Below are 282,473 nucleotides of genomic sequence, written 5' to 3' on the forward strand. Positions count from 1 at the left end.
TTCCAGCACTTCGGGATGCTGAAGTGGAAGGGATTACTTGAAGCCAGGAGATCAAGACCAGCCTGGGCAACATAGTGAAATCCTGTAAGTAAATAAATAAGTCAGATATGGTGTCGAGCACCTCTGGTCTCAGCTACTTGGGAGGCTGAGGTGGGAGGCTGACTTGAGCCCAGGAGTTTGAGGCTGCAGTGAGCAGTGATCATGCCACTGCACTCCAGCCTGGGTGACAGAGCAAGACTCTTATCTCTGAAAAAAATAAACAAACAAACGAACAAACAAACAAACAAACTATCTATTATCCTACCCCTCATCAATAACCACATTGGGTTTTTGGGGTTTCGTACGTGGATTTGTGGTCTTTTTCTCACAACAAACTCATACATCCAAATATAAATTTATGAATATTTGCTCACAAACTCAAATGTGCAAGAAATGTCACACTACTTCATTAAATTAAAAAAAAAATTAAGTACTTGTTTTACAAACATGCACAGCAGAAAAAATCCAAGCCACTTAGAAAATATACAGAAAAAAAGCAATAAATCTCCCCCTATCTGTGGGATTCTAATATTTCATGAATATCATCATAGGATTCTCTCCACACAGCCTCAATCGGTCTATATAAGATTAACGAGTAGATGGACAGGCAAGTTTTTTGTTTTTTTGAGACAGGGTCTGGCTTTGTTATCCAGGCTGGGGGCGGTGGTATGATCTTGGCTCACTGCAACCTCCACCTCCTGGGCCCAAGCCATTTTCCCACCTCAGCCTCCCAAGTAGCTGGGACTACAGATGGCGTGCCACCCTGCCTGGCTAGTTGTTTGGTATTTTTTGTACAGACGGGGTTTCACCATGTTGCCCAACCTGGTCTTGAACTACTGAGCGCAAGAGATCCTCCTAACTTGGCCTCCCAAAGTGCTGGGACCATAGGCGTGAACCACCGCGTCCAGCTGACAGGTAAGATTTGTTTAAGAGTGGGGAGGGACAGCATTAGGAGATATACCTAATGCTAAATGACGAGTTAATGGGTGCAGCAAAACAACATGGCACATGGATACATATGTAACAAACCTGCACATTGTGCACATGTACCCTAAAACCTAAGGTGTAAAAAAAAAAAAAAAAAAAGATTTGTTTAAGACTGGGATCATAATCCATGCTATTCTGTTTGTGTGTGTACAGCAAGTGACTTGTCATTACGTATGTACGCCTGTGTGTTTTAAACAATTAATTAGTAGAGGGCAGGCACAGTGGCTCATGCCTGTAATCCCAGCACTTTGGGAGGCCGAGGTGGACAGATCACCTGAAATCAGGAGTTCAAGACCAACCTGGCCATCACGGTGAAACCCCATCTCTACTAAAAATACAAAAATTAGCCAGGCATGGTGATGCATGTCTGTAATCCCAGCTACTTGGGAGGCTGAGGCAGGAGAATCTCTTGATTCAGTGAGACAAGGTTGCACCACTGCACTCCAGCTGGGACACAGAGCAAGACTCTGTCTTAAAATAATAATAATAATAATAATTAATTAGTAGACTTTTCTGGGAGGAGCAGTTATAGGTTTACGGAAGAATTGAGCACAAAGAACAGAATCCCCATACATCCTCTCTCTCAGACCCCTACACTCATTTCCCTATTAGTAACATTTTGCATTATCGCGTGATACTTCTGTTACAACTGATGTACCAATATGCATATGGAATGATTAAATAAGGTCCATAGTTCACATTACAGCTCATTCCTGGTGTTGTACATTCTGTGGGGTTGGACAAATGTGTAATGCCGTATCCACCACTGTCGTGTCATACAGAGTAGTTTTGTGGCCCTGAAAGTCTCCTGTGCTCCGCCTGTTCATCCCTCCCTCCCCCAACCCCTGCCAACCACTGAGCCTTTTACTGTCTCCATAGTTTTGCTTTTCCAGAATGTCATGTGTATGGAATCATACAGTATACGGCCTTTTAACATTGGCTTCTTTTTCTTAGGAATATGCAGTTAAGGTTCTTGAATGTTTTTTCATGGCTTGATAGCTCATTTGTTTTTAGCACTGAAAAATATCTAATTCTCTGGATGTACCACGTTTTATTTATCCATTCACCTATGTAGGACTTTTTTTTTTTTTTTTTTTTTTGAGATGGAGTCTCACTCTGTCTCCCAGGCTGCAGTGCGGTGGGGCGACCTCAGCTCACTGCAACCTCCGCCTCCCAGGTTCAAGCGATTCTCCTACCTCAGCCTCCCGAGTAGCTGTGATTACAGGCATGTGCCACCACACTCAGCTAATTTTTGTTGTTGTTGTTGTTTTCTTTTCTTTTCTTTTTTTTTTTTTTGAGATGGAGTTTCGCTCTGTCGCCCAGGCTGGAGTGCAGTGGCGCGCGATCTCGGCTCACTGCAATCTCCGCCTCCCGGGTTCACACTATTCTCCTGCCTCAGCCTCCCGAGTAGCTGGGACTACAGGCGCCCACCACCACGCACGGCTAATGTTTTGTTTTTTTTTTTTTTTTTTTTTTTTTTTTTTAGTAGAGACGGCGTTTCGCCATGTTAGCCAGGATGATCTCGATCTCCTGACCTCGTGATCTGCCCGCCTCAGCCTCCCAAAGTGCTGGGTTTAACAGGCGTGAGCCACTGCGCCCAGCCTAATTTTTGTATTTTTGGTAGAGATGGGGTTTCGCCACGTTGGCCAGGCTGGTCTTGAGCTCCTGATCTCAGGAGACCCACCTGCCTCGGCCTCTCAAAGTGAAGACATATTTTTTACTTTATTTTATTTTATTTATTTTATTTTATGTTATGTTATGTTTTTAGAGACAGGGGTCTCCCTCTGTTGCCCAGGCAGCTCCTAAACCCCTGATCTCAAGTGACTGCCTGCCTCAGCTGCCCAAGTAGCAGGGATTACAGTCACAAGCCACCGCCCCTGGCTCTATTTAGGAACATTTTAGTTCCAAGTTTTGGCAATTATGGGTAAAGCTGCTATAAACATATGTGTGCAGGCTTGTGTGGACATACGTTTTCAACTCATTTGGGTAGACACCAAGAGCTGCATTCCAGCCTGGGCAACAAGAGTGAAACTCCATCTCAAAAAACAACAACAACAACAACAAAAAAACAGAAATGTAGGCCGGGCATGGTGGCTTGTACCTATAATCCCAGAACTTTGGGAGGCCAAGGCAGGCAGATCACTTGAGGTCAGGAGTTCAAGACCAGCCTGCCCAACATGGCGAAACCCCGTCTCTACCAAAAATACAAATATTAGCCAGGCGTGGTGGCGCGTGCCTGTAATCCCAGCTACTAAGGAGGCTGAGGCACGTGACTCACTTGAACTCAGGAGGCAGAGGTTGCAGTGAGCCCAGACTGTGCCACTGTGCTCCAGCCTGGGTGATGAAGTGAAACTCTGTCAAAACAGAAATTATTCTCTCGCAGTTATGAAGGCTCAAAATCAGGAATCAAACTGTTGAAGCCTCGAAGGGGGATCCTTCCTTGACTCCTCCAGCGTCTGGAGGCTCCTGGCCATCCGGGTGTTACTAAAACACCAGGGGTTCCATCTAGGGCCTGCTGCTCACGTCACAGAAAAAGCCAATCACTGAAACAACGATTATTGCCAAGGAAGAAGGCCTTAATCACGTGCTGCAGCTGAGGGGATGGGAGGGATTCATCCCAGGAATGCAGGGGGTGGTTCAACATAAGAAAATCCATTAACGTAATATACCGCATTAGTAGAACAAAGGGAAAAAGACAGTCATTCCAGCTGACACAGGAAAAGCATCTAAGAAATTCTAACGTTTCATCATGAAAACGTAGAGAAAACTATGAAATGAGGGGATTTGCCTCAACATTATCCAAGGTATTTGTGAAAAAAACCACAGCTACCATCATACTTAATGGTGAAAGACTAAAAGCTTTCCCCCTAAGATCAGGAACAAGACACAGAGGTTCACCTTTACCACTGCTACTCAATGTTGTTTTTTGGTTTTGTTTGTTTTGTTTTGTTTTCGGGAAGGAGTCTTGCTCTGTCGCCCAGGCTGGAATGCAGTGGCGTGATCTTGGCTCACTGCAGCCTCTACCTCCCGGGTTCAAGCAATTCTCCTGCCTCAGCCTCCCCAGTAGCTGGGACTACACGTGCACACTGCCACGCCTGGCTAATATTTGTATTTTTAGTAGAGACAGGGTTTCACCATGTTGGCCAGGATGCTCTTGATCTCCTGACCTTGTTATCTGCCTGCCTCGGCCTCCAAAATGCTGGAATTACAGGTGTGAGCCACCGCGCCCGGCCTAGTCAACATTTTGCTAGAAGTTGTAGCCAGAGCCTTTAGGTAAGAAAAAGCACTAAGAGGCACCAAATTGAGAAATAAGAAACAAAACCATCGCTTTGAATACAGAAAATCCCAAAGAATACACACACAATAATTACTAGAGCTAATAAGCAAATTCAGCAAAGTTTCAGGACACAAGATCAACTCACAAAAACCAGTTGTGTGGTTTCTTGTCTGTTTTTTTGAGGAGGTATGCTCTTGTCGCCCGGGCTGGAGTGCAATGGCGCGATCTCGGCTCACTGCAGCCTCTGCCTGCCGGGTTCAAGCAATTCTCCTGCCTCAGCCTCCCCAGTAGCTGGGATTACAGGCGAGCGCCACCACGCCCGGCCAGTGTTTGTATTTTTAGTAGAGATGAGGTTTCACCATGTTGGCCAGGACGGTCTCGATCTCCTGACCCGGTGATCCACGCGCCTCGGCCTCCCAAAGTGCTAGGATGACCGGCGTGAGCCACCGTGCCCGGTCCAGTTGTGTTTTTATACACTAGCAAGGAACAATTCGAAAATGTAATTAAGAAAACCGCTGGGCGTGGTGGCTCACGCCTGTAGTCCCACGCCTTTGAGAGGCCGAGGCGGGTGGATCCCTTGAGCCCAGGAGTTCAAGACCATCCTGGGCAATGTGGTGAAACCCCCTCCCTACAAAAAAATACAAAAAATTAGCCGAGCGTGATGGCGTGTGCCTATAATCCCAGCTACTCAGGAGGCTGACGTGGGAGGATCACCTGAGCCCTGGAGGTCAAGGCTGCAGTGAGCTGTCAGGTCATGCATCATTGCACTCCAGCCTGAAAAAGGAGTGAAATTCTGCAACATGTCACAACATGAATGAACCTTGAAAACGTCATTCTAAGTGAAATAAGCCAGATACAACAGGACAATATTGCGTGTTTCCACTTACAGAGGTACCTACGAGAATCAAATTCATAGAGACAGAAAGTAGAATAGTGCTTAAAAGCGTCTGGGCAGAGGGAGGAAAGGGAAGTTTGTGTTACGGGTAGAGTTTCAGTTTGGGATGTCGAAAAAGTTCTGGAGATAAATAATGGTGATGGTTACACGCCAATGGCTACATGAATGTACTTAATGCCACTGAATTGTATATGTGAAAAATGGTGAAAATGGTAAATTTTGTATCTATTTTATACCATGCCCCCTAAAAAAAATTGTTGTTAAGAGTCAAGATCTCGCTGTCTCCCAGGCTGGGGTGCAGTGGGGTGATTGATCAAAGCTCACTGCAGCTCTGAACTCAGCCAGCTTCCCTGACTCAAACGATCACCCCGCTTCAGCCTCCCGAGTAGCCGGGACTACAGACGGTGCCATCACGCCCAGCTCGTTGTTGATTTTTGCCCCGCCTTGGTAGAGACGGGATTCCGCTATATTGCCTAGGCTGGCGTCGAACTCATAGAACAAAGGATCCTCCCTCCTGGGCCTGGGCGTGGGCTCGCAAAACGCTGGGATTCCCGGATTACAGGCGGGCGCACCACACCAGGAGCAAACACTTCCCGCTTTAAAAATTCAGGTTGTGAGTGGCTGTCATTCAGTATTATGCTAATTAAGCATGCCTGTTTTTTAAACGTCTTAAAAAATTTTTAAAATTACGTTTCCACCTAAAACGTTACAATTTGTCAAGTGATAATATTGGAAAAGACGTTATTGCCTAACTACTTTCCTATTTGTTTCCTAATGGCATCGGAAATAGCGAAAGTATCTCGCCATCAGTGAAAAGTTTGCGGCCGGTGTAGCCCCAGCTAGAGGCTGCGAGGCGGACGTTAAGACTATACTTTCAGGGATCATTTCTATAGTATGTGACTAGAGAAGTTTCTCTGAACGTGTAGAGCACCGTATAAACCACAAGGAGGAGTTGTAGCGTTGTCTCCTGAGCGTGAAACCGGCTTTTGGTGTTGCTCGGATGCAACTGCCGTCAGCCATTGATGACCGTTCTTCTCTCCGGCTTGGCGAGTAAGAGGGAGAGAACGCAGTCTGAGTGGTTTTCTCTGTCTGTTGCTCAACGAGAGTAGGCATAAGGCGGACTGCGTGGGGTGTTTGCGTGTAAAGTTTGGTTGGCGCCTGGCGGACCACGAGGGTAGTTGTTCAAGGCTCCTTGTTTTTGTCAGCGGTAGGTGTTGCGTGACATCTGGGTACCGTTTTAGTTTTGGCGGGGGGGAAGGGCTTGGGTACGTCACACTCGTCAACTCAAGTGATTGGCCTCCCAAAGTGCTGGGATTACGGGCGTGAGCCACCGCGCTTGGCCAAGTGAAGACATACTGTCTATTTTATTGTCAGTTTTGAGACAGAGTTTCCCTCTTGTTGCCCCGACTGGAGCGCAAGGGCACAATCTCAACTCAGCGCAATCTCCGCCTCCCGAGTTCAACTGATTCTCCTGCCTCAGCCTCCACTATCGCCGCTCACTGTGGCCTCGACCTCCCAGGCTCAAGCAATCCTCCCACCTCGGCCTCCAGAGTAGCTTGGACTACAGGTGCCCACCACCATGTCTGGCTAATTATTTGTATTTTTAGTAGAGATGGGTTTTCGCCATGTTACCAAGGCTGGTCTTGAACTCCTGGACTCAAGCGATCCTCCTGCCTTGGCCTACCACAGTCCTGGGATTACAGGCGTGAGCCACCGCGCCTGAGAACTGTAAGAAATAAATTTGTGCTATTTAAACCACAAAGTCTGTGTATTTTGTAATGGAGCCCAAGGAAAGACAAGCAGCTTCTTCTAAAACTAAACATACTCTTTCTTCCCATATGATCAGAACTCATGCCTCTTGGTGTCTATCCAAATGAGTTGAAAATGTATGTCCACACAAAAACCTGCACACCTATGTTTATAGCAGCTTTATCCATCATTGCCAAAACTTGGAACTAAGATGTTCCTAAATAGAGCCGGCGGCTGTGGCTTGTGTCTGTAATCCCTGCTACTTGGGCAGCTGAGGCAGTCACTTGAGATCAGCAGTTTGCCCAGACTGGTCTCAACAAAGTGAGACCCCATCTCTATAAAAAATACTTTTAGGGCCGGGTGCGGGTTGGCTCACGTCTGTAATCCCAGCACTTTAGGAGGCCAAGGCTGGTGGATCACCTGAGGTCAGGAGTTCGAGACCGGCCTGGCCCACATGGTGAAACCTTATCTCTACTAAACATACAAAAATTACCCAGGTGTGGCGCCGCATGCCTGAGTCCCAGCTACTCGGGAGGTTGAGGCAAGAGAATCGCTTGGACCCGGGAGGTGTATAGGTTGCGCTGAGTCCAGATTGTGCCATTGCACTCCACCCTGCTTGAACTCGAGAGGCGGAGGCTGCAGTGAGCCGAGATCGCCGCCATTGCACTCCAGCCTGGGCGCCAGACAGAACAAGTGACCCCGACACCTCGTCTGGAAGGTGGTGTGGTGGGCGGGAGGGAGACGACGTCAAGATTGACAACGAGAAAGGGAGGGGATGCAAAGAGATACTATGACTTACCACAGCATCCCCCTTCTCCAACCCTACCACTGAAAAACCACCCGTCTGACGTGACGCAACACTTACCGCCGACAAAACAAAGCTTTCTCGTGCCATGCGAGAGCGAGACAAATCAACCACACGCAAGCACCCAACAGGCCCCCCCTCACACCTCTCTCATTGAGCCACAGATGAAGAAAAACCACTCAGACTGCGTTCTCTCCCTCTTACTCTCCAAGCCGGAGAGAAGAACGGTCATCAATGGCTGACGGCAGTTGCATCCGAGCAACACCAAAAGCCGGTTTCACGCTCAGGAGACAACGCTACAACTCCTCCTTGTGGTTTTCGGTGCTCTACACGTTCAGAGAAACTTCTCTAGTCACATACTATAGAAATGATCCCTGAAAGTATAGTCTTAGCGTCCGCCTCGCAGCCTCTAGCTGGGGCTACACCGGCCGCAAACTTTTCACTGATGGCGAGATACTTTCGCTATTTCCGATGCCATTAGGAAACAAATAGGAAAGTAGTTAGGCAATAACGTCTTTTCCAATATTATCACTTGACAAATTGTAACGTTTTAGGTGGAAACGTAATTTTAAAAATTGTTTTAAGACGTTTAAAAAACAGGCATGCTTAATTAGCATAATACTGAATGACAGCCACTCACAACCTGAATTTTTAAAGCGGGAAGTGTTTGCTCCTGGTGTGGTGCGCCCGCCTGTAATCCGGGAATCCCAGCGTTTTGCGAGCCCACGCCCAGGCCCAGGAGGGAGGATCCTTTGTTCTATGAGTTCGACGCCAGCCTAGGCAATATAGCGGAATCCCGTCTCTACCAAGGCGGGGCAAAAATCAACAACGAGCTGGGCGTGATGGCACCGTCTGTAGTCCCGGCTACTCGGGAGGCTGAAGCGGGGTGATCGTTTGAGTCAGGGAAGCTGGCTGAGTTCAGAGCTGCAGTGAGCTTTGATCAATCACCCCACTGCACCCCAGCCTGGGAGACAGCGAGATCTTGACTCTTAACAACAATTTTTTTTAGGGGGCATGGTATAAAATAGATACAAAATTTACCATTTTCACCATTTTTCACATATACAATTCAGTGGCATTAAGTACATTCATGTAGCCATTGGCGTGTAACCATCACCATTATTTATCTCCAGAACTTTTTCGACATCCCAAACTGAAACTCTACCCGTAACACAAACTTCCCTTTCCTCCCTCTGCCCAGACGCTTTTAAGCACTATTCTACTTTCTGTCTCTATGAATTTGATTCTCGTAGGTACCTCTGTAAGTGGAAACACGCAATATTGTCCTGTTGTATCTGGCTTATTTCACTTAGAATGACGTTTTCAAGGTTCATTCATGTTGTGACATGTTGCAGAATTTCACTCCTTTTTCAGGCTGGAGTGCAATGATGCATGACCTGACAGCTCACTGCAGCCTTGACCTCCAGGGCTCAGGTGATCCTCCCACGTCAGCCTCCTGAGTAGCTGGGATTATAGGCACACGCCATCACGCTCGGCTAATTTTTTGTATTTTTTTGTAGGGAGGGGGTTTCACCACATTGCCCAGGATGGTCTTGAACTCCTGGGCTCAAGGGATCCACCCGCCTCGGCCTCTCAAAGGCGTGGGACTACAGGCGTGAGCCACCACGCCCAGCGGTTTTCTTAATTACATTTTCGAATTGTTCCTTGCTAGTGTATAAAAACACAACTGGACCGGGCACGGTGGCTCACGCCGGTCATCCTAGCACTTTGGGAGGCCGAGGCGCGTGGATCACCGGGTCAGGAGATCGAGACCGTCCTGGCCAACATGGTGAAACCTCATCTCTACTAAAAATACAAACACTGGCCGGGCGTGGTGGCGCTCGCCTGTAATCCCAGCTACTGGGGAGGCTGAGGCAGGAGAATTGCTTGAACCCGGCAGGCAGAGGCTGCAGTGAGCCGAGATCGCGCCATTGCACTCCAGCCCGGGCGACAAGAGCATACCTCCTCAAAAAAACAGACAAGAAACCACACAACTGGTTTTTGTGAGTTGATCTTGTGTCCTGAAACTTTGCTGAATTTGCTTATTAGCTCTAGTAATTATTGTGTGTGTATTCTTTGGGATTTTCTGTATTCAAAGCGATGGTTTTGTTTCTTATTTCTCAATTTGGTGCCTCTTAGTGCTTTTTCTTACCTAAAGGCTCTGGCTACAACTTCTAGCAAAATGTTGACTAGGCCGGGCGCGGTGGCTCACACCTGTAATTCCAGCATTTTGGGAGGCCGAGGCAGGCAGATAACAAGGTCAGGAGATCAAGAGCATCCTGGCCAACATGGTGAAACCCTGTCTCTACTAAAAATACAAATATTAGCCAGGCGTGGCAGTGTGCACGTGTAGTCCCAGCTACTGGGGAGGCTGAGGCAGGAGAATTGCTTGAACCCGGGAGGTAGAGGCTGCAGTGAGCCAAGATCACGCCACTGCATTCCAGCCTGGGCGACAGAGCAAGACTCCTTCCCGAAAACAAAACAAAACAAACAAAACCAAAAAACAACATTGAGTAGCAGTGGTAAAGGTGAACCTCTGTGTCTTGTTCCTGATCTTAGGGGGAAAGCTTTTAGTCTTTCACCATTAAGTATGATGGTAGCTGTGGTTTTTTTCACAAATACCTTGGATAATGTTGAGGCAAATCCCCTCGTTTCATAGTTTTCTCTACGTTTTCATGATGAAACGTTAGAATTTCTTAGATGCTTTTCCTGTGTCAGCTGGAATGACTGTCTTTTTCCCTTTGTTCTACTAATGCGGTATATTACGTTAATGGATTTTCTTATGTTGAACCACCCCCTGCATTCCTGGGATGAATCCCTCCCATCCCCTCAGCTGCAGCACGTGATTAAGGCCTTCTTCCTTGGCAATAATCGTTGTTTCAGTGATTGGCTTTTTCTGTGACGTGAGCAGCAGGCCCTAGATGGAACCCCTGGTGTTTTAGTAACACCCGGATGGCCAGTAGCCTCCAGACGCTGGAGGAGTCAAGGAAGGATCCCCCTTCGAGGCTTCAACAGTTTGATTCCTGATTTTGAGCCTCCATAACTGCGAGAGAATAATTTCTGTTTTGACAGAGTTTCACTTCATCACCCAGGCTGGAGCACAGTGGCACAGTCTGGGCTCACTGCAACCTCTGCCTCCTGAGTTCAAGTGAGTCACGTGCCTCAGCCTCCTTAGTAGCTGGGATTACAGGCACGCGCCACCACGCCTGGCTAATATTTGTATTTTTGGTAGAGACGGGGTTTCGCCATGTTGGGCAGGCTGGTCTTGAACTCCTGACCTCAAGTGATCTGCCTGCCTTGGCCTCCCAAAGTTCTGGGATTATAGGTACAAGCCACCATGCCCGGCCTACATTTCTGTTTTTTTTTGTTGTTGTTGTTTTTTGAGATGGAGTTTCACTCTTGTTGCCCAGGCTGGAATGCAGCTCTTGGTGTCTACCCAAATGAGTTGAAAACGTATGTCCACACAAGCCGGCACACATATGTTTATAGCAGCTTTACCCATAATTGCCAAAACTTGGAACTAAAATGTTCCTAAATAGAGCCAGGGGCGGTGGCTTGTGACTGTAATCCCTGCTACTTGGGCAGCTGAGGCAGGCAGTCACTTGAGATCAGGGGTTTAGGAGCTGCCTGGGCAACAGAGGGAGACCCCTGTCTCTAAAAACATAACATAACATAAAATAAAATAAATAAAATAAAATAAAGTAAAAAATATGTCTTCACTTTGAGAGGCCGAGGCAGGTGGGTCTCCTGAGATCAGGAGCTCAAGACCAGCCTGGCCAACGTGGCGAAACCCCATCTCTACCAAAAATACAAAAATTAGGCTGGGCGCAGTGGCTCACGCCTGTTAAACCCAGCACTTTGGGAGGCTGAGGCGGGCAGATCACGAGGTCAGGAGATCGAGATCATCCTGGCTAACATGGCGAAACGCCGTCTCTACTAAAAAAAAAAAAAAAAAAAAAAATACAAAACATTAGCCGTGCGTGGTGGTGGGCGCCTGTAGTCCCAGCTACTCGGGAGGCTGAGGCAGGAGAATAGTGTGAACCCGGGAGGCGGAGATTGCAGTGAGCCGAGATCGCGCGCCACTGCACTCCAGCCTGGGCGACAGAGCGAAACTCCATCTCAAAAAAAAAAAAAAGAAAAGAAAAGAAAACAACAACAACAACAAAAATTAGCTGAGTGTGGTGGCACATGCCTGTAATCACAGCTACTCGGGAGGCTGAGGTAGGAGAATCGCTTGAACCTGGGAGGCGGAGGTTGCAGTGAGCTGAGGTCGCCCCACCGCACTGCAGCCTGGGAGACAGAGTGAGACTCCATCTCAAAAAAAAAAAAAAAAAAAAAAGTCCTACATAGGTGAATGGATAAATAAAACGTGGTACATCCAGAGAATTAGATATTTTTCAGTGCTAAAAACAAATGAGCTATCAAGCCATGAAAAAACATTCAAGAACCTTAACTGCATATTCCTAAGAAAAAGAAGCCAATGTTAAAAGGCCGTATACTGTATGATTCCATACACATGACATTCTGGAAAAGCAAAACTATGGAGACAGTAAAAGGCTCAGTGGTTGGCAGGGGTTGGGGGAGGGAGGGATGAACAGGCGGAGCACAGGAGACTTTCAGGGCCACAAAACTACTCTGTATGACACGACAGTGGTGGATACGGCATTACACATTTGTCCAACCCCACAGAATGTACAACACCAGGAATGAGCTGTAATGTGAACTATGGACCTTATTTAATCATTCCATATGCATATTGGTACATCAGTTGTAACAGAAGTATCACGCGATAATGCAAAATGTTACTAATAGGGAAATGAGTGTAGGGGTCTGAGAGAGAGGATGTATGGGGATTCTGTTCTTTGTGCTCAATTCTTCCGTAAACCTATAACTGCTCCTCCCAGAAAAGTCTACTAATTAATTATTATTATTATTATTATTTTAAGACAGAGTCTTGCTCTGTGTCCCAGCTGGAGTGCAGTGGTGCAACCTTGTCTCACTGAATCAAGAGATTCTCCTGCCTCAGCCTCCCAAGTAGCTGGGATTACAGACATGCATCACCATGCCTGGCTAATTTTTGTATTTTTAGTAGAGATGGGGTTTCACCGTGATGGCCAGGTTGGTCTTGAACTCCTGATTTCAGGTGATCTGTCCACCTCGGCCTCCCAAAGTGCTGGGATTACAGGCATGAGCCACTGTGCCTGCCCTCTACTAATTAATTTTTTAAAACACACAGGCGTACATACGTAATGACAAGTCACTTGCTGTACACACACAAACAGAATAGCATGGATTATGATCCCAGTCTTAAACAAATCTTTTTTTTTTTTTTTTTTTACACCTTAGGTTTTAGGGTACATGTGCACAATGTGCAGGTTTGTTACATATGTATCCATGTGCCATGTTGTTTTGCTGCACCCATTAACTCGTCATTTAGCATTAGGTATATCTCCTAATGCTGTCCCTCCCCACTCTTAAACAAATCTTACCTGTCAGCTGGACGCGGTGGTTCACGCCTATGGTCCCAGCACTTTGGGAGGCCAAGTTAGGAGGATCTCTTGCGCTCAGTAGTTCAAGACCAGGTTGGGCAACATGGTGAAACCCCGTCTGTACAAAAAATACCAAACAACTAGCCAGGCAGGGTGGCACGCCATCTGTAGTCCCAGCTACTTGGGAGGCTGAGGTGGGAAAATGGCTTGGGCCCAGGAGGTGGAGGTTGCAGTGAGCCAAGATCATACCACCGCCCCCCAGCCTGGATAACAAAGCCAGACCCTGTCTCAAAAAAACAAAAAACTTGCCTGTCCATCTACTCGTTAATCTTATATAGACCGATTGAGGCTGTGTGGAGAGAATCCTATGATGATATTCATGAAATATTAGAATCCCACAGATAGGGGGAGATTTATTGCTTTTTTTCTGTATATTTTCTAAGTGGCTTGGATTTTTTCTGCTGTGCATGTTTGTAAAACAAGTACTTAATTTTTTTTTTAATTTAATGAAGTAGTGTGACATTTCTTGCACATTTGAGTTTGTGAGCAAATATTCATAAATTTATATTTGGATGTATGAGTTTGTTGTGAGAAAAAGACCACAAATCCACGTACGAAACCCCAAAAACCCAATGTGGTTATTGATGAGGGGTAGGATAATAGATAGTTTGTTTGTTTGTTTGTTCGTTTGTTTGTTTATTTTTTCAGAGATAAGAGTCTTGCTCTGTCACCCAGGCTGGAGTGCAGTGGCATGATCACTGCTCACTGCAGCCTCAAACTCCTGGGCTCAAGTCAGCCTCCCACCTCAGCCTCCCAAGTAGCTGAGACCAGAGGTGCTCGACACCATATCTGACTTATTTATTTACTTACAGGATTTCACTATGTTGCCCAGGCTGGTCTTGATCTCCTGGCTTCAAGTAATCCCTTCCACTTCAGCATCCCGAAGTGCTGGAATTACAGGTGTGAGCCACCATGTCTGGCCCCTGGATTTTTTGTAAAGTGCATTTTATCATATTCTTTTTCCTCTTCCCCCTCCTCTTCCACTCCCCCTCCTCCTTTTCCTTCTATTTCATTTTCTAATCATGACTTATTAAAAGGTCCCAGCCCCTGTGGGAGGTCCACAGTTCCCCAACCAAACGGGAAAAATAGGCTCACAAACCTAGTTTGTGAATGAATACCTTATATTCACATTATTTAATGCTTACAGTAACCCATTTTACTGGTGGCAGGATTAAGAGCCTTAACCTAGGAACGGAGGAGCCCGGGTTCGAACCCACATCTGGGGCGCTGGGAGTGTGGCTCCTCCCAGGGCTGCCGGGTTTCCTAGTGGCATCTCAAGGCAGCCCCAACGGGCAGCGCCCCATCCTATGGCCGCCTGTGCCCTCTTGCGGCGGCTTCCGGAACTACAGGTCGCCTTCCGGTCCCAGAAGTGAATGAGGGGTCCCCCGGGGGCTGTGCTAAGGACGGCCTGTGGCAGGGCCACTCCACACCCCTCAGCGTCCAGGCCACACAGACACAGAACGCAAGAGAGAGACTGACCCACCCACACACCGGTACCCACAGACGCAGAGACCGAGGCAGAAATGACGGGATTGCCGCAGACCGGCCAGGAGCAGGGACAGACAGCGGCTCCGCAGGCTCTGGTGGGACTGGGCTGAGGCCACCCTCGTGTTTTCACCACACCTTCTCTCAACTATAACTACCTAATAAAACTTAAAATTGTTCTATAAATAGATAGGGGGGGCGCGTGTTTGTTTGTTTGTTTGTTTGTTTGTTGAGATAGGGTCTCGCTCTATCCCCAGGCTGGAGTGCAGTGGCGCAATCTCGGCTCATTGCAACCTCCCCCTCCTGGGCTCAAGCAATCCTCCCACTTCAGCCTCCCGAGTAGCTGGGACTACAGGCTGGTGCCACCACTCCCAGCTAATTGATGTATTTTTTGCAGAGACGAGGTCTTGCTATGTTGCCGAGGCTGGTCTTAAACTTCTGGGCTCAAGCCATCCTCCTGCCTCAGCCTCCCCAAATTCCCGGGATTACAGGCGTGAGCCACCGCACCTGGTCAATACATGTACTCAGAGGGAGACTTCATCTATTGCTACTCTTAAGTGGAAAATTTGTGTCACTTTCCTAGGCAATAACAATGAAAGTGAACAGGATAAAAACAAAACAATGTTATTAAATGGTGTTGGATGCTTCCCCACAGAGGCTGTGCAGGATGAGTGCTCTGCTCAGAAACGAGTTTTAGCAAAGTGTGAGGACAGTTTTGCAAACATGTTTCATATTCCAACTCAGTAGACACAATTTTTCACAAAGTAACATTCTTCCTTTTCTGATACTTTCCTACTGTATGTTATTCCATCTATTTCGTTTTATTTTTTAAAGCACTCGAAGGTGGGTAGAGGCAAGAAGTATAAAAACAGGTGGGGGTCGAGGCTGAGTGGCGGTAGTGAGGGCTCATACCTTCCACTTTTGTGCATGTTCAGATTTAATTTGCAAATTAAAAAGAAGTTTTTTGTTTGTTTGTTTTTTCTTTTTTTGAGATGCAGTTTCGCTCTGTCGCCCAGGCTGGAGTGCAGTGGCGCAGTCTTGGGTCACTGCAAACTCCGCCTCCCGGGTTCACGCCATTCTGCCTCAGCCTCCCGAATAGCTGGGACTACAGGCGCCCGCGACCACACCCGGCTAAGTTTTTGTGTTTTTAGTAGAGACGGGGTTTCACTGTGTTAGCCAGGATGGTCTTGATCTCCTGACCTCGTGATCCGCCCGCCTCGGCCTCCCAAAGTGCTGGGATTACAGGCGTCAGCCACCGCACCCGGCCTTAAAAAGAAGTTTAAAAAAAACTAGTTTGGATTCAGTATACTAACTTTATAGCTCACTAAGCGGTCACACCCCATAATTGGAAAAACTGGGTGCAAAATACGTAAAGCCCTAACACTGTGCAGAGATTTTACCTGGGCAGAATCAGCAGATTGAAAGTGAATGAAGAAGGAAATTGCCCTCTCACTGTAGTTGATTATCTACTGAGGTGGCCACCAAGAACTCCTCCCCGCCCTGCGCACTCCGCCACCCCCACATCCAGAGGTGAAGCCTATTTCCCCTCCCCTTGCATCTGGCCTGGCCTTGTGGCTGTTTTCACCCCCAGAATGCACCCCCACTAGAATGCACCAGAAGCAATCTTCTGGGACTTCCAAGTTCAGACCTCAAGAGGACTAGCAGCTTCTGATTGTTATCATTTGGGATGCTCCTTCTGGCAATGAGCCACCACTTTGTGGGAAGCCCAAGAAGCAACACAGAAAGACCCATGCTCTCGTGTTTTCACCACACCCTCTCTCAACTATAACTACCTAATGAAACTTAAAAAAACACTGAGGCCCTGGGCTAACAGCTCCAGCTAAGCTTCTAGCTGGCAGCCAGCAGCAACGGCCAGCCACATACTTCCTATCCATGCCTATGGCTTCACACCTCGAAAACACAGGATGACCCGGCGCGGTGGCTCACGCCTGTAATCCCAGCACTTTGGGAGGCCGAGGCGGGCGGATCACGAGGTCAGAAGATCGAGACCATCCTGGCTAACACGGCGAAACCCCATCTCTGCTAAAAATACAAAAAATTAGCCGGGCGTGATGGCAGGCGCCTGTAGTCCCAGCTACTCGGGAGGCTGAAGCAGAAAAATAGCGTGAACCCGGGAGGTAGAGCTTTCAGTGAACCGAGATCGGGCCACTGCACTCCAGCCTGGGCGACACAGTGAGACTCTGTCTCAAAACAAACAAACAAACAAACAAACAAACACAGGATTCCCAGTTAAAATTGATTTTTGAAAAAATAGTGAAAAATTATTATCACTATTATTTTTATTTTTTATTTTTTTGAGACGGAGTCTGGCTCTGTCGCCCTGGCTGGAGTGCAGTGGCATGATCTTGGCTCACTGCTACCTCCGCCTCCCGGGTTCAAGCGAGTCTCCTGCCTGAGCCTCCCAAGTAGCTGGGACTACAGGCAAGCACCACCACTCCTGGCTAATTTTTATATTTTTAGTAGAGACGGGGTTTCGCCATATTGGCCAGGCTGGTCTCGAACCCCTGACCTTGTGATCTGCCCACCTCGGCCTCCCAAAGTGCTAGGATTACAGGTGTGAGCCACTGCGCCCGGCCTGAAAAATTATTTAGTATAAGTATGCCCCAAATAACATGGGACATTCTCATACCAAAAAAAAAAAAAAAAAAAAAAAAATCATTCATTGTTTTCTAATTTAACTGGGAGTCCTGTATTTTTATTTGATATATTCAACAACCCTGCGGACTTTCTCCGGCTTCAAGAGAATGCTGAGCCCGGGCGAAGGGCAAAGGAACAATGAGGACAAGTGCCACCCTCTCCAGCCCTTGTTGGGACACTTCCGAGCTGTGCTCGCCCAGGGGCACTGAGCCTCTGCTGCCTGCAGCGGTGACCTGCTCCTTCTCGGCTTTCACCCCTTGATCTCACTTCCCCACACGCCTGCTGGTGCCTCCTAGGGTTACCTCCCAAAGAAACTCCCAGTACCGAAATTCTTGTCTCAGGGTCTTTTTTTTTGAGACGGAGTCTCGTCCTGTCGCCCAGGCTGGAGTGTAGTGGTGCAATCTTGACTCACTGCAACCTCCACCTCCTGGGTTCAAGCAATTCTCCTGCCTCAGCCTCCCGAGTAGCTGGGACTACAGGCGTGTGCCACCACGCCTGGCTAATTTTTTGTATTTTTTAGTAGAAACAGGGTTTCACTATGTTGGCCAGGACGGTCTCGATCTCCTGACCTCATGATCCACCCGCTTCGGCCTCCCAAAGTGCTGGGATTACAGGTGTGAGCCACCGCACCCGGCCTATTTTAGAACTCAAACCAAGACAAGAAGAGCTGGGTAAACGCTAACTTTAATGATGGCCATTATTCCAATTATTCACTCGCATTTCCTCTTACTGTAGAGGAAAATAAACAGGAATGTAATAATCACAGCTAACATTAATTAAGCCCCTACTGGATATGATACATGTTCCAGGTGTACTAACTCACTTCTCACCAACAACCGTCTGAAATATCTTTAAGTCCATTTTCCACATGGGGAAACAAAGGCATAGAGAGCCTAAGCAACTTAACATCTCATTGCCAGCAAGCAACAGCAGCAGAATTCACACCTAGAAAGTGGGGCTTAATAAAATGTAAAATTGTTCTATAAATAGATAAAGTGTTATTAAAGAGAAAAATAGAATGAATTTTGAAATGTCAATTAATTAATTAATTATTTGAGATGGAGTCTCGCTTTGTTGCCCAGGCTGGAGTGCAGTGGCGCCATCTCGGCTCACTGCAAGCTCTGCCTCCCGGGTTCACGCGGTTCTCCTGCCTCAGCCTCCCGAGTAGCTGGGACTACAGGAGCCCGCCACCACGCCCGGCTAATTTTTTTGTATTTTTAGTAGAGACGGGGTTTCACCGTGTTAACCGGGATGGTCTCGATCTCCTGACCTTGTGATCGGCCCGCCTCGGCCTCCCAAAGTGCTGGGATTACAGGCGTGAGCCACCGCACGCGGCCTATTCATTTTATTTATTTTATTTTATTTATTTATTTATTTATTTATTTATTTATTTATTTATTTTGAGACGGAGTCTTGCTCTGTCCGCCAGGCTGGAGTGCAGTGGCGCGATCTCGGCTCACTGCAAGCTCCGCGGCCCGGGTTCACGCCATTCTCCTGCCTCAGCCTCCCAAGTAGCTGGGACTACAGGCGCCCACCAACACCCCCGGCTAATTTTTTTGTATTCTTGGTAGAGACGGGGTTTCGCCGTGTTAGCCAGGATGGTCTCGATCTCCTGACCTCGTGATCCGCCTGCCTCGGCCTCCCAAAGTGCTGGGATTACAGGCTTGAGCCACCGCGCCCGGCCTCATTTTATTTTTAAGACAGGGTGTCCCTCTGTTACCCAGGCTGGAGTGCAGTGGTACAATCATGGCTCACTTCAACCTCGAACTCCTGGGCTCAAGTGATCCTCTCACCTCAGCCTCCTGAGTAGCAGGTGGGCAACACTCAGGGCCCACGTGTTCACATTAGGCCACAGTGCCTCTCCAACCCCCAGAATGAAATCCAAGCCCCTTGGCCTGGTCCTCAAGTCTTTCTCTGACCTGGTCATCCCTGCCACCTGCCCTCTCTTCTCCAGCTACCTTGAATCACTTGAAGAATCTCCATGCCTCACACCTTTCATTGCTGTTCCTTTTGCCTTGAACACCCTTCCTCCTCGTCATTCCCACTTTTCAAGTCTCACATCAGCGTGCACTGCCTCCTCCAGGAAGCCTCTCAGCACTCACCCCAGAGTCTGTCAGGCTCCTCTAGGTTCCCACGGCCTCCCAGCTGTCCCCTATCTGATCACAAGCACAAGCTCTGGAAGAGTTGATACAGGAGCAGGTGGCTGAGTGAGAGGCACCATGAGGAGTGGGCGGCTGAGTGAGAGGCACCGTCCTGCCCCATGGTTAGCTCAAAAATCGATAAACCAGCACCCAGTGGGCACCTACTGTGTGCAAGGCACTGTTCTCAGTGCTGGGGCTACCCATGGAAGTAGACAGACAAAAATCCCCACACTAACAGGCCGACTTTCTCCTGGGCAGGCAGACGATAAACACAGTAAGTAGGATGGAGAGCTGGGAGGTGGCCCAAGGAGAGCACACGAGGGAGGATGCTGGGCGTTCGTGTCATTTGCATGGCTACGACAGCGTGCTGCGAGGGCACCGATGTTCCCACCTCCCCATGAGGCCTCCCCTAGCATCCTCCAACACACACTGGCCCCTCCAGCTTCACTTCTTCTTCTTCTTTTTTTTTTCTTTTTTGAGATGAAGACTTGCTCTGTCGCCCAGGCTGGAGTGCAGTGGCCCGATCTCAACTGACTGCAACCTCTGCCTCTCGGGTTCAAGCGATTCTCCTGCCTCAGCCTTCCAAGTAGCTGGGACTACAGGCGCCCACCACCACGCCTGGCTAATTTTTGTATTTTCAGTAGAGACGGGGTTTCACCATGTTGGCCTGGCTGGTCTCCAACTCCTGACCTCAGGTGATCCGCCCGCCTCAGCCTCCCAAAGTGCTGGGATTACAGACATGAGCCACCGCGCCCGGCTTTTTTTTTTTTTTTTTTTTTTAAGACTGAGTTTCGCTCTTGTTGCCTAGGCTGGAGCGCAATGGCATGATCTCAGTTCACTGCAACCTCTGCCTCCCAGGTGCAAGTGCTTCTCCTGCCTCAGCCTCCCGAGTAGCTGGGATTGCAGGCATGCACCACCATACCTGACTCATTTTTTATTTTTGGTAGAGAGGGGGTTTCTCAATGTTGGTCAGGCTGGTCTCAAACTCCTGACCTCAGGTGATCCGCCCGCCTCGACCTCCCAAAGTGCTGGGATTACAGGCGTGAGCCACCGCGCCCGGTCTGGCTTCACTTCTTTAAGCAGTCACCCTGTGCTAGACAACTGACATTCCGCGTTGTGTTTATTGTTTATTGCCTGTCCCCTCTGTGTCAGCTTCCTGAGGCAGTGACTTTGCTCATCCTTGTCCCTGCTGTATCGCCGGTGCCCAACTCAGTATCTAGCACACGGTAAGTACTCAGGGAAGAGTTGTGGAGGATACATTTTGCGGAGGGGGAAAATGAATCTCAGGGAAGGAAGATGATTTGCTCGAGGCCACATGAAAATTAGAAGGCAGGACAGGGATTCGAGCAGGATCTGTGGCTCCGAGACCGAGGCTCCTCTCCGGGTGACTCTTCCCGGGATTCTGGCCTCATTTGGACCTCCAGGGCCCCCGACCTGAGCCTGGGGCAGAGCTGGGACCCAGGCGGGCGAGGCTGAGCGGCCGGCAGAGAGTCGCCAGCAGAGGGCGCTGTCTACGCGTGTCCGGGCGCAAGGAGGCCCCAGTAGGGCTGAGCCCGGGTAGAAAGAGGGAGCGGCGGGTTGTGGGGTGGTGGGGCAGCGGGGCGACAGGATGGGGAAGAGACTAAGGCGGGGCGCGGGGCGGGGGGGCTGTGGGAACCTGCAGGAGAACGTTACTAGCTGGTTAAAGGCAGGTTTCCCAGGAGTTTATTTTTTAACTGTATGCTGAAAAATAAATGGGAGGTGGCGTTTGAGAAAGCGAAGTGTGTTCCAGGTTGAGAGAGCAGCATGTGTGAAGGCCCCGAGCCGGCCTCCGGACCTTTTCAGTATGCATCTTGGTCAGGGGAGGATGGTCGGCCAGGGCACACGCATGGCCCCCTGGAGTCGTGCGGCTCTGGCCTTGGTGAGTCTTCAGGCACAGATTGAGGCGTAAAGGAGGTGCTCCTGCCAAAATTTAATTTCGCCCAGGCATGGTATCCCAGCACCTTGAGAGGCCAAGGTGAGAGGATTGCTTGAGGCCAAGAGTTCGAGACCAGCCTGGGCAACATAGTGAGATGCGATCTCTACAAAAATTTTAAAAATTAGCCAGGTGTGGTGGCATACACTTGTAGTCCCAGCTACTCTGGAGGCTGAGGTGGAAGGATCACTTGAGCACAAGAAGTGGAGGCTGCAGTGAGCTGAAGGGGCCACTGCACTCCAGCCTGGGTGACAGAGCAAGACCCTGTCTAAAAAACAAACAAAGAAGTAAATCCCCTGGTCTCAGGTATTCTGTTAGAGCAACACCAAACACACTAAGACAGGAGGAAGGGGCTGGGTGGGCTCCCACAGTCCTGTCCAGCCACTGGGCCCGTGCAGCACAGCACTTCCCGGGTGCATCGGCATTGAGCCTTTCCTGAGTGCTGCTGCCATCTGTCCTCCAGTTACGAAGGGAACAAGAGACCCAGAAGGGGTGGGGCTGGCCCATGGTCTCCCTTGCTCACAGCCCTGGGCTGGAGCGCTTGTACAGAGCTGCCTCCTGGTCAGCCAGGAAAGGCTCACTGGAGGAGGAGGGGTAGGTCAGGCATCTTCCCGGCCTCAGAACAGGATATGGGTGGGGGACGTTGGTGTGTCCTACACTGGGGCCTGCCCACCTTCTTCCCCCAGTGTTCCTCCATCCTGCTCTGAGCATTGTGCAGAGGACCCCGGACTATGGGGTTCATCCTTTCCTAGGGAGCTTTCAAGGGCCCACACAGCCTGCTCCCCACACCCCATGGAGGCGCAATGATAGCAGAATTACTGGCACTGTTAACCTGCTGGGGTTGGAACCGGGAGTCCTGGAGGGTCAGAAGTCAAGCTGGGGGACTGGGGGGACTGCCTGCACTGGCCACTGCAGTGCAGAGAAGCTGAGGTGAACACAATCTGAGAGACTGGAGACCAGGGCTGGGTGAGGGTGCATGGGAAACGGGTGCGTGGGAACTGGGTGAATGGGTACCGAGTGGATGGGGACTGGGTGGATGGGGACTGGGTGGATGGGGACAGGGTGGGTGAGGACTGGGCGGATGGATACTGGGTGGATGGGGACTGGGTGGGTGGGGACTGGGTGGATGGGGATTGGTAGATGGGTACTGGGTGGATGGGGATTTGTGGATGGGGACGGGGTGGATGGGGATTGGTGGATGGGGACTGGGTGGATGGGAACTGGGTAGATGGACACTGGGTGGATTGGGACTGGTGGATGGGGACTGACTGGATGGAAGGAGGGCAGGGGGCCAGGTGGGGCCAGGCAGCCTGCCTGCTCTGCTGAGCGGCCTGGACCCAGGGGCTGCCTCTCCCAGGCCTCAGTCTCATCGTCTATAGAATGGAGTTTCCAGAGATGGTCTGAGGCCCCTTCCAACTACCTGCAATGTGCTGGGTCCCAGGTCCACAGGAAGGACTGGTTCCTAGGGTCTTCCTTCCCAGCAAATTGTCTCTCCTGCTCCTGGCAGCAAAAGCTTCCCAGGATAATATTATCAATAATAATATTGTCCCCCCTCCTCCTCTGCCTCTTCTTCTTGTGTTTCTATATTCCAGGAACTTTCCTAAATGGTTCATTTATTTATCAGATAATTTGATCCCCCACAATCCCATGAGTAAGAGACATTTACTGATCCCTTTTTATAGATGAGGAAACAGACTCAGGGAGGGGAGGTGACTTGCCAGAGCCACACAGCTGGCAATCTGGCTCCCGTACCTCCGCGTCCCTGAGGTCACTTCAGTGCCCCCGCCGCATGCCAGGGATAAAGAGACTCGAGACCTTACCGCAACTCACGGAGACCTATGTGGCTGCATGTGTCACCCCCAGGCAGAGTGACTTGAAGGGCCCAGGGAGGGGCCTCTTTTCATCCCGGGGACTGCCAAGCCCTGGAGTCCAGCTGGGCATGGGCAGTCAGCCCGGGCTGGGGGATGGTGCCTGGCTGCTAGGGTGCTGGTCCTAGCATGGCAGGCATGGGTTAAAATCCCAGCTGTGCCACCTTCTGCTGTGTGATTCCAGGCACGTGACCTTTCTGCTTGGTGCCTCAGTTTCCCCTTCTCTGGAACGGGGATAATAGCAACGCCTCTTCTATAAGGCAAGGTGGTTGTGAGGATTCAATGAAGCAATACACGAAAGCACTCGCCTGCCTGGTCCCGTGGGTTCTCCACAGGATAGGGAACCCATGGAAGCCACGCCCAGCTAATTGTTTTGTATATTTTTAGTAGAGACAGGGTTTCACCATGTTGGCCAGGCTGGTTTCAAACTTCTGACCTCGAGTGATCCACCCACTTCAGCCTCCCAAAGTGCTGGGATTACAGGCCTGAGCCATGGCTCCTGGCTGTTTGTTTTTTGAGACAGGGTCTCACTTTGTCGCCCAGGCTTGAGGGCAGTGGTGCTATCGTAGCTCATTGCAGCCTTGATCTCCTGGGCTCAAGTGATCCTCCCACTTCGGCCTCCTGAGTAGCTGGGACTACACGTGCACACTACCATGCCTGGCTAGTTTTTTATTTTGTAGAGGTGGGATTTCACCATGTTACCATGGTCTTGAACTCCTAAGCTCAGGTGATCCACCCACCTCGGCCTCCCAAAGTGCCGGGATTATAGGCACAAGCCACCATGCCCAGCTTGAATGGCCGCTTTTGATGGAGCACTTACTATGTGTCGCTAAACCCCTCTGAGCCTCAGTTTCCTCCTTTGTAGTGTGGGACTTGCTCGAGGACTCACTGCTGGCCTTGGGGAGCAGAGAACCCAGGTCTCTGTGATTCCGAAGTCCAGGTTCTTCCACCTGCAACTGCAGTTTCCAGAATTGGTCCCACCCCAGGAGGATCAGCCAGGTGATATGAGATCCTGCTCGGGGCTGTGGAAAGGGAATGGGAAGTCAGGGCACCCTGCCTGGTCCCACGCTGATCCACCGGGGGTACCCATCCGAGAAACAGGGGTGGGGACCAGACTGGATGATGCAAATGGCATGTGGCATTGATCATTGGCCCCTCACCCTGGCCACGGCCTCCAGGTGGGCAGAGTGCACTCCCTGTCTCTTGACTCTGGGCTCAGCCATGTAATTTGCTTTGGTCCATGGGATGGCAGTGGCTATAACAAGACCAAAGGCTTGAGGTGCACTTCCACAGTGGGGCTGTCTTCTTGTGCTTCTGCTATGAGAAGATCGTCCCCCTGAATGGCTGCCGGCCCTTCAGCCTCGCCCCGCCAAGCGACACATGGAACAGCCAGAGCCCAGCCTAGAGCCTGTATCCCAGCCTAGCCTGAGGCAGAGCCGCCCAGCGAAGACCAACGGACCTTCAGCTAACCTGCAGATGCATCGGGGGAATTAAATGATTGTTCTAAGCCACTGAGTTTTGGGGTGGTTTGTTACGTGGCATTATTGCAGTGGTAGCTAATACAAGCCCGGTATCACTCTACAACTCTTGGACTCTGAGCTGCATTTGCGTCCTGAATCCATCACTTACTGAGAATCAGGTCTTTATTATTATTATTAATTTTACTCTATCAATTTCAAGTTTTCCATAAGAGACATAGATAATGTAAAGGTCAAAGATTTTGGGCGACAAAACAGAGATAACTCCAAAATCTCTGGCAAACAACAGTCGCTACCTTTGCACCAAGCTGAGCTCTGAGCTTCCTGACAGGCATGGCAAAGAGAGGAAGAAGATGCACTACTCATATGCTGGGGAGCATTAAGGTCCTACGGGCTGCGTCCCATGGGCTGGCGACCTCCCACTGGGGCCCTCTTCACATTGCCGTGGGATCCCAGCATTTTCCCCAGCTTTCCTTCTTCCAGACCCTGCTCCAGTATCACCCCAACTTGAAGCCTTCCGGGCTGTTAGAATGTCTTACAGCAGATTGCCTCCGTCACTGATTGGTTCATCCCGTATCTGCTGGCATCAACCTATGTTGTGCTTAGAAAAGACTTATAGAGGCCGGGCGTGGTGGCTCACGCCTGTAATCCCAGCACTTTGGGAGGCCGAGGAGGGTGGATCACGAGGTCAAGAGATTGAGACCATCCTGGCCAACATGGTGAAACCCTGTCTCTGCTAAAAAAAAATGCAAACAAATCAGCCGGGCGTGGTGGCGGGCGCCTGTAGTCCCAGCTACTTGGGAGGCTGAGGCAGGAGAATCACTGGAACCCAGGAGGCAGAGGTTGCAGTGAGCTGAGATTGTGCCACTGCACTCCAGCCTGGCGACAGAGCGAGACTCCGTCTCAAAACAAGAAAGAAAGAAAGAAAGAAAGAAAGAAAGAAAGAAAGAAAGAAAGAAAGAAAGAAAGAAAGAAAAGAAAAGAAAAGATGTATTGAGGCTGGGCGCGGTGGCTGACACCTGTAATCCACCAAGGCGGGCGGATTGCCTGAGCTGAGGAGTTCCAGACCAGTCTGGGCAACACGGTGAAACTCCCATCTCTACTAAAATACAAAAGAAATTAGCCAGGCGTGGTGGCATCCGCCGGTAGTCCCAGCTACTCGAGAAGCTGAGGTAGGAGAATGGCTTGAACCCAGGAGGTGGAGGTTGCAATGAGCCGAGATTGCGCCACTGCATTCCAGCCTGGGCGACAGAGCGAGACTCCGTCTGGAAAAAAAAAAGAAAAGAAAAGAAAAGAAAAGACTTGGCCGGGCACAGTGGCTCATGCCTGTAATCGCAGCACTTTGGGCAGCTGAGGTGGGCAGATCACGAGGTCAGGAGATCGAGACCATCCTGGCTAACACAGTGAAACCCCGTCTCTACTAAAAATACAAAAAATTAGCCGGGCGTGGTGGCGGGCGCCTGTAGTCCCAGCTACTCGGGAGGCCGAGGCAGGAGAACGGCGTGAACCCAGGAGGTAGAGCTTGCAGTGAGCCGAGATCGCCCCGCTGCACTCCAGCCTGGGCCACAGGGCGAGACTCCGTCTCAAAAAAAAAAAAAAAGAAAAGAAAAGAAAAGAAAAGACTTATCGAGTGAATAATGAATAAATGAATGAATGAGGAAATGAATTTACAGATGGGGAGGTGAATTAATGAAGTTAAAAGCAATACATCGAAGAAAGTGTTTGCTTACCTGAGTCTGATTAGGGGAAGGAGCCCTGAGTGGAGGCACCGTTGTTTGAGGTGGTCTTGCCTATATATTTGTAAAGAATGCTTGAGAAGTTTCTTGAGGGGTTCTGGGAGCTGAGGATCACATCAGAATTCTAGCTGAGAACAATTTGTCAGCTGTCACAGTGCAGAGCATGGTGGTTGAACTCAAATGCCGCCCAGCAGATGACAGGGACACTTTCCACCTAGTTCAGGAACATAAGCTAAGGCACTTCAGAGAGGTTTTTTTGTTTGTTTGTTTTTAATTTTTTTGAGACAGGGCCTCACTCCGTCACCCAGGCTGACTGCAGTGGTGCGGTCTTGATTCACTGCAGCCTGGAACTCTTGGGCTCAAGGGATTCTCCCATCTCAGCCTCCTCAGTAGCTGGGATCACAGGCTTGCACCACTATGCCCGGCTAATTTTTTAATTTTTTTCCAGAGAGGGGGGTCTCGCTTTGTTGCCCAGGCTGCTCTCAAACTCCTGGCCTCAAGTGGTCCTTCCCCCTCGGCCTCCTAAAGTGCTCAGATTACAGGCGTGAGCCACCGTGCCCAGCTGGGGAGTATTTTTATGTCCCCAAAATGCAGGATCTGCCTCCAGTTGATTTGTCTTTAGTGAATAAGGATGAAAATGCCATCTATTTCCTGGAAAATTCTCTTGGCCTTCAACCAAACATGGTTAAAACAGATCTTGAAGAAGAGCTAGTTGAGTGGGGCAAAATGGGAGCCTATGGTCATGAAGAAGGCAGCATCCTTGGGATACAGAGATGAGAGTATCGTAGGCCTACAGAAGGACTATAGGAGCCTACGAGAAAGAAATAGCCCTAGTGAATGCGCTGACTCTTAATCTACATCTTCTACTGTTATCCAGGGTCTCACTCTGTTGTCCAGGCTGGAGTGCAGTGGCACAACCACAGCTCACTGCAGCCTCAACTTCCCAGGCTCAGGTGATCCTCCCATCTTAGCCTCCCAGGTAGCTGGGACTACGGGCACACACCACCACGCCAGACTAGTTTTTGTATTTTTTTGTAGAGATGGGGTCTTGCCATGTTGCACAGGCTGGTCTGGAACTCCTTGGATTACAGGTGTGAGCCACCGCGCCCAGCCTTAGTCCAGTTATTGTTTAAGCCTTTACCAAATGGTATAAAATTCTTATAGAAGCCAAAGCTTTCTCCTTTAATCATGATACTATTGAGTCACAGCTACAACTCCATGGAGTTAACATTGAGGAAAGTGGGGATTATAAAGCCAAGAAGGGGGAAGAAACCTTAAGAATAAAGGATATTGGCCGGGTGCGGTGGCTCATGCCTGTAATCCCAGCACTTTGAGAGGCCGAGGCCGGTGGATCACCAGAGGTCAGGAGTTTGAGACCAGCCTGGCCAACATGGTGAAACCTCGTCTCTACTAAAAATACAAAAATTAGCCGGGTGTGGTGGCAGGCGCCTGTAATCTCAGCTACTCTGGAGGCTGAGGCAAGAGAATCGCTTGAAGCCGGGAGGTGGAGGTTGCAGTGAGCTGAGATCGTGCCATTGCACTCCAGCCTGGGGGACAAGAGAGAGACTTCGTCTTAAAAAAATAATAATAATACAAAAAAAAATTAGCTGGGTGTGGTGATGCATGCCTGTAATCCCAGCTACTCAGGAGGCTGAGACAGGAGAATCACTTGAACCCGGGAGGTGGAGGTTGCAGTGAGTCAAGATAGCATCACTGCACTCCAGCCTGGGTGACAGAGCAAGACTCCATCTCAGAAAAAATAAAATAAAATACAATATAAAATAAAATAAAATAAAAGATATCCCTGAAGCAATTGAGAAGGGAGGAGGCTCGATTACGGCGATCCTGTTCAGTGGGCTGCATTTTTATACTGGGCAGCTCTTTAATATACCTGCTACCACGAAAGCTGGACAAGCGAAGAGATGTTTTGCTGGCTTGATCTAGCATGTACAGTTGGAAATGCTGAACTCCACTTACATGACAGAAGAGTTGACTTTGCCCACTGGTGTTCCCACAGTAATTTGAAGGCAGGAGCAGGAGGTCTGGCAGGTGCTTTTTCCATGAAAAACATGCCCATATGATTAAAGCTGTGCTGGTGGGGTGGTTTGACTGTGAACTCAGCACCAGATTTGAGATGGATAACCAACTGCAGTTAATCCCTGGGGTCAGTGGATTCCAAATCTCAAATCCTCCCATTTTGTTGGTCTGTTTCTCACACACTAGTTTAGAGATCTTTAGGCAGGCAGCGATTAAAGCATTGTGGAGAAAATCTATTTTGCTAACTGGTTATCTGGAATACCTGATCTAGCACTGCTATGGCAAAAATAAAGCAGAATCTGAGAAGCCAATGGTGACCTGGAGGTGACCATTACTCCATCCCATATGGAGGATCAGGGCTGCCAGCTGACACTAACATTTTTCTGTTCCAAAGAAAGATGTTTTCCAAGAGGTAGAAAAAAGAGGAGTGGTTTATGACAAGTGGAATCCAAATGTCATTCAAGTGGCTCCAGTTCCTTTCTATCATTCTTTCCATGATGTGTATAAATTTATCAATCTGGGCTGGGTGCGGTGGCTCACACCCGTAATCTCACCACTTTGGGAGGCCGAGGCCAGAGGATCACTTGAGCCTAGGAGTTTGAGAACAGCATGGACAACAGAGTGAGACCCTGTCTCTATAAAAGAACCAAAAAAAATGTATTTTTAATTAGCCAGGCATGATGGCACACACCTATAGTCCCTGCTACCCAGAAGGCTGAGGCAGGAGGATCACTTGATCCCAGGAGATCAAGGCTGTAGTGAGCTGTCATGGCACCACTGCACTCCAGCCTGGGCAAGACAGTGAGACCCTGTCTCCAAAAAAAAAAAAAAAAAAAAAAAAAAATTATCAATCTGCTCACTTCTGTACTTCACTCTGCGGAAACAAAAAATTAGCAGTGTTTTCTAGAACAATTTACGCAAATTATACTGAAAGCTGATGTGTGTTTTTTTTTTTACCATTATTCAATTTTTAGTTATGGAAAGTATTTTACAATTGATCGCATGTAGCTGGCAGTAAGTAATATACTTTACAGAAAAAAATAAGTAAATGAAACAAGTAAGACTAAGGAGTGATGGGTGGGCTAAGGAAACTGCTTTTATTTTATCCAAGTTTATTGAAAACCTCCTGTACTTATCCCTGAGAGAGGATGCAGATATGGCCCCTGCTTATGCGAAGCACAGGTCTGAGGTGGGGAGGTAGATCCAGACCCAGCCAATCATGACTGAAGGTGATCAGTGCTGTGACAAAGGAGTCCCAGGGACTGAAGGGCCCAAGAAAGCCCCAGTCCATCCTGGAGGTCAGGGAAAGCTCCTGGGGATGGAAAGAAATGGGTTGTATAGGAATTTGCCAGGGGAAGAGGTGGGAGAAGATGGAGCAACATGAGCAAAGGGTGAGGAACGAGAAGAACTAAGCAAATGTGCAGGAGAAATAAATGGAGCTTCTAGAAATTTAACACCTAGTAACATATTAAAAACTCAATGGACAGTTCAAATGACAGTTTAGACAAAGCTAAATAGAGAATTCATGATCTGGAAGATAGATTTGAAGAAATTATCCAGAATTCAACCCAGAAAGAAAAATAAATGGAAAATAGAGGGAAAAAAAAGAAGAATTCAACCTGAGAAAGCTGGAGGAGAAGGGGGAGGAGGAGGAGGAGGAGGACGAGGAGGAGGAGGAAGAGGAGGCGGAGGAGCAGGAGCAGGAGGAGCAGGAGCAGGAAGAGCAGGAGGAGGCAGCAGTAGCAAGGAGAAGGAGGAGAAGAAGAAAGAGAAGAAGAAGGAGGAGAAGGAGAAAGATGAGGAGGAGGGGGAGGAGAAGAAGACGATGAAGAAGAAGAGGAGGAAGAGGAGGAGGAGAAAACAAAGAAAAGAAGTGTTTAGGAGCCAGGGAGAATACAACAGGAAGATCTAACATAGGTAGCAGTTCCAGACAGAGATGGGAAAACGAGACAAACGCAATATTTGAAAACATAAAGTCTGACATTTTTTTCCATATCTAATAAGCACCACCAAATGCGTAGATTCTAGAGATCCAATGAATCCCAAGCAAGATAGGTAGGAAGAAATTCATGTCTGGACATATTGTAGTGAAAATGTAGAACACCAAAGTCAAAGAAGAGATCCTAGAAGCAACCAGAGAGAAAGCAGAGGAGATTCTTTAAGTGTTTCAGTGTTGCAACACTGATATATTCAAAGGCAGGGAGTATAGGGAAACGGGGCTCTAGTAGAGCCAATTATTAAGGGTGATTTTGAGCCAGAGGTGTGATACGATGAGATCTGTGTTTCAGAATCTGAGTATGGAAAGCCAGGTGCGCTGCTCAAACCTGTAATCTCAGCACTTTCGGGGGCCAAGTTGTGTGGATCGCTTGAGACCAGGAGTTTGAGACCAGCCTGGGCAACAAAGTAAGAGATGCTGTTTCTGTTTCTTTTTCTTTCTTTTTTTTTTTTGAGAGAGTTTCACTCTGTCACCCAGGCTGGAGTGCAGTGGCGTGATCTCGGCTCGCTGCAACCTCCGCCTCCCGGGTTCAAACCATTCTCCTGTCTCAGCCTCCCAAGTAGCTGGCACTACAGATGCTCACCACCAGACCTGGCTAATTTTTGTATTTTTAGTAGAGATAGGGTTTCATATTGGCCAGGCTGGTCTTGAGCTCCTGATCTTGTGATCCACCTGCCTTGGCCTCCCAAACTGCTGGAATTACAGGCGTGAGCCACCGCACCTGGCAAGAGACACTGTTTCTACAAAAAAAATTAACAAACAAAAAAAAATTAGCTGAGCATGGTGGCATGCACCTATAGTCCCAGCCATTTCGGAGGCTGAGGTAGGAGGATCACTTGGGCCCAGGGGGTCGAGGCTTCAGTGTTCGCACCACTGCACTCCAGCCTAGTGTACAGACTGGAGTGATGGAGTGAGACTCTGTCTGTCTCAAAAAAAGAAAGAAAGAAAGAAAGAAAGATGCAGTTCTACTCAGTGTCATCTGATTGCTACCCTGTAGAAGTGCAGCCCCAGAGTTGTGAGCTTCTGATATCCCAAAAGAAATGGAAACAGGTGGCCCCTGGATGAAGGAGGAGGTCAGGGGTGACTGGAAGGCAGGTCCTGGGGAGTGGAGGGGCTGGAAGAAGACGGAGGGGGAAGGTGTGGCAGACACTATTATAATAGCTGACTGACCAATGCCTGCCATTCCCAATTCCCCTCTTCCCTGTTGCTTTCCACTGTGGAGGCTGGAAAAGAGAAACTACTTACCTTCTCAGCCTTTGTTGCAGCTAGGAGTGACCATGTGACACAGTTTTGGCCAATGACATCTATGGAGTCTGATTAGATCTCATTGTGTGTGTGTGTGGCAGGGGTGGGAGTGGGGGGTGAGGGGGTGGGGTGCCTGGGAAATTATTCACAAAAGTGACAAATGCTTTCAATTAACCCTGAAGGTAACCATTCCTTTTCCTTTCTGTCTTAAATGCGGAGGCAGATGCAACGCCAGGAGCACCATCAGCCACGCTGTAAACAAGGGGGAAACGCCAAGCGCATTACAGAGGACGTCAGCCCTGCCATCACTGGGCTGGGGAAACAGTGCCAACCATGGCTGGTCTCCAGGTTCACAGTGACAGGGGAAATAAACCCTTATTTGTCTAAGCCATTGTGATCTGTTTTCCTTTTTTTCTTTTCAGCCACTTTACAGAAGAGGGATATTTGTTAAAATTCAGAAGGGGAGGGAGAAGGAGAGACTGCGCAGGTTGAAACAGTGGTGGATAAATGTCAAAGAGAGAGAGACTTTGTTTGCAGGTGGCAGGGGCCTGAGCACGATTTTGTCACGATAGCAGAATGAGCACAGGATGTGCCAGGCATAGCGCTTTATACTGATCGACGCGTTTTGAAAAATATTTTGTGGGCTGGGCACGGTGGTTGACGCCTGTAATCCCAGCACTTTAGGAGGCTCAGGCGGGCGGATCACGAGGTCAAGAGATTGTGACCATCCTGGTTAACACGGTGAAACCCCGTCTCCACCAAAAATACAGAAAATTAGCCAGGCGTGGTGGCACGCGCCTGTAGTCCCAGCTACTCGAGAGGATGAGGCAGCAGTATCGCTTGAACTCGGGAGACGGCGCTTGCAGTGAGCTGAGATCGCTCACTTGAGATCGCGCCACTGCACTCCAGCCTGGGCGACAGAGCTAGAATCCGCCTAAAAAAAAAAAAAAAAAAAATTGTACAGACGGGAGTCTCACAATGTTGACCAGGCTAGTCTCGAACTCCTGACCTCAAGCCGTCCTCAGGCCCTGGCCTCCCAAAGTGCTAGGATTAAGGCCTGAGCCACCGCGCCAGCAGAACGCATTTAGTTCTCACTGCAACTTTCTGAGGCAGGCTGTGCTGTTATCCCCACCACACACAGGGAACTGCGGCTTAGACAAGAAAAGCGCCAGGCAGCAGGTGGTGAGGCAGGATTTGAACTCGAGCACACGGAGCCCATCCAGTCCCGATGGACTGACTCCTCCGTCAGCGGAGGAGGGAGCGAGTCGTTTGGTGAACAATGAGTGTCTCAGGGTCTCGAGTGTGAGGTGGGGCGTCTGATGTGTCGCGGGGTCCTGCCTGGCCGTGTCCGGGCCTCTGGGAGGGCCGAGGCAGGGGAGGACGGTCCGCGGCAGGGCGGCCAGCACTGCTCTCCTTGAGGGCTGGGGCTGCGCGCTGCGCGGTCTGTGCGCGGGATACGCTGGGCCCCGCCTCGCCTTCCCGCCCCGTCTCCGAGTCCTCCGCCCTGGCCCCGCCATAGGGAGCCCGGCCCGGGGGTTCGGCGGCTGCCGCAGCCCTGGCAGGGGCCGGGGACGTGGAGGGAGCGGGCCGGCGCTGGCGCAGCCGCAGAACTGTGCAGTAGAGAGTGTGACCCCGGTGGCCCTCTCTGAGTCTTGGTTTCTTCCTCCGTGAAATGGGACTTGAGCAGCGCCTCCTCGACGGGGAAGACGGCCCGCAGAGACAGCGCGCCAGAGAGTCCAGGGCAGCGCGGGGAAGGAGCCTGCGGATCCCTCCCAGGCCCATCCCACCGCCGATCCCGCCCAGGGGCGGCCCCGAGCATTTCCTGAAGGGCCTCAGGAAATACCAGGCCCCCGCCGCCCCCGCCCGTCCGCTAGCGTCCAGCTCCCTGGCCGCCCCTCCCCCGCCTCCTTCCGGCCGGGTCCCTGCTCGCATCTTGGCTTGCTGAGGCTGCGGGTCTTGGCCGGGCCTTCGAGAATCCCCCGCCGCCTCCCCGAGCCTTCCAGATGTATCTGCGCCGCCTCCTTTCTCCCTCGCCTTCATTCCCTCGCTGCGGGCAGGCCGGCCTGCCCCGCGCAAACCTGGGGAAAGGTAGGTTGAGGGGGCGGGGTCCGATAACTGGCAGCCACACCCAGTAGGCCAGGCAGCTGCAGGAAAGAGGTTAAAGGAGTTGGAAGAGATTCTGGGAACCCAGGAAAGGAATCAGGGAATGCTGCCTGGAAGAGGCGACATTTAAGTTTGGACTGGAAGAGCAAGGCGGGTCAGACAGTAATTCATGTATTTACCAAGCATTTATTGAGCACTTATTGTGTTCAAGACCCTGGGGTTGGGGCAGGAGGCAAGATAACTGTGTCCTCATGGGTTTTGCAGTAGGGAAAACAGTGGAGGCAACCATCTCAGAAACTGCTGGAGCTGAGACCACCAGAGGGGACAGTAGAATGTTAGTTCCATTTGATCAATGAGACCAGAGAGGACTAGGGTGAAATGACTTTCCCACAGTCACAAGTGGTAGAACTGGGATTCGAACCTGTGCTACTGTAACATGAGCCCCTAACCACAGGAGTCTCTGTGGCTTTTCAAAGCAGACACGCTGCTGCACACAGGAGCAGCTGCCAGCCTGCCCTGCAGCAGCCATGGCTATGCTGCAGGGCCCACTGGGGGCAGGTGCTGGCAGAGGGGACAGCCAGCCACTGGTGGGAGATCTTGCCCTGGGGAGAGGCAGCAGCGGAAATTGCTGTGGGATGGTGGAGGCTGTGGTGGCCATGATGTGGTTGCTTCAGGGCCCCTGTGGTTCCAACCGGGGCACTGTGCCTGCCTTCTGTGGCTTCTTCACCCACAGAGAACCCTCACTGGGGCCATGTCCTGCTTCCTGGAGCTGAGATTGAGTCTGGGAGCCCAGGTGGAACCCTTCTCACTCTCTGGGGACCTCCCACCCTTTATCTCCTGGGAGGCTGGGCTAATATTCCTGCTTTATAGAAGAGGAAACCAGGGTCGGAGAGGCATGATGGCTGGTCCAGGGCCACACAGCAGAAGGCCTGTGTCTGCTCAATGACTGAAGATACGCGGCTCTTTTCTTGATACTCCATTCATTCGTTCATTCACTCACTCACTGTAACACATGCACATATCCTTTGGGTACTCACTATTTCATTGCACAGCAACCTGAAGGCTTCCAGCTAAGCTTGAGCACCTGAGGACCAGCGACTCTGCCTGGGGGCTTCATCCAGCAGCTGCAGCCTGCTGGCCCCTGCCCCAGGAGGCCACCATAGTGCTAGAGTAGGCTGTAAAGTGCTATCCCCCCAGTAGCCTTGATGCACGACTGACCTGGTGAGAGTTAGTGATAAGCAGTTCTGCATCATCGCCCAAGGTTCCCCAGCTGTCCATAGTGTTATGTGCTCATTCCCAAACCCTTTATTGGCTCCTTCCCTTCCCTGTGTCATTTCCCTGACAACCTAAAGGTGATTCTTCGGATCTCATTCAAGCCAAAAACCTTGCACTGGAATTTTTATTCCAGACTGGGCTTCTGACGGTAGCAAATGAAGACATTCATTTATTCAGTCTTCAAACACGATTGACCTAACCTGAGCCCGCCCCATGCTGGGCTCTGGGGATGTGGGCATGATTCATAGGCATTTTCTGGCCTCCAGAGCCCCCTGCTTGATGGAAGAGGCAGGAACAGCTTCTGATGATTCTAACCCAGTGTGGTTAATGACGTGACCACATCTCCAGGGAGAGTGACCCCTTCTGCCTGGGGGGTCAAGCGGCGTCTCCAAAGATGTTCCCTTCCAGCTTGGCTTTGAAGGATGAGGAGGTGTTCCTCAGCGGGACCAGGGGGCTGGGGAAATGGCATTCTTGGCAAAGAGAACAGCATGTGCAGACCAGGAGCAGGAGCAAGGAGGGGCTGACAGATGGTGGCACTAGGGATGTTGGCAGGGTCGGACCGTGCCAGCCTTGAAGACCAGGGGAGACCCTGGGACTGTGGTGTGGTCATGGGAAACCGCCACTGAAAGTTTTGGAGCAAGGGCAGGATTTGATTTTAGGAAACGCACTTTCTCTGGAAAGACCTACAGGTTAAATGGTCCTTCCTTCCTCATTGTAACTCCCAGCAAGTCAAGGGAGTCCACCTTGGTGCAGCTGAACAGCAGCATCGCTATATGTGGAGCTCTTGTTAACACTTCATTCATTGGGTCTTCACACCCTTGAGTGAAGCATCCTTTTTAGTAACCTCTTTTTATAAGTGGGGAAACTGAGGCACGGTACAGGACTCAATCAAGGTCCCATAGCTAGGAAGCGGGGGCATTGGGATCAGAACCCATGTTTCTTGGCCAGGCATGGTGGCTCACGCCTGTAATCTCAGCACTTTGGGAGGCCGAGGTGAGCGGATCACCTGAAGTCAGGAGTTCGAGACTCGCCTGGCCAAGATGGCAAAACCCTGTCTCTACTAAACATACAAAAATTAGCCGGGTGTGGTGGCACACGCCTGTAATCCAAGCTACTCGGGAGGCTGAGGCAGGAGAATTGCTTGAACCCAGGAGGTGGAGGTTGCAGTGAGCCGAGATCGTGCCACTGCATCCAGCCTGGGCAACAGAGCAAGACTCCGTCTAAAAAAAAAAAAAGACTGGGCGCAGTGGCTCATGCCTGTAATCCCAGCACTTTTGGAGGCTGAGGTGGGTGGATCATGAGGTCAGGAGATGGAGACCATCCTGGTTAACACGGTGAAACCCTGCCTCTACTAAAAATACAAAAAATTAGCTGGGCATGGTGGCAGGTGCCTGTAGTCTCAGCTACTCGGGAGGCTGAGGCAGGAGAATGGCGTGAACCCAGGAGGCAGAGCTTGCAGTGAGCCGAGATCATGCCACTGCACTCTCGGGACAGAGCGAGACTCTGTCTCAAAACAAAACAAAAACAAAAACCCAAACAACAACAACAACAAAAGAAGAAGCTGTGTTTCTTTGGCTTTAAGCCCATCCTCTACGTTGCACCACCGCCATGGTTTTCAGAGGCTAGAGGGCTCCAGGAACCACCTTCTCTCCCCAGCACAGCCCTGGGGGTGGTTGGGTGGGCAGAGAAGGGACAAGCAGCCCAAGTCACAGCCAGGGATGGAATCAGCATGGCTTCTTTCGGAGAAATGAAGAAGCAGGTGTGTTATTCTTGGCCAGGATGGGAAATGAGTTGGAATCTTGGCTCCTATGCTCACTAGCCGTGTGGTCTGTGGCAAGCCACATCCTCTCTCTGTGTCTTGACTTACCCATCTGTAAAATGGTGGCTCCTCATAACCCGCACTTCATAGGGCTGTTGTGAAGATTGAACGTACTGAAGACTCAAATTCTTAGTACACTGCCAGGCACGTAGGAAGAGCTCTTAGAGTGTTATTTTATAGCCCTCATTTGAGAAGGGGTGGGCAGGAGCACAGACTCTGGGCTCCAATCCACAAACTGCCATCTACTAGTCCATTTGTGAGCTGGCTGGTAAATTCACCTTCCTGTGCCTCAGTTTCTTCATCAGTAAAATGGGATAATGATGGTGCCTTCCTAGTTGGGTTGTTGTGAAGGTTAAATGAGATGCCATGTGGAAGTGCAGAGGAGAAGGGCTGCCATAAGGGGCTCCATGTGGGTGCTGCCGTTATTATTGGGCACCTACTGCATGCTATGTCCCTGCATACAGGAGTCGACCTTTGAGACCTGCTTGTTCATGGCTGTTTCACGGATGTCGAAGTGGAGGCTCAGCAGGGTTGGAGGTTCCCGGAGTCTCCCAGCTGGTCAGGGCGGTGTCGGGACTGGAACCCCAGCCAGGCTGACTCAGACATCCCTGGGGCCTGCGCCCAGCAGGGCAGCAGTGACTCAAGTTTGCAGGAAGAGGAGGAGGAGGGTGGGGTAAATGGGTGCTTGACGGAAGCCACAACCTCTATTCCCTCGAAATGGAAATACTTCGTGGGGTTTGGTGTGTCCGAGCCGAAGAGCAGCCAGTGACAGGCCTGGGGATCATCCGGCACCGCCCGCTCGACAAGGCCTTGGAAACTTTTGGTCTCCGCAGCAGCAACTGGATTTCAGCCTGGGCCTCGGACGCCTCGGCCTGGGTACAGATGCGACTTAGATGCAGTCCTTCCCTGGCAATGGAGGGGATGCCCAGGCTGGCACAGGAGTCTCGGGTCCTCTCTGGCTCTACCCCAATCTGCTGTGTGATTTTGGGCCCAGGCAGGGACCCCTCTGGGCTCTGTTACTGGAGAAAAGGCAAGTGGCTGGGACAGGCGGGTCCCCAGCCCTCCTTGCCTGGAGGTCTGCGAGTTGGAGGGCTCTGGGGTAAAGCCAGAGCCAGGCCCGGGGAGAGCCTAGGCTCATCTCTGGTGAACAGGGTACCCTCTAGCCAAAGCAGGGGCAAGGCAAGGCACATGCCCCTCATATGGGAGCTGGGGCTGACCCCCTCTCCTAGCCCTGCACACCTTGAGCACATGGCCTTGGCCCATCTGCCCTGTGGGTGGACACTTTCCAGCCCTGGGTCCTGGACTCCACCAATCAGCAGGAACCTAGACTCCTGAGGGCTGCAGCCTGGACGGGAGGTCAGGGAACTGGGTTCCTGAGTGCGTCTCTGTGCCATTCATCTCTCCGTTGGTTTCCCAAATGTGGACCCAGCACACACTGTGAGTCAGGCCTGAGCTAGGTTCTAGGGATGCTACTGTCAACAAGACAGATGAAGGTTCCTGCCCTCATGGAGGGGAGGGAGACAATAAGCAAAGGAATAAATGCATGATGTAATGTCAGCCAGGGAGTGATGCTGCAAAGCAGGGCGGGCGTGGGGAGTGACGCAGGCCGGGGTTGGGGAGGCACCGTTGTAGTGGTCAGGAAGACTGCTCGGAGAGGCAGACTGAGGGAAGGAGGATGGACATCTAGATGTCTGAGGGAAGGGCCATTTGGGCAGAGGGAAGGGCACAGGGCTCAGTGTGTGTGTGGGGGGGAGGTTGGAGGGGGCTCCGTGTGTAAGGGTGCGAGTGGGGAAGGGAGGCAGGCTGCGAGTGGACAGGGCTATAGACTTCATTCTAACTGTGACACAAAGGCCTTGCAGGGTTTAGGAGGGGGACATGATCTCACTTGGTCTTCCCAATAACTCCCTGCCAGAAAGAGACAGAGCCCCAAATTGCAGTGAGGAAGCTGAGGCTCAGAGGACATCCCTGCATACGTCTGGGGTGTCATATCATCATCGGAGGAGCTGGGACTCAAACCCAGCTCTGGAACCTGCTCTGTCCTCAGCTCCGTGATAACATTGTGTGAGGTGCTGGGTGCAGCTCCCAACTCCTCCCTGCCCAACCATGCTCTGTTAGCCTGTGGTCTGCAGAGTGGCTTCCACCAGGGATGCCTTGCCTTTTTTTTTTTTTTCGAGACAGGGTGTTGCTCCATTGCCCAGGCTGAAGTGCAGTAGTGCGATGATAACTCACTGCAGCCTCAACCTCCTGGGCGTCACTGATCCTCCCACCTCAGCCTCTCGAGTAGCTGAGATTACAGGCGCACACCAATACGCCTGGCTAATTAAAAAACAAACAAACAAACAAAAAAATACATATTTTTTGTAGAGATGGGGTCTCATTGGGTTGCCCAGCCTGGTCTGAAACCCTTGCCCTCAAGTGATCCTCCCGTCTCAGACTCCCCAAGTGCTAGGTTTGAGCCACCATGCCCATCTGGGATGCCTTGTCTTTTATACCTTTACTCCACAAATATGTGCTTAGGCATTGCTCGCTGTGGCCAGAACCTTGCAGGGGTGAGAGACACAGGTAAATGAGAGCTGGTCCCAGCCCTCCCTCAGAAAGCTGCTGGACCACAGGGTGACAAAACCGAAGCTGTCTGTCATATCTGGGAGCAGGTGCTATGAGGATAAGCAGCCAGAGAAGACCCCTAACTTGATCTGTGGCCACCAAAGAAGGCACCCGAGGCAGGATGCCTCCCTGAATCCTAAAGCCAATTAGCAGTCAGCCAGGACAGCTGCTAGAGGGGGTCTAAGGGGAAGTGGAGAGGATGTTCCAGGCAGAGGGAACAGCAGACAGGAAGGCTCAGAGGTGAGTGTGAGCAGGCAGTCTCAGGGACCCTAGACAGTTGGTGAGGCTGCAGTGCTCAGAGGTTAGTGTGAGCAGGCAGTCTCAGGGACCCTAGACAGTTGGTGAGGCTGCAGTGCTCAGGGGAGGTGTGCCGACAGGTAAGCTGGCAGGGCCAGGTCCCTGGGGGCTGGCTTGTCCTTTCTGCCATTGTCTGAGAGAGTGGGCGGCTGGTACCTAGTGGCCCAGATGAAGATAATGGAGATGTAATTGTGTTCTTCTTTCTGCTCAGTGCCTCTCAGTTAAGGACATTTGCAAAAATTAATAACAGCATATGCTTTTATGTCCTCCGCTTAAATTTCCTTTGGATTAAAGAAAGTAATGGAGGGAAAGGAAGAAAAGCAGGAAGGAGAGAGAGAGGGAGGGGAGAAAGAGATAAAAGAAGGAAAATAATTTGGGGGAAAAAATTTGTCCTTTTCTGGGCTGAGATAGCCCCAGCCTTTGCATTTTCTCACCCACTGAGTCACCAGCCTCCTGCCCTCTTTCAGGACTGTACATCTTGGCCTCTTACCTACCGTGTCTGCATCAGCCTCCCTCACAGCCTGATGGCCCCTGCAGCAGCCCCAACCCAGTTTCAGGGGCTAAGAAAACTACAGTTGCATGAACGAGTGGAGGTGAGTGGGAGGCAGAAGCGGCGGGGAGAACCAGTGTGTTCCGAGATCTCTGGACCAACCAGTGGATCCTGATGGTCAGCCTTGTCTAGAGCCCCTTCCAGCATGGAAGCCAGTCCTCCTGGCATTCTTCTAATTACACTGAGCTGTGAGTTATGTGTGCCAAGTATGTGCTGGATTTTGTACCAAGTGCTTTCCATTCATCAGTTCAGGGTAGCGACGCAGGTAGCTCCAGGCTCAGAGAGGAACAGTGACTTGTCCCAGGTCACACAGCTGGAAAGTGGCTGAGTCTGGATTCAAACCTAGACTTCCTTGTTGCTAGGACCTGTATTTTCAGCCACTGCCTATGCCTCTGTAAGGAGCCAGCTTATGGCTATGTTCACGCAAAGAGAAAAGCATCCAAATGGGAAGGCTGGAGAATTCAAGCAATTTTCCCTCATGTCAGACAGTCTTGTTTCCCTCGCCCTTCAAAAAAAGTCCTGGATTATCTCTCTCTGTCTCTCTTTCTTTTTCCTTTTCCTTTTTTTTTCTTTTTTTTGTTCTTTCTTTCTTTCTTTCTTTCTTTCTTTCTTTCTTTCTTTCTTTCTTTCTTTCTTTTTGAAACGGTATTACTCTGTTACTCAGGCTGGAGTGCAGTGGTGTGATCACAGCTCACTGCAGCCTTGATGTCCCTGTGTCCCTGGCCTCAGGTGATCCTCACACCTCAGCCTCCCGAGTAACTGTGACTATCCCAAGAAGCTGAGACTACAGGTGTGCGCCATGCCATCATGCCTCACTAATTATTTTACTTTTTGTAAAGACAGGTTTTTTTCACCATGTTACTCAGACTGGTCTTAAACTCCTGGGCTTGAGTGATCCACCGGCTCCCAAAGTGTTGGGATTCCAGGCATGAGCCACTGCACCTGGCCTGACATCTCAGTCTTGATTTACACTTTTTGCCCAAAATAATCGAGTGTAAGGCAGGCCAGAAGTGGTCAGAGGGCAGAGACAGTCCCCAGCAGGGTGGCAAGTCTTTCTGCAACATTTTTGGAATACAAGCAGAAAGTGATTTGCCATTCTACACAAAACATGATTGGGAGGGCACTGGATGAATACAACTAAGATTTAAGCATTACTTCAACAAATATATACACAGAGCTAAATCAGTATCAGGAAGTAGTGGCGAAGCACTCAGAATAGGCACAGATCTCCACAGCTGTAAGAGTCTTGTTACTTTTTTTTTTTTTTTTGAGATGGATTCTTGCTCTCTCGCCCAGGCTGGAGTGCAGTGGCGCGATCTCGGCTCACTGAAACCTCTGCCTCCCAGGTTCAAGTGATTCTCCTGCCTCAGCCTCCCAATCAGCTTGCCTTAAGGAGCGTGGACACAAAGCAAGGGAAGGGTCCCCAGAGAGATCCCGGCCCACAGGGTCAGTGCCTCATCCCCACATAGCATAAAAAGCAGCCTGGGACAGGCGCCTACCACCACGCCCAGCTAATTTTTGTATTTTTTAGTAGAGACGGGGTTTCACCAAATTGGCCAGGCTGGTCTCGAGGTCCTGACCTGGTGATCCACCTGCCTCGGCCTCCCAAAGTGCTGGGATTACAGGCGTGAGCCACCGCGCCCGGCCACATTCTTTTTTTTTTTTTTTTTTTGAGACGGAGTCTCGTTCTGTCGCCCAGGCTGGAGTGCAGTGGCATGATCTCAGCTCACTGCAATCTCGGGCTCCCGGGTTCAAGCAATTCTCCTGCCTCAGCCTCCCGAGTAGCTGGGATTACAGGCACACACTGCCGTGCCCAGCTAATTTTTGTATTTTTTAAGTAGAGACGGGGTTTCACCATGTTGGTCAGTCTGGACTCGAACTCCTGACCTCGTGATCCGCCCACCTCTGCCTCCAAAAGTGCTGGGATTACAGGCGTGAGCCACTGTGCTCGGTCAGCTGTTTACTGATTTTGAGTATGTTATTGATATTGTGAATGGAGAAGGGATCATCGGGTAGGGTTCTTTGATCTGGAACAAAAGAAATGGATTCTGATTAACCAAAGGGGAAAAAAGGGGGGTGGATTTAGTGGAACGAAGTGGAGTAGTTCAGAGAATCAAAGGCAAGCCAGCACGGTGGCTCACGCCTATAATCCCAAATACTTGGGAGGCTGAGGTGGGAGGATCGATTGAGCCCAGGGGTTTGAGGCTGTGGTGAGCCATGATCACGCCACTGCATTCCAGCCTGGGTAACAGAACAAGACTGTCTCAAAACAAATAAACAAAACAAAACAAAGGCCAGGCTTGGACAGGCCACCACCCAAGGTAGCTCTGGGATCTCAGAAATGAGAGTTAACAGGCAAGTTTTTTGTTTGTTTGTTTGTTTGTTTTTGAGACGGAGTCTCGCTCTATCGCCCAGGCTGGAGTGCAGTAGCGCGATCTCGGCTCACTGCAAACTCCGCCTCCCGGGTTCATGCCATTCTCCTGCGCGTTAGCCTCCCGAGTAGCTGGGACTACAGGCACCCGCCACCACACCCGGCTAATTCTTTGTATTTTTAGTAGAGACGGGATTTCACTGTGTTAGCCAGGATGGTCTCGATCTGACCTCATGATCCACCCGCCTCGGCCTCCCAAAGTTCTGGGATTACAGGCGTGAGCCACCGCGCCCAGCCTGTTTGTTTTTTGAGGTGGATTCTTGCTCTGTCACCCAGGATGGAGTACAGTGGTGTCATCTTGGCGCACTGCAACCTCTGCCTCCCAGGTTCAAGCGATTCTCCTGTCTAAGCCTCCTGAGTAGCTGGGATTACAGGTGCACACCACCATACCCAGCTAATTTTATATTTTTAGTAAAGATGGGGTTTCACCATATTGGCCAGGCTGGTCTCAAACCCCTGACCTCAGGTGATCTGCCCAGCTCAGCCTCCCAAAGTGCTGGGATTACAGGCATGAGCCACCGCAACCTGGCCCCTAGAAGCTTCTTTTTTCAATGATTTCTGTAGAAGTCCAGGGCTTGGCTTGAGACTCATTGATCTGCTGTGAGTCAGGTGCCCATTCCTGAACCAATCACTGACCAGGGAGAGAAAGCTCTGATTGACTCAGGCTCAGAGCTGGAAGGGAGAAGGAGTCGCTCCCTTCAGCCTATTCAGATTCTTCCCAAGAGTTTAGTTTTAGGCATGGTGGCTCATCCCTGTAATCTCAGCACTTTGAGTGGGTGGCTGAGGCAGGGGGATCAACTCTAGGAGTTTGAGACCAGCCTGGGCAATGTTATGTGATCCTGTCTCTACAAAAAAAATTAGAAAAAATAGCCAGGTGTGGTGTAGTCCCAGCTACTTGGGAGGCTGAGGTAGGAGGATTGTTTGAGCCTAGGAGATTGAGGATGCAGTGAACCATGATTGTGCCACTGCACTCTAGCCTGGGTGACAGAACGAGACCCTGTCTCACAAACACACACAAAAGCCTGGGCATGGTGGCTCACTTCTGTAATCCCAGCACTTTGGGAGGCCAAGGTGGACAGATCACCTGGGTTCAGATGTTCAAAACCAGCCTGGCCAACATGGTGAAACCCTGTCTCTATTTAAAAAAATAGAAGGGCCGGGTGTGGTAGCTCATGCCTGTAATCCCATCACTTTGGGAGGCCAAGACAGGCAGATCTTCTGAGGTCAGGAGTTGGAGACCAGGCTGACCAACATGGTGAAACCCCGTGTCTACTAAAAAAATACCAAAATTAGCTGGGCATGGTGGCGCATGCCTGTAATCCCAGCTACTCAGGAGAATCGCCTGAACCTGGGAGGCGGAGGGTGCAATGAGCCGAGACTGCGCCACTGCACTCCAGCCTGGGCGACAGAGTGAGACTCCATCTCAAATAAATAAATAAATAAATTTAAAAATACAAACATTAGCCAGGTGTGGTGGCACATGTCTGTAATTCCAGCTACTTGGGAGGCTGAGGTAGGAAAATTGCTTGAACCTGGGAGGCGGAGGTTGCGGTGAGCTCCACGCCACTGCACTCCAGCCTGGACAACAAGAACGAAACTTCGTCTCAAAAAAAAAAAAAAAAAAAGTTTAGCTTTGGAGTTTAGGCTTGGGTTTTCCGGGGTTACCACTTTTTAGCTGTGTTATCTTGGGCAAATAATGGAAGCTTTCTGAACCTCATCTGTAAAATGAGGATAACGGTAGTCTCAACCTCTTAGGGTTTTTATGAGGAGGAAATGAGGTGCTCCATGCAAAACATTTGCACAATGCTCACTACTTTGTTGTCATTGTTACTATTACTATTTCCTTCCTTCAGCACCTGCACTTCCAGGATGTTGGCACAGGCCCTTCCTTCCCCATGAGCTAGAAGGAAACTTCCTCCTGTGAGAGCTGTCACAGCTCTTTCTCTTGATTGTCTATGTGGCATTTGGTTTCTGCTCATGGTCATGCTGCCCAAACTCGTAACTTCTCTGTCCTTCTAGACTTCCAACCCCTAGGGAAGGGAAAGGATGGCTCCATTCCTTTCAATGTCCTTAATAAGAGAACTGCCATCAACACCCATCCAGTGCATTTACAGTTTCCAAAGCATTTCCTCCTCTGCCTTTTCACCTGAGCCAGAATGCAATCCTAGGGGGTGGGAGGGGTTATTATTTTCACTTCACAGATGGAGAAACTGAGGCCCAGGGAGGGGCAGTGACGTCATGGTCAAGCAGCAAGTCGGTGGACAAGAAATTAGGTGTTTCTGGATTGCCGACACAAGTTTCTTTTTGTGGGACAAATAGTTTTGAATATAGAGTTCAAGCCTTTGGTGAAGATCCCGGGGAGCCTCTTCTGCACCTGTGCTAAGTGATTCTTTTCATTCAGCATGTAGTATGTCCCTGTCTGCTGCCTGCCAGTCTTTCCCCCAAAGTCCCTTCCTGCTTGAAACCCTCCTTCCCTAATCCCAGAGACACCCCTGGCCTGCATTGCCAGCTCTTTCTTCTGAAATACACCTCTCCAACCAGCCCCCATCAGTCTGCCCCATTATCCACCTGGAACCAACCTCCAAACCTCTGCAAGGGCAGATGAGAGTGTCTCCTCCAGCCCTGTTTTCCATGGACTGCTTTGGGCACGGATGAAATGTTCAGCTTATCCTGCAAGTTCCTCTGCAAGACTGCTTATGTGCTCTAGACTCATAGAACCTGGAATTGAATCCTAGCCCTGCCACATGCTGCCTCAGTTTCCGCATCTAAAATAGGAATAGGGCTGCTGACCTCAAGGGATCATCATGAGGATGAATTGAGAGAGGAATGCTGGGGGCTGATACGCTTCAAGGAGGGGGTCCAGGAAAGAGAAATGAGTTCGAGGAATGCAAGAATGTCCCCTCTGACCTTGCACGTGGGTGGTGGTCTTCCGGCCTCAGGACACCCTCCCCCACCTCCCAAGCCTGGCCTAATCTAGTATTCTCCAACTCACTTCCTGTCCTGTAGGTTAGCTCATCATCTCATTATCTGCGTCCAGTTCTCTTTCCAAGCTTGCATATTATCTGTGCGGCTGGCTACACACACTTGCTAGGTGGGTGGTGAAGCGAGTATTAGGCTCTGCATACGGAAAAGTGGGCCTGGGTGGCCAAGCCCCAGCATCTCTCCAAACCTCAATTTCTTGTCTGTAAAATGTGAACAGTAAGAATGTGCACTTTGCCGGGCACGGTGGCTCACGCCTGCAATCCCAACACTTTGGGAGGCTGAGGCGGGAGGATCACGAGGTCAGGAGTTCGAGACCAGCCTGGCCAACATGGTGAAACCCTGCCTCTACTAAAAATACAAAAATTAGCCGGGTGTGGTGGTGCGTGCCTGTAATCCCAGCTACTCGGGAGGCTGAGGCAGGAGAATCACTTGAACCTGGGAGGTGGAGGCTGCAGTGAGCTGAGATTGTGCCATTGCATTCCAGCCTGGGCAATAGAGTGAGACTCCATCTCAAAACAAACAAATAAAAAAAGAATGTGCACTTGTGGAATTGTGGTAAGGTTTTAGGCCAGCACTGGTCAGCATGGTAGCATCTCGCCACATGTGGCTGTTTACATTTAAATTAATGAAAGTTTAATGAAGTTTAAAAAATTCAGCCCCTCAGTCTCACTAGCCACATTTCAAGTGCTCGCTGGCCGCCTGTGACTCATAGGTATCCTATTGGACAACATTTCCATCGTGGAGGGAAATTCTGCTGAACACTGCTGATTTAGAAGCATCACGCCTGTGCTGTGCATCAGCTGTGTGTTATAACTCATCTGACACTGTAAACTCAGGGCAGAAGCATGATTGCAGTGTAAAGTTCTGCTGTCCTTGGAGATGGGTTAAAGAGGTGAGGCTCACAAGGAATGTTGGACTGGTCGGGGGCGTTCTCTGGGATGAGGGTGGACCAAGTTCAAAAGGGGAGCTCCGGCTTCTGCTGCAAGGCAGGGACATAGGGCATAATTCCCTCTGCTGGTGGAGAAGGGACACCAAGCAGTGGGAAGGGTGGTTAACTGGAGAGTGTTTCTAGCATCTAGAACTACCAGTGTTTGACTTTTCAAAGGAAAAGTGGCCATGTGGTTTTGCAAACGTGTTACAAGCTCTCTCCATTTTTATTGTATTTATTGTATCACTAGCTAGACTAATAAAGAAAAAAGAGAGAGAAGATACAAGTAAACATAATCAGAAAGGGCAAAGAGGACATTACCACCGGCCCCATAGAAACACATAAAAGCCCTCAGAGACTATTATGAACACGTCTCTGCACACACACTACAGAACTTACAAGAAATAGATGAATTCTTGGAAAGATACAAGCTTTTCTTTTTGCCAGAGAATGGAATTCCAGATCCCAGGTTGTTAGAACCTTAAGGGATACTTTCATCCCCTGGTTCCTGCACAGGGAGGAGGAATCTGAGGCTCAGAGAAGTACAGTGACTTGTTTAAGGTCCCTCAGTGAGTTAGGGCAGAGGAAGACTTCTGGCTACAGCTTCCCTGAAGCCAGGGCTAGGCACAGTGTTGATGTCACCCAGGCAACAGGGATGGTGCCCTCTGCCCACCTGGCAAGCCCTGACTCGTGCTCCGCGCCCCTGCTGTGAGAGGTCTCTGCTGACTCCCACCCTGACTGGAGCAGGTTAGTCAGCTTTGAGGTGCAGCCTCCAGTTCTGACCCCTCCAGTTCCGGGACCCTCATTCGAGGCATTTGAGGCCGTCTCATTTCTGTGCCCAGCACGGGGCTTGGCGCACAGGAGGTGCCTTGTGGGTGCCCGCCAGTCAAGGGTTTTCCGTTTTCGTGCCATTTAGGTAACCCCTTGCCATTCGTGCCTTTAGGTAACCCCTTGAGCAGCCTAAAGAAGCCTATAGACTTCTCCGAGTCGTTTTTGAGTATATTTTATTGACGTGAAATACACGCACGGAAAAGCGCACAAATCCAAAGTGTACTTCCGCGCATCTTCATAAAGTGAACACACTTGTAGGCTAAGAACCCAACGCTACCAGCGCCCGGCAGGCCCTGGCCCCCTTCTAGTCTCTTCTACTGAACCAGGCTTTTGAGTGAAACCCGCGGGCCGCAGCGTGAGTTTCTGCTTGATGGGGCGGGGCCTGCGCGGGCTGCCCGGCCGTGAATGTGGGGGGCCGTGAGTGTGCACTGGGTGGAGTGGCCTGAAGGGGATCAGAGTGCGCGCGTTCGGGTATTAATTTGCCAGGGCTCGTGTGGCGCTCGGGATTGGGGGTTGGGGGCTCGGGCGTCGACTGTTGGGCGCTGCGGAAGGGTGGGCCGTCCGTCCGGGGTCCTAGAGCGCAGGAGGCCGAGGGGGAGCCGCGCACCGGCCACAAGGGCGGGGCCCTGGCGGGGTCTCAGGGGCGTGGTCTGCGGGAGTGGGGTGGGGCCTCGGCGGGTTCGGGGGCGGGGCCTGCGGGCGCGCGCACGCGTCCGGCGCGCCCCCTCCCGGCCGCCATGTTGGCTGGTGTGTGGGTGTCAAACGGAGCAAGACGCGGTGGTGGCGGCGGCTCCCCGGGCTCCGGTCGCTCCCGCCTCCCCAGCGCTGCCGGCGGCCGCAGCGGTGCACCCACGCCGGCCCGGAGGAGCAGAGGTGAGCCAGAGCCCGTGGGGCTCCAGGGCCAGAGCGAGTCCCCGGGGCGAGGACCCTCCCCCTCTCCAGGGCGCGGACGCCCCCAGAGCACAGGCTCCCCTACCTCACCAGCCCCGCCAGGGCATGCACCCCTGCCGCCCAGCTGGTCCCTACGCCAGGCTCTGGGGGATCCCCTTCTTTCCAACCAGGCCCCGCCCCACGGACTGAAGCATGGCCCCCTTCTCATCTGGATCCAGCTTTCCGCTGCAGGGATCTCCCCCGTTACCGGTCCCTATCACCGAGCATCTCCTTTTATGTCCCCAGAGTCCAGGGCGCCCCTTACTCCTACCTTGGATCCTGGAGCCCCGTTCATCTTGGAACTACCCCGCCCCCCTCCCCAGAGCACGTTCCTCCCCTCCCCGGGCCCGGCGCCCCTTCCTCCTGAGCCCAGCCTTGTCTCCCGCCCGCCCCCGTGCAGAGCCCGGTCCGGGCGCCCTCCGGGAATCGGGGGAGGGGTCCTTTTCTCTGTCCGGGATCCTGCCCGTCTCGCCTTTCCTGGGGGCTGTAGCAGGGCCCCCTTCCGTCCTCGGGGACCAGGCTCCCCACTCCCCAGCCCCCACTCCCACGGAACAGCGGGGACGGGGGCGGAAGAGCCAGGCTCCAGCTGCCTTTTGTTTCGCGTGGGATGGCAGAGACCCACCCGGCCCGGCGGTCCTGCCCGGCTGATCCGGGTGGGTGAATGGGTGCGTGGGGTCTGGCCTCTTCCAGGAGAGACTTCCTCTCTCTCCCTATGGGGCGGCTCCCCCAGAGCCGAGCGCGTTGGGAGGCTGGCCTTTGCTAGAGGAGTCGGTGCCAACAGGTTTTTGTTTGCGACCTGAAGTTTGCCCAGTGGCTTTGCCTGGGGCAGCTTGAGCTCCCTGTGAATCCCCCCGCAGGAGCTTGTGGAAGGCCATTTCTCCGCCCAAGGACTCCGTCTGCGCGATTCCTTCACAGTCGTGCTGCTCTGGGGACGTATCTAAAATCTGTGCTTTAAGAGCGGAGAGGGCTTAACCATCATTAGGGTTCGGATGAGGGAAACTGAGGCCCAGAACTGCAGTAATTTGCCCAAGGTCACTCAGTGATACTGTGTCAGTGCAGAACTGGAAGCTAGGTCTCCAGGGCTCTGTTTACCACATTTAATGACTTTTTTATTTTTTAGGGAGCTGTTCAGGACCCTACCTTCCCCTTTATTTTTCATATTTACGCAAGAAAGTGGGCAGGAAAATATGAGAAATAATGAGTTATTCCTTTTCACCTCCAGAAAATACCCTGTGAAAGAAGGGATTGGAACAGGGTGTTAAAATGATGGGAAAAGGTGAATTTTAAGAATCCAAGCTTCCTCTCATTATGTAATATAATGAAGATTTGGCAGAAAACGTGCCTCTTGTAGCTCTAGATACAGAATTTAGGTGCTGACAAAATCTTATGCCGAATCTGGCACAGCAGTGATTGAGTTAGCACTGATAATTAAGTTTTTATCTGTATTTAAATGAACATCAAAAGGGACTACGATTTGCTTCTGAATGGTACTTGTTCGGTGCTTGTTTTTGGGACAAGTGATTGTGTTGGGGAAGCGCACCTGACTTTTAAATCTTTTATTTATTTATCTTTTTGAGGCGGAGTCTCTGCCACCCAGGCTAGAGTGCAGTGGCACGATCTCGGCTCACCGCAACCTCCGTCTCCTGGGTTCAAGCGATTCTCCTGCCTCAGCCTCCGGAGTAGCTGGGATTACAGGCGCACGCCATCCACCACGCCTGGCTAATCTTTGTATTTTTAGTAGAGACGGGGTTTCGCCATGTTGGCCAGGCTGGTCTCGAACTCCTGAGCTCATGTGATCCGCCCACCTCGGCCTCCCAAAGTGCTGGGATTGCAGGCGTGAGCCAACACTCCTGGCCTAAATTTTTTATTTATCTGTATTTTTACTTTTACATTTTAAAAGCTTATTTATTTCCCTAGTTTTAAAATTGGGCTAGTCATCTTTACCAGTCTCACTGGGCTATTCTTTTATAAGCAGGGAATGAGATACTGGTTATTAAAGATTTTGGTAAAGTGTAAGTTACTGTAAGGCATGATTCAGGACTGCGTCCCACAAGTCCCTGGACCAGGAGCCAGTTCGGATTGTCTTGTGGGATGTACCAAGTTCCCCTGGTTTACAGAGGCTTTTTGCCTCTCTGAGGCCTGAGCTGGCCAGATGGAGAGCTCTGTGGAAAACTCTTCCAGCAGTGTGTGTTGGGCCAAGCACTCGAGGTGTGAAGAAATGTAAAACTTTCAAGTGATAATATCTAGCATCGTGTATGCAGCCTTGAAAAATGACCCAACCTTTGTAGAAATTCTCTGTTATCACTAACCCTCTTCCATAATGAGCGGAGGATTTCCCAAGAATTGGGATTCTGATAAGAGTCCTGCAAAAGTTGAAAAGTTTTGGAACTTTTTTTTTTTTTTAACTTTAATTAGGAGGAGCGGCAACTTTCGGTTGTGAACTGAAGTACTGAGAGATTTTTATGCGTGGAATTGTCCTTGTCATACTTTTGGAAAGTGCATTAAAATTTTCTAAGTTTTCTGGCAGTTCTCACTCTTCCCCATAACATTTCTCTCTGGCTTGTAGGGTGTGAAGGACCACGATTGTTGTCATTTTATGGCATGTATACCTGGTGACCCTGAGCCTTGGAGAAGTCAAAGGGCTTGGATTTGGGCAATTTTTTTTTTTTTTTTTTTTTGAGACAGAGTCTCACGCTGTCACCCAGGCTGGAGTGCAGTGGCGCAATCTTGGCTCACTGCAAACCTCTGCCTCCTGGGTTCAAGCGATTCTCCTGCCTCAGCCTCCCAAGTAGCTGGGACTACAGGCGTGTGCCACCATGCCCGGCTAATTTTTGTATTTTTAGTAGAGATAGGGTTTTGCCATGCTGGCCAGGCTGATCTCGAACTCCTGACTTCAAGTGATCCACCTATCTTGGCCTCCCAAAGTGCTGGGATTACAGGCGTGAGCCATCATGGCCGGCCTTGGGTTTGGGGAAGTTGAGGCTGGAAAAGATGTGAGGAATTATGTAGTTTGTATCCCCTTTTTGTCTGCTGGACTTTTAACTCATGTATTCGGTGTAAGCAGACCCCTTCTGTCAATACTTTGCCGGCTAGCTCGCCTGATGTTTGGCCCGCTTTTCTCCGCTGTCCTACCTTCACCACCCCACACAGTCTGTTGGTGCACTTACGACATTGTCCGTGTATCTGGGGCTCTTGTGACACTGTGACGTCTTTGAGGCCAGTGGTCAGCCTGTCTTTACTTCTCCAGTACCAGGCTCAGTCTCTGATAGATGGTAGGTGCTCAGTAAAGGTCTGTCACCAGTATTCCTTGAGGCAGGGGAGCACATTTTTATGGCTCCGTCACTGCAGCCTCTACTGTTCTGTCGCACTGTTGCTGAAATCACTACTGTTGGTCCAGCAATTGTGTGTCAGTTGCATAGGTTTATCCACCTCATCTGCAGGGAAGGAAACTGAGGCCTAGGGAGCTTAAGTTACATGCTCGAGGTCGCACAGCCAGTAAGTGATTTGAACAGATCTGTTGGACTTCAAAATATTATTATACCTGTTACCTACTTTGAGGACCAAGTCTCATGGGGATGAAGAGACAGACTGCAAATTAACAGTGGACTGAGGGAGGTGGGGTGATGTGATTAAGGTGGTTGAGGATGGGAAGAGCGCATTTGTTTTTTGTCAGATGCATTGTGAAATGAATGTTTATGTCCATCTGTTGAGTTTTTGAAAATTGACAAACTTGCCGGGCGTGGTGGCTCATGCCTGTAATTCCAGCACTTTGGGAGGCCAAGGCGGCCGGATCACCCTGAGGTCAAGGGATCGAGACCATTCTGGCCAACATGGTGAAACTCCATTTCTGCTAAAAATACAAAAATTAGCCGGGCGTGGTGGCGCACACCTGTAGTCCCAGCTACTCGGGAGGCTGAGGCAGGAGAATCACTTGAACCTGGGAGGCAGAGGTTGTAGTGAGCCGAGATCACGCCACTGCACTCCAGCTTGGTGACAGAGCAAGGCTCGGCCTCAAAAAAAAAAAAAAAAAAAAAAAATTGACCAACTTTGTCGATGGAATTTTATTGCTTAACTAGTTCATTCAAGTTAACTAAAAATAGAAACTTAGAAAAACAAATACAGTGAAATAAGTATATGTTGAAAGCCGTTTCAGCAGCCTTTATTTTAAACCACCATAATTTCACATCAACATTTACCATAGGGATTACCACCCATTTGGAATAGAAAAACTGAGGCCCTGAGAGGTTAAGTAAGCTGTGAGGAATTGGCACAGCCAGGATTCAAAGTGAATCTGTGTAATTCCCAGGCCTGGGTCCCTTCTGCTCCACTGGCCCCTGTAGAAGGCCCCACAAAATAATAGGTATTCATTTAAATTATAGGATAAATTTGTTGTCTGAAAATCACCACTAAGTTTATTTAGAAGGTTGGGAATTGTGAATAACGAGATTTCTGGCTCTTTCCTAACCTTAGAACCTTTGAAAACACTGTGGTTTGAATGTCAATAATTAATGGATCATTTTAGCTGAGAGATACTAGATTTGGTGATCGATTTGAAAAAAAAAAAAAAAAAGCTTAGGCCAGCCACGGTGGCTCATGCCTGTAATCCCAGCATTTTGGGAGGCTGAGGTGGGCGGATCACTTGAGGCCTAGAGTTTTTGAGACCAGCCTGGCCAGTGTGGCAAAACCCCATCTCGACCAAAAAAATACAAAAATTAGCCGGGCATAGTGGCATGCACCTATAGTCCCAGCTACTCAGGAGGCTGAGGCAGGAAAATCACTTGAACCTGGGAAGGGGAGGTTGCAGTGAGCCTCCAGCCTGGGTGACAGAGCAAGACTCTGTCTCAAAAAAAAACAAAAACAAAAAACCTGCCTTCTTTTGAACCAGATCCGCAAAATTGTTAAAATGCTCCCTATCCATGCATTGGATTCTTTCTGTGACTCATTCCCCTAGTGCCTAGGTGCTGGAGCCTGCTTTGTTCCTGGGCATAGAAAGTCCTTTTCCTGATTCTGTTTCCTGTTGGTCCTGGTCTAGGCAGAGTATGCTTCACTTTCAAGCCCTCTAGAGAGAGAACAGGTAACTTAATTCTCTTTCTGTTCAAAGCAATACAAGGAATTGGACATGCAAAGGGCTGTAAATAAAGGGACTCCCCATCTTCTCTTCATGGTAACCCTGCTGATACATAGAAGAGGGAAAAGTAGGCTCTTCCTACTGATCATTTAGGGCTAATGCATGATGTGGATTTAAAAGCTTTTATAATTAATCACTTACAGGCTTCATTCTTCCTCTCGGTCCCACCCCTTAGGTAGTTGCACATTGCAGCATCTCGATAGCTGAGAACACCAAGTGGTACAGTTAATTTGGCTTCAAAGGCCATGTGGCAGATAGCTTTGGAATGAGGTGTGGGTACTAATAGGCCTCCTGGCTGGGTGGCTTTGGGCACTTTAATCACTGAGCTTTGGTTTCCTCATCTCTAAAGGGGGGCTCGTAATCACTACTTCATGGAATAGACTAGCCTTATTTCTCAAACTCCTGTGTGCAGCAGAAGCACTCAGAGGGCTTGCTGAACACGTGGCCGGGGCTCCACCCCATTGTTTCTCATTAGGGAGGGGAGGCCTGAGACTGTCTTTTTTTTTTTTTTTTTTTTTTAAGACGGAGGCTTGTTCTGTTGCCCGGGCTGAAGTGCAGTGGCACGATCTTGGTTCACTGCACTCCACCTCCCAGGTTAAAGTGATTTTTCTGCCTCAGTTTCCTGAGTAGCTGGGATTACAGGCGCATGCTACCATGCCCAGCTAATTTTTTTTTTTTTTTTTTTTTTTGAGACGGAGTCTTGCTGTCTCCCAGCCTGGAGTACAGTGGGGCGATCTCGGCTCACTGCAAGCCCCGCCTCCCGGGTTCACGCCATTCTCCTGCCTCAGCCTCCCGAGTAGCTGGGACTACAGGCGCCCGCCACCACGCCTGGCTGATTTTTCTGTATTTTTAGTAGAGACGGGTTTTCACCGTGTTAGCCAGGATGGTCTCGATCTCCTGACCTTGTGATCCGCCCGCCTCAGCCTCCCAAAGTGCTGGGATTACAGGCATGAGCCACTGCGCCCGGCCATGCCCGGCTAATTTTTTGTATTTTTGGTAGAGATGGGGTTTTACCATGTTGGCCAGACTGGTCTCAAACTCCTGACCTCAAGTGATCCGCTTGTCTTGGCCTCCCAAAGCGCTGGGATTACAGGTATGAGCCACCGTGCCTGGCAGAGAATGTGTATTTTTAGCCAGCTTCCAAGTGCTACTGATGCTGCTGGTCTAGGGACCAAATTTGGGAACCTTGGCCCAGAGGACTGCATGAGAAGGTGTGTAAGATGTCTAGCACCTGCTGGCTGTCCAGTAGGAACTCAAAAATGACACTGAAATGTTTCTAAATATTGGTTTGAAGATGATGGATGGCATGACATTTGGAAAGGAAATGTGGGCTCTCAAAGAGTGTTTTCACTTCATTCTTTTGTGATTGTAAGTTGGACTGTGGTCACAGGGATTATCACTATTGGGTTAATTGAGATACTTTCCTTAATGAAGGGGACAGAAGATGTCATTGTCCTTCAAAAAGGCAGTCAATCTTGGATTCTGTTGAAAAAGCAGGTTCATCATTCTCACACATCATGCAAGAAGTTTGCTGTCTAGGCCTTTTAGAATTGTAACTTGGGGGCTGGGTGCGGTGGCTCATGCTTGTAATCCCAGCATTTTGGGAGGCTGAGGCTGGTGGATCACTTGAGGCCAGGAGTTGGAGACGAGCATGGCCAACATGGCGAAACCCCATCTCTACTAAAAATACAAAAATGAGCCAGGTGTGGTGGCGTGGGCCTGTAGTCCCAGCTACTCAAGAGGCTGAGGCATGAGAATTGCTTGAACCTGGGAGGCGGAGGTTGCAGTGAGCCGAGATTGTGCCACTACACTCCAGCCTGTGTGAGGGAGTGTGACTCTTTTCAAAAAAAAAAAAAAAAAAAAAAAAAAAGAATTGTAACTTGGAAGTGTTGAGGGAGTAATGTTGTTGGGTCCTCGATTCCCACGGGGCCACTTGGCATGGACCATTGGTGTTAATGGAAGTTGCTTCTCCTCCCTGCAGCAATTCAGATTTAATATTCTTTCATGTTTACAGTTTAAATTTTTTTCGTCAGTGGTAATTATCAACTTGTCCATCAAAACCCAATGTGCAGGAAGGTGTGTGTGAGCCCTGATGGTTTTTGAGTATTTCCTGTGTGCCAGGCTTTATATTACTAATTTTATGCACTGTGTTTAATTTTCATGGTGGTCCTGCAAGCCCTATCACCATTTCTCATTTTGCATTTTAGAAAACTAAGGGGTTCAGTAACCTGCCCCAGGCCATACAGCTAGTACGAACTCCTGTTGGTATGCCCCAGCTGGTATTTGCTGCCACCTGTGTCAAACTCAGAACTGCTTTATTTCCACGACCTCATTTGCAGCTGTGCCAGGTGTGCCCGTTACCTCACTGTACCCTCACAACAGCCCCAAGAGGTAGGCTGAGCAAGCTGAGGCTCGGAAGAGGCAAGCTTGGTCATAGGCACCTGGCCAGTGGCTGGCTGGACCTGAATTCAGTCCCACGCCTGTCTGATTTTGGAGCTTTATGAAGTTGTTTCTGTGACAACAGCTTACCTCTCTGTCAGGTGACCCTAAGCTGCCTGGATGTGTACAGCAGGGACCTAGGGCTACCCTAGCTGGCTTGACCCCAAGGAAGTCTGTGTGGGCTGGTAAGGGTTTTTGTGTTTGCAGAGCTGTGTTAAAATAATTGGCCAAATTTTTCTTTGAGCGAAGGGGACATTTCTTTCTACTTTGTGATCCTGCAGCTCTGCACACTGGTGTGGGCACTAAGGACTGAAAACCCTCTCCTAATGCTACTTTGTTAAAATGGGGTCAAATATGGAATTTTTTTCTTTTGAGTCGGAGTCTCTGTCGCCAGGCTGGAGTGCAGTGGCGGGATCTCAGCTCACTGCAACCTCTGCCTCCCAGGTTCAACGAATCCTCCTGCCTCAGCCTCCCAAGTAGCTGGGACTATAGGCATGTGCCACCACGCCCAGCTAATTTTTGTGTTTTTAGTAGAGATGGGGTTTCGAAATGTTGGCCAGGATGGTCTTGATCTCTCTCTCTCTCTTTTTTTTTTTTTTTAAGACGGAGTTTCGCTCTTGTCGCCTAAGCTGGAGTGTGATGGCACGATCTCGGCTCACTGCAACCTCCATCTCCTGGGCTCAAGTGATTCTCCTGTCTCAGCCTCCTGAGTAGCTGGGACTACAGGCACGCTAATTTTTTTGTATTTTTAGTAGAGACCAGGTTTTACCATGTCGGCCAGGCTAGTCTCGAACTCCTGACCTCAGGTGATCTGCCCGCCTCAGCCTCTCAAAGTGCTGGGATTACAGGCATGAGCCACCATGCCCGGCCCTTCTTCATCTCTTGACCTTGTGATCCTCCCTCCTCGGCCTCCCCAAGTGCTGGGATTACGGGCGTGAGCTATCGTACCCAGCTGGAATTTGGTAGTCTTAAAAAGTTACATGTGGCCGGGGGTGGTGGCTCATACCTGTAATCCCAGCACTTTGGGAAGCCGAGGCAGGTGAATCATGAGGTCAAGAGATCAAGACCATCCTGGCCAAATGGTGAAACCCCATCTCTACTAAAAATACAAAAATTAGCTGGGCATGGTGGCGCATGCCTGTAGTCCCAGCTATTTGGAAGGCTGAGGCAGGAAGATCGCTTGAACCGTGAGGCGGAGGTTGCAGTGAGCTGAGATCGTGCCACTGCACTCCAGCCTGGCGACAGAGCGAGATTGTCTCAAAAAAAAAAAAATAATAATAATTCCATGTGAAGTATCTCCTTCCCCAGTAGGCAATTAACACCTGGGTTCTAGCCAATGGGTAATTTTCTCTCTGGTCTTAAAATGTCCTGGGGAGGCTGGGGTGTGAGCATTTTCCCAAGGTTTGAACACTGCTCGCAGCTCCCCAGCCAAGGAATGGTAAACAGCTATGTGTTGGTGCCTGCCTTGCGCTTGTGGGAGGCCCTGGAGGCTTGGACTTGAGTTTGTTTTGTGAACTCTTTAAGACTCTGAGGTGAATAAATCAATGTGAGCAAAAAGTTGTATTAAAAGGCCTCTTCTCCCCCGCCCCGCCCCAAAAAGTCCTAGCAATAAAGGGACACAGTTTTTTTGTTTTTTGTTTTTTTTCCTGAAAGCAAGTCCTCCCTGTGTGCCTTTTTTTTTTTTTGAGGCGGAGTCTCGCTCTGTCGCCCAGGCTGGAGTGCAGTGGCACGATCTCAGCTCACTGCAAGCTCCACCCCCCGGGTTCACACCATTCTCCTGCCTCAGCCTCCCGAGTAGCTGGGACTACAGGCACCCACCACCACGCCCGGCTGATTTCTTTTTGTATTTATGGTAGAGACGCGGTTTCACCATGTTAGACAGGATGGTCTTGATCTCCTGACCTCATGATCCACCTATCTCAGCTTCCCAAAGTACTGGGATTACAGGCGTGAGCCACCACGCCCGGCCCCCTGTGTGCCTTTTTGATACTCAGAGCTGTCCTGGGATATAATGACTATACTATGGATGACAAAATTTGGGAAACATCTGATTGGAGAAAGAATTTGTATGTCACTTTATGAGAAGCAGCTGGGAGATGTAGAAGTACGGGCATTTCAAGGACAGTTTCATGACTGAGGCCAGTGTCAACCTGAAAAATATGGAACACGTGATCTAGAGGCAAATAATGGTTATAAATGAAATGCCACCAAGAACTTAATCTAATTGAGAAGACAAAGTTACTCTTTGTGAGACAGAAGCTAGCAGTTTGTTGAGCCATGATTTTGATTCTTTGTCAGGGGGTCAAGAATGGAGAAAAAATTTAGAAGGGTCCGGGAAGGCATCAGGAGAAGGTAGGATTTGAGCTGGACCTTGAAGAACAAGGAACAGTATCCCTAAGTGGAAGGCAGATGGGAAGGTATTTTGGATCTCAGGAACAGCAGGAGTTAAAGCTTGAGATGGGATGGGGTAGGTGCTTGAGTGTGTGGCAGCTCCTGGGCTCCTGCAGCTGGTGCCGGGTGGATGCCTGCTGGGAGCAGTGAGCTCCCAGGTGGCCAGATGGCCACTGGCTCTGGTGAGGCAGCAGCCTTGGGGTTTGGTTTTCTGGGTAGTAGGGAGCAGGGTAGGTCTTGAGGAGTGGGTGCCACCTCAAGTGTTTGAGAAGGGGGCCCTGTGGAGTAATCTCTGTGGGTGGGGTCCTGGCCCAGACTGGCTTCCTGAGACTGGCTAGATAGCAGTTCTAGAGATGGAGAATGAAGAGAGGCCAGAGTTGAGTTGTGTTTAGGGAGTAAATGGGGCCTCAGTGCTGGCTGGGAAGTTTGGATTTGACTCCCTGGGAGCCTGCAAATCATGTGGCCTGGAAAGCTAGAAAAATGCCCATGATGGGGCCCCACCCCAGACCAATCAAGGGGGAGCCAGTAATTTTTAGAAGTGCCCCCAGATAATTCTCATAGTCTGTGTGGGTTGAGAAGCTGAGCTGTGTGCTTGGAGGAGCCTCTGGGAGTGTCAGGGATTGGAAGGGGAAAATTGGAGCCAGAAGAAGCCTTTGAAGTAATGTGGTGTGGGGACTGGGTTCCTGAGCTATCGTAGAATGACTGTGGATTGGCTGGTGGAATCAGGGCTGGAGAGGAACTGGCAGAAATGATCACCCTGGCTGAAATACGCCTCTAAGCTACCTTGGTAAATAAAGAAGGACAGCTTAGCAGAAAGTTTAAACCAGGGACGGGCAGAAGAGACTGTGATCCACCTATTTGGCAAGCCTCCTTTCAACCTGCATTTTAGCCACAGAGCAGGCACAGCAGGTTCTTATCTGTTCTCTCAAGCTTGCTAGCCAAGTTCCTCCCCACACCCTAAATTGTAATGACTGCAGCAGATGGTACATGTAAAATTTTAAATTGCATTTCTTTAATTTTATTAAAGATAGTTGTAATGTAGAGTTACTAATTTAGATAGATTCACTTTATTAGTCAAAGTCAAGTGAGATTTTACGTGGTACAGTTAATGCATGTCACAGTGTCATTGTAATATATGATATTTCTGTCAAAAAATGAGTTCATAGTCCACTTCATTTATTCTTTACTTAATGCTTACTGAGCACATATGTATTATGTGCTGTTGGCTGGGAACGCATGAGTGAATAAAATTTAAGTTCCTCTTACATTTCAAAATAGTTTTTGGTCTGCAGATGGTGGCTCTTGCCTCAGTAACAACTAATATTAGGTTTGGGAGATAGCTGGGGGAGGGAAGTTTAGAAAGTGGTGTCAAACAGTAGAATGGAACCTGGGAACCAGAGGAGGCTTCGAGGAAATAGTATGTAAGCTGAGTCTTGAAGGAAAAGTGGGAGTTCTCAGGGACAGAGATGAGAGGATCCCTGGCCGAGGGAGCTGCATTATGCAGAGGCCTGAGCTGAGCAAGGAGGGCGCAGAGGAGGAAGAGCTGGACATGTGGCAGAGGCCCAGCTGCCTGCTGACCAGACTCTCCAGGCAGGACAGGCGAGCTTGGTGAGGTTCGACTCATGGGCTGTGGTTTTCACATAGCCTTTTGGCGGTGAGTGGGCAGGACTGTGGGCCTTCCACCCCACCTCTAATCAGAGCATCTCTGTGCTGGTGAAAGTGGGGAGCTAAAAAGAGCCCACTTGAGAAGTGTTCCTCTGCTGTTGAAGAACAACCAAAGTTATCCGGAGCTGCAGTGAGCAAGCTGGTACCCTGAGGGTGGCTGGGAGGGAGAGATTGGAGGTTTCTTCCAGAGGACCTGAAGAGCCCTCACTTTTTTCTGTTTGCAGTGAGGTGGATGTTCCCTCCTCTACTCCAGGCCAGTTTCCCAAGGCCTCTGGGTAATGTCTATGTGATTAAACAGTCTCTTGGGAATAGAACTCCTTTCAGTTAAGCAGCTCTGTTTTCCAGAAATCCCTGGATAATGTTATGACTATGTGGTAAAGGTAAGGGACCTTGCGTTAACTTGGGGTGAATGTCAGAGAGCTGCTGTGTGCTAGGCTCTGTGCTGGGCACCCAGGAAATGGTCCTTGTCCTTGACTCTGCCCAGTCTGGACTAGAAAAGTGGTCCTTAGGTGGATTGAGCTCACAGATGTGTTTTGTTTGTGCCTCTTTCTAAACATTAAAATTGGTTGCTCTGTCAGTTTCCTATGGCTGCTGTGACAAATTGCCACAAATGCAGTGGCTTAAAACAACACAGTTGTATAGGCGGGAAGTCCGACATAGGTCTTAATGGGCTGAGGTCGTGGTGTAGTTAGAGCTGGGTCATGCTGGAGGCTCTCGGGGGGAACCCGTTTCTCTGCCTTTCCAACTTCTTGAGGCCTTCTGTGTTCCTTGGCTCGTGCTCCTTCCATCTTTAAAGCCAGCTGCGGTTTTCTACTCTTTGCCACGTGGTTTCTGTCTGACCCTGACTCTTCTGCCTCCCACTTCCACTTTTAAGGATCCTTGTGATTACATTGGGCACACTGAATAATCCAGGATACTATGTTTTAAAGTCAGCTAATTAGAAACTTAAATTCTTTTTTTTTTTGAGACGGAGCCTTGCTCCGTCTCCTAGGCTGGAGTGCAGTGGTGCCATCTCGGTGCACTGCAACCTCCGCCTCCCGGGTTCAAGGGATTCTCCTGCCTCAGCCTCCCGAGTAGCTGGGATTACAGGTATGCGCCACCAGGCCCGGCTAATTTTTGTATTTTTAAATAGAGATAGGGTTTCACCATGTTGGCCAGGCTGGTCTCGAACTCCTAACCTCAAGTGATCCACCTGTATCAGCCTCCCAAATTGCTGGGATTACAGGCGTGAACCACCGTTCCCTGCCTAGAAACTTAAATTCTAACTGCTACCTTAATTCTCCTTTGCCACAAAACCTAACATATTCACAGGTTCTGAGATTAAGATGTGGTTATCTTTGGGAGGCCACTATTTGCTGGTCATAGTTGCCAACATTAAAAACAGGAGATCTTACAAGCCTCCTAGTCTTGCAGCTTCATTGACAAATCAGAACACTTGGCAGCCTGGGGCCTGTACTGTTGCCTGGCAACAGTGGGTCAGAGCCAGTGTCGGCGCCATCTCTAGTTGGGGCTTGCGGGTGCCAGTTCTCCACAGACCTCCAGCCTCCGCATGGTGCCTGCTCATTTCCCCTGGTTGTCTGGTCCCTGCTCTGGGGACACAGGGGCTTACACAGACTCCAGTCAGGGCAGAATCCCCAACTCAGGGTGGCTGAGTTTGTCTGCCTCTCTGTTCATACCCTGCTGCTTGCCCCCCTGCACCTCCCCCCTCACTTACTGCCTCTATACCCTTTCCCTGAAGCCTCTTCTGCCTCTGCCTGGCACACACTGTCCCTCCTCCTCTCTCTGCCCTTCTCTCTCTGACCCAGGGCTCTACATTCCGCAGCATCTCTGGTGCTATTTTAGGTGGGATTGTTTGTGCCATGATTCCTTGTCTCTTGTCCCCTCCTTTTCTGGCACCCAACACTAGTACATTCTGATGCCTTCCCTTTTATGTCTTGCATTGGTGTTTGTGAAAAGCAAGTCTTTATAATGTACCTTTAGAGCAGTATCCATTAAAAACCAGGATCACACACCAAGCATGTAGTTGAACATCTGTGTGCCTTGCACTCTCCTAGACATTGGGAATGCCGTGGGGACTCCTGCCCTACCTCTAGTTCTAGAAGAGGGATAGGGGAAACAAATGGATAGGCAATCACAGTGTCAGCTTCTTACTGCATCTGGAGAGGCAGGATCTTGCTTCCTTCAGCTCCCAAGCCTGGAGGTGAGCTCTGTTTGCATTGTGTGTTGGGTGGGGTTGTTTGTGGGGGCTCTGTTAAAAGCGTTTCAGTGGAAGATCCCTGAGTTTGCAGACATCACCTGGACCCCCAGCTTGTAGTTGAATTTTTTTTTTTTTGAGAAGTGCAGTGGTGTAATCTCAGCTCACTGCAACCTCGGCCTCCCAGGTTCAAGCAATCCTCCTGCCTCAGCCTCCTGAGTAGCTGGGATTAGAGGTGCACGCCACCACTCCTGGCGGCTAATTTTTATATTTTTAGTAGAGACAGCATTTCACCATATTGGCAGGCTAGTTTTGAACTCCTGACCTCAGGCGATCTGCCCATCTTGGCTCCCCAAACTGCTGGGATTACAGGCGTGAGCCACTGCGCCTGGCCAGGTAGTTGAGTTTTGAGCAGGCAGCTTGAAAGCTTGGATATCATACAGGTTGAGTATCCCTTGTCTGAACTGCTTGGGACTAGAAATGTTTTAGATATTAGAGTTTTTTGGATTTTGGAGTGTTTGCATATGCATAATGAGATATCTTGGGGATGGAACCCAAGTCTAAACGTGAAATTCATTTATGTTTTGTGTATACCTTACACCCATAGCTTGAAGATAATTTTATGTCATATTTTAAATAAGTTTGTGTACAAAACAAAGATTTGACTGCATTTTGATTGTGACCCGTTGCATGAAGTCAGGTGTGGAGTTTTCCACTTGTGGCATCATGTTGCTGCTCAAGAAGTTCCTGACTTTGGAACATTTTGGATTTTGGATTTTCACATTAGGGATACCTAATGTGAGAGAGACTAGGCCACACAGTCCTTGCACTGCTGCCTGGTGGTCTGAACTGGGGCTCTGATTGTTTTCTGAGGGGCCTTTTGTGTGCCTTCTGTGAAGGGGCCTGCATTGAGTGAGTCTACACTGTTGAGCTCAGTGTGGAGCGTACCTGGTTGAGCCGCCAGAGTTTGACGGCTTAAGGGCAGCCTGTCATTTTATCTACAGAGTAAATTAACATGATAAAGATCTTTGGAAACTTAAAAACAAAATGAAACATTTCATGATGGAGGATTTCAAACAGAAAAATAGAATAGTTTAGTGAACTCCCATCACTTAGCTTCAACAGTTAATTCTAGGCTCCCCCTACCTCAGATGATTTTAAAGCAAATCCCAGTATTCACCTTATTGGCAAATGCTTCAATACATATCTCTAACAGATAATGGACTCTTTATAAACTTATTTTTAAGTGAAGACTGACCACCGGCCTTCCTAATTCTGATTTTCATATTTCTGTGTTTGAAGCTGGTTTTTTTAAATTGTGGAGTAATGATTATATTTACACAAAATCTTGATTGATTGACTGAGATAGGGTCTCGCTCTGGCACCCAGGCTGGAGTACAGTGGCGTGATCTCTGCTCACTGCAACCTCCGCCTCCTGGGCTCAAGCCATCCTCCCACCTCAGCCTCCTGAGCAGCTAGGGCTACAGGCGCGTGTCACCATCGCTGGCTAATTTTTTGTATTTTTTGTAGAGGTGGGGTTTCACCATGTTGCCCAGCTCCAGACTGGTCTTGAACTCCTGAGTGCAAGAGATCTGCCTGCCTTGGCCTCCCAAAGTGCTGGGATTATAGGCATGAGCCACCACACCCAGTCACCATGCTAAGGATTTAAAAGTGAACAATTCTGTGGCGTGTGGTACATTTATAATGTTGTGCCACTATCTAGTTTCAGAACTTTTTCATCACTCCAAAAGAAAATCCATACTCATTAGGTAGTTGCTCCTCAATTTCCCCAGCCCCTGGTATCTGTTAACCTACTTTCTGTCTCTATGGGGTTTGCCTATTCTGGACATTTCATATAGATGCAGTTATACAATATCTGGCTTTTCGTATTGGCTTCCTTCACCTAGCATGTTTTCCAAGTTCATCCATGTTGTAGCATGGATCCAAACTTGATTCCTTTTTATGACCGAATAATATTCCATTGTATGGATATACCACAATTTATTTATTTAGTGGTGGACACTTGGGTGGTTTCCACATTTGGCTATTGTAAACAGTTGCTTTTTTTTTTTTTCTTTTTGAGACAGGGTCTCACTCTGTCACCCAGGCTGGAGTGCAGTGGTGTGACCATGGCTCACCGCAGCCTTGACTTCCTGGGCTCAGGGGATCTTCCCACCTCAGCCTCCTGAGTAGCTGGGGCTACAGGCCTGGCTAATAGTTGTATTTTTTGTAGAGACAATGTTTCAGTGTTGCCCAGGCTGGCCTCGAACTTCTAGGTTCAGGTGATCCCCCTGCCTCAGCCTCCCACAGTGCTGGGATTATAGGTGTAAGTCACTGTGCCTGGCCAATAGTTGCCGTTTTAATTTAACTTGTCATTGCTTAATTTGAAATACGGTGATGTGCTGCCTGGATCAAAAAGAAAATGTCACATGTGAGAGGGCAAGACAGTGATCTGCTCTTGACTCTATTTATTGCAATAAACACATTTTGAAAGAACTTAGTCAGTCGTGGTGGCTCATACATGTAATCCCAGCACTTTGGGAGACTGAGGCAGGATCACTTGAGGTCAGGAGTTTGAGACCAGCCTGGCCAAGATGGTGAAAACCCTGTCTCTACTGAAAATACAAAATTAGCCAGGTGTGGTGGTGCATACCTGTGGTCCCAGCTACTTGGGAGGCTGAGGCAGGAGAATCACTTGAACCCAGGAGGCGGAGGTAGCAGTGAGCCATGATCACGCCACTGTACTCCAGCCTGAGTGACAGAGCAAGAATCTGTCTAAAAAGAAAGAGAGAGAGAAAGAGAAAGAAAGAGAAAAAGAAAGGAGGGAGGGAAGGAAAGGAAGGAAAGGAAAAAGGAAAGGAAAGGAAGGAAGGAAGGCAGGAAGGAAGGAAGGAAAGAAGGAGAACTTATAACAGAAGTATAATAAATGTAACAGAGCTCACGCCTGTAATCCCAGCAGTTTGGGAGGCCAAGGCCGGTGGATTACTTGAGGTCAGGAGTTCCAGACCAGCCTAGCCAACATGGTGAAACCCTGTCTCTACTAAAAATACAAAAATTAGCCAGGCGTGGTGATGCACGCTTGTAATCCCAGCTACTCGGGAGGCTGAGGCAGGAGAATCCCTCGAACCCAGGAGGCGGAGGTTGCAGTGAGCTGAGATCGCACTGCTGCACTCCATCCTGGGGGACAGTGAGACTGTGTCTCAAAAAAATAAAATAAAATAAAAATAAAAACATAACAGAAAACTGTACTATATATAATGTTAGTACATAAGGGACTTAGAGGCCTCTTCTGATTGTTTCTGGTGACCATTAGTCCTGCTTAACAGACTGGTAGTCTGATGGGCAAACCCCACCCTCTCAAAACTGCTCCAGGTTTGAGGATGAGTAGTGGCCTTTCTGAGCACTGGAATGGAGATGGGTGATCAACAGCCTCTGGGACTTTGCCCCACTCCTGAGTTACAGGGACAGACTTCTGTTTTCATGAGAGTCACTGACAGAGGAGCTTGTTTTCCTGGATACCAAGGCAGTGTCTTTGTTTATGTACCTCAGTGACATAGGCAAAGAGTCTGTGCCTTTGTCTTCCGTTTGCATTGTCCTGACGGCGTGGTTGTCAGTGTGGAAAGTGAAGTGGATTTGGTGGTGTGTTTCATGTGCAGGGGCATTGGTTTCAGCTAAGAGTTTGTTTCCAGCTAGGAGTTAGAGGGCAGCCTCTAATGAGTGGCCAAGTGCTGACTGCTGGGCACCCTTCTCAAGGGCTACTTCTGTGGAACTGTGCTTTGAGAGATGCAGTAAGAAGTGGCCTGTGTCACGTCTTTGGTGGATGTGATCGCAGCGTTGGGGTGCATACTCTGCCGCATCATGCCGTATGTCTTCTTTTGGAGGGTGCGAGGGAGGCATTTATCTCAGGTCCCAGGACAAGGAGAATCTTCTCTAGTGAATCTGGTTTGTTTTTTATCTTGTGGACAGTGTGAATTCTCTGGCCATTAGGAAGCTCAGTTCAGAGCCATCATTTTCCAGCTGTAATGTGACCTGCACTTTGGGTTCTAACCTGGCCTTCTGGCTCAACTCCTCCACCCCCTGTTTCCTTATTGCTTGAGTTTCTTCATTTACTTTATTTATTTATTTATTTATTTATTTATTTATTTATTTTCCTTATGTTCTCTGGATTTCTTTAACCCAGTGAGGCTCAACTTTGACTGTACCTTAATCAGCATCCTCTGGGGAGAGTTTTTTTGTTTTTTTTTTGTTTTTTTTAAAGTGCCGGTGCTTGGCCCCCACGCCTTATGTTTGATAGACTGGATTGATTTTTTTTTGAGACAGAGTCTTGCTCTGTTGCCCAGCTGGAGTGTGGTGGCTCACTCATAGCTCACTGCAGCCTCCAGCCCCTGGGCTCAAACAGTCTTCCCTCCTCAGCCTCCTGAGTAGCTGGGATTACAGGCATATTCAACCACATGCGGCTAATTATTTATTTATTTGTAGAGACAGAGTCTCATTTTGTTGCCCAGGCTGATCTTGAACTCCTAGCTTTAAGCGATCCTTCTGTCTCGGCCCCCCAAAGTGTTGGTATTACAGACATGAGCCACCAAACCCAATCCCTCCTGTTTTTTATTTTTTGTTTATTTTATTTTTTTTGAGATGGAGTCTTGGTCTGTTACCCAGGCTGGAGTGCAGTGGCGCGATCTCAGCTCACTGCAAGCTCCGCCTCCCGGGTTCATACCATTCTCCTGCCTCAGCCTCCCGAGTAGCTGGGACTACAGGTGCCCGTCACCACGCCCGGCTGATTTTTTGTATTTTTAGTAGAGACGGGGTTTCACCGTGTTAGCCAGGATGGTCGCGATCTCCTGACCTTGTGATTTGCCCGCCTTGGCCTCCCAAAGTGCTGGGATTACAGGCGTGAGCCACCACGCCCAGCCCCAGTCCCTCCTGTTTTAATTGTTCTGGGATGGGGCCTGAGCAAAAATGTTTCCAAAGTTCTCCAAAAGCTGGGCGTGATGGCTTGCACCCATTATCCCAGCTACTCAGGAGGCTGAGAGGGGAGAATTGCTTGAGACCAGAAGTTTGAGGCCAGTCTGGGCAACATAGCAGGACCCTGTCTCAAAAAAAAAAAAAAAAAATTCCTTAAAAATTTGGGTGTGTGGCCAGGTTTGAGAACTTCTGCTTTAGGCCATTTCATGTCTTTTTAGCATCAAGGCAGGGATAAGTAATCAAAAAGGATGGAGTCTGGGAGGATAGCGGGACCAAAGACCAGCGGTATGAGCTCAGAGAAGCCTTGTAAAGGGGATTATATAGCATCCAGTGGTTTTCGGCTGGTGGCACCCAGTGGGAAAGCTCTGAGGGGCTCCTCTCCTTGTCTGGAACCACAGGAGCTGAGTGACTTAAAATTTAGCTGTGAAGTCCGTGGGCCTGTCTAATGGTGGCACAGCTTTGTAACAGGGGCTTCTGGGCCTTTCAGGACCCAAGTCCCACACTTGGAGCCTGATTTGTGCTTAATACCATTTGCTGTGTAATGTGATTACAGAGAAGACAAAGAGAACATTTAAAACATGTTCTTTGCAGCTAATCTGGTCCTTCCTGTGCTTTAAAAAAGAAAAAAATTCCCACTGTCCCTGCTTTAAAGAGAAACAAGAAATTACAAAAGAAAACACAGATTTTCTTGATTTAAAAGAATATATTTTATTGGTAGAAGAAAATAGCAAGTAGCACAAGAAATTACTATGTAATCTGACTGCAAAGTGTTGGGTAGATTTTAACATTTGAAGAAAAATGTTTCTTTAAGCAAATGAAACCCTAATTTCTCCCCTCCCCCTCCAAAAAACCCCCTAGATTTTCATTTAGCTATTTTGTCTTTGAACAAAAATCTTGCTTTTTCCCCCTTGTTTGCCTTTGCTCTCTGATAATCAGTAGTTTCCAAAGACTGTGTAAAAGTCAGGTCTACCAAAACAGAATATATGCAACATGGTGTTTGCAGGCTGTGTTTCTTTTTTGTACCAGGTCCCATGGAGATTGTTTGGAATGCATGTTTTAATGGTCATCAGAGAAATTCGGAAAGTATGCCTAAGTAGGATGGACCAAACTAGAACTTGACCTATAGCCTTAGGACCTATACGTCAAGTCCTAGTTCGGTCCGTAATCACTGTTAATATTTTGATTTATTTTCTCTCTCTTTTTTTTTTGACACGGGGTCTCGCTGTCACCCAGGCTGGAATGCAATGGCGCCATCTTGGCTCACTGCAACCGCCGCCTCCCAGGTTCAAGTGATTCTCCTGCCTCCACCTCCCGAGTAGCTGGGACTACAGGCATGTGCCACCATGCCTGGCTAATGTTTTGTATTTTTAGTAGAGACAGGGTTTTGCATGTTGGCCAGGCTGGTCTTGAATTCTCGACCTCAGGTGATCCACCCGCCTTGGCCTCCCGAAGTGCTGGGATTACAGGTGTGAGCCACCACACCCAGCCCGGTTTATTTTCTCTAGGTAGATTGTGTTTGTTTAATCCTCAGGGGTCTTTATGGCCTCTGTAGCCATCATGGGATGGCTCAGAGCTTTCCCTTGACTGGCTATACGGGAAGAGGTCAGCTGCCCCCTGTGATTTGTTTTCTATTCAAGGAAGCTTTTGGTCCCAGTCTCCCACGTTCCAGGTGGTAGGTGTCCCGCAGCCCGTCAGAGGCTTTGGGAGGCCAGGAGGGAGCTGTCTGGTAGGGGAGAGGCTTTGCTGGACTTATAGGGTGTGTTAACCAGTTAGATGTGGGTGAGGGAAGAGGAATAAACACTGACTCAGGTGGCTGCTGGTGCTGGTGCTAATGCTGATGCTGAGACAGTATGGAGGAGAAAATTGGTCTGGTGAGGAAAATGATTTCAGGGCTGGACAATGGGACTAAAAACTGCTAGCCCTGTGTGTACTTCAGAGGCTTCCAGAATGGGGCAGAGACACTTACTGCTCTCTGGGCTTCAGTCTCCCCATCTATGATATAAATGAGAGAGTGGGACTAAGTGGTTGCCAGGTCCTTCCCAATGCCAGCGTGCTTTGATTCTGTCTTTTAAGACTCTGCCTTCCTGGATGAGAGTCGCATTCCTGTCGGCAGCTATTGGGTTGTTTCTGAGCATATTCTTTTTTTTTTTTTTTTTTTTTTTTTTTTGAGACAGAGTCTGGCTCTGTTGCCCAGGCTGGAGTGCAGCGGTGCAATCTCAGCTCACTGCAAGCTCCGCCTCCCAGGTTCACACCATTCTCCTGCCTCAGCCTCCTGAGTAGGTGGGACTACAGGCGCCCGCCACCACGCCTGGCTAATTTTTTGTATTTTTAGTAGAGACGGGGTTTCACCGTGGTCTCGATCTCCTGACCTCGTGATCCGCCCGCCTCAGCCTCCCAAAGTGCTGGGATTACAAGCGTGAGCGACCGCGCCCGGCCCTGGGCATATTCTTCTCCGTTTGGTGACGTTGCGTTGGGTTGACAATGGGAAATTGGCAGTGGGTGTCAGCATATTCTTTCCACACAGTTCATTGCCTCTCTTTTCAGGAGTTTTCAGAAGGGAAAACAGGCCAATTCCTCAGGAAATGTGTTCGCCTGAGACTCAGCAGGTAACTATGATATAACCTAGAGAGCTAGTCCAGGCTGTGGGTCTAGACAGTGTCTAGTAATTTCCTTCTGGGGGCCCTTGGCATCGATGCTGCATGTGGACAGCGCGGTTTGTGAGACCCTGTGAGCAGGGTTCCCACACAGGGAAAGGTCTCTGGTTCCCTGCCCAGTGGTGTTAGGCCCACCTGACTGGTCACAGAGCCAACCCCAGCCTTCCCACAAGACTGCAGCCACAGGGGTGAGACTGCTGTGTCAGTGAGTCTAGCCGACGGCCCGCCGTGTGTGTGGCCCATACACATTGGAAGTCTGTATGTGTGTGCCACATCGTATTGCCAACTGGTGGATATTTAAGAAATCCATTTGATTGAATTAAAAGGCTACTGTGAAGGAATTTTTTTTCCATTTGGAAGAAAAAATTCAGTTTATAATTTGGAATGGGGAAACAAATGTTATCTGCCTTAAAAGAAAAAAATTCATTATATAACATAGCGGCTGCTGAATCAAGTCTTGGAAATTTGTGATTTTTGAAAACCGCCCTGTAAGGCTTATGGAAATACAATTTGGAATCCATTAGCTTCAGGTGTTTCTCCTTTTGGTGATAGGGAAACATGGTTTTGCTGCTGTTTTTGTCAAGTGTGAGAGTCGTAGCTTATTGATCTGGCGTCTTTTGAGTGTTGGGTCTTTTTTTTTTTTTTTTTTTTTTTGAGATGGAGTCTCATTCTGTCACCCAGGCTGGAGTGCAGTGGCACGATCTCAGCTCACTGCAAGCTCTGCTTCCCGGGTTCACGCCATTCTCCTGCCTCAGCCTCCTGAGTAGCTGGCACTACAGGCGCCAGCCACCACGCCCGGCTAATTTTTTGTAATTTTAGTAGAGACGGGGTTTCACCATGTTAGCCAGGATGGTCTCGATCTCCTGACCTTGTGATCTGCCTGCCTTGGCCTCCCAGAATGCTGGGTTTACAGGCATGAGCCACAGCGCCCAGCCGAGTATTGGGTCTTTAGGGGTCAAAACTTTTGATCTTTGCTTGCAGTTTTTGTTTTTTTCTCTTTTACACTCTCCCTATTCCCTGAGTAAATGAAGGCCAGGCTTGCCTGGTTCCAGGGAAAAGGCCAAGGGTGCCTAGATCAAGTTGGATGGGGCTTTGTTCGCAGATGGGCCTTGAGAGAGCGACCCCTCGCTCCTAAATGCCCAGAGGAAGGGAGGGACTTCTTTATCTTTACCATGGGCATTCCGCCTTACTGCTTTGGCCTGTGGCCTTTCTTCACTTGCTTTTCCTCATTTTGCTTGGAATGTGCTTTGCCTGTTGCGTACCCACCTCGTCTGCCCCCTTGCACACTCCATGGCTGGCCTAAAAGCCCAGTCTGCTGTCCTGCGCCCTTTAGACTTCCACTGTAGAATTATCATCTGTTTCCACACTCTCTGTGGACTGTGCCACTGGAGCTCTTTGCAGACAGGGACCATGTCAGGTTGACCTCCATCCTTCAGCACCAGCCCAGTGCCTGGCACGTAACAGGAGAGCAGAAGCTGAGGAAGGGCCTGCTGCACAAGTGGATGCCAGGAGCTCTGGTTCTTCCCTTCTTGAATCTGCTACCTTATGATGGGAGGGACACAGGGCTGTGGTGGATTTGTGCACGATGCTTTGGGCAGCCCATGGCTGAGAGGGCCAGGAGGAAGGAAACCCAGACTGAGTGGATTGCAGGCTGGATGGGGGCATTGACAGTGGGGGATGCATTAAAGGCCATTTGCAGCCTTCCAAGTGTGAAACTGGAGGGGCCTGGAAGAGAGTCACAGAAAGGAAGGGACAGACGCGGGAGGGTCCAGGGTCCCTGCCCTCCAGCTTCACAGGTCTTGGTACTGGGCTCTTATACGGGTTGGTGGCAGAAGAACACAGGTGGACCTGGGCTGATGGTCACTCCTGGGCTGCTCTTGGCCTTGGCATCTGAGACCTGTTGGCCAAAGACTTTGATGTGGCTCTGGTATTTTTTCTTTTTTTTAAGGATGGAACTTATTTATTTATTTATTTATTTGAATGAAATGCCCTTCTGAATAGGCAATATAGTCACGTTTCTAAAATGAAAATATATTAAAATATATTTTAAGAAATTTTGCCCCTCACTCCTGATCTCATCTCTGTCCTCCCTCCTCCCAGGAGATAACCACCTGTAGCAGTTTGAATACCCTTCTAGTTTTTCTTCATGCAAGTACAACAGACACAAATTGTGTATTATTATTTCTCCCTTTTCAGTAAATGAAAGATAGCATTCCGTGTATACTGTTCTTCACCTTGTGCTTTTTTTAACTTATTGTAGAGATTTTTCCATATCAGTGCATGGAGAATGGTTGTCATTCTCTTTCAGCTGGGTTGTACTGTGAAGTTGTCCCTGTTTGAATGCTCACCCCGAGGAAAGGCGCCTGGCTGTTTCCAGCTTGTTGTTTCATGACATGCCAGCAACAGTTGTCTCACGTGCACATCGTTTCCCACATTGCAGTGGTCCTGCAGGGTGGCATCCCGCAGGGACATTGCTGAGTCAAAGAGGAAAGACAGTTGTAATTTTGACAGATTTTGCCCAGTTGCCCTCTACAGGGCTTGTTCCATGTTGCACTCCCACTGGCAGTGTCGATGCCTGATTCCCCACTGACTTGCCAACACAAGGTGTAGTCAAATGCTTAAGAGTTTTGCCAGCCTGACGCTTGTAAATAATATCTCAGTATAGTTTTAGTTTGTATTTTTCTGAAGAGGAGCCGATCATGTTGTCATATGTTTAAAGACCATTTATAGTTTTCTGTGGACAGTTCTTTGGTTTTTCTCTTGGGTTATTGGTTTTTTCTCAATTTCTGAAGGTGCTTTTTATATTTTTGGAAGGTTAGTTCATTGTCTTATGAGTTATAAATTTTTTTCAGGCTAGGAGTTATTCTGATCTAGGCAGAGTCTTTAAATAATTCCATTCCTCCCCTTCCCTCTGCCCCATCTCCTTATGTTTAAAGATTTGGACAGTGGCTTTGGGGCAGAACCACACCTTTGGCTTCCTTCCAGAATTTAAGTTAATTGGCCTTAGACACATTTTCGGTATGAACTTACGATAGTGTGGATGTGTTTGAGCTGTATCAGGATGGGCTACATGATGTGAGAACAGCCAAGCCTCTCACCTCAGTGGCCTAACAGCAGAGGCTCATTTCTTTTTCATGCTGCATGTCCAGTGTATGTGGTCAGGAGACTTCACTCATAGTCACTCATGAACCTAGGATGATGGTGGCACAAGCCTTTTGTTTTGTTAACAGTTTTATTGGCTGGGAGTGGTGGCCCACACCTGTAATCCAGGACCTCGGGAGGCCGAGGTGGGTGGATCACTTGAGGTCAGGAGTTCGAGACCAGCTTGGCCACCATGGTGAAACCCATCTCTACTAAAAATACAAAAATTAGCCGGGCGTGGTGGCGCATCCCTGTAGTCCCAGCTACTTGGGAGGCTGAGGCAGGAGAATTGCTTGAACCCAGGAGGCGGAGGTTGCAGTGAGCTGAGATCATGCCACTGCACTCCAGCCTGAGCGACAGAGCGAGACTCTGTCTCAAAAAAAAACAGGCCAGGTGCAGTGGCTCATGCGTGTAATCCCAGCACTTTGGGAGGCCGAGGCGGGCGGACCACCTGAGGTTGGGAGTTCAAGACCAGCCTGACCAATATGGAGAAACCCTGTCTCTACTAAAAATACAAAATTAGCTGGGTGTAGTGGCACATGCCTGTAATCCCAGCTACTCAGGAGGCTGAGGCAGGAGAATCGCTTGGACCCAGGAGGCGGAGGTTGCCATGAGCCGAGATCACACCATTGCACTCCAGCCTGGGCAACAGGAGCGTTAAAAATTCCATCTCAAAAACAAAACAAAACAAAACAAAAGAAAAACAGTGTTATTGATACATAATTTATTTGCCATGCAATAAAGTTCACCATCAGCATAATCTGATTTTAGAACATTTTATTATCCCCAAAAGCAACCCTGTACCCATTAAGCAATCATTTCCCCTCCCATTCTCTCCAGCCCCTGGCAACTATCAGCCTGCTTTCTGTCTCTATGGATTTGACTGTTCTGGACATTCCACATAAATGGAGCCATACAGTATGTGGGCTTTTGTGTTTGTCTTCTTACATTCATTGTAATGTTGTCAAGGTTCATCCATATGGTAGAATGGACCAGAACTTCCTTTTTAAGGCTGAATAATATTCCATTGTGTGGATAGATCACATGTTGTTGATCCATTCATCAGCTGGACAAAGTTGTCTCCAGTCTTTGGTGGTCGTGAGTAACACAGCTGTGAACATGGTACACGAGTTCTTGTGTAGACATGCTTTCCTGTCTCTGGATAGATAAGGAGGCTCCATCCTGACATAGGCACCCACCGTCACCACCGCAGGGAATGTGGCACCTGCCTTTTACTGTTCAGCAGAGAGTGACGTACATCGTTTCTATCTCATCTCATTGCAGTGCCATGGCTGACTTCAGAGGAGGTGGGAAAATGCACTTCTGTCATAGGCCTAGAAGTGGGTGAACTGGAAATACTTGGTGACTAGAATCAGTACTATAGAAGAGAAGAGAAATGGACATCCCTGGGGCCCAGGAGAGTGGTTTTGTTTGGACAAGTCATTCCGGAAAGCGTTCACTAGTAAGGAAGGAGTTCCAAGATAGAAATTACATGGGTTGGCCTTGAAAGCTGGTTGGTGGAAAAACTTCACATCTTCCAAGGAGTGTCTTAGATGGATATGATGATATTGGAACAGAGAAGGGCAACCACATAGAAGTAATATAAGTAGAACGGTGGTTTAGGATTGAGCACTTCTGCGTTTCACAGGAGGCATTGCGGCCCAGAGCTTCATCCCAGTTCTGTGATTTGCTGTATGTTACCCTCTCTCTTGCGTAATGCCTCCCTTGCAAAAGTGCAGCAAGAGCAGTGCCACGAAACCCCTGGGTCAGTGCCTGGCACATGGTAGGCACTCAGTAAATTACAGCTGTCACCTTGGTGCATTTGACCAGCAGCAGCTGAGTCTGCAGTCACTGAGTCACCAGACATGGCCTTCCTGAGGCCTTGGGCTTATATTTTCCTTGTGAGGCATAAATGTGCTGAAGAACATCCCTGTTTTCTTGGCCTGGTCATCCCTGTGGTGGCTGAAGGAAAGAGGGGCTGGAGCGAGAAGGGGGGTTAGGGGCACGGGTGTAGCCAGTGTATAGTTGGAGGGCAAGTAAACAGTTCTTCCTTGGCCTCTCGGCACAAGTTTCTAAAGTAGAGTGATTCCTGAGTATAGGAGCAGCTGGGCAGATCTGCACACGCACTCAGTTGTCAGTGCTGGAAACGTGCCCCTTTATTATTATTTTTCTAAAGAAAGCAGGACAATGGCAGTGTAAACATTGTTTGAACAAAAAGCATTTGGCCAATGGAGGTAAAACCAAAAGGAAAATAACAACTTTGATTTCCTTTTGGTTTTTGTGTTTTGACATTTGGTAGCATACTTCTAATCTTTTAGGAATTATAAAAATTATGTGGCATGCGAACTCTAGTTTGTTTATGCTGTTAAATTTAGTGCGAAGTAAACTCAAAAATTCCCCTCCTGTTGGGATGTCAGCTTGCTCCCATTTTTGTTTTTCTTTGAGAGGCGTGGTCAAAGGACCAGTGGGACCTGAAGAGGGCCTGTCAAAAGCATGTGAGGCATGTGGGGAAACCTGTAGTGAAGCAGAAAGTGCAGCCTTATTTCCTACAGCTCTCTCATGTTCCTTATCTTGCTGATTCTCTCAGGCTGCCATTTCCATTTTACAAATGAGAAAACTAAATGAGATTCAGTGAGGTGGCTAAAAGGTGCTGGGTAGAGCAGTGATCTTTTCATTCTGCCAGGTAGTTATTTTAACACTTACCAATATTCATAGGCCATGTTTTATGTTCAGTGAGGGCATTTGTGGTTTGGTAAGGGTGTAGAGAGGATCAGAGAGCTTGGAGGAAGGGAGAGAGAAAGGGAGAGTGTGTTGAGCAGGTGGGGCTGGACTCGGTGCCCTGTAGAGTCATTCATTCTTGCAGCAGATGTGTGCCAGGCACCGTGCCAGGCCCAGCATGCAGCAGCAAGGAGACAGTCGGGGTCTCTGTCCCTTGAGAGCCTGCAGTCCAGAGGTCGTGGGAGGAAGGAAGGAAGGGTGGAGGGAAAGCCGGAAGCCCAGGCGAGCTCCAAGGCCTCTGGCTCAGTCAGCTGGGCAGCAGGTGGTGGATCCTGGGCAGAGCATCCCTGGAGGGAAGGAGAAGGGGGCAGGTGTGGAGTTGGGGATGATGGGTTCGGTTTTGTCCTGAAACTGGAGGGGAAGGTGGCATGGTGCAGAGGTGTGTACCAGTGACCAAGGAGGTCTGGTGGCCAGGCATGGTGGTTCACACTTACAGTCTCAGCACTTTGGGAGGCCGAGACAGGAGGATTACTTGAGCCCAGGAGTTCGAGACCAGCCTGGCCAACATAGGGAGGCCCCATCTCTACAAAAAGTAATAAGCTGGGCTTGGTGGTGCACACCTGTACTTAGGAGACTGAGGTAAGAGAATCACTTGGCCTGGGAGGTCCAGGCTGTAATCAGCTATGATTGTGCTACTGTACTCCATCTTGGGTGACAGTAAGACCCTTTCTCAGAAAAAAAAAAAAAAAAAAAAAAAGAATGTCTAGGAAGTTACACGTGGTCTCACACAAAGGTGTCTGAACTATTTGTTGGTGGTCATTAGAAGGTGAAGACACTTCCCAAGCATGCACTGCTCTGCATGGGGCAGAAAAGCATGATCTCTTCATTCTCTGCTTCCCTGGCACTGGATGGTTCTCTTGTGTCCCTGCCCTGCTCTTGGCCCTTTCTTGGACTTGGCCGATGGCTACTTGCCTCCTCCTTAATTGCATTCTTGTCCCCATCTTCTTCCTCTGCTCTCTATCTCTCCCTTAGTCCTCTCACATGCTCCTCTGAGATGAACATGTTGGCCACAGTGCCCCTCCTGTGCCCTGCTCCTAGGCATCAGCTCCACTAGGCCGTTTTCATTCTCCAGGCCTGTCCTGCCAGCACCTCCAGCCATGTTTGTTTGAAATAAAACTAAGTATGCTACCTCCTGCCTTCGTCTGCAACCTCTCCACCTTCCCTTTCTGTTAGGGATGCCTCCGTCCTCCTGGCTATTCCACCTCTTCTGCCCCACCCACATTGAAATTTGATTGTCAGGGTTCATGTTTCCACTCTGTGTTTATGTCCATCGCCTGCCTTTCCCATTCCCCTGCAGCTGGATTCAGGCTCTGGACTCTGCTCATTGTGTTGTGTGGCTTCTCAGTCATCTTTCTGTCTTCCTCCTCCCGCCTCTGCCCTAATCCTTTCTCCCACTGCTGCTTGATCAAGATTCAGAAATACCATCCTGAAGACGTGAGTTCCCTGCTCCAAGCAAAAATAAAAAATCAACCTTAGTAGCTTTACCTTCCCCGGTATTTCCCAAAATAATTTTAAGTGGCATACAGTTGAATGTTCTTAGTTTTAATCTTTGTCTTAGAAATGCCATAGTATTTTGGCAGTTCCTGAAAAAGTTAAACGTGTAGTTACCATATGACCCAGCAGCTTCACTCCTCAGTATATACCTAGGAGAACTGAAAACTTGTCCACACAAACACTGCATAGATGTCCATCTCAGCATTTTTTTAAAAAATTTTATTTATTTATTTATTTTGAGACGGAGTCTCACTCTGTCGCCCAGGCTGGAGTGCAGTGGCGCGATCTCGGCTCACTGCAAGCTCTGCCTCCCGGGTTCGTGCCATTCTCCTGCCTCAGCCTCCGGAGTAGCTGGGACCACAGGCGCCCGCTACCGCGCCCGGCTAATTTTTTGTATTTCTGTAGAGATGGGGTTTCACCGTGTTAGCCAGGATGGTTTCGATCTCCTGACCTCGTGATCCGCCCGCCTCGGCCTCCCAAAGTGCTAGGATTACAAGCGTGAGCCACCATGCCCGGCCATCTCAGCATTATGAATATGAATATTCTTCATGGCATGATGGCCAAAAAAAATTAGAAACAACCTGAATGTCCATCAACTGATGAATGGGTAAACAAAATGTTGTCCGTCTATACAATGGAACACTATTTAGCCATAAAAAGTAATGGAATAGTGGTACATAATGCAACATGGATGAACCTTGAAAACACTGAACCTGCCGGGCGCGGTGGCTCAGGCCTGTAATCCCAACACTTTGGGAGGCTGAGGCAGACGGATCACAAGGTCAGGAGATCGAGATAGCCACCACGCCTGGCTAATTTTTTGTATTTTTAGTAGAGACGGGGTTTCACCGTGTTAGCCAGGATGGTCTCGGTCTCCTGACCTTGTGATCCGTCAGCCTCGGCCTCCCAAAGTGCTGGGATGATAGGCGTGAGCCACTGCGCCTGGCCTAAAAGTTCACATATTATATTATTTCATTTGTGTGAAATGTCCAGAGTAGGGCAATCCATAGAGAGTAGATTTGTCATTGCCAGGGGCTGGGAGTGAGGACATGGGTGGTGACCACTAATGGATGCTGGGCTTAATTTTGGAGTGTTGAAAATGTTTTGGAATAATAGTGAAATAGTGGTGATTGCACAACATTGTGAATATACTAAAAAAAAGCCCCACTGAGGGACTGTTGTGGGGTGGGGGGGAGGGGTGAGGGACAGTATTAGGAGATATACCTAATGCTAAATGACGAGTTAATGGGTGCAGCACACCAGCATGGCACATGGATACATATGTAACAAACCTGCACATCGTGCACATGTACCCTAAACTTAAAATATAATAATAATAACCCCCACTGAATTGTATACTTTAAAATAGTGAATTTAATGCTATGTGAATTATATCTCAATAGAAACAAAACAAAAAGATCCCCCCATATGCCATAGCAGTAATACCTGATTTTATGTATGTTACTTCAAGTGAGTATTTGAATTTAAACGTAAGTTGATATGAAGAAAAATATGAGGCAAGCAGTAGCCAGCTTTTTTTTTTTTTTTTTTTTAAAGACAGAGTTCCACTCTGTCGCCCAGGCTGGAGTGCAATGGCACAATCTCAGCTCACTGCAACCTCTGCCTCCCGGGTTCAAGCGATTCTCCTGCCTTAGCCTCCTGAGTAGCTGGGATTACAGGTGCGCACTGCCACACCTGGCTAATTTTTGTATTTTTAATAGAGATGGGATTTCACCATGTTGGTTAGGCTGGTCTCGAACTCCTGACCTCGTGATCCACCCACCTCGGCCTCCCAAAGTGCTGGGATTACAGGCATGAGTCACCGCGCCCGGCCAAGCAGCTTTTATAGTGAGGATTTGAATGGGCTAATTCCCCGAACAGTGCTTGCACATAGTGGGTGCTCTGTAAGTGTTAGTCATTGTTACTACTGAGAGGAGATGGCAAAAATCTTGAAGGTGAACAACTCAAGTTGGCAAGTGCAGATTTCTTGTGTGCCTAGTGAGGCCCTGTTGGTGCAGCCTCAGCCTGCCGCAGCCTCTGCTTTCCCAGCTACCTTAGTGGCAGGCGTCTCTCCCTGAGGGTTCTCACTCTGCCTGCAGAGGCCTCCTCTTCCATACTCAGGCACTCATCCCTCTCATTCTTCATTGCAGTGCCCTTGATGGCCCCCAGTCTTGTCCTCGTCTTCTCAAGAGCTGCCTAGAGCACCCAGTTGGAGTCGTTTTGTTGCTCCCCCAGTCTGGACAGGGTGCCACATCTGTGCTTGTTCAGATCCCCTGTAGCTGCTGGCATGGGGATCTGGACACACAGTGAGTGTGTGAAAAATACTTGTCAAACCTGTGTCAACTAAACTATGAATACATCTTTTTGTTTGAGGCAGGGTGTTGCTCTGTTGTCTAGGCTGAAGTATAGTGGCATGATCATGGCTCACTGCAGCCTCAAACTCCCGGGCTCAAGTGATCCTCCATCTCAGTCTCCTACTCCCAGAAGTGTTGGGATTATAGGCGTGAGCCACCACACCTGGCCTTAATACATCTTTGTAATGACAAAACGATGTTATAAATCAGGCAAAAATATTTTTAAAATATATTGCAGAGTTTGTATATCTTATGAATGAGCTGTTCTAGGAACAGACTCTAGAAAAAGCTGGCCCATGTGTCCCAGGAGACGTGCATGGCTGTAGAAGCACTTTTCACAGGAGTAAAAATCTGGAAATAACCCAGATGTCCATGGACAGGAACACGGGTAGGCACATTGTTAAATATCAGCATGATCACATGGTACACAGCTGTGACAGTGGGTGAGTGGCAGCTAGCTGTGCATAACAACAGAGAGAACCTGAGAAGCAGTATAGAATGCCACAGGCAGGCTGGGGAAGACGGCATACTGTTCAGTTTTACTAGTGTGTGATACAATTATGTTCTTTTTTAAAAAGTGAGGGACCGAAAACCCAATACCAGGGCTGTTTGCCTTGGGGGTCGAGGAGGTGGGGAGAGGGAAGTGAGGGGGAGCCAGGTGGCTGGACATGGTGGTCATGTTCCAGGCCTTGAGGGCGCTGTGGAGTCATGGGGACTTATTTTGTTTGTCCTCACATGTGGTTTGCACATATTCTTTTATATGTACCTAATGTTACATCATAAAACATTTAAGAAAACAGAGGAACAGCAAGAAAACATTAGGGCTGGCTCATGCTTTTTGTGGGCTAGACTCTGACATTTAAGAGTTGGGAAGGAACATTTCCTCCTAATGTATCCAGTCAGTGTTGCACAGTAAATAAAACACCGGGAATGTCTCCAGCAGAGGAGGAAAGAGGGAAGTAATATTTTTACTCTGCACCAAAAAAGGAAGTTTACCTTTCAACATGAAGAGACTTTTTTTTCTGAGTGGTATTTCAGATGACAACAGCTATTTCAAAGGAACAGTGCAGGTTTCTCAGGGTGTTAAAGTCGGTGTGACTGATTTAGTAGAAGACACTGTTAATAGCCAAAGAGGCATCATTTCTTAAGGATGTGAGTTCTGAAGAACACGTTTTTAAGAATAGTTTTAGAGTCTCTGTGTTGTTATTTTGGACCTCCACCCTGACTGACTCCATTGTATTGCCAGTGTGTAGAACCTTCCACATTTCAAGGTAAAAGTTTCTTTGAATAGCGTTAAAGCCTCTTCCCTTTTGCTGGCTGCACTGAAGGGAGCTGGGAATGTCAGGTTCTGTCCTGGCTTAGCACTGAACAGCTCTCGGTCCTGGCATCTGCACGTGGTTGACTTCCAAGGCCCTTCTAGCTGTAGCATCTTTGCCCCTGCTTGCTTGACTTGGTGAGAGGCTGGGGAAAGGATCTATTGTGGCCCACAAAACATGAGGTCGGAAAGCAGTTGTTTCCATGCCATCTTTCGGCCTCAAACATCTAGACAAGAGGGACCTTTCTAGGCCTGCAGATTCAGCAAAGGAAAGTTCCTTGTTCTTAACGAATTTGAACACTGAATTTGTCTAAAGCTACAAAGAATGAGAATAAGAATAGGGATTAAGAGGATGGGATCAGAAGCCAGAGTCCGAGAGCAAATCCTAGTCCCACCTCTTGCTGGCACCTCAGCCTTGAGTCAGTTACTTAGCCTCTCTTTGCCTCACTTTCCTCCTCTGTAATATATGAATAAGAAGAATAACTCCTCCATAGGATTGTTATGAAGATTGAATCAGTGGACACATGTGACCTGCTCAGTTAGTATTCACTAGCCTCTGCTTAGAGGGCCCCTTCTGTTTCTTACTGCTCTTTTAATTCTGTTCTGTTACTAGCATCGAAGAGCACATGTGAGACTTTGCTTGGAAATGTCAGCTGCAGAGGAGAAGGGCAGGCAAGACTGGTGATGGTTTTGAACAGGTTGTGTGTATAGTCTAGAGAGAGATGCTTGTGGACAATGCCACCCACCCCTCTGGTAGGTGATTCCCACCTGGTGTGTTCTCATAGGAATGCCTCTGTAGGCTTTCATCTCCTGCCGAGCTGTCCTCAGGAACCTGCTGAGAAATGTCACTGTAGACATTGCACCTTGGCAGGACACAGGAGAGGAGGCAGGTATTTGGACACCTGTTATTTGCCAGTCCTACTCTTACCAACCCTCACAGCCAAGCGGAGCAGCACCTGTTACCTCCATTTGAGAGGTGTGGAAATAGAGGCTCAGGAAAGCTCAGCTTGCCTTGGACCGTGCAGCTGGAAAGGCAGGACATAATCCCTGTGGCCGGAGTGAGAACTACATATTTCAGCCCTAGGCTGCTGCCCAGGCTGCTGGTGTCACTCCTGAGTCCAGCTGTAAGGGGCATCAAGTGGATTCTCAGGCCCCGTGGTGCCTGGGCTTTGGCAGGTGCTGGTTCGTGTGGAGCATGTGTTAAGCACCAGGTAGGGCTGTTCCTGTTCCCAGGCAGTTTATTGTTAGGCCGACAATACAGCACTTGCCCTTTAACTGAAGAGATGGAGACCGAAAGGGACTCAGGAACTGGGAGAACAGCCTCAAGGTGTGAACTCTGGCAGTCTCTGAATAGAGAGATAATGGGTATCTTTAACAGTGTTCTTATTTTTTGCTTCTGTGTCACATGGAAGGTGTTTGTTGAGGGCTCAGTGTGTGCCAGGCACTGTTCTAGACAGTGGCAAAGAGACAGGCTGGGCCTTGGTCTCAGGGGGGTGGTGCGGGGGCAGGAGAGAAACAGATAAACAGGCACATAAGAAATGTCAGATAGAGGAGGGGCTCTGTTCCAGATGACAGCTGGTGACGTTGATAGAGAGTGCCTGATGGGTTCTGAGGAGGCCATGCGATCTGAATGACAAGGAGCCAGTGTAGTGACAGATAGAGGACGCTGGGTGGGGGAAATGGCAGGTGGGTAGAATGCAAGGCAGGAGCCAGTTCCGGTCATAGGGAAAGTGATCGGAAACGAGAGTGCAGCATGTGGGTGGCACATAAAGAGTTAACCCTCAGGGATTGTTCTGCCCCAGAGCCCACCTTTGGGATGAAGGAGCTCATCCTTTGAGCTTCAGCTAAGGTGAGCCTGCTCTTGTGGTCTCTAAGACCCTGGCTCACCGCCCATCCCGCAGCGCTGCTTAGATGAGGCTCAGCGGACATCAACCATCACTACCACCAGTCCCTGCAAGTAACTCCCTCAGAAATCTGCCTTGTTCAGAAATCTGCCTTGTTCCTCCGAAGCTACTGTGGGAAGAGTTAGATGTGACCTCCTGGAGGCACAGGTGGGAAGGCAGAGGTGAGCAAACCACTTGTTTTTCTCACAGCTGTGGTCTTGCACTTGTACATGCACAGTGTAAAAATACCTGTTCCTTGGCCAGCATCTGGAGTTCTCTTTGAGAAAATATGTTACGTCACTACTGTGCCCGAAACCTGAAGTCAGCCGGCCCTGCCTGAGGGGATCCACTGCCCCTCCTTTACTTCCACACTCTCGCAGCCTCCTCGCGAGATGGCAACAGCCCAGCAGTTAGCACCACCACATCCACCAGCCAGGGCTAAATTAAGCACGAGATCATGGGAATGTAGATTTTCCCATGCAGCTCTGCATGTTTTTCAGATGTCTCAAGCTGGAAAATTATGCTGATGAAATGGTAATCCATAGCTCGGCCTGTCCTGTGGGGTGGGGGTGAGTAGCCATCAAAGGCTACTGGGTTCACTGCGCCCCGTCTCTGGTTGGCTTCATCATCTCCCATCAACCAGTGTTTTCTCTAGCATAGCCACAGTGTGTGAGAAATGGGGAATCTCTGCCTAAGGGTCACAGCAGCCATGCTCAGAGGAGTGGAGGGTTCTGAAGGCTGCTTTTCACATTTCCAAAGGCTGAAGGGAAGCCCTACTTTTTTGCCCACCATGAAGCCCCACAGGCTAACAAAAACATCTGCTGCTTGGCTGTGGCTGGAATTCTACTCCCTCAGTTGGTGACCTATGGCTGGGCTGATCAGAAGCTTGGGTTTCTCATGCCACCATGGAGATGGCAGGGAATTGAATCACTGGTCAGAATGGGGGCCTTTGGGACTGAAGGATTTGGGGTGAGCATCTGGTTTAATCCCATCATTTTAGAAGCGAGGACCCTGGGTACTGGCTTCTTGGTGCTACAGAGCGGTTACAGCATTGGCCCTGGTCCCTGGATTCTCATCTCTCACTACCACATCATGTTATTTGCATTTTGGCATGATTTTTAAAAGAATACTGTTCATAATTTGGTCATTTGTAAGATGGCTTTGAGGAGTAGGAGAGGTAGGGGAGCATTCAAGAATTCTCCTTTGCCTTTATGGAGTGTTGCTGCCTGCCCTTTGTGCAGTCACAGTGTTTGATCCTCTACACTGAGGGGGAGGTGCTGCAGCTTCTTGCCATACCCCTGTTTTCCTGGATTGGCAGGAACAGCCAAAACCAGGTCTCCAGACCCCATCTTTTCTTCACACAGTCTTTAAAAAGACTGGATTTCCCCACCTGCCCGTGTAGTCTACACCCACAGGCTGCTCCTCCCAGAGACTAAATGATAGGGGCATGTCGATAACAAGAAATTAAATTCCTTGTGTATGTTTTGGTACTTGCTTTCTGCTTTTAGAAAATTGAGTACATATCAAGTTCTAGGAGGCCAAGTGACATCTAATTTGAGCTCTGCTGTGTCTGTTCCAGTGGCTGTCAGATCCTGGGAGAAGCTGCCTAGGTGGCTCCTTGAGGGTGGACCTCCTACTCTCCTTCAGGAGCCTCTACCTGGTCGTCTCCTGCAAATAAAGTGACCATTCTGTGGGCCTGCCCAGCCTTTTTTTAGAGGTTGGTTCTTCCTATGCAGTCAGCCCTTCCTGGCTCCCCTCTGGCAGTAGGTTAACTGACACCTGCAGGGATCTTTCTTCCTTAGAAGAAAGTCCCAGGGGCGACAAGTAAGCACATGGGCAGTTTACCTTTTCCTGCTCTACTGTCTAGAAGTCAAGTCTGAAATGTTTGTTTTTCTTCAAAATTCTTTAAGTACATGAGTATAAAGGTTTTTTAGCCCACTTTTTGGAGACTGATAAATTTTTTATTAAAAAAAAACTATTCATTTTTATAGACAGGGTCTTGCTAGGTTGTCCAGGCTAGATTTGAACTCCTGGGCTCAGGTGATCCTCCTGCCTCAGCCTTCTGAGTAGCTGGGAATACAAGTGTGTAGCACCCTGCCCAGCTGATAGAAAATTTGATTTCTCTAACCAACAAGAAGTCATCAGAATATAGATGCCCACTTTCAGTTAGTGAAGATGTTTATTTCTTGGCTGAATCTCACGTTTTTCTGGTATGAGGGAAATAAAGGATTTTTTTCTTTTCATTTCTCTACGGGATGAGCAACAGTTATTAGGCTTTAAGTTATTGCTAGCGTGGCTGAAACAGAATCATAATAGTCTTTTCTCTTTTGGCTGAAATGATGACTGTTGAAAAGAATGTGGCACTGTCCATATTGTCCTAACTGGCCTGTTGTCTTCTGGAGAGCCCGTGTGGTTTGGTCATGTGATCTGTGGTCTCAGCTACCCCAACTGGGCCTCCTTGTAACGATCGTTGTACCCTTTTCTCCGGTAGGAAGATGGAGATGTTTCCTCACTCGTGGACTGCACCTCGGGAAAGATAAAGCCAGTGAATTGAGGATTGCGGAGTATTGCACACATTCAAGTGTCCTGCAGTGGACACCATGACACTGACTCCAGCATGCCTAGAAATCACCATGGGGGCTTCTTAAGAGAGTGGCAGCCCCTCAGCTCTGCCCCCAGAATGACTGGATTTTTGAATGGACTCCCAGGAAGTTCTGATGTATCTGGTTGATGGACCACACTCACTGGTGGAACACTGTGGGAAAGGTGGGGTGTACCCCTTTCCCAAGCATTCTCTGTCATCTACTTTTAGAAAAATAAAGTATGTGTAGAAACATAGGAGGCTGCCAGACATACATAGGTGGAGCTGCCATCTGAGGTGAAGATGTTCAGGTCAATTAATTCACCCGTATTTATTGATTGGGACTGGGTTTTCACAATGTTGATTGACCTGTGATTGTTAGGTTTGGGGAGGGGAGTGGAAAGGCAGCTCCCTGACAGCCGAGCGTGACCTTCAATGATGGCTGCTCCCCATAGTTTCCTTAGGGACCTGATGTAGACCGCAACTGAAAGGTGAACATCCTCCTCTCAGCACACGATCAGCCGCACCTTGGTGGCACAGAGGCACGGGGTACAGAGGTGTGTGCCTTCACCACAGGCCCACCTGCATTGCTTGGAACTGTGAAAAGCCTCTGTCTCCCACGATGGGGAACTCTAGATTTGGAAAGAATTTCCCCACCCAGCTCCTCAAGCCTTCGGAGCACATTTTTATGGAATACTTCTTGCCTCCTGGGGCATAACCCTAGCCTTGGAAATTTTTTTTCCAGTTTTGTTCTGTTTGCTGTTGCTGTTTTGTTTAGTCTCTTTCCAGTCTCTACTCTCATTTGAATTCTGTGTTTTCAAGTTTACCAGAAAATTTTCCCCCAGCTTGTTCCCTGCATGTATGGGGATCTAGCTGTTATTTTATGGTTCCCGTCATGAGTCACTCTCAAAAAAGAGCAGATGATCCCAGACTTTGGTTGGGGGTGCCTGATTCACAGGGAGTGCCGAGCCCTCCTGGGGAGGATGCGGTTCTTCCTTGGTCAGTCTTGAGCTGTGGGTCAACTGTGGCTGGGTGGGAAGAGCCTGACTGATGTCTCTGCACTCCTAATCGAGGCCCTGTTGGAGGTTCAGGGGAGCGCCCATGCTCTGTCCTTTTGTTGTTTGGCTGTTGCTGCCTTTCTACCTCTGGTTCTCTCAGGTGCTTTGTGCACAGGGTTTGCAGTTGCAGGGGTCAAAAGCACACATTGCTTTAGGTTACAGCATGAGAATTTCAGGGGATAAATGGCTTCATGCATAGGTAGACATAGAGGTGCAGACCACGTGTTGTTATGTCTTGTGCCTTCTCCTGTCCTTGGCTTCTTGCTTTCTTCTGTGGCTGCTTCAATCATAGGTAAACCTGACTCTGCCCCTGTGGTGTGTTCCAGCAGCTTAGCAACCCTGCTAGTTTCCCAGAAGTTTTAGGAACCATCCAGAGGGGTCTACAGGTGGTCCAGTCTGGAGTCTTAACATATCACTGATCTAGCTGCTGGGCGGGGGAACTGTGGGGCTTTGATTGGCCTGGTCTGTGTCCTGAGCCTACTCCTGGCCAGTTTCCCAAGGATGACTGAGTACTCTTTCCAAGAAGAAGGGGATTATGGTTGTTACATAGGCAAAATCAATGATTCAGTTTTCAGAATGGGAATGAAATATTATTTGGTTTAAAGAACCTTACCTAGTTCTGGGGACTAACTGTAGAAAAGTGAGTATTCCCTTTTATATTGAATAGATATGGCTTTTTACGCGGAGGCTCTGAAGCTCCCAGGGCATTTCAGAAGGCCTGACAATTTCTGCATTGCTCATGGTGCTACTTCCCCAGGCCATCTCAAGCATTCAGTTTCTTTGCTGTTGGTTGGAATTTATTGACTCTGTGTGGTTAACAATAGTTACCTAACGTGCATCAGCACCCTGATTTCTTAGTAAAATGAATGATTAATTAATACAATTTCAAAACAGGTTTTTAGGGCTAGGGCGAGAGTGGGGAAGGTGTGGCTGGTGGGGTGGTGGCCAGGAGCCTCTGCCTGGTCATCTCGTCCTGCAAATAAAGTGGCCATTCTGTGGGCCTGCTCAGCCTTTTTTTTTTTTTTGAGACAAAGTTGCTCTGTCACTCAGGCTGGAGTGCAGTGGCATTATCATGGTCCACTGTAGCCTCCATCTCCTGGGCTCAAGGGATTCTCCCATCTCAGTCTCCTGAGTAGCTGGGACTGCAGATGTGCACCACCATGCCCAGCTAATTTAAAAAATTTTATTTTTTATTTTTTGTAGAGACGAAGTCCCACCATGTTGTCCAGGCTGGTTTTGAACTCCTGAGCTCAAGTGATCCTCCTGCCTTGGCCTCCCAAAGTGCTGGGATTATAGGCGTGAGCCACTACACCTGGCCCTATTCCCGTGACAGCTGTCTTGGAAGGTACAGAAAGGTTTCTTTGCCTTGAATAATGGATCTCACTTTACACCTTGGTGTCTTCATTTAAAAATATTTAAAGTTTTGACAGAATTGTACAAGTTCATGTACTTCATTTATCACTTAGCATCAAAGAGTTCTAGGTAATAACTGATGATATGATGATAGAACTGGATTTCTAAAGGTGTTTCTAGTTACTGAAACTAGTTATTGTCAGTATGTAATTTATAAGTTTTTTGTTGTTGTTGTTTGTTTGTTTTTGCTGTATTGGGTCTAAACTTTTAACAGAGTTTAATATTGTTTTTCCTTGTTTTGACAACCCTCCCACCTCCACCTCTAACATCCTTATCTGGCATAGAGGTTCATGAGAAATGATTGTGAGCTGATCACACACTTCCTCAGGCTTGAGTGAGGAGCCCAGAAGGTAACAAATGATCCTGTTTTAGTTGCATTTGCATGTGCATTAGTTCAGTCTCAGCAAGCTGGAAACAAGAAAATTGGAAAATTGAGAAAGAAAGTTTGGAAAGTGGAGCGTGCAAACTTTGCGAAAAAGAGGGAGAACAAAACAAAACTCAGATTCTAGAAATAACAGAATGTGCCTGGGTACGGTGGCTGACGCCTGTCATCTCAGCAGTTTGGGAGGCCGAGGCAGGTGGATCACTTGAGGTCAGGAGTCCGAGACCAGCCTGGCCAAAATGTTGAAACCCCATCTCTACTAAAAACACAGAACTTAGCTGGGTGTGGTGGCAGGCGCCTATAATCCCAGCTACTTGGGTGGCTGAGGCACCAGGATCACATGAAACTGAGAGGCAGAGGTTGCAGTGAGCCGAGATTGTGCCACTGCACTCCAGCCTGGGCAAAAGGGCGAGACTCTGTCTCAAAAAAAAAAAAAAAAGGCCGGGCGCGGTGGCTCAAGCCTGTAATCCCAGCACTTTGGGAGGCCGAGGCGGGCGGATCACAAGGTCAGGAGATCGAGACCATCCTGGCTAACAGGGTGAAACCCCGTCTCTACTAAAAATACAAAAAATTAGCCGGGCGTGTTGGCAGGCGCCTGTAGTCCCTACTCGGGAGGCTGAGGCAGGAGAATGGCGTGAACCCCGGGAGGCGGAGCTTGCAGTGAGCCAAGATCGCGCCACTGCACTCCAGCCTGGGGGACAGAGCAAGACTCCGTCTCAAAAAAAAAAAAAAAAAAAATAACAGGATGTGCCATGGAATGTGGTATGTGTTTGGAGCTTGGAGCTTGCCCTTGGGATGGACTCATGGCAGATGTTTGCTGGGAGAGGAGATGTTTAAATATTTACAGCCAGTCCTGTGGTTGAGGGGAAGCAGTGAAAAATGAGGACCTGAGGTGTACAAGGTCAATTGTGTCAAAGTAATGGAAGTCCAGGTGTTCAGCTGGAATAGCTGGAGCTTTGTGCCCACTGGCACTGCTGGAGTCCTGCTTCATGGCCCACGCATCATGGGCTGTCTCACGGTTGGAATAATTAGTTTCAGCCTCCAAAGTCTCGCTTAGGTGAGGTGCGTAGTCCAGTTGGCTTGGAAAATGAAAAGCCTCGGCCGGGCGCGGTGGCTCACGCCTGTAATCCCAACACTCTGGGAGGCCAAGGTGGGCGGGTCACGAGGTCAGGAGATCAAGACCATCCTGGCTAACACGGTGAAACCCCGTCTCGACTAAAAATACAAAAAAATTAGCTGGGTGCGGTGGTGGGTGCCTGTAGTCCCAGCTACTCAGGAGGCTGAGGCAGGAGAGTGGTGTGAACCCAGGAGGCGGAGCTTGCAGTGAGCCGAGATCACACCTCTGCACTCCAGCCTGAGCGACAGAGCGAGACTATGTCTCAAATAAAAAAAAAAAAAAAAAAAAAAAGAAACACCTCCAGTGACTTTTCTCCTAGTGAGGATTATTTATTTGTTTATTTTTATTTTTTTTAGAGACGGGGTCTCGCCATGTTGCCCAGGTTGGTCTTGAACTCCTGAGCTCAAGTGATCTGCGCACCTCGGCTTCCCAAAGTGCTGGGATTACAGTCGTGAGCCACCGCGCCCGGCCCCTAGTGAGGATTTCTTAGCTCCATACCTCTCACTTTTCACCATCCGCCTGTGCCGAAAGCTGCTCCTGTCTATAAACTTCAAGAAAATAGCAGGCAGCCATGAAAATTACATAGGCCTTATTTTAGTTTTTTGACTGTAACCGGTATTTTATTATTTTATTAGCTTTTTCCTTTTTCCTGAAGTTTAAGTATTTCAGAGACCATCAACAGATGTCCTTTGAAGTTAGTCTGTTAGAGAAAGCCCCTGCCTTGGTCAACAGCCCTGTTTCTTAATTGTTTGGAGTTCCTTTCCCAGCTTGTGTCTGGGAGGGCAGCGGCACCTTGGCCCTTGCTCACAGCAATCACTGCCTTTTCTTTGCTGCCAAAGGTCTAGGAGGCTCATTGGGACCCTGGCTGGGCCTCACAGCCTCCCTGGGAGGACACTGGGCCCAGCTGGAGGTCTTCTGCTTCCACCCACAAGGTCACCAGATAGGGGAGGGCAGCAGAGCCCAGAGCATTGTTTCTCACTTAGGAAAGTGTTCCTTTTTTTTTTTTTTTTTTTGAGACGGAGTCTCGCTCTGTCGCCCAGGCTGGAGTGCAGTGGCGCGATCTCAGCTCACTGCAAGCTCCGCCTCCTGGGTTCACGCCATTCTCCTGCCTCAGCCTCTTGAGTAGCTGGGACTACAGGCGCCCGCGACCACGCCTGGCTAATGTTTTGTATTTTTAGTAGAGATGGGGTTTCACCGTTCACAGGATGGTCTTGATCTCCTGACCTTGTGATCCACCTGCCTCAGCCTCCCAAAGTGCTGGGATTACAGGCGTGAGCCACCGCGCCCTGCAGGAAAAGTGTTCCTTTTTTTTTCTTATGACATTCTCAACCATTTGAGACCATTTTACTGGGAAGGAGGTGGCCGAAGTCCTCTTTTTTTTCTTTACTTTTCTTTTTTTTTTTTTTTTTTTTTTTTTTGAGACAGAGTCTCGCTCTGTCGCCCAGGCTGGAGTGCAGTGGTGTAATCTTGGCTCACTGCAGCCTCCACCTCTCTGGCTCAAGCAATTCTCATGCCTCAGCCTCCTGAGTAAGCTGGGATTACCGGTGTGTACCACCACACCCAGCTAATTTTTTGTATTTTTAGTAGAGACGGGGTTTTGCCATGTTGCCCAGGCTGGTCTTGAACTCCTGAGCTCAGGCTGTCTGCCTGCCTGGACCTCCCAAAGTGCTAGGATTACAGGTGTGAGCCACCATGCCTGGCCAAAGTCTTTGTCAGTGGTGAATCCTAGCTCTGCCCACTTCTCTGAGAAGCTGAAGAGTCATACCTGCTCTACATCAAATGGAACAACAAACTGAAGGGCCTGGTGGTCCCTGGCACATTGTAAGGCTCCTGAACATTAAGTACCTCTGAACATTACTACTGATTTTGACACATATTTGCCCTTTGAGCTGGGAAATATTCATTAAAAATTAAAGTGTTCTTTTTTCTTTTTTCTTTGTGAGGCTCATCGTATCTTTGCCAGCAGTGAATGTTGCATCATGAATGAAAAACCTAATTACATCAAATGTGCAGGTCACCGTGCAAAAGTTTTTATCCCTGGTCCTTTCACAGCCTTTGCAGAATATGCCTGCTTTTAGCTGAAGCCCTGTTCTGTGGCTTCAGATAGAGTCAGATTCCTTGACATATTTGAGGGTGGAGAGAAGGCCTCCTTGGCCAGAGCAGATGTATGGGTTATTACCAGGGTGAAATTTTACGAGCTGTCCCCTTTTTGTGTGTGGAAAAATCATACAAAGTGTTTTTTCCTGTTTTCTCACTTAACACTGAACAGCAATCAATACAGATGACTTCTGTAACTTTCTCCCCACATAACAAGCAAGCAGTCAGTTTTGCAGGACACCAGCTAGGTGTCCTTCAGTTCAACTCTGATATTTACCTGGAGGTAGCTTCAGATCCCGTATGTTGAGGGCTCAGTCCCACAAAACCATTCCCTCCTTCCCAGCAGTGCAAGTCAAAGCCTCTGGAACTTCTGACCAACCAGCTTCAAGTTGAGACCCCTTCTTTGGGTTCAATTAATTCGATAGAGTGGCTCACATAACTCAGGGAAATTGACTTATATTTACCTATTTATTATAAAGGATATCGCAAAGGATACAGATGAAGAGATGCATAGGCCAGGTGTGGGAGAAGGAGTGCAGAGCTTCCATGCCATACCTCGGTGCCACCCTTCAGGAACCTTTGCGTGTTCAGCCATCCAGAAGCTTCCTGAGCCTGTCCTTATGTCTTTTTATGGAGGTTTCATTATGGAGACATGATTGACTAAATGATTGGCCATTGGTGATAAGCCTAATCTTCAGTCCCTCTCCCCTTCCCAGGACTGATCCTGCCTTGGTCTTTCTAGTGACCAGCCCCATCCTGAAGCTGCCTAGGGACTGCCAGCCCTCAGTCAATCATTCACATGCAAAAAGACATCACTATGGAGATTCTGAGGATTTTAGGTTTGGAATCCCTGCCAAGTGAGAGGGATGAAGACCAAATACATATTTCACATTAGCAAACCCTTCTTTTTGTGTGATTGTTTGTGATGAGTAGTCATTGTATTTCCTGTGGCTTTTCCTCGCATCTGCCACCTTTTGTTTACTTGCTTGTTTTTTTTGATGTGCCCATTACCCATCTGAGGCTTTAGATGAGGAAGGTAGGAGCTACCTGTTGTTTCTGTGGCAGAAACATCTTGAGAGTAAAGACCACCACAGGAAGAAAGGGAGGCGCAGGTTCTGGGCCTGGAGTGACCTTAGCTGACCGTGTGATTCCAGGCTTAGTTTCCTCACTTGTGTAGTGGGAAAAATAATCCTTCCCCTGAGGGTTTGAGGGTTTGGGGGACAGCCAAGCAGGTGGTCAGAATGGTGGGTGGAGCCCCTTGCTTCCTATCCGGGCCCTAGCTGTCCTAATCTACCTGGGGCAATCCCTGGAGACTTCTAGGGCCTCAGTTTTCCCATTTTATAGGTAAGGAACCTTCATCCCCTGCCAGACTGTGGCCTTCTCGAGGGCAGGGACTCTGTTTTTAATCTGTAACATTCATTTATTTAACAGTGTTCGTTTCTGTGTCGGGCACAGTACTAAGTGCTGGGTGCTCACTGGTGATGAGGCAGATGAAGGTTACCAAACTTGTGGACAGGAGCCTCATGTCAGAGACGTGGACCTCACTGTAGCCTGGTAAGTGAGTGTTATCTGGAGGAAGAGAGGGGATAGATGGTGTGTTTGGTTGGAGTGAGTTAATGGATAGCCAGGGGTCTCAGCTTTCTTTGTGAAATGAGGGGCTGGGCTATAACCAGATTAGTTTTAAGGCTGTATTAGCTTGGGCCAGATGCTGGAGGCTTCTGAAAGCCAAGTGGAGGTCTTTATCCTTTTTCTAGAAGAGCTGTTAGGAATCTTTATAAATTCTTGAACAGGGAAGGTCAGGTGAAAAGTGGTTGTCAAGGAGAATTTTCTGGACATTCGGAAGCACGGTGGACCAAAGCAGTTTTGAAGGTATTGACAGGCATTTTTGAGTTAAGATAGACCTGACATTAGTCTCTTTCTTGTCCTCATGTGTATTTTTTTTTATTTAAATAAACTTAAAAAAAATAGAGATGGGGGGTATCGCTATTTTGACCAGGCTGGCCTCAAGTAATCCTCCCATTTCAGCTTCGCAAAGTGCTAGGGTTACAGGTGCGAGCCACCATATCTGGTCTCACATGTAATTTTAAATGTGCCAAGATCAGCTTCCCCCAGCGTTTCCGATTCTTCCACAGCTGGCTTTTGCCAGGCAGTGAAAAGACAACCCATAAACTAGCCATTCTAGTGGAAGCGTTTTGAAAATAGAGCAATAGTCATGATGTTTACTTCTTTTCTCCTAAAGGCTTAAACTTGAGTGTAAGTTTTATTGATTGTTGACTGGTGATACTGATTTTATCTTGGGTTCGTCCTAAGGAGGCTGGGTATGTCCACTCAGCTCCCCAGTTTTACCCAGTACCTGCTGCTGGACCAGAGTCTCCCACCCTCACAGGGGGCTTACGTCGCAGTGGAGTGGGTTTTCTCTTTCTCTAGGTCATGGCTTCCAGCTTTTCGAATCTGAGGCTCCAAAGGAGGAAATGACCATTCAGGGATCTTACTCCAGCTTGATTACGGAAACTGAACCTTCATAAGGTGTGCACTTACCAAGGACAGGAAGGTTTCTCTCTTTGAAGGGCTTTAAACTTATAACAGAGAAAATAAAAATGACGACTTCGTCTATCAGACGGCAGATGAAAAACATCGTGAACAATTACTCAGAGGCAGAAATCAAAGTCCGGGAAGCCACCTCCAATGACCCGTGGGGCCCGTCCAGTTCTCTGATGACCGAGATTGCCGACCTGACCTACAACGTGGTGGCCTTCTCGGAGATCATGAGCATGGTGTGGAAGCGGCTCAATGACCATGGCAAGAACTGGCGGCATGTGTACAAGGCACTGACCCTGCTGGACTACCTCATCAAGACAGGCTCCGAACGTGTGGCCCAGCAGTGCCGGGAGAACATCTTCGCCATCCAGACCCTGAAGGACTTCCAGTACATTGACCGAGATGGGAAGGACCAGGGCATCAATGTGCGTGAGAAGTCAAAGCAACTGGTGGCCCTCCTCAAAGACGAGGAACGGCTGAAGGCTGAGAGGGCCCAGGCTCTCAAAACCAAAGAGCGCATGGCCCAGGTTGCCACTGGCATGGGCAGCAACCAGATCACCTTTGGGCGAGGCTCCAGCCAGCCCAACCTCTCCACCAGCCACTCGGAGCAGGAGTATGGCAAGGCCGGGGGCTCCCCAGCCTCCTACCATGGCTGTGAGTAATGGAAGTGCTTCTCACCCTTTGCCAGAGCAGCAGCAATGGGTGACAGGTGGGGTGGGTGTCCCTGGGCTTAGGGAGTGGTGGCCACAGCTCGAACCTGTCCTCAGTACCCAGCTTTTGGCAGCCCAGGAAAATTGTCTTTGGTCTGGTTTGAGTTTTGGTTATAAAGAGACTTTTAGTCCCTTGGCTGCTCTGGTTCAGGGGTCTCTAATGCCCTTTGCTGCTCTGTGGGTCTCATTCTGTACATCTGGGCAGAAGGTGGGCAGAGGCAGGTCTTTTCTGCTTCCTTGTCAGAATGGGTCTGGCAGCAAAGGAGTTGTCCTGCTGCACATACAATGGGGAGTTGACTCTGGTAGCCAGGAGGAAACAAATGCTCTTTCTTGATAATCTTGTTTCTTTAATCTCATATTAAGTGTTTTTCTGCTGACTGAGCTTCAGGTCTCTTGAATGGCTCAGTATTATTCTACTTCAGCAAAAGAACTCATACAGGTTGCTGGTGTGAACAAGGCCTCCCTTCCAAACATGCAAATGAGAGTTGCTAGTGATTTGGTTGCGTGGCTGGATCTGCATTGAGTGGGGCCGGTCTAGTTCTGGTTTTGCATGTTGGATTAATTTGGGTCTCTGCCTTATGGTCAGAAGAGGTTTCAGAGAACAGAGTGGAGTTCAGGGCCTGATGGAAGTTGGTCTCTGTGAGCCACATTGGCATCCTGGCTGTTCATTGGAAGTGGTCCCCTAACAGGTGTTTCTCCATTTTCACAGTGCTACTCCAGCCACAGTGTGGACCCCACACTCAGAGAGACAGGTGGCCCTAGTGGCCTTTGGGGGACAGGGTGAGGATGGAGGTGGGGATTGTAGAAGTTATATCTTCTGGCTGCTAAAACAAAAGTGCAGATCCCTAGTAACAGTATGTCAGCATAGCAGAAAACTTTTTTTAAAGGAAGTTGTTTGTAGTTTGACAGACCTCAGTCAACCCTTGCTTAGTCAGTGTTCTGTTACCAGACCATTTACTAACATTTCCTGCTTTTGCAGGTTTCGATTTGACATTGCACCGCCACCACTAGCATTTTGAGAAATGTGTTAAATGAGAGATTTGCATATTCAAGTCAGATTTCCTGCTTCTAGGAATTCTGAATTATTACCGAGCTTGGAGCAGGTTAACATATTCTTGTCCCATATGTAGTTGTCATTTTTCTTCTTAGTTTGAACTGTTTTGCTTAAGCGAAGGTTGTGACCTTGGTTAAACCGCTTGAAAACAATTTAACCTTAATCTCCAGAAGCCTCAACGCAGGGTTAAATTGCACCCAAAAAAATGAAGATTGCCCTTTAAGAAGTGAAACTGTTTTATTTCTCTCAAGGACCCTCTTACCAACCCCCAGAGAGGCTCCCTTTGGATCGAGTTGGTCCCAACCTGCCTTGACTTCCTCCATTCCTGTGACTGTGGCTGTGGCTTTGATGCAGGCCAAGGGGAGCTGCCATTCTCTTTATGTGCTTTTCATGATCATTATTCTCAAGAAGCCAGAGGATACTAAGCAAGGAGCTGAAACAGCTTCACGTTCCATGAACAATTTGTGGAACTTTGCAGATGCAGGGGTGGGACAGTGGGGATGCAGGAGCCTGGTTTGATCCACCCCTCCTCCTCATACCGAGTCCAGGGCCTGTAGCCATAGGTCCTGCTGGGCTAAATGATACTGCTGCAGTTCCAGCTCTGACGTTTTTGGTTCCCTCAGAGCTTACGCTTGAGCTGCATGTTCAGGGTCAGAATGTGGTCAGTGGGCTTTTCACAGCTTCCACCGCAGTGGGCTGCGGGGTTGACTCCGAGCGGCCTTGGCCCGTACCTCCTGCAGGGGCTGCTGCGCACCCTCTAATAGCGTGTCTCTCTGTGTGTGTGTGTGTGTGTGTCCCTGCCCCACAGCGCCTGAGGCCTCACTGTGCCCCCAGCACCGCACAGGGGCCCCGCTGGGTCAGAGTGAGGAGCTGCAGCCACTGAGCCAGCGCCACCCCTTCCTGCCGCACCTGGGGCTGGCCTCCCGCCCAAATGGCGACTGGTCCCAGCCCTGCCTCACTTGTGACCGCGCAGCCCGAGGTGGGACGGCGGTTTGCTTTTTTCCTTACTAGAAATGCTGGGCAGCTTGCTGGGGGTGTGCTTGCCATGCCAGTACAGCCAACTCTCTCCCTGTCTCCTCTGGGCCTGGGGGTTTGGCCTCCAGCAGGCCCAGGAGCCCTTTCTTCCTCTCTCCTGGGAGCTTGTGGCCTGGTGGTGCTCCCCTTCCAGGATCACGTGTCACTTGCTAGAAGTTCTGTCAAAGGTTTAGCAGGGGAGCTGTTCTTTGGGTAAGGCATGGGGTGATGGCCCATGTTCTCCCCATGCTCCCATTCCCTGACAAACTGGAGGGGGCTCTGCCACCTATCAGGCCCACCCATGGTGGTGAGTCAGACAACTTGGCTTGTTGGACCGGAAATGTGTGATTTAAACCTCACAACGCCAGACAAATATAAGATCCTCAGTGGACAGTCATTGGAAGCCATCATCCTTAATGCAGTAATGTATGCCTTGCCCTGAATAAAATGGGATTTTTTTTTTTGCTTCCCAATTAACTGCTGTTCTTCCTGAAATCCCCGTTACCATGGAAAACAGAGAGTTGGCTGTACTGTCAATTCTAGGTCACGGTGTTTGAAGATACCTAATTCAATGGGTAACTAAAAATGGGGCTTCTCTTTCTACTAATTAATAATGTATCCTGACCAGAGCTCTACAACTATAGCAGGTTAAACTGAAAACAGATTTTCACTGTTGCCTACAAGAAAATGCTCTCAGTCTACCTTTGGTCCCAAGTGGGGTCTCTGCTACAGAGAAGAAAGCTGTCTGTTCTCTTCTACTCTTCTTACAAGAAGGGGCACGACAGAGAGCTTTTGTGCGACTTCCCTGATAAGGTGGCCAGCCTTTATTCAGCCCTGGAAACAGTTACTGTTCATTCATGCCTCATTAATATTACAGCTTGTTTGACTTGGGTATTTGTGTGATAACTATATTTAACTCTAGGATATTTTCCTTCATGTCCCTGTTTTCCCCTAACAGTTTATACGGGATTTTGGCTTCTTCTAAACTTACATTAGAAAACGTATGGAAGGCCAGCTCTGCGCTGTAAAGAATGTAAACGATAAAAGCATACGTTAAAGGGTCACCCAGAGGCATTGGAGTTACATGCCCATTTCACCCCCCCCAGACAGTCAGGGGCTGCTGTTCTCAGCAGGTCCCGCAGAACTCTCCATGGAGTTCCCTTTTTGTTTTTCCCATGTTCTACCCATTTGGTAACTGACAAGGTCTGTTTTGAGCCTTGGTGGCTAATTTTGTGTTACCCTGGCCCTTTAGCTCTCCTGCTGGCAAACTGGCTTTCCTGGGACGTTTGCGTGTTAAATACGGCCTGGCAGGCCTGCAGGCTGGCCATCTTCCCCTGCTGCGGCTGTCTCTGGCCCTGCCTCTGCACCTTTGCCTGTGCCATTCCGTGCTCTCTGCTTGGATATCACTCCCACCACCTGCCCCTGTTCCCCCAACCTGGCAAGTTGCTTAAGGTATCCACCCCTTGTGGATTTCTGTTGTCCTTCAGCCCTGATAGGAGTTGAAGATAAAAATGAGTATTTTTTTCTTCAAAGATTTCTCATGCCCCAGATGAGTTTTGAGCAAACAAATGTTCTATGGATTGCATTTCATCCTTTAACTGTTGGGTGTGTCATCCTCTCCACATCTCACTCCCTCCCCGTCAGAGGGTAGGGGGCTGTCGGAGTCCGGGGCAAAGACCCTGGCCATGTTTCCTCTCTATTCTTTCTTGATGCTTCACAAAGGGTTGAGTATAAGGTAAGTGCTTAATCTGTGCACACCAGTGGATTTGTTTGGAGCACACCTTCTTGGAAATTAGCAGTGGAAAAGTCAGAATGATGCCGGCCATTCAGAAAACTGTCAGGTGAGATGCAGGCTGTGATTCAGGAGAGATGTTTGTGAGGGGTGCATTTGGGACCGCAGACCCCACAGAGGCAGAGGAGGCAGACTGGTCAGAAGCCCTCTTCACATGAGAGCAGCCACAGCCGGGAAGGCCTCTTGTGTGACTGGCGATAATCGTGAGGATGTCTGAGGAGAGCTTTCTTTCATGTGCCATATGTCATCTCATCCTCCCTGTGCCCCTCCCTCTCTCTCACCTCCCACATAGATCTGTAGATCTGACCTTGGAAGTCTCTTGAATTGTCCATCTTGTTCCATGGCCTCAATTCAGTGCCAGCCTTCTGACCAATTTCCTGCTGTCATTATCTCCCAGTCTCACCCACCCTCCATCTTTATAAAGGATGCCCTGGTCCTGAGTCTCAGAAAGCCCTTTTAGATGCCAGGCCCTGCAAGGCCATCCCAGAGCCTTTGACGTTGCAGACCTCTGTTGCTTCCACCAGCTGTGTCCCCCCGCCCTCAGTCTGGGGGTCCTCCTATTCCCACAGAAGCATTCCAGGCCTTCCCAGGCCTGCCGATGTCTGCCTGCAGGCACAGCTCTGGGCTTTCCTTTTGAAGCCTGCTCTACCTGCCCTCTGCTCTGTATTTATTGAGTTCCCATGGGGCACCAGGCACTGAGCACAGAACAGAGCCCCTTGCCCTCGTGGAGCTTATATGGTAATGGGAAAGAAAAACACAATATAAATTATTCAGCATGTTATGTAACGAGTGCTCTGGAAAACAGCAAAACAAAAACAGTCCTGCTGAGTGTCTTTGGGGAGGTAAGGGAGGGTGGCTTGCAGTATGAATGGATCAAGGATTGAAGGAGTGTGGCGGTGAGCCTTGTGGAGGTTGGAAAGAGCCTTCCAGGCAGAAGGGCAGCTGTGCAAAGGCCCTGAGGTGGGAGTGTGCTCACGGTGTTTAAGAAAAGGCAGCCAGTGAGGTGGTGATGAGTGACGGAGCATGGCCAGTGCGTGGGGGTGGAGTGTGGCAGAGGTGGGCCTGGAGGAGGTGTGGGGCAGGGCCTCTCAACTCTCTCTGGCTGGGGGCATTCGTTGAATTCCTAGTCAATCCAGACGGGTACTTTTGTGTCCATGTTTAGATGTTGTGCCGATGTCATTGCTAGGAGCTTTTGAAACACTTTCCTTGTGCTTACCTTGCAGACCATGCACTCAGTGGCCTGGTGCTGGGCCTTCTGGGTTTATGTCAGAAATTTCTTTGACTTTCACTCACAGTGAGGTGGGGGAAGACGAGGGTTAGGAGGATCCCTTGGGCTGTGTATGGGCTGGGTGGGAGCAGGGAGCCAGGTCAGGAGGCCACTGTCCCCATCCAGGTGGGAGATGGTGAGGGTCTGGACCCGACAGGGCTGCAGAAATCTGGGCAGTGGCCAGGTTCTGGGTATGTTTTTTTTTTTGAGATGGAGTCTCACACTGTTGCCCAGGCTGGAGTGCAGTGGCATGATCTCCGCTCACTGCAAGCTCTGCCTCCCAGGTTCACGCCATTCTCCTGCCTCAGCCTCCCAAGTAACTGGGACTACAGGCGCCCCCCACCACACCCTCCTAATTTTTTGTATTTTTAGTAGAGACGAGGTTTCACCATGTTAGCCAGGATTGTCTCGATCTCCTGACCTCGTGATCCGCCCACCTTGGCCTCCCAAAGTGGTAGGATTACAGGCGTGAGCCACTGCGCCTGGCCGGTTCTGGGTATGTTTTAAAGATGATCTGACAGGCCTTGCTAGAGGACTGGGCAGAGTGAGAGGCGAGCTGAGGACGACTCTGAGGGCTGGGAGTAGAGCAGCTGGAGGCAGAGCTGCCATCATATGAGGTGAGGGCGGCTGTGGGTGCAACAGGTTAGTGGAGGGGTTGAGTTCAGGACACATCAAAGCGTCTCCTAGACACGCAAGTGGAGGTGTCAAGAAATTCTGAGAAGCCTGGAGTTGGGGAGAGAATTCTGGGCTGCAGACGCACTTTGGAAGTTATCATGGACAGTGCTTATGGCCGTCAGCTCTTCGGCCTCACCTGGCGCTCATGGTTTTTTTTTTGTTTGTTTTTTTTTTGAGATGGAGTCTCACTCTGTTGGCCAGGCTAGAGTGCAGTGGTGTGATCTGGGCTCACTGCAACCTCTGCCTAGCTGGCTTCAAGCTGTTCTCCTTCCTCAGCCACCTGAGTAGCTGGGATTACAGGCACATGCCACCATCCCTGGCTAATTTTTGTATTTTTAGTAGAGATGGGGTTTCATCATGTTGTCCAGGTCTTGAACCCCTGACCTCAAGTGATCTGCCCAGCTCAGCCTCCCAAAGTGCCGGGATTACAGGCGTGAGCCACCATGCCTAGCCTAGCCTCTGGCGCTCATGTTTACTTGGTGGTCTTGTAATTTCAGACACACCAGCTGCCCTCCCAAGGCTGGGTCCTCTTAAGGCTTACCTGTGTTGGCTGCCCTCACATGATCCTGGCATGTAGTCAGTGCTCAGGACAGTTGTGTGTGGGCAGAAGCTGCGCAGCCCAAAGGAGGACCCTCAGGCCCAGGGGGTTGAGGGATTTGCCTAAGATCACACAGAGATGGCAGCTGGCCTGAACTGCAACCTGGTGGGGGTGAGCAGCCCACATGTTACCTGCCCCCCGGGCTCTTTCCACCATTTCCTGTTCTGTTCTGCAGAACTGGCCACAGTGTCAAAAGGCTTTGGAGAAATTACAAAAGTTCTTGGGGTAGACGGAACCTACATCAAAGCGAGGCAGATGGGGATGAGAAAAGCATTCCTGAGTCAAGGTGGAGGTCTGGAAAGAAAGATGGCTGCTGTCCTCTCACCGAGGACACTCTAAGGCCAGGGGCCAGATCTTCTGCCCTGGCTGGCCTCTGTTGAGGGTGGGTAAGGGAAGGAAGGAATGCCCAGCCTGGTGTTCTCAGCCCCCTTGCTGAGCTCCCTGAACTACAGTCTGCGGAGCCAGAGCTACAGCTGTCTTGATGCTCCCTGAGCAAGTCCCGAGTTGCCTGGTACCTTGCCCTTCTTGGTGGGAGTTTAACTGCCCAGCATTCCTGTTCCTAAAAAAAAAAAAAAGAAAGAAAAGAAAAAGAAGAAGAAAAAGGAAGGCAGGCAGAATAGAAATCTTCATTGCTTTCTGATTCACTCAAGTGAATCAGAACCAACTTGGGTCCTGAAACCAAAGTAAGCAGCGGTGGGCTTTGTACCAGGTGGGGGCTGCTGCCTGCAGCTGGGTCTTCATGGCTCTCCTCATGGCCCCTCCTGTCTTGCTGACGCCGTTGGCCCTGGCTGTAGTATGCTTCAGGTCTGCTCCCAGAGAAATGGCAGGGATTCCTTTGGGCCACTGGTCCTGTGGGCTGAGAGCCCCTTATGCTGAGGCTGCTTCTCTCACACCCCACCTGGCAAGGGTTTGCCAAGCGATTACTAGAAAGGATTTGAGTTGGCGTATAAAACACATGCAATGCCGCAGGATTAAATAGATACCAGAAGAAATTGGGGCAAAAGGAAAACAGAGGTGAGAAAGAAAAGCCAGGATTGTATACAGTGGCTGGAGATGGATCCAAATTTGGTTTGATACTGTGCAGCTGGGAAGGCCAGAGTGTCAAGCAGCCTGCCCGGGACTTCATGGAGCAGTGGCCGTGATCATTGTCCTGCGGCATCACCCCAACAGCTGCTGCTGCTGTCTGCCAGGCCTTTGGGCCATGCCTCCACTCTCTAGTGGCCTGGCAAGAATCTAAGGGGAAACAGGATTTCTCAGGGAGTGGAATGGCAAGGCTATCCACCGTTATCAGCCATTCATTCATTCCTTTTTTTTTTTTTTTTTTTTTGAGATGGAGTCTCGCTCTTTCGCCCAGGCCGGACTGCAGTGGCGCTATCTTGGCTCACTGCAAGCTCTGCCTCCCAGGTTCACGCCATTCTCTCGCCTCAGCCTCCCGAGTAGCTGGGACTGCAGGCGCCCGCCACCGCGCCCGGCTAATTTTTTTTGTATTTTTTGTAGAGACGGGGTTTCACCGTGTTAGCCAGGATGGTCTCGATCTCCTGACCTCGTGATCCACCCGCCTCGGCCTCCCAAAGTGCTGGAATTACAGGTGTGAGCCACCGCGCCCGGCCTCATTCTTAAACCCGATGGAGACTTGGTAGAATTTGAAAGCTTTCTTGTGCACTGTTTCATGAGTATGTCCAGGAAGTCCCCAGGCACAGTGGGCCCTCAGAGGACTCTCTACGGAATCTGTCTTCATAACAAGGGAACCTCAGGGGTGAACCAGAGTTGTCATGGCCTCAGCCCTGCTTACCCGGCTCTAGGAGTAGAGCTGAAGCATGCACACACACAGATACATGTGCACTTACACCAGACATGTACACACGAAGGAGAGTGTTTTGATAAGAAGGTATCTGAAAAGGGAGTCCTACACGGGTCTACTTTTGAAAACTCAAAGATGTGGGAAAATATATTGTTAAAAAAAGAAAAGCCAAACCCAGCCAGCGTGTCAGCAGTGCATCTGAGGTGGACCTTGGAAGGATCCTGGGCCAGCTGAGGTCTTCTGAGAGTGTGGGAGGTGACAGAGCTCCGAGGTGCAGGGCTAAGTGTGCTGCCAGGAACTAGGGGGGCAGCAGGGCACGCCTGGGGCTGAGAGGTGGTTGGTGGCCGCCAGCCAGGTATTTCCTAGTGTCAGGCCAGGGATAGCTACCTGTGGGGAGTGTGTCTAGCCCTCAGGGCCCTTCCAGTGGGTTTTGGGGATGGACCAGGAATTTGGTGGGAGATGAGACTCATTTGGCATCTTGTTTTGGTGGAAAGAATGTGTTCTGTAAGTCAGGGGAGCCCTGCATCTTTGGCTGGCGGTCAGTCCCGGGGGCAGAGGCACAGCAGGGCTGTCAGCGTTAGCTTACTCTAGAGAGAGTTAATCTCTTCAAGTGGAAAATTGAGTCACGGATGAAGCTGATCAGTAACATGAAGAAAACCTCAGAGGCGGCAGATTTATTGACACATCTATCCAAGTGTCAGGTATAAAAGATGCTCGTTCTTGCCACAAGGGCTTGGGTTTTAAGTGGGATTTGAATGTGACTCGTGAAGGCTGTTGAATGGCTGAGCTGCTAAAGTCAGACAGTTGCCCAACACAACCAGAAGGCATCTGGATCACCTCTCCTGGGCCTTTGCCTTCTCTTAGGAGGAGTCCATTTGCTTCTCACAGTTGTCTAGAAGGTAGACAGGGCAGATGAGGTTAATAAGGAAACTGACATGAACTTGCTCCCCTAAATCCTCTCATTTGTAAGTGAAGAAGCTAGAATTAGAACTGGGATTTTGAAGAACTCTGGTTCTCTTTCCTCTACTTTACAGTTTTTGAAATTGCTTTAAAATTTTTTGTGCAAAATAGGCAAATACAGTGTACACCTATTACAATTTTAAGATTATATGGTTCGTCTTATGTAATGCTTTTTTCTGTATTATTATTTTTTTCTTTTTAAGACGGGATTGGCTGGGCAGGGTGGCTCACACCTGTAATCCCAGCACCTTGGGAGGTTGGGACGGGCAGATCACCTGAGGTCAGGAGTTCGAGGCCAGGTTGGCCAACATGGTGAAACCCATCTCTACTAAAAATATAAAAAAATTGGCCAGGCATGGTGGTGGGCACCTGTAATCCCAGCTACTCAGGAGGCAGAGGCGGGAGATTCACTTGAACCTGAGAGGCGGAGGTTGCAGTGAGCTGAGATCACTCCAGCCTGGGTGACAAGAGCAAAACTCCATCTCAAAAAAAAATAAAAAGACAGGGTCTTGCTCTGTTGCTCAGGCTGGAGTGCAGTGGTGTGATTGTGGCTCACTGCAGCCTCTACCTCCCTGGGCTCAAGTGATCCTTCTACCTCCACTTCCTGGGTTGCTGAGACTACAGGTGCATGCCACCATACCCAGCTTTTTTTTTTTCTTTCTTTCTTTCTGTATTTTGTAGAGATGGTGTTTTGCCATGTTGCCCAGGCTGATCTGGAACTCCTGGGCTCAAGCTATCCTCTGTCCTCGGCCTCTCAAAGTGTTGAGATTACAGGCATGCAGGCACAAGCCACCACACTCAGCCAGGAATACCTAATTAAACCATTATTTAATTGGGCCCCAGATCTTAAGGAGCTGCTCTGATTGTCAGAATATGGGATTGTTCTTGGAATTGAAACAGTGCTATCAAGGCTGGGCGTGGTGGCTCATGCCTATAATCCCAGCACTTTGGGAGGCCGAGGCTGGTGGATCACTTGAGGTCAGGAGTTTGAGACTAGCCTGACCAACATGGTGAAACCCCTGTCTCTACCAAAAATACAAAAAATTAGTTGGGTGTGGTGGTGGGCGCTTGTAATCCCAGCTACCCAGGAGGCCGAGGCAGGAGATTGCTTCAAGCCTGGGAGGCAGAGGTTGCAGTGAGCCGAGATCACACCACTGTACTCCAGCCTGGGCAACAGAGCAAGACTCTGTCTTAAAAAAAAAAAAAAAAAAAAAAAAAAAAAAAAAAAAGAAACAGTGCTATCAAAAAATTGCCGATCAGGAGGCCGGCTGCAGTGGCCCATGCCTATAATCCTAGTGCTTCGAGAGGCTGAAGCAGGTGAATTGCTTGAGCTCAGGAGTTTGAAACCAACCTGGGCAATACGACAAAACCCCATCTCTACAAAAAAAAAAAAAAAAAAAAATTAACCAGGCATGGTGGTGTGCACCTGTAGTCCCAGCTACTTTGTGGGGCTGAGGTGGGAGGAATCGCCTGAGCTCAGGAAGTCCAGGCTGCATGCAGTAAACCAAGATTGTGCCACAGCATTCTAGCCTGGGTGACAAAGTGAGACCCTTTCTCAAAAGAAAAAAAAATTGCTGATTGGGGATTATTGATTAAATGATTGACATTGGCGTGTGCCATAGAAAATGGATCAATAAAATATTTACGTGTTTTTTAAGGATCCTTTGTAGTATAGGTAAACAGACCATTGTTTATAAACTGTCAATAAGTGTAGGAGGTTTCTCGATGTTTTAAGGTTGAGTTTAGCAACAGTATGATTCATAGTTGTTAGTTTTTGTTTAGTGATACAAGGCAGTTCCTCATTTTGACAGTTGCCTTTTCTTTTTTCCCTAAATCACTAGCTGTCAAGCTTTTAAATCTCCCAAAATGTCCCAAATCCTGGGCCACACCTTTGCCACACCTCTCAAATTAGAATCTCTGGGAGGGCCCTAGGTACTGTGGTGGCACTGACAGCAGTGTGCTGGGGGCTGCTGGTTCCCTGTCAGGTTTAAGCCAGATTGGCTAGCATAGTCACAGCTGCTGACAGTGTCTTTATTCATGGATGCTCAGTACAGCAGTTGCTAGTATCAAATAGCCAACTTCCCGGAGGCATTAAAAAAAAATTATATGGCTAGAAACAGGAGGGAAGGCATGCAGATAGATTTGTCTTCGCATGGGAAAGTAGGCCATATAATTTAGATCTCTCTCTGTATCATGTCCTTTTTTACTGTCTTCAGAGTCTTTTTCACTACCTGAAATTCTCTTATTTGCTTTGTTTTGTCTCCCTGCACTAAAACGAGCTGTTAGAGCAGGAGCCCCGTTCATGCCCTGCGCTGTATCCCTAGTGTCCCTAGCACAACACTTGAACCAGGAAAGGTGCTCAGAACATACTTCATGCATGAGTGCTAAATAAGCCTCTCTTCTCCTCTCTCCTCACCTGAGGTCAGGAGTTCAAGACTAGCCTTGCCAACACAGTGAAACTCCGTCTCTATTAAACATATGCACACACACACACAAAATAGCCGGGTGTAGTGGTGCACACCTGTAGTCCCAGCTACCTGGGAGGCTGAGGCAGGAGAATCACTTGAACCCAGGAGGCGGAGGTTGCAGTGAGCCGAGATCGTGCCATTAGACTCCAGCCTGGGCGACAAGAGCGAAACTCCCTCTCAGAAAAAAAAAAAAGAAAAAAAAAAACATTTGAGGTCAATTCCAGAAATATAGGAATGCCTTATATATATGTGCGGTTTCTCGATGCTTTAAGGTTGAGTTTAGCAACAGTATGATTCATAGTTGTTGTTTTTGTTTAGTGATAAAAAGGCAGTTCCTCATTTTGACAGTTGCCTTTTCTTTTTTCCCTAAATCACTAGCTCTCAAGCTTTTAAATCTCCCAAAATGTCCCAAATCCTGGGCCACACCTCTCCCACACCTCTCAAATTAGAATCTCTGGGAGGGCCCCAGATGCCGCGGTGGCAGTGACAGCAGTGTACTGGGGGCTGCTGGTTCCCTGTCAGGCTTTAATCAGTTGAAGGGCTCTTCCTCCCCTCTCTCCTCAACTCATGGCCCATAGCAGTCTCTTTTTACAGTTACAGGCAGCTAGGCAACACTCCAATTTGGAGCAGCTTGGAAATTGATATTACACATTGAATTAGTCTCCTCCTGCTGATTGCTAATGGAAAGCTTAGTCCAGCTTGCAGTGGGATAACCAGAGTCCCTCCCGCGAGTCCACTCCGTGACCTGCTTCTCCAAATACAGTGAGGGCATTAAGTCATTCATTCTATTTTTTTTTTTTTAAACTGGGACAGAGTCTCACCCTGTCACCCAGGCTGGAGTGCAGTGGCGTGATCTTGGCTCACTACAACCTCTGCCTCCCAGGTTCAAGCAGTTCTCCTGTCTTAGCCTCCCGAGTAGCTGGGACTACAGGTGCGTTCCACCCCGCCTAGCTAATTTTTGTATTTTTAGTAGAGATGGGGTTTCATCATGTTGGCCAGGCTAGTCTTGAACTCGTGACCTCAGGTGATCCACCCACCTCTGCCTCCCAAAGTGCTGGGATTACAGACGTGAGCCACTGCGCCTGGCTCTACTAGATTTTTGGTACAAATATATGTCCATTCATGATAGTTGGGAAAATGCAAAAAAATAGAAATAGAAAAAGAAGAAAAAAGTCCTGCAATCTTAACTATAATATACAAAGACAACTGTTATTCACATGTTGGTGTATTAATTTTTATTTTTATTTGTTTATTTTGAGACAGTGCCTTGCTGTTGCCCAGGCTGGAGCATTGTGGCACGATCATGGCCCATGCAGCCTCGAACTCCTTCCACCTCAGCCTTGCCTAGTAGCTGGAGGTACAGGCGCACACCACTACACCCAGCCAAATTTTTAATTTTTAGTAGAGATGAGGTCTTCCTCTGTTGGCCAGGCTGGTCTGGAACTCCTGGCCTCAAGCGATCCTCCTGCTGTGGCCGTGCAAAGTGCTGGGTTACAGGACTGAGCCATCATGCCTGGCCACGTGTTGGTGTAGTTCCTTCTGGACTTTTTCCCAAGCACTTTCTTTTTCACACTGTGAACGCAACTTTGCATTCCTGCTTTCTGTCTTGTGACATTGAAACAGAAGCATTTTCTGTGGTTCCCACACACCCTGTAAACATTTTAACAGTTGCACATAGTATTCCTCTGGGTGAAGATCCCTAAGTCATCCTTGCCCTGACGTTGGACTGTCAGTCACTCCTCATCTTCACACTGAACAGCCCACAGATTTTAGTGACAGGGCCCTGGCTGCATAGACTGACCACTGGCAGTTGGGATCCACCAAGTTGTGCAGCTTTGTTGTAGCCATCTGTCTGTGGACAAAGCATGCAGGTTCTTAATCTGGAGAGGAACTGAAGGCCAGGGCAAGACCCACATCCCCAAAAGTGCTGACAGATCTGAATCATAGGTCTGAAAACAAAGCAGATCTAACATTTTATATTGTACAGATAGTATAGCAGTATTATGGGCATGTCATTCAAAACCATGTGACATTTTCAAAACATGTTTTCCAAAAAGTTGGTTCATGTGCTCACTTTCTGCGCTCATGTGTGTGAGGGCCAGCCCTAAGCTTTCAGGGGCTTGCAGCTGGTAGCTGAGACCTTGTTTTTGGTGGGCCCCATTTAAGAGAGGCAGACATACCGACACTGTGTGGTGCTGGGTGCGGGGGAAGGTGGTGTTCAGAAAGGCAGTGCAGAGTGGCTGTAAACTATGGAGCTGCTCTAGCCCTTCACTTGTCATCATCCCAGTTTGCGAGGGAGCATGAGGCTAAGGGCAAGCCACTGGGGGGCCTAAACTAGGAGGGCAGGAGCAGTGACCTTGGTGCACTTGGCCGCAGAGGGTGCCTCTCATTTCCATGAGAAATAGGACAATTATGCAGTTTGATTTTTTTGAAAAAATCTAACTATGCATTTTCCATGTTGCTACTTAGTTTTATTTATTTATCGATTCATTTATGTATTTTGTTTTGTTTTGTTTTTTTGAGACGGAGTCTCACTCTGTTGCCCAGGCTGGAGTGCAGTGGCACGATCTCGGCTTACTGCAGCCCTGCCTCCTGGGTTCAAGTGATTCTTCTGAGTAGCTGGGAGTGCAGGCGTACGCCACCATGCCCAGCTAATTTTTGTATTAGTAGAGATGGGGTTTCACCATATTGGCCAGGTTGGTCTTGAACTCCTGACCGCGTGATCTGCCCGCCTCAGCCTCCCAAAGTGCTGGGGTTACAGGTATGAGCCACCACGCCCAGCCTCATTTATGTATTTTTAATTTATTTTTATTAATTTATTTTTTTGAGACAGAGTCTTGCTCTATCATCCAGGCTGGAGTGAAATGGCATGATTTCTGCTCACTGCAACCTCCGCCCCCCAGGTTCAAGTGATTCTTCTGCCTCAGCCTGCCGAGTAGTTGGGATTATAGGTGTGCGCCACCATGCCCAATTAATTTTTTGTATTTTTAGTAGAGACGGGGTTTCGCCATTTTGGTGAGGCTGGTCTCGAACTCCTGACCTCATGTGATCCTGCCCACCTCAAGATCCGCTTCCCAAAGTGTTGGGATTATAGGCATGAGCCACTGCATCCGGCCTATTTATGTGTTTTTTAGAGTTGGGGTCTCGCTATGTCACTCAGGCTGGCTGGAGCGGTGTTGTGATTCTACCTCACTGTATCTTCAAACTCCTGGGCACAAGGGATCCTCCCATCTCAGCCTGTTGAGTAGCTTGGGACTACAGACATCTGCTACCAAGCCCAGCAACACTTAGTTTTAAAGGTTAAACCTTTGGCAGCTTACTTAATTTAACTTGGAGAAGTTATAACTTGTAAAATGGGCGTAACCATAGTGCTTCTCTCCTGGGTTATTGTGTAAATTACATATGCTAATAATGTGTGCACTTCACATACCAGCTTGCACACAAGAAATGCTCCAGAAGTGGCCCCATCACTGTAATTCTTATGATCAGACTTGTTTCAGATTTTCACCAGTGTAAATAATGCTGTGGTAAACTTCTTTGAACAGAAAGCTTGTTTTTTTCTTTTTTTTAAGGATTCTTTGGATTATTTCTTCAATGTAGAATTCCCAGAAGTGAGATTAGAGGGTAAAGTGTATGAACATTCTGTTTCTTGAAGCATGATGAATGTTTTCCAAACAGACTGTTAACAAACAAATGCTTTCCCCCCCGCAGTGGAGGAGGGTGCTCAGTTGGTACCCTGAGCCCACAGCAAGTGCTATAATTTTGTAATCGATTATTTCCAATTGAATAGATGAAAATTACTATCAGAATACTAATTTTAAAAATGAGTTTCCTGTTTATCAGTATTACTCTAAGAAATTGTTGCAGGCATTTAACTTCTTTGAAGTTTATGATTGAATTAAAAAAGAGATAAATGATTATCTTTGTTGAAGTGCCCGCTTACCTCAGCTGGCACTGCCTGGGCTTCAGAACCCCTCCTCCCACTCTGGCTTATGCCTGGAGAGCTGGGGGTGGCTCAGGGTGAGGCTGCAGGTCCTCTTTTCCTTACTGCTGGTCCCCAGCCATGATGAGACCCCTGCCCCAGCACTCCACCTAGAAAAGGACAGGCTGTAGCTTTGTTACTTTCACCATGGACAGAAGCAGCAGGAACCTCAGGGACTCCTTAGGTAAATGACAGTGAGAAAAAGCTGCTTAGTGTTTTGGCTAAGTCCTTCTTTCCCACCCAACAAGCTGGTGCTCTTATTGTAGGAGAGAGTTTAATAACAGCCCGAAGAGAATGGCACAACTTGCTTTTTTATTTCTGACTGAGGATGGGATTTGACTCATGCAGACAAATGAATGGACTGCCTTTTGTCTCTGTTTTACCCTCTCCCCCTTTCACCAGCCCTACATTGGGGCCTCAACGTGGTCATTGTTGGGGCTCTGCCTTTTTTCACCTGGGGTTTCAGCTTCCTTGTCTGTAAACTGAGGCAGCAGTACCAGTGTTGCAGAGGGGTAGTGGAGAAGTTAGAGCCATTATTTGTTTTCACCAGAAACTAAACTTGACCATTATCTATCTGATGGGTGTTTGAGAACCTACTTTGTGCCAGAAACAAAGCTGACGTGGCCCCTGCTTTCTGCCCACTAGGGCAGATGGCTGGCTGGAAGCAGTTGAACGGATTAGAACATGCAGCTACAGATGATCAGGGCTGCAGCCTAGGTGCCACCTAGCTGCCCCATGGTTCCGTGGTGGGCAGGTCTATGCAAATCTACTCCCAATGTCCAGAGAAGCTGAGGGGCCAAGGAAGGAGGCTGATAAATCCAGTTTCTTAGAAAGAAACAGGGACTTAGGAGCAGAAGCCATGTTTCTCTCAGGAAGTGGTGAGACAAGGTGTCAGATCCCACACCATTAGCCCCCAGAGCCAGGGCTTATATGCCATAGGGAAGGAGTGGTTCAGAAGGAATGTGTAGGACATTTGAAGTATGATAACATTAAGGTAGCTTGACCTAAAGACAGGATTTAAAGTAAGTATGTGCTCTTACATAAAAACAATAAACTGTAAATCTTTTTTTTTTTTTTTTTTTTTTTTTTTTTTTTTTTTGAGACAGAGTTTTGCTCTTGTTGCCCAGGCTGGAGCGCAATGGTGCAATCTCGGCTCACTGCAACCTCCGCCTCCTGGGTTCAGGCGATTCTCCTGCCTCAGCCTCCCAAGTAGCTGGGATTACAGGCACCCACCACCACGCCTGGATAAATTTTGTATTTTTAGTAGCGACGGGGTTTCTCCATGTTGGTCAGGCTGGTCTCGAACTCCTGACCTCAGGTGATCCATCCGCCTCGGCCTCTCAAAGTGCTGGGATTACAGGCATGAGCCACCGCACCTGGCAAACTGTCAATCTTGGAGGCCTTCCTGGAACTGGGATTAATCAGAAGCCAGCCTGGTGAATTAGCCTCCAAGATGGAGCTGCTTTGGCCTCCACATCCACCAAGTGCTCCCTGTGCGCCAAGGCCAGTTCCAGGTATCAAGGTAATCAAGTAACAAATAAAAAGGATGGACCCCCTGCCCTGTGGAGCTCCCAGTCTGATGAGAGATTGGCCTGATAACACAGCCAGGGGAGGCGCAGTGAGAAGGTGGCCTTAGAGCTGATACTTAGGGATGAGGATGCGGTTCTCCTTCCCATTTGAGGACCATGAGCAGCATACACAGTGCGAGGGAGCAGCGGGCAAGCAGGCAAAGCCTCAAGGCAGGAAGGAGCCTGCGCGGCAGGTGCCTGGGGAGGATGGGAAGCGAGCAGGGCCCAGTGTTACTTGGCTAGCTGCTGTGTCACCCCAGTCTCTGCCTCCATGGTTCCATGGCAGTCTCCCCTGGTGTGTCTGTGCTTCTATCTCTTCTAAGGACACTAGTTCTATTGACTCTAGGGCCCATCTTGCTCCAGTATGACCTCATCTTCACTAATTGCATCTTCACTAATTACATCTGCAGCTACCCTGTTTACAAATAAGGTCATGTTCTTCATCCTACTTTATGGGGGACCCAGTTCTGCCCATAACCCCTGGTCAGAAGAAGGCACTGTAAGTGCTGAGTCCACACCATGTGGCAGCACGACACACCAGCTGATTCAGGAACCAGGTATCATACATAGGATCCCAATTAAATGTGTCCAGACTCTGGCCACTTCTCATCCCCCTCATAGCTACTTTTCTGGCCCAAGTTCCCTAGACCAGTCAAGTGGCATCACTGCCCCACTTAAGACTCTCCAAAGCACCTCTGAGGGCTTCTGAACCCCCACCACCCTTTGGTCATGTGCCCTTGGGTGCCTCTGCTGACACTAGCCTCAGAGCCTGTCCCCTGCTCTCAGAACAGAAGTACCCCTGCCCTTTTGCCAGTCCTTCCAGGGCTCTGTGCCATTGCCTCCTGTCAGAGCATAGCTGAGCAAGCTCTCCTCTTCCCCACCCTGCCCTGCCCTGTTCCTCCTTTGTAGATTTGTTTATGGTCTCTCCTTACTAGAACACAAGCTCATGGGAACAGGGACTTTCCTCAGGCCTAGAGGAGGCCCTGCTTGGTGTGGGTGTGCGCATGTAACTGACTGAGGGTCAAAACCCCTTTAGGGTGCTAGGAGCAAGCGTGGGGCATAGGTCCTGAGTATTGGCTCTGAGTTCTCATCCTGCCCCTGGGCGGCTGTGAGCCGCAGCCATTTACCCTCTCTGGGCCCTGGTGTCCTCATCAGTGGGAAGGGTTGGTAATGAAGACCCAGACCTTCAGGGTCAGACTCCACCTGCCCCAGCTGGGTGGCCTTGGGACAGTCACCGCACCCCTAGGCCTCAGCCTGGACTGTAAGTGGGGCAGCACCCCCTTATGGATGGAGGGTTCCTCGAGAGACAGTGTTGCACAGGCGGTGGGTGATTTTCACATCGCTTCTTGTTTGTTCCCCACAACAACCCTGGGAGACAGTTTCCCGTCCCCATTCTGCAGATGAGAAAACAGGCACTGAGAAGGTAATCACCTAGGCCAGGGGTCCACACCCTCCGGGCCACAGACCCAAAGCTTCATCTGTATTTATAGCCGCTCCCCATCACTTGCATTACTGTCTGAGCTCCACGTCCTGTCAAATCAGCAGTGGCATTAGATTCTCATAGCAGCGCAAACCCTATCGTGAACTACACATGTGAGGGATCTAGGTTGTATGCTCCTTATGAGAATCGAATGCCTGATGGTCGGTCAGTGTTTCCCATCACCTCCAGATGGAACTGTGTAGTTGCAGGGAAACAAGCTCAGGGCTCCCACTGATTCTATATTATGGTGAGTTGTAGAATTATTTCATCATATATTACAATGTAATAGTAATAGAAATAAAGTGCACAATAAATGTAATGTGCTTGAATCATCCTGAAACCATCCCCCACCCCACCCCTGGCCGTGGAAAAATTGTCTTCCACTAAACCAGTCTCTGGTGCCAGAAAGGTTGGGGACAGCTGACATAGGCCAAGGTCGCGCATTAAGAAGTGGCAGAGCCCAGATCTGAGCCCAGGCATGGACTCGAGGGCCCATGCTCTCGTCTGCCACACTGGGCTGCCCTCTCAGGCTGATGACACTAGGCCTGGGGTCAGGCCCAGGTGGGAGAAGCACTTAGGGCAAGGAGGAAGGGTTCCCTATGGGCGAGTGTCAGAGAGGGAAGCGCACTACAGGCATCCACGCACAGAATGTGCGTTCAGAAGCTTTCCTGGGTGGAAGCACAAGAAAATGTGAACAGCTGTTTCCTCTGGGGAGAGCAGTGGGGCAGGATGAGAGGAGTGGCCCTCACTTCCTTTTATGCTGAAATATTTAAGAATAAGTTGTGGGTATCCTCACATTCCTCCCCTAAGTACTTCAGTACACATCTCTTCCTGGAGAGTCACACAGCCGCTGTCACACACACAGTCACACACCTCACAAAATGGGAAATTAGCAGCATCATCTCACACTGAGGTCATGGTCACATTTTTCCAGTTGTCTGAAAGTGTCTTGCTGCTGATCAGCCTAACGTGAGGCCACCTCAGGACCCCAGCCTGAGCCTGGCCATCCTGTCCCTGCAGTCTGTGTCATTGCAGCACATTCTCCATTTCTCGGGGCCAGCCTGCCTTTGGGATGTCTGTTCCTGGCCTGGATCTGTCCGTCTGCTGCCTGTCACCATGCTCAGCCTGGCCCTCACCCTGAGCTTCCTGAGAACTGGAATCACAGCTAGAGTCTGGATTCTGTGCACATCAGCGTTTTGCTGGGACTGTCATGGATGGGGGTATGACATCACCTGACAGGCAGCCCTCCCACCACTGATAGTGCCAGCGTTGGCCACAGCACAAAATAACTTTGTGGTTTGTCCCTGTGTTGTAAAGTCACATCCACCTTGTGGCTGGACAGTGATCTGGCTGTGGTCATGCTTCATTGCATTTTTCATTATACACCTTTTTGTCCTTTGCATCACATATATATATTCCTGTTAAATATTACCTGGTGTAGGCCGGGTGGGGTGGCTCACGCCTGTAATCCCAGCACTTTGGGAGGCCGAGGCAGGTGGATCACGAGGTTAGGAGTTACAGACAAGCCTGACCAACATAGTGAAATCCCGTCTCTCCTAAAAATACAAAAATTAGCTGGATGTGGTGGTGCGTGCCTGTAGTCCCAGCTACTCAGGAGGCTGAGGCAGGAGAATCACTTGAACTCAGGAGGCGGAGGTTGAAGTGAGCCAAGACCACTCCATTGCACCCCAGTCTAGGTGACAGAGTGAGACTCCGTCTCAATAAATAAATAAATAAATAAATAAAAAATAACCTGGTGTAATCTGAACTTAACTTTTTTATAATTTGCCTCGTTAGACTAAAAGCAGCCTTCCCAGCATCTCCCTGCAAGGAGGTAAAGTAAGGGCCCTCAGGCTCTCCTGTGTTGAGAAGTGGCGGGAACATCCTCAGTAGCCAAGGTCATTGCTGATTCAGGAAGTGGCCCCTGGAACCACAGGATGATGTCACCACATTGAGGAAGTGTTTCGCTGCTGTTCAGTAACGAGGAAGGAACTTAGCTGAACTAGAGGACTGGCCACTGGACAGTGGACGCTGACCCTGCGCTCAGCGCTGTCTCCCTAGCCCCTCCCTCAAAGTAGGCCTGCCCAGCAGAAAGCAGCCCCAGGCCTGTTCCTTGGAGGCCTGGGAAGGGCCACGCGTTCTGTGTGTGACGTGGAGGGTTGGGTGCCTGACAGAGCTTAGCCCTCAGGTGGTCTGGTCCCCATGGATGGAGGAAAGAGCACCAGCTCAGGACAGGGCCGGAATCCACGGGGAAGAGCCACCTGCATCCCGGCACTCCTGACCCCTTGGTAGGTCAGTTGCTTACCTCCTCCCACAGGCCCCACTGTCTTCATTTCACTGATGTGGGAGCAGAAGCTCAAAGAGGTCAGGCTATCACATGGACTCCCACTGCTGGTCAGCGGTGAGGACAAGATTTGTCTGTCCAGTGCTCTTTCCACTATCTGGTCTTCCCTTGGCTCACATGCACAGGGTGTGAGAGGTGGTAGCAGTGCTTGGGCCCACGTGGGGTCTTCTCATGCCCCCAAGGCCTGGCAACCTTTCATTTTTTTTCTGAGTTGTCAGACATGCCTGTGTACCCAGCATTGCCACACCAGGCCCAGGGACATACGACAACCAGGACCTCACCCTGCCTTCCCCACGGGGTCTGTGATGCTCACGTACCTGTGCAGTCATGCTGCCCACTGCACAGAGCCATTTGATGGTAGAATCCTGTCCCATGTACTGTAAAATGTAAAAATATACTTGTGTGGTTTTTTTTTTTGTTTGTTTTTTGTTTTTTTTTGAGACAGTCTTGCTCTGTTGCCCCGGCTGGAGTGCAGTGGTACGATCTTGGCTCGCTGCAACCTCCACCAGCTTAGTTCAAGTGATTCTCATGCCTCAGCCTCCTGGGTAGCTGGGACTACAGGCACGTGCCACCACACCCGGCTAAATTTTGTATGTTTAGTAGAAGCAGGGTTTTACCCTGGTTGGCCAGGCTGATCTCGAACTCCTGGCCTCAAGTGATCCACCCACGTCGGTCTCCCAAAGTGCTGTGACGTGATTACAGGCATGAGCCACCATGCCTAGCCTACATTTGTGTTTTTTGTACCTGCCGCTTTCTTTCTCTTTGACCTAACCATGCAGATTAGAGGAGGCTTTTTAATCAGTACTATGTGACTGGCAGATGCTGCTTCCGTACTTTCTAGGAAAATTGCAAAATATAGCTGATAAGAATCAATTTCCTGTTTTTCTACCAACTCGATTGCCTTCTTTCAGTTACCTGAAAGTGGCCCACTGAAGCATCTTTATTACAAAATCTTTCACCCTTTGTTTTAGGAGCACATTTGGGAAAGGGTCTCTCTCTCCCAGCACAGAGTACAGGCACCCAGGCTCTGCCGGGCAGTCCCTGGAGCAGACAGGGTAGACTTGAGTAGGAGAGACCCTTGTCTGCCTGAGTTGGGAGAGTTTTCTTGGTCTTTTTAGATTGTATTTTGAGGGAAATGTTGGGCTTTTCTAGCCTTCTACTCAGCCTCTCCCCCTTAGGCTTTTTCTCAGCCGGTGTGACAGACTGGAAAGGATAGAAATAAGGCCTACCTGTGGTTACAGTTCTTGGCCACAGCAAGTGAAGACTTGGAGCTCTTCCAGTGGGGTTTATAATGCAAAAGGCCACCTTCCTGGGAGAAGGTCCGTGCATTTGATGCAACTTTAGTGATGAGCTTAAACTAACAATTCCCATTCTTCCTTCCAGTGAGTGTCTGGGAAAGCAACCTGCAACAATGAGAGACTGGCACATCCCCCAGCACTTGCTTTTTCCCTTGGTCCCTGTGAGCTCTGAACCTTCAGATCCTCAGAGCAGAGCCAAGGCTAGGCTCAGGTGGTCAGAAGGGCCCATTCAGGCCTGTCTCACAACGACGTCTGTGTTCACTGTCATGTGCATGGGCACAAGAGGCCCTTTGTGGAGCTGAGTTGCTGTCACCAAGGCAAGAATATCTCTGCTGGAATCCTCCCTCGAAGCTCAGACCCGTTGTGTGTAGCTCAGCTGATGTTCAATGGTTGGTGGCCAAGAATTCTGCCATCTGCAGAACTGAAAGCTGTACATCCGTTTATGAAAACCACAACATTCAGGGGAATACCCTTTGTCTTTAATTTCCACATTGATGTGGTGAGCTATGATGTGGTGAGCCGGTATGTGCCAGCTGTGCATTATTCTAACAGTGTCAGTTATGGTAGACATAAACATGTACATTTGCATTTGATGCTAGTCTGGCCTTGCAGATGTGCTGGAAAGCTCAGAGGACAAAGGAGGCCTCACTTCTCCAGCAGGTCCAGTTCAGAGCCCCGTGCCCACTCTCCCCCTCCAACCTGGCTGTATCAGGCACTGTAGCTGTGCAACCCAGTACCAGCTTCCCTGCCAGGATGGGGCTTGTTTTCCAGAGCACTTTTTTGGGGTGGGGTGGGATGTGAGCCTTCTACTTGATTCATTTGTGGTTTCCATTTGGTAGTAAATGAAAGATGTCGTAAGTGCAATATTTGCTTTATAGCAAGGTTTTTGTGAACGAAGCCTCAGAGATTCCTTATCAGGAAAGAGGCTGGGAACAGGTGGCTGGAGTGGTTAATGATTTGGATGCGAGTGCCCTGTTCAGTTGAGAAGAGTCCCCAGGAACTGTCTGGCTTCCTTTATTCTCTTCCATGTGGATGGGGACATCTTTTTGAACGTGGGAAGGCCCAAACTTGAGAGTTCTGATTGGCATAGGTGAAGTTTAGGAACAAAACGAACAAAAAAATACACTTTTTGTTTTGGTGTATTATTAAGAAATCAAGTTGTTAAGGTGGATTGAGGAGTTTTCATTACCCTCTAGCTTTATTTCTGAAGAGATACTTTGGGAAATATAATTGGATGATAACACTAGGATGGGATTTGACTTGATTTTATTTAGAAAAATACATTTATGTTTTTACAGCTGCAACTTTTATTTTGGAGATGGAGTCTCGCTCTGTCACCCAGGCTGGAGTGCAGTGGTGCGATCTCAGCTCACTGCAAGCTCTGCCTCCTGGGTTCATGCCATTTTCCTGCCTCAGCCTCCCGAGTAGCTGGGACTATAGGCACCCACCACCATGACCGGCTAATTTATTTTGTATTTTTAGTAGAGATGAGGTTTCATCATGTTAACTAGGATGGTCTCAATCTCCTGGCCTCGTAGCTAGGATGGTCTCGATCTCCTGACCTCGTGATCTGCCTGCCTCGGTGTCCCAAAGTGCTGGGATTACAGGCATGAGCCACCGCGCCCGGCCTGTTCTAAAGTAAATTTATTGCTATATGTTTTGTGTGTTTTTAAGAATTTCATGACAGGCTGATGCCTCTGCTTGGCAACCTCACGTGGTAGAGAAGTTCCCAGTCTCCTGCCCGGCCCCACCTCAGCCCTCTGCCCAGAAGCAGCCTCTTTCTACCTCCCCTGGTTCTTCTGTGGATCATGTCTGTGGCCTGAATTGCATTTAGGCCTTTTCCCCTGTTTTATTCACCATAGCCGTGGCCCAGCCATCTGAAAGCCTTGTCAGGAATTATTCCTAACCTTTTAGTTTCTCTCAAAGAGGAAAACCCTAAGAAGCAAATTTAGATTGGAAAGTAAGGCAGAAGCAACACCTAGGTGAATGAATCCTGCTAGTTATGTTTCCTAAAATAGATGTAATGAAAGAAGGAAGTAAACTAATACACAATTAGAACATTTATTTATTTTTTGAGATGCAATCTTGCTCTTTTGCCCAGGCTGGAGTGCAGTAGCTTGATCTTGGCTCACTGCAACCTCTGCCTCCTGTGTTCAAGCCATTCTCCTGCCTCAGCCTCCCAAGTGGTTGGGATTACTGGTGCCCGCCACCACACCCAGCTAATTTTTGTATTTTTAGTAGAGACCGGGTTTTACCATTTTGGCCAGGCTTGTCTAGAACTCTTGGCCTCAGGTGATCCGCCCGCCTCAGCCTCCCAAAGTGCTAGGATTACAGGCGTAAGCCGCCATGCCCAGCACAATTAGAACATTTTAAAATGACCCGTTAACCATGAAATTGAATTCTGTAGTTGTCCATCTGTCCATCTGTCGACCTGTGCATGCACCTGTCTGTGCATGCGTATAAGCCTCCACCCAACAGGTGTTTGTCAGCCAGGGGTGAGTGCTACAAGGGAGAGGTGCAGAGGTGCAGAGTCTGACACAGCATCAGGATGGAGGGGAAGGACCAGGTCAGGGAAGCCGAGCTCTGAATATGAAAGAGGAGGTGGGTGCACTGAGGGAACAGCCTGCACGGAGACCCAGGAGGAGGACAGGGCAAGGAATCATCTAAAGCAGTAGCTCCAAATCTTGCAGAGGGCAGGTCTTGCTCTGAGAGTTTTAGAGAAGCTATGGACCCTTCCTGAAATGGGGGCAGAGGTGGGCACATACTTCCAAAACTCTATAATAATTTCTGGAGGCATTTAGATTCCCTGATCATGAAACATCCTGATGGCTATGTAAGCCCCAGCACCCAGCACCATGGTTTATGGTGTGAATGTCAAGACTCCACTGGGGTTTGTTATATCAGCTAGGACTTCACATCTCATTCATTCAATAAAAACTGTCTTTCCAGGAGCTGCTTAGAAGTATTTAAACTAGCTAAGTGCACAGCAAAAGTATCTGCATGTGTGTCTGCATTTTTATCTGCATTTCTTTCTAATCGGTGTACAAAGCTGCTTACAAAATGAAAATGTATGGGGTCACTGCAGAAATGGGCGGGCTTCATTTTCCATGATCTCATAGTAACACTACGAGAGACAAAGGTCAACTCTTTTTTTTTTTTTTGAGATGGAGTCTCGCTCTGTCACTAGGCTGGAGTGCAGTGGCGAGCTCTTAGCGCACTGCAACCTCCATCTCCCAGGTCTCTAAGTTATTCTCCTGCTAGCTGGGATTATAGGCACACGCCACCATGCCCAGCTAATTTTTGTATTTTTAGTAGAGATGGCATTTCACCATGTTGGCCAGGATGGTCTCGATCTCTAGACCTTGTGATCCGCCCGCCTCGGCCTCCCAGAGTGCGAGGATTATAGGCATGAGCCACCGCACCTGGCCTCAAAAGTCAACTCTTGAATGTTGGTGTGCCTGGAGTGGAGTCTTCTCCAGATGCCCTCCACCTGTTTGAAGGATGCTCTTTGGTCCATCTGTTCAAGAGTTATACTTTGGGTCTTTGAATTAGTTTCTTTTTTTGGAGCACTGCAGATCTGCAGTGAAGACTGATGTTCTGATCCTTGTGAGGCCTGATGGCTGGGGCTTGCATACCCAAAGGCATCTTCTCTTGGTCGGTACCAGGGGACTTCTGTAGTTGGGAAGCTATGTTTGACTGTCACTTGATTTTAACATTCAAATATTTGTAAGCCTTTCCTTTCCTCTGCCTGCATTGTTGGGTTACTGCTGAACCTTGTGGGTTTGAGATGGGAATGGAATGTGGTCTGCCCAGGAAACTGCTGTGCAGGAGCTGTATCAGCCTTGTCTTTTGCATGTGATGACTTGGTCTTCCCCAACAGCCACCTCCCCGCGAGTGTCCTCTGAGCTGGAGCAAGCCCGGCCCCAGACTAGTGGAGAAGAGGAGCTTCAGCTGCAGCTGGCACTTGCTATGAGCAGAGAAGTGGCTGAGCAGGTCAGTGCCCCAGGCAGGTCTGCACTGCATTGACTGCCCATGCTCGGGGTGGAGTGTGGCTCACTGGGAAGATGATGGCAGACACAGCCCTCTCTTCAAAACATTTCAGATATGCTTGCTGAGATGGCATTTCATGCTGCTGTGTGTATTCTTGTCACCCAGTGTCCCTCCCAGTCAGGGAGGGATCCCATGCAAAGTTACATTTCGGAAAGATTTTCTAGAAAGTCTTTGCCAAGGAAAGAAACCAGTTAAAAATGCTTCCCAGAAACACTTGTGCAGACACGTGTCTGGGCTTTCCCCTAGTGAGCTGAGCCTGCACAGGCTCCTTGAAGGGTGGCATGCAGGGTGGGCGCAGGGATGCAGGCCTGAGGGGCAGGGGCCAGCCCAGCCCCCGCCAAGCACTTTGACCTGTAGCAAGAGATTTGCAAAAAACAAAAGCTTGGAAAAAATGCTCCCGAAATGAGAGTGCTTATGTTTCGATGATGGAAGTATGTATAGTTTTAATTTTTTTCAGTTCCCATTTTTCTTTTCTCTTTTCTTTTCTTCTCTTTTCTTTTCTTTCTCTCTCTCTCTCTCTCTCTCTCTTTTTTTTTGGAGACAGAGTCTCACTCTGTCACCGAGGCTGGAGTGCAGTGGTGCAATCTTGGCTCACTGAGACCTCCACGTCCTGGGTTCAAGTGATTCTCGTGCCTCAGCATCCTGAGTAGCTGGGATTTCGGGTGCGTGCCACCATGCCCGGCTCATTTTTCTATTTTTAGCAGAGACAGGGTTTCACCATGTCGGTCAGGCTGGTCTTGAACTTCTGACCTCAAGTGATCTGCCCACCTCGGCCTCCCAAAGTGCTGAGAGTACAGTCGTGGGCCACCACGCCTGGCCCCCATTTTTCTTTAGTAAGCGTGCATTACTTTGCAACAGGGAGAAGGGAAAGGAGCAATTAGAGTGGCCTTACAAATTGTCAAGCCTTTGGTTGCAGTTAACAGGGCTGTCTCCAATGACCTTTGGTTAAAAAAGGTAGTTGGGACCGGGGCAGCACAGGGATTCCTCTCCTCTATTAGAAGTTGGTGTTCAGAGAGGAATACTAGGGATAGTTAGATTTGAGTACAGACAAGTTCGTCCCGGCATTGTTTGTGTGTCTATAACTGGCAACATTCTAAAGCTCAATAACAGTGGACAATCTCAGTTGTGGCCTCTCTGTCCCTGCAGTGGGAAACAGGCCACCAGTAACTGCCCACGTGGATGCATGTGGCTCCATAGCCAGCAGCCCAGGAAGAAGGTGCATGGTAGCATCCACTGAGAAACATAGGGACAGACGGATGGTTTGAGCCCATTTTAGTTAATATTTATAATGAAATATAAGGGAGCAAGTTCAAACTCCCGTGCTGATCAGTAGTGGGATTGTCCCTGTGAATAGCTACTGTGTGCCAGCCTGGGTAATACCATGAGACCCTGTCTCTTAAAAACAAGAAAAGAAAAAATACAAGGAATATATTATTTATATTTAATTATTATATTATATAAAAGCTTAGGACAATCCTGTCTTTTGCATATGGTGACTTTGCCTTAAATAAAGATAGTGAATCATTTCTGTTAGGAATCATAGAAATATGCGCCATTTTCCGGAAGCATACACAGTGGAGGTGGAATGATACATGATTTTTATCTTCTTTCTAATTCCTTTTTGGGTTGTCAGATTTGTGTTTTATAAGGACACAAATTGCTTCTATAAGTAGAAATAATTTATAAAGCCAGTTTCATTTTGAGAAAAAAGTATTTAAGATTAAGCATTTCCTTTCCCCATTTTGGTGGTACCTGAGCCCCCAAGGGTGTTGAAGTCACAGGAGTCGCAATGAGGGAGGGGCCTTCTGGGTACACACACATTTGGGATTTGAAAGTAATTGTGTTTTACAAGTAGTTTTGAAATCTTCCTTTGAAATACTGCATCATACAATGTGCATTTCCTGTTTCTGGCCAGTGTGGCTTTGTTCTGTACAGTGATGTTATTACAATTACCAGTTCGCATTGTCCCTCTACAGGAAGAACGCCTCAGGCGGGGTGATGACCTCAGATTACAGATGGCCCTGGAAGAAAGCCGAAGGGACACAGTTAAAATTCCAAAAAAGAAAGAGGTAAGAGCTTGCTGGGAGGGTAGATGTTTCACCCTGTCCTGTAGTTGTTGCCTCAATATCCCCCACCCAACTTGCCTGGATGGCGTGATGTACAGTGAGTTCTCCAACCTCAACAAATAACCCTCATGCCTGTAGTGAGCGAGAGCCAGGTGAGCAGGCGACTGAAAACACACCTGAACTAACCAGGAGACACTTAACATCCCAGTGCCTCAGTCTGCTCGTTTGTAAAATGGAAGTGATGATAGCGCCTGCCTCCTGCGGCTGTGGCTATGGCAGCTGTCAAGTGAGCTACATGCCAGGGGCTGTGGAACGCTTTCATGTGGCAGGGTGTGCCCCCATTAGTGCTGGTTGCCTCGTCAGCCCTGTGCCAGGCTTCCTGCTTTGATGTAGAGATGACCAGGACATGGCTGTGCTCTTGACAAGCTCATCATCATCCAGTCAAGACCCAGACCCCTCCTCACACCACAGGCCCTGGGGCTCCATTGGCCTCCTCTGTTACAGTGCTACCGAGGCCGGTGGAGCCCCTGGCTCCTGACTGGATGATGTACATGATCCCTGATAACACATTGGGTGGTCTTGAGAGTGGGGAGCATGCAGGTGACCCCAGGGGGAGGGCCCTCAGGCTGGCCCTGGATGGTGGCTGGCAGGTGGGAGGGATGGCATTCTGGAGGATGTCCACAACCCGGGCAGAAGCCAGTGTTAGCCTGGAAAAGTCTGTGGAGCCCTGAGGTCTGTGAAGTCGGGTGAGGGGGGGAGCGGTTTGGCAAACAGTAAATAGCTTGTTGTAACTGGAGAGCTGGCTAGACAGGGAGGGAGATGGGACGGCTCAGTTTCCAGGTTCTTCTCAGCCCCTCCTAGAGGGCTTCATTGGAGGAAGAGGGTGGGTGATATTTATGGCTAGTTCATGGGTATTTGCTGTAACTGTAGCATAGTAAAACCTGTCCCCTTCTCTTTGTCTTAAAAGCACGGCTCTCTCCCACAGCAGACTACACTGTTGGATTTAATGGATGCTCTCCCCAGCTCAGGCCCCGCGTCCCAGAAAGCGGAGCCCTGGGGCCCGTCGGCCTCCACTAACCAGACCAACCCCTGGGGCGGGCCAGCGGCTCCTGCGAGTACTTCAGAACCCTGGCCATCGTTTGGTAAAGACCCCATTACTGGTCTCCTGTGCTTGCCTGCTGGATGGGTGAGGGGCAAGGCAGTGCTTCTTGCTGTCTCTCACCCACTTGGGTCTGGTCGATTGTGGTGGGTGTCCAGGCTCCTCCAGCCCTCAGCAGTGATACCCAACTGGCCCTTGCCCTCCTCCTTGAGGGTGGTGGCATGGTGTTCCCTCTTTGAGTGGTTTTCTGCTTTGGGAGAAGGAAAGTCAACTTCCCCTCAGCCTCCCATTTGCATCAGAAATGCCTTGTGCCTTCTCTGGGACATGTTTCAACTCTTGCAGCCTCAGCATTGCACCCAGCGCCCCAGCTGAAGGAATCAAAATACACAGCGTGGAACATCCAAATCAAGCTGCTGTAATTAGCTGGAAATTATGATGTGCTTACCATCACTGCTGATGAAAAGGGGATACATTTGCTATAATTCTGCTTGTTACTTAAAGCAATAGAAAATCCGTTTAATAGGCTAAATGAATATTTTAAAGTTTTGCTTAACATGAGATGTAAGAGGAATTGTGGTGGGAAGTTCAAAATGTGAGCATGACACAACTGGTTTGATCTGGGTGATGATCTTGGGCCCACGAGTTTGTTAATCACTGGGCAGGAGCATGGCCCAGCAGGCTTTGTGAAGGCTTCCTGGCCTGGTGCCCTGGGAGGCCCCTCCTGGTGTGCTAAACCCTACTGGGCATGGCTGACCTGTGGGCTTTCTGTTTGGGAACTTTGTATATTTTGTGGCATCTTGCCTGTATCTCCTGGAGTCTCTGTTTCTCTCAGAACCGTCTCTTGTGTTCAACTCAGTTCCCTAGATGTTTGCTAAAATGTACCAAGTGACAGGCAGTGTTCAGCTGTGCATGACCCCTGAGACAACAGGTGATTATTGTCCCTGTTGTCTGTTGTCAAGGCCCTGCTCAGGAGTGGGCAGGACAGGAACACAGCGTAATAGCAGTACTATGTAGTCCAGGACTCGATGGAGGTTATTTGAGAGCATCCTGGGATGAGATGAGACTCAGTACAGGAGTCCAGGGAGTGTGAGGCAAGCATTTTGGAGGAAGGCTACTTCCGTTGAGTCCCCAGGGAAAAGAAGGTGTCCAGGCACCAAGAGGCAGGGAGTTCCCTGCAGAAGACTCAGCGTGTGAGAAGCAGAGGGGTACGGAGTGGTGGAGTGGGTGCCGATGCAACCAGCTGGTGTGAACCGGGAAGCAGTGGAGAAGGGCCCAGATCACTCAGGGCCTGCACTCAGCCTTACCAAGTGCTTGGACTTGGTCCAGAAGACGCTGTCAGCCCCAGATGCCCTTTAGCATCTGATGAGTTCCGATAGCTTGATGGTGGCCTCTGCAACCCAGGCAGGGCCTCATACCCCCTTTGGCAGGAGCCCTCTGGGCCTTGGGAAAAGCCCCAGGCAAAATTGCCCACAGCTTTCATTGACTGAAGGCTAGTTCCAGGGCTGCTCAAGAGGTTGGTTCACAAGGTTTGTCACCTGTGTGCGGTACCCCCACGGAGCCTGTGGTATGGTTTTACTCACCACACATGGGACTGTGGTGCCCCAGGGCTGGCAGACCCTTTTAGACAGTGGCTTTGGCTTTATTTTTAAATCTGAAGAATGATTAGTCTGTAAAGTGATGGCCACCAGAAGTTATGGTTAGGATGTTTTCAGGAAAGACTGTTCATTAAACTGTTGGATAGTTGTCTTAGTGCCCTGTAAAGAAAGTGGTCACACCAGGAGCCAGGTGGGTTTAATAGAGTTAAATTCTGGGGAGGGGATTGGGGATCAGAGTGGTGGGAAGGAGACTTAGTTTTAACACTTTACCTTTTTATATTGTTTTACTTGTTTACCAGGGCTAAGTTTTTCCCAGTCAGGAGAGACAAAAATCTCAAAGTATCTTTAAATGACCAAGTTATGCCCAGCCCCTCCTTTGACTGGTGGACAGGGCTGTGCCCTGGACCCAGTGTCCTGGGCTGAGCCAAGGACCTGACTTGACCCTCTAGGAACACAGCATAATAGCAATACTGTGTTGAGAGCACCCTGGGGTGAGACTCGGTGCAGGAGTCCAGGGGGTGTGAGCAGAGGAGTCTCCCCTGATGAATAGGGGCAGCCTGGTGGGCTTGATGGGCTGCTGCTTCACCTAGGAATGCTGCCCACATGAATCTGCCCTCCCAAATTTTAAGAACTTGAGATAAAATTCACCATTTCAACTTTTTTTTTTTTTTTTTTTTTGAGAGAGTCTCACTATCGCCCAGGCTGGAGTACAGTGGCACCATCTTAGCTCATTGCAACCTTCGCCTCCTGTGTTCAAGCAATTCTCCTGCATCATCTTCCTGAGTAGCTGGGATTACAGGCGCGTGCCACCACACCCGACTAGTTTTTTATTTTTAGTAGAGATGGGGTTTCACCATGTTGGCTGGGCTGGTCTCAAACTCCTGACCTTAAGTGATCCGCTCACCTCGGCCTCCCAAAGTGCTGGGATTACAGGCATAAGGCACCACTCCTGGCCCATTTCAACCATTTTAAAGTGAACACTTGACTGGTTTTCAGCACATTCACAGTGTTATGCAGCTACCATCAGATATCTAATTCCAGAACGTTTCCATCACCCCAGAAAGAAACCACATACCCAGCCCCTGGCAACCACTGATGTGCTTTTTATCTCCAGGGATTCGCCTCTAGACATTTTGTAGAAACGGAGTCATGCACTGTGTGGACTTTTGTGCCTGGCTTATTTCGTTTAGCATCATGTTTTCAAGGTTCATCGATGTTATAGCATGTGTCAGTCCTTCATGACTTTCTGTGGATGAATAATATTCCATTGCATGGATATACAACACTTCGTTTAACCATTCAGCAACTGATGGATATTTGGGCTGTTTCCACATTTTGGCTATTATGAATCCAGTTTTTTAAAGAGAAGATAGAAACCTGGATTTTTGAAATCTGTTTAGTGTTTAAATGTTGGCTCTGAATTTTAGAAATTAAGAATATGGTTTGAGCTAATTAAAAGCTATCTGAGGATGGGCACATGTGGCTTGTTGACTGCCAGTTGGCCATCTCTTGCCACTTGCCCAACCTAGGACCTTCTTGGTTCTGATGCACTTGGCATTATTACCAGTGACTTGGGGAGGAGATAGGCCACCAAAGCCCAGAGACGTTGTTAGCAGGTTTGGGGCAGGCTCAGTGCTTATGGCACCATGTCCTATACTTGTCACACCATCCTGGACTGCTGCGAGGCCCCTCTGTGGCCCTGGCATGTCCTGGAAAAGTCACCACAAATTCTAATATGGAGAGATAGCCACTGTTAAAATATTAGCTTGTCTGCTTCCTGTCTTTTTTCTGGGCATTATGTTTTTACTTATTTGAAGTAATATTGTATATATAATTACATGTGTGTGTATGTGTATATTTCAATTTGTAGTGTCATGAGCATTTCTAGGCATCATTAGAAATTCTAAACAATACCACGCTGTACCATCATTTACTAAGCAGCCTAGTGATGTTCATAGGGGTGTTTTTGCAGTTCTAGCACTCTGCTTTCAATAGAAAAATACATTAAAATCACACTAATTTCTTTTAATTCTGAGATTCTCTTCTCAGTGGTGGTGTTGAACAGCTCTGCAGGAGAATGGCCCTCTGCTAGCTCCTGCATTCACTGAAGTGTGTTAGCACACCCTCTACTTCCACATTCCATCAGCATAGCCTCAGAGCAAGAGTGTAGTATTGGATTTATTGTTTAGCATCTAGTTAAATCCAATAGTGCACATTTTCAGGGTCACCCCTCCATCCTGAGATGCATTCATAAATTAGAAAGATTGGAGTCCCTTCCCATAACACTGTTAGCTTGCCCTCTGGATGAAAGAAACACTGTTTTGAAAGCCACCATTTGTAGTGAGCCCCATCATTACCAGTTTTTTCCAAGTAGCACTAGGAGCAGCTTGGCCAAGTGGCCTTGGGAGGAAATGCTCAGGGCTGAAAGGAGGGAGATTGGAGCCTGCCAGGTCAGTGGGGCACTTCCTCCTCTGTTCCAGACACACAAAGCAGCCACCTGGTCTGAGGAGGGCTTACAGCCTGCTGATTCAGAAGACCTTGGCTGGCTGGAGCCCTCTCTCTGTACTCCCGCCCACCGCCTGGGCTGGGACAGAGGCTGTCTTCCGCCCTGGCAGCAGCAGGTGGTGCTACTGGCTTCTTGGTGACCTCTGCACAGCTCAGTTCTTCTGTGACACACCCCCTCGCGTAGTGACTGCCTCCCTGTGCACATGAATATTCATCTGTGAGGCTTGGGATGAGCCAGGCTGGTGGGTGGGAGGCAACCGGGACACAGGCTCCCCATGAATGGGCCCCACAGAGGAAGAGGCCGGAAACTGCTTGATCTTTCAAACCTTGGTTCCATCTTCATTTCCTCTCATTCACTTGAACTTTCAACAAGCATTTATTGATTGGGTATGTGGCATGGCCTGGACCCTGCCGAGGACGTGGAGAGGGAGAGCACAGAGAGAAGCCTTGAAGCGGATCTACTGTTCATTCATAGAGGAGGAGCTTGCCCATCGCCCCCCGAGCCAGCAGGCATTCCCTGAGGGTACAGCTGGCCCTCAGGGAATGCTTGTGACTTTGTGACTTTGTCTCCAAGTAACATTTCAAGAAAGCAAGGTGCCACAGTGTGTGGCCTTCCATGACTCCCCTGCACACAGCAAAGAAGGAGGTCACACTGGCCATGGGACTGTCTATGTGTCTGGGGGGCTTTGCCCATTTGTATAGTCTGAATTCAGCCCAGCAGTTTGCAGTGTCCTGTACACACACGGGTCCCCAGAGTCACTTGCAGAATGCAAACTAGACAGAGCCCACCCACGCCAAACAGCTTGTCCATGATTACCTGGATGATTTGGAGGTGGTCAGGGTTTGATCCAAGCACATACTTCACTCTATGTTCAAAGCTGTCTGAGCTGTGACCAACTTTGTCTATGCAGGCTATAAGAGTAGGGGGTTCTTGGCTGGATGCGGTGGCTCACGCCTATAATCCCAGCATTTTGGGAGGCCGAGGCAGGCGGATCACGAGGTCAAGAGATCGAGACCATCCTTGGTCAACATGGTGAAACCCCGTCTTTACTAAAAATACAAAAATTAGCCAGGCGTATTGGTGGGTACTTGTAATCTCAGCTACTTGGAAGGCTGAGGCAGGAGAATCGCTTGAACCCAGGAGGCAGAGGTTGCAGTGAGCCGAGATCACACCACTGCACTCCAGCGTGGGCGACAGAGCGAGACTCCATCTCGAAAAAAAAAAAAGAGTAGGGGGTTCTTTCTGAGCCAAAACTTGTTAGTTTCAACATTGTGCCTGATACAGTTGCAGAGTTTTAAAATTCTTAGCAGTGCTGTTGTTTGTTATTTTAAACAGTGCTGTTGTTTGTTATTTTAATAGCAGATTCTAAAGGGGAAGCAGGGCCCATAAGAGCTAACTGGAGGTGTCAGAAGAGTCTCTGGAATAGTTTCAGGTGGCATTCCACTGGAGTGTGGGGTTCTCACATGGAAGCCTGGCCCATGAGTCCTGGATGGTGGGTCAGCGTGCTGCTGGCTCATGGTGAGTGCTTCAGAACCCATGCATTGGAGACACTGCACATATTGCAGAGTTCACGGTAGAAAGAATTCTTCCAGAAATGTTGGCTGGGCATGGTGTCTCACACCTGTAATCACTTTAGGAGGCCAAGTTTGGCAGATCACATGAGGCCAAGAGTTCGAGACCAGTGTGGCCAACATGGTGAGACCCTGTCTCTACTAAAAATACAAAAAATTAGCCAGGTGTGGTGGTGCGTGCCTGTAATCCCAGCTACTTGGGAAGCTGAGGCATGAGAATCGCTTGAACCCGGGAGGCAGAGGTTGCAGTGAGCCAAGACCATGCCGCTGCACTCCAGCCTGGGCAACAGTGAGACCCTGTCTCAAAAAAAAAAAAAAAAAAATTTTTCCAGAAATGTTAAAATGCATTGTGTTAACTCTTAAAGATATAAACCTATTAGTTTGAACTGTGTTTAGAACCTCACTGAGAGTACGTCTAGATGGAAGGACAGATTCTACTTTTTAAATTTTTTTTTTTTGAGATGGAGTCTCGTTTTGTCACCCAGGCTGGAGTGCGGTGGCGCAATCTCGGCTCACTGCAACCTCCGCTTCCCAGGTTCAAGCGATTCTCCCGACTAAGCCTCAGCCTGCCAAGTAGCTGAGATTACAGGCAAGTGCCACTACACCCAGCTAATTTTTTTGTATTTTTAGTAGAGACTGGGTTTCACCATATTGGCCAGGCTGGTCTCGAACTCCTGACCTCGTGATCCACCTGTCTTGGTCTGCCAAAGTGCTAGGATTACAGGCGTGAGCCACCGCACCTGCCCCCCCCCCCCTTTTTTTTTTTTTTTTGAGATAGGGTCTCCCTCTGTTGCCCAGGCTGGAATGCAGTGGCATGATCTGGGCTCACTGCAACCTCCACCTCCCGGGTTCAAGCAATTCTCCTGCCTCAGCCTCCCAAGTAGCTGGGACTGCAGGCATCCACCACCACGCCCAGCTAATTTTTGTATTTTTATTAGAGACAGGGTTTCACCATAGTGACCAGGCTGGTCTCCAACTCCTGACCTTGATCCACCCGCCTCGGCCTCCCCAAGTGTTGGGATTACAGGTGTGAGCCACCATGCCCGGTGACAGATTCTACTTTTGCAGGGAGCCTGGGTATGCAGTGGCTGAGGCCAGAAAGGTGAACGAAGCCTGAGGGACCTGGGGCTGGGAGCAGAGCTCAGAGACTCCTCCCTGGTGAGGGCCTCTGCAGGGGCTCAGGCATCCTGGATTCCCTTAAATGCCTAATCTTTATATTGTGTCTCATTGTCTGCCTGGCAAACTCATGTATTTTCAAAATCATGGCTCAGACCCTACTCAGGGGATGTGGTCACCCCGTCCTCAGGCCTGCCTCTTGCCCTCTCGCCATTGATGGCTGCTTGTGACCTGCGTGCTGGCTGTAGTGGCTGTCTGTTTCTCTATCTCAGAGGGAGGGGCCATCCTGGAGCCAGGCCTGGGGACTGCTGACCAAATGCTTGGATAGAACAAGGTGACTGTGGGAGGCCAGAGCTTGTCTCCACCACGCATCTGCCCATTCAGGCCTGTGAGTCTGAGCTGGGCCCTCACATGGGGCCTCATTTTTGGGGAGGGCTTGGTGAGAGGTCTGGATGCACCCAGAGCTCAGTGTTTCTTATGTATCCTGGCTGCCCATTTGAGTCATCTCAGTAGCTTCTAAAAATCCAAATGCTCAGGCCCACCCCAGAATCTGTGTGTATGCAGGGGACAGCATCAGTATTTTACTAAAATCCCTAAGAGCTTCCCAAGAAGAACCATGGTTGAGAACCACTAGTCTGGTGCCCCCTAGCCCAGGGTGCATGAATACCACTCAGTCTAAGACACTTGAAAGTTCCGTGTCTTAGATAATCAGGATGGAGGTTATGGGCCACTCTAATCTGGTCGTGTTTCTGAGCCCCTGAAGTGGACATTTATCCAGAACCTGTTAGAAGTGGTCACTGAACTCGTGTGCAGAGGTGCAGATAAACTGCAAAGTCCCTGCCAGCCTGAGGTCCTGTGGTTCCCTTGATCCTTGTGACCTCTCTTCAATCCCTAGTTAGTGATGGAGCATACCATCTGTGTGTCAGGCTTGGATCTCGGGGATGGGGAGCAAAGCAGACCCAGCCCATGTTCTCATGGAGCACATGCTTTGGCAAGGGGGAAAGATGCAGTCTCACATGCACACAAGCGGCATGAGTGCCCTGAGAAGGGTTTTGAGCTGGGTTTAGAGTGAGAACTGCATGGCGGGCTGGCATGGAGGCTGCAGAGTGGGGGCCAGGCCTTCCCAGCAAGTGCCCCACATACAGTGTGTCAGGGGAGCCAGTTTGGTCGAGATGTGATGCTGCCCTCAGCTTGACCCAGTGGGTAGGAGGTGACCACCAAGACTCAGACCCCCTTTGCTGTGTTGTTCACCTCAGAAGCTCAAGCCTTTGCTCTGGCAAGCACAGTGGCTGCCTCGGGTGCTCACCTCATAGTCCCAGTTACCACAGCCCAGGGAATAGAGAGAGCAGATTTCTCTGTAGCTCCAATACCCTTTCTGAGATTTGGGGATGGGGGACTGGAGTTGGAGATACTTTGCAGATTGATTTTAACCACTGAGAACCCTTTTCTGTTGCCAGGGCAGGATCTGTCCCTTTGGAGACTGACTGGAAGTGGGTGAGGGGAGAATTCTTCCAAGGAGAACCAGGGCATCCTTGCAGGAGAAAGCGGGAGTGGGGGCTGGAAGTAACCCTGACAGAGGCAAGTGGGAAGGGATAGTAGCTGGGGAGTGAGATAGTTTGTAGGGGAGATGATGCATGGTCAGGGCTGCAGGGAAAGCGAGGCTCCAGTCTGTGTCATCCAGGCACAGCTGGGCTGCTGAGCATGGGCAGTGAGGAAGGCATGTTGACTCCCCCCGGCTCCACAGGGGGCCAGAATCAGCCTAGCACTGGGCCCCAGGTCTCCTGTGTCCTCTGTGTTGTGTCACGGCAGTCCTGAAGTCACACCACAGCTCTTCGGCTTGCAGTCAGCTCTCCCTGATTCATCATTTCCACCATGCCACTTACCTCCAGCTGGGACAGAGAGCTGAGGACTCACAAGGTGTTCTGTTGCAGGGTGTTAGAGTGAGGGCTTGTCTCTACAGTGTGATTCCAGCAGGGGGCAGATTTAGTTACCTGATAGCCCCTTCCCCATGTCGAGCGGAGGTGGACCTGGTAAGGGCAGTTTCAGTCCCAGGGGAGGACGATCTACATGAGATGCTGGAAGACGAGGAGTGAAGTGTCAGAAGGAGCTTCTGGATGGAAACAGTTATTTCTGGAGCCTCTAGAAGGTTGTGGGTTCTGGGGCAGCAGCAGGAGAAGCCCTAAGTTCAAACAGGAGTGGACAGGCCACGAGGAAACAAAAGGCACAAGTGTCCATGGGATGTTGGGAACAAAGCTTGCAGATTGACCTCTGCTTTGGCCTGGCCAGGCCCCCATCGCTGGGGCAAGCTTGGGAAGGAGTGAAGGCAGCACTCTCCTCCTCTCCCACCTTGTGCTGCTATAGCTAGCCAGTAGCTGATCCTGGCCAAAAGTGAAAAAGGCCACCAAAATAGTGGCTGGTGGGCCAGGTGCAGTGTCTCATTGCGCCTGGCCAATAATATATTTTTACATAAGAATTTGTGGGACAACTGAAGCCTGTGAGACCAGCCTGGGCAACATAGGGAGACCCCATCTTGACAAAAAACAAAAAATCAGCCAAGCATTGGGGTGTGTGCCTGTGGTCCCAGCTACTTGGGAGGCAGAAGTGGGAGGATCACTTGAGCCTAGGAGGTTGAAGCTGCAGTGAGCTGTGATTGCACCACTGCACTCCAGCCTAGGTGACAGAGCAAAAACCTGTCTCTAAAAAAAAAAAAAAAAAAGATAGTGGCTGGTGTGGCTTAATAGGCCCTTACTAAAGCTATTCAGCATTTCAGAGATGAGAAGGCATGAAGCTACATGTAGAATGCCTAGCAGTTGGTTCATCTTTTTGAAAGCCAAGGAGTCTCTTCTTCACCTGTCCATCCTTGAGCAGTAGAGCTGGGGCTTTTGGTTTTTTTTTTTTTTTTTTTTTTGAGACGGAGTCTTGCTCCGTTGCCCCAGGCTGGAGTGCAGTGGCGCGATCTCGGCTCACTGCAAGCTCCGCCTCCCGGGTTCACGCCATTCTCCTGCCTCAACCTCCTGCATAGCTGGGACTACAGGCGCCCGCCATCACGCCCGGCTAATTTTTTTGTATTTTTAGTAGAGACGGGGTTTCACCATGTTAGCTAGGATGGTCTCGATCTCCTGACCTCGTGATCCACCCGCCTGGGCCTCCCAAGTGCTGGGATTACAGGCGTGAGCCACCGCGCCCGGTCGAGCTGGGGCTTTTAAGAGAACCATTTGTAGAAATGAGAGTAGGAATGAGGAAAGAGACTAGTTGTCTTGGAGGCTTAGGGGAGCATTCCCTAGTCTTCTGAGATTGACACATCACTGCCACTTTCTGCTGCCTTTCTCTAGGCCTCAGAGCTCAGCCAGGCTGTCACAAGTTTGCTGGGTGCCACCCTCATGTCTGGTGCCAGGGCTGAAGGTAGCCTTCACCCCAGGGAGTTTACAGTGCATGAGAGACTCATAGTTAAATAATAGTTATGGTGCTATATGATAAGTGATCTAAAAGAAAGTCAAGGGGAGGATTCCAGAGGAGTCAGAGAAGGCAGGAAGAGAAAATAAGAGGATCGGAGAGGCCCAGAAGATGCCAGGCATTTGGGAAGCAGTTGGGAATCAGTGTGGCTGGGGGTAAACATGGGAGCAGAATGAGGACACCTAATGTGTCTGTTTCGAGTTCCAGAAGAGCTAATATTTGAAAGATGACTGAGGGTTTTCAAGAATTTTGGAAAGATGCTACTTCTCAGATCCAGGAAGCCTGGTGAATCCTAAGCAAGATAAATCAAAGAAATCCCCACCTAGACATATCATCAGGAAACTGCAGAACACCAGAGGAAGAAAATACCTTAAATAAACCTACAGAGAACAGGCCATTCATTACAAAGAAATGGCAACTACAGCCTGGGCGACAGAGCGAGACTCCGTCTCAAAAAAAAAAAAAAAAAAAAAAAAAAAGAAATGGCAACTAAATGGATAGCTAACTTATTGACAGCAACAGTAGATGTCTGAGTGGCATAGAGTCTTCAGTGTGCTGCAAAAAAAACACAACCTAGAAAGCCATTGCTAGCAAAATCATCTTTCTACAAAGAATTGATAATTTTTTAAAAAAAGATATTATAAATTTAGAAACAACAACAGCAACAAAAACTGCCAACCCCAGAATTCTGTATTCAGTGAAAGTGTTCTTGAAGAATAAAGGTGAAAGAATGACATCTGTTAATAAAACACGAAGAGAATTTGTTGCCAGCATGTCTGTACCACAGAAATGCTAAGAGAAGTTCTTCAGGCTGATAGGAGAGAAAACCAGATGAAAACTCAGATCTTCAGGACAGAATGAAGAGCATCGGAAATGGGTAATAATTTGGGAGAACATTTCAGAAGTAATAAGGATATAAGAAAATTTGAGCGGCACAATCCATAAGCTTGTGAATTTGTTGTTCCTAGCAATTGGAGAATACACATTCTTTGCAGTCACATGCAGAATACTTGGAAAAAATTGATGTCCTAGACAGAAAAGCTAGTCTCAACAAATTGCAAAAAATTGGTATCACATATAACACAATTTCTGATCACAGTACACTTAAGTAAAAAATCAGTTAAAAGGATAAGTAGAAAAACTTCATACACCTAAAATTTTGAGAACACTTCTAAATTATTGAGTCACAGAAAAAATTATAATGAAAATCAGATATATTTAGAACCAAATTAAATATATATTTAGATGGAGTTTTGTTCTTGTTGCCCAGGCTGGAGTGCGATCGCGTGATCTCAGCTCACTGCAACCTCTGCCTCCTGGGTTCAAGCAATTCTCCTGCCTCAGCCTCTCGAGTAGCTGGGACTACAGGCATGTGCCACCATGCCCAGCTAATTTTGTATTTTTAGTAGAGATGAGGTTTCTCAGTGTTGATCAGGCTGGTCTCAAACTCCCAACCTCAGGTGATCCGCCCGCCTTGGCCTCCCAAAGTGCTGGGATTACAGGCATGAGCCACCGCACCTGGCCAATAGTATATTTTTACATAAGAATTTGTGGGACAACTGAAGCAATAGTAAAATAAATTTATAGCTTTAAATGTTCACATTAGTAAAGAAGAAAGATACAATGAGGTTAGATGACATAAAGTAAAAGGAAATTATAAGGATAAAGATAGAAATTAATGAAAAGAACATAAACACATAATAGTATCCATAAAGACAAGTCAGTAATTGAAAAGAGTAATAGACAAATTCCTGGCAAGAAATTTTTTTAAGAAGAAGGGCACAAACGGCATTAGGAATGAAACAGCATAACTGCCAGCACACTCAGGATTTCATGTCGGGTGAGAGGCTCTTTGATCAGCTCTGTGCTTACAAATCTGAAAACTTAGATAAAATGGATAAAATTAAAAAGGAAACAGCAAAGCTAACTGAAGAATAATAAAAAACCTATAAATAGAAATCTGTAATCATGGAAGGTATGGAATCAGTATTTAAAAATCCTGCCCTTCTGCAAATCCACCCAGAGGGCTTTGCTGGTAAGTACTAACAACATTCAAGAAACAATCCCACTTCCATACAAACTCCTTTAGAGAACAGGAAAATAAAGACTATTCCTAGTCATTGTATGAGACTAGCAGAAGCCTAATGGCAACACCAGACAAGGGCAGTGTAGTGAGAACAAACATTTCAGGCCAGTCTGGTTATGAATATAGATGTAAAAATCCTAACGAAAGAAACAATTACAAAACCCAAGCCAGGGAAATATTTTAAAAGATGTACGTTATGAAGTACTTTGTTTGCAAGAACCAACTCATTAGAAAATTTACAAATGTACCATATTAACAGATTAAAACAGAAAAAATGTGATGATCTTAGAGGCAGAGACCATTTGATAAAATTCATTAGCCATTTATTTCCAAATTCTAGCAAACTTGGAATAATGGCGAACTTCCATAACCTGATAAAGGGCTTCTAAAAGGAAAAAAGCCTATAGCTAACATTGAACTTAATGGTAAAATATTAAAAAATTGATCTTGAAACATCAAGAGCAAGACAAGGATACCGACTACCAGCACTTCTATTTGATGATGTAACTGGTGATCCTAGCCAATGCAGTAAGACAAGAAAAAGAAAAAGTATAAAGGACTAGAAGGAAGACACTAAATAGTCATCATTTGCAGGTGATGGGATTATACGTAGAATATGAAAAATTTCTACAGATAAGTTATTAGAATTAAGAGTTATTTGAATTATTAGAATCAATAATTGGAATGACTTCTAATTAACAATTTAGCAAGATTGCTGGGTACGAAAGAGTATACAAAAGTTTCTCTGCATAACAATAAATAGATTTCTGTGAAAAGTTTAAAAGATACTAGTTCCTAGGAATACATCTTACAAAAGTTGTACAAATCTCTGTGGGAGATAAAGGGTAAAAATTAAAAAGATTACATTTGACCAAAAGATATTAAAACTTAAGCAAATGCAGAGATACCATGTGATCTTGGTTTGGAAAACTCGCTATTGGAATGATAACGCTTTTCCCCAAATTGATCTGAGATGCAATGCAATTCTGGCCAAAATCCCAAAAAGATTTAATTTTTCTTGTTTCTTTACTTTTGTTTTTTAACTTGACAAGATGATTTTGAGATGACTACAGAAGAGCAGAGGGCCAAGAATAGCCAAAACAAGATTGTGATTTGCTCTATCAGATATCAAGAATTCTCATACCAGTGTTTGTGAGGATAATTAAGAAGGTGCAAGTGGCTAGGCGTGGTGGCTCACATCTGTAATCCCAGCACTTTGGGAGGCCAAGGTGGGTGGATCACAAGGTCAGGAGATCGAGACCATCCTGGCTAACACAGTGAAACCCCGTCTCTACTAAAAAATACAAAAAATTAGCTGGGTGTGGTGGTGGGTGCCTCTAGTCCCAGCTACTTGGGAGACTGAGGCAGGAGAATGGCATGAACCTGGGAGGTGGAGCTTGCAGTTAGCCATGATCATGCCACTGCACTCCAGCCTGGGCAACAGAGCGAGACTTCATCTCAAAAAAAAAAAAATGTGCAAGGACGGAAATAGGTAAATGTAAAGAGCCCAGTAATAAGCCCACAGAGACTTGACTTATGACAGAGGAGGCCCTGCATACCATGCCGTGAGGAGTGGATGAACTCTAGTCCTTGCTGCTGGGATGAGTCAAGAAGAAGGTAACCATAAGGGACGATCGGTAAAAGACTCAAATTGGTACCTCATAGGAGAGGAATCATGAGTGATCCATGAATATATGAAAAGATGCACAGCCTCATTAAAGAACAGGGAAATGCAAATCAAAACCACAATCAAATAACTTTTCAGCCCACCAGATTGGCACACATGGGAAGGTAAGCTAATACTAAGCATCAGAGAGGTTATGAGGGAATTCCTGGGGCAGCAAGACTGGCACCCACTGCTGGACGGAACATAAACTCGTGCCACCATGTAGAAATAGTTGTAGCATTCCTGGGTGAAGACAGAGTTACCCATGACCCAGCAACTCGTGTATACATGTGAACAAGAACAAGCAGCAAAACCAAATGAGTATCCTTCAACAGAGGAATCATGACTTTTTTTTCATAGATGGAACAAAACAAATTCCAGCTCCACCTCAACACAGATGACTCTCTCAAATAAAATGTGGAGTGAACAAAGCCAGCCACAAAGGAATGTGTACAGAATGCATCTATTCATATAAAGTTCGGAAAATAGGCACTTGGCATGGTGGCTCACACCTGTGTTCCTAGCACTTTGGGAGACTGAGGCAGGAGGATTGCTTGAGCCCAGGAGTTTGAGACCAGATTGGGCAACACAGTAAGACCCCATCTCGATGAAAATTAGAAAAAAAATTAGCTGGGCATGGTGACATGCCTGTAGTCCCAGCTACTTGGGAGGTGGAGGTGGGAGGATCACTTGATCATGGGAGGTGGAGGCGCAGTGAGCTGTGATTGCACCACTGCACTCCAGTGTGGGTGACAGAGTGAGACCCTATCTGATAAATAAATGAATACACACATACATATACATAATATATATGTGTGTGTGTGTATTCAGAAAATAGGCACAACTAACTAAAGATATCCCTACAAGATAAACTAGAAGGAGAAACGAGAAAGGCTAATAAACATAATGGTTGGGTTAGGAATGTCATTGGGGAGGCACTTTCTGGTCCCTGAGAGGCAGCAGTGGTGTCTGAACACTTGCAGTGCTCCGCAAGAAGGAAGGAGATGTCGGTTTTATTTTATATATACTCATGTATACACAAATCTGTGTCTATACATAAAGATGCACATCACAGCGTTGACACTTAACATTAGATGCACTCGGATGTTTTAGATAGTTTTTTTTTGTGCGTGTGTGGTTTTTTTTTTTTGTAGTTTTTTTTCTAACTTTTTTCTCTGTTCTTTTTTTTAAAACCAGTTGTGACCCACTAAATTGATTTTGTCACTCCCTGTTTGAAAGTGTTTTATTGCTTAAGTTGGGTGGTAAGTATGTAGCTGTTTGTTTTATTCGTTTTTATACAGGACTCATCCATTTGATGTATGCTTCTGTCAGAAAGCAGAAACCACTCAAAGCACATGGGGAGAGGATGCCTCTGTGCCTCTACAAGAGCCTGGGCCAAGCTGGGAGGGCTGCCTGGGGCCCCTTGTCTGGGGAGGGAGCCTGGATTCTGTGGGGAGATAGGTTTGTTTCAGATAGTCCATCAAAGTGGGGTTGAGCTCAGGAGCCCTTTGCAAGCCCCCTGTATGGTGGGGAGCTTGGAGAGAACCTCTCAGCTGCTTCCTCTGGTCATTACCAGAGGACAGGGAGCAGTTATCCTGGGACATCCTGGCCTAGCATGCTTCCTTCCCAGGGTTGTTGGCCCTGGGCCCCAGCTGTGTCACTTTTGCTGGCATGGAACAGTACCCTTTCGATGGCTATCTCACCTGGCACAGGGCGCAGACCCTGGTGTGGCTGGCAGTATCCTTTTCCCTTCTCACCCCAGCTGCCCAGACCCTCTGAAGGCATTTCTGAGCCCTGACCCTGCCTTCCAACAGGTACCAAGCCAGCTGCCTCCATTGACCCATGGGGGGTGCCCACTGGAGCCAGCACACAATCTGTCCCCAAGAACTCGGACCCCTGGGCAGCTTCACAGCAGCCTGCCTCCAGTGCTGGGAAAACAGTTTCTGATGCGTGGGGTGCAGTCTCCACCACCAAGCCTGTGTCTGCCTCTGGTGAGCCCCTCACTCACCCACTTTCCTGCCTGGCCTCTGAGCGCCTATGGGCCCTGCAGCCACTGCTGGATCCTAGGCATCAGCCCTGTTGCTTTGCTTGCATTTGCTCCCCTCCTCCCCCTTAGCCTTTGTTCCTGATCCCCAGATCCCAGGTGCCCCAGTGTGAGAGCGAGTGAGTGCGAATTCCCAGGCTTTGTGCACTGGTACCTCCCTCCAAATTGAGGGGGCTTCCAATTGGGTGCTGAGAGAGGAGACTGCTCTGGGCCCACAGCCTGTGGGTCCTGTCCTCACCCCTGGGGGGCTGGGCAGGCTGGCCTCCAGGCATTTCCTTCTGGTGACTTCCTACAGACCCTCATCCAAGCAACCAGACCCAGCTTGATGCACCTCCACCACTGCCAGCACCCATTTCCCTTTTGGGGTGGGGGTGGTAGAAGCAGTAGCAGGTGGGCATCCCACACCCTGTCCTGGGAGGCCAGGCTCCCTGTCGTCCCCTACCAGAGCGCTGGTGATCCCAGGCTGTCTTGCCTCTTTGGCTCTCAGAATTCTTCTCCATGAGGCAGGGTAAGTGGGGAGAGGCCCCTGTTGCCAGCCCATCCTGAGGGTGTGCACTGGGCAGTGGAGTTGCCACGAAGTCCTGTGAGATGCCCCCAGTCACTGGCCTCTGTGTCCACCCAGGGTCCTTTGAGGTCTTCAGTAATCTGAATGGTACAATTAAAGACGACTTTTCTGAATTTGACAACCTTCGGACTTCAAAAAAAACAGGTATGTACAGGTGATGATGGTTTCTGTAATCCTCCATGCATTTGACCAGCTCAGTTATTGCAGAAATAATAATCAGCTTTCAAAACCCTTCAACTTCCTACATTTTCTTTGTATTTTGATCTTGGGAGCCTGGAGCTTCTAATTCTAAGAATTCATACATCAATAGTTAAAGATCACAAGGTGGAGTCCCCCAGGACTATGTCTCCAGGTTAGGATCCCCAAGGCTTCCTGCAGATTCCACAGCCCCGGCCTCCTCAGCTCAGAGTGGGCCTCACCTCTGGCCTGATCCAGCGTTTCTATTCACCTTCCTCCTGCCAATTTCCACTCCTCAGAGGGTCTCCTTTTCCCAGACAGCCACCTTTGGGCATCAGTGGGGTCAGCCTCTGCCCTGTGTTGTCACCTCCCAGGTGACCGCTCCAGCCCAGCAGACTCACAGTCTAGTCTCCAGACGTGTTTTCCTTCCCTGTGTGCCTCTGGGATGGGAGGATATCAGGTGGATGCAGAAGGAAGGAGCCAGTGGGCCAAGGTGGGCCTGGAGGGGTGGAGGGAGAAGGCCTAGAATGCATTCTTCACACACCCTGTTTGGACTGGGGTGTGACAGCCTCTGTCCATCTCTGGGCCACATCTCCCAGCCACGCATGGCAACTTCTTTTTTTCTTTCCTGTCTTGGCTTCTGCTGCTTGCCTCCCCCAGTTTCCCTACCACCTCTCTCCCAGTCTCTTCTTTTTCTCCCTTCTCTTTTATCCCTCCCTACCAACTGTAGCCACAAGCCTGGCTAGGCCCTGGTGTGAGGTACAAGCAGCCTGGCACCGTTGACCCTGCTTGACCCCCTTGACCTCCTCTAACCCCTCTCAGTTCAAGAGCTCCCAGCCGGGAGACCAGAGGCAGCTTTGAGAATGTGCTGCTTTTTTGGGTCTTTCCTTTGCTGCATTCATAAGATTCCACGTGTCTTCTCTGCAGGCCAAAGTATAGCCTAACCTGTCCTTGACTCCTGCTCCATGCCTCAGTAAGAAGGCAGCTTGGCCATTGTTACATGTCAGCTTTTGAAACATTTATCCCCTGCTGGTGCAGTGGCTCACACCTGCAATCCCAGCACCTTGGGAGGGCCAGCGTGGGAGGAGTGCTTAAACCCAGGAGTTTCAGACCAGCCTAGGCAACATAGTGAGACCCCCGTCTCTACAAAAAAATTAAAAAATTAGCCAGATGTGGTCGTGTGCACCTGCCTGTGGCCTCAGCTACTCAAGAGGCTAAGGCGGGAGGATCCCTTGAGCCCAGGAGATCAAGACTGCAGTGAGCCTTGATCGCCCAGGCTGGAGTGCACTGGCATTATTGGTGTTTTGTTTTTTTGTTTTGTTTTGTTTTTTTTGAGTCTTTTTTGCTCAGCTCATATTGTCAGAGTTGTCCTGCCCCTTGCCTCAACTTTTATGGATTAACAGATTGAAAACATTTTCTCATGACTTTAAAACTTGTTAAAAATACTTCATTGCTATATAATCTCTCTTTATATGGCTCAGCAATAATTCATTAATTTGGGGGAGGACATTTTAGGTTGATTTCAGGTTTTGCTGCTGTAAATGATGCTGTTGTGAAGCTCTTTGTGCTTACAACCCTGTTCACATTTTACATTATTTGCTTAGACCAGATTCCTAGAAATGGGATTACTGAGTGAGAGAATGACTGTTGTTAAGAACTCCTGTACCGTGAATCATCCCATTGTGGCAATCACATTCCTACCGGCCTGTCTCAGCACAGCCTGTGTCGCCTCTATGGGCTGAATTTTAAAAGAAACAATTTGCTTTCTTTTTACTATCAAGAAGTTCATGTTTATTGTGGAAAATTTAGTAAATGGAAAATGGAAGAAAAAAAAAGTGAATTGCCCATGCCTAGCTTCCAACCCAAAATGACATCTTGGTATTCTGGAGGAATGAGCTATACATACTCTTTTGTAACCTGCTTTAGTATTTTGATAAAGCTTTCTTTGCTTATCATTAGGTATTCTTCTGTTCCTGCATTCTGGTATTTGGTTATGTGGACACTTGATTTATCTAACTCAGCCCATGACTGGCCGTGTGTCATCACGTGGCGCTGTCAGGCAGGCATGTCCCCAGGAGGCCATGTTTTGTGTTAAGTACACAGTCTTAGGCTCTCCCTGCCACACTTACCCTGCCATATGTGTCCTTGTCTTGTAGCCGAATCTGTGACCTCTCTGCCATCCCAAAACAATGGAACTACCAGCCCTGACCCCTTTGAGTCTCAACCCCTGACCGTCGCCTCAAGCAAGCCCAGCAGTGCCCGGAAAACACCTGAGTCCTTCCTGGGCCCCAACGCGGCCCTGGTGAACCTGGACTCACTGGTCACCAGGCCTGCCCCACCGGCCCAGTCCCTCAACCCTTTCCTGGCACCAGGTAGGCTCTCACCCCAGGCTTCATCCATTGCCTGCTGTGCCTGGGAATGGGTGTGCAGCAGGCCTCTTGGGGGCTCTTCCCTCTGTGTGATGGAGAAGGAGTGGGACTAGCTGGAAACTCTAGATTATTACGTATGCCCTCGCCAGGGCTGCATGGGGTGGGGTGTGGAAGCTGTTGTCAGTTATGTGGTGAGGGTATGGGTAGGAAATAGCTCCTCTCCTCTCAGTTGAGACTACCAAGCAGAAGCTGTCCCTGACTTGGTGACCCCCTGTTGTGAGACCCTTGAGGGAGTGTCAGTTCTAAGACAGGTGGAGTAGGGTGGGCTGCTGGGGGTGAGGAAGAGCCAGGGTTTGACGTGTAGCATTCCTCTCTTGGGAAAAATGTAACTTAGCCCTTGGGTACAAGCCTTCCTCCAGGTCCCTTGCTTCCACTCCTGGTGCCAGAGTCTGCCCCCTGCCCTCAGGGCTCCATGCTGGCTGCCGGACAAGCCCCCAGCTGTTCAATTGGGTATCCAGGGCCATTATGGCCTGGTTCCACCCTCCTCTTCCCTCCCTCTGTGCATGAAACCCTTGTGACACCCAGCCCCTTGGCACCCCTCAGCTTGTAGAGCCCTTCCTTAAGCCCAGGCTGTTACACACTCAGTTTCCCCTGCCTGGAATGTCCTCCCTCCTCTTCCCTAATGAAAGCATCTTACTCATCCTTCGACACCTAGCTCAGATGACCCCCTTCTAGGAAGTTCCCCCAGCCCCCTTCCTCACGCGTTTCCCCAAGGCCTTGGGCTTCCCCCAGGGTAGGAATGTGTCACCCTCAGGTGTTTAGCCCCAGACTGGCCCCACCATGTAGGGATCTGAGGATCTTGGGCCACCATCCCTGACAGTACCTTGGAGAGGAGAATGATCACTGAACTTACAGAGGCTGAAGTTGGGGACCCTTGGGCAGAAGTGAGGTGTGTGGAGTTCCTGGGTCCTGGCCAACCCTGAGGTCCTGAGATGGGTGAGGACATGGCTGCCCCCAGGGGAGGTGGTTCCCTGGGTGGAACTAGATTAGCTTCCAGGCTCCTCAGCCAGCCAGGAGTCTGTGTCTGTCCCAGGAGGCCTTATGCCTCTTCTGCCCAGAGAGCCCTTGAAGGCCCTGCAGGAACTCCAGTGGTCATCTGTGTCTGTCAGCTCTTGGTGGGCACCTGGCTGGAGGCCTGAGGCAGCTTTGTTGGCTGCACACAAGTCATGGTCCCTGGGGGCTACAGCCAAGATGGAGGAGGTTTGGGCAATTCTGCTGGACATACAGGGCCATTCTCCAGGCCACACAGGGTAGGGCCAGGCTGCATGGGAGAGTTGGTGCCGGCAGTGCACACACTTTTGCAAAGAAAAGGCTTTCTGGCGTGAGGTAAATTCTGGAGACACCAGGAAAGACAAGGCTGCACCAGCTTCTTGACTGCAGGACTTCTAGCCTTCGAGGTGTCATATGTGGGTCCCTGGGTGCAGTGTGGGCACTGCCACATGAGCCACACACTGCCAGTCCCATGTCCCCCTTCAGCAAACAAAATGAGGGACCAGTGGCAGCTGATGGCTGGTGAAGGTGTCCTGGGTGCCAGCCCTGCAGAGGAGCCAGGGTGCCCCAAGATGGTTGTGTTCCTGGCACGGCCTTGTTCAGCTTTGTAACGCTGGACAAATCACTTGGCTTCTCACAGCCTCAATCTCCTCATCCTTAAAGTGCAGATTCATGCTGTCAGCAGATATTTGCTAGTGTCTGCCATGGACTCGGCTGGCAGACACGGGCTCTGAGGGCACAGCAGGGACCAGAACACCCGCATGCAGTCCCTGACCTGGGAGCTCAGAAAGCCGCACCCTGACGGCTCAGCCTCTGCCGCTCCTTCTGTCTCCCCAGGTGTACCCGCTACCTCGGCCCCTGTTAACCCCTTCCAAGTGAACCAGCCCCAGCCACTGACGCTGAACCAGCTTCGGGGGAGCCCAGTCCTGGGGACCAGCACATCCTTTGGGCCTGGCCCAGGAGTGGAGTCCATGGCTGTGGCCTCGATGACCTCCACGGCCCCACAGCCAGCTCTGGGGGCCAGTGGTTCCTCTCTGACACCACTGGGCCCTGCAACGATGAACATGGTGGGCAGTGTGGGTATCCCCCCATCGGCAGCCCAGGCCACCGGCACAACCAACCCTTTCCTTCTCTAGTGCCTGGGCCTGGGACCCGCCCAGAGCACCTGTGCTGGAGGATGCAGAGCAGGGACTCTCGTCTGTGGGACGGGATCCAAGAGTTTGGGGATTAGGGGTATTAGGGCTTTTCAGCTCCAGCTTCCTGACAAAAGGGCTGTCTTTACAGCCCCAACCCTCAGACCCTCGCCTTCCAAGGCAGGCCCCTCGGCCTGGCCTGCTCTCACCACCTCCTCCAAAGCACTCAGGTCCTGGCAGGGCTCCTCTGAGGCCTTGGACGAGAAGGTGGATTCATCAGTGTTGCCCTTGCCCCCAGCCTCAGCCTGAGGGTCTCCAGGATGTTGCTTGGCCCAGGACTTGGGGTGGTGGCCTTGTCTTTGTCCTCCCCACCCCCCAGCCCTAGGGACACCCCAGGCAGTCCTGGGTGTGGACACGATTAAGCACCGGCTCCATAAGACACCTTTTGGAGAAGTGGTTGTGCATATTTTATTTTTCTTTGACTCGTGTGAGTTCAAAAAAAACACCACCACCGTGGACAACTCTTGAATTAAATCCACTAGAGCGAGCTTTAAAACTAATCTGAGCATAACCCCCAACGTGGCTCTATGCTTGTGTACCTTTGCACATATTTTGTTTAGTACAGTTTTGGTTTTTTTTTTTTTATCAAGACGGAGTCTCGCTCTGTCGCCCAGGCTGGAGTGCAGTGGCGCAATCTCGGCTCACTGCAAGCTCCACCTCCCAGGTTCACGCCATTCTCCTGCCTCAGCCTCCCAAGTAGCTGGGACTACAGGCACCCGCTACCATGCCTGGGTAATTTTTTGTGTTTTTAGTAGAGACGGGGTTTCACCGTATTAGCCAGGATGGTCTTGATCTCCTGACCTCGTGATCCACCCGCCTCAGCCTCCCAAAGTGCTGGGATTACAGGCGTGAGCCACAGCGCCCAGCCTAGTACAGTTTCATATTTGAGTTTGCAGAATTATCTAATAGTCTTTTTTTGGCTAATATTTTTATAACGTGGTTCTTATTTAACTGTCTAGTTTTGATAGAATTTACCAGGTCTGGCTGAATGAAGATATTGGCACGTGTCATTTTAGTGGTTTAAATCCTCTTATTTATGGTTTTAACTCTAAGAAAATTTTAAAAGGAAGAGATATTTGGATGACAAAAAAAAATGCCTTATTGAAAAACTAAAGCAAATTCTTTATAGGAAGAAAATATGGGAATTTGATTACACATAGATGATGATGTTTATTTAAAAAAAAAAAACTACAACAGCAACAAAAAATCCTAGCCTCCAGTTGCCTTTTCCTTTCTTTAGCTCCTGTTTTTGATGAATTACTAAACCGACTGACTTTCAGCCTTTTTGGCTAGATCCTGAGAGAGAGGCTATTTTTCTTACGAATATACCAACATCCTGAAAGTTAAAAAAAATCTAATGTATGAATGTGACTCACCAATTTTTATCAACTAATTCCTTTTTTTTATTAAAGGCATGCAGGGATTAACAAGGACTTCTGTTTACAATGGAAATCTGAAATGGAAGAAACATCTTTAACCTTGTGTGTCTGTGATCTCCTCTGTCTTAATCCATGCTCAGGCTAAAGATGGGGATAATGTGGAAATGGCAGTTGTCCTGAGGGCGTGGGGCAGGGGGTGCTTCTGTGCCCATGGGTCCCTGGGCAACAGTCCCTAGGCTAAGATGGGGGTGGGCGGCTAAGGGATGAGGGCTGGCCCAGATCCACCTACCTGCTAACTCCAGACATTATTTTTTAAGTTGGAGATCTAAAAATAATTCTCTTGTATTTTGGAGATGAAGAAAAAAGTCATCCACCTGGGACAGATTTTTAACAAACATGCACTAATATTACCTCCCTCTTCCAAACTCCTGCTGTCCTCACCTCACCCACCACTGTAAAAGTATTACATCGTGCATTAAAGACCAGAAAAGACTTGCTTTTACCCAGGGAAGGGACATTCCCCCAATCCTGTGTCTGGGCAGCTTGCCTGGTGGATGTTTCTGGCCCTTTTTCCACCATGGGAACTTCTCACCTCTAGCTCTAAGGGCAGCCGACCACCTGCCAGTCCCTCTTTGGTTCCAGAAGATTACCCTTCGCACTGGTACAGGAGAGATCTTAAATGGTCTCTTGGCTGCTGGGACATGCAGGCTCTGAGTGGGGACTGCACCCACTCATGCTGTTCCTGAGGCCACCCTCTCCAGTCCCAGGAGCCGTGTCTAGAGTTCCTGACCAGCCACCCTCTGCCAGAACTGCAGGCCTGCGGCTGGGCCTTAGGCTCCCGCTGCCATTCGGGTAAGCCGGTGGCTGGTCTCGTCTGCCAGGGGAAGGGTGGGGAGGTGCAGTGGGATGGGAGGCAGGATACTTGCCCAGCAAGGTGCTTTCCTTCAGACGGTGCAGGGTCTGGGCCAGCCTTACAGGTCAGTAGACCAGTCTCGATTACTTGGGGTCAGTGATTCTTTTGTAACAAGAGTCCTTCACGATGCGACTTTGAGGCCCCAACATGACAGCCACTGGGCCACCAGGACCCAAGAAGACAGCTCCCTACCCCATCTTCTGGCACAGGCCATCCCGAGTGCATGTCCCTGTTGCCCACTGCACTGATCATGAAGCCACCGGCCACTGCCACGCGTGTTGCACCTGTGCCATCGTGCTCCCTCCTGATGGGCACCGTGGTAGAGGAAGTCACCCAGCTGTTTCTCAGTCCCAAAGGCCGGTGGCTGGTTTTGAACTTGTGTTGACTGTTGATACTTACTTACTGTATAAATATAATTTATCATTTGTACCATGATGTAGTTTCTGGCTGTGTCCTTCTCCCACCCCGTCTTCATCAGTCCTGTGCCACTGGAGAGGGGTGGGAGATGAGGGAGCCGATTCTTGTGGAGCTTGGTCTGCAGTTATTGAGGCCACCAGCCTGGTCCTAGTGCCCGTGTGAGCTGGGCATTTGGTTGCCCCTGAACCGCAGGGAAAGGGGGTGGGAGGCCTGCCCTTTGCGAGGTGCTGAGACTGGTGGCCTGCACAGGTGTGCTGGGGGAAGTGCTAGCCACTGCCCTTTACCCTTCCTGCATCCACCCTCTTAATGCAGCCTTGTCACTGGTGGAGGCTGCTTTGGATGAGGTGGAAGTGACAGTGTGCCGGGTCCCCAGAATCTTCCTGTGCTCTGCCTCTTGTGTCCATGCTGCAGAAGAGCTGCTCTGGGAAGCCACTGCCTGTCAGCTGGGGCAACAGAGGGAGGGAGTGTGTGGAGCTGCCCAGCCAACTGCGTGTTCCTGAGAGGAAGGGACTGTTGGAGCCACTGGTTCTTAGGTGGCTTGCTGTGCAACAGCTGACCGACACAGAGGGCCTGTGCCTCAGAGCCACCAACCAGAGGAGGGCAGCGGCGGGAGGACACGTGCACCTCCAGGCAGCAGAGGTGGAAGAGGTGCTCCGGTCATGGGAGGAGGCGAGGCCGAGGCAGAGGCGGCTGGGAGACACTGATGGGGAGGGTTGGAAAGGCCCTGAGACAAGTCTGGAGGGAGGCCTGGGACTGCCCTGCAGCCCTCTGCTCTCTGTGCGAGTGCCTGGCTCCCAGTGTCCACCCAAGGATAAGCAGACAAGCTTGACTCAGAGCTAGGAGGCTAGGGACTGGTGGCAGGGGGTGCCCGTTCAGTGCAGGGGACAGGAGAGAAAGAAGGGTGTGTGGGATGCTCTTGGTTATGCTGCAGTAACACATCTCCAGGTCTCAGCGGCTTCCCGCATAAGTTTCTCACAGAAGTCAGTGACTCAGGGACTCAAGCTGCTTTCATCTTGAAACACTGCTGTCTTTGACAGACAGCCCTGAAGGTGGCTATGAAGGGAAAAATGGACAAGGGTCAAGCATAGATTTCTTACAGCCAGGCCTGGAATTGCCTCACTGCCACTCACGCCAGTGCCAGAATTAGGCCCTCGGCCCCCATCCAGATGTGGGGGGGATGGGCAAGTGCAGGCTTCCTTAGTGGCAGAGGGCGGGAGGTGGGGAAATGGGCTTGGTTAACATTGCCAGTCCCGATCACAGTGGACTCTGGCTCCCAGAGAGCTATTTGAGTCTTCTTCTCAAACACAGGCCATAAGGTCCTGTGTCCTGGGCTCTGTGGGGTACAGAGCCTTCTCCAGCAAGGCAGACATAGCCTATAAACTAGAAAGACCTATGATCTGTGCCCTTCCCCCAACAATAACAAAGCAGGGCAGGGGTCAGTACCCACAGTCCAGCTCCATTTGGAGGAGCAGAGAATGGGAGACGCCCCACAGTGCTGGAAGCTGCCGCACAGACTGAGGTCACCTTGCGGTGAGGAAGGAAAGGACCTGATGGTGCCCTGCTCTGAGCTCTGCCCCCTGGTGGGGAGCTGGCCTTTTTTGTATTCCCTTGGCTGCAGCTTTTGGGCCAAGCTCAGCTTTCTCACCTGCTGCCTGTGGGTGGATGGTTCCAGGCCAGGACCTGTTTTGAGTGAGCCAGAGGCTTCAGTCCAGGCTCATGGGCCTTGCACACTTCCATCAAAAATGTGACAATCTTTGTACTTCTAATCAGTTCCATGTAAAAATAACTGCATTATTTTGGTCAGAGTGTTACTTTGGTGGCCCCTGATGGACCTTGTCTCCCAGTGTGGTCTCCCTCACCTGATGGGCGTGGCCATATGACTAGATGGGGCCAGTGGCATGATGGCAGGAGGGGCTTGATAAATGCCTGCACATGGAGCTTGACAGCCCACGTGTCGTGCTATGAGAACTTCAAACACATGGAGAGGCCACATGGGGGAGAGCAGAGGTGTTCTGTCAGTAGCCCCCATGAGCCCCAGATGACAGCCCACCATGTGAGTAATCATCTTGGTCAGCTCAGTGGAATAGCTCTAGCCAGAATCAAGTGTAGCACAGCCGCCCAGCTGAACCCAGTCCCCTATAGGATCATGAGTGATAAATGATAGTGGTTTCAAATGACAAAGTTTTGGGGTAATTTGTTACACAGCAATAGACAACTCAAGTACACACATAAAATTCTTTCCTAGACATAAGCTGCCTTATTTCCTTGCTGCCTTACCTCCATGCTTCTCTCAACTTAATGGTAGCTACCATGAGGCCATCTGGGATCATGATGGGAGAGCCACCCCCTTAATTCCATGTTTACCAAAAGACCAAGTTATTTTGTTCAGATGAGAAGTTTTATTATGCCTTTGTTGCTGAAAGCAATTTTGAATCTTATCTTTTCTCATTAGAGTTCAAGAAAGTATTTTGCAACCTTTTGATGCTAATTTTTTTTAGATTCTTTGTTGCCTTTCATTTCTGCTTGCAAACTAGCCAGTTCTTTCCTCCTTACTGTGATAGCGTTCCAAAATGCAGTCAACAGTAGCCAACTCACACTGCACATCCTATCTGGTCTGTCCCTTTCCCCTAGAGCTGCTGTCTCTGGGGCACATAACCTGCCTCCCAAGTTAGCATGAGAGTCTTAGCAAATGTCTTGTACTTGCATAATATAGATTTCCTGCTGTCCATCTTATGAGCTGTATTCTTTTTGCCTGCTACGCAGCTGCTTAGCCAACAAGTTCGTTTTTTCTGTTTTTTGGCTACAGCAGAAACCCACTCCTGATTTTCATATCATTTGCAATAGAATAGGCTACACAGGATCAAATAACCCCAAGCTCTCATTGGCTGAGCATAGTATCTTATGAGTGTTTCTCACTCACAAAAAGCCTAATGGAGATGTTCCTGGCAGTGCTCTGCAAGCTGGGGTGCCCAGACCCAGGCTCCTCCCTTATGATGCTGCTGTCTTCAATGCGTGCCTCAAAGGGTGCCATGGACAAGAACGAGGAGAAGTGCTTGTGCGACCCTGAAGTGGGTCAGACCTCAGTGGTGAACATCCTTTTCATACTTCGCTTTGGCTAGGACTACTCAAATGGACCCACCTTGATACAAGGGGCCTAGGAAATGTAGTCTTCTGGTGTGCCAGGAGAAAAGGGAGATAGTCTGGTGAACATGCAGCTTTGTGACAGTGGCTGACAGCATGGACAGCAAGTTAGTGTGGACCTGCAGGCCGTATGCCTCGACTGTCCTCATGGAGGGGGTCCCAGATGCCCAACTCCCCCCCATTCCGGGTTCCTGGGCACTCGTGCCTTCAGCCTCTAAATCTCACTGCATCATCTCTTGCCTTGACTGGGCAGGGATGCAAGGAGCTTTGTGAAGTGACGGTGACATTTCTGTGCCTTTGGGGCTGGGTTGTGCATTCTTTTCTTTTTTGAGACAGAGTCTCCCTCTGTCACCCAGGCTGGAGTGCAGTGGCGCAGTCTTGGCTCACTGCAACCTCCGCCTCCCAGGTTCAAGCAATTCTTCTGCCTCAGCCTCCCGAGTAGCTGGGATTACAGGCACCCGCCACCATGCCTGGCTAACTTTTTGTATTTTTAGTAGACGGGGTTTCACCATGTTGGCCAGGCTGGTCTTAGAGTCCTGACCTTAGGTGGTCCGCCTGCATCAGCCTCCCAAAGTGCTGGGATTACAGGCGTGAGCCACCATGCCCGGCCTGGTTGTGCATTCTTAAAGTATTCTGGGCCAGGCGCAGTGGCTCACGCCTGTAATCCCAACACTTTCGGAAGCTGATGCAGGCAGATCACCTGAGGTCCAGAGTGCAAGACCAGCCTGGCCAACATGGTGAAACCCTGTCTCTACTAAAAATACAAAAATTAGCCAGCTTCAGTGGCAGGTGCCTGTAATTTTAAGCTACTCGGGAGGCTGAGGCAGGAGAATCACTTGAACCCGGGAGGCGGAGGTTGCAGTGGCATTCCAGCCTGGGCGACAGAGTAAGACCCTGTCCTGTCTCAAAAAAAAAAAAAAAAAAAAAAAAAAAAAAAAAAAAAAAAAAAAAACGCATTTTGTTATATGTAAATGTCCCCTCTAAAGAACACACTAAAGCCAGACACTGGATTCTGGTTAATGGTATAAGTGTGCTGAAATATACAGAAGGTGGAGTCCTGATGTCGCGGTTTATTTTGAAATGCAATAAAAATAGGATGGATTGAAACAGGGATGAATAGTTGGATACATGTGAATATACAAGTATGGAACAGGAAATTGGTAATGGTAAAATCTAGGTGGTGGGTATGTGGTGTTCACTGTAAAATGATGGCAACTTTTCCATGTTTAGACATTTCAGTAATGTTGAGAAAAACTGGAAAATTAAACATAACCAGAGAGGGTGAGTTAGTATTTCCCAGCTGCTGACAGGCTGGACAAATGGGGCCTGAGGCTTGGACGTGCATGCCACAGGCTAGAGGCTTCAGGGAAGCTTCAGGTCCCCTTGATGTGGACCAAGGCCAGTGCCCTGGGTGAGGTGAGGCCATGGACAGAGAAGACAGCTTTCCGGGGAGCTGTGATGAAATGGGGCAGAGGACAGGAGCAGCTGAGGGTGCTGGGTTTTTGCTCTGTGTCATCCCATGACACATGTGGGGCACATGTGGAGGCTGGTGTGAAGGAGCCTGTGCAGGAAAACTCACGATAGAGGGAGAAGGGGAGAAGACCCTTGAAAGCACTGTATCTCCCACACACCCAAGGCATGTCCTCAGGTAGGGTCAGGAAGGCAGCTAACGTGGGGTGGTTGTGGGAACAGAAGGGAGCACCTCAGCTAAGCTGGCAGGGAGGGTGCTGGAGGTCTGAAGAGACAAAGGCTGTAAGTTTCCTCAGAGAATGCATGAGGGAGTTGTCTAAGGAAACACAGACCTGGGCCATGGATGGAACGCGAGCCGTTGCGGCTCTGGGGGCTCAGACAGGTGCAGGGCAGGTGAAGGAACAGCTGGCTGTCACCAGGGCGGAGACCTTGCCAGGTGAGCATAAACGAAGGATGGAGGGCACTATGGGAAGTGCATGCAGATGACCAGGAGTTCTATACTGGGTTGGGAGGAAAACAAGGAAAAAGGGGCTGATGGTTGGCAAAAAGGGGCTGGGCCAGGAGCTTGGAGGGCCTGGTGGTTTGAAGAGCACAGGGAAGCACCACATGAGTGAGGGCCTGGACTGAGGGAGGGATGCCTCAATCCAGACTTCGGAGGCAGTGCCTTCACCAGTAACAAGAGATATGCCTGGCTGTGAGGGGTAGAGGTGAAGATTGTTCCAAGTGAGGAGGTTGAAGAAGAGGCAAGGATACACCCCTGCTCTAGGCTCACCGCACATGGGGAGTGGGAGGAAAAAGATTCCACTTAAGAGGGCTGCAGGGGACTGAGTGGGCTTCAGTAAGGCCAGAAGGCAGAGGGAACTTCCTATTCCGAGAAGATGGTCGGAATCACAGGAATTTTGCTGACAACAGATGATGAGTTTCAGAACGCACAGTGAGTTGGGGGGAGGGCACGGGAGTGCTCGTGAGATAAACGCCAGAAGAGGGTCGGCCCAGATGGTCTCAGGGCAAGTGCCCATGACAGTCCAGGGCAACATGGGTGAGGCTGGGAGGTGGGGGTTTGCCAGGAGCCTGTGGTTTCTCTTGGATCCCGCTGAGGGCAGTATCTCGGCTGGGGCACCATGTCTGCCGAAAGCTCAGAGCAGGGCAGAGAGGGCCCGGGGCTGCCTTGTGAGGTGCCAGGGGTTCTTGTGAAGGTGGGGAGGCCCAGGGCCAGGGCCTCCCAAAGTAATGCTGAAGGGGCTCTGCTTCCAGAAGGGCCCGGACAACCTCAGAGGTCAGGGTGTTGAGCCAGGGGGCTCACATTCCTCTCCTGCCAAGGGGCTGCCAGAAAGCTGGACCCCAGCCAGTGGCCTCCCAACTCTGAGAGGTTTCCAGCCCCCATCCTTGGACTGCGGGTAGGGGGGCAGAGAGGGGAGTGGGCAGGCTGAGGGTCTGCCGTCCCCCGGGTACCTCACCATCCAGCTTCCAATAACAGGGTTCTCTCCTTGCCAAGGGAGGCTGGCGGCCAGGAGCATGGCTGAGCAAGTGATTCTACTTAACCCCAAGCCTCTAAGGAGGGTGCCATGCCCAGTTCAAGGAACAACGTGTTGAGGTATAGAAAAGGCCACACAGCTTTGAGTGGCAGAACCTGGTTATGTCAAAGCTCCCATCTCACATGCCATCCTGCTGCACGGTCTGGTCTCCTGGCAGCTTCCACGGCACAAGGGGTAGGGACGGGGAGAGCCTTGGAAGTGGGGCCAGGAAAGGCCCAAGAGCCCCCAGCTCCTGTGGGGGAGGGGCTAAACAGGAGAGAAGGCAGCCCCAGGCCTAGGCTCTCTGAAAATGAGACTTTATTATATAAAACTATTCCGTGTGCTCCCAGCTCTGGCCACCAGGGTGCCCTTCAGGCCGATGGCCAGCAGCTGACTCCGGGAAGGCAGCCCTTCATTATCAGAGACTGCAGCCTGTGGAGCCTTCACTGGGGGAAGCTCTGGGGCGGGCTGGGCCCTGACACACCCTGTGTGTCAGAAGGCCCAGTGTCGTAGCCCAGTTTCCTCATGTCCTTGGTCACCACGTTGAAGAGGAGGGTGACAAAGCCCTGAGAACGGACACGGGTCACTGGGGACAGAAGGGCAGCATCAGCCAGGCTGGGCTGGGGCAGAGACAGACCCAGGTTGATCTGGGAATCTCTCAGCCTCAGCATTCTCATCTGTAAAATGGGGACAACAGCGCCTGACCCAAGCCCCTCACTGGGAGGTAAAGGGGCTGCTGGGACAGGCAGACATGACAAACCCTCTGTGCTCCAACCAGGCTCTCATCTGGGAACATTTGTGGGCTAGCTCCCATGTGCCTGGCAGGTCCCCGGCATTCACCCCAACCCTGGGCCCATCCACTCCCAGGCTCTAACCTGTTTGGGGGCTGGGGGTAAGGGAGGGGAGGGAGCTTTACCTTCCCGGCCTTCACCCTGAGCCACCACCTTGGGGTCTGTGTACTCGGGCCGCCGCCCCATGAACCAGCTGGGAACACAGAAGAACACAGGTGAGCAGGGCCCCACCTGGGCATTCCTGGCCTTGGACGATGCTGGATGTGGGCTCTCCTCAGTTTGGAAACCAGCGCTCCTGCTCCAACCGCACCCCACCCCCACCAGGAGTAAGGCCCTAAGCAGAGCCTTCCCGGTGGCTGGGCTCCAGCATGGGGTGTCCCTTGCCGGGGTCACATAGCCTGGCCAGGCCTCATGTGCTCTGCGGCCATGCTGCCTCCACTGGCCGGTTAGGCTTTTCCATCTCTGGCTTCCATGGGTTTGGTTCACTGGGAATGAGAGCTCAGGGAGATTCTGGGGTGGGGGTGCTGCCTGAACCCCCAGAAATAAGTGACAGCAGCTGAGGTGGGGGAGGGGAGGGGACAGTGTGACCCTCCAGCCTCCCTGGAAGGGGGTCCCACCCAAAGAGTCTGTGGGATGGGCAGAAGGGCCAGAACTGGGCTCCTCAGCCTTACCTCCCACTAGTGTGGGGTCCAGGACATGTCACTTCCCATATTGGCACCCACCACAGGCCCTGCCAGGGGCGGCATGCAGCCATCAGGCCAAGCATGCGCCCTCCCCAGCCCCAGACCCCAGTCGGGCCAGGCGGGAGGCCAGGAGGCCGGGGGTGTCAGGCCCCGCTGCCGACACACCCACGCGAGCCGGAAACAACCAGGAGCACTATTCCCGGCCGGGTGGGTCCAGCAGCCGCGGGCTTCGCCCCGCCGGGACTCGCGGCCGCACCTCCTCTGCACCACAGCTCCCAAGGCCCCCCGCACGGACACACCCGGCCCCGAGGGTCGCTGGCAACTGTGCTGATGCAACAGCCCACACACCGCCCTCCCCGCAGCCTCTCCGTCTCTGAGGTGGGCACCAACCCTCACCTGGGGCTGCTGCAGAGGGGCCCAGGCCAGGGAGGGGCTCTCGGCTGCCGCAGAGTTGGCCTGTGGAGACCACAGCCAGGGAGCGCTGCCCACCAGCCCCCAACCCCAAGGAGGCAGCCAGGAAGTCAAAGCCAGCGGGCACTCCCCAAGGGGAAGGGATGGGCAGCCACAACCCCTGCACCTCAGTTTCTCCTTTGGGAGAGCAAGACTCTCACAGCACCCATCTCACAAGAGGCTGTGTGTGAGGACTGCGGCCTGGGCATGTCCCCACTGTGCCCAGCAGATCCCATCCCGGAGCTCACATGGAGCTCCCATTCCCACTGAATTTCTTTCCTGGGGTCCGCCCGGGTGGTCTGCTTAGCTGGCTGGGGTGGGGGAGACAAGACAGGCTGTCCTGGGAAAGCGTTCCAGGCAAGGACCTGAGGCAGGGAAGGACCCCTCGGGCGGGAGGAACTGAGGTAGATGGGAAGCAAGCGGGCAGAGGCCATGAGGTGGGCAGGGCCTGACCACTGGCCTGGCAGCATTCTGGTTGAAGTTCATCCTGACAGAGGCGGGTTCTAGCAGGGGAGGGATGCGGCCCCAATTGTGTTTTAGGAACACCGTTTTTCTTGCTGTGTGAAGACTAGACTGGAGGGGTTCCAGCAGGCTGAATGACGGCCCCTCAAAGATAGCAGATCCTAGTCCCAGGAAACCGTGCACGTGACCTTATTGAGAAACAGGGTCACGTGCACTTTGCACAGATATGATTAGGCTAAGGATCTTGAGGCGACTATCCAGGTGGACCCTAAAGGCCATCACAAATATCCTTATCAGAGGGAGAGACAGAGGAGGTGGCTCTGTGACCGTAAAGGCAGGGACTCGAGTGATGAGGCCACAAGCCAAGGAAGGCTGGGGCCAGCAGAAACTGAAAGGGCAATAAACAGAGTCTGCCCTAGAGCCTCAGGAAGGAGCACAGCCCTGTGGCGCCTCTTCTGGGCCCAGTGACCTGGATTTTGAACTCTGGCCTTCAGCACTGTGAGGACATAGATTTCTGCTGTTTTCAGCTATCACGTTTGTGTGTTTTGTTGCAGCAGCCACTGTGGGAAATGAATACAGGGGCCAAGAGTGTTTGGGGCAGGCCCTAGGCCAGCGCTGGAGGATGTGGGGAGAGGCTGGGAGAGGGGTGGGGATGACCGAGGTCTTAGCCTGAGCAAGGAGCCTCCATATTTGGGAAGATTCTGCCAATCAAACTGCCTTCACTAATCAGACCTTTCCCCAGTTTTTGTAATCCAAGCACATACTGCCTTGCCCAGTTGCCAGCCCCTCCACAGGGGCTGTGAAACCCTTTCCTCAGCGAGCTGTCTCCTGGAGGCCCAAAGTCCTCCTTGGAGCTGTGGGCGGTGGAACAGCGTGAACAACCCAGCCTGGATGGCTGTGTGGGTCCCCAATCTCTTAGGCTTTCCCAACCCACTGATGGGCACTGCCTCACTGCCTCCCTGACAGCCTGTGGCATGGGGATTGTCACCTCCCGGTGATACTGGCCCAGGTCATCTGGGAAAGAAGTCATTTGCCACAGGGTGGCCTCCCAGAAGGACTCCTACGGGCAATGGGCACACAAATTCTCAGGCTGAGGCCAGCGGAGACCCTGCCCTTCCTCCCCTCTACGGCTCTCAGAACTCAGTGAAGCATTCTCGGCCCTGGGGCACGATGCTGTCCCTCCACCCAGCAGGGCTCTGGCCTGGTCTCACGCCCAGTACTGGCCAGGCTCGCAGGGGCTGCTTGCCAGCTGCTGCCCTGGAACCCAGGGAGTCCTCCATGTTCCACTTGTGCCTCACTGATCTGCTTGGGGGCGGCAGAGGCTTGCTGCCCAACTGTGCTAATGGGCCTCAAATCAGAAGGCCAGGGCCCAGCTGGCCCTCTAAGTTCTCACTTGGATGTGGGCAGGGGTAAGAGGCCTTCCTGCTGGGGCTGCATCCAGGCATCCCCTGGGCCTTCCCTGCAGGCCCTGTGTCCTGGCCCCTGCCAGCCTCCCTGATGTCTCCCTCATTCTGCCTGGCTTACCACTTACTGGCCACACTGCTATCCTGGCCACACTGCCGTCCTGGCTTCTTCTAGCATGCTAAGCTCATGCTCTCCTCAGCCTGGCAGGCACTGTTCCCTGTGCCTGATGTTCTTTCCCGGCTCTTCCCTCCACACTAAGCCTCTGCGCAAATGTCAGCCCTGGCCAGAGACTCCCACATGTAAAGGCATTTATCATGATTACTGTTCCAAGGTGTCTGACTCATACTGCTATATCCTCTTGTTTCCCACCTTTTAATGTCACATTATGTCATGAGCATTTTTCCCATCTGACAAGAGTTTTTCCTCTGCTCCATCTGACACAAAGATTTTTCACAGGGCACAGGGTAAAATCGCCCGGCCTTCTGCTGCTAGAACAGGGCTGAAGGGAGCCCCATGACTCAGCACTTCCAGGGGACCTGTTTCTATTTGTCCTCAGTGGGTGGAGCAGCTTGCAGATCTGAGGAGGCGACCAGGCACAAACTGAGGGGTAGAATGGGACATCCATTTATCCCGTAGATCAGAAGGAGGGGCTGGGGTTATGGGTACAAGACTCACCTTGTAAACTTCTGCAGTTTAGACGTAGATTCTGGGACAAACATGGGGATAGTCCTTTTGTGCCTGAAACAAATGTTTTTGCAGACAGAGATGCTGAGTAACAGACCTTTCTGAGCCTCCAGGGAGAAGAAACCCTCAGATCAGGCCAGTGCAGCTGCAGCGTGGGCCAAGTCAGGGCCAATATCAACGAATCCAACCTGTGCTAACTGAGCACCCCTGTGCCTGGGCAAGGTGCTGAGCGCCAGGAGACAGCCTCATGGAGGTCAGAGTCCCTCAGGGTCTTTTCTTTTCTGGGTCCCATTACCTCCTCAACCTACCTGGTGTGTGGCTGGCACCACCCATCCGAAAGCTTCTCCCAAATACAGGCTACAACCCCCCTGGCCACCAGGCTGAGCTGCCCAGGCCCCTAGGGACCCCAGAGCATTCCCAGCCTGAACCTAAGACAGAAAACGAGGTGAGGTCTGTCCTAGGACAAGCCCTGCCCAGGGCCCAGGTAAGAATGAGGACCTACCGGCCAGGTGAGAAGGGCACATGCACGGCCCCATAGCCTCGAACCACATCGTTCCCGAACACATCTGGTCCATACACGCTGAGCACGATCTGTGGCCCTTGGGAAGGACAAGGCAGGGGATGGGCACATGAGGACACATGGGGGAGGTGCAGGGCAGAGAACAGGGCGTGTCCAGCTGAGGGTGCTCAAAGAATGGAGCTCAAAACCCTGGGGTGGCAGGCTTGAGAAGGGACAGGAGCAGGCATGGGAACCCAGACTGTGCCAAAGACTTCTGCCCACCCTGGTACTTCTTGTGTCTCCACTGAGGCCTGGGCACACACTCCACACCCCTTCTCACTGCTGTGGAGTCAGTGCCCAGTCACTCCATGTACAAGGAGGCACTTCCAGAGGCCTTATTCTGGGCCCAGGGCCCCAGCAATGATCAGAGCCGACTAAGGACCTCTGCTCTCTGGGTGCTCCCTTCCTGATGGAGGTGGGCTCATGGGACTGAGGTGGCAGGGGCTCATTTTGGGGGTGTCTAGAAGTCAGAGAGAAAACAAAAACCTTCTGGGCATTTTCCTTTAAAATATTATAGGTACTATAATAGGTGTGGCTGTTTTTACACCTGCTTCGTGTTGCCATTGAGACGCATGAGGCACTTTCACCTCGCCAGTTTCAGGTGAGGCCCAGGGAGGGACTAGGAGCCAGCCTGCCAGGCTCTGATCCTGCAGCCACAGCTTAGGCAAGTTAGCTAACCTCTCTGCCCCTGTTTCATCATCTCTAAAACACATGAAATAGTACCTAATGCATAGTAAGTGCTCAGTAAATGTTAGGGAGAGGTTTGTGCTCTTCCCATTACTACCTTCCACCAAAGGTAACCATTATTCTGAATTTTATGAAACTACCTCTTTACTTTTCTTTAAGACTTTACTGCCAAAGAATGCATCCCAAACCTGGTACTTTACCTTTGCCAATGTTTTTGAAAGTTTATACAAAAGGAATTACACAGTATATTTATTTTTGTGCCCAGCCTCTAATCCAAAATTATGTCCATGAGATTTTCTCAAATGGTTTCCTGTAAAGGGGTGTGTTCATGTTCAATACCATATAACATTCTGCCTGGGAATTTGTCACAATGACTGTTCATTCTAGTGCTGATGGACACATGGGCTGCCCTTCCTCTGGGGGCCACGCACCCAGTGCTGAGCACCATGGTGCAGGCTCTCGGTACTCACGTGCACACATCTCTGGTGGGCACACACCCAAGAATGACACTGCACAGGGCCCATGTATGTTCCCTCCCAAAAGGTAACACCAAGCTGCCAGCATGGTCCTATCAGCCAGCACTCCCCCAGCAGTGGTATCTGATTCCTGCTCCTCTGTACCTCACCAAAACATGGCATTACCAATCTTTTAAATTTGAGCCGTCCTAGTGAGAGAATAGTGGTAGCTCACTGTAGCTTTAAATTACACTTTCCTTCATTTTAGATTTTTCTTACTGAAATAAGGTTGAGACCTTTACCTGTTTCTTGGTCACCTAGATGTCTTCTTTTGTGAAGAACCTACTCAAGTCTCTTGCCCGGTTTTCTACTGGATGGTCTTTTTCTTTTTTCTTCATTAAAAACATTTTTTTTAAGACAGGATCTTGCTCTGTTGCCCAGGCTGGAGTGCAGTGGTGCAATCTTGGCTCACTGGAATCTCTGCCTCCCAGGTTCAAGCGATTCTCCTGCCTCAGCTTTCCAAGTAGCTGGGATCACAGGCGTGCCTCACCAAACCCGGCTAATTTTTGTATTTTTAGTAGAGACAAAGTTTCACCATGTTGGCCAGGCTGGTCTCAAATTCCTGACCTCAAATGATCTGCCTGCCTCGGCCTCCCAAAGTGCTGGGATTACAGGTGTGAGCCATGGTGCCTGGCCTGACTCTGACTTTTCTTCTTTTTAATGTGGTGAATTATTTAGAGACAGGGTTTTGCTACGTTGCCCAGGTTGGTCTCAAACTCCTGGCCTCAAGCAATCTTCCCACCTTGGCCTCCATATGAGCCACTGTGCCTGGCCAACTATAGATGTCATAAAACATTTGTATTTTTGGAATAAACCCTACTTCTCATGATGTATTATATTATCCTTTTTTTTATCTTGCTAGTTTCTGAATATTTCATTTGCGAGTTTTGAATTCAGTTTCCGAATATTTTGTTTGGGAGTTTTGCAACTCTGTTCATGAAGGAGTTTCTTCTTTTTAATGTCCTCAGCAGGCTTTAGAATCAAAACTATGCTGACCTAAAAAAGTTGGGGAATGTTTAATCTTTTCAATTCTAGGAGTTTGTGTAAGTCTGCTGTTACTTCCTCTTCTTTTTTTTCTTACACTTCTGCCATGGAAGGTGTCACTCTTTAAATGCCTGGTGGAACTCAGTGAAGAAGACACTTGGACTTGGAACTTTCTTTGTGAGAACATTTTTAATTATAGATTCAATTTAATAGATATAGGACTGCTCAGATTCTTATTCCTTTTTTGCAGTTTTGGTTGTTATCTTTTTCTAGAAATTTGACCATTTCATCTACCTTGCCAAATGTATAGCAAATGGCTGTTCTTTATATCTTATCTTTTTACTGTCTGCAAGATCTGTAACATGTTCCTTTTTCATTCCTGCCATTTCTGTCTTCTGTTTCTTCTTCTTCTTTTTTAGAGATAGGGCCTAGCACTGGCACCCAGGCTGGAGTGCAGTAGCATGATCATAGCTCACTACACTCCCAAACTCCTAGGCTCAAGCAATCCTCCTACCTCAGCCTCCGGAGTAGCTGGGACTACAGGTGTGAGCCACTGTGCCTGGCCAATTTTTCTATTTTTTGTAGAGACAGGGTCTCACCATGTTGCCCAGGTTAGTCTCGAACTCCTGGGCTCAAGCGATCCTACCGCCTCAGCCTCCCAAAGTGTTGGGATTATAGGCGTGAGCAACCCTGCTTAGCCTGTTTTCTTTTTCATCATCTTAACTTGGGGTTTTCAGTTTTAAAAACCAACTTTTGCCTCTTTCATCTCTTCTAAGTGTGCTTTCTGTTTAATGAATTAATGTCTGCTGTTTCTCATTTTATTCTGCTTTCTTTGGGTTTAACTTGCTATTCTTTTATTAATTTCTTTTTTTTTTTGAGATTGAGTTTCACTCTTTCGCACAGACTGGAGTGAAGTGGCACAACCTCAGCTCACTGCAACCTCTGCCCCCTAGGATCAAGTGATTCTCCTGCCTCAACCTCCCGAGTAGGTGGGATTATAGGCACCTGCCACGGGCCTGGCTAATTTTTTTTTTTTTGAGACGGAGTTTCGCTCTTGTTGCCCAGGCTGGAGTGCAATGGCATGATCTTGGCTCACTGCAACCTCCACCTCCCAGGTTCAAGTGATTCTCCTGCCTCAGCCTCCCGAGTAGCTGGAATTACAGGTATGTGCCACCACGCCCGGCTCATTTTGTAGTTTTAGTAGAGACAGGGTTTCTCCATGTTGGCCAGGCTGGTCTCGAGCTCCCGACCTCAGGTGATCCGCCCGCCTTGGCCTCCCAAAGTACTGGGATTACAGGCATGAGCCACTGCGCCTGGCCTATGCCTGGCTAATTTTTAATATTTTTAGTAGAGAGATGGGGTTTCACCATGTTGACCAGGCTGGTCTCGAACCCCTGACATCAGGTGATCCACCCGTTTTGGCCTCTGAAAGTGCTGGGATTACAGGCATGAGCCACCACACACAGCCTTCTTTTACTACTTCTTTTTTTTTTTTTTTTTTTTTGAGATGGAGTCTCGCTCTGTCGCCAGGCTAGAGTGTAGTGATGCAATCTCAGCTCACTGCAATCTCCGCCTCCTGGGTTCAAGCGATTCCCCTGCCTCAGCCTCCTGAGTAGCTGAGGCTACAGGAGCACACCACCACACCCGGCTAATTTTTTGTATTTTAGTAGAGATGGGGTTTCACCATGTTGGCCAGGCTTGTCTTGAACTCCTGACCTCATGATCCACCCACCTCGGCCTCCCAAAATGCTAGGATTATAGGCATGAGCCACCACACCCAGCCACTAATTTCTTAAGATGGATGCTTAAATCATTACTTTTTCAGCCTATTTTCTTCTCTAACATGCATTTAAAATTACAAAATTGGCCAGGTGCAGTGCCTTACATCTGTAATCCCAGCACTTTGGGAGGCTGAGGCAGGTGGATCACCTGATGTCAGGAGTTCAAGACCAGCCTGGCCAACATGGTGAAACTCTGTCTCTAATAAAAAAAAAAATTAGCTGGACATAGTGGCAGGCGCCTGTAATCCCAGCTACTTGGTAGGGTGAGGCAGGAGACTCGCTTGAACTCAGGAGGCAGAGTTTGCAGTGAGCCAAGACCGTGCGCCATTGCACTCCAGCCTGGGCAACAAAAACGAGACTTCATTTCAAAAAATAAATAAATACGGTCAGGCATGGTGGCTCACACCTGTAATCCCAGCACTTTGGGAGGCCGAGGCGGGTGGATCACCTGAGGTCAGAAGTTTGAGACCAGCATGATCAACATGGAGAAAACCTGTCTCTACTAAAAATACAAAATTAGCCAGGCGTGGTGGTGCATGCCTGTAATCCCAGCTACTAAGGAGGCTGAGGCAGGAGAATCAGTTGAACCCAGGAGGAGGAGGTTGCGGTGAGCCAAGATCGTGGCATTGCACTCCTGCCTGGGCAACAAGAGCAAAACTCTGTCTCAAAAAATTAAATAAACAAACAAAATTTAAAAATAAAATAAAATTACAAAATTTCCCTCTATCCATGACTTTAACTGCCCCCTGCAAATTTAAATAGCTCAGTATTATCATTCAATTCAAAATTCCATTATTCCATCAGTATTTCTTCTTTGACATATGGGTTGTTTTTAGAAGTTATTTTCTTATTTTTCAAACATATGGAGATTTTTCTCATTATCCTTGCTGTTGGTCCCTAGCTTAAGTTCACTGTGGTCAAAGAAAATACTCCACTCCTCCTGAAAAGCTAAAAGAGTTCCAATGTACTGGCACTGACTCACTACCGGATCACCACTGACAGCTGAGTCTACTTGCTTTACTGCCTCTCCCCATGCCTCAGTCAAGTCGTCCTACTTGTGAGGAATTTCAAAGTAAATTACAGATCTCTGGACACTTTCCCCAAAATACTTCACTATGCATGTCAGCAAATAGAGCTCAGTATTTGTTCACAGTTCTTTCGAGATAAAATTTATGCATAATGCAACATAAATCTTAAAGTGTACTATTCAATGGATTTTGACAAACGCATACATCTGTGTACTAGCTGCTTTCAAGATTTTCTTTTTGGCTGGGGGCGGTGGCTCATGCCTGTAATTGCAGCACTTTGGGAGGCTGAGGTGGGTGGATCATGAGGTCAGGAGTTCAAGACCAGCCTGGCCAAAATGGTGAAACCCCCATCTCTACTAAAAATATAAAAATTAGCCAGGCGTGGTGGCATGCACCTGTAATCCCCAGCTACTCGGGAGGCTGAGGCAGAGAATTGCTTGAACCTGGGAGGCAGAGGTTGCAGTGAGCTGAGATCATGCCACTGCACTACAGCCTGGGCAAAGAGCAAGACTCCGTCTCAAAAAAAAAAAGAAAAAAAAAGATTTTCTTTTTGTCTTTGGTTTTCAACTGTTTGATTATCATGCACCTAGGGGTGGGTTTCTTCCATTTATCCTGCTTGAGGTTTGTCTTCTTGAATTTGTGGCTTGATGTCTCTCATCATTTTTGAAAAAAATTGTAGCTATTTATCCCTTCCAATATTGTCTCTATCTTGTCCTCTCCCCCTCCTTCCAGGATTCCAATTCCACATGGCAGACTTTCAGTATTCTCTGTCTCCTACCTTCTCGTCTATATTTTCTATTCTTGGGTTTCACTGTAGATATTTTCCTTTGACCTAGCTTTCAGTATATAATTATCTCTTCAGCTTTGTTTAATCTGCTGAATTCCTGCTTTTGGTTATCATATTTTTCAATTCTAGAATTTCTATTACAATGTTTAAAAAATATGGCCAGGCATGGGGCTCAAGCCTGTAACACCAGAACTTTCTTAGGCCAAGGTGGGACGATTGCCTGAGCTCAGGAGTTCAAGACCAGCCTGGCCAACATGGTGAAACCCTGTATCTACTAAAAATACAAAAAATTAGCTGGACATGGTGGTGCATGCCTGTAGTCCCAGCTACTCGGGAGTCTGAGGCATAAGAATCGCTTGAATCCAGGAGGTAGAGGTTGTAATGAACTGAAATGGCGCCACTTCACTCAGAGAGACAGAGGAAGACTCTGTCTGCAATTAAAAAAAAAAAAGTCGGCTGGGCGTGGTGGCTCACGCCTGTAATCCCAGCACTTTGGGAGGCTGAGGTGGGCAGATCATGAGGTCAGGAGATCGAGACCATCCTGGCTAACATGGTGAAACCCCACCTCTACTAAAAATATATAAAAAAAAATTAGCTGGGCACGGTGGCGGGCGCCTGTAGTCCTAGCTACTCGAGAGGCTGAGGCAGGAGAATGGCATGAACCTGGGAGGCGGAGCTTGCAGTGAGCTGAGATTGTGCCACTGCACTCCAGCCTGGGCAACAGAGCAAGACTCAGTCTCAAAAAAAAAAAAAAAAAAAAGTCAGGCTTCCTAGTTCTCTGCCATAATTCTCAGTCTATTTTATCTCTTTTGAGCATAGTAAAAATGTATCTGACAATTTCAGTGTCTGGAGATTCTGTTTATCTCTATTGCCTTATTGCCTTATTTTGGCTGGTTATCATTTATGTTGTCTTGATTCTTGTGTGCCTTATTATATGCCAGATATTACATTTGAAAAAATATATAGAAATAATTTTATGTCTATGAGACGTTATCTTTCTCCAAAGAGTTTTCTTTTTTTCTTTTTTTTTGAGACAGGGTCTCACTTTGTCACCCAGGCTGGAGTGCAGTGGCATAATCTCTGCTCACTGCAGCCTCGACCTCCTAGGCTCAAGCGATCCTTCTGCCTCAGCCCCCAAAGTAGCTAAGATTGCAGGCACCCACCCCCATGCCAAGCTAATTTTTGTATTTTTAGTAGAGACAGATTTTCGCCATATTGCCCACGCTGGTCTTAAACTCCTAAGCTCAGGTGATCTGCCTGCCTCAGCCTCCCAAAGTGCTGGAATTACACGCATGAGCCACCATGCCCAGCCCAAAGAGGTTTCTAATTTGTTTTTGTCAGGTGCCTTGGCTGTAACAATCTTGGAGCTGAATAGAAGAATCAGGAGGTTGAAATCATCAGGGGCTGAGCTGAAATCCCTGTGAGGCTGCTCTGCTTCCATCTCTCCCTTATTCCTAGGGCAGCTCTTTGAGGTCTTAACCCAGTTTGGTGAGATTTACCTGAGGCCCTCCTCCCAACCCCTTGGAAGGCTCTGAACATCAGTTTTTTTGTGTGTCTTGGGCCCAGAGAGGCTGTCAAAAGTCTTGATCAGTCTCTCAATCACCTCTGTTGAAATCAGCAAACACTCCCAGAGGAGATGGGATTGGGGTAACCTCTCTGGATTTCTGTTCTCCTGGATCTTGCCTGGTAAATCTCTTCTACTTTGCTAGCTCTCTGATGCCTCTGAGGTGGCTGCTTTTTGTTTTTGCTTTTGTGTATTACATTTACCTCTCTTACCTGTCCTCGGCAGGAGGAGGTTGGTCCAGTACCTACAGTACCTACTGCACTGTTCGAGGAAGTCTATTGAAACTTGCTACTCATGGATGATGACAGCAGGAGGACCTGCTCAGGAGGACCACCAGGAATTTTCTGCTCCAGACCCTCCACACCGTGGTGAGCCTAGGCCCAGGCCACGTGCAGTAGAAAGGCCTAGATTGTGAAATCAGATGGGCCTGAATTAAAATCCACACTTGGTCACTAGATGTAAAGCAGAAGGCAAATGATGTCAGTTTTGAGTGTCAATTTCCTTATATGGGAAAAGAAATGGAGAGAAATCTCTCCAGCAGGTATGATTGGGAAGCTCAGATTAGTCCACACAGTGAAAGTATTCATAGTCCCCACGGAGACTAAGCCCAGGCTTTGTGCACAGTAGGCACTTATGAAGTGCAAGTGAACGATCAGAATGGTTAATAACCACCAGCCAAGGTAGAAAGTAAGCAATGACAGCCAGGAAGCCCTTGGGAAAGAGGTTAGACATAGGACGTGGGAACAGTATCCAGACAGACGGATCGGCATGAATAAAGTTCAGATCAAGAAAGTTGAGGGACTAGCACAGGAGGAGCAAGTGCCAGGGTCTAGCCGGAACACAACATGCCATGGGAAGTCAGCAGGCACAGAGTCAGGCCTCCAGGTCAAACAGCTGCAGTCCTGCATGCCAGGGTGGGCAGCCTGCCTTTTACAGGTGTGGCCACTAGCCCTGATGCACTCTGAACTTCCAGAGGGCCAGCTGCACAGCCTGTAGCAGATGAAGGGGGTGAGTGGGGATGAGGAAGAAGAGGAGGGAAAGGGACAGATGGCGAGAGAGAACGTTGAGGGCTGCTTCAAGAGCCCAGGTGACAATCTGAATGTGAACAGTCATGGGCTGGATGAGGGAGAGGCTGTCTTGGGGGTGCTGTGTGAAAGCTCTGCCACCCTAACCCGCAGGGCCCCTGCAGACTCACAGCCGTAGGGATTGGTGCTTTTAAAGGTGACATCAATGGGGAAGTTCCACACCAGTGCTTGCCGCACATCTTGGCTCTTGGATGTGATCTGTGAGATCCCCTCCTCCAGACCCTGTGGGGACAGTGACACAGACGGCTGGATTCAGAGCAGAGCCAAGCTGCTGCAGCTCCTCCCCTTACCTTCAGCAGGCAGTTGGGAGGGCTGCTTTCTCAGCTGTCTTCTCCCAAGACACTAACTTCCAAACAAAGGGGACTAAGAGATGATGGAGTACCTCTTTAAGTCTGGTACTTTAATGCCATAGCGTGACAACCCTGGGAGGCCAGCCATTCTCCCGGGCACAAGGGCACTAGGTCTGGTCCCAAGCTCTTGCCCCACTGAAGGAAATGGTCTAGCATGCTTACACTCTCCTGCATCCCCACCCTCACCTGAGTATCCCCATTGGTAAATACGTAAATGTGTTTTCTCCATCAAAAACAATCCTTTTCCAACTCTGCTGCTTCTTCCACCCACCAACCCTTTCTCTGCTCCCTTTATAGCAAAACTGCTTCAAAGAGCTGCCACACTCACCGGCTCCAATTCCTCCCCTGCTATTCTTTTGTGACCCCACTCCAGTGTGACTGCTGGCTCCAGCACTCTACCAAAGGGTTTTCTCCATTAATGCCCGTGACCAACATTGCTAGATCCAATGGTCATTTCTCTATCCTCGTGTTACTTGACCCATCAGCAGCACCTGATGCAGCTGCTTACTCCTTGATACACTGTCTTCCCTTGGCTTCTGGGTCTCTCCACCGCACAGGGTAGTCCCTGCTCAGCGGCTCTTGCTGGTTCCTTCTCAGTGTTGCCGTCCTATGGCTGCATCTTTGGCCAGCTCCTCTACTTGTACTTGGTGATCTCATCCATCTCATGGCTTTCAATGTGCTCTAGATGTCAAGGATTCCCAAATTTATGTCTCCAGCCTGGTCCTTGCCTTTGCATTCTGGATCAGCACCTCCTCTTGGATATCCAGTGGGTGCCTCAACCTTAACCCACACCAGGCTGAGCTCCAGGTAGCTCTCCCCAATCTGTTCTTCTCACTGAAAGGTAGCTGCCTACTTCTTATTTTTTTTTCTTTTTTTTTTTTATTAATTTTTTGCACACAAAACAATAAACATTTTCTAAAAATACATACAAACAAAAAGATGCGTATCAAACATATTAGGAAGGTTGCACATGGGAAGACGGGGAATAGAAATGGGGAGTGGGAATTGAAGAAAATAAATGAGAGAAGGACTTTGTATGGATCAATGATAATAACTCAATCCTCTATTTGACAAAGAAGAAGGAGAAGGAAGAGGAAGAAAAAGAAAGTGGGATAAAGGATCAGAAAGGGAGGAAAATAGAAAAAATTAGAGTATGACTCCAGGGTGTAGCTGCCTACTTCTAAGGTCTCAGGCTAAAAGCTCTGCTGTGAATCCTAACTCCTTCTCTCAGACCTCACATCCATCAGAAGAACCCGGCAGCTCTAGCTTCAGAGTATACTTGCAGTCCAGCCCCTCCCGCCACCCCACTGCTGCTGCCCTCCTCTCCCATCTCCACTGCTGTCAGAGCCAACTGGGCTGCCCGCTCTTGCCCTTTTCCCCCTGAGTCTATCCTTGTCATAGAAGCCAGGGTAATCTTCTAAAAACGTAAGTCAGATCACTTTCTCTGCTGAAAGCTCTCCAATGGGATCCCATCTCCCTTTGAGTAAAGGTCACAGTCCTTATTCTGACCTTCTAAGTCCTACAAGACCTGCCCAGGTGCCTCTCTGCTCCAGCCACTCTCCTGCTGGCTCACTCTCCAGTGGCCACATGGCCTCCTTGCTGGTCCTCAAACATGCCAGGCAAGCTCTTGCTCCAGGGCCTTTGCACTCTCTGCTTTCTGCCTGGACAGTTCTCACGGGTTTCCACATGGCTTGTTCCCTCACTTCCTTCAGGTCTTTCCTCAAAAGTTACTTTCTCGGCAAGGCCCTCCCTGGCAGCCTTAGTGAGATCGCAGCCTCCCTCTCATCACTCATCCCTGTCACTTCCTGGCTTGGTGTCCCCTCACACTTCTGGCTTACTAACATTCTAGAATATGCACTCCTTATTATCTGACCCCCCAGCAAGAATGTGTGCTCTGGGAAGGCAGGGTCTTCTGGTTTGGCTTTGCTCACCCCTGCATCCCTGGCACACAGAAGACAATCAGTAAAGGGAAAAGAAGGATTATCATCTCAGTTGTACAAATGAGGAAACTGAGGCTCAGAGAGCTTAAATAAGTTCAGTCTCCTTTTCTTAAACTGCTATGAAGATGAAACAAGTGCTTTGCTAACAGCAGAGCACAGAGCGGGCTGAAGTTGTCACCATGGTCCCTCACTTGGTGGAGGCAAGCTACCCCTTGGGAAGTCCTGGAAGGAGAGCTCCTACTCTGTCTTCTGACTCCAGGTCCTCCCCACTGGCTGAGGAGAGGCCAAATGGTGAGCGGACTGGCCAGAGTGTCCACTGGCCAGAGTGTCCACAGGCTCACTGGCGCCTGCCTCCTGCTGCAGGTGTTGCTCTTTGGTGCCCCGGGCAAGCTCACAGGGTAGGGCGTGTGAGTGCAGTCTTGGTGGATGGATCAGGGAGTCCAACCATGGCTGTGTCCTCTGCTCCCGCTTTACCAGGAACACTCATGTTTGGGTTCCCCTGAACTCAGTGTCTACGTCTTAACTGGTTCTGAATGGGGAGGGGAAGGGTATGACACCTTCAGAAACCCCAAAAGTCATGAAGGCAGTAAGGGAGGCCCAAGAGTCCAGCTTACCGCTGTGGGGGCCCAGTCCTGGCCATACACAAAGCAGTACTTGCAGTAGAGGTCATCATACTCTGGAAACTGAAAAAAGCACAGACAGATTCTGTTGACTGGTATTCATGCTGAGGCCAATGCATTTGCTAGGCAGGTGCAGCCAAGGGGAATTCTGAATGTGAGACACCTGGGAGTGGGTCTAAGAGACGGCTGGAGATGTGTTCAGAGGAGAGGCTGAGGACCTAGAAGCGGGAGTCCATGGGAGACTCCCAGGTGCCATGGCCCCTGGCTTTTGCTCAGGCTCTGCTTTCTGTCTGATTTGTCCTTCCTACTTCACCCGGAAAACTCCTGCTCACCTTTCAAAACTTACCCTTCAGGGAACCTGCCCTAACTCTCAGGCTGGTTTAAGGTCTCCTCTTGTCTCCCTTAGCCCTGTGCTTCCCTCCATAAAAGCAATGATTGCCTGTGTCTAAGTCTGTCAATTCCTCTAGACCATGAGCAGGGAACAGATTTAATGCCTTTCTGTGTCCCCACTGCCTGGCACAGGGCTGGGCAAAGATAAGGTCTAAGGCAGGGGTCCCCAACCGGTACCAGTCAATGGCCTGTTAGGAACGGGTCCACACAGCAAGAGGTGAGCAGCAGGCGAGCAAGCAAAGCTTCATCTGTATTTACAGCTGCTCCCCATTGCTCGCATGACCACAAGAGCTCCACCTCCTTGTCAGATCAGTGGCGGCATTAGATTCTCATAGCAGCATGAACCCTACTGTGAACGGCACATGTGAAGGATCTAGGTTGCATGTTCCTTATGAGAATCTAATGCATGATGATCTGTCACTGTCTCCCATCACACCCAGATGGGACCATCTAGTTGCAGGAAAGCAAACTCAGGGCTCCCACTGATTCTACATTATGGTGAGTTGTATAATTATTTCATTATTATTTACAAGGTAATAATAGAAATAAAGTGCACAATAAATGTAATGTCCCCAAATCATCCCAAAACCATCCCTCGCACCTCCTGTCCATGGAAAAATTGTTTTCCACGAAACCAGTCCCTGGTGCCAAAAAGGTTGAGGACCACTGATGTAAGGGAATGGTGCTGAAGTGAAAGGTCTGAGAACCCAGGAGGCCATCATATGCAAGGCTGGAGCTGAGGCCCTGAAAAGAGGGAGGTGCTGAGAGCAGGAGAGCAGGGAGGAACAGTGTGACTGTCAGTGTGTGTGTGGGGGGGGGGTCGATGATGCTGAGAGCACAGACACATGTGACTCAGCCCAGCCAAGGGCCCCTAATGGGAAAGGACAGGAGAGTGGGGAAAGACGGTCTTAGGCACTAGGCTAAGGCAGAGGCGGACATGGTGGGAGCATGTAGTAGTATCCCTGATGAAACAGGAAGGCAGGAGACACCTACAAAGCATCAGGCCCTGTCACAGCCTTACCCAAACCGTCTCAGTCAATCCTCACAATAATATAATAAAATAATAAAAAACACCACCTCCAACAGCCTGGAAGGACAGTGTAGTGAAGCTTTGAGGTCAGATAGGCGTGGGTTCAATTCCCAGACAGGCCAGTTCCTTTGGTATATTTCCCCAGCTGTAAAATGGGGGTGTTAGTAGTGCCTATCTAGTAAGGTTGTAAGGATGGACCAGTGCCGAGCACCGACTTTGGGACATATTGAGGACTTGGTAAGCGTTGGTTTATGTTTACAATAAATGATTCCTCTAAAGTGTAGGGAGATGGAGAATAGCGTCCCTCGGGCCTGGCAGGCACGCCTTCCTTGGGTCAATTCCAGGCCACCACCATCGTTGGATGGTTGGATTCGAACCCGAGTTCAAGGATCTGGGGATTCAGAATGCGGGACAGTAACTCCACACGGGACACGGCGCAAATGCTGGAAACTCGGCCAAGCTTCGGCTCCTCGCGTTACACCCCGGGAGGCTCCTGCCAGTGATCCAACCAAGTGGGCATGATCCGTGCGAGGGCCCACAGGCTTGGCCGAGTGTGACCTCGGTACTAGCTCAACATCTCGAGGTCTGCTTCTGTTCCTGCACATCGGGACTCAGGATCCGGGCAACCTCGCGCCAAGCTCACCAATGCTGGCTCCCCTCCCCCGCCTAACCGAGAGACTCAGAGGAATGACGTGGCTCTCCGGGGGCCACAGGGCAGCCCGGGGGGTTGCGGGAAGGGCCCCGAGGGACGCTGGGGGGCGGGCCCCGGCGGGGTCCACGGCTGCTCACCTGGGCGCTCTCCACCTGCCCGTTGACCATGAGTAGAAAGACGCTACGACTCGCGGTCGCCATGGCAGGGCTGGGGGTTCCGGGGGGACCCACCCAGGCCGCGCGCGGTTGCTAAGAGACGCCGGCGTTGCCCTAGAAACAGACGGCGTTGCGCGCAGGACACGTTTCTTGGCAGCGACACCTTCGCGAAGGCCACGCGAGTGCGTGTGTGGCATGCGCAGGCGCAGTGAGCGGGCGCCGTCATAAGGGGGCGGGGCTTGTGTGGGGCGGGGCACAATGGGGCGGGGCTCCACACCGAGGCTCCACCCCCCCTTAGGGCAGGTATGACCGAGACCTGGGGCGGGAGTGTTGACCGGTCGGGTAAAGCCAGCCCTACCGCTCGACTCAGTTGCACCCGCAGGGAGTGTGCGTTCACTGTGACTCGGCCCGGCTCCCCCTCCCCGCCGAAGCGCGGAGGCGAATGAGAGCTGAGTCCAGGGGAGCAGCGCCCCGACTCACGCCCGCAGCAAGCCGTGTTTAAAATACATTCAGCCACTAGATGTCGCCGTGGCACCACCGCGAGGACGCGGAAGGAGGCGCTGCGGAGCACGGGCGGCGTGACCACAGCGGTCGGGGCTAACTCTGGAAGGCCAGGTGCTCGGAGGAGGCTCCCCAACTGGGGCCGGGCAGCGTCCAAGCAGGTGAAAAGGATGCGCCCTTGTGGCTTGGAGACCCTTCCCCTCGAAAAAGTTTATTAAACTTGGGAGGGACCTCAAGAATCCTTACATACAAGCCATCGCTCTTTAGTTCGAAGCTGGGGAAACTGAGGCCCGCAGCGGGCGGCGCCTGGCACCCCAATCAGCCAGCGCTCAGGGGAGTTGCTAGCCAGAATCCACGAATCTGTCAAGATACAGTCTTGTATCTTAGTGGCCTGTCACATAGTAAGCACTTGGTAACTACTAACTTGTTGATAAATGAATAATGGAAGACATCTCCATTTTACAGACGAGGAAACAGATTCAGATGGCAAAGGCAGGTAAGTAGCTAAGTCAGGATTCAAACCCAGGACTCCAGAGGCTAACAACCCTCACTGCCTCTGTCTTGTCCTAGGCCAGCCCCAAGAGCGTCTGTTGGCAGAGGTGTCAAAGGAGACGTTGGAGACATTATCTTGGATCCAGGAAATGAAGGGATTCACAGGTGTGTAGACTCCCGGGAGGCCAGGCTCCCAGCAGGAACCCCAGATCATCACATTCTGCAGCTCCCAGCTTGGGAGCAGACTAGGGGAGTCCCATCAACCATCTGCACGAGGGAGAGAAGGAGCAGTCTCAGCCCAGCCTGCGCCCACTGAACCACCCCCTGCCTGGTGAGCAAAGATATTTGATCGGGGAGGGGGGCAGTGGGTAACTAGTTCACACATCTGACAAGAGCAGCTGGGGGAGGGGACAGGTGGGCTGGTGGCCCAAGTGCTGCACCCAGAGCCCAAGACAGGGCCCATTTCCCCTCCTAGAGAGGGGGGTCATACTCCCTTCTTCCCCTCCTCTGCCCATCTCTTTCCAGTTAAAGTGCTTTCTCCCACACATTCTATCAGTCTCACCCAATTATTTCCCCCCTTCGGCCTTTGAGGCTCGGTATTGCACAAAAGTTAGTTTTCAGCAAAATGCTTGTAGTTATTGAATAACTGGGGGCTCCCAGTAGTTTAAGACCTGGCTATACCAAAGGCTGCCCCACATTCGAATAGGACATAATGGGGGAGTCTCCCCAAGGGGTGGGAAGTTCTAGGGTGGCCTTCAGGGGTACAAATAAGCCCGACCCCTGGGTGTTGGGGAATGGAAGACTCCAGGATAGGATGGGAGGGTGACCAGGCCTAACTTTAACAAGTCTAGAGGCATTAGAAGCTACTTTGGGGGAGGGGGGTCTCAGGGGCTTGCATAGGGGCTTGCATAGGGCCTGCTGGAATCCTTACCACCAGTTCAAGGGGCCCAGTGGAGAGCCTGGTGCACTAGAAGTCCTTGGGCAGGCTGTCCTTCAGGTCAGGACAGTCAGGTTGGAGGAGAAGGTAGTCTCTGCAGATGCTGACATGCAGTGATCTCAGCAGGACACTCTGCAGCTCTTGGGGTGGGATGTAGGGATCTGCAATGGGGTGGGGGAGACCCTCAGCCTGGCTGACATCCAGCAGATCTGCACCAGTCCAGCCATGCTGGTTGTTAACATGTATTGCCAAGCTTCCCTGCCTGTGCCTGTGCCAAGTCTCTCCACCCCCAGATGCCTTCCTGGGCTCCTAGACATTCCTCGCTCCCACCTCACTCTTAGTACAGCTCTGTCCTCTGGTGAACTCCCACGCAGTCCCCTCAGGGAAGCTTCCAGCACATTGGGGAGGCGGGGCTGTCAACCATTGGGCAGGGGTGAGGCTGGAAGCCGGCTCAAGTAGAGCAGGTGTCAGCGCCAGCCCTCTTCCCTGCATGCCTATGGCCATGGTGCTGCTGGGCAGCTGTCCAGAGCCCCTGCAGGGTCCCAAGCTCCAGCCTGGCCATCTGCCTCCCCTAGTCTCTCAACCATCCCAGGCTTCTGCTCCCATCCTTACTGAAATCGGATTCAAACCCCTGGCCCCAGTAGAGCTGTCTCAGGAAGAGGGAACAGTGGGATTGGGTGGCCAGGGGGACAGGCTGCACAGCGCTGGTGAGCGATGGAGGCCTTGCCCCTTGCCAGTTGTGCCAGGACCAGGCTACCAAACCCAGAGCCCTTGGGCCCTGCTGAGGACAAGAGCAGCTCCCCCATGGTAACTTGATCTCACAAGAGTCCATCTGCAGTCGATCTGGACCCAAGATCACACTGAAGTGGGACCAAGGCCAACTGTGGAGACAGGAGGAGAAGGGGAGGTGGAGAGGCTGGGGGCCACCCTCCTGGAGCCCCTCTCCACCACCTCTCCTGGCCGTGCACCCACCTGTCAAAGCAGTTGGCGCCTGTGAGCACCCACTCTTGGGAGATGAGGGCCCCCTCACAGCGGCACCAGGTGTCCAGGAAGATGCTGGCCTGGCCAAGCCATTTGTCTGGGCCCTTGTTGCTGGAGGCCTCAGCCAGCCTGGACCCTGCACCTCAGGAGACTGAGGCCTCAGAGCTCAGCTCCAGGTCCCAGGGCCTTGCAGGTCTACCATGCATCTCTTTCCATCCAGCCCTGTGACCTCTGCAGCCCAGCTTCCACCCCTCGCCCCTCCAGCTCAAAATCAGACTGCCTGCAGTGGAATCCTATGTGACTCAGGGAAAGTCTTTTAACCTCTCGGAATCTCAGTTTCCTCATCACACCCAGGCGGTTGTTGTGAGGATTAAATGTGATAATATATGTCAAAGTTCCATACATTTGTAGCTATTCTTTTTTTTTTTAATTAAAAAGTTTGTGGGCACATAGTAGGTGTATACATTGCAGCTATTCTTGTTGCTAAAGTCCTTCCTCGGGTGCTCCTGCTTTTTCATGCCTCCTGGTTTGCACATGCTGTTCCTTCTACCTAGCTCATCATCTCCTACCTATCCGCCCAGAGAACTCCTATGTAGCCTTCAGAGCCCACTCTTGTGAAGTCTTCCTTGAACGCCTCTCCCCTTGGCCCCACAGTCTGCTCCCCACTTCCCACCCAGAAGCTCATTATAAGTGGGTGTCCGGCTCTGCTTGCTTTTCTCTCTAGACAGGGAGCTCACTCATCTCTAAGGAAGCTGGGCCTCCTTGAGGACGCCCTCCATCTGCTCTGCCCTGGTCATCGGGGTCCACCCTCAGCACCTTCAAGGGGTGGGCAGCCCTGGGGTGCACACTAGGGGCAGGCATCCTGCATACAGACTTGGCGCTGGGGTCTCCAGATCCTCCTCCCAGGAGCTTTTCCTGGGTCTTGGGGCAGGGGACTTCTCAGAGTCCTGCTCTGCCTCCTGTCTCAGGTAAGAGGCAGAGAGGGCAGCTGGCTGAGACCAATAGTAACAATAATAATCCCACGTGCCCTCTCTTTACACCCCACGAAGTCCTGAGCACCTGTGACTCTGGGCTCCTGACAGTGACCCCCCCAGACCAGTGCTCCTAGCCCCCTTTTACAGATGGGGAAGTCGAGGCTAACAGACAAACTGACTTCCCAAGATCACAGTGAGTTGGAAGCAGAGTTGGGATTCAAATCAGGGTCCCTGTGACTCCGAGTCCCCAAATCATTTCTCTCAAAGGCCTTATAGGTCTTTTCTTCTGTCTTTGCCTCTTGGCTCTTCAGCGGAGGGGCCACACTTGGAATGCCAGTTGCTTGAAATGCCGGGCACAGGCACTCGGTTGAATTTCACAAATGGTGCCAAGTCAATACCCTTTGTGGCCTGTCCCTGACAATTCCTTGGGCCTCACCTCACCCTTCCTCTCAGCCTTGAAGCACTGTATGCCTGCAGTTCTACGGTGGGCAGGTCTATGCAAACCAGAAGCTACGGGGGCTGAGAGGCCAAAGAAAGAGGCAGACAAATCCAGTTTCTCAGAAAGAAGCATTTAATAGAGGCATATGAACAGAAGCCATGTCTTGGGCAGTCACGAGACAGGTAGGTCTCTGCACTATTACCTCTAGAGCCAGGGCATATATAGCATAGGGAAAGGGCATATGTGCTTCAGAAGGGGTGTGTAGGACAATTGATCAGCATTGCCAGTGACAGTAGATAAAGTAGAAATCTTAGAGGCCTTTCTGGAACTGGGGTCAATCAGAAGCCAGCATGGCAGATTCGCCTCTGAGATGGAGCCGCTTTGGCCTCTGCACCTGCACATGACGTTCTCAACAATGTTGTGTGTTTATTTTTTGAGAGGAAGTTCACATAACCTAAAATCAATCTTTTTTTTTTTTTTTTGAGACAGAATTTCGCTCTTGTTGCCCAGGCTGGAGTGCAGTGGCACCATCTCGGCTCACTGCAACCTCTGCCTCCTGGGTTCAAGCGATTCTCCTGCCTCAGCCTCCCAAGTAGCTGGGATTATTGGTGCCTGCCACCATGCCCAGCTAATTTTTGTATTTTTGGTAGAGACAGGGTTTCCCCGTGTTGGCCAGGCTGGGCTCCAACTCCTGACCTCAAGTGATCTACCTGCCTTGACCTCTCAAAGTGCTGGGATTACAGGCGTGAGCCACTGCACCTGGCCAACCATTTTTTATGTGTATAATTCGGGGTCATTCTGTCTATCACTTTGTCTTTGCAAATGCTGTTCCTTTGTTCTAGAAAGTCCTTCCTGCCATTTCTGCCTGGAAGCTTCCTGTTGAACTTCAAGAGCCAGATAAATGCCCCTTCCTCTGGGATGTCTTTTTTCTGATCCCCAACTTGGTCTAGGGGCTCTCCCTGGGCTTCCTCAGCCCCTTGGTCACAGCCCTTCCACACTAGTGGTCTGACTTGGTCTCCCCAGCCAGACTCAAAGTCCCGGCATATGCAGTGGAGGGTGGGTGCACTGGGATCATTTACTAAATGCTTGTTGAGTGAATGCATGAGTGGAGGTCTTTGGGGAGCACTCTGGGGGGCCCTGAGGCCTTGTGGATAGGGCTGGGCCCTCGGGTTCCAGCCACAGGGAGGGCCTAGAGTCTGACATGGGGAGAGACAACTCAGATCCAGCCTCCTGCAGCATAACAGAATAACCCGATCTGGGTCTGAGACAGAGCCCGAGGTGGGATAGAGGCTCTCAGTTTCCATCGTTGGCTTTTCCTCAACTTGCACTGTGAGCCCAGGCCAGTCACTGCCGTATTCTGGGCCTCAAAATCTTCATTAATGAGAAAGGGGGCATTGCCTGGACTATCTCACTGTCCTGTTAAGTCAGTTGAAGGGCTGTGGGAATCCCTGGCCTTTCTAAACCGTGACTCAGGGGCTAGACATGCCCCCTTTACCCCTGAAGCTCACGGGAGAAAGTGCTTGGAGTAGCTTCTTCTAGGAGTTAGTCAGCAGACAGAGCTGAGTTCCAATCCAAACTCTTCCCCCTCACTAGCTATGTGACCCTGGGCTGTTTGCTTAACCTCTCTGAGTCTCAGCTTCTGGGAAAATGAGGATGATAAGGTCCCTACTAGTAGGGCTCAGTACATGTCAGCAATGGTCTCCACAGTGAAGATGATGACATGATTTGAGTCCAGTTTACTTGTAGACAGACAAGTTGAATTGCTGGCCAAATTCTGAAAAAAATTGTAGGTCTTTAAAAATCATTCATTTTGGGGCGGGGCACAGTGACTCATGCCTATAATCCTAGCACTTTAGGAGGCTGGGGCAGGAGGATCATTCGAGCCCAGGAGTTCAAGACCAGCCTGGGCAAATAGAGACCCCGTCTCTAAGAAAAATACAATAAATAAATTAGCCAGGCGTGGTGGTGCGCGCCTGTGACCCTGGCTACTTGGGAGGCTGAGGTGGGAGGAATGCTTGAGCCAGGGTTTGAGGATGCAGTGAACTGATGGCGCCACTGTATTTCAACTTTGGTGCCAGAGCAAGACCCCATCTCTTACAAAGCAAAAACAAACCCAGAACCATGAGTTCTGTTTCTTACACTGGATGTTGCTGAGTATAAGCACCTCTGACGGTTCTAGGATGCTTGTTTCTAAGGGCTACATTTTCCCCCTCTGAGAAAGAATGAAGTGGATGACATTCTTTTTTTGTTTTTGAGAACTGCTATGAAGAAAAACATGAAGCATGGCAAAGAGCTAGTGAGGGATGGGGGGCATATAGGGTTATGGTAGGCAAGCAATTCTCCTCTCAGGAGAAGACATTGGAGCAAAGTCCAGAAAGAAGTGAAGGGTTGAGTCATGCACGGATCTGGGGGTGTGCACATCCAGGCAAAGAGTACAGTCAGTGCAAAGGCCCTTCATGGAGGGAGGGGCAGTCTGGAGCCTGCCTGCACTGAGACAACTGTGCACCTCTTCCCAGCTCTGCGTTCGGTGTGTCATGCTGGTAGCTTGCAGTCAGCCACGGAAGGAATATTTACACCAAGGAAATTGGCCAATGCTACAATCAGGGCTTTACTATTTTATATTTTATTTTTTCTCAGAAAACGTGACGTGCCACTTTACCAGCATATCACTGGCGGTAGGAGATGAGGTCAGAGAACTTGCCAGGCCCAGATCACCCAGGGCCCGAGTGGCTGGAGGTTAAGTGACTTGGGTTTTTACAGGATCCCACTGTGTGGGTGTGGGGGGGAAGCTGAGAGCCCGAGGAGCAGGCAGATGTGGTAATCCAGGTAGGTTTCCCAGACTTAGCAAAGAAAAATACAGGATGCATGCACTACTTGGGACATACCTAACTAAAGAATTATTTGTTGTTTATCTGAAATTCCAATTTAAAACACTGGGTATCCTGTGTTTTAGCTAGCAACCCAGGCAGCAGGTGGAAGATGGAGATTCACGATTGCTTCTGGAAGACTCTCGCTGTGTGATTCCGCCCACCCCATGGCCATTCCCTCCTCCTGAGATGTTCAGAGGAGGATTCCTACCTAGTGCCCCGCCAAACATGGCCCACACCCCAACTCACCCTGGACCACACCCGCCCCTCAGTCATTTCCTACAGGCTTTTCCTGTAGATTGAGAGAGGAAACTGGGCAGGGAGCACATCACTGATGGGTGAAATGATGATCTCACAGGAAACCAGACAAGCTAGAGTTGTCACCACACCCTGGACTCAGAGAACTTGGGCACTTCACCGACGGCCACCTCCCATCCCCCTTTCATTCTTCATAGGCAGGGCCTTCCAAGCCTTGGTGATGGATTTTATTCCATGAGATGGGGCAGCTGTTGCAGGAACACAATTTGAGTTGTTTTTTGAAAGATTGCTCTGGCTACTGTGCAGAGTGGCTTCTCAGGGTGCGCACGGGGGAGATGTCTTAGGACAACTGGGTGTTGGATCTGGAGCTCAGGGAGAACAACCCTCAGAGGAGAGGGCCCCGGGCTGAGCCTGGAGATGCCACCATTCCAGAGAAGAGCAGAGGGCCAGGAGAAGGGGCATGTGGCTGTGTGGTTGACATCTCGATGACATGTGCTGTGTGTGTCCCTCACAGACTTGGGATCTTTCTGGCAGGCAAACACAGGCCTTGGGGAATGTTCAGGGATGGGCGATGTCAGCCTCAGTGTGTTTGCTCAGCTGCTGGGCTCTCTTGGGACCACAGAGGACTGCAGCACCAATGGTGGAGCTCCAGGCATGGTGATAGGATGTGACCAGGTTCCCCCACCCAGGTCTGTAGTCAGCCTGGCTGTGCTGAATGGTGGAAGCAGGGGTGAGGCCCCGAGAGGTGTCTAGAGCCATCTGGCCGTGAGGTCAGCCACCCAGCCAGGCCTCTGGAAGCTATGGGCAGCCGCTTCCCAGTTGCGGCTTCCTGCCCTTTCCTCCACCAAAACCACACTCAACTCATAGGCTGGCCTCAGGGGCAGTCCCTTTCCCAAGGGGAGGGCTGCATGCAAATGCCACACTGGGCTGAGCCAAGGCAGGGGTCAATTCTGGAGGCCTGGATCCTCCACGTCCTATGGGCAGGTCAGCCACAACAAAGCCCACCCTGCCCATCAAGCCCCACTGCTTTCCACTGCTTTGGTGCCTTCGCCTCTCTGGGTGAACCCTGCTCACCCTGAGCGCCTGCATGTAAGGCACTTTTAGATGCAGTCATCCCCTCTGATTTTCCTGATACAGAGAGAGGAAGGCAGGTGGCCCTGGCCACTGTGTGTGCTGAGGCAGAGCGAACAGGCAGCAGCACTGGAGGGAGGGAGGAGTGTGTGTGTGGCTGTGTGTCCTGTGTGTGGATTTGTCTTTGTGTGCAAGCCCCATGTGTGTACCTAGGGTGTATGTCCCAGTAGCTTGTGTGTACCTGTGCCCTGGGTGTGTGCTTGTGCAAATCTCTGTGCGTTTGTGCAAATCTTTGTGTGTGAATGTAAACGTGTACCTAAGAGTGTTGTCTGTGTGTGAATGTGTGTGTATAGGCGCCTGGAACCAGTTATGATTTAGATCCACATCCCACTTTCAGCCTTGGGGAGATTCCTTCCTGCATGACCGAGGAACAGATCACTACTCCCGTTTTGCCGAAGTGAGACTGAGGCTCAGAGAGGGCGAGACTTGCCTAAGGTCACCAGCTGATGGGATTACAATTCAGTCCTCACCTCTATGGTGGCTTCTAAGGGCTCATGGGTGTTCTTGGTCCCAAACTCTCCTCCCCAACCTGTCCCATTGGTGCCTGCAATACCCCTGTTGGGAAGAGACAGTGTCCTTGGCAGATTCATCTGTTAAACTGGCCTCCCTTCATGAAACAGGGACAATCCATCCTTCCCAAGACTGTCCTAGCAGGTAGATGGCCCCTGGAGCAGGAGGGCCTGCCAAGGAAGGCGGGGAAGGGGAAGGGGTGGGGGTCCTGCAGAAAGACAACTGCCTGCCCTTCAGAGTGTGGGCTGTGGGAGAGGCTGCCACAGACGTGGGTGTGGGTTGTGGTTTGGCCACTTGGGCTTCCTCCTGGATGCCCCAGCCACGCACTGGGTGACTGAACCGGATTACTTGTGGCTGCTGGCACTAATCAGAGAGCTGTGTGTGTATAAAGAAGGAAAACCTGGCCGGGCGCGGTGGCTCACGCTTGTAATCCCAGCACTTTGGGAGGCCGAGGTGGGCGGATCACGAGGTCAGGAGATCGAGACCACGGTGAAACCCCGTCTCTATTAAAAATACAAAAAAATTAGCCGGGCGTGGTGGCGGGCGCCTGTAGTCCTAGCTACTCGGAGAGGCTGAGGCAGGAGAATGGCGTGAACCCGGGAGGCGGAGCTTGCAGTGAGCCGAGATTGCACCACTGCACTCCAGCCTGGGCGACAGAGCGAGACTCCGTCTCAAAAAAAAAAAAAAAAGAAGGAAAACCTGGTGCAGGGAGTCCTACAAACAGAGGCCCCTCCCAAAGTTGAGCCCATTTTGTCATCTGTAACCAGGGACAATGATGCATCACCTGAGTCCCCCTCGGAGAAAGATGAAGGTAGAAACGCTTCACACTGAAGATGCTGCTGGAACACTGCAGGGACTGGGCAGAGCGGGGCAGTGTTAACAAGGGTTGCTGCTACAGCGCCGGTGAAGGGCCAGACCCTGTGTCAGGTGCCCCTGCAGATATAATTCCTCGAGTCCACAAAACAATGCAACCAGGTGGATCTGAACATCCCCACTTCACAGATGAGGAACTCGAGGTCAGGGCTGTCAGTCTTGGCTACCTCCATGGCCTTGGGGCCCTGCATGGTCTCACCCCTGCCTAACTTTCTAGTCTCCATGTCTCTGTGTGACCCCCTCCCTCCTGCCACTTCCCTCTGGCCTTCTCGCGGCCCTGAGATGTGCCACACTCTCACCTGCATCAGCTCTGTGTCCTTTGCCCCCACTGTCCCTCTGCTGCCGCATGCTCGTCCACTAGGTCCTGACTTACATGTCACTTCCAGGGCCCCTTCCTGACTTCCTCTGCTGGGCAAAGGGCCCATTCTTAGCTCCCCAGGGCCGGCCCCCCATCTCAGTGCCTGTCACAGATTTCCCTCATCAGAGAAAGCTGGGACTTGTGCTCATGGCTCTGACCCCAGCACACAGCACAGACAAGAAAGGATGCCCTGGCCTCCATGTGACGGAGCTGGATTCAAACCCAGGTGTTTCTGAAACCAAAGTGTGCCTTCGTAAAACTTGAGAGCATGGGATTGGAAGGGAGGCAGTAACATCAGCAGAGTGGCACCCTGCTCGGACAATCCACCTGCGCTCCTCAGTTTTTAACCACACCTGCCCTTGTGGCAGACGGGTGTGAACAGTCGGGCACATCTATTATTTCTGCTGACCCACGTCCATCCACCTTCCTGAAAGCTCAGGTTTCCTGTGGGGAAATGGCCCTCATCCATACATGGTCTGAGGAGTTTGGCTGAGCCAGACTCCCTGCCCCACTTCCAGAGGTGGACAGGTGATTCGGGTCTGGCCAATCAGCATACCCCCTCCCCCACGCTGAACCTGTCCAATGGGAAGCTACCCTGGAACCCATGCTGGGACTGACTGCCATGATGGACGTCCTTGAATGAGGGTAAGGTTCTGGGGCTCAGGAAGGTCTCCAGGGCTTGGATTAGAGATACTAATTACCATGTCATAGATGACTAAAAGAGTCTCAAATCACATCAGCACCCCCTAACCTGTTCTGCTTCTTGGTTCCTCATCTTGGTGACATCTCCATTGCTAGAAATGGACACTATCACATGTCCTGCATTTACCCCTTTATATACCTCTTCTTTTACTTTTTTTTTTTTGAGACAGAGTCTCACTGTGTCACCCAGGCTGGAGTGCAGTGGCACCATCTCAGCTCACTGCAACCTCCACCTCCCGGGTTCAAGCAATTCTCCTGCCTCAGCCTCCTGAGTAGCTGGGATTACAGGCGCCTGCCAACATGCCCAGCTAATTTTTGTATTTTGTATTTTTAGTAGAGACAGGGTTTCACCATGTTGGTCAGGCTGGTCTCGAACCCCTGACCTCAGGTGATCCACCTGCCTCGGACTCCCAAAGTGCTGGGATTGAGACACCGCACCCAGCCTAATTTTTGTATTTTTAGTAGAGACGGGACTTCATCATGTTGGCCAGGCTAGTCTCAAACTCTTGACCTCAGGTGATCCACCAGCCTCAGCCTCCTAGAGTGCTGGGATTACAGGTGTGAGTCACCGCACCCAATCCCACATCTGTCTTTTAATCAAGGCATGCTCTGCCTTCAAGTACACCCTCCATGATGTCTGCCAGAAATACCTTTCAGGAAGGCAGCTCTGAAGGGCATTTGTCTACTCAAAAATCCTAGGTAGACATTTAGATTAGTTCAGAGGCTTTCGGTAACCTAAACCAGAAATCTTGAACTCAAATGCCCACCGTGGCCATGCAGGAAACGTGAGCCAAGTGAGTAGAGTATCTGTATATAACATATGAGATTGTCTTTGTTCCCACAAAAAGATATACTTGGTCTTTCTTTTCCTGAAACACATGTCATCTCAGCCTCTTTTGTTTTCCTGCTTTTAATAAGATGTAGAAAACAGTTGTGAAAGCACAATGATAAGTAGCATCTGACCCTTGGCCTGTGCTGGGGAGGCTGTCAGGGAGTGGCAGGGACTGTGGTGAATTAGAGAGCACATGTTCTTTCAATGGCGGGGTCACAGTTCGATGGCTATGTAGAAATACTGATCTGATTTTCCAAAAGAAAGCAAAAATCAGGATTCTTATGGCAAATCTCCCCATTTTTGACGGGCAAATAATTCCAAGCTTTTAAAAAGCACCGTGTGAGTCATTCTTTCATACCACTGGTGGGTGTCTAAATCAGTATAATCTCTAAGGATAGAAATTTGACATTAGCTACTAAAATTGTAAGAACAATACTCTTTAACTTGACACTCCCACTTCTGGTATTCTTCCTGCATATACACTTGCTGTGTGCAAAATGATGTGTTCAAGAAAATTTATTGCAGCATTGTTTGCAATAGTGAAAAAACTGAGCTAATCTAAATGTCTATCTAGGGGGTCTTGGTTAAATAGGTTACATTTGTAAAGGAATATTATGCAGCTGTAAAAATGAGTGCTTTTTTTTTTTAGATATGACAATAGCGCAAGTGACAAAAGACTAAACATAACTGGACTTCATCAAAATTAAAAACTTTTGTGGAACAGAGGACGTTATCAAGAAAGTGAAAAGACAACCTGAGAAATGGAACTAAATATCTGTAAATCATGGGAAGTAAATATCTGTAAATCATCTAATAAGGTAATATCTGTATCTGTAAATCATCTGATAAGGGACTTTTATTTAGAATATATAAAGAACTCTGACAGCTCAACAATAAAAAGGCAAATAATCCAATTAAAAATGGACAAAGGGCTGAGTGCAGTGGCTCATGCCTGTAATCCCAGCACTTTGGGAGGCTGACGTGGGCGGATCACTTGAGCTCAGGAGTTCAAGACTAGCCTGGCCAACACAGTGAGACCCTGTCTCTGCTAAAAATACAAAAATTATCTGGGTGCAACGATGTGCACCTGTAGTCCTAGCTACTTGGGAGGCTGAGGCAGGAGAATCACTTGAGCTTGGGAGGCGGAGGTTGCAGTGAGCTGAGATCCTGCCACCGCACTCTAGCCTGGGCTGGAGTGAAACCCTGTCTCAAAAAGAAAAAAAAAAAGGTCAAAGGATTTGAATAGATATTGAACAGACATTTCCCCAAAGGAGACAAATGGCCAATAAGCCGTGAAAACATCCTTAGTCATTAGGGAAATGCAAATCAAAACTACAATGACGTATCACTTCACACCCACTAGGATGGCTATAATTAAAAAATAATAATAATAATAAGGCTGGGTACTGTGGCTCATGCCTGTAATCCCAATGCTTTGGGAGGCTGAGGCAGGTGGATCACTTGAGGTCAGGAGTTTGAGACCAGCCTGGCCAACATGGTGAAACCTCATCTCTAATAAAAATACGAAAATTAGCTGGACATGGTGGCAGGGACCTGTAATCCTGACTACTCGGGAAGCTGAGGCAGAAGAATTGCTTGAACCTGGGGTGCAGATGTTGCAGTGAGCCGAGATCGTGCCACTGCACTCCAGCCTGGGCGACAGAGTGAGACTCAGTATCAAAAAAAGAAAAGAAGTGTTGGTGAGGATGTGGAGAAATTGGAACTCTTAAATATTGCTGGTGAATTTGTAAAATGGTGCAACTGCTGGAGAAAACAGCTTGGGACTTTCTCAAGAAGTTTATAGTTTACCATGTGACCCAGCAATCCCACTCCCAAGAGAAATGAAAACATGTCCACAAAAAAACTTGTACACAAATGTTCTCAGAAGCATTATTCATAATAGCCAAAAAGTTGAAACAACCCAAATGTTCATAAACTGATGGATAAACAAAATATGGTATATAAACAATGCAATATATTTGGCCATAGAAATTAGTGCTAATATGACAACACGAACTTTATGCTAAGTGAAATAAGCCAAACACAAAAAGATTACACAGTGTGTGATTCCATTAGTATAGAGTATCCACAATAGGCAAGTCCATAGAGACAGAAAGTAGTTCAGTGGTTGCAAGGGCTCAGGTGAAAAGAGGAATGAGGAGTGACCGTTAATGGGTATAAACCAAAAATAAAATTAGAAGGCCCTTTGCAACCATCTGAAGGGACTCCCTCCTTGGCCAGCACACCCTAAAATTTAACCTAAAAGACTGGTTCAGGCCACGATGGGAGGTGGGAGTTGGACATGCCTTATTATACCCCTCCAACATTAACATCAACACAGACCTTAAGTCCGATAAGAAACATTTGTCTATTCTCTCTATAGCCTGCTACTGGGAGGCTTCAACTGCATAATAAAACCTAGGTCTCCTGGCCAGATGCAGTGGCTCACGCCTGTAATCCCAGCACTTTGGGAGGCCGGGGGGGGTGGGGTGGGTGTGGTGGATCACTTGAGGTCAGGAGTTCGAGACCAGCCAGGCCAACACAGTGAAGCCCCATCTCTACTAAAATACAAAAAAAAAAAAAAAAAAAAAAAAAAGCCGGGCTTGGTGGCTCACGCCTGTGATCCCAGCTATTCGGGAGGCTGAGGCAGGAGACCAGGAGGGGGAGGTTGCAGTGAGCTGAGATCGCACCACTGCACTCCAGCCTGGGCAACAGAGTAAGACTCACTCTCAAAATAAAATAAAATAAAATAAAATACCAAAAAACCCTAGGTCTCCACAACCCCTTATCATAACCCAGATATTCCTTTCTATAGATAATAACTCTTGTAACCAACTGCCAATCAGGATATGTTTAAATCTACCTGTGACTTGGAAGCCCCCCCACTTTGAGTTGTCCCGCCCTTCCAGAATAGACATTGAACAGACATTTCCCCAAAGGAGACAAATGGCCAATAAGCACATAAAATCAATGTCAATCTTGCATGTATTGACTTATGTATTATGTCTTCCTAAAATGTATAAAGGCTGGCTGTGCCCCGACCATCTTGGGCACATGTTGTAGGACCTCCTGAGGCTGTCACCGCCATGTCCTTAACCTTGGCAAAAATAAGCTTTCTAAATTGACTTGAGACTTGTCTCAGATACTTGGTTGACATAGGTTTCTTGTAGGGGCGATAGAAATATTCCATAAACCACTCTACCTAAAATTAGGTAGTGATGATGGCTGCTCAACTGTGAATACACCAAAAAACACTGAATTGTACACTATAAAAGGATGAGTTTTATGGTATGTTATTAAAAGTTGTTTAAAAGTGAGGGACCCCTCCAGTTATTGATATGGAATGATCTTCAAGAAAAGAGCATAATATGCTACGTTTTGTACACAAAAGGGGAGGTGGGTACGAATATGTGTATGTATTGCTTTTTCCTAGAAGCCGCCTAGGAGTGAAACCAAAATTCACTTCTTTTCAGCCCTACCTCGAGCTCTCTTTAGAAAACCTTTCCCTCCAGCTCACACTATCCATCACGTCCACCTTCGCCTGCTGGCACTGGGCCTTAGAGGGGCGGTGCTCCATAAACATTTGCCACATGGAGGAACGAATCAACTATCGGATTTTGGGGTGGGTCGGGGCAGCTCGGTTCCAGCCAGGGCTCCGCCTACCCGCGGGCTCCGCAGAGGGGCAGAGGTTGGGCGGCCGCCTCGGTTAACTCCGCTGCAGCCCAAAGCACGGGAATCGCGGGACAAACAAACGAGGGGAGGGAAGACACCTGGAAGCCAGGAAACCGCGAGCTGCGACCGAACTTGGCCGGAAGCTGCGGAGAGGCTCAGCCACCGGAAGTCAGTGGAGGTTTCGGCCGGACGCTCTAGAATCCCGGAGGACCGGGATCTCTGTGGTTGGCCGTGACGGGCACCCTCTACCGGGGATGACACATTCCCAGAGCTCCTGGGACCAAGAAAATGGTGGGCACAATTCCCTGGGCGGAAGGGGACATCGGGAGCCAGTAGCCAAGATAACAGTCCAAGTCCTGGGCATCTCAGGCCGCGCAGTTCCCCGAGCTCACGGGACTAGCTGTGATTGGCCGGATGAGGTCGAGAGCTTCATGGGGACGCGCGCACTACGTGCAGGGGCGTTGCCTTCCATTCACTTGGCGCCCGACTGCCAGTGCGCATGCGTTTGAAGGCGGTACAGGGCGGGGAGCACATCCCTGCGAAGTGCCGGGCATCCTTTGGGCGGCTCCCGCCGGCGAGCTGGACAGCGGCGCGCGCCAGGCGTGGTTTCCTCGGCCGGTGGGCTAGGATTGGACGCAGCAGGTAGAAGGGGCAGGACCCTCCGCAGAAGTAGCCCAGCGATTGGCCAGGAGCTGGAGGGAGCGTGGTCTTGGGAGGCGGGGCGGAGGGGGACGGACAGGGCAGCTCACGACGCTGAGGTGGTGGCTGCGGCCTTTGAACAAGTAAGTGAGCCACCCTCGGAGACCCCCGCGCTGGGGACGGGAGGCCGGCGAGCCTCGGGACCTCTGAAAGCCTTGAGGAGGCGCGGGGGTGAGTGCGGCCCTGGGGAAACCCAGGTGCCCCGCCCCTCCCTTTCTTCCTGGCCTGCGCCTCGCCTCCCCCTCCCCCGACCCTGGCGGGGCCTCGGCCCTGGGCCTCGACCCCTGTGGTAGCGTGTCTGCCCCGAACCAGCCGCGCGCTTCTGCCCTTGTCGGTTTAGGAAACTGGGAAGTTCCCTGGTCCTGCTCCCCAGCCTGCAGAAGGGACACTGAGGCCCGCGGTAGGTGGTCCCTTCCTCACGCGAGTCTCCACACAGACACCATGGCCGAGCCTCTGAAGGAGGAAGACGGCGAGGACGGCTCTGCGGAGCCCCCCGGGCCCGTGAAGGCCGAACCCGCCCACACTGCTGCCTCTGTAGCGGCCAAGAACCTGGCCCTGCTTAAAGCCCGCTCCTTCGATGTGACCTTTGACGTGGGCGACGAGTACGAGATCATCGAGACCATAGGCAACGGGGCCTATGGAGTGGTGTCCTCCGCCCGCCGCCGCCTCACCGGTGAGCTTCCTGAGCCGTCGCCTCCCAGATGTGGCAGCGTCGCAGGGAGTGGGAAACCGGCCTGTCCCAGACAGCCGGGAAGGAAAGTGGGGTGCCAGTTCTGGCTCCAGTCAACACCCACTGACCAGGGCCCTCTGCCTGCCAGGCTCCGGGGAGGCTCGGTTCTCTGAAACTCCGGCCTGGTGGTTTTGCCATCCTGCCTGCCCACTTCCTCCTTAGAAAAATGACAGTCCCAGTTAGACCAGAATGGAGAGCCAGTCCCTCGTGTCTAAGAGAGAAATGTGTTCTGGAGCCAGACACTGGCATAAGGAACTGGTGGTGGGATGGATGAGGTCTGAGATGGAGAGGGTGTAGGCATAAGAGGCTGAACTCCACCACTGGGCATCCGTGCAACCTCCAACAAGTTACTAAGCCATATTTCCTTCTCTTTAACGTTGACCTATTGGGACCTGCCCCGTAGGGGAGTTGTGAAGGTAACATTTAATAATGTAGGTAACATGTTTAGCACAGGGCTTGGCACATAGTAGGTATCCAGTACTTGGTAGCTGTTGTCATTTGCATCCTAGAAGGGAGGTGTTGATAGGGGCTGAGTCGACTCTGCAGTTTCTCCAAGGTATTCTCTGGTATGTCCCTGTTCCCTGCTCCTCAGGCCAGCAGGTGGCCATCAAGAAGATCCCTAATGCTTTCGATGTGGTGACCAATGCCAAGCGGACCCTCAGGGAGCTGAAGATCCTCAAGCACTTTAAGCACGACAACATCATCGCCATCAAGGACATCCTGAGGCCCACTGTGCCCTATGGCGAATTCAAATCTGTGTAAGAAGCGGGATGGGAGAGGGAGCCAGACTTGGGACTTTTCTGGAGGCTGCAACCATGTTGCTGAAGTTCTGGAAAGGCAGCTGAATCTAATCTGAAGCAGGCTGGGAAAATTCCCGCAGTTCTAGGACCAGTTCTCCTTTAGAGTTTTGCCAGGGACAACTGTTATTCCTCAAGAAGTGTACAGATGATTTTACAGTTTTACAGAATCTTAGTATATAGGATGTCAAATGTAGGACATTCCTACTATGACCACACCCTCCTATTCCCATAGCAGACTTCACTAATCAATCACAGAACACTTTCCTACAGACAGTGGACAAGCCTGGTCAATTTTCATCATAGTTCTTCAAGCTGCCACTACCAAACAATGGAGATAGCCCCAAAAGGAAACCTATTGGCCAGCCCTGGTGTAGTCCAACCCCATCTTTTATCTGATGGGGAAACTAGGTCTGGAGACAAAAGTGATTTAACCAAGTTCATGGAAAAGTCGTAGAGAATCTAAAACGTGATGCTCTTCTTCCATACCATGCCGTCAGCCCCTACGGGGTCCCAGGGTAAGGCTGTTACCTGTCTGGAATTGGAAGGGTGTGGTGAGGATGGGGCTTGTCCCTGGAGTGTGATCAGGCCAACCCATGCTTCTCTCCTTCCTTCCCCTTCCAGCTACGTGGTTCTGGACCTGATGGAAAGTGACCTGCACCAGATCATCCACTCCTCACAGCCCCTCACACTGGAACACGTGCGCTATTTCCTGTACCAGCTGCTGCGGGGCCTGAAGTACATGCACTCGGCTCAGGTCATCCACCGTGACCTCAAGCCCTCCAACCTGTTGGTGAATGAGAACTGTGAGCTCAAGATTGGTGACTTTGGTATGGCTCGTGGCCTGTGCACCTCACCCGCTGAACATCAGTACTTCATGACCGAGTATGTGGCCACGCGCTGGTACCGTGCGCCTGAGCTCATGCTCTCTTTGCATGAGTATACACAGGCTATTGACCTCTGGTCTGTGGGCTGCATCTTTGGTGAGATGCTGGCCCGGCGCCAGCTCTTCCCAGGCAAAAACTATGTACACCAGCTACAGCTCATCATGATGGTGCTGGGTACCCCATCACCAGCCGTGATTCAGGCCGTGGGGGCTGAGAGGGTGCGAGCCTATATCCAGAGCTTGCCACCACGCCAGCCTGTGCCCTGGGAGACAGTGTACCCAGGTGCCGACCGCCAGGCCCTATCACTGCTGGGTCGCATGCTGTGTTTTGAGCCCAGCGCCCGCATCTCAGCAGCTGCTGCCCTTCGCCACCCTTTCCTGGCCAAGTACCATGATCCTGATGATGAGCCTGACTGTGCCCCGCCCTTTGACTTTGCCTTTGACCGCGAAGCCCTCACTCGGGAGCGCATTAAGGAGGCCATTGTGGCTGAAATTGAGGACTTCCATGCAAGGCGTGAGGGCATCCGCCAACAGATCCGCTTCCAGCCTTCTCTACAGCCTGTGGCTAGTGAGCCTGGCTGTCCAGATGTTGAAATGCCCAGTCCCTGGGCTCCCAGTGGGGACTGCGCCATGGAGTCTCCACCACCAGCCCCACCACCGTGCCCGGGCCCTGCACCTGACACCATTGATCTGACCCTGCAGCCACCCCCACCAGCCAGTGAGCCTGCCCCACCGAAGAAAGAGGGTGCCATCTCAGACAACACTAAGGCTGCCCTTAAAGCTGCCCTGCTCAAGTCTTTGAGGAGCCGGCTCAGAGGTGCCTTGTGGGCAGGTCGGGTGGGCAGAGGGGAGACTTGGACTTGGACAAGGCTTCAGGCTTTTACCTTCTCCCCTGCTCAACTTCCCCGCAGATGGCCCCAGCGCACCCCTGGAGGCTCCTGAGCCTCGGAAGCCGGTGACAGCCCAGGAGCGCCAGCGGGAGCGGGAGGAGAAGCGGCGGCGGCGGCAAGAACGAGCCAAGGAGCGGGAGAAACGGCGGCAGGAGCGGGAGCGAAAGGAACGAGGGGCTGGGGCCTCTGGGGGCCCCTCCACTGACCCCTTGGCTGGACTAGTGCTCAGTGACAATGACAGAAGCCTGTTGGAACGCTGGACTCGAATGGCCCGGCCCCCAGCCCCAGCCCCCACCTCTGTGCCAGCCCCTACCCCAGCGCCAGCGCCAACCCCAGCCCAACCTACCAGTCCTCCTCCTGGCCCTGTAGCTCAGCCCACTGGCCCACAACCACAACCTGCGGGCTCTACCTCTGGCCCTGTACCCCAGCCTGCCTGCCCACCCCCTGGCCCTGCACCCCACCCCACCGGCCCTCCTAGGCCCATCCCTGTCCCTGAGCCACCCCAGATTGCCACCTCCACCAGCCTCCTGGCTCCCCAGTCACTTGTGCCACCCCCTGGGCTGCCTGGCTCCAGCACCCCAGGAGTTTTGCCTTACTTCCCACCTGGCCTGCCGCCTCCAGATGCTGGGGGAGCCCCTCAGTCTTCCATGTCAGAGTCACCTGATGTCAACCTTGTGACCCAGCAGCTATCTAAGTCACAGGTGAGAGGGAGGCCCAGGCCATGGGGACACCTGGGTCTGGGCCAAAGGAAAATGGGTTCAGGAAGTGGTCCGTGTTCCACAAAAACTGAGCAGCAGATGGGGCTTTATCTCTGAACGTGTACCCTTGCTCACAGAAGGAGCATAATGGCAATGAAGAGGTTGTTAGGAGACAAGTTAGATATGGCCTGGAAAGTGCCTAGCCCAGAGATGGGGCCAGCCAGCACTGACTGCCTGCCGAGACTGGTGTTAGCACTCCCAGATATCCAGGCGGAGTAGTCAGCAGCACTGGGACAGGGTGGCCTGCAGACCTCAGTCTGTCTGCATTGTAACCTGTCATTCCTTGCAGGTGGAAGACCCCCTGCCCCCCGTGTTCTCAGGCACACCAAAGGGCAGTGGGGCTGGCTACGGTGTTGGCTTTGACCTGGAGGAATTCTTAAACCAGTCTTTTGACATGGGCGTGGCTGATGGGCCACAGGATGGGTAAGGTGGCTGAACTGAGCTCCTAGACTGGGACTGTGGGGAGAAGTTCCTGGTGCAGGAGGCATGCACCTGTGGGATGGGTGAGGGTCCAGCCTAGGCTAATAGCACCCCTCCCTTCCCTTCCCCTGCAGCCAGGCAGATTCAGCCTCTCTCTCAGCCTCCCTGCTTGCTGACTGGCTCGAAGGCCATGGCATGAACCCTGCCGATATTGAGTCCCTGCAGCGTGAGATCCAGATGGACTCCCCAATGCTGCTGGCTGACCTGCCTGACCTCCAGGACCCCTGAGGCCCACAGCCTGTGCCTTGCTGCCACGGTAGACCTAGTTCGAGGATCCATGGGAGCATTCTCAAAGGCTTTAGCCCTGGACCCAGCAGGTGAGGCTTGGCTTGGATTATTCTGCAGGTTCATCTCAGACCCACCTTTCAGCCTTAAGCAGCCACCTGAGCCACCACCGAGCCATGGCAGGATCGGGAGACCCCGACTCCCCCTGAAAAATCCTTTTCAGTATTATATTTTTATTATTATTATGTTATTATTACACTGTCTTTTTGCCATCAAAATGAGGCCTGTGAAATACAAGGTTCCCTTCTGCACCTGACTCCAGGTGTAATTTTTGGAGTTCGGGGTAGGACACCATCAGTAGGGGAGCAAGGAGGAGCCAGGTGCCTACATTTGGGGGATAAGCAAATATGTTTGTGTGTATGAAGCCAGTTCATTCAGGTTCTGAAGGTTTATTGAGACCTTCAGTCCCTACCCACTCCCAGCCCTGCAGAGATTGTCCTCTGCTCCCTCATGTGGCTAAACGTCTCAACCCCCAGAAGGAATGGGGAAGACCTCAGCATGCCTACCTTGGCTGTGGTTGTTTCAGAGTGGTGTGCGGTAGCTGTGTTCTTGGCATAGAGCTTCAGGAGTTGGGATGGGCCATCAGGGGAAGCTGAGTATGATAGTGAGGTGGGCTGGGGTTCCACGGTACTCACCACAGGGGAGTAAGTTGGTGGGAGGGAGGCTGAAGATGGGACATGGTTTGAGAGCAGCCAGAGGAGTGCTGGGCTGTGGCCTAGAATACACCATGGGCCTTGTTCACACTGCACTGCTCAGCCTAGCACACTAGGGTGGCCCAGACAGGGGTCCACAGTGAGGAAGCAGGACAAGATGGACCACAAAGGCCTGCAGCTGGGAGAGTGGCTCCTGGCTGTCAGCTGTTGGGACAGGGTGGAGGCAACTCATTCTCATGGAGCCCAGCCAGCTCCAGGCTAGAACCATGTGCCTCTTGGAAGAGGCCCGGGGAGCTGCTGGCAGCGTAACTTCAGGTGTAGGGGAGCCGGGTCTGGCTTAGGAATGGATGCCCTGGATGTGTGACAGGGATGAGGCATGGCTGAGAACCACAAGGTCCCCTTGTAAGGAGTTGGTGCTGGGGAATCAGCAGAAGCATGCATCAGGGGCAGCAGAGGGAGCACTCATGGAGACCATGGGTGTCCAGGGGAGGAAAGGGGCCTGAGGGGGCCAGCCCCTCAGGCCCGGCGGATTTTCATCTCGGTGCGTTTGAGGGAGTAGTAGAAGCCCTTCCACTGGGCCCAGTTGATGCCATTGGCATAAGAGAGGTGGGAGCCACCTAGGTAGAAGCCATTGAGGTTGGCGAAGTGGCAACTGCGGAACCAGAAGGCTCCTGAGGAGAGGGCCGCGCAGTTCTGCACAAAGAGGTCCTGGTCCCGGTCGAAGGTAGAGAACTTCTGGCCACTGTGGTAGGACAGGGAGTCACCTGGCAGAGGAGAGAAGGGTTGGGGCTGCTGAGGCAGGGAACTGAGCCCCGAGCTGGCCGGGAGAGGGTGACAATGACGACTGTGAGAGATATCACGTGGCAGCCTGACGGGATGGGGGCACCCTCCCTGAGCCAGATGTTGGGTAGATGTGCTTCTGCAATGAAGAGAAACAGCTGCTCCGCCACAGAGTTGCCTGGAGCAGGGCCAGGATGGCTGCTCCCCAGGGCTGAGGCCCAAGCTGGTTTGAGCTGGTTTGGAGCCAGCTGTGGCCCTTCCAGACCCAGGAGGGTTGAAGGAGGGGCCTGAAGGAGGTTGGGGCTGACTGGGCAGGGCCAGCCCTGCTTTCTTTCCCCTCACAGCCCCTCCTAAAGCTAACAGCGGGTTATACCTGCCCCGCCATCCTCGAAGCCTGCCACAAAGAGGGTGTAGCCATCCTCCTCTGCGCTGACCGCGTTCGGGGAGATGGAGAAGTCAGCATACTTGGCATAGGCCGTGTTGTTCTCAAAGTCCTCCAAGTCCACTCGCAGCTCGTACTTCTGCTTCAGTGTCAGGAGGTGCATGTTCTGCAGCCCTGGGGAGGAGGGGCAGCTGGTCCACAAGGACCTGGCCCTGGGGCAGCCCGTCAGCCCACCTGGTCCCTGCCTTACCCAGCCAGTACTCTCCATCGGCACGGCCGAAGCCCAGCTTGTAGTCATTCCAGCCGCGGAAGAAACTCACTGAGCCATTGAATCTCTTCTGGAAAACCTGGAGCAGAGAAGATGAGACTGGATCATCGAGGGTCCAGTGGGCAGGGTTCTGGTCCTGCCCTGCCCACCTCAAGCATGGACTCTGTGACGCCATGGCCAGTTTGTTAAAGGACTGAGTTGGGGGTGGGTAGTGGAAATGGGGTTGCTAAAACAACGTCCATGTTGGCACCAGGCCCCCTGTGGAGCAGTTGCCAGCACCCACCTGGGCTCTTCATACCCAGTTTCGTATAGAGGCAGGAAAGAGGCTAAGAGGGAGGCGTTCTAGAGTTCGAGTGCCTAGCTGTGGGACGTGGGCAAGTTACTTCCCCTCTCTGGGCTTTAGTTCCTCACTACTTGCCAGGATTATTGTGAGGCTTATGCGCATTAACCTACCTCAGCTGGGTGCAGTGGCTCACGCCTGTTATCTCAGCACTTTGGGAGGCTGAGGTGGGCGGATCACCTGTGGTCGGTAGTTCAAGGCCAGCTTGGCCAACATTGTGAAACCTCATCTCTACTAAAAATAAAAAAATTAGCTGGGCATGGTGGCACATGCCTGTAATCCCAGCTACTTGGGAGCCTGAGGCAGGAGAATCTTTTGAACCTGGGAGGTGGAGGTTCCAGCAGTGAGCTGAGATGGAGCCACTGCACTCAAGCCTGGATGACAGAGTGAGACTCCACCTCAAAACAAACAAACACCTACCTCAGGCACTTAGAATTAAGTGTTGGCAGCTGCTCAGAAGCTGTGCCGTGGGTATCATTATCCCCATTTTAAAGATGAAGAAACAGGTTCACAGATGTGAAGCCCAGGGTCACAGAGCTGGGATTAGAACCAGCTCTGGCCTCTGTTCCCTCCTCCCACTCACCGTCCACTTCCCGCCCTCGGTGGTCATGTCACAGAAGACGGGCACAGGCACACTGGGGCCCGAGGGGTAGATGAGGTACACGCCGTCTGACTGGTAGCCCTGGGCATAGATGTCGTCACAGTCCAGGGGTTGCTGAAGGCAAAACCTCTCCAGAGCTGGCGGTGGGGACATGGGGACAGTGAGGAGAGTGGGACTATGGCATCATTGACACCTCAGCACCCCAAGGTTTGCCTCAGTCCTTGGGGCTGGGGGACTTTGACACAAGGAGTCATGGAAGATTTCTTCAAGGGAGATGAGCAATGCTCATGTCATCCATCTGCCCCATTTTGTAAAGGAGGAACCTGAGTCCTGCAGAGCTGGGGCTCGACCCTGACAGTCTGTTCTGACAGTCCAGCCTCTTCTTGCCCAACCTGTGGGCCAGGCCGTGTCTGTGAGTGTGGGGCTGCTTACCATCTCCTCGGATCCCAGAGACCTGGGGGGCACACGGGGGCGTGGAGAGAAGCAGCAGCAGCGGCAGAGCCAAGAGGGCCTGGCGATGGGCAGACAGGGTCAGCGCAGCCCCTTCCCAGCTCCAGAGACCCCCTGTTCTCTTTGCATTTGCCCCCACCACGCGTGGACATACTGCCCTTGCCTGAATCCCTCTCCTGCCGTTTGGCCCCTCTTCCCTGCCCCCCACCCCGCCCGCCAAGTAACCCAACTGTCTGGGACAGGCTATATACCCTCATAGCTTACGAGTTTCAAGAGAACTCCTTGTGCCTTCATAGTCCCCTCTGTAGCCAGGGGCCTCTGGAGTGGGCTCAGTTCCCCCATGCTATGAGTCCCCCCACCCTGGGCCCCGTACCTTCATGCTGTCAGTTCTGCTCAGAGTGGCTGGGTGTCTGCGGCCTCAGACTGCAACCGCCCAGAGTTATGTGCTGGGCCCCCGCCAGCCGCCCCAGCCCCGCCCCCCTTCCCGTAGCTGCAGAACCCCCCTCTCCCCACCCCAGACAACCAGCATCAGTTTACACTATCAGGGGGCTGGGAGGTGGGGCTGGAGCCAGGGGACCACCTGTGTCTCATTAGGCCCGTCGGGCAAAGTACTGCAGACGTTAACTCCCTGCTGGCTCCAACTGTTCCCTGGATCCCACTCCATCCGCCATCCGTCATCTGCCACCCACCCGGCTAGAGCGGTGGGCCCCCTGGCAGCCCCAGCCCACCACAGCCTACCCGCTGCTTCCTGATGGCCCCCCCCGCGGATGTCTGTTTATTCTTTCCCCTCCTTCCCTGGCCTGTGTTTCATCAGCCATTGAGGGGGAGGGCTGAGGGAGAGTGGGGGTGTCATATGGCTGGCTTCTGGGGAGGGGAGGCCTGCTCTGGGGGAGCAGAAGGCTGAGGGGACAGTTTCAGAGCTCCTGATGTGGGAGCCTGGCCGGGGCTGGTGGGGGGACAGAGGCAGCAGTCTCTTGGCAGGCCTGGGACATTTCTGAGCCATGAGCACAAGGCTGCTGGCGTCCAACTGCTCTGTCTGCCCCAGCTCAGGCCAGGGCCCCTGTCCAGCCCCCCTCCCCAGCCACCCCTCACTCTGGCCACCTCAGGCCGGCTCTTTTCCCCTCCCACAGTTCCCTGGCCCATCTGTCTGGCTCACATGCACCGGGTATGGGACCTCTTTTGTTTCTCCTCACTCCACCCCTCCTTCCTTCTTCCAAACCCTTCACTTCAGCTCCCATACCTCCCAGACTCTACTTCATCTGAATCTCCCTACTTCTGGGCTCTCTCCTCCTATCCTTGGCACACTACCGGGAGAGTTGTTCTAGATGGCCTCTCAGATTATGTCACCCTGCTTAAGCCTCATGGCTCCCTATTGCCTCAGGGCTGAGGCTAGGTTTTTCACCTTGGACATGAAAGGAATTTCAAGTCTTTCTCTGGCCTGCCTTGAGGACCTTGTCCCTTATTGCTGTGACTCATAAATTACAGTGCAGCCACTCCAGACTTTTCACCATGGAGGTTCCCACTCTTGTGCTGCTCCCTGCGGTGCCCGCTCATCTGCCTCCTTTTCTTGGCCATAAGGGCCAGTGAGCAGGGTCTGCGTCTCAGTTCTGCATGCTCAGTGCCCATCACAGAGCCTGGCAGAGAGTAGGCTTGATACGTACATGCACAGTCACTCACGTATTTATATGTATATATAGATAAGATACTAGAGTCAGGGCCTTGCCCTGTTGCCCAAGTGCAGTCATAGCTCACTGCAGCCTCAAGCTCCTGGGCTCAAGTGATCCTCCCACCTCAGCCTCCTAAGGAGCTAGGACTACAGGTGTGCCACCACACCCAGCTAATTTTTTAATTTTTTTGTAGAGATAGGGGGGTCTCCCTATGTTGCCCAGGCTGGTCTTGAACTGGCCTCAAATGTTCCTCCCACCTTAGTCTCCCAAGAAGCTGGGACTACAGGGCCACTACACCTGGCTCACAGATATCTTTTGAGCGCTGTGTGCTATAGGCTATGCTGGCTGCTGAGGATACAGTATCTGCCCCACAAGGAGTGGCAAGCACAGGTTTTGGACAGTGAATTGCAAATGTAAGGTGTATTACAAAAGGACATTTGTGTTGAATGGATGAACAGATGAAATATTCAAAGGCAAAGTGATGAGGCAGCTCTGGCTTAGGTCCCATCTCTCCACTCCTGAGTCAATAGATAAGCCCCTTGGCAAAGCCCCAGTTGGCCTCCCTGACTTGGTTCTGTGATTGCCTCTATTCATAGTTGTGTCTTGTGTCAGGCTACCTCAGTTCAAATCTAGGTTCTATTGCCTGTTAGCTGGATGACCTTGCAAAAATTACCTAGTCTCTCTGTGCCTTGGTTTCCTCCTCTGTAAAATGAGGATAGTCATAGTATCTACTTCATAGGGGCGTGGTGAGGATTAAGTAATACATATCAAGTTCCTAGAACAGTGCCTACAAATGGCAGCTATTTAGTAAATATTAGCTATCGTCATCGTCATCATAAACATCATGGTTCTCATATGAATGGGTTGTCTTCAACACAACTTGTATCCTTGCCTGTGGAAGAGACAGTTGGCTGGCTCTCAATGCTCATTCTTCCCTTAGTCCTCAGTAGTAAGATCCTAATTTTTATCTGGGCTCATTGTCCAGCCTCCCTTGTAGCTAGGTGAGGTCACACATCTGAATATTGGCCAATAAGATGCCAACAGGTATATTGTAAAGGTAGGTGGCTTGTCCCTCTTCATCCTGCCCTCTGTCCTGCTGGATGTGATGGCTAGAGCTCTAGCTGCCACCTTGGACAGTGGGGATGAGGAAGATGAGGCCTCATCAGGGAATGGCAGGGAGGAACTGGCAAAGCCTCTCACGACTTCGTGGAGTCGGTCCGAAAACAGCCCTGGACTGCCCTCCTCTAGGCCTTTTTTATGCAGGAGAGAAAGAAACTTCTATGTACTTTAAGTGTCAGGTGGTTTTTTTTTTTTTTTTTCTGTTACACACAGCTGAATCTAATCCTGATCTCTTCTTTCAGCAAACGCCAGCTAATTTTAACACAAGTCTATACAAGGGAAAATAATGAAAAAAAAATCAGTCATCAAAACAAATACTAAAATGGTCCAAAGTCAAGTATTGAAGACTTTTGGAGAATACCACTAATGAACAAACATAGAAACTCCTTCTCCCCCTCAAAAAGAGAGAATTAAGATACGAGGTATCAATTACATTTTGCCAATTAGTTTTTACTTAAAAAATTGAATAATGTGTGTGGGTGCAGCAAAGCAGGCACTGTGTTCACTGGATGTGACTGGAAATTAGTTTAACTTTTGTGGGAAAGAAATTTGGTAATAACATACCCAGAATTGGTAATCTTTCTAAGATGTTGTCTGGAGGAAATACTCTGACATGTTGAAGAGGCACAGATACAGCTGAGGGACATTACTTGTTGGCTGCCCAGCATGGGAAACCTCTTCCCACGTTTGGGGTATTCCTCTCCTAACTAGAATGCTGGGTGTTCACATTTCCAGGGTTCCTTGCAGTTTGATTGAAGGCACATGGCCTTGGTTTAGCTGATAAAATGCACGGTCCTGGGCTTCATTTTGGGAGAAAGTGATTTGAGAAACAGGAGCAGGAAGAATCCATTCCTGGGGCAATGGTGACCTCAGTGCTGTCTGGGTCCTAGTTTCTCTGGGTGGTTGGTGGTGGCTTGGCAAGCACAATGCTGAGTGACACTGACTTAGGCTCGGGCTGCAAAGCCCTGAGCTTGGTTCTCAGCCCTCCCGGTGATCAGTTTGCTCTGCCTGCTAATGTTTTTGAAAGAGACCCCCAACTCACATGCATGAAGATGTTTGTGTCAGGATTCTGTCATTGCCAACAACAGACACTAACTGACTTTGTTGGGAGGCTTTGCGGGGAGTCTAGACTAGGGGTGGGTGGGAGCTGAGGCTGCCCTGGGCTCTTGAAAGCAGGCCCTCAGTGGGGGTCCTGTGGTGGGACAATGTCAGGTTGATGCTGCTCAATGCACAGGGCTATGGCTTTGTCTGTCTGCCAGATTCCAGGAGTGAGGAGGGCCCATCCCACTGGCCTTGCTTGGGTTGTTTTACGCATCCCTTGGCAAGGGAAGTGCAGTTGGACACCTTTCATTTGCCTCCCCACCTTTCTCCGTACTGCCCTGGGACCCGGAAGGCCAGCCTCACCCTCTGGTTTCTGATTGGGTCCAGCCAATGAGCAGCCTATCAGGGTTCAGCGGTAAGGAAAATGAAGAGGAATATTCATTCCCCTCCTTGTAGAATCCCCCAGGCTGGTTTTGTTTCTCAGCCAACAGTCTCAAGTCCTGCCAGGTAGCCATCTCCATACAGCCTCCTGACTCACTGTGGGCGACTCCTTCCTCCTCTGTCTGCTTCAGGTCTAGGGATGTTGACAGCCCTGGTGTTACCAGCCCAGAGATAGGGGGCCATCTCCTGCTTACACCTCAACAAATAGTCCTTTTATTAAATGCTACTCAAATTGTCCTAACCTGAGTGTTACTTGATGGAAACTGGACTGATTCGGGGAGAGAGGCATCCCTGGTTATAATACAGAAAACGAGTGTGAGATTAGGAGGGGAAGTGGCTGCAGGTGTACAAAAAGTCTCCACTAAATACCCTCTGTAATAGTCATTGTAATGTACGCTGTAATATTGTCAAACCCAGATGGCTCAGTAAAAACAGATGACCCCCTGTGCTTCCTCGATGTCATTTTGGTAGGACATTTGCTCAAGTTGGTATGGCTGCCGCCCCTGGGTTAGGCCTGTGCTGGTTCTCTGCGTTCCCTGATCCACCGACATCCTCCTCTGTGCCCGGTGTGGGGGCTGCCCTGTAGGGAGGGCATCGCTGGGTTTCCATGGCCCCTGGCTTCCAGCTGGGTTTGACTAATGGGAGACACCAGCAGGAGATGGGAGAAGAGAGAGGTTGAAGTATTTCTCCCCGGCTCCTGTCCTGATGAGCACTGCAGTTTTGGCCGTAGCGTGCCCTCTGTCCCCCCCCGCCCCTCCCCCCCACCTCCTGATGACATCTCCTGCCATAACCTCCCTCACTGTCTCCAGTAACCCTGTTTCCTCCCCTTGCCCCTCAGGCTGGGATGATGAGGGTTATCATCCTTGCTAGCCCCAGGATGCCTCAATGCCCCATGTTGGTTTTCTTAATGTTGGTTACTTCACATCCAAGTAAATAGTCCCTTCATTAAATTATCTGAAGAAAAACAAACAAACAAACAGCTGAGTTCACCCTTTGTTTCCTGAGAGGACCCTGACTGACTCAAGGTCTTACTTTGGTTCCCTCTAAAAGCACAGCAGCCTGTGGAGTGGAGCATTTTCTGTTGTTTTGGACAACAGCTAAGGACAAGACCCCTATTCTCTCTGCAGGTGCAGACACCTCCCTCTGTGTCTTGCTGGCAGGCAGCTAGACTGCTCCTTTATCCACCCTCCTGTATCTGGAGCTAGAGAAGCCTGAGGAGAGTTTTTGAAGGAAACTCATCAAAGCAGAGAGCACCTAGGGAGAAGAGATGGTGAGTCCCCCCAACCCAGGCCAAGCAAAGGGGTTCCAAGAGAGAGGGGCTGTGTGCCAGAAGGACAGACTTGGGTTGACAGGCTGAGCTGCCCAAACCCAAGTGTCCTTTCCCAGAGGCCACTGCAGCAGCAAAGTGAGAATGACTGTTTGGAAGACGGGGGTGAAGCCTGGGGATGCCCGAGGTGGACAGAAGAGAGGGGGCAGGGGCTCGCACAGTCATCATTTGGCAGGACACAGATGTGGTGTTCCGAGTGGGTGCTGTGGAATATGAGGTCAGATTGGAATCAGGCCCATCCTCGTAACCTCATTTTGCCTTAACTACCTCTTTAAAGGCTATATCTCCAAATATAGTTGCATTCCAAGGTACTGCATGGTACAGCTTCAGTGTGAATGTTGAGGGACACAATTCATCCCATAACAAGCATCTTCGAAACACCAGGCACTCTTTAACCCTTTATAGGCAACCGTGCACAAGACAGAACCTCCAGCCCTCTTGGAGCTACAGAAGAGAAAGAAAAGTAAAGTGAAATGATAAGTACTATGAAAAATGAAGCAGGAAGGTGGCAGGAATGGGGCCAAAGTTTGGAACAGGGCATGTCCAGAAGGCTGTAGTCCAGAAGGCCGTAGTGTGGAGATGGTAATGGCAAACTCTGGGTCCAAGGACAGACACAGACATTTTGTGGGGAACGCTCTATCTTATTTGTCTAACACGGGGGAAGGTTTTAGGAGGGATTTAGTGTCTCTCCCCGCCTTTTTATAGTTTGGGACAAGATCAGTTGATGGAGCTCAGGATGTGGCAGAGAGAAGAGGCAGATTAGAGATGGGGAGGGTGTTAAATCTAGGCTAAAACATTTGAACTTGATCCCAAGGGCCTTTGGGATTAGGGTATATTGAGATAATGTAACTTAGGTTCCTGATTTTACTTTGATGTGTAGATGCTACATAACTGGGGAGAAAGCATACAGATTAGAGGTCTTTTTGTTTTTAAATAAACAAATGCATGTGTATAATTGGGATAAGAGGGGTACTTGGAGGCCGTATATGGAGAAACAGCAGTCCCTAGCCCTGTGTTTGATGAGTCCTGGGGTTGAGTCTTTTCTCTTTCATTGTGCTGGCCAGTGAGTGGAGGTTTGTTTCCGTCAGTTCTGAGAAAATTATTTTCTATTACTTCTTTGGCTATTTCTTTCCTCCATTTTCTCTGTTCTGATTGTGATAATTTTATTAGTTGGTTATTAGATCTCTTAAATTGATCCTGTATTATATATTGCCCTAAAAATCCTCTGTGCTCTGCCAACCATCTCTTCCTCCCCCTAACCCCCTGGCAACTACTGAACTTTTTAGTGTCTCCATAATTTTATCTTTTCCAGAATGTCATATAGCTGGAATCATATAATAATTTGTAGCCTTTTCAGATTGGCTTCTTTCACTTAGTAATATGCATTTAAGTTTCCTCCATGTCTTCTCATGGTGTGTTAGCTTACTTCTTTTCAACACTGAATAATATGCAATTGTCTGGATGTACCACAGTTTATCCATTCACTTAATAAAGGACATCTTGGTTGCTTCCAAGTTTGGATGATTATGAATAAAGCTGCTATAAACGTCTGTGTACAGGTTTTGTGTGGACATACATTTTCAACTCACTTGGGTAAATACCAAGGAGCATGATTGCTGGATCATATGGTAAGACTATGTTTATTTAGTTTTGTAAAAAACTGCCAAACTATCTTCCAAAGTATCTGTACCATTTTCTATTCCTACCAGCAATGAATGATTGCTGTTCCATATCTTTGCCAGCATTTAGTATTGTCGTTATTTTTTACTTTAGCTAGTCTTATACTTATGTAATGATGTCTTGTGATTTTAATTTGAATTATTTAATAGCATATGATGTTGAACATCTTTTCATGTGCTTGTTTGCCATCTGTATATCTTTTTTAGTGAAAAATCTATTCATGTCTTTTGCCCATGTTCTTTTTTTTTTTTGAGACAGGGGCTCTGTCACCCAGGCTGGGTGTAGTGGTGCAATCTCAGCTCACTGCAGCCTCAACCTCCTACGTTCAGGCCATCCTCCCACCTCAGCTTCCCAAGTAGCTGGGACTACAGTCGTGCACCACCACACTTGGCTAATTTTTGTATGTTTTTTAGAGACGTGGTTTTGCCATGTTGCCCAGGCTGGTCTCTAACTCCTGGACTCAAGCAGTCCTCTGGCCTCAGCCTCCCAACGTGCTGGGATTACAGGCATGAGCCACTGCACCCGCTCCCCCAACCCGTGTTCTAATTGGATCATTTGCTTTTTTGCTGCTAGAGTTTTGAGAGACCTTTATGTATTCTAGATACTAGTTCATTGTCAGCTGTGTGGTTTGCAAATATTTTTACCCATTCTGTGGCTTGTCTTTTTATCCTCTTAATAGGGCCAGTCTTTTATAGAGCAAACATTTTAAATTTTGATTAAGTTGAACTAATCAACTTTAATGGTTGTGTTTTTGGTATTATATCTAGCAACTTTTTGCCTAGTCCTAGGTCCCAAAGATCTTCTGTTTTTTTCTAGTTTTAATAATTTTACATTTAAGTTGGTGATCCACTTTGAGTTAATATTTATAGAAGTCAAGTTCTTTTTTTTTGCCCTTCTTTTTGTAGATTCCTTAGGATTTTCTACATAGATAATTAGGTCATCTGCAAATAGGGGGAAGTTTATTTCATCCTTTCCTATTTGTATATCTGTTATCTCCTTTTCTAGTCTTATTGCACTGGCTAGAATTTCTAATCCTATGTTGAATAAGAGTGATGAGAGCAGATATCATTGCCTCATTCCTGATTTTAGCAAGAAAGCATCCAAGGCTAGGTGCAGTGGCTCAAGCCTGTAATCCCAACACTTTGGGAGGCTGAGGTGGGAGGATCACTTGAGCCCAGGAGATTGAGGCTGCAGTGAGCTGTGATTGCACCACTGCTCTCCAGCCACGGTGACAGAGTCAGACCCTGTCTCAGAAAAAAAGAAAAGAAAGCAAGCATTCAGTCTTTCACTGTTAGGAATAATGTTACCTGTAGGTTTTTTGTAGATGCTCTTTATCAAGTTGAGAAAATTCCCCTGTACTTTTCTGACAATTTATCATTCATGGGGTGTTGAATCTTTTCAAATACTTTTTCCACATTGATTGATATAATCATATGGGTTTTCTTCTTTAGCCTATTCACTTGGTGGGTTATATTGATTGATTTTCAAATATCGAACCAACCTTTCATTTCTAGAATAAATTACACTTGGTCATAGTGTAGAATTATTTTTATATTGCTGAATTCTATTTGGTAATATTTTGTTAAGAATTTTTGCACCGCCCTTCCCCCTCCATTCAATCCCCGGTTTCTGCAAAGTGGAGCGGGGGTGGGGCGGAGTAGCGGAACTCATGGGCTGGGCGTCAGAAACCCGGCAGGGGAATGGGGTTCCAGATTCCGGGCACGTGCACATGGGTGAAGAAGCTGTTGAAAATACAGCTACAATCTTTTTCTGCTCTCCTCCCAACTCATCTTGCCCCCTCCCTACCTCTGAACAGTCGCCTTCCAACACAAGGAACAATAAAGTTTAGTCTACGGTCCTCAGAGCTCCCGGAAGAGAAGAATCAATGGATGATAAAATAACTAGAAAATGGTGGGTAGGAGTGATGGAAGTTCACTGTAAGCTCCTATAACCCCCCCATCACCATCACCACATGCCTAATACAACCTGCAAACACACTTACTCGCAACAGACCTGCAATCTGGGCTCTCTTTCCTTCTTGATGGAGGCCTCAAAACCTCAGCAGTTGTACCCATCGAACTAAAATGCTTTTTCCCTCAAAAAAAAAAAAGAATTTTTGCACCTATTCTTGAAGGATATTTGTCTGAATATTGGTTTTGATACAGGGTCATAATAGCTTTGTAATGAATTGGGAAGTATTTCCTTCTCTTTCCTTCTATTTTCTGGAAGATATTGTATATAACTAGTTTTAATCCTTTTTTTTTTTTTTTTTGAGATAGGATCTTACTCTGTCACCCAGACTGGAGTGCAGTGGTGTGATCATGGCTCCCTGCAGCCTCAACCTCCTGGGCTCAAGCAATCCTCCGTCCTCGGCCTCCCAAAGTGCTGGGATTATCGGCATGAGCCACTGATCCTGGCCCTGTGTTAATTCTTTTGTAAAAGTTTGGTAGAATTCTTCAGGGAAATCATGTGAGGCTGGATATTTTTTTTTTTTTTCCTGAAAAATACTGTGATACATCTTTTAGGCCTCCATGGTTTTTGAAGAGATGTTTGTTGTCATTTAAATTGCTTTCCCTCTATAAATAAAGCATTTTTGCCTAGGTGCTTTATATATTATTTTCTTAGTTTTTAGTTTTCAGAAATTTATAATGTGTTTTGCCATGAATTTTTGGGAGTGATCCTGATTAGGATTTGCTCACCCTTTTTTTTTTTTTTTTTTTGAGTCAGAGTCTGCTCTGTCGCCCAGGCTGGAGTGTAGTGGCACAGTCTCGGCCCACTGCAAGCCTCCCGGGTTCACACCATTCTCCTGCCTCAGCCTCCTGAGTAGCCAGGACTACAGGCACCTGCCACCACGCCCAACTAATTTTTTGTATTTTTAGTAGAGATGGGGTTTCACCGTGTTAGCCAGGATGGTCTCGATTTCCTGACCTCATGATCCGTCTGCCTCGGCCTCCCAAAGTGCTGGGATTACAGGCGTGAGCCACCGAGCCCGGCTTGCTCACCTTTTTAATCTGTTGTTGGCTTATGTCTCTTGTCAAATTTGGGGAGTTTTCAGCCATTATTGATTTGAGTACTTCTTTTTGCCTCACCTTCCTTCTTTCTTCTAAGGACTCCAGTGACACAAATGTTAGATCTTTGTTGTACGATAGTTCCCCAGGTCCATGAGTCTGTTCATATTTTTTCCAGTCTTTTTTCTCTCTGTTGTCAGATTAGGTAGTTCTGTTGTTTTGTCTTGGAATTCACTGATTGTTCCCTCTGTCCTCTCCATTCTGCTCTTGAGCCCATCCACTGAGGTTTTTATTTTGATTATTGTATTTTTTGGTTTTAAAGTTTCCATTTGGTTCTTTGTAGCTCCTTCTTTTTTTTTCTTTTACTTTTCTTTTTTCTTTTTTTGCTGAGGCTTTCTATGTTTTCATTTGTTTCAAGTGTGTTTGCAGTTGCTTATTGATGCATTTTATCACAGCCATTTTAAACCTTTGTCAGCTAATCCTGACATCCCAGTCATCTCAGTGTTGGCATCTATCAGTTATCCTTTGTCATTCAGTTTGAGATTTGCTGGTTCTTTATATGATTAATACTTTTTGGTTGAAACTTGGACATTTTGTATTATGTTACAAAATGCTGGGTCTTATTTAAACCTGTTTTTTGTTTGTTTTTTTGAGACTAAGTCTTGCTCTGTCACCCAGGCTGGAGTGCAGTGGCGTAATCTCGGCTCACTGCAACCATCACCTCCCGGGTTCAAACCATTCTCCTGCCTCAGCCTCCCGAGTAGTTGGGACTACAGGGGCATGCTACCATGCCTGGCTAAATTTTGTATTTTTATTAGGTTGGTGCAAAAGTAATTGTGACTTTGCCATTAATGGCAAAAACACTTACTTTTGCGTCAACCTGATAGTAGAGATGGGCTTTCACCATGTTGCCCAGGCTAGTCTGGAACTCCTGGCCTCAAGTGATTCACCCACCTTGACTTTCCTAAGTGTTGGGATTACAGGTGTGAGCCACCACACCCAGCCTAAACTTATTTTAGGTGGCCTCCTCTGACACCCCTCTGGCCGAGAAAGGGGTGGCACTGCCTCTGTACCGCCAGGTGGGGGTAGAAGTCCAGGTTCCTCACTTTGCTTCTGTTGACACTTAAGAGGGGGATTCCCTGTTACTGTTGGACAGGGTGCAAGTTTCAGCTCCTCGCGTGGTCTCCACTAACACTCCAAGGTCAGGGAGAGCACCTGTAATGGCTGGGATGCAAGTCCTGGCTCCCTACTTGGCCTTCTCTGTTACCACCCAGCTGGGGATGTTGGGACCCCTTGTTACTGCCTAGTCAGGGGGAGGTCTAGGCTCCCCATTCAGCCTTTGTGGCATGGGTGGGTGGGGCTGCGTGCTTTCCCGTGGCGTTTGGCTGCAGTAGGGTATTTATTGCCCAGGAATTTTCTGTCTTGCCAGGCCGCCCTTTTCCTGGTCCTTTGGCTACAGATAGCAGGTTTTGTTAAGGGTTTTTTTTTTTTTTTTTTGGAGTGGCTGTTGGCATTTCCAGACTGCCAGCTTCTCCAGTACACATTCTGGGATAATGAGACAAAAAGAAAGCCCAGGAGAGTCGCCACTGTCCTCAGTCCTGATGTCCCTGGCCCGCCTGCCTTCTTTTCTCCACCTTTCAGAGTCTTCTCATGTTTGTCTTGTATGTGATGTCCTAGATTTTTAGTTGTACTTAGCAGGAAGTACAGGAAAAAATATACCTACTCCATCTTCCCACAAGTGGAAGTTCCTTAAAAAGAATTATGAGGCCTAAGTTACATAGAGCGACGTAGACCAGTCTTTACAAACGTGTACCTGGGAACTACCACCCTGATTCCTAGCACCACAGCAGGCTTCCTGTGAGGAGGGACACATTTTTATTTGCATCTTTAAAAAATTGGGCTGGCTGCCAGGTGGAAAATGGATTGGTGGGAGGCAGGGGAGGGACTGATGGCCTGAGTGTTCTCAGACACCATCATCTGTCCCTAATGGCCCCTGTGGGTGGGGTGGGGTGGCCTGGGCTCCATGGGTCACCTCCCTCCTCTTTGGCTCTGGGTCATCAGTCAGGGTCAAGCAGTCCAGGGCTGACTGATGTGGGTGGGGAACCTCTGCTCTTCCTGGCATCAGACTTATTGTCAGGAAGCAGAAGCACATTTCAGCTTTTGTACACCCTTTTTCCTGACCTGTGGGGTCAGCTGTTAATTTCCTGTTGCCTAACTGTACTCCACATTCATTTTGTCAGCAAACATGCTGTATTATGGATTGCTAAGGACATGACTGCTGTGGCTGCTTTACTCTGCCCGGCCCTGGATTATGGTGTTGTGATAGGGAGAGCAAATGGGGTTAGAGAGAGAGGAAGAAGAAACACCGTGTGTCTGCAAGAGAAAGAGAGACAGAGAGAAACAAATGCTAGAGACTAGATAGGCTTGGCTGCAGGTCACTTGGATAGCCTCAGTTTCTTCATCTGTAAAATGGAGCCAATATTTTCACCTTTAGAGAAATGTGGGAAGGATGGGAAATTCTGTTGTTAGGACTCAGCATATAGTAGGAGCCCAGTAAATAGACATGATCATTATTATCATTGTAATAAACTAATGGAAAACTGTACTTCTTTGTCCGTTGAATGTCTGTCCTCAGGCCTACTGTGTAAAAAGCCCTTCTTCTATAAGAATCTCTTGGATGTTCCTTTGACAAAAAGAGGCGAGGCCTTGTGGGGGTTGGTCTGAGATCCAAGTTGGGGCAGGACTGATGCTTGGGGACATCTGGGCACACTGAGGTAAGTGGCCCAGACTTGCTTCCAAGGCTGATTAACAGGTTAGCATTGGCCGGGCAGGGTGGCTCACGCCTGTAATCCCAACACTTTGGGAGGCCGAGGCAGGTGGATCACGAGGTCAGGAGTTCGAGACCATCCTGGCCAACATGGTGAAACCCCGTCTCTACTAAAAATACAAAAATTAACTGGGTATGGTGGTGTCTGCCTGTAATCCCAGCTACTTGGGAGGCTGAGGCAGGAGAATCGCTTGAACCAGGGGGTCAGAGGTTGCAGTGAGCCAAGATGGTGCCACTGCACTCTAGCCAGGCAACAGAGCAAGACTCCGTCTCAAAAAAAAAAAAAAAAACCAGGCTAGCATTTATTGAGCACCTACTATTCACCAGACTTTTTGCACTGACCCTACATGGGAGTAATTATATCTTCAGTTTTACTGCTGAGGAAACTGAGCTTGAGTGAAAGAAGTGACTTTGCCTAGTGAGTTGAGTGGAACCAGTATTTGAACCAAGGCCTGTTTGGTGCCAAAGCCTGGGTGCTGCCCAGGACGCACATAACCTTGCCAGTCAGGTTGAAGGATGGCATAGGTCAGTGGGCCAACAGAGGCTTACATGCAGAGGCCTGGACTGCAGCGGGCCTCTGGCTTCATTCAGTCTGCCTATCAAACCAGCTGCATGGGGCTGCCTCTCACTCCAGAGGGGTCTATGGGTCCTGGATCCAGTTTGGCATAGTCTGTGGGGGAAGTTTGCTCCACAGGGACCAGCTGGCCACATCTGTCAACTTCCTGGCTGACTGCCTGGATACTCCAGTCCCAGGGTCCTAATGGGCAGTATGCAAGTTGGAATGGGGGTGGTACAGCGGAAGAGAGGGGTCTGGAGCCTGGTCTCGATTCTGACTTGGAGGAGGGGAGATGATACATAATGGTAGGTTGGCTGCCAGCAGTCAGGGACTGCTAGCCAGTGTGGACATCCAGAAGGGTGCTCAAGGTGTCTTCTAACTTGACTCTTGTGACTTCCTTCTCCCCTGTTGTCCTCATCAGCTAGTGCCTCCCAACTTGTATGTCCTGCTTTGAACCTGCCTCTGAAGCCCACCTTCCTGTCCTCACCCTCCCACCCCCACCCCACCCCTTGTGCCCCATGCTTCATGGCTCTGGAGAGGCAGCCCATATTTGAATTTTGTCTTTCCCGCTTTTGTCAATAAATCCAGCAAATGTTTGTTGGGCTACCCCAGGCCTGACTGTTTTCACTGTTGAAGCTTCAAGTGAGATATTGGTATGAGGTTTGGGGAAGTAATTTAACTTCTCCAATTCTCTGTTTTCTCATCTGTAAAATTGCGTGTGTGCAGGGTAGTGGGCGGCTTATATCCACCTCAAGGGTTGTGAGGGTTAAAAAGATGGGGCGCCAGTCTCCAGGTGCCTCCTACCCCTCCTTCCTCACCCTCAGCTTCTTTCTCCCCTTTCTGATTTCTCTACTGTGCCTACTGCTCGATGAGCATCTGAAAATTCTCCTACAAGGCCAGGCACGGTGGCTCACACCTGTAATTCCAGCACTTCGGGAGGCCGAGGTCGGTGGATCACCTGAGGTCAGGAGTTCAAGACCAGCCTGGCCAACATGGTGAAACCCCGTCTTTACTAAAAATACAAAAAGTTATTTGGGCTTGGTGGCAGGCACCTGTAATCCCAGCTACTCGGGAGGCTGAGGCAGGAGAATTGCTTGAACCTGCGAATCAGAGGTTGCAGTAAGACAAGATAGTGCCACTGCACTCCAGCCTGGCAACAGAGCAAGACTCCATCTCAAAAAAATAAAATAAAATTGGCCGGGCACGGTGGCTCACGCCTGTAATCCCAGCACTTTGGGAGGCCGAGGCGGGTGGATCACGAGGTCAAGAGTTCGAGACCAGCCTGTCCAACGTGGTGAAACCCCATCTCTACTAAAAATACAAAAATTAGCTGGGCGTGGTGGTACACGCCTGTAATCCCAGCTACTCAGGAGGCTAAGGCAGGAGAATCACTTGAACCTGGGAGGTGGAGGTTGCAGTGAGCCAAGATCCCACCACTGCACTCCAACCTGGGTGACAGAGCAAGACTCCATCTCAAAAAATAAAAATAAATAAATAAATAAATAAATAAAATAAAAATAAAGTAAAGCTGTCTTTGACATGGCAGATAGATAACCGAAAAACTCCCTGAATAAAAGATAAAAATCATCCTTTAACATTTGTAGCCAAAATCGGCAAAGATCAATATGTATGATTTTGCTCTGTGTTGGTGAAGATATGCTTAAATTATACTTACCCAAGTGGAAACGGGGTAAGAATAGTAATGTGTGCTAGAGTGCTATTTGTTATAGCAAAATGTTAGCAATGATCTAGATGTCTGTCACTAGAGGCCTAGCTCAAGGATGTGGTCAGTACTCAAAGGCGCCTAATGCAAAGTGGCTGTTGAAAGTAGCAAGGTGTCTCCTCCAGTCTGTCCCGGTGGATGCTCAGAGTAATGGTTCAAGAACACAAATCTGTTCACATGTATCCCTGCTTAAAATAGTTTATGGCTCCACTGACATGCAGCGAAAATCCAAAAATCTGCCACATGGCCCTCCATCATCTGTTCCCTACTGACTGATCTTGGTCCCCTTACCCTGCCTCTATCCTTCCTTCTTGCCAGCCCTCACCCTGTGCTCCAGCCGCACCCACACTGAACCTGCCCTGCCAACTCACTGCCAGGCCTTTGCACGTGCTGTCCCCTGTGTCTGGAGTCCCAGCCCCCAACAACGTTTACCCTGCTAACTCCCTTATCCTGCAAGACTGAGCCTTGCTGACTCCCAAGTCTGAGTGAGGGGCTTCCTCCGGGCTCCCACATTTCCCTGGGCAGTTCCTATACAGCAGGGGCCATGCTGCAAGGCAGCTGCTTCCTTGTTTGCACATAGTCTTTGAACTCCTCAGGGCAGGGACCTGTCAAAAGACAAAATGACAATAAATTTAGTTTAAAGACCTAATTGGCTTTTATTTGAAATTTTAGAATTGGGCAACACCTCATTCTTATAAAATAGAATGATTGACGAGCTGAACAGAGGAGATTGGATTTACAGGCAGAAAGGGCTGAAGTAAACAGGCAGAACAAAAAGAAGACTGATTTCAAAGTTACTTTCCTTGTAAAGGTTAAAGCAGAGGGGACTTCCTATCATGCTGGCTAAAAGTGGCCTGTTTGGGGATTTGGCTATTATCTCTTTGTGTCCTGATTTCTTGGAAGATCAGATAAACAATTTAGTTTTGGCTTTGTAGCATGGAACTTCAGCATGAGTGAATCCATTTTGGTTTGGTCTGTTGGAGCTTATCCAGGAGCTCAATCCAGATCAATAACCTCCTATAAATCTTATTTAACAGACCACATCTTGTTATTTGTTGTAGTCTCTGCATCCAGCATCACTCTGGGTACATGCTTGGTACATAGGTGGCATTTCATAAGTTTGAAGAGCAAAGGGGAGGGAGAGAAGGATGAGGAAGGGTTCCCTGTAGAAACTCTGAGCCAACCTGGGCCTGGGTGATGGGTTTCATGAAGGCAGGCGGAGACTGGCAAGGGCATTCCAGGCAAGGAGAGTGGCTGGGGCAAAGGTGTGGAGGTGTGAATGTTGGGAGACCACAGCACACAGCAGGCCAGAAAGGAGGGGATGGCCCAGGATTGGGAGTCAGGGCATTCTATTTCTTCCAGGGCTGTCATTGGAAGGTTTCCTTAGCTGTCTAAACCTCAGTTTCCTCATTCAGAAAGCAGGGCTAATAGTCATTGTATTATGAGAATCAATTGAGGTAGTAGGGCACATGATGACACGTTGTGAACCCTAAATTGCTAAGCAAATGTTGGATAATTGTACTATTATTAGTTGTTTCAGGATGCCTAGTACCAGATTGATGATGGGGGCTTCAGAAGTAAAGCTGGGGAGCTTTGACTTCCTTCCAGCTGCTGATGGGAAGGCCTGGCCTCTGATGCTCACACGAGGGGACCTGGCACAGACACAGCTGTGGCGAGAGCAAGGGCCACTGGGCCTGGGGGACAGGAGGAGGGCAGCCACAGAGAGCAGATGCTGCTGCACCTTGGGGCCAGGGTCAGGACCCAGATGGGGAAGGCAGCCATGTTGTCATGGACACCAGCTCACCACAGCCAGCAGCACCCAGAGGCCATTGGTTCAGCAGGACAGCAGGTGTCCCAAGCCCTGCAAGAAAGCAATGTACAGGCATGGACTAAGGGATGACACCAAGGGAGGGCTTACCTCTCTGTGACTGGCCCATCACCCTTACCTCTCCTCGCTTCACATGCTGCATTCCAGGTGAGCTGTTTATCTTGCAGCTCTGTGTTGTTGCATGGGCTGGTCTCTTTGCCGCACATATTGTTTGCCTGTCCCCATTCCTTTGCCTGGCCACCTCATATTCATCCTTCAGATGCAGCTCGTGTGGGAAGCCTTCCTAGGTGCCCAGGTCTGAGCAAGGTGCCTTTGCTTGTTCCTCGTGCATCTCCCCTCACTCTACCTAATCAGAGAACTTATCACCCCGTACTTGTTTATTGACCTTTCCGTCTCCCCAGTAGACTGGAAGCACTCTGAGGGTTCATCGGTCTACTCCCAGAGCCTAGTATGATGTCTGGTGTGTTGCTCAATAAGTGTTTGTAACATGGACAGATGGATGAATCCATGCATGGATGGATAAGTGTAAGAGTAAATGGTGGATGAGTAGATACACAGATGGTGGAGGAGTGATGGATGAAAAGATGTGTGCATGTGCGGGTGGATGGATGGAGCAAATCATACATGTGTGCATGCATGGATTGGTAGTTGGAGAATGGATGGATGAAAGAATATAAGAAATGAGGTCGGGTGTGGTGGCTCATGTCTGTAATCCCAGCACTTTGGGAGGCCGAGGTGGGCAGATCACTTGAGGTCAGTGGCGCACACTTGTAATCCCAGGTACTTGGGAGGCTGAGGCAGGAGAATTGCCTGAACTCAGGAGATGGAGGTTGCAGTGAGCCGAGATTGTGCCACTGCACTCGTGCCTGGGTGATAGAGCAAGACTCTGTCTCAAAAGAAAAAGAAAAAAAGAAAGAGAAACGAATGGTGGATACATAGATGAATTAATGGATGGATAATGAGTGCATGGGTGATTGAGTGAGTGGATGGATAAATAGGTAGATAATGCATTTATCTTGATGGATAAATAGGTAGATAATCAGTGCATGCATGGATAGATAGTTGGAGGAATGGAGAATGAATGAATGCATGGATGGGTGAGTGGGCAGAAGATGAACAAGATGGTGACCACGTCTCCCAAAGTTCAAGTGCTGGAAACTTAATCCTCAATGCAATGGTTTGAGAGATGGGACTTTTAAGAGGTGATTAAAGGTCACCTCGGGAATGGATTAATGCTGTCACCTCGGGAATGAGTTCTTTTATAAAAGGATGAGTTTGGTCCCCTTTCCTCTCTCTGTTGTCCCTGTAATGGCTTCTGCCATGTGATGACACAGCAGTAAGACCCTCATCAGATGCAGCCCTTTGTTCTTAGACTTCCCAACCTCCAGAACCTTGAGCCAAATACATTTCTGCTCATTATAAATTACCCAGTCTGTGGTATTGTGTTATTGCAGCAGAAACAGGCTAAGATCCAGTGCTTACCAGGGCAGTGCCCACAGTGCCAGGCTTCATGAAGGCCAGCTCCCAGGCTAAGAGGTGGGAGAGGACTGGGGGCGTTCCACCCAAAGGGACCTCTGATCTCATTGCCTCCGCCCTGACATTTACACATCAGGAAACAGGCCCAGAGAAGATCAGCTACTTGCCCGAGGTCACACAGCAAGCTGGGGTCAGAACCAGTCAGAACTCAGTTGCCTGTTTCCAATATTCTGCATAGACAGAGGCTGGACTGATTTTTATCCCCCTCTGAGGCAAGTGATGGCAAACTGAGACACAGCAAAACTACAAACTCTTTCCAAGGCTTATTGTAATAACTACCTTTATTTCTGCCACCAAAGAGACCATGGAATGTAGTGGCTAAGAGCTTGGATTGGGGAGCCTGGTGGTTTGGGTTTGAATTCCAGCTCTGCCATTAATAGCTGTGTGGTGTTAGACAAGTGACTTAACCTCTCTGTGCTTCAGTTCCCTCATCTATATAATGGAAGTGATACAGTACCTCCCTCATAGGTTGTGTTACTCGGGGTGAGCTTATCACATAAAGTGCTTGGAACAGCGCCTGTTGGGTAAGGATGTATGATGTGTGCCTGTGCGTGTAAGGCAGTAAGAGTGAGCATGTGTGTAAATGTGCATGAGCATGAGGCCTGAAGGTACACACATATTTATGTGTGAGTATGAAGGAGTGAGCATGCGAATGGATGTGGATGTGCAAGTGCGGTTGTGAGGGTGTAACTGTGTATGCGTGTTTGTGTGTGTGCGAGTACTGTGGGTCTCTATCGGGCAAGGTGGAGTCATGGATGTGCATGTGGCACAATGTGTGAGCACAGAGTGTGGGATACATGGAGTATTTTGACCATATGTGTATGGTATGTGTGAGGATTTACATGGAATGGTATGTTGGGGGAGGGCTGACCAGGTGTGTGCATGCATGCATGCATGTGTGTGTGCGTGTGCGTTTGTGTGTGAAGCTGGCTCTTGCCTACATCAAGGGACTCAGAAACCTCCCCAAACAGGGTCCCAGTCTGGAAAACTGTATTTTTGACTCCTGAGGGTGGTTATTCCAAAAATGAGTCCACCTCCACTCCAACTCCCAGCCTGGAAGCTAGAGCCAGAGGTCAGGAAGTCAGGTTAGTGGCCTGAGCTGGGCCATCTGTTCACAGGGATGGAAGAGGCAGAGGGAGAGCAGGTGCTGAAAGCTTTCAGCTTCAGGATCTGGAGGCCAAGGGCTGGATTTGGGCAGAGATCTGACAGGGTGGATGGCATGGAGCTAGTTGATGGTGCAGGGCCAGCCCAGCTGGCGCTGGGACTCCCAGGTCCATACTCCTCAAGTCTGTGCAAGGTCTCGAAGGTAGTGATCCTGTCTGGGTGAGTTATGGCCTTATTCCTGGCATTTCTTTGCTGGGTAGAAGCACCTCACACCAACTCAGCCTATATTTGTTGGTGAATGAATGGACAACAGATGAAATGAGAAATAAATCTGTCTTTAGGGCCTGCAATTCGCTCCCTCCCACAGTTCAAGCTCCACCCCTGAAACCCAGGACCTCCCCTCCCACCCCAACCCTCTCTCCATTCTCACTCAAGTCACTGCTCAGCCCCCAGCAGCACCGTGAGGGCCTGTCCACCTTGCAGGACCAGGCCTGGCTCAGTGTGGCTCTTCCTGTCCCGTTGAGTCCCTGGGGAAGGTCAGAGGCCAGTTAGGGGCACCATGAGAAACCTGTGTGGTAGCCTCACCATGGTTAGAAAGCAAGGAACTAGGCAGAGTGGAGTTTCTTCTGTTCCTTCTCAGATTCGCTGGGGTCCACGTGGGGTAGTCATCCTCCTATGAGGGCCTTAGCTGCCAGGCTCAAGAACTTTGCAGGCCCTGGGCCCTTTGACTGTCAGGAGGACTGTCTCTAATCACAGCAAACACATTAAAACACGTGGTATCCACAGCCCAGGTTGAGTTGAAATTTTTTGCCATTAATATTTTTCAAAGGATAGGATCATGTTTTGATAAGACACATTATTTATTTTGATGTCTGAACACTTTTTTTTTTTTTTGAGACAGGGTCTTACTCTGTCACCCAGACTGGGTACAGTGGTGCAATCTCGGCTCACTGCAACCTCCACTTCATAGGCTCAAGTGATCCTCCCATTTCAGCTTCCTGAGTAGCTGTGCACCACCATGCCTGACTAATTTGTGTGTGCGTGTGTGTGTGTGTGTGTGTGTGTGTGTAGAGACAGGTTTCACCATGTTGTCCAGACTGTTCTCGAACTCCTGAGCTGAAGCAATCCACCCACCTCGGCCTCTCAAAGTGCTGAGATTACAGGTGTGAGCCACCATGCCTGGTCGATGTCTCAACACTTTACTGCCATTACTTTCTCTGTTTTGGTCACCCTGACTTCTCAGAACCTAGCACTGTGCTCAGCACTTAGTAGGTGCTCAATAAACATTTGTTGAATCAGTGCACTCATGACTTGAATCTGACTTTACAGATGATAACTTGAGCTGGGTTTACCAGCTAACATCATGTAAGGGGTACTGGGACATTAAGCTAAGTGGGTGTTACTTTTGATTTTGAAATTTTCTTTTTGTGGTTTGGAGACCCTCATTTTTCCATTAGGTTTCAAACATTCTCGTAGACCGTAGACTCAGAGACTCGTGGAGCATAATGGATAAAGCGGGGCTGCCCATAGACATGGACCTAGGACCACCACAGCTGGCCTCCCTGGGCCAGGGGTTCCCCTTGGAGCCCTAGATAGCATCAGAGGCCTCTGGCTACAAAGGAGCAGGGCCCATCCTTTATCCCATCCTTTATCCAGGAGCAGGCCTGGTGTTCCTTCCATCTGCTATCCACCTGGTCGGCCTGTACCATGCCTTGGGGAGTGCCCTCTTTTAGGTGCCTGGGTATGATCCCAGTGGATCTGTATTTCCACTTGTAGCCTTGACTTCCTCAACAGAACCCTCAGCCTCCCCGTTTGCCCCTCTAGTCTGTTGTCCATACAGCAGCCAGAGTGGGAGGGGCCAGCTTCGCAGGTATGCATCCAGTGCAGCCAGCCACTCAAGGCGAGAGCTCAGAAGGGCCATGTGCTTGGGCTTCAGTGCTCTGGTCACCATCTTGAAACAATCATTTTAGCATTGAATTTGTGCTTTGTGAGTGAAGTCTGATGGGAAAATGGCGCCTTCACTGGGAATTTGGAAGCTGGTTTGTGTGTGTCCCATGTCCCACTGCCTCCCCAGCACAGGCTCCTGGCTGCCCACTCCCAGACTCCCAGTATCCCCACCTCTGCCCCACCATGGCTACCCCACTTCATCTGGAGGCCTGAATGCAGGCTCAAGGAGGACTGGGGACTGCTGGATTGGCCCCTGGCATCTTAGGGTGTGACAGAGTAGTGGTTCTTCCCTCCCTGGGCTAAAACTTAGCATAGGCTTCTCCCCGACCCCCAATCCAGGTATTGAGCATGTCCTAAAATGACTGTGGCAATCTGGAGGGGCTGCCTATTGGCCATGGGTGGAGGCAATGTGCCGTGAGAAGAGGCAGTGGACTTTCTTGCCTCTGGTGGGGGCTTTGCAGTTACATTTTTCACCAAATCCACAAATTGTTTAGCTAGCCTGGCCAGGCACCGTGGCTTATGCCTGTAATCACAGGACTTTGGGAGGCAGAGATAAGCAGATCACTTTGAGCTCAGGAGTTTAAGAACAGCCTGGGCAACATGACGAAACCCCGTCTCTACAAAAAAATACAAAAAGTATCTGGGCATGGTGGTGTGCACCTGGGGTCCCAGCTACCGGAGAGGCTGAGTCTGGAGAATTGCTTGAACCCCGGGGGTGGAGGCTGCAGTGAGCTGAGATCACACTACTGTACTCCAGCCTGGGTGACAGAGTAAAACCCTGTCTCAAAAATAAATAAATAAATAAAAAAAATTGGCCAGGCGTGGTGGCTGACACCTGTAATCCCAGCACTTTGGGAGGCCAAGGCAGGCAGATCACCTGAGGTCGGGAGTTCAAGACCAGCCTGACTAACATGGAGAAACCTAGTCTCTACCAAAAATTCAAAAATTAGCCGGATGTCATGGCGCATGCTTTTAATCCCAGCTACTCAGGAGGCTGAGGCAGAAGAATCGCTTGAACCCGGGAGGCGGAGGTTGCAGTGAGCTGAGATCATGCCATTGCACTCCAGCCTGGGCAAGAACGAAACTCCATCTCAAAAAAAAAAAAAAATTAATAAATAAAATTATATAGCCAGCCCTAAGAGTGAGGCTTCTACCATACATGTTTGCCCTGCGGGATCCCTCCTGAGATACTGACTGGTGAAGTCCCCATCCCCTCCTTTGGCCCCTGAGGGCCTGCATGACCCAGGCCTGCTCTGCCCTTCACCTTGGTGCACCCTTCTTGGCATCAAATATTCCTGCCAGGCCAGCCAGACCTCCTTCGTTCCCCAGAATGGGTTCTGTATCCCCTCTCCTCTGGGCCCTGTACCTGTGGTTTGCCCTGCCTGGACAGCCTTTTTCTACCTCCTTGCTTATCAGGACAGGCTGACACCCCTCCTCACCCTCCCCGCATCCAGGTTCTCACCCAGATCATAGCAATGCCTTTTCATTGTCTGGTTGGGATCTTGGGGAAGATGGAGCTTTGTCTCTCTTGTTTCCAGCTGTACCGCAGTGTGAGACACAGCGCTTGGTGCTCAGTAAGTATCGTTAAGTGAAGACTGATTGTCCCATCTGCTTCCTCACATCTTTGCCTGGTGATGAGCAAATGGAAGCTCAGAGAGGGCAGTGACTCACCAGCATTTCATGCTGGGATGGAGGCAGGTTCAGAGCTTGAATCTGAGTCCAGCGCCCACGCTTTCTCTCCTGCAAGGATGAAAGGCTACAGGGCTTGAGAAAACCCTCCCTTCTGCCCTGAAGGCAGAGCTGTGGCACAGCTCAGGCTTGCTTCCTCATCCCCTGAGTGTGAGGCTTTGCTGCCAACACACAGGGGCTTGTCCCACCTGGGGCAGGAGGAGGCAGAGTCTATGGCATTGCTTCTCTGAATCTGATTGATTCAGCCCCACAATCTCAGGCCCTCCAGACACCAAAATGAACAAGATCCAGCCCCAGCTTCAGGGGTGTCTCCACCTGCTGAAGGTGGTCTCTGCTGAACTTTTCTAGGTTCTGAATCCTACCTCAACCCAACCCTTCTACATCCTGGCTTGTAGGATGTGCGAATGACTCCCATGCCTGGACTAGTGGCTTTACTAGGTAATGGTGGCTTCTCAGAGCACAGAGAGGTGCAGTGGAGTCCCAGAGCCCCTGAGCCGAGGAACAAGCCCAGATCTTCCTGGCTCTGAAGCCTGGGCTGCACCAAGCCTATCACATATCAGATGTCCCAGCCCTGAACAGCCCGAGAACAAGACCGCACCCAGTTGGGAGGGGTGAGGCAAGGAGGCTCTAGGGAGGCCACAGCACCTGCACTGGGTCTAAAAGGGTGTCCCAGGAGGGATGAGAAGGAGCAGAGCAGCCAAGCCAGGGTGCAGAGGCAGGGAAGAGTGGGGCGAGAGAAGGGTGGAAGGAAGGTTCAGCCCAGACCGCAGGCCAGAGAGTTTGGATTTTGATCTGATGGTAGTAGGGAGCCACAGAAGGTGTTTGAGCAATGTGAGGTCATCTGTGCTTGGGGAGCCTATGCTGGCTGTGCACTGGGGAGTGGAAGGGAGGCAAAGAGCCCAGTCAAGAGGCCATTAGAGGGTCCAGAAGTGGCTCATAGTTTTGATACATTTCACCCTGCTCAAGTTTGAGGCAGGGTGAAAGCCATTGGGAGGGAGATACACCAGAGGACATGCAGGGCCCATGAGTGCTGAAGAAGGCTGCAGCTGGGTTGGGCATCAATGACATAAACCTGAGGGAGGGCAGGGGGATGTGCAGGGCCACGTGAAGTAGGGTGGCATTCAGGGGCTGTGTACATAGTAGGTACTCAGTAACTGTTCATTGAATGAATGGATGAATAACTCCTTGTCTCTGGGTCAGCTCTGGTCTTACCCTCTCCTGTTTCCCACACCTCCTTTCTTTGCCCACCCTGTCCTGTGGCCCTGGAGAGACCTCAGCTGGCCCAGTAGAGGCAGTGCTGGCCCATGGTTCCGCCGGAGGGCGCCTCCATGTTTGCGGGTGCACCGCACGCCTTCTCCCTCTCTGTCCCCCTCCCCCTCCCTGTCCTTATCTTTCCCTTCTGTCTCCATGGCGACTCACCACCTCGGCTTGCCTGCATCCCAGCCTCTGCCAGGGATTCTGAGCCGGGCTCCATCCCTCCCTCCTCGGAGCCCTGCTACCCGCAGCCCTGTCTCCTCCCCCTGGGGTGAGTCCAGCAGCAGCCTCCTCTTTCCCGACTGTCACATTTCTTTTCCAGCTCTGACCGGGAGTCAGCTCCTCGGGGATACCATCCCCCGGCCTCACCTTCCACCTGCCGCAGTCCGCTAGCCTTTCCGGGAGAAAAGGCATCCTTACCTCTGGTTGAAGGTCTTGGGGACTCACCCTCTGCATCCGGACCCTCTCCCCATCCCAGCCTCCCATGCCGAGGCCTGCCTTGTCAGTCACTTCCTTTTGTCATCGGCTTGGCAAACGGGCAAGTCGTCAGTCCTAAGATCGGGAAGGAGAGTGGGGTGGGAAGGGCCCTCCTTGGGCTGGGGGATGGGCCGGGGGTGGGGAGGATGAGGGGTCCCTGGAAACCCAGGATGAAGATAGAAGTCTGGATGCTGTTCTAAATCTTTTTTTTTTTTTTTTTCTCCAAGGAGAGAAAACAGAGCTTCATGGGAAACAGCGGCAACAGTTGGTAAGTAGTAGGGCCTTCCAGGCTGGGATGGGTGCAGTGAGGCCAGGCAGGTCAGTTGAAATGGCCGGTCCCGGAACACAGAGCCTGGCAGCCCAGCCAGGAGGGCTGTCCGCCTGAGGCTGGATCTGCCAGGCTGTGGAGGGAGGGACAGGAAGAAGCAGGTGGGTGCTGCAGGGACGCAGATGCCAGCTCAGAGCAGAGAGCGGAAGGAATCTTCTAAGATCCAGAGCCATCTGCCCAACTGCAGCACAGGCTGATGCCTTCTCCTCACTGTCCCTGCAGCAAGGGGCTGTGGAAGGTATCATCCCTGGGGGCCTGGCTGAAGTCAGCACCTCATGGAGGGAGCCCCGCTGCAGAAGGCCGGGAGAGGCTCTTCCCAAGCATTTGCACCAGGCACTCTGCAGACAGCTGCACACGCCTCCTCTCGGATGGCCACCCCGATGGCCCCATGAGGGGTATTGCTATCTTCTCCACTGGGACAGTTAGGAAATTGAGGCCCAGAGAGGGGAAGGAACTTGCTTGCATTTGCATGGCTGGGATGTGGTGGAGTCCGTTCCACCCAGATTTTCTCCCTCTCAGACTCTCTCACCATTGCTCTGCTGCCCCTACTCTTAGGCCCCCAGGTCCTAGGACACATGTCAGTGAGGAACGGGCAGAGCTTGGCCTCTCTGGGAGCAGCTCCGCCTTTCCATGGAGGCACTGATGGAAATTGGGTTGGCACAAAGGGACCTCCACTCCCAAGCCATCAGTCTTCCACCACAACCCTGGCCAGTACCCCCTGCCCCCAATAGACATCCTGCTTTTCAATGGCCTGTTTTGCCCCACAGGTCCCACACGCCTTTCCCCAAGTTGGAGCTGGGCCTGGGGCCCCGGCCCATGGTGCCCCGGGAGCTCCCCACCTGCTCCATCTGCCTGGAGAGGTTGCGCGACCCCATCTCGCTGGACTGTGGCCACGACTTCTGCATACGGTGCTTCAGCACACACCGTGTCCCGGGCTGTGAGCCGCCCTGCTGTCCTGAGTGCCGGAAGATATGCAAGCAGAAGAGGGGCCTCCGGAGCCTGGGCGAGAAGATGAAGCTCCTGCCGCAGCGGCCGCTGCCCCCTGCACTGCAGGTCTGGGGACTGAGCCTAGTCAGTCAGACCCAAGAGGAGGGGGTGGCTTTGGCCCTATTCTAGAACATCAGGACAGGACCCCAGAGCTCCAGGCTGAACACATTCCAGAGTCAGGAGCTGGTCCTGGATGCTCAGGGGCCCCTCTCTTCTCCTGGCCCAGGAGACCTGTCCTGTGAGGGCGGAGCCGCTGCTGCTGGTTCGCGTCAATGCCTCTGGGGGCCTCATCCTTAGGATGGGGGCCATCAACCGTTGCCTGAAGCACCCTCTGGCCAGGGACACTCCGGTCTGCCTCCTCGCTGTCCTGGGGGAGCAGCACTCAGGGAAGTCCTTCCTTCTCAACTATTTGCTTCAGGGCTTGCCGGGCCTGGTGAGGGCGAGGCGGGGCAGGAGAGGGGTGGGGAGCAAGGATGGGGGTTCCTGCCTGGGGGAAGCTGGGTCTGGTATTCCGGTCTGTGGGGACAAGGAACCGACCAACTGATGCTCTCCCTTCTCTCCCCTGCAGGAGTCTGGTGAGGGCGGCCGGCCGAGAGGAGGAGAGGCATCCCTGCAGGGCTGCAAGTGGGGCGCCAATGGCCTTGCCAGGGGCATGTGGATGTGGAGCCACCCCTTCTTGCTGGGGAAAGAAGGGAAGAAGGTGAGGGGGGAAGTGGCAGAAGGAGGTCAGGGATGGGAAGGGGAATCAAGAAGGGCATCTCCGGGGTGAGGATAGAAGATGGGGATGGGACGGGGCAGGGTTGGGAAGAATGTGGGAGAACAAGGCAGGCCTGGCCCCTTGGGTCTTCCCCTACCCCCTGCATAGGTGGCGGTGTTCCTGGTGGACACAGGGGATGCCATGAGCCCTGAGCTGAGCAGGGAAACAAGGATCAAGCTCTGTGCTCTCACCACGATGCTGAGCTCCTACCAGGTGATGGTGGGCGCTGATGTTGGCATCCCCACCCCACACACCCTTCTCCAGCTCAGCTTCCTCAAGGCCAGAGCATCTCACAGGCTTTGGTGTCTGGGGTCCTCATAGGTTCTGGGGCTGCCCCAGAAGGGGGAAGTTGCACCTAGTCGGTGAAGGTGGGAACGTGGGTTATTCCTAAAAGTGGGCTGATGGTCCCAGGGGCAGCTGAAGACCTGATGGATCACAATACCCTCCAGGCCTGGCTCTGGCCTTGAGGCCAACCCAGCCCTGCAGCCTTCGAGGCCCCCATACTGGCCTCTCCCATGCTTTGAGGCCCACAGGCTGCCTACGAGCTCCCCACTCACCAGGGCCTTCCCCAGTGAAGTCACCTGGCCTCTGTAATCCCTCGTACATGTTGTTGTTCTCTCTTATTCCAGATCCTCAGCACCTCCCAGGAGCTGAAGGATACAGACCTGGACTATCTGGAGGTACAGAGACCTCTGATGTTGGGGCATCCCCCACCCCCGCCCTGCCCTCTAGGCCAGGGGCTGGACCCAAAGGAACTAGGTGCCCTCCTGGTCTGGCCTAGGGTTTTATGACACTTGAACAGGGTTGAAGGGGGAGGGTGGAGAGTAAAGCATGAGATGTGTGGTCTGGGGAGAGGCAGGAGAACCCCAGGCTGCGAAAGGGGAAGCCTGGCTCCTACAGCAGGCATAGGGAGGTGGGGAGACAGGCTTGGGGTGCACCATAGTCCTCAAAGTGGCCCAGCCCTGATGCTGTCTGTGTCCCACCCCCAGATGTTTGTCCACGTGGCCGAGGTGATGGGCAAGCATTATGGGATGGTGCCAATCCAGGTGAGACACCTATCTCTGGATTCATTGGCCCCAGGCCCCGCCACCCCCAGTTGCTGGTGTCAGAACCCCTTCTCTTCCAGCATCTGGACCTCTTAGTTCGTGACTCATCCCTCGCCAACAAGGCAGGGCAGGGGCATGTAGGCAACATCTTCCAGGTGAGTGGTGCAAGGGAATGGGGTGGAGGGGCCATAGACAGGGCAGAGGTGGGGAAGGCTGGGAGGCGTCCCAGTAGGGACCTAAGCATGGGAGGCTGGACCTCCTAGCTCAGAGCACTCCTCTCGCTACCTCACAGAGATTGTCTGGCAGATACCCCAAGGTGCAGGAGCTGCTGCAAGGGAAGCGAGCCCGTTGCTGCCTCTTGCCTGCCCCAGGGAGGCGGCGGATGAACCAAGGCCACGCAAGCCCTGGTGGTGAGTGTCCCTGAGAGCTGAACCTCTCTTGCGCTGCTCCCAGCTCCCCTCCGGCAACCGAGCCCCTTGAAGCACCCACCTCTCCTGGCCTCTGACACCCCTTCTCCTCCCAAAGCCCGCAGTCTCTCAGCATGAACATCTCTCCTCAGACACAGATGATGACTTCCGCCACCTTCTGGGTGCCTACGTCTCAGATGTGCTGAGTGCGGCCCCTCAGCATGCTAAGAGCCGCTGCCAGGGGTACTGGAACGAGGGGCGCGCCGTGGCCAGGGGGGACAGACGCCTGCTCACAGGGCAGCAGCTAGCTCAGGAAATCAAGGTGTGAAAACTCCCTGGAGACCCAGGCGACTCGGCTGGGCCCCTGCTCTCCCTGACCCCAGCGATGGTATCTCCTCAGAACCTCTCAGGATGGATGGGGAGGACAGGGCCCGGTTTCACCTCTCCGGATGAGGTATGAGCCCCTGGGGGATCCAGCATTCTGGCAGGGAGGCAGGGGAGGCAGGGAGGTGGGGGCTGTGCCGAGGCCTCTGGGGTGGGGGTCTGTGTGCCCTGGGAGTGGAGATGAGGAAACAGGCGGCGCCCCTGGCTGAGGAGGAAGGAAGGAGGCAGCCTGGGTTTTCCCGTGGACAGATGGCTGCTCAGCTGCATGACCTGAGGAAGATGGAAGCTGCCAAGAGGGAGTTCGAGGAGTATGTGAGGCAGCAGGTGAGCCCCGGGGCCTGCACGGGAGGCAGGTGTGGGCCGGGCAGGGTCCAGGTCAGGGAGAGGATACCTGGGACTCCTGGTCAGGGCACCTTCTTTTCCCCTCCCTGTCACAGGACATAGCCACCAAGCGCATATTCTCTGCGCTGCGGGTCCTGCCAGACACCATGCGGAACCTCCTCTCCACCCAGAAAGATGTCATTCTGGCCCGCCATGGTGTGGCCTTACTCTGCAAGGGGAGAGATCAGACCTTGGAGGCACTAGAAGCCGAGCTGCAGGCCACAGCCAAGGCCTTCATGGACTCCTACACGATGCGCTTCTGTGGCCACCTGGCTGCTGTGGGGGGTGCTGTGGGGGCCGGGCTCATGGGCCTGGCAGGGGGCGTGGTGGGTGCTGGCATGGCAGCAGCTGCACTGGCTGCAGAGGCTGGGATGGTGGCTGCTGGAGCTGCCGTGGGGGCCACAGGGGCCGCCGTGGTTGGGGGTGGCGTGGGTGCTGGGTTGGCTGCCACAGTGGGCTGCATGGAGAAGGAGGAGGATGAGAGGCTGCTGGAAGGGGACCGAGAACCCCTTCTCCAGGAAGAGTAACAGCCCCAGGAGGTATTGAAGGACAGGATAGATGTGAGGTGGGGATGAAGAAGAGGGGCAGGTCGGGGGAGGGTGATGCCAGGGATTCCAAGGCACCGCCATGTACCGCACTGCCCTGGTTGAATGCTCGGTGTCTGGGTGGAGGCTGAGCTGGGACTCAAGGTGGCTCTTGGAACCTGGGAGGCAGCATCTGGGGGCAGTGGATAGAACACCCGGCCTGTTTCTGGTTGCAGATGGTTGCCGATCTGCCCTTGTTACAGATAGGCCACATCCCAGGGTTTCTGGCTGCAAGTGAGGCTCTACCCTCCCTACCTGGCTCATTTCCCCGATGACCCTGGATTGTAGGAAAGTTAAGCAGGCACCATCCTGGAAGTCTACCCCTGGGTGGTCGAGAGACCTGTTCTTTCACAGATGTGAGAAGCCCCAGGATGATTGACCATGGTGTTCAGGAGCGGGGAGCACGGATGAGGTGCTGGGGATGACAGGAAGGAAGGAACACTGGACAGAACCAGAGATGGGACATGGTAGGCTGTGGCCCAGACCCCAGACTAGAGAAACTTGCTCCCACGACCCTTCCCAAATCTGCTCCAGCAGGACTAAGGTGGCTTCCCCACTCCTGGCCCACAGCCCCAGGGAGCCTGTCTGTGCATCCTGAACCACTCTGTGCTGGGCCTCCGCAAGGACCTCTCTTGGGTCTGCGTCCTTTTTCAAGCCTGTTTAGATGGGAGAGTGCCCATGCCCTCTGTGAAATGCCCAAATGCCAAATAATAACACCTTTTCTTGCATTCTGAGCTAAGCCAGACAGCCTTTATACTAGATTCTATCAAAATCTTGCAAAGGAAAACAAAGTGAAGAACTATCCTTAAACACATCCTTTCTCCCCTGGACTTATAAGAAAATGCAGCTTGATGCAGCTCCTCAAACACCAGGCCCCCTGGGAACTGAGGGTGCCGGAGTTCTCCCTCTGGGGGACAGAAAATCTGACTACTAGGAAGACTTCTAGGCTATGAAACTGAATTCTAGGCTATGAAACTTACAGGGTATGGGTGGGCACATTATCCTTTATTTTATGAAAAATAAAATGTGTGTATGTGAATGTCAGCTTCCCAGTATATTATTGAAACAGAATTTAACCCTCGTATGACTTCATGGTGGGAGCAGGTGAATCAATGAGATCCATTGCTGAAATGCACAGATGGGAAGAGGGAGATTGGAATTCAAGAGATCCAAGGAAGTGAACATCAGAGGTACCCGTTCAGTGGCTGCAAGAAGGCTCAGGCCAAGGCCAAGTGGATATGGGCACCTTTGCAGGCTCTTCCACTAGGACTTGGGGTTCTGCTCCTCTTGTCTCCTCTCTGAGAAACTGCTTCCTATGATCCTGTCAACAGGCAGTCAACAAGCACCTGTCCCAGCAAGAGGACAGAATGGAGACATAAACAGAGAGAACTTGGTCAAGCCTTGAAGGAAGGAGGAGCCCAGGACAACTTCTGCAGGGCTCAGCCAGCCAGGAGTTCACCTGACTGATTCTCCTCCCAGGCCTGCTCCCCAGCTCCCCATCTCAGAATCACAACAGCAGTCACTGCGTCCAATCCTGGCATTTTATAGGTGCACATCCAGAGAGAAAAAGTCTCAGATAAGCCTGTGCAGCTGCTGATGACAGAAGCAGGGGAACCCTGAAGTCCTGGTTCCCAAGCTGGTGCACTTCCCGAAGTCATTTTGTTAAGGTCGACTGTGCTGAAATTGAGAGGCTCCTTTTCAGATGCTTCTTCTGGCTGATCAGGTCCAGCTCCAGGGAAGTTTGTGGTGGGCAGAGGCAGCAACATGGTCTAGAACAGATGGCTCAGCAGTGAAGCTATAGTTAACAGGCTGGGGACAAAATACAGAATGTAGAGAAATCCCAAAGCCAGGGCGGGGTTGAGCGGGGTAAAGACAAATGAGAGTGACTCTCTTTTAGGGTCTGAGCCAAGGGTGGGAACAGGGTCTTAACTTTGTGTAGTGTTTGTGGAGAAAGGCTTTCTGGAAGCATCTCTCTGAGCCCTTCCACTGTCATCTGGTGGACACATGAGCTATGAAACCTTCCAGACTTTGGAGGCTCAGGATGAGGGGGCCCAGAGACTCAGAGAGGGAGGGTGTTACATGGCTAGAATCCCACCCAGCAGCACTGGAAGGAAAAACAGTTCAGTGTCTACCTCTCCCCACTCTTTGCACAGATGGGAAGAGGTTGGCCCAGTGAGGGATGTCTCTGCAGAGACAAAATGAGTAATATTAAGTGGTGTTTGTCTTGTGCCTTGTAGCTTTCAAAACATTTCCTCAAACATTATCTCCCTTAAGCCTTGAAATCATCTCGAGCAGTATGTAGAACACACATTTTTACAGAGGAGGACACTGAAGCTGAGAGAAATAATGTGTCTCAGTGGAAACAGCTAGTCAGAGGTAGGCCAGGACTTGACCCCAAGAGCTCTGGTGCCAAATCCCTGGCTCAGTGGAGCCTTCAAGCCTCCCCAGACTCCAAGACGACCAGGCTTCTGGGTTCCAAACCTGATTAGTTGGCTTCCTGGGCTTCCAACATTGATTCTGTAATTCACAAGAGCCCAGGTGACTCATTGACCGAGGTCTCAGCAGCGTGCTGACGTCTGGCTGGTTTCCCTTCTATGACCCACTGAAGGTTCCAAGATTGGTAGGTTCCAAGATTGGGTTAGAGGTTTGGTGACTTGCCGTGTGGTTCCTGTTTCTGAGGCCTCCCTCATGTTGCAGATGGCAGTACTGCAAGACCAGAGGAACCTGCGACCTGAAGGCCCTTGACTGCTTGGAGCAGGAATAAGCCCTCGACTCCACTGGCTCTCATGAAACCATGCCGTGAGCAAGGAATAAACTTTTACTGCATGAAGAGGATGCGACATCTAGGTTGACTTAGTACACCATTGCCCACCCTACTCTAACACACATAGAAATGGGTTCTTTGAAATGGAGTGATGCTGTAACAGACAGGTAAAGTATCACCAGTTGGGGGCTGGGCAGTAAGGAAAAGCATTTTATGTCATAGCAGAACATTTGCTAAAATTGTTGCCTATGGCAACTTGGAAGACAGACCTTGTGCTGTCGAGGAAAAAAATTATTTTAAATAATATCTCCTGCCAACCCAGAATATTGTCTCCACAAATGTGGAAAATAAAGAAAATACTAGTTCTGTGATTGAATAAGCATTAAACACATGGATGCATTATCAGCTAACGCGATCATAAAGACAGTCAGAAATCCCCCTGTTTATGTAATCAAGCAGCTACAACCCGTTACACACATGCTGTCATGTGTGAGGACTTGAACTCAGATGAGAGAGAGCTCCACAGCGTCGTTTGCTATACATGCGCTCACAGCTTGCCTAATTCACCTGGTGATTGGGGTGGTCACCTGTGCTAATTAGTGCGTTTTTCTGTAGGGAAAATAAAGCAACTTGAATCTCTAGGAAATGCAGGTTGTTGGCTGGGCACAGTGGCTCACGTCTGTAATCCCAGCACTTTGGGAGGCTGAGGTGGGCAGATCACGAGGTCAGGAATTCAAGACCAGCCTGGCCAACATAGTGAAACCCTGTCCCTACTAAAAATACAAAAAATTAGCCAGGTGTGATGGTGGGCACCTGTAATCCCAGCTACTTGGGTAGTTGAGGCAGGAGAATCGCTTGAACCCGGGAGGCGGAGGTTGCAGTGAGCCGAGATCACACCACTGCACTCCAGCCCAGGTGACAGTGTGAGACTCCGTCTCAAAAAAAAAAAAAAAAAAAAGCAGGTTGTCAAGGCACCTAGGTGCACCTTGACACACCCTTGGTGACAGCAACATGGGGCACTGTCGTCCTTGATGTTACACTTACGAGAGGGGGCTCCCCAGGCTTTTCAGAAAAACACTTTTGGGTTTTAATTCTGGTAAAAGATTTATTTAAACTTTAAAAAGACTTGCATAAGTATCTGAAGGAACAGAGGAAGGATTTACAAATACGGGCTTTCTCAAGGAAATGTTCTAAGAATGGGGAGGGGGAGAAGGAGTCTCTTTTCCTTTGGAAACAAGACGAATGCCATCTTATTTTTATTTACCTTTACAGTTTCCCCTTCTTTGTTATCATTATTATTATATTTCTGAGACGGAGTCTTGCTCTGTCACCCAGGCTGGAGTGCAGTGGCGCGATCTCAGTTCACTGCAAGCTCCGTCTCCCGGGTTCACACCATTCTCCTGCCTCAGCCTCCCGAGTAGCTGGGACTACAGGCGCCCACCACCATGCCTGGCTACATTTTTTGTATTTTTAGCAGAGACGGGGTTTCACCGTGTTATCCAGGATGGTCTCGATCTCCTGACCTCGTGATCCGCCCGTGGCAGCCTCCCAAAGTGCTGGGTATTATTATTTTATAATAACACTATTATTTATTTATTTATTTATTTATTTTGAGATGGAGTCTCGCTGTCTCCCAGGCTGGAGTGCAGTGGCACGATCTGGGCTTACTGCAAGCTCTGCCTTCCAGGTTCACACCATTCTCCTGCCTCAGCCTCCCGAGTAGCTGGGACTACAGGTGCCCGCCAGCACTCCCGGCCAATTTTTTTTATTTTTAGTAGAGACGGGGTTTCACCGTTTTAGCCAAGATGGTCTCGATCTCCTGACCTCGTGATCCACCCTCCTTGGCCTCCCAAAGTGCTGGGATTACAGGTGTGAGCCACCGCGCCTGGCCAGTATCGCTATAATTTACTAATGATCTCCATTGCTTTTTTTTTTTTTTTTTACCTTTCTCTGGGCAGTTTGCAGCCATTAAAATATTCAGCAAGCCCACAGTAAAACAGCAAAGCTGATCAGGCTGTTAGAACAAAACATCATAGACTGACTGGCTTATAAACAACAAAAATTTATTTCTTATAGTTCTGGAGGCTGGAACTCCAAGAACAAGGCTCCCGCAGATCTAATGTCTGGTGAGGGCCTGTTTCCTCATAGACTTCCATCTTCTCACTTTCACCTCACATGCTGGAAGGAGTGAAGGGTGTCTCTGGGCTCTTTTCTACAAGGGCACTAATCCCATTCATGAGTTCTCTGTCTTTATGACCTAATCACCTCCCAAAGACCCCACCTCCTGATACCATCACCTTGGGGTTAGTTAGGATTTCAACATATGAATTTTGGGTGTACATAAACATTCGGCCTGTTGTAAAAGCAATGATCAGGATCTCAATGGGATGAATTTAACAGTCAGTAGAATATGCACCTCGGGGAAAAACCTCTAAACACATCATACTAATGGGGAATGGTTAAAGCAAACTTGATTAGCAATGTGCAAAAATTCTCCTTCGGCACACATTAATGTTACAAACTGCTGTGCTGTCTTTATCACTTGCCCTTTCATGCAGTTAACTATTTGAGTATCATTTTGTAGTTGCTTACAAAGTCTTACCCAATCTAAGACTAAGGAGTAGCTCACCTGCAGCACCTATCTAAAATTTTAAGACTTTTTCTTTTTTCTTTTCTTTTTCTTTTTTTTTTTTTTCGAGATGGAATTTTGCTCTTGTTGCCTAGGCTGGAATGCAATGGCATAATCTCGGCTCACCGCAACCTTTGCCTCCCAGGTTCAAGCAATTCTCCTGCGTCAGCCTCCTGAGTAGCTGGAACTACAGGCATGCACCACCACACCCGGCTAATTTTGCACTTTTAGTAGAGACAGGGTTTTGCCACGTTGGTCAGGCTGGTCTCGATCTCCCGAACTCAGGTGATCTGCCTGCCTTGGCCTCCCAAAGTGCTGGGATTACAGGTGTGAGCCACCATGCCCGGCCATGTCCGTGGCTCTTATTAAGTCTTGAGAACAAACCCACTCATCGGCCATTTTCCACATCAGTCCAATCAATAGTTTTATTATGATAGCAGTATGTCATGCTGAACGAGTGATGAAATCTCAGAGCTTTTTTCTAGCTAATTGCTAAGCTGCTTTATTGCCAAGTCCCTCTGAGATCCTTGTGGTGAATTTTTGTTTGGGCATTACGTTACTTCTCAACAGTCCAATTCTGAATGTTTGGCCATTTCCATTGCAATCGTATTATGTGTTTTTGTAATTGTCTCAAAGCATTAAGTTTATTATTGAAAGTATCAGTATCAACAAGCATTAGCTACGCTTGTCTATTTCTATTCCTCCAAGGACTGTATTTAATGTTTCCTTTTGTCCTTGTATGGCCTCAAATAAGCCCCTTAATAATCAGATTTCATAATGGGAGAGCCTAGGGGATGCAATTCTGGTTATGCAAACTACTTAGCCTCAGACATTTCGTGTCAAACTTAGGGCTTGAGTATTGTGATGCATATTAGTTATGTTAGTGTTCCCAAAAATGCACTTTGGGAGGCCGAGGCAAGTGGATCACCTGAGGTCAGGAGTTCGAGACCAGCCTAGCCAACGTGGTGAAACCCTGTCTCTACTAAAAAATACATAAATTAGCCGGGCATTCATGCCTGTAATCCTAGCACTTTGGGAGGCCGAGGCGGGTGGATCATGAGGTCAAGAGATTGAGATCATCCTGGCCAACATGGTCAAATCCTGTCTCTACTAAAAATACAAAAATTAGCCAGGTGCAATGGCAGGCACCTGTAATCCCAGCTACTCGGGAGGCTGAAGCAGGAGAATCGCTTGAACCTGGGAGGCGGTGGTTGCAGTGAGCCGAGATCAGGCCACTGCACTCTAGCCTGGGTGACAGAGCAAGACTCCGTCTCAAAAAAAAAAAAAAAAAAATTTAGCCGGGCATGGTGGCGGGTGCCTGAAATCCCAGCTACTTGGGAGGCTGAGGCAGAAGAATCGCTTGAACCTGTGAGGTGGAGATTGCAGTGAGCCGAGATTGTGCCATTGCACTGCAGCCTGGGTGACAAGAGCAAAACCCCGTCTCAAAAAAAAAAAAAAAAAAAAAGATGGTCCCACCTTCACTCTGATGACAATCACATTGTTGGTCTTACAAATTTGGGCCATATCTATCCTGAAAACACAATATAGAGCAGATGGGAAGTAAATAATTGTGGGGACCATTACTGGGAGTACAGAAAGAAAAGTAGTGTTACAAATAGCATGTTTGTTTCTAGTAAGTTGTGAGTCTTAAAGTAATTGAAATCATCACTGCTGTGAATAGGCCAGCAGGGCTGTTTATGATAATAGTAATAATAAGTTCACAAAAATAGTTCTTTTCAGTTGAGTTCAGTACCAATATCATTTATTCTAGAAGATTTAAGTTTCAAGTCCTCGTGGGAATCCAAGTCCAGTCGAAAGCATGAATCCAGCTGGATTTTTCTTTCACCTTGATAATCGTATCAGAACATGTGAAAGGGTCCCTCGCAGGGTGGTGACAGCCATCTTTCCTCTAGAACACCCTTATGTACATGAAATCACCTGATCGTTGATGGGGTGGCAGATTTCCTTTGGCAGATCCTTCTGAATCCTTCTGGTTTTATGTCCCCAGGGAAGAGAGAAGCCCTTTTAAGTACAGAACACAATTATGAGAGGATTCAGTTAAATTGGGCCCAGGACATGGTCTCAGACCCAATTCCTAGGCCTGCCAAACATAATTTCAAAGGGAGCAATACTGTGCTTGCTTGCAGGGTTGCTCTCATTTTTAACAAGGCTAGCACTAAAGCATGAGTCCATTTTAGGCCAGCAGATTTCTAAATGAGGTTTTAGAGTCCAATTCATCTGCTCTATTTGTCCAGAGGACTGAGGGTAACAGGGAGTATGACAGCATGATTTGCATCATTCCTGAACCACAATAGACTATGGGCTATGTGGACATCCTAGAAAACATAACGTGACAAAAATCTTTTGCCTTCCACAGGCCTTAGTTCTACAGAATCCAGCTGCTGTGAGGTCCCTGGTGAAGCTGGTGGAAGAGAACCTTCTTTATGTACCTGGGGAGTGGCCTTAAAAGAATCCTGTCAACAACCCGCACATCAACATGTTTTGGATGATGCTACCTGCTCAGCAGGCATAGTGAGGTGGAGTGCCTTTAAGATCCCTTTTCACTGGGGGATGGTTTTGTTGATGATACAACATTACTAATCAAGCAAATGGGAACCACGGTACAATATTATTTTGTTAGCTAATTCCCATAGTCCAGTCAGATTTTTTTAGCCCCTTTCTTATTCCATTTGTCAATTTCCTTTTGTGATGCATAGTTTTGAAAGTAAATAAAAGTTACTTGTGTTAAAAGTGGGACTTCTGGCCGGGCGTGGAGGGCCACACCTGTAATTCCAGCACTTTGGGAGGTGAGGGCAGGCAGATCACTTGAGTCCAGGAGTTCGAGACCAGCTTGGGCAACATGGCGAAACCCCATCTCTACCAAAACAACAAAAATTAGCCAGGCTTGGTGGCGCATGCCTGTGGTCCCAGCTACTTGGGAAGCTGAGGCAGGAGAATCTCTTGGACCCGGGAGGTGGAGGTTGCAGTGAGCTGAGATCACACCACTGCACTTCAGCCTGGGCGACACAGCAAGACCCTGTCTGAAAAAAAGAAAGAAAAAAAAATTGGGACTTCTAAGTTTGGGTCTGCCATATTTGAAGAGCGGCCTTCGCAGCTCTTCAGCAAAATTATTTCCTTTAGAAATGGCATTGTTTTGCCCATGTGAATGCTACAGTGTAATGCCTCTTAAACACTCAGGTCTTTATTTTCTTTTCTTTCGCTTTTCTTTTTTTTTTTTTTTTTCTGTAAGACGGGGTCTCTTTGCTCTGTTGCCCAGGCAGGAGTGCATTGGCATGAACACGACTTACTGTAGACTTGAAATGGGCTCAAGTGATCCTCCTACCTTGGTTGCCAAAGTGCTAGGGTTACAGGTGTGAGCCAGCATGCCTGGCCTCAGCTCTTAATTTTCTGAGATAGTTTACTTCCTGTCAAAGTCAAGAATCTCCTATTTTTCAGAATCTTCCCTGTTGCATGACTGACACTAAACAGACATTTACTATCAGTACGTCCATTCGTTTGAAGTCCTGAGCCAAGCCCTAGTAAATGTAAGCTATTCATTAACTCGAATTGTGCGGATTTGATTACAGGCAAAATAAGCTCCCACAGTTTCATGAGCAGCTACCACAGCATAGGAAGCCTAAGTTGGCTGTTTGCATCCTGTATGTGACCCATCAGCAAATGTGATCTGTCAAAAGACAAAAAGCACAAGTTTAAAAATCTTAATTGGCTTTTCTTTGTGACTCAAGAATTGGGCAATAACTCATTCTTGTAAAACAGAATGCGTGTTCCGATGAGCTGAACAGAGGAGGTTTGGCTCGATGGGCAGAAAAGGTCTGCGGAAAGCAGAAACAGAGAACAAAAAAACAAAAACCACAAAAAAGTGGTTTCAAAGTGACTTTCCTTGTACAATGGTCCCCAACTTAAAATGACTTAATTTGTAATATTTTTAATTTAGGATGGGTTTATTGGGAGCATCTGCAAAGTTTAAAGCAGAGGGGATGTCCTATCATGCTGGCTAAAACTGGCCTGTTTGGGGATTTGGCTATTCTCCCTCTGTGTCCTAATTCCCTGGAAGGTCAGATAAACAATTTAGTTTTGGCTTGTTGGTGTGGAACTTCAGCATGAAGAACTCTATTTTGGTTTGGTCTGTTCGGCCTAGTGCAGAAGCTCACTCCAGACTAATTGCATCCTATAAATTTTATTTAACACGTGAAAGCTGAATTTTTAACAGAAAAGTCAGATAAATCACATTGGAGCCCAGTGTCATCTTTTATTACCATTTGTGTTAGGCTGTTCTTACGCTTCTATAAAGAAATACCTGAGAATGGGTAATTTATAAAGAAAAGAGGTTTAATTGGCTCAGGGTTCTACAGGTTTTACAGGAAGCATGGTACTGGCATCTGCCTGGTTTCTGGTGAAGACTCAGGAAGCTTTCAATCATGGTAGAAGGCGACGGGGAAACAGGCACATCACATGGCAAAAGCAGGAGCAAGTGAGGCAGGTGGTGGCCCTTGCGGGCAGTGGAGGGGGGTGGGGGGAGGTACCACACACTTTTAAGTGACCAGATCTCACAAGAACTCACTATCAGGAAGACAACACCATGCCATGAGGGATCCAGCCCCAAGATCCAAGCACCTTCCACCAGGCCCCACCTCCAACACTGGGGATTACAATTCAACTTGAGATTTGGGCAAGGACAAATATCCAGACTAAATCAACATTGTACAACCATCTATTTGATCAAAGTCTGTTGAGATAGCAGAGTTTAGGAGATTGCATCTCCCAAGCACAATATAGGCATCGGATAATAATGCTGGTTCACAGCTAGTCCCATGGCACACCTACAAGTGCCGGGTCTTATGCACTGGTAAGATAGCTATCAAGGTATGGGAGACATAAAAATAAGTCAAATGACTCTAGGGGCCGAGGGAAAACTTCCCCTTCACCCTCTGAATGTTTGCTGAAAAACCAACTCACAAAAGGCAGGTTAATATGAGGAATAACATAGAAACTTACTAATGTGCACAAAAGGAAAATTGCAGTGATTATCCCAACCCCTCAATGGGATTCAGAAGCTTACTTACCCTCTTGAGGTTACAGAAAGAATCGGGGCTCGGAGCATGACCAAAACCAGATTACGGTGGTAGATCAGATTATGGCAGTTATGGAGGGGAAGAAGAGGAGGCCTGGCTAGCAAAGGGGGTCTTGTTATGTAGGTGAAGCCTCACAGGTAGCGGCCCTCGAGAGAGAATAGATGGTGAATGTTTCTTTTAGACTTTAAAGGTGTCAGACTCTCAGTTAATCTTTCCCAGATCTGGATGAGGGAAGGCCTCAGAGACGGCCCGGCGGCATCAGTGCAGATTTCTCTATAGATGCAAATCTCCCCCACAAAAGGCAGCTTTTTAGTTATTTTTGTATTTCCAGCCCTTCTGAATAGCCATCTTAAACTATATCAAGGAAGCATAGGCTGGGCGTGGTGGCTCACGCCTGTAATCCCAGCACTTTGGGAGGCCGAGGCGAGTGGATCACGAGGTCAGGAGATCGAGGCCATCCTGGGTAACACAGTGAAACCCCGTCCCTACTAAAAATACAAAATAAATAAATAAATAAATAAGCCGGGCTTGGTGGTGGGTGCTTGTAGGCCCAGCTACTTGGGAGGCTGAGGTAGGAGTATGGCGTGAACCCAGGAGGCAGAGCTTGCAGTGGGCCGAGATTGCACCACTGCACTCCAGCCTGGGCAACAGAGCAAGACTCCGTCTCAAAAAAAAAAAAAAAAAAGGAAGTGTATTTTGGGGTGAAATATTTTTATTTTCTTCAGTCCCCACTTTGAGACTTTTACCTTCAGAAAATTTCACATATGGAAAGGCAAGTTGAAGCCAGGTGCAATGGCTTATGCCTGTAATCACACACTTTGGGAGGCCGAGGCAGGTGGATTTCCTGAGCTCAGGAGTTTGAGACCAGCCTGGCCAATATGGCGAAACCCTGTCTCTACAAAAAATACAAAAATTAGCCAAGCGTGGTGGTGCATGTACCTGTAGTCCAACTACTTGGGAGGCTGAGGTGGGAGGATTGCTTGAGCCTAGGAAGTGGAGGTTGCAGTGAGCCAAGATTGTGTCTCTGCACTCCAGCCTGGGTGACAGAGCAAGACAGTGTCTCAAAGAACAAAAAAAAGGCAAGTTGATAGCTTTGAAGAGATTTGAGTTAGAGGTTGTTAGATAAGAAATAGGGAAAGGAGGGGAAAAACAAATTGAGATAAGCAGAAAAGAGCAAATTATATACATTTTTCCATATTCTTTTAAATCACTCTTCATACTGAGAATAAGTCAGTTTAGTTAAACAGCTTTGTCTAGTTTTAGGAGGTGACACTGCAGATGGGATAGGTCTGGAGTGCAGTGGCACAATCTTGGCTCACTGCAACCTCCACCTCCCAGGTTTAAGCAATTCTTCTGCCTCAGCCTCCTGAGTAGCTGGGATTATAAGTGTCCAACACTATGCCTGGCTAATTTTGGTATCTTTAGTAGAGACCAGGTTTTCACCATGTTGTTGGGGCTGGTCTCAAACTCCTGACCTCAGGTGATCCACCTGCCTCAGCCTCCTAAAGTGCAGGGATTACAGGCTTGAGCCACTGCACCCAGCCTGTGGTGGCATGCTGACAGATTTTTCTGGACTGTAGTTCAAATCAAGTGTTCAAGGAACCTTTCTGAGTAGCCCATACACCAGCAGGCATGAAGGCTATTTACATTAAGTTGTTCTGGTGATTTATCCCACAGTTTATATCAAGTTGTCTAGCTTAAATATGCAGGGCTTCAAGAAAAACAGTTTTAATTTCTAGTGAGTCCAAGTCAGTAAATGGGAGAAAAATGGAAAAACACTAGTTTGGAGACTTGTAGCTGGAAAGATTTCAGGATTCAGCCCAATAATAATAGCAGGCGTACTGTGGTTTTCTTCTGAAACATAGTTTTTCTGTCTCTAGTCCCCCTTTTCTACCAAAGACAAATCATAGTAGGACCATTTTACTTGTAAAATACAAAACAGTACAAAAAATTAGCCAGGCGTGGTGATACACGCCTGTAGTCCTAGCTACTCGGGAGGCTAAGGCATGAGAATCGCTTGAACCCAGGTGGCAAAGGTTGCAATGAGCTGAGATTGCACCATTGCACTCCAGCCTGAGCGACAGAGCAAGACTCCATCTCGATTTAAAAAATAAAATAAAATGAATAACTAAATATGTGAAAAGCAAGCACAGCTGGAAGGCAGAGCATCTAGATCCCCAAAAATCAAGGATCTCTTTTTTTTTTTTTTTTGAGACGGAGTCTCACTCACTCTATCGCCTAGGCTGGAGTGCAATGGCTTGATCTCGGCTCACTGCAACCTATGCCTCCCAAGTTCAAGTGATTCTCCTGCCTCAGCCTCCTGAGTAGCTGGGATTATAGGTGCCTGCCACCATGTCTGGCTAATTTTGGTATTGTTTGTTGAGATGGGGTTTCACCATGTTGGCCAGGCAGGTCTCAAACTCCTGACCTCAGGTGATCCGCCTGCCTCAGCCTCCCAAAATGTTGAGATTACAGGCGTGAGCCACCGCGCCCAGCCAAGGATCTCATTTTTTTTTTTTTTTTTTTTTTTTGAGACGGAGTCTTGCTCTGTCCCCCAGGCTGGAGTGCAGTGGCGCAATCTCAGCTCACTGCAAGCTCTGCCTCCCGGGTTCACGCCATTCTCCTGCCTCAGCCTCCTGAGTAGCTGGGACTACAGGCGCCCGCCAACACGCCCGGCTAATTTTTTTTTTTTTTTGTATTTTTAGTAGAGACGGGGTTTCACCGTGTTAGCCAGGATGGTCTCGATCTCCTGACCTCGTGATCCGCCCGCCTCGGCCTCCCAAAGTGCTGGGATTACAGGCTTGAGCCACTGCGCCTGGCCAAGGATCTCATTTTTACATTGAATCCCAGGTCCCCCTAAAGAGGGACACTCCATAGAAACAAGTCTTTTTTTTTTTTTTTTTTTTTTTAAACGGAGTTTTGCTCTTGTTGCCCAGGCTGGAGTGCAATGGTGTGATCACCTCAACATACGCCTCCCGGGTTCAACTGATTTTCTTGCCTCAGCCTCCCGAGTAGCTGGGATTAGAGGCATGCACCGCCATGCCCAGCTAATTTTGTATTTTTAGTAGAGATGGGGTTTCTTCATGTTGGTCAGGCTGGTCTCAAACTCCCGACCTCAGGTGATCCTCCCCCCTCGGCCTTCCAAAGTGCTGGGATTACAGGCACGAGCCACTGCGCCCGGCCAGGACCAAGTCTTGTACAGTGCTTCCACAGTGCACCTTACTGTAAGAGCAACCCAATGCCAATCAGCCCATTCTGTGCTGAGCTCATTCTCATGAGAGTCCTATGCCTTGGTGGTGCTTCCACAGCCTCCAAGTGTCCACACTGCACATTTCTTATCTAAACACCCAAAGAAATGAGTAGCCCTTTGCAAACAGCTGCAGTCAGCCACCTCCAAAACTGCAGCCCTCATCAGTGACCAGCCAGCTATCTCAGACACACAAAGGTTGTGTTCTCTCATAGCACAGAGTAATCCCTGCTGCCCCTACAAAGCCAAAGAGATCATGCAATGCAATGCAAGAGGGAGCAGAGCTTTAGATGGAGGGGAACCTGCCTGCAACTCTTTGGAGGAAGAATTTCTCAAGGAAAACAGAGGATTTTAGAAAGGGGATGAGTGGAAACTTTTTCTGTTTTCCTCAAGGGTCTCAGAGTCATTAGAAGTCCCTTCTAGATGCCTTTATGTGGCACTGAAGATGACAAAACAAGGAGAAGCAGGGAGGATTAGAAGTAAATGGGAGAGGCTGGGCACAGTGGCTCATGCCTGTAATCCTAGCACTTTGGGAGGCTGAGGCGGGCAGATCACCTGAGGTCAGGAGTTCGAAACCAGCCTGGCCAACATGGTGAAACCCCGTCTCTACTAAAAATACAAAAATTAGCCAGGCGTGGTGGTGCATGTCTGTAATCCCAGTTACTCGGGAGGCTGAGGCAGGAGAATAGCTTGAACCAGAGAGGCAGAGGTTGCACCACTGCACTCCAGCCTGGACAAGAGAGCAAGATGCCATAAAAAAAAAAAAAAGAAGAAGAAGTAAATGGGAGAACAATTCTCAAGGAAGGAAGCAAACAGAGAGACCAAGCACATAACTCAAAAAGGGGTTTCAAAAAAGAAGAAAGAAAAAGACACACAACACACACATACACACACACACACACACACACACACACACGGGGTTTCAGTTGACTAGAAAAAAAAATCCCCAAAACAGGATCCAAAAAGCAGAAAGGCCTTTAAAAAAAATGTATGTAGCTTGAATATCAGCTTTTAATTAAGCCCACTTCTGACCACAGAGCTCTTTAGGAAAATATTTGCAAATCTCTTATTATCAGACTTTATTCAGAACAAGTAGCTAATACTCCTGGCTTTTGAACTCTTTTACCAAAGGTACCCTCCTCAATAAAAATTGGTTGCTCCCAAAAGTCAAAAGTCACACAAATGTGAAACCAAATGAGACTGATTCCCTGACTGGGAATTGAACATTGAATCCAGGCTATGGTGGTTAAAGTGTGGAATTTTAACTCCTAAACTGGAAGATAGAATGCAGTCATTGTAAATCCTACAGGGGATCCAAAGCAGGCAGTTTGAGCATACAAAGGATTTTAACTTTGTTTTAGGTCAATTTTTTTTTTTTTTTTTAGATGGTGTTTCACTCTGTCACCCAGGCTGGAATGCAGTGGCACCATCTTGACTCACTGCAACACCTGCCTCCTGGGTCCAAGTGATTCTCGTCCCTCAGTCTCCCGAGTAGCTGGAACTACAGGTGCGCACCACTGCGCCCAGCTAATTTTTGTATTTTTAGTAGAGACAGGGTTTCGCAGTGTTGGCCAGGCTGGTCTCGAACTCCTGGCCTCAAGTGATCCACCTGCCTTGGCCTCCCAAATGCTGGGATTACAGGCATGAGCCACCATGCCTGGGTAGGTCAAATTTTTGATTGTTAATTTTCTCAAGAGAATTTCTAAATCTAGTCATGACACCACTATGCTGTCTTTCTTTTAATTTAATTTTCTCATAAATACAAATAAGGCAATTGTTTAGAATAAGGGTTCTCTAAAATCCTTTTTTTAAAAAATTAGAAATGTTTCTAATTTAAAGGATCCATCTGAGGAGGAGATCAAACAATATGAATACTTATACCAAAAAGTACACAAGAGTCACTACACCCAAGACTAGACACAAATCCTTTTCTCCCATTGATCAAGATTTCACAGAGGAAAATAGAGACAGTGACTTTTACCTTCTGCTTGACTGGATTCTGCAAAAAGAGAGGCAGGCAGCCTGGCTGGTAAGAATGTCTTATCCTTCCACAAGCTGGTCAGGTCCTGGGTTCCCTAAGCTGTGGCTTCAGAAGAGCAGAGCTTTGGTTTTGTCAGAAAAAGGAAAATCTTAAAAGTGGCCCAAGATGGCTGCAAGTTGGACATATGGGTAACAGAAACTGGGCCTATGGACTAAAGCTGAACTCTCGCCTGCAAGGCTTGAGTTTGTCAAATACTTCACTGAATTATTGATTACAACCTTGCCTATCCCACGAAGCACAAAGACAGTATAGAATCAATCATCCCCTAAGATGCCTACATGCTCGTTAACCTTTTACCCTTGTCAACCTGAAATAATTGAAAGGATCAGCATCCAGTTTTAAAGAGTTTATTCAAGTGAAAAACTGGCAATTGCCATCCAGAAAACACAGACTCCAGTGCTCCAAAATTAAAAGTTAAGGTCTCGGCCGGGTGCGGTGGCTCACGTCTGTAATCCCAGCACTTTGGGAGGCCAAGGCAGGCAGATCACAAGGTCGGGAGATCGAGACCATCCTGGTCAACATGGTGAAACCCCATCTCTACTAAAATACAAAAAATTAGCTGGGCATGCTGGCGTACACACCTGTAGTCCCAGCTACTCAGGAGGCTGAGGCAGGGGAATCGCTTGAACCTGGGAGGTGGAGGTTGCAGTGAGCCAAGATCGCACCACTGCACTGCAGCCTGGGCAACAGAGCGAGACTCCATCTCAAAAAAAAAAAAAAAAGACAAGGTCTCACTTATATTGGCAGAAAACAAAAAAAATCTAGTAGGATTATAACATACACAGGGCTGGTTTATTAGTTACAGTTTAATTAGCTGCAGCATGTTTTCATTTCCTTTCCATTGTTAGATGTTAAATACAGAAAAAGTGTATTTAAAATTCCATTTTAGACAATGTGATCCTCATGAAATCTTTGTGTGAGAGAGGAAAGAGGGAAGTTAATCTATGATGAAGATCAATAGTTGAGAGGGAAGGGGTCTTCCCTGGCATCCTTCATTCATTTACAACATTTTACAAAATAATTTAGGTAAGAAAAAAGACTAATGTATAATCGGGGAAACAAAAGTTACAGCTTCCCAGGTTACAGCTGCCAGTTTATGTGACTCAGGTCCCATAATCACATTCCCTTAAGGCTCAAAATATTTTAAGGTTCCAAAAGCTTAGATTTTGAATTACTTATTTTCACATCCTATATCTGTTAACCACGTATTTGCTTTATCTTATGTACAACGTCACTGAGCACCAATCAGAATTGTAGGAATGTCACCTTTGCTTCTCCATTTCCATGTAACAGAATGTATAAATACTATCTTGTGTAGCCCACTTGGGGAGACATTTTTGGTTTGTTCTGAGTCTGTATTTCCCAGAGAATTAGTCCTCCAACTTCACTCGGGATAAAACTAACTTTAAATTTCTTTAAGTTATAGAGCCTGTTATGTAACCTTTCTGTCAACAGTATCCTGCTCACAGCACCAAAACTGTAGGGGGCAAGGGAAAATTCTGCTGAAAAATCAACTCACAATAGGTAAATTAATAGGAGAAATGACATAGAAATGTACTAATATGCACAGAAGGAAAATCGCAGAGTGATTACCCCCACTCCCCAGTGGGGTTCCGAAGCTTATGTACTATCTTCAGGTTACATTAACAATGGAGGCTCACAGCATGGCCAAAACCAGATTACAGTGTTAGATCAGTCTATGGCGGCAACACAGGTTATGGAGGGGAAGAAGAGGAGGCCTGGCTAGCAAAGAGGGTCTTGTTATGTAGATGAAGCCTCACAGGTAGCAACACTCAGAGAGCATAGGTGGTGAATGTTTCTGTTAGACTTTAAAGGTGTCCGACTCTCGGTTAATCTTTCCCAGATCGGGATGAGGGAAGGCCTCAGAGACAGCCTGGCTTGTCAGTGCAGATTTCTCTACAGATGCAAATCTCCCCCACAAAAGGCAGCTTTTTAGTTATTTTTGTATTTCCAACCCTTCTGAATATCTGCCTTGAGCTATGTCGAGGAAATGTATTTTAGGGTAAAATCATTTGATTTCCTTCAGATGCTTTGATATTGTAATTTTGGTTTTTGTTCCTGGTTCCTGGCATACCAGATCCTAAACTCTTGGGATGTCTGGAGTGATAAGTGTCTTTTTGTATGCTAGTGAGATGATTAGTGGCTGGGGGTTCCCAGATAGCCTTAGGATGGGGCTAGTTGTCAGGGAAACCAACCATACAATTAGAGGCTTGGCACTTTCAGCCCCACCTGCTAACACTGGAGAGTAGAGAGGGCCTGAAGCTTGAGTTGATTACCAATGGCCAATGATTGATCAGTCATGCCTACATAATAGGCCTCCAGAACATTTCAAAAAGATGGGGTTCAGAGAGCTTCTGAATTTCTGAATAGATGGAGCTGCCTGTAGGGTGGCATGCCTACAGGATGCCATGGGGGTGTGCTGCAGGACAGGACATGGAAGCTTATTGCCCCTTCCCTTCCATACTTGCCCTATGGATCACTTCCGCCTGGCTATTCATCCGCATCCTTTATAATATTCCTTACTAATATAATAAGCTGGTAAACATAAGTAAATGTTTCCTTGAGTTCTGTGAATCTTCCTAACAAATTAGAATGGGGTTGTTGGAACCCCAATTTATAGCTGCTCAGTTAGACGCATAGGTGACAACCTACTACTTGCAATTGGTGTCTGAAAATAGGCCAGTCTTGTGAAAATAGAGCTAAGCCTTAACCTGTGGGATCTGACACTATGCCCAGGTAGACAGTGTCAGAACTGAATTGAATGGGAGGACTCCCATTTGGTATCCACTGCAGAATTGTTTAGTGTGTGAGGACAAGCCCACACACATCTGGTGTCAGAAGTGAAGTGTTGTGTTGAGTGGTGTGAGTAGGAAAAGCAGTTTGTTTTTTTCATCTCTCTTATTAAGACCCAAAGTAAGGGCTTGAGCCCCTATAATAAGTGTGGCAGCTCCTGCCATAGTTCGAAGGCATCCAGTCACCAGAACAACTGAGAAATATGCTACTGGTCTACCGTCTAATACCAATTTTTGAATTAAATTCTACTGTGGCAGGCCAGGTCTCACTAACAGCTGAACAGGCAGGCCTCCATGCCAAGTGCTTTGGCACTGAGTGGTTAGGTTAAATATTAAAAGCTGAAAGACCCAGTGCCCCTGTACAAAGGCTGGAACGTAACAGAAGCCCACCGAGAGTCTTGCCTAGGCCTTTTCTGGGCCTTGAAGCATGACAAGATGATGAAGGAATTCTTAACAGGACCTGTTTAGAATTAAACAAGTTTTATTTTTTATTTTTTAAATGGAGTCTCACTGTGTTACCCAGGCTGGAGTGCAGTGGCACAATCTCAGCTCACTGCACCCTCCACCTCCTGGGTTCAAGCGATTCTCTTGCCTCAGCTTCCTGAGTAGCTGGGACTATAGGCACGTGCCACCACTCCCAGCTAAGTTTTGTATTTTTAGTAGAGATGGGGTTTCACTATATTGGCCAGGCTGGTCACAAACTCCTGACCTCAGATGATCCACCCACCTCCGCCTCCCAAAGTGCCAGGCTTACAGTGAGCTGCCTTGCCTGGCCAAGATTAAACAAGTTGGGTTTTTTGTTTTGTTTTTGGTTTTTTTTGAGACAGAGTTTTGCTCTTGTTACCTAGGCTGGAGTGCAATGGCACGATCTCGGCTCACTGCAACCTCCACTTCCCGAGTTCAAGTGATTCTCCTGCCTCGGCCACCCAAGTAGCTGGGATTACAGGCACTGGCCACCATGCCCAGCTAATTTTTTGTATTTTTAGTAGAGATGGGGTTTCACCATGTTGGCCAGGCTAGTTTTGAACTCCAGACCTCAGGTGATCCACCTGCCTCGGCCTCCCAAAGTGCTGGGATTATAGATGTGAGCCACCGCGCCCGGCCAGATTAAACAAGTTTTATTGGGGGTCTGAAGGATCTCCCAAACCTCCATGATTTAGCAGGAGACAAGATAAGGGTAATCACGCCTGACACCTGGACCCATTTAGATTAAGTAAATTTACTGAGGCTCTAGAATAAAGTCTTCATGACTCAGACCTTAGTTATAGATTAGAAATTAATCACTTATGTATTTAGATAAATGCACACTTACACCCAGACATATGTAACGTAGAAGGTATATAAGCTCTAGAAAACTTTGCAGTTTTGGGTTGGTTTGGTGATATTTTCCCAACCTTTTCCCTGTGCCCGATACAGAAATAAACTCTCTTCTTTCCCAGTTCATCTGCATCTTATTATTGGGCCATGAGAGTAAGCCGCCAGACCCTTGATTTGGTCCAGGACCACTACCAGCAGTGCCTTTCATGGCAAATCACTTGGAAAGCTTTTTCAAAATTTGGAATTCTTGAAGCATGGAGAGAGACTATAGCCAATTTCAGTTGTTCAAAAGGCTCTTCAGGCTAGGCACGGTGGCTCATGCCTATAATCCCAGCACTTTGGGAGGCTGAGGTGGGCGGATCACTTGAGGCCAGGAGTTTAAGACCATTCTGGCCAACATGGTGAAACCTTGTCTCTACTAAAAATACAAAAATTAGCCAACTGTGGTGACCTGTGCCTGTAGTCCCAGCTATTTAGATGGCTGAGACATGAGAACCACTTGAACTCAGGAGGAGGAGGTTGCAGTAAGTGGAGATTATGCCACTGCACTCCAGCCTGGGCCACAGAGCAAGATTCTGTCTCGAAAACAAAACAAAATGAAAAAGCCTTTTCAGGTTCTAAGGATTAACTCAGAGATTCTGGAATATTGTCATGTAATGCTCCATCAGAGGTTTTTGCCTGCCCTGTAAAAGCTGGTGTTACGTAAAGTAAATTATGGGAGGTCATTGTTTTGGATGAAGCTCCTGCACTAGGCCCCAAAGGACCAGACTAAAAATCAAAATAGAGTCACCTATGCTAAAGTTCCAGGTTACAAAACCAAAACTAAGTTGTTATCTGACAGGAGAGAGATTTCCCAAACAGGCCAGTTTCCATTTTTAAGCAGCATGATAATGAATTCTCTCTGCTTTAATCCTTACACAAAAGCAGCAGCCTGAAGCAACCTGAGAATAACCTAGTCAGTTATTCTCTATTGTTCCGTATCCCTGTGCCCACCTTACCAGAAAAGTAGCTTTGAAACCAGGGATATGCTCTTTGTTCTTTGCTTCTGCTTTCTTCATCCCTTCTGTCTATAAAGCCAACCCCTTCTGCTCAGCTCGTGGGAACACTTATTCTGTTTTCTGGAATGGAGTGTTGCTCAATTCTAGACTCATAATAAAGTCAATTGAGATCTTTAAATTTGTTGTAGTTTTGTCTTTTGACCTTGGAGTCCACTGTGGAAAATATCCTACTCGTCTCTAAAGTTGTCTTTAAGTTATTTTTCCTGTTGTATACCATTTCATCTGAAAAATTAGCTAACTCCTAGATTATAACACTTTTGTGTTCTTCATTGACAAATGTCCTAAATATTTTACCTCAGTTTGGCAATATTACAATTTGTCTAGTAAGGCCTTAAGGCCCTCTGAAGTGAGGAATTCTAACAAAGCCAAAAGTATCAGTTTGGCATTGCTCTTTAGTTTCTTAGGCTATCAGCAAATCATCTACATACTGGATTGTAAACCAAAAATAAAATTCTAAACCCCTTAACCAACTGAATGGACCCCTCTTCTTGGCCAAGGGGATTCCAAAATAAACTGAAACACTACTTCGGGCCATGATGGGAATGGGTGGTTTGATATGCCTCATTATACCTTCCTCCCTTGGAACTCAGGTGCAACTGACTACCATTAATGTTAAAACAAGAGACCTTAACACTGATGAAATAGACTCTTTTTTTCTTTTTTTGAGACAGAGTCTCACTCTGTCCCCGAGGCTGGAGTGCAGTGGCACAATCTTGGCTCACTGCAACCTCCATCTGCCTCCCAGGTTCAAGTGATTCTCCATCTCAGCCTCCTGAGTAGCTGGGATTACAGGTGCATGCCACCATGCCTGGTTAATTTTTGGATTTAAATAGACTCTTTGTAGCAATAAGATACCAACATGACAGATAGCAGGCCCCAAAAGAAATAGAAATATTTTACCCCAAAATATATTTCTTTGACATATTTTGAAATAGCCCTGCACAGCTTTATCTTGTGGAGAAAATCTACATTCAGTAGAGAATCCCCTTCCCTTTCCAGGTATTTTTCCTGATGCAGGAGAGAATTAACTAAGAGTCTGGCACCTTTCTAAATCTGATAAAAAAAAATGTACAATCTATCCTCTCTGAAGTCTGCTACCTGAAGGCATCATCTGCATAATAAGAACCTTGATTTCCCAAACCCCTTATCTTAACCCAGATATTCCCTTCTATGGATTCTAGGTCTTTAGATAATAACTCTTTCAACCAGTTGCCAATTAGAAAATCTCTGAATCCACCTATGACCTGGAAGCCCCCTCTTTGAGTTGTCTCACCTTTCGGGACCAAATCAATGTATATGTTACATGTATTATTATTATTTTGAGACAGAGTCTTGCTCTGTCACCCAGGCTGGAGTGCAGTGGCGCAATCTCGGCTCACCGTAACCTCCGCTTCCTGGGTTCAAGCAATTCTCCTGCCTCAGCCTCCTGAATAGCTGGGATTACAGCTGCGTGCCACCACGGCTGGATAATTTTTATATTTTTAGTAGAGATGGGGTTTCACCATGTTGGTCAAGCTGGTCTTGAACTCCTGACCTTTTGATCCACCCGCCTCGGCCTCCCAAAGTGCTGGGATTACAGGTATGAGCCACCATGCCCAGCCATCTTACATGTATTGATTGTTGTCTTATGTCTCCCTAGAATGTATGAAACCAAGCTATGGCCCAATCACCTTGGGTACATGTTCTTAGGATCTCCTAGAGCTATGTCACATGTAGGGTCCTCATGTTTGGCTCAGAATAAATCTCTTCAAATATTTTATAGAGTTTGACTCTTTTCGTTGACAGGATAATTATAAATTTCTCTGGTGGGACAAATTTCCCTAACATTTCCTGTAAGTTGCTAGAGAAAATAGTAGGAGAGTCCTGAAATCCTTGAGAAATTCTTTACTAAGTTAAGTACTGAACTCTTTTGTAGGTAAAAGCAAACAAGGGTTTGGACTCGTTACCCACAGGAACAGGAAGTAAAAGCAGAACACGTTACAGACAACAGAAACAAAGTCAAAATAGTTGCAGGATTAGGAACTACAAATTCATTTACTTCTTAAAGATCTTGTACAAATCTACATGGTGGTCAACCATCTTTACCAAATTTACTTTCCTTGCTTACTGGAAGTATGGGAGTATGACAAGGTGAGGCTACCTTTTATAGAAGTATCCCTTGTTTTTCTAATTCTTTTATAATGGGTTTGATTCTCTCAAACCAAGCTCAGGACAAAGGATGTTGTTTCACATATGGCTATTGTGGTATATCCTTTAGGTAAACCATTTTTATTGGTTTCATATCTAGAATTAAACCAGCAGTATCATTCCTCAGGGCCCAAAGGGACGCATGAATCTGAGTTAGTTGGGGGGGCTTTTCAGCATGGTGTGAGATTGCCACTCTCTCTCATCACTTTTTTCTTCCAGAAGGCACAGAGTAAACAAGTCAGGGTCCTTTGATTCTCTTTTCCAGGGAGCTTGACAAACACTTCATCTAAGTACAGAATATGGTTGCCTTTAAGTTTTGCAGCAGGTCTCTCCCAAGTGGATTTTTTTAGGAGAATTAGGAGAAAATAAGAATATTTTTCCTCTGAAAATTGTTCCTCATTCGGAGGGTCTATATGTATGGGAACCACGGAAAAGAAGGAACAGTTAAAAAGAATTCTAATTGCTGTTGGGTGGAGTCTTAAAAATATTAATTATGTCAATGAGATTAATAGCACTGCCAAGTCTTAAGTATCTCCCCTGGGTTTTATATCTACTTGGTCATCAATTACTGAGAGAGGAATGTTGAAATCTGTTACTATAATTGTGGATTTGTCTGTTTCTCCTTGTAGTTCTATCAGGTTTGCTTCGTGTATTTTGAAATTGTGTTATTTAGTTGTATAGACATTTAAGAATGTCGTATCTTCCTTTTGCATGTAGCATTATGAAATTTTTCTCTTTAATATAGGTCATAGTCCTTTTGAAGTTTACTTTGTCTGATATTAATATGGCTATTCCATGTTTGTTTTATTTAGTGACTTTGTGGCATATCTTTTTTTCATTTTGTTACTCTTAACTACCTGTGTCTTTAAATTTAAACTTGATTTCTTGTTTCTTATAGACAGCATATTTTACATCTTGCTTTTCTTATTCATTCTGATGATATCTGCTTTTGTTCACAGTCTTTAGACCATTTATATTTAAAGGAATTCTGATATGATGTGCAGTGATGTGGTTTTTTTCTTTTTTACTTTTTTATCATTATAAAATACAAAAAACATAATGGTGTGTATTTCTTTATGTTTCCTGTGTTTAAGGTTTATTGAGATTCTTGGATCTGTTGGTTTATAATTTTCAACAATTTTGGAAAATTTCATAAGATTATTCTTCATATTTTTCTTTATACTTTCTCATTCTAAAATTCCAATGTCATGTACATCAGATTACTTGATATTATCACAAAAATCCTTGATTATTTTTTCCATCTGTACTTCATTCTTTCTCTGATCTTTTCTTCTCTGGTCTTTTTTCTTTAATACTTTTATGGTTTGGATTTGTGTCCCTGCCCAAATCTCATGTCAAGTTGTAATCCCCAATGTTGGAAGAGGGCCCTGGTGGCAGGTGATTGGATCATGGGGGTGGACTTCCCTCTTGCTGTTCTTGTGATAGTGAGTTCTCATGAGATATGGTTGTTTCAAAGTGTGTAGCACCTTCCCCTTCACACTTTTCCTCCTGCCCCAGCCATGTAAGATGCACCTGCTTCCCCTTTGCTTTCTGCCATGATTGTAAGTATTCTGAGGCTTCCCCAGCCATGCTTCCTGCACAGCCTGTGAAACTGTGAGTCAATTAAACCTCCTTTCTTTATGAATTACCCAGTTTCAGGTAGTTCTTTATAGCAGTGTGAGAATGGACAAATACAGAAAATTGATACTGGGAGTGAAGTATTGCTATAAAGATACCTGAAAATGTGGAAGTGACTTTGGAAATGGGTAACGGGTAGAGGTTGGAACAATTTGGAGATCTCAGAAGAAGACAGGAAGATAAAGGAAAGTTTGGAACTTCCTAGAGACTTGTTAAATTCTTGTGACCAAAATGCCAATAGTGATATGGTTAATGAAGTCCAGGCTGAGGTGGTCTCAGATGGAGATGAGGAACTTATTGGGAACTGAAGCAAATATCACTTTTGTTATGTGTCAGCAAAGAGGTTGGAGGCATTGTGCCCCTCCCCTAGAGATCTGTGGAACTTTGAACTTGAGTGTTGATATAGGGTATCTGGCAGAAGAAATTTCTAAGCTGCAAAACATTCAAGACTTGGCCTGGCTACTTCTAGCAGCCTATGCTTATATTTGTGAGCAAATAAATGAGCTGGAACTGGAACTTATCTTTAAGAGGGAAGCAGAGTGTAAAAGATTGGAAAGTTTTCAGCCCAGCCATGTGGCAGAAAATAAAAACCCATTTTCAGGGAGGAATTCAACCCAGCTACAGAAATTTGCATAAGAGGAGCCATACTAATAGCCAAGACAATGGGGAAAATGCCTGGAAGGGATTTCGGAGACTTTCATGACAGTCTCATCCATCACAGGCATGGAGGCCTAGAAGGGAAGAATTTCCTGGGCCAGACCCAGGGCTCAACTGCCCTACATAATTTAGGGACACTGTTCCCTGCATCCCAGCTACTCCAGCTCCAGCCATGGCTAAAAGGGACCCAGATACATCTCAGGCCACTGCTCCAGAGGGTGCAAGCCATAAGCCTTAGCAGCTTCCATGAGGTGTTAAGCTGGTGGGTACACAGAGAGGAAGGGTGGAGGCTTGGGAGCCTCTGCCTAGATTTCAGAGAAGATATATGGAAATGCCTGGATGTCCAGGAAGAAATCTGCTTCAGGGAAGGAGCCCTGATAGAGGACCTCTACTAGGGCAATATGGAGGGGAAATGTGGGATTGGAGCCACCACACACAAAGTCCCCACTGGGGCACTGCTTAGTGGAGCTGTGAGAAGAGGGCCACTCCCCAGAATGGTAGATTTACCATCAGCTTCCACTATGCACCTGGAGTGCCACAGGTACTCAACTCCAGCCCATGAAAGCAGCTGAGGGGGCTGTACCCTACAGAGCTACAGGAGTAGAGATGCCCAAGGCCATGGGAGCCCACCTTTTGCATCGGTGTTCCCTGAATATGAGACATGGAGTCAAAGGAGATTGTTTTGGAGCTTTAAGATTTAATGACTGCCCTGTTGGGTTTCAGACTTGCATGGGGCCTGTAGCCCCTTTGTTTTGGCCAATTTCTCCCATTTGGAATGGGAGAGAGTATTTAGCCAATGCCTGTACCCCCACCGTATCTTGGAACTAACTTGTTTTGATTTTACAGGCTCATAGGCAGAAGAACTTGCTTTATCTCAGGTGAGACTTTGGATTGTGGACTTTTGAGTTAATGCTGGAATGAGTTAAGACTTTGGGGGACTGTTGGGAAGGCATGATTGTATTTTGAAATATGAGAAGGACATGAGATTTGGGAGGGGCCAGGGACAGAATAATATGGTTTACATTTGTGTCCTTGCCCAAATCTCATGTTGAATTGTACTCCCCAATGTTGGAGGAGGGACCTGGGAGGAAGTGATTGGGTCATGGCGGCAGACTCCCTCTTGCTGTTCACGTGATAGTGAGTTCTCATGAGATCTGGTTGTTTCAAAGTGTGTGGCACCTCCTGCTTCGTGCTCTTCCTTCTGCTCCCACCATGTGGGAGTGCCTGCTTTCCCTTCACCTTTTGCCATGATTGTAAGTTTCCTGAGGCCTCCCCAGACATGCTTCCTGTACAGTCTGTGGAACTGTGAGTCAATTAAACCTCTTTTCTTTTCTTTTTTTGAGATGGAGTTTTGCTCTTGTTGCCCAGGCTGGAGTGGACTGGAGTGATCTCAGCTCACTGCAACCTCTGCCTCTGGGTTCAAGTGATTCTCCTGCCTAAGCCTCCCAAGTAGCTGGGATTACAGGCATCTGCCACCACACCTGGCTAATTTTTGTATTTTTAGTAGAGATGGAGTTTCACCATGTTGGCCAGACTGGTCTCAAACTCCTGACCTCAGGTGATCCACTCACCTCGGCCTCCCGAAGTGTTAGAATCACAGGCATGAACCACTGCACTTGGCCTAAACCTCTGTTCTTTGTAAATTACCCAGTCTTAGGTAGTTGTTTATAGCAATGTGAGAATGAACTAATACAAATACCTACTCTGCTGTTAATTCCATCTGTTTCTTTAAAAATATTTTCTATTTATCTCCTCATCTTCTACATTCTTGAGCATGTGAACCATATTTATATCTATTTCCTATATCATGTTGGTTAATTGCATCATTTATGTCACTTATGAATCTTACTGTATTGATGGATTTTTCTCCTGATTATGTGTGATATTTTCTTGCTTTTACCATGTCTATTAATTTAAAAAAATTTTTTTAACTTGTGGTAAAACAAATGTAACAAAATTTACCATTTTAACCATTTTTAAGCATACAGTTCAATGGCATTAAGTACATTCACATTATTGTGCCACCATCACAATCATTCATCTCCAGAATTTTTTTCATCTTACAAAACTGAAACTCTGTACTCATTAAACAGTAACTCCCCATTCATTCCTCCCCCAGTCCCTCGCAACCACCATGACACTTTCTGTCTCTCAATTAATTCTGTCAATGTTGCTTCATACATTTGGATGCTCTGCTGTTAGATGCGTATGTCTCCTTCAGTTTTGAAGGACAGTCGTGCCAGCTATAGTATTCTTGGTTGATAGCTTTTCTTCTCTGAGCATATTGAACATATCATCCCACCCCCTTCTTGCCTATATAATTTCTGTGGGGAAATCTACTTACACTCTAATGGGAGCTCCCTTGTACATCATGAGTCACTGCCCTTGCTCTTTTGAAGACAATAGTTTGATTATAACATGTCTCTCTGTATGGTCCTCTTTGAGTTCATCTTACTAATAATCTTACTAGTTTACTAATATTCGTTTTGAGATTGTTGAATTTGGATGTCCCCTTCCTTTGTCAGATTTGGGAAGTTTTCAGCCATTATTTCTTTAAATAATTTCTCTTCTCTTTCTGGAACGCCTTTAATGTGTATGTTGATCTGCTTGATGATGTCCCATAAGTCTTTTAGGCTATCCTCACTTTTCTTCATTTTTTCTTCTTTTTGCTCCCTGACTCAAAGATTCAAATGACCTGTTGTTTAGTCCACTGTTTTGTTTGATCAGGTCTGCTTTTGAAGTTTTTTAGAGAATTTTTCAATTCAGTTGCTATATTCTTCAGCTCAAAAATTTCTGCTTCTTTCTTTTTTATCATTCTATCTCTTTGTTGATTTTCTCATCTTGTTGATGCATTTTTAAAAATTTCATTTAATTATCTGTGTCCTCTTGAATGTCACTGTGTTTCTTTAAGACAATTATTTTGAATTATTAATCCGATAGTTTATAGATCTCCATCTCTTCGGAGGCAGTTTCTAGAGATTTATTTTGTTCCTTTGATTTGGTCATATTTCCCTGCTTTATTGTGTGGCTTGTGATTTTTTTTTGTTGAGTTGTACACATTTGAATACAATAGCCTCCTCTCTCAGTCTTTATGGATTGGGTTTGTACAGGGGAATTCTATTCACCAATCAGCCACACCTAGAGATTCTGGGGGCCTCTGAAATCTTTTTAGGAGGATGCAATTCCTCTGAGCTTTGCCTGTAATTTTCCAATCAGAGAGGTTTGCCAGTTTCTTTTTCAGAAGATCATAATCTTTGGCTCCCTCTGGTGTCTGTCTCTAGAACTGCAGGTTCCCTGGTGCCACAGCAGCAAGCCACTCTCCTCTCCTTTATTTTCAGAGGCCCCATCCAAAGCATGCTGGTTCCCTGTCAGCTCCCCCAGATCAGATGAGACATTCACCAGTCCTTGGAGCAGCTCTCTGAAAAGCTGGACAGCCAGCCAAACAGCCCACTCTTCTACCTCCCTGCCAAGGGAAGACCTATGAGTTGAGCACCTGCCAGTTACCCTGAGTCATGCCATCCTCTGTGTGCAGCACTTCAGGCCTTCTGATGGCACAGTAAGCCACCACATTCTCCCTTGCTTTCAGCATCCTCCAGGCATCCAAACTATTCTGGTTCCATTAGTGCCCTGAGTCAAGTAAGACAGAAACGAGTTTTCTGGGCAGCCTTCCGAGAAGCTGGAATGCTAGGCCCTCTTCTCTCCCCTCCCTCTAACCTAAGGGACAAGCCATGAGAAAAGCCAAGCTGTGCTAGCTTGGGACAGGGACAATTGCAGATAAAGTGAAATGGCTCTTCTTACTGATTTCAATGCACTGTTCTTGGCTTGGTCTTGCCTTGGGGTACTGCAACTTCCTCACTGGTTTCTAGAGTTCTCATAAAGGTATTTTGGTCTATATATTGTTGTTAATTTGGTGTCACTGTGAAGGAAACAAGGGTGGGGGCTTCCTATTCTGCCATCTTGCTGATGTCACCCCAATTCCTCTATTCTTTACTCCAAAAGATCATATCAGGTCAAAAGATGTACAGAACTGGGTGTCAAAAAGGTGTTCAACACAAATATATTTAATGAAAGGTTGAACAAGTGAGGCAGAGGTCTTTGTTTACTGTTACTCTAACAGAATACTGGAGACTGGGTAGTTTATGAAGAAAAGAGGTTTATTTAGCTTGCAATTCTGGTGGCTGGAAAGTTCAAGATTGGGCATCCAGTGAGGGTCTCAGGCTGCTTCAGCTCAAGGTGTAACGTGAAAGGGGAATTGGCATGTGCAAAGAGATCACACATGCTGAAGGAGGAAGCAAAGCGGGGAGGAGGTCCCAGGCTGGTTTGTTTCTTTGTTTTTTGAGACATGGTCTTATTCTGTCACCCAGGCTGGAGTGCAGTGATGTGATCATAGCTCACTGTAACCTTGAACTCCTGGGCTCAAGCTATCTTCCCACCTCAGCCTCTTGAATAACCAGGCCCATAGGTGCATGCCACCATGCCTGGCTAATTTTTTCCTTTTTGGTAAAGACAGGGATGTTGCAATGTCTGTGTTGCCCAGGCTGGTCTTGAATACCTGGCCTCAAACAACCCTCCTGTCTTGGCATCCTAAAGTGTTGGGATTAGAGATACGAACCATCACACTGGCCCAGGCTCCTTTTAACAACCAGCTCTCTCGTGAACTAATGGGAGGACATTAATTCATTCATGAGGGATCCACCCCCATGACTGAAACCCCTCCCGCCAGGGCTTATCTCCCAAAATTGCCGCATTGGGGATCTAAATTTCAACACGAGGTTTGAAGGGGACCTTTTTCTGATCTGCTGTTGAAAAACCACAGCAGCTGTGGGGACAAAGGTAACTCTATTTCAAATGCTAATCCACCATGTGAGTCCTGACTAACCTCAAGTCTGGGAATGCCTCCAAGATGTCTAGTTGATGTATTATTCTTTATGTAGAAATCTCTGTTTACTGTAAGTTTTGCCTTCCCTCCAAATCAGCCTTTGATGTTGTTGCATACATCATAGGCCATGACACCCATATCATTCTTTCTGCTATCTACACATTTGGGGGGCCTGCTCTGCAACGTGGTCATTCTGAAATCGAGATCTTGTTCAGATGAAGAGAAACAAAACAAAACTAGGTTCCACCCTGGGCTAATGCTCACCCCACTCACCACAAAGGAAGGTAGTGAAACTACAGAAGAAAACAGAGGCCAGACACGGTGGCTCATGCCTGTAATCCCAGCACTTTGGGAGGCTGAGGCGGGCAGATCACAAGGACAGAGGTTCGAGACTAGCCGGGCCAATATAGTGAAACTCCATCTCTACTAAAAATACAAAAATTAGCCAGGCAGGCTGAGGCAGGAGAATCGCTTGAACCTGGGAGGCAGAGGTTGCAGTGAGCCGAGATTGCACTACTGCACACGCCACTGCACTCCAGCCTGGGTGACAGAGTGAGACCATCTCAAAAAAAAAAAGGAAAAAAGAAAAAGAAAACAGATTTGGCTGGGTGAGGTGGCTCACACCTGTAATTCCAGCACTTTGGGAGGCCGAAGCAGGTGGATCAACTAAGGTCAGGAGTTTGAGACCAGCCTGGCCAACATGGTAAAACCCTGTCTCTATTAATAATACAAAAATTAGTTGGGCGTGTTGATGCATGCCTGTAATCCCAGCTACTCAGGAGGCTGAGGCAGGAGGATTGCTAGAACCCAGGAGGTGGAGGTTACAGTGAGCCAAGATCGTGCCATTGCACTCTAGCCTGGGTGACAGAGCAAAACTCCATCTCCAAAAAAAAAGAAAAAAAGAAAACAGATCCAACTGGGAGGGAAATAACAGACAAATTGGCATCGGAAAAATCAATCCAGTGCTTGTGTGCAGTTATAAATACCTTTGAAAATTGAGGACTTGCCTGTTGCTAGTGGATTGTTCATCACTGGATTAAACATAAAGGGGGCAAGATAAAAGATGTGGTCTTCTAGGCACTGGCTCCATGGAACACTATCTGGGGGAACTTTATCTAACACAGATAATGCAGATGCATATTTTTCTATTAACAATTAATTTTAAAAAAATTCTATCTCCAATAGTGAGAAAAACAAACAAATAAAAACAGAACAATAACAACAACAAAACAGTGAATGAACAGACCGGGTGCAGTAGCTCATGCCTGTAATCCCAGCACTTTGGGAGGCTGAGGTGGAAGGATTGCTTGAGCTCAGGAGTATCAAGCCCAGCCTGGGCAAGATAATGAGACTCGGTCTCTACTAAAAATAATAATAATAATAATAATAGTAAATAGCCAGGAATGGTGATGTGCACCTATAGTTCCAGCTACTCAGGAGGCTGAGGCAGGAGGATCACTTATGCCCTGGAGACCAAGGCTGCCATGAGCTAGTAACACACCACTGCACTCTAGCCTGGTTGACAGACTCTGTCTCAAAAAATAAGTAAACAAACAATTAATGGACAGATATTTGGAAGACTGAAAGTTTACCTCCCAGAATTCTATAACCCTTTCCAGAGATGTTGAATGTTAGCATTTTTGTTTATTTATTTTTTATTTTTACTTATTTATTTATTTATTTTTTGAGACAGAGTCTCACTCTGTCATCCAGGCTGGAGTGCAGTGGTTCAATCTCTGCTCACTGCAAGCTCCTCCTCCTGGGTTCATGCCATTCTCCTGCCTCAGCCTCCTGAGTAGCTGGGACTACAAGGAGCCCACCACCATGCCCGGATAATTTTTCTGTATTTTTATTAGAGACGGGGTTTCACCATGTCAGCCAGGACTGTGTCGATCTCCTGACCTTGTGATCCGCCCACCTCGCCCTCCCAAAGTGCTGGGATAACAGGTGAGTCACCGCGCCCAGCGCAATTTTGTTTATATGGTTCTGATATCATCCCATTTATTTAACACACCAAAAAATGCACAAATACATAGTTTAAAAACAGATTCTACAGTTCTTTGACTTTTAAAAAATATCTTTTAAAAATCTTTTTAAGAATGCTTGACATTGTATCTACCCTCTTAACATGCAGCCATGCACATGCAGGATCATGCACACACGCACAGGCTGGGACTGGCAGAAGGGGCCACTGTGGTGTGCCTGCAAGCCTAGGGGTGGGCCCAGGTGGCACCATGGCAGGGGCAGATCTTGGTGGTAGTAGTAAATATTCAAATGAGCGCTTTGAAGGCCAAAGTGGAGAAGGATTCCATGTGAAAAGCGGTTGAACATGGGTCAGTCGGTCCTGAGACAGGCGAGCATCATCCCAAAGAAGTGGGCATTGGCCTCAATCGCCATCAGTGATAGAAAGGGAGTCGGGTTCGGATTCCCAAATCCAGAGTGGCGGAGATAGGAAACACAAAGTTGCCTCCTCCAGTGCCGTATCCTGGAGGAGCCGGCAGGAGCCCAGGGAGAGCTCTCTTTTTCTTGTGAAGTGCAGGGCTAGAATAAGTTCACAGTTCTGGAGACTTCTAGTGGCACTTGAGAATCCGGGAAAGAGGGTGTAAATCTCCACAGCCCATATCCCAGCAGGTCTCCCAGGTGAACAGCCTCTGGACAAAGTAGGTAAGGGAAGTCATCAAGCCAATCACTTACTTGGGGATAAAAATTGGCTCTAAGGGCTGGGTCAGGTAATCTTGACTGGTGAATATGATTTGGATATCTGTCCCCTCCAAATCACGTGTTGCAATGTGATCTCCAGTGCTGAAGGTGGGATCTGGTGGGAGGTTTTTTGGTCATGGGGGTAGATCTCTCATGAGTGGCTTGGTGCCCTTCCTGCAGTGATGAGTGAGTTCTCACTCTATTAGTTCACATGAGAGCTGGTGGTTTAAGACAGCCTGTCATCTCTTGCTCCCTCTCTCACATGTGACACAGTGGCTCCCCTTTGCCTTTGGCCATGATTGGAAGTTCCCTGAGGCCTCACCAAAAGCAGGTGCTGGTGCCATGCTTCTTGTACAGCCTGCAGAACCATGAGCCAAATAACCCTCTTCTATATAAATTCCCCAGCCTCAGGTATTTCTTTATAGTGAAGCAATATGAACTAACACACCGGATAAAGTGATTAACTTTCCCATCCTCACTTAGGATCCCCTGGACCTTAGATGTCTCCTGCCTCCAGCCCCCAAGGAAGGGTGGATGTAGGGCTCTAGTGGGAGAAAGGGTCCTGCAGTGTCATGGGGTCGCTGGGTTCAGGGACTGTGGCTGTGGACAGGAGCTGGGCCCTTCCCATGGTTGCCCCCAGCTGCTGTGGGCCTTGTGGCTGCCCAGGGAGCCCCAGTCTCCAGCAAAACCTCAGCCAAGGGAATGTGCTTGGCAGGATCTTGGGGAAAGACCCCAGAGACTGAGCGTAGTCTGGCCTGGTGAGGAGACAGAGGAGTCTGCTACTCCTGTGGTTTTCTCCAGTGACCAGCGAGAGCATCCTGACCTCCAGGAACTTTCACCACCAGCTCTTGGGAGGTCCACGGGTGTCCCAAAGCAGGCCAGGGTGGACAGAACTTCCCCTGGAACAAAAGGGCAAAAGTGCACTTGATTTTCACTTTCAGGGTGAACGGGAACGCAGGGCCTCGCCATCCTTCTAACTACTGGGATTTTACTGAGGTGACATCAGACAAGTCATACAGGGATCCAAGTGAAGTGCACATCCCCATTTAATGCAGAAATACACAAATTGAGTTCCGATCTCCTGCCTCTCAGCACAGCCCCTACTAACCCTGAGACAGCATCCCCAGATTTTCAAAATGAAGGGAACTTGGCTGTCAGCAAACAGCTGTGGTACCCAGGTGCTCTGCCAAAGAAGCAACCAGGAACTTTAGAACTGTGCTTTTCAAATGCCTGGCAGCCCCTGCACTTTTTTCCATGAGAGGTGATCAGCCAGGGTCGGAGTGGAAAGGCTGAAGAAGAGCTCCCTGGGAGTGTGGGCCCCACAATAAGTCTCATCCCCAGACACCTCTCCACAGCCAGTTTGCCTGAAATGCCAAGTGAATGGCGGTGCTGCAAACGCTTTTGCTTTTAGTAGGTCTTTACACAAGGAAATAAAAAATCTCAGGACCACTCAACTCCTGCTAAAGGGAAAGTTAAGCCTGGAGCCTGAGTCACTGGCAACACCCTCTGCCAGATGAATTGCTGTTAATTCACAACCTTGTGTCAAAGCATTAGGCATTAGCTAGACCCCCGTGGAAAGGCATCAGGCATCTCCAGATGACAGCCCCCACAAAGCACTCATAAGTAAACTCTTATGTCAATTGACTTGACTTACTGTCAATCAAGGAAAATAACCCAGGCAAGTCTCAATCATTTTGGGAGGCTTATTTGCCAAAGTTAAGGATGCACTCCTGGAGACAGGTCTATGCCTTTCTCTGAAGATAATTTTGTTGGCTTCCATATTTAAAGGGGAATGGGTGGAATATTGAGAAATACACAATTTTCATGTGAGAGCAGGGTAGGGAAAAACAGTCATTCATGCCTTTGCCTGGCTCAGCGAATCTGAATTTTTACATGAGATGCCATAGACCATAGGGCAGAGGGAACAGTAAGATATGCATTTGTCTCAGATGGGCACAAGCATGAATCTGAGCTCTGTTGTATGTCCTGGCACCTGTGAAGATAAGCTATCAATTTACATTGCCATGGTGAACTGCAACAGAAACATTTTAGGGTAAAGATCTTGAGGCCCATAAGGATCTTTACCCTAAAATGTGAGGGAGGTAGGTAGCTTTTCATCTTTGCAGCCATCTTATTTGGGACCCAAAATGGGAGGCAGGTTTGCATGAGCCGGTTCCCAGCTTGACTTTTCCCTCTGGCTGAGTGAGTTTGGGAGTCTCACTATTTATTTTCCTTTCACACACCTTTCAAGATGTCTTTCTTCCCATAAATAAGGACTTGAGATGTGCAATCCAAGTCCAGCTCCTAAAACTAAAGTCTGTTGCATTCCACACTGACAATGTCCATTACAAGCTTACCTTCCGAGGGGCAGAACAAAGTCGACATGAGATCAACCATTCCTTCCCCTACCAAGAGACATCAGCATAATCGAGACCTCCTTTACACTAACTAAAGTCTCACAAGAATGTAACATTTGCCTTACCACCTACCTGCCCCTTTTTCTACATGCCTTCCCCCACTTTAAAGAAATGTATACATACGGAAGCTCCTGAAAACTTCTCCACAAAAAAACAGCCACAGGTGCATCTCTGGCTTGAGTTTTTCCTCAGATGTGCCCTCAAGCTCTAGCTTACTCAACCTCAAATGATTGAGACTTGCCTCAGTCAGTCATTTAGGGTACCATTTGTAAACATGTGTGATGAGGCTCCCAAGTACTCCCACTTTTGCTGGAGTGAGAACCTTCCCTCTCTGCTCACAGTGATGCTGTAGCTGCCTGATGGGTTCTTCCTGGCCACTGCACAAAGGAGATCAATGCATTGCAGTAAAGAAAGAGTTCAACAGACGTGAGGCTGCTCATGCCATGTGGGAGACAGTTATTACTCTAATCAATCTCCTTGGGCTGGGCATGGTGGCTCACACCTGTAATCCCAGCACTTTGGGAGGCCAAGCAGGCAGATCACTTGAGTGCAGGTCAGAAGTTCGAGAACAGCCTGTCCAACATGGTGAAACCCCGTCTCTGTTTTAAAAATACAAAAATTACCTGGGCATGGTGGTGGGTGCCTGTAATCCCAGCTGCTCGGGAGGCTGAGGCATGACAATTGCTTGAACCCAGGAGGCGAAGGTTGCAGTGAGCCGAGATGGTGCCACTGCACTCCAGCCTGGCTGACAGAGAGAGACTCTGTCTCAAAAAACAAAAACAAACAAACAGAAGATCAATCTCCTTGAAGGCTCATAGGGTAGGGGTTTTTCAAAAGTAGTTTGGTGGGCAGGGAGCTAGGGTATAGGAAGTGCTGATTGGTTGGGTCAGAGATGAAATCAGGGGATCGAAGCTGTCCTCTTGCACTGAATCATTTCTGGGTAGGGCCACAGGAGCAGTTGGCAGGTCCTGGTGGGTCCAGGTGGAGCCATTAGTGTCAGACATGCAAAAATCCTGAAAAGATATCTCAAAAGGCCAATCTTAGATTCTACAATAGTGATGTTATCTGCAGGAGTAAGTGGGGAAATTGCATGTCTTGTGAGCTCTGGAAGAATGGTAGTGATTGTTTACGTGTACTCCTTGGCAGAATCCAGGCTCCTCTTCCTCCTAGGCTGGTGGTCACTCACTAGCTTTACAAAGGCAATTGAGTTTTGGGAAAGGGCTACTAAAATTTAAACTATAAGCTAAATGTCTCCCAAAGTTAGCTTGGCCGAAGCCCAGGAATAATTAAAGGCAGCTTGAAGGGTAAAGGCAAGAGCAGGGTTGGCTAGGTCAGATCTCCCCCTCTGCCATAATTTTCTGTTACAATTTTTGCAAAGCCAGTTTCAATGTGACTGGAGGGAGGAGAGGGTCCTTGTTCTCAGGAAAACAAAATCAGTCTGTGGAGGGAGATCTGCCCTCCACTGTGGCTACTCAGTGATTATAGTGCTGCACAGTTGACACTCAAGCAACACAGGTTTGAACGGCATGAGTCCACTTACATGCAGCTCTTTTTCAACCGAATGAGGATGAAAAATACAGTATTCATGGGATGCAAAGCCCACATTTACAGAGGGTTGACTTTTCCTGCAAGCAGGTTTGGCAGGGCTGACTGTGGAAGTTGAGTATGTGGGGATCTGGTTATACGCCATTGGTCCTGGAACCAGTCCCCCATATAGATCAAGGGATGACTGTATTTGATATTATTTAGGAAGCTTCTGAACTCAGATTGGCCATTGGTTGAAAGAGTTATTATCAAAGTTCTAGAATCAATAGAAAGGAGCGTCTGTGTTAGAATAAGAGGTGGTGGAGATCAAGGTTTTATGCAGGCGAAGCCTCCAGGTAGCAGGCTTCAGAGAGAATAGAGTGTAAATGTTTCTTGTCAGACTTGAGAGTCTGTTCTCTCAATCTGAAGGCCTCTGTGTTGATGTTCATGCTGGTTAGCTGTGCCAGAATTCCAAAAGGGAGGAGGGTATGATGAGGCATGTCTGATTCCCCCTTCTCATCATGGCCTGAACTGGTTTTGCAGGTTAACTTTGAAATGCTCTTGGCTAAGGGGAGGGGTCTGTACAGATGTTTGTGGGGCTTAGAATTTTATTTTTTGTTTCTGCAGCTCACCACTTAACATTAAATCTGTTTCCTCTGTTCCTAAATTGGCAAGCTGATCTTATCTATTCAAATGCAGAAAATCTTTTTTTTTTTTTTGAGACAGATTCTCACTGTCACCCAGGCTGGAGTGCAGTGGCACAATCTTGGCTCACTGCAAACTCCACCTCCTGGGTTCAAGTGATTCTCCTGCATCACCTCCCAAGTAGCTGGGATTACAGACACACACCACCATGCCCAGCTAATTTTTGTATGTTCAGTAGAGATGGGGTTTCAACATGTTAGCCAGGCTGGTCTTGAACTCCTTACCTCAAGTGATCCACCTGCCTTGGCCTCCCAAAGTGCTGGGATTACAGGCGTGAGCCACTGTGCCTGGCTCAAATGCAGAAATTCTGAAGCCTGAAGTCCCTGTACAGTTGGAGCTTTTGATAAAACTTCAGGTTTCTTTAAAGGGCCTTCTTCAACACTCCATCCCTAGGCTGTGTTCAATACTGCAGGGTACCTGAGAAAACGGTGGCAGCCTCGGGTGAATGCAGTCCCTCCCTTTTCCTAATCCATGAAACTCCTCCACATGAAAACCACTTGAAAGTTACAGACATGGAGGGAGGGACTTTATGTCTTCCTTGGGGGCAGCCAAGACAAAGAGGGATGCTAAGCAGGTTATCTTGGTATTCATCATTCAAATGCAGGAGTAGAGGCTTCAGGACTCAGGCCTAGCAGGGGAAGATTGTGGCTCATGAACCACTGCTTACAGCCTGGCACTCTCCTAGTGCAACCGTGCTCTACGGACAGGTTTTCATCATTCATCCTCATGTTCCACAAGGTGTTCCAGAAATCCTCTGCCCCATTCCATACACCCACCGCAGTAGCCTGGTCAAGTGATTTCAAGTGGGTCCTCACCACTAAAAAGAGGAAGATGGACAAACTTTCACTTGTGTCTGTGTGAAGAGACCACCAAACCGGCTTTGTCTGAGCAATAAAGCTTTTTAATCACCTGGGTGCAGGCGGGCTGAGTCCGAAAAGAGAGTCAGCAAAGGGAGATAGCGGTGGGGCCGTGTTTTTTTGTTTTTTTGTTTTTTTGTGTTTTTTTTTTTGAGACAGAGTCTCGCTCTGTCGCCCAGGCTGGAGTGCAGTGGCGCAATCTCGGCTCAATGCAAGCTCCGCCTCCCGGGTTCACACCATTCTCCTGCCTGAGCCTCTCCCAGTAGCTGGGACTACAGGCGCCCGCCACCACGCCTGGCTAATTTTTTGTATTTTTAGTAGAGACGGGGTTTCACCGCGGTCTCGATCTCCTGACCTCGTGATCTGCCTGCCTCGGCCTCCCAAAGTGCTGGGATTACAAGCGTGAGCCACCGCGCCCGGCCTGGTGGGGCCGTTTTATAGGATTTGGGTAGGTAAACGAGAATTAGTCAAAGGGGGTTGTTCTCTGGCTGGCAGGGGTGGGGATCACAAGGTGCTCAGTCGGGGAGCTTTTGAGCCTGGATGAGCCAGGAGAAGGAATTTCATAAGGTAATGTCATCAGTTAAGGCAGGAACAGGACATTTTCACTTCTTTTGTGATTCTTCAGTTACTTCAGGCCATCTGGATGTGTACACACAGGTCACAGGGGATATGATGGCTTAGTTTGGGCTTAGAGGCCTGACATTCCTGTCCTCTTATATTAATATGAAAAATAACAGAAAATAGTATTGAAGTGTTGGGGCAGCAAAAATTCGGGGGTGGTATGGAGAGATAATGGGCGATGTTTCTCAGGGCTGCTTTGAGTGGGATTAGGGGCGGCATGGGAACCTAGAGTGGGAGAGATTAAACTGAAGGAAGCTTTTGTGGTAAGGGGTGATGTTGTGGGGTGGTTAGAAGGAACATTTGTTGTATGGAATGATTGATGATGGTCTGGATACGGATTTGGATGAATTGAGAAACTAAACGGAAGACATAGGTCCCAATAAGAGAAGGAGAAAAACAAATACTAAAGGACTAAGAATTGGGAGGACCCAGGACATCCAATTAGAGAGTGCGCAAAGAGGTTCAGCATAGCCCTGCCAGCAAAGATTATTTATTTACCTTAAGAGTTTAGAGTGGCGGTTTGGGGATAGCACCAGGAGATATCAGCTGTGATGGCTTGGAGAAACAGTGTAAACCAGCAATGTAAACAAGAGCAGGGCATTTATGAGTAATTGAGAACGGTGAATAGGAGAATGACTGGACAGAAGATAGTAGGGATGACAAGTTTTTTGGGGCACAGTCCAAGTTGGTCTGGTGTCTGGAATGAGACGGGGGCCTAATAAAAAGGAGCTGAATAAAAAGGAGCTCCATATAGGAGCTGAAATGGGGTGCACCCTGTAGCATTCTGAGGACAGGCCCAAATTCTGAGAAGGGAAAGTGGTAAAAGTATTGTCCAGTCCTTTTTTTTTTTTTTTTTTGAGACGGAGTCTCGCTCTGTCGCCCAGGCTGGAGTGCAGTGGCGCAATCTCGGCTCACTGCAAGCTCCGCCTCCCGGGTTCACACCATTCTCCTGCCTCGGCCTCTCCGAGTAGTTGGGACTACAGGCGCCAGCCACCACGCCCGGCTAATTTTTTGTATTTTTAGTAGAGACGGGGTTTCACCGTGGTCTCGATCTCCTGACCTCGTGATCCGCCCACCTCGGCCTCCCAAAGTGCTGGGATTACAAGTGTGAGCCACTGCGCCCGGCCTGTCCAGTCCTTTTTAAGTTGGTGGCTGAGCATGATGAGGTGTGTTTTTAAAAGATCATTAGTCCGTTCTACCTTTTCTGAAGATTGAGGATGGTAAGGAGTATAAAGTTTCCACTGAATACCAAGAGCCTGAGAAACTGCTTGGGTGATTTGACTAATAAAGGCCAGTCCGTTATCAGACTGTGTAGAGGTGGGAAGGCCAAAATAAGGAATTATGTCTGACAAAAGGGAAGAAATGACTGTGGTGGCCTTCTCAGACCCTGTGGGAAAGGCCTATACCCATCCAGTCAAAGTGTCCACCCAGACCAAGAGGTATTTTAGATTCCTGACTCGAGGCATGGGAGTAAAGTCAATTTGCCAGTCCTGGTCAGGGGCAAATCCCCGAACTTGATGTGTAGGGAAGGCGGGGGTGGGGGTGGGGGCCTGAACAATCCCTGAGGAGTAGTAGAATAGCAGATGGAACCCTGAGAAGTGATTTCATTAAGGATAGATTTCCACGACAGAAGTTTCAGTGGGGAAGTAGGTGGGAGTGGCCAGATGAGAAGAAAAAAAACTGCCGTGAGGGATAGAAATTGGAATGCTACCTCCTTTTTTAGATACCTTATCAGCATAAGCATTGTCCTGAGTGATGGGATCTGATGCCTTTTGAATGCCCTGGCAGTGAATGACTCCAGCTTCCTTTGAAAGTAAAGTGGCTTTGAGAAGAGTTTTTATTAAAGAGGCATTAATGATGGAGGACCCTTGCATAGTGAGGAAATTTCTTTCTGCCCATATAACAGCATGGTGGTGCAGGATATGGAAGGCATATTTAGAGGCAGTATAAATATATATATATATTTTTTTTCTTGAGACAGCATCTCGCTCTGTTGCCCAGGCTGGAGTGCAATGGCATGATCTCGGCTCACTGCAACCTCCACCTCCCAGGTTCAAGTGATTCTCCTGCCTCAGCCTCCCGAGTAGCTGGGACTACAGGCACCCGCCACCACACCCAGCTAATTTTTATACTTTTAATAGAGACGGGGTTTCACCATGGTGGCCAGGATGGTCTCGATCTCTTGACCTTGTGATCCGCCCGCCTCAGCCTTCTCAAGTGGTGGGATTACAGGCGTGAGCCACTGCACCTGGCCAAGTCAGTATAAATATTGACGCCTAGTCCTTTTGCAAGAGTGAGGGCCCGAGTTAAGGCAATGAGTTCGGCTTGCTGAAAGGTAGTGGAGGGGGGCAGAAAGTATATGTGTCAGGTGTGAGGAAGAAAATAGATTTTGGAAGTTATGAGAACTGTAGAGAGTGAGTTGAGCATAGTTTGTGATTTTGAAGGCCTCTAAAAGCATTAAGACAGTGGCAGCCGCTGCACAGAGACATGACGGCTAGCCTAAAACAGTAAGGTCAAGTTGTTTGGACAAAAAAGGCTACAGGGCATGGTTCCAGCTCTTGTATAAGAATTCTATCTACACAGCCCTGCCCTTCGGCTGCGTGTAATGAAAAAGGTTGGGATGAGGCCAGGCGCGGTGGCTCATGCTTGTAATCCCAGCACTTTGGGAGGCCGAAGCGGGTGGATCACGAGGTCAGGAGATCGAGACCACGGTGAAACCCCGTCTCTACTAAAAATACAAAAAAAATTAGCCAGGCGCAGTGGCGGGCGCCTGTTGTCCCAGCTACTTGGAGAGGCTGAGGCAGGAGAATGGTGTGAACCCGGGAGGCGGAGCTTGCAGTGAGCCGAGATCACACCACTGCACTCCAGCCTGGGTGACAGAGCGAGACTCTCCGTCTCAAAAAAAAAAAAGAAAAAAAGAAAAAGGTTGGGATGAGTTAGGGAAAGCTAGTGTGGGAGCAGCTTTTAGGGCTGTTTTTAAGGAACAGAAAGAGGAGTGGGGAAAGGATTTAGGATCTATGGGGTCAGCTAGATTTATCTAGAATATAATAATGGGTTGTAGAGGGAGGTATGGAGGACAGGAGAGTATATGGGTTTGGCACCACGGGGTAGATAGGCACGACCATTTGGTTGATAAAGCGCAGATCCTGAACTAACCTGTAAGACTTGTACAGTTTTTGGACGGGTAAAATGGGGGAATTGTAAGGAGAGTTTATAGGCTTTAAAAGGCCATGCTGTAACAGGCGAGTGATAACAGGCTTTAATCCTTTTAAAGCGTGCTGTGGGATGGGATATTGGCATTGATCGGGGTAAGGGTGATTAGGTTTTAATGGGATGGTAAGGGGTGCATGATCGGTCGCCAAAGAGGGAGTACAGGTGTCCTATACTTGTGGGTTAAGGTGAGGGGATATGAGAGGAAGACACAAAAGAGGCTTTGGGTTGGGAAGAAGGGTGGCAATGACATGTGGCTGTAGTCCAGGAATAATCAGGGAAGCAGATAATTTGGTTAAAATGTCTCGGCCTAATAAGGGAACTGGGCAGGTGGGGATAACTAAAAAGGAGTGTATAAAAGAATACAAGTTGGCACTAGCGTTGGGGAGTTTTAAGAGGTTTAGAAGCCTGACTGTCAATACCCACAACAGTTATGGAGGCAAAGGAAACAGGCCTTTGAAAAGAAGGTAATATGGAGTTGGTAGCCTCCATATTGATTAAGAAGGGGATGGACTTACCCTCCACTCTAAGAGTTACCTAAAGCATCTGTGATGGTCCAGGAGGCTTCTGAGGCAATCGGGCAGCGTCAGTCTTCAGGCTCTAAGTCGAGAAGATCTGGGAAGGAGTCAGTCAGAGCTTTGGGCCAGTTGGACAGTCCAATTTCCAGTGGGGTCCTGCACAGATGGGACATGGCTTAGGAGGAATCCTGGGCTGCAGGCATTCCTTGGCCCTGTGGCCAGATTTCTGGCACTTGAAGTAACCTCCTGGGGGAGGAGGTTCTGGAGGAACCCCTGGCAGCTGTGATTCAGGTGTTTGGAAGTTCTTGTGTGCTGGAGATGTGGCTGGGGTTACTCTCACAGTGGAGGCAAGGAACTGAAACTCAGAAATACATTGCTACTTGGCTGCCTCTACTCTATTATTGTACACCTTGAAGGGGAGGTTAATTAAATCCTGTTGTGGGGTTTGAGGGCTGGAATTTAATTTTTGGAGTTTTATTTAATGTCGGGAGTGGATTGGGCAATAAAATGTATATTGAGAATAAGACGGCCTTTTGACCTTTTAGGGTCTAGGGCTGTAAAGTGTCTCAGGGTTGCTGCCAAATGAGCCATGAACTAGGCTGGGTTTTTATTTTTGATGAAAAAGAGCCTAAACGCTAACTGATCTGGGAGAGGTCGGATAAAGAAAAAGGAGCATTAACTTTGACTATGCCTTTAGCTTCAGCCACCTTTTTAAGAGGGAATTGCTGGGCAGGTGGGGAACGGCTAGTCATGGAAAGAAACTGTAAGCCAGACCAGGTGAGAGGAGGGGAGGTGATAAAATGGTCGGGGAGCAGAGGCTGAAGAAGAATTGGGACCTGGCTCGGCCTGGTGAGGAGCAGCCTGGGGAGGAGGGGAGAGGTCAGATTTTTCTGTAGAAAAGGAAGATTAGAAAGACTCAGCAGGCCAGGCAAGGTGGCTCATACCTGTAATCCCAGCACTTTGGGAGGCCAAGGTGGGCGGATCACAAGGTCAGGAGATTGAGAACATCCTGGCCAACACGGTGAAACCCTTTCTCTACTAAAAATACAAAAATTAGCTGGGCGTGGTCGCACGCACCTGTAATCTCAGCTACTTGGGAGGCTGAGGCAGGAGAATCGCTTGAACCCAGGAGTTGGAGGTTGCAGTGAGCCAAGATCGCCACTGCACTACAGCCTGGCGACAGAACGAGACTCCATCTCAGGAAAAAAAAAATAAAGACTCGGCGACGCTTAGGGTTGGGACTGAGGGGACAGGTGGGAGGGAAAGAAGGAAGATCTGGGACAAGTTACACTGGAAACAGAGACTAGGGAGGGACCGATGTGTAAAAGAATGCCTGGACGTCAGGAACCTCAGACCGTTTGCCCATTTTACGACAAGAATTATCTAGATCTTGTAGGATGGAAAAATTGAAAGTGCTGTTTTCTGGCTATTTGGAACCACTGTCAAGTTTGTATTGGGGTCAAGCGGTGATGCAGAAGAAAATAAGGTGCTTAGATTTTAGGTTAAGTGAGAGTTGGACAGGTTTTAAGTTCTTGAGAACACAGGCTAAGGGAGAAGAAGGAGGAATGGAGGGTGGAAGGTTGCCCATAGTGAAGGAGGCAAGTTTGGAGACAAGGGGTGAGGGGTGCTTGCCCCCCAGGAAAGTGGAGAAGGGGTGGGGGGGTGCTTTCCCCCAGGAAAGTGGAGAAGGGGTGGGAGGTGCTTGCCCCCCAGGAAAGTGGAGAGAAGAGAGGGTAGAGACACGGAGAGAAGGGGTTGGGTGAGCAGCTCTGGGCTGCAATGTGGGTGAGTAGCCAAAGCAGGCATCCCTGCAATTGACCTGCCACCAAGGGAATGTGGGTGAATGACCAAGGCAGGCATCCCCACCGTGATCAGACACCAGTGGAGTATGGGTGAATAATCAGGCAGGCGTCCCCGTGTGATTAAACACCAAGGGAATACTGTCTTCCTGAGTCCATGACTGGCGCTGGAGTTTTGGATCCACGGATAAAATGTGTCTCCTTTGTCTCTACCAGAAAAGGAAAGGAACTGAAATTAAGAAAAGGGAGAGATTGAAGTGTGGCACCAAAATTGAAAGGAGAAAGAGGTTGAGGGATAGCAAAAGAGGTTGGAGAAGAGAGTAAAAAGAGGCTGCTTACTCGATTTAAAATTGGCGAGATGTTCCTTGGGCTGGTTGGTCTGAGGACCGGAGGTCGCAGGTGGATCTTTCTCATGGAGCAAAGAGCAGGAGGACAGGGGATTGATCTGCCAAGGGAGGGCCCCTGATCCTAGTCACGGCACCAAATTTCACTTGCATCTGTGTGAAGAGACCACCAAACAGGCTTTGTGTGAGCAATAAAGCTTTTTAATTACCTGGGTGCAGGCAGGCTGAGTCTGAAAAGAGAGTCAGCAAAGGGAGATAGGGGTGGGGCCGTTTTATAGGATTTGGGTTGGTAAATGAAAATCAGTCAAAGGGGGTTGTTCTCTGGCTGGCAGGGGTGGGGGTCACAAGGTGCTCAGTGAGGGAGCTTTTGAGCCAGGATGAGCCAGGAGAAGGAATTTCACAAGGTAATGTCATCAGTTAAGTCAGGAACAGGCCATTTTCACCTCTTTTGTGATTCTTCAGTTACTTCAGGCCATCTGGATGTATACCTGCAGGTCACAGGGGATATGATGGCTTAGCTTAAGCTCAGAGGCCTGACACAAACATGAGTGAATGCCACAAATGGCACCTCCATATGAGGAACTGGGGCAAAAGGAATAGAGGGAGGGGGCTTTGTTTGGCAAATTGTGCCTCTAAGACCCACTCTCAGGGTTGTATTAAAAAATGGAATAGCTCTTTAAAAAGCTAACACAGAGCACAGGTATTTGAGGACTAAGCTCTGATTTTTTTCTTATCTTGCCCAAATTCCTGTCTAAGGGGTCTGGAGAGTCATGCTCTACAAACCATAAATTCTCATCAGATGGGTTTTATTTAACCCTATATATTGTGACTTACTTTCCAATCTGACTGGCATAACATCACATGACAAAACAGAAAATCAAAATATTTTACCCCCAAACAATTTTATTTGCCATACCTTGAAATGGCCTTGCAAAGGCCATCCTTTGTGGGGGAAAATTTGCATCTGTAAAGAATCTCTATTAACATAGCTAGATCTTTTTGTTTCAGGCCCTCCCAGTTCTGAAGAGATTAGCTGAGAGTCTACCACCTTTTTAAAGGTCAGAATGGGAAGCATTTGTCATCTATTGTCTCTAAGGGCAGCCACTATGAGACATCAAAAGAACCTTGGTCTCCACAATCTTTTATCTTAACCTAAACATTTCCTTTCTATTAATCCCAGGTCTTTAGACAAACTCAACCAATTGTCAACCAGAAAATGTTTAAATTTACCTATAGCCTGGAACCCCACCCTGCTTCAAATTGTCCTGCCTTTCTGGACCAAAGCAATGTATTTCTCAAATGTATTTGATTGATGTCTCATACATCTCTAAAATGTATAAAACCAGGCTTCTGCACCCTAGCCACTTTGGACACATGTTCTCAGGACCTCCTGAGGGCTGTGTCATGGGCCATGGTCACTCATATTTGGCTCAGAATAAATCTCTTCAAATATCTTACAGAGTTTGACTCTTTTTGTCAACATATTGTTCTGAGTGATTTTATTGTCCCCACATGAAACTCACAGAACCTCTGTGAATTGGGCTCCATTGCCTTCCTCTTTGCATGTAGATGATGAGAGTGTGGGAATCTAAGACATGCCCTCAGCCCACAAATGATGGCCAGTGACAGGTAGGGGCTCAAATTGAAGTAGTCCAGTGCCAAAGAAACTTGATAACCCTTCTTAGGGTGTAGCCATTATGTACTTTGGCTCATTTTCCTTCCTGGTGACTTCAGATCAATAGTGGAGAAGAAGGAGCTGGATGAGCTTTGGATGGGTCGTTTATGGTGAGCAACACTTACAGAAAGAGCCTGTAAACCTCTGTGTTGTCATTCTGTCTCTTTCTTGCCATACACAGGTTCCTTCATAGAAATCCCTTAGGGGACACAGAAAGGGTTCAGGTTCTCCTGTAGAGCATACTTTGTAATTCTCTTTAATTATTTATTCACTCCATGGGGTGATGTTTGCTTGTTGTTGTAGCAGCTACCACGAATAAGTTTCAAAACCAAAACTCACAAGATTCCACATGCCTCAGCAAATAAGAGTCGACCTCTGAGATATAGAGCCTCTTTTCCTGAATTCTTAGATTTCCTTTCTAATTTGTTTCCTAAGTCAGCTCATATCTGACATTATGAACAATAGGCATTAAAGGGTATTATTTAACGAAGTGTTCTTCCCACAACCTTAAGTTTTAAAAATTTATCTCTTTTTTGACACAAAGTCTCACTCTGTCACCCAGGCTGGAGTGCAGTGGTGTGAACACTGCAGCCTTGACCTCCTGGCCTCAAACAAACCTCCCACCTCAGCCTCCCAAGTAGCTGGAACTACAGGTGTGTGCCGCCATGCCTGGCTAATTTTTGTATTTTTTGTAGAGAGGGGGTCTCCCCATGTGGCCCAGGCTGGTCTCACACTCCTGGGCTCAAGCGATCTGCCTGCCTCAGCCTCCCAAAGTGCTGGGATTACAAGCGTGAGCCACCCTGCCTATCCTTATTTTCATTTTTAACATGACACACCCAGCTATAAATTCTGTGGGAAACAACGCCCTGTGGGATAAGATCATCACTTTCTATTTTTCCCTTAATAAAAGTCACCCTAAATGGGACTCAATAAAAATAATTATTTGCTGCCAAAATGAAAGTCAAAACCGAGAAATAGAAAAATCAAACATAAAAATCCACTGTAATGAAGACTCACAAAAGATCAACTGAGAGAAATGTTTGCCACATTTATGGAAAATATAGAGTCAGTGAACAAATTAAGGAATTAAGGGCTCGAGGCTTGTTTACCATCACCACGGAAACCACACTCAATGTGTAAGAGGCGGGGTCCAAGGCGGCAGACCTCTGCTGGACTTCTGTGATCCCTGCTGCTTTCCGGCAGGGGCACACTGGGTTCAGAGACTTGTCCTACACCCAGTTGGCAGTGTGACCGTGGATAGGTCATCCTCTCTGAGCCCTAATAAATTCACCGATAAACTGGAAACATCTCCTGATTGGTCAGGGGTGGAAGGTCAGTGGGATGGAGGAGGATGACTCTGGGCAGCTGGGAGTACTTCCCTAGAGGGAGTCAAGTGGGCAAGCAGCCCCAGCATGATGTCATAGATGGCCCATTGTGACTTATATTTAAAATTTATATTCAAAAGGGAAACAGAGCACAAAAGTTTGGAAATTTTGCAGCTTGACCATGTGGCAGAAAAAGTAAAAGCACTATCAGGGGAAAAATTAAAGCAGGCTGCAGAACAACCATTTGCTAGAGAAATTTGCATAACTAAAAGGGAGCCAAGTGCTAATTAACAGCCAAGACAATGGGAAAAGGGCCTCAAAGACATTTCATAAACCTTTAAGGAAGCTCCTCCCATCATAGGTGCAGAGGCCTAGAAAGAAAGAATGGTTTTGCGGGCCCAGCCTGAAGTGTGCCCTGTGCCACTTAGGGAGGCTTCAGCTCCAGCCATGGCTCAAAGGGCCCTAGGGACAGCATGGGCCACAGCCACAGAGGGTGCAAGCCATAAGCCTTGGTGGCTTCCACGTGGTGTTAAGCTTGTAGGCTTGCAGAGTCCAACAGTGAATGAGGCTTGGCAGCTTCCCCCTAGATTTCAGAGGATGTATGAGAAAGACTGGGTGCCCAAGCAGAAGCCTACAGCAGGGCTGGAGCCCTCAGAGAGAACCTCTACTAGCACAGTATTGCCCAGCCTCAGGTATTCCTTTATAGCAATGCAAGAATGGCCTAACACATCCAGAAAGCCTCAGGACGTTTGGCCAACAAGCGAATAGAAGCTAGTGTGTGGGACAGAGCACCATGTGGCAAACACCTGAGTAGAAAGAGAAAACCTTCAAAGAGGTGGAATAGGGGAAATGTGGGGTTGGAGTCCCCACACACAAAATCCCCACTGCGGCACTGTTTAGTGGAGCTCTGGGAAGTGGGGGCTAATGTCCTCCAGGCCCTGGAATGGTAGAGCCACTGGCAGCTTGTACCCTTGCGCCCAGAAAAGTGTGACAGGAGGGACAGGAACTGAACCTTGCAAAGCCACAGGGGCAGAGCTGCCCAAAGCCCTGGGAGTCCAGACCTCATACCAGTGTGCCTGGATGTGGGACATGGAGTCAAAGGAGATTCTTTTGGAGTTTAAGTTTTGTTTTGTTTCGTTTTTGTTTTTTGTTTTTCTGAGACAGGGTCTTGTTCTTGTTGTCCAGGCTGGAGTGCAATGGTGTGATCTTGGCTTACTGCAACCTCCACCTCCCAGGCTCGAATGATCCTCCCACCTCAGTCTTCTGAGTAGCTGGGACCACAGGTGCACACCACCATACCCAGATTATATATATATAATATACAATATGTATAATATATATGTGTATGTTTATATACATAATATACATGTGTATGTTTATATATATTATATATAATATTAATAATATATAATATCTATCTCTACATATATGTATACATATATACACACATATATAATATTATATATAATATATAATTATATATAATATATATAACATTATATATATGTGTGCGTATATATATATATATATATATAGAGAGAGAGAGAGAGAGAGAGAGAGAGAGATGAAGTTTAGCTATGCTGTCCAGGCTGGTCTCAAACTCCCGAGCTCAAGTGATCCACCTGCCTCGGCCTCTCATAGTACTAGGATTACAGGCATGAGCCACCATGCCCAGCCTGGAGCTTTAAGATTTAATGACTGCCTTACTGAGTTTCTGACTTAATTGGAGCCTGTACCCCTTTTCTTTTGGCCAATTTCTCCCTTTTGGAACAGGAATGTTTACCCAATGCCCACTTCCCCATTGTATCTTGGAAGTAAATAACTTGTTTTGATTTTACAGGCTTATAGATGGAGGAAGGAGATGAGTCTCAGATGAAACTCTGGACCTGGACGTGGGACTTTGTGTTAATGCTGGAATGAGTTAAGACTTTGGGAGACTATTGGGGCCAGGCATGGTGGCTCATGCCTGTAATCCCAGCACTTCTGGAGGCCAAGCCAGATGGATCACTTGAGGCCAGTTTGTCAGACCAGCCTGACCAACATGGTGAAACCCCGCATCTACTAAAAATACAAAAATTAGCCAGACACGGTGGTGCATGTCTGTAATCCCAGCTACTCGGATTGCTGAGGCATGAGAATCACTTGAACCCAGGAGGCAGAGGTTGCGGTGAGCCAAGATAGCGCCACTGCACTCTGGCCTGGGCGACAGAGTGAGGCACTGTCTAAAAAAAAAAAAAAAAAAAGACTTTGGGAGACTATTGGGAAGGCATGATTGTATTTTGCAATGTGAGAAGGATATAAGATTTGGAGGGGCCAGGGGCAGAATGATAGAGTTTGGATGTTTGTCCTTGCCCAAACCTCATGTTGAGATGTAATCCCCAATGTTGGTAGGTGGGGCTTGGTGGGAGGTTCTTGGGTCCTGGGGGCAGATTCCTCATGGCTTGGTGCTGTCCTCGTGATAGTGAGTTCTCCTGAGGTCTGGTTGTTTAAGTGTGTGGCTTCACTGGTGCAATGCTTTCTCTGCTTCAGCTTTCCCCATGTGACATGCTGCTCTCACTTCCCCTTCCACCACGAGTAAAAGCTCTGCCGCCTCCCCAGAAGCTGAGCAAATGCTAGTGCCCTGCTTCCTGTACAGCCTGCAGAACGGTGAGCCAATTAAACCTCTTTTCTTTATATTAGGTTGGTGCAAAAGTAATTGCAGCTTTTGCATTAAAAAAATAGCAAAAACTGCAATTATTTTTGCACCAATCCAATAAATTGCGCAGCCTCAGGTATTTCTTTATAGCAAGGCAAGAATGACCTAACACATCCAGAAAGCCTCAGGACACCTGGGCAACAGGGGAATAGAAGCCAGAGTGTGGGACAGAGCATTGTGTACTGAACACCTGAGTAGAAAGAGGAAACCTCTGCTGGGTGCGGTGGCTCACGCCTGTAATCCCAGCACTTTGGGAGGCTGAGGTGGGCAGATCACCTGAGGTTGGGAGTTCGAGACCAGCCTGGTCAACATGGCGAAACCCTGTCTCTACTAAAAATACAAAAATTAACCGAGCATGGTGGCACATGCCTGTAATCCCAGCTACTCGGGAGGCTGAGGCAGGAGAATCGATTGAACCTGGGAGGGGGAGATTGTGGTGAGCCAAGATCATGCCATTGTACTCCAGCCTGGGCCACAAGAGCCAAACTCCATCTCAAAAAAAAGAAAAAAGAAAACCTCCAAGGAGGAACCCTGTAGAAAACTGCAACGTGACGTGTGTTCACTGCACGTGGCACAAGCTGGAGAAGAAAATGTAAATAAAGCCTAGGAACAAAAACTCAGAGCCCTAATGAGTTAGTTTGGATTTGCAGGAGAGGGGAAAGACGCGCTTGGCACTCACAGCCTCACTGAGTACATTTTCTCCACTTAAGTGAGTCCACATGTTAATTTACTTGTCGGGGAGCAGTCAGCACAAAGTGTGTCCTCGCCAGTGATATGAACACCCTGGCCAGGCACATGCAGCCAGCAGTGCATCCTGGCTGGGGCCATATCCGTGGCTCCTGTGCTCTGCGACTCTGCTCCTGCCTGGGTAAGGCTTCTGTCCCCACAAAGACCACCACTGTTCTGCTTTTCTCCCACTCTGGGTAAGTTTTGCCTATTCTGGAACCTCCTATTCATGGGCTCATACAATATGTTCTCCGTTGGGAATGATGTTCTTTTTGTGCACCGTGAGGCTGTGTGTGCCAGCGGTGCTTTTATTGCTGAGCAGTGTTCCGTTGTGTGCCTGACCACAGATTGCTTTCCATTCTGCTACTGGTGGAATCCTGGGATATTTCCAGTTTGGGGATACTATGAATGAAGCTGCTATGCACATCCTTATATGAATCTTCTGGTGAAGTCATCATAGCATTTGGAGACCAAGTTTTTGCCATCATTTATTCGGAGCCTAAAGGACCAGAGGAAAAACCTGCCCAGGGTCATACAAGGCTGAGAAGCCCAGTAAAGCACTCTGACGTCAGCGACTCAGGTCCTTTGGTCCTGTGCCTGGCTTGGACGGAGTCAGGCTTGTTCAACGTTCTCGCCCCATCACCTCAGGTTTCCCATATCCCATTTACGACATCAGGATTGCTCCCAGGCTTCTGTGGGGTACATAAGGGGGACTGGTTTTCCTATTTCACTTTTAGCCTGGGCTTAGGCTATGAGCAGGTCAGAAAGGGGCAATGAGGCTGGGTGCAGTGGCTCATGCCTGTAATCCCAGCAGTTTGGGAGGCCAAGGCTGGTGGGTCACCTGAGATCAGGAGTTCAAGACCAGCCTGGCCAACATGGCAAAACCCCGTCTCTACTAAAATACAAAAATTAGCCGGGGGTGGTGGTGCATCTCTCTAATCCCAGCTACTCGGGAGGCTGAGGCAGAATTGCTTGAACCTGGGAGGCAGAGGTTGCAGTGAGCTGAGATGGCACCACTGCACTCCAGTCTGGGTGACAGAGCGAGACTTCATCTCAAAAAAAAAGAGGGGGGGTGGCAAGGAGGACAATGAGATCATATTTCCCATGCGCTGTTTGAACACTGGTGCTCCATGAAAGGGCCACATATGCAAAGCAGCCCCAAATGCAGAAGGAGCTGAGAAACCAAAGAACAAGGCACACACATCCAGTGTGTCAGCAAAGGGTGGTTTATTTGGGGAATTTAAGGCAGAAGCATGGTCTTGGGTGACAGCAAGACAGGTGTCCACACTCCCAGACCCAGGGCTTGTACACCATGGAGAAAGCGTGTATTGCTCTACAGAGACAATGGCAGCAATCCAGGACAGGCAGGAATGCTGTGCACATAGCCTAGAATTTGTGTGATAACATCAGGGTTGACATGTTCTCACAATAAGGACGGGAAATTAAGTCCAGGCCCTTTCATGGAACACCAGTGTTCCATGGTGTTCCTGATTAAGTGTTAGGAATCAGGAGGCATTCCTGGGACTGGAGCTAATCAGAGTCAACACGGCAGGTTTGCAGCCCAAATGGTCACTTTGTCTCTGCAGTTGGTGTCTCCCTTCCCCTCTGAGTCTCATTATCCCCGTGTGCAAGTTAAGGGGATTAAGGCCACTTTGGGGCTCATTCTGGGCCTAATGATCTCTGAGGTTAACCATCCGTGATAGGTAAAGTGAAGAGGGGTGTCTTTCCCCTCTGCTTGCTCCAGTCACTTGGCCCAGAGGCCCCCCTCCAAGTGAGCTCCAGGAGGGCTCCTGCGTACTCCTCTCCCGGAACACAGCTCCAAGTATCCCATGATGGTCAGTGTTTTAAAATGTACCTGGTAGTTGCTTCTTATACAGCTATGGCAAGGCTTACAGATCTGGAGACATTTACCATTGAAAACTAGTTACTTGGGCTGGGCACAGTGGCTCATGCCTGTAATCCCAGCACTTTGGGAGGGCAAGGCGAGTGGATCACCTGAGGTCATGAGTTTGAGACCAGCCTGGCCAACATGGCAAAACCCTATCTCTACTGAAAATACAAAAATTAGCCGGACGTGGTGGTGGGTGCCCATAATCCCAGCTACTTGAGAGACTGAGGCAGGAGACTCACTTGAACCCCGGGGGATGGAGGAGGTTGGGATGAGCTGAGATTGTACCACTTCACTCCAGCCTGGGCAAAACAGCAAAACTCCATCTCAAAAAGGAAAAGAAAAGAAAACTAATTACTTGGCCAGGCATGGTAGCTCACCCCTGTAATCCCAGCACTTTGGGAGGCTGAGACAGCCTGATCACTTGAGCCCAGAAGTTTAAGACCAACCTGGGCAACATGGCAAAACCCTCTGTCTACAAAAAATACAAAAATTAGCCAGGTGTGGTAGCGTGTGCCTGTAGTCCCAGCTACTCAGGAGGCTGAGGCAGAAAGATCATTTGCACCAGGAGGTGGAGGCTGCAGTGAACTGTGATTGTGCCACTGCACTCCAGCCTGGGTGACAGAGTGAGACTGTGAGGACCCCACCACAAAAAAAAAGAAAAAAAAATAGTTACAGTTATCAAGAGGAGGGAGCAGGCCATCCCATGCAGGGCCATGCAGAGAAGCACTGAGGTTGGCCAGAAGGCAGGAGCGAGGGGAAGGCGTGGATAAAAGCCTTTATTGGGTTTTCTCTGGAAAGAATGGGCGAGGCAAGGTGAGTAGGCTTAGGGTTGGTTAGTTTGAATAATTTCTGCAGGCTCTGCGGTGTAGGGTGTCCCAAGTTGTCTGTTACCTGGCCCTGGGATGATCTGGGGTGCAGAGGAGCTGCAGAGCCAGCCAGCCTGTGGAACTCCTGGCAGGGTTTCCTGTAGGCACTGCTCACCTCTCTTCTGCCTTCCCAGAGCTTCACTGCCAATGAGCAGAAAGTCCAGGGAATTGGGAGAGTTTCTGCAGAGACCCATCTTAAACTATGTACAGGCTTCCAGAAGACAGTCATTTGATTGGAGACCAAGTTAGGCTGTGAGTTGGAGAGGGCTGGGAGAAAATGACAGTGAAATTTGTTTTTCCACCAAGAGACATAGTGCCTCTGCTGGGAAGTGGGGGAGCTTCTACACTGAAGTGGGTTAATCTCT

The 282,473-nt window shown here is 49.2% G+C and overlaps 5 protein-coding genes, 2 long non-coding RNA genes, 2 other non-coding genes and 1 pseudogene across 30 annotated transcripts; 5 read left to right on the forward strand and 5 right to left on the reverse strand.

The window, feature by feature from the left end:
- Positions 1–6,060: 6,060 nt before the first annotated feature.
- On the forward strand, positions 6,061–6,278 carry LOC115838508. The gene has a single exon (XR_004033524.1). It is a non-coding gene; the product is annotated as a small nucleolar RNA U3 (small nucleolar RNA).
- A 1,648-nt stretch (positions 6,279–7,926) lies between these two features.
- Positions 7,927–8,142, reverse strand: LOC115838506. The gene has a single exon (XR_004033522.1). It is a non-coding gene; the product is annotated as a small nucleolar RNA U3 (small nucleolar RNA).
- Positions 8,143–21,370: 13,228 nt separating this feature from the next.
- LOC115838238 lies at positions 21,371–32,296 on the forward strand (annotated as a pseudogene).
- A 16,105-nt stretch (positions 32,297–48,401) lies between these two features.
- EPN2 (epsin 2) lies at positions 48,402–146,468 on the forward strand. Of its 7 annotated transcripts, none has more exons than XM_012501168.2 (11): positions 48,402–48,592; positions 93,130–93,252; positions 94,126–94,890; positions 96,809–96,979; positions 121,128–121,240; positions 123,274–123,366; positions 124,331–124,505; positions 140,270–140,446; positions 141,122–141,208; positions 143,398–143,613; positions 145,498–146,468. In XM_012501168.2, the coding sequence occupies exons 3-11, from the start codon at positions 94,296–94,298 to the stop codon at positions 145,794–145,796; spliced, it is 1,926 nt and encodes a 641-aa protein (XP_012356622.2). In that variant the 5' UTR covers positions 48,402–48,592; positions 93,130–93,252; positions 94,126–94,295; the 3' UTR covers positions 145,797–146,468. The 7 variants fall into 7 exon arrangements, with proteins under 7 accessions (XP_012356622.2, XP_030684365.1, XP_030684366.1 ...); XM_030828502.1 differs by having other exon boundaries at positions 48,457–48,592; positions 93,154–93,252; XM_030828505.1 differs by lacking the exon at positions 96,809–96,979.
- LOC105738584 lies at positions 107,799–115,161 on the reverse strand. Its single transcript, XR_001114409.2, has 2 exons — positions 115,038–115,161; positions 107,799–108,524 (listed from the first exon to the last, which is right to left on the reverse strand). It is a non-coding gene; the product is annotated as an uncharacterized LOC105738584 (long non-coding RNA).
- Positions 146,469–149,476: 3,008 nt separating the features above from the next.
- On the reverse strand, positions 149,477–173,500 carry B9D1 (B9 domain containing 1). Of its 6 annotated transcripts, none has more exons than XM_030828324.1 (7): positions 173,271–173,500; positions 171,056–171,124; positions 168,262–168,373; positions 159,664–159,760; positions 159,153–159,215; positions 155,604–155,671; positions 152,661–153,165 (listed from the first exon to the last, which is right to left on the reverse strand). In XM_030828324.1, the coding sequence occupies exons 1-7, from the start codon at positions 173,331–173,333 to the stop codon at positions 153,077–153,079; spliced, it is 561 nt and encodes a 186-aa protein (XP_030684184.1). In that variant the 5' UTR covers positions 173,334–173,500; the 3' UTR covers positions 152,661–153,076. The 6 variants fall into 6 exon arrangements, with proteins under 6 accessions (XP_030684182.1, XP_030684184.1, XP_030684179.1 ...); XM_030828319.1 differs by lacking the exon at positions 152,661–153,165 and adding an exon at positions 154,984–155,253; XM_003281905.2 differs by lacking the exon at positions 152,661–153,165 and adding an exon at positions 154,984–155,273.
- A 15,782-nt stretch (positions 173,501–189,282) lies between these two features.
- Positions 189,283–222,955, forward strand: MAPK7 (mitogen-activated protein kinase 7). 10 transcript variants are annotated; one of them, XR_004033409.1, is made up of 10 exons: positions 189,542–189,685; positions 189,951–190,187; positions 190,837–191,002; positions 191,542–191,559; positions 191,666–192,744; positions 192,839–193,518; positions 193,865–193,998; positions 194,130–194,372; positions 203,210–203,352; positions 222,884–222,955. XR_004033409.1 is itself a non-coding variant. In XM_030828327.1 (8 exons), exons 2-8 carry the CDS (start codon positions 189,956–189,958, stop codon positions 194,281–194,283), a joined length of 2,463 nt encoding a protein of 820 aa, XP_030684187.1. In that variant the 5' UTR covers positions 189,283–189,597; positions 189,951–189,955; the 3' UTR covers positions 194,284–194,589. The 10 variants fall into 10 exon arrangements, 8 of the variants coding, with proteins under 8 accessions (XP_030684187.1, XP_003281951.1, XP_003281950.1 ...); XR_004033410.1 differs by lacking the exon at positions 222,884–222,955 and adding an exon at positions 203,815–204,155; XM_030828327.1 differs by lacking the exons at positions 203,210–203,352; positions 222,884–222,955 and having other exon boundaries at positions 189,283–189,597; positions 194,130–194,589.
- Positions 194,497–198,278, reverse strand: MFAP4 (microfibril associated protein 4). The gene is made up of 6 exons (XM_030828334.1): positions 198,188–198,278; positions 197,797–197,875; positions 197,347–197,501; positions 196,406–196,502; positions 196,147–196,329; positions 194,497–195,757 (listed from the first exon to the last, which is right to left on the reverse strand). The coding sequence occupies exons 1-6, from the start codon at positions 198,191–198,193 to the stop codon at positions 195,510–195,512; spliced, it is 768 nt and encodes a 255-aa protein (XP_030684194.1). The 5' UTR covers positions 198,194–198,278; the 3' UTR covers positions 194,497–195,509.
- Positions 216,831–218,194, reverse strand: LOC115838398. The gene is made up of 2 exons (XR_004033411.1): positions 218,102–218,194; positions 216,831–217,953 (listed from the first exon to the last, which is right to left on the reverse strand). It is a non-coding gene; the product is annotated as an uncharacterized LOC115838398 (long non-coding RNA).
- On the forward strand, positions 222,601–228,956 carry RNF112 (ring finger protein 112). Of its 2 annotated transcripts, none has more exons than XM_003281908.3 (14): positions 222,601–223,099; positions 223,266–223,306; positions 224,134–224,419; positions 224,580–224,786; positions 224,922–225,053; positions 225,219–225,323; positions 225,740–225,790; positions 226,100–226,156; positions 226,237–226,311; positions 226,449–226,566; positions 226,716–226,885; positions 226,964–227,017; positions 227,197–227,271; positions 227,385–228,956. In XM_003281908.3, the coding sequence occupies exons 1-14, from the start codon at positions 223,046–223,048 to the stop codon at positions 227,853–227,855; spliced, it is 1,896 nt and encodes a 631-aa protein (XP_003281956.1). In that variant the 5' UTR covers positions 222,601–223,045; the 3' UTR covers positions 227,856–228,956. The 2 variants fall into 2 exon arrangements, with proteins under 2 accessions (XP_003281956.1, XP_030684193.1); XM_030828333.1 differs by having other exon boundaries at positions 224,583–224,786.
- The last annotated feature ends 53,517 nt before the right edge of the window (positions 228,957–282,473 follow it).

This window comes from Nomascus leucogenys, chromosome 14 (genome assembly GCF_006542625.1).
Source record: "Nomascus leucogenys isolate Asia chromosome 14, Asia_NLE_v1, whole genome shotgun sequence".
Classification (NCBI taxonomy): domain Eukaryota; kingdom Metazoa; phylum Chordata; class Mammalia; order Primates; family Hylobatidae; genus Nomascus; species Nomascus leucogenys.

Coding starts and splice junctions, on each gene's coding strand:
- EPN2 (XM_012501168.2), top strand. CDS start 94,296: ATGACGACTTCGTCTATCAGACGGCAGATGAAAAACATCGTGAACAAT. Junction 96,980..121,127: donor TTGTGACCGCGCAGCCCGAG/GTGGGACGGCGG, acceptor CTTCCCCAACAG/CCACCTCCCCGCGAGTGTCC. Junction 124,506..140,269: donor AGAACCCTGGCCATCGTTTG/GTAAAGACCCCA, acceptor GCCTTCCAACAG/GTACCAAGCCAGCTGCCTCC.
- B9D1 (XM_003281905.2), bottom strand. CDS start 173,333: ATGGCGACCGCGAGTCGTAGCGTCTTTCTACTCATGGTCAACGGGCAG. Junction 168,374..171,055: donor AGGACTGGGCCCCCACAGCG/GTAAGCTGGACT, acceptor CTGTCCCCACAG/GGTCTGGAGGAGGGGATCTC. Junction 159,761..168,261: donor AAGCACCAATCCCTACGGCT/GTGAGTCTGCAG, acceptor GTCCTTCCCAAG/GGCCACAGATCGTGCTCAGC.
- MAPK7 (XM_030828327.1), top strand. CDS start 189,956: ATGGCCGAGCCTCTGAAGGAGGAAGACGGCGAGGACGGCTCTGCGGAG. Junction 190,188..190,836: donor CGCCCGCCGCCGCCTCACCG/GTGAGCTTCCTG, acceptor CCTGCTCCTCAG/GCCAGCAGGTGGCCATCAAG. Junction 193,519..193,864: donor AGCAGCTATCTAAGTCACAG/GTGAGAGGGAGG, acceptor CATTCCTTGCAG/GTGGAAGACCCCCTGCCCCC.
- MFAP4 (XM_030828334.1), bottom strand. Junction 196,503..197,346: donor CCGAGGGCGGGAAGTGGACG/GTGAGTGGGAGG, acceptor TCTCTGCTCCAG/GTTTTCCAGAAGAGATTCAA. Junction 195,758..196,146: donor CTTCGAGGATGGCGGGGCAG/GTATAACCCGCT, acceptor CTCCTCTGCCAG/GTGACTCCCTGTCCTACCAC.
- RNF112 (XM_003281908.3), top strand. CDS start 223,046: ATGCCGAGGCCTGCCTTGTCAGTCACTTCCTTTTGTCATCGGCTTGGC. Junction 225,054..225,218: donor TGGGGAAAGAAGGGAAGAAG/GTGAGGGGGGAA, acceptor CCCCCTGCATAG/GTGGCGGTGTTCCTGGTGGA. Junction 225,791..226,099: donor CAGACCTGGACTATCTGGAG/GTACAGAGACCT, acceptor TCCCACCCCCAG/ATGTTTGTCCACGTGGCCGA.